This window comes from Sorex araneus, chromosome 3, assembly GCF_027595985.1.
Source record: "Sorex araneus isolate mSorAra2 chromosome 3, mSorAra2.pri, whole genome shotgun sequence".
Classification (NCBI taxonomy): Eukaryota; Metazoa; Chordata; class Mammalia; order Eulipotyphla; family Soricidae; genus Sorex; species Sorex araneus.
Genome location: NC_073304.1, coordinates 111,853,808 through 112,136,088, shown reverse-complemented (window position 1 = coordinate 112,136,088; position 282,281 = coordinate 111,853,808). Strand labels below are relative to the sequence as shown.

The following is a 282,281-nucleotide window of genomic DNA, read 5'->3' as shown; positions in this document are numbered from 1 at the left end:
TCAGCCAGGGCCTCGCAGGTAGGAAATGAAATCGACTTGTTGAATTCTGATGTTTCTCTCCTGTGTTTGTCTTCCAAGGACAAATGCTAAAGTGAGCACCTCCGTCAAAGACCAAAGCCATCCTGGAACCAGAGAGTGCCAAAGCCCAGGGCAGGCTGACGTCTGCTGGTCCTGGTTGCTTCCTGTGGCTTCTTGCCCCAAGTCCCAGCTGAGCTGCAGGACTTTTGCTGGCCAAAGGTCAGAGTCCACCTGCCAAGGGTCCTGCTGGCAGTGCTGCTCGGGCAGACAGTTGTTGGGTCCAGTCTCGGGATCAAACACTGACTCTGCAGTTATCTTGCGGGTAAGTAGAGTTAGAAGACTTAGTAGCTGTTCCCCTTTATTGCCCTCATTTACCCTCTTCTTTAAATATTGAAGTGCCGGGCTAGTGACTGTCCAGCTTACTGACGTGTATGCCAAACACCGGCCAACCTAAACACATCAGAGTACCTACTCCAGGACAAACAAGCGAAGGGAGGCCTGTTCCTTGGCTTGAAATTGAAATTCAATATTATAACCAAGTCACTTTACTTTTATGCTTAAATCATAATAAAGTCAGAGAGGAACATGTAAATTTCTTTAAAATAAAATTGGGGGCCACACCCAGCAGTACTAGGGCTTACTCCTGGTTCTGTGCCCAGGGATCACTCCTGTTTGATTTACATACCATCAACAGTGCGAGGGACGGCCTGATGAGATCACAGAGCAAGGCATTCTTGTGATAACACCCAGATTAATTTTTTTTTTTTTTTGCTTTTTGGGTCACACCCGGCGATACTCAGGGGTTACTCCTGGCTCTGTACTCAGGAATCACTCCTGGTGGTGCTTGGGGGACCATATGGGATGCTGGGAATCGAACCCGGGTCAACTGTGAGCAACGTAAATGCCCTACCCGCTGTGCTATCACTCTAGCCCCCCAGATTAATTTTTTATGTATGCAAAACTCCAGAAAAAATCCATTTGGAAGAATTGTATAAAAACTCCTTTCGCAAGCCCCCAAGCCCAGGCTTGCTCCTCAAGCCCGGAGCCTCCCTTGAACACAAATCTTACTTGCTTGCTGTTTCCTTGCTCATTTCCACCCTGGACAGATTCTCCCTTCAACACATGCTTTCCCCACCCTCTTTCCTCACATTTTTCTAAATAAGTTCTAATGAAAGTGACGTCGCTTCACCAAGCAAAACAAAGAAAACCCAGTTACATATTATTTGGGGCAAATACAATAGTAGGTGGAATACTTGCCTTGCATACAGCTGACCTGGGTTTTATCCCCAGCACCACATATGGTCCTTTGAGCCCCACCAGGAGTGATCCTGAGCACAGAGCCAGGAGTAAGCCCTGAGCACTATCAGTTGTGGCCCCAACTTTTTAAAAAGAAATTTATGTACTCCTCTCTGACTTTATTGTGATCTTGGCATAAAAATAACGTGACTTGGTTATAAAAATAAATGCCACTTAGGGGCTGGAGCAATAGCACAGCGGGTAGGGCATTTGCCTTGTACGCGGCCGACCCAGGTTCGATTCCCAGCATCCCACATGGTCCCCCGAGCACTGCCAGGAGTAATTCCTGAGTGCATGAGCCAGGAGTAACCCCTGTACATTGCCGGGTGTGACCCAAAAAGCAAACAAACAAACAAATAAATAAATAAATAAACAAATAAATAAATGCCACTTAAAGGAACCAGCTTGTGCTTATTTTGAACAGAAGAGAGAGAACCCAGAAATAAACCCACACAGATATGGTCACGACCTCTGACAAGGGGCCAAGACACACATGTGAGCAGAACAGACTCATCAATAGCCAACTGAAACTGGATATACACACTGTGAGAGGGATCCTTCTAGCACACACAGGAATTAGTTTAAAGTGCATTAGAGAATTAAATGTAAGTCCTAAAACCATAAAACTACAGAAGAAAACATAGGGAAAGAAGTCCTTGACATTGATTTGGCCATCATTGGCAATTACTTTTTTTTTTTTCTTTTAATGACAGAGACAGACACCAAAACCATGGGGTCAGACAAGTGAAAATACAGAATAAATGTATCTTGACTTTTTCAAGGATCTCGTAAGGTATTGAGTGTTTGTGAGAGATTGGGGCCCACTGAGAACACACTTTTCCCCCAAGGGAGTTATTAAAATAACACGGCCAGTTGGTTTCTGCCCAGCTAATCAAAGGCTTCATTTGTCTCCGGGCACTTAGGGTTTCCGGCAAATGCCAGATGGCCCCGCATTCTTGACAGGCTGTGCTATCAAATCTTGTTGTACTGACCAGTTACAGACTTTAACTAAAAGGACTATCTTCTAGAAGGGTAAATTTAGCATTTAAGATGTCAGAGAGAGGCCAGAGACAGCCTGAGGTTTGAGCACTGCCCTGCCCACGGCTGCGCCCGGCTGGATCCCAGACAGCCCACGTGGTCTCCTGAGCACCCTGGGAGCAAGCCCTGAGCTCCGAGCTGGAAGTGCAGCCCAATCTCATCAAAAAAGTGGGGTTTTCAAGAATAGTAGAAATAAGTACCAGGAGGTTGACTCCATGGCTTGGAGGCTGGCCTCACATTCTGGGGAGAGGGTAACTCAGAGAAGGGATCACCAAGTATAATGCGGTCGGAGGCCATGCGGGGGAAGGGTGATGCGGGCTGAATGTGGTCTAGAGACTGAACACAGTGGCCACTCAACACCTTTACTGCAAACCAAAACACCTAATTAGAGAGAGAGAACAAAAGGGAATACCCTGCCACAGTGTCGGGGTGGAGTGGGGAGGAGATGGGATTGGGGAGGGTGGGAGGGATGCTGGGTTTACTGGTGGTGGAGAATGGGCACTGGTGAAGGGATGGGTTCTCGAACTTTGTATGAGGGAAACATGAGCACAAAAATGAGTAAATCTGTAACTGTACCCTCACGGTGATTCACTAATTAAAAATAAATAAATAAAAAATAAATAAATTGTATCACTGTGAAAAAAAAAGTGGGGTTTTTTTGGTTTTTGTGTCACACCCAGTGATGTCCAGGGCTGACTCCTGGCGCTGCACTCAGGAATCACTCCTGGCGGTGCTGGGAGGGTATAGGATGCCGGGGACGGAACCTGGTCGGCTGCGTGCCAGGCCAGCGCTCTGCACACCTGTCCTGCCTCTCCAGCGCCTCCAGAAGAGTTTTACAGAGTACTTTACAGTCTTTACAGTATCAAGACATGGAAACAAATACAGTGATCACCAGCTGGTTAAGTAAACCTCTCCTATTTATTCTCAATGGAGTATTACATGGCCATTTAAAAAGATGAAATCTTGCCTTTTGTGACATGGATGGAACCTGAAGTGGTTATACTAAGTGAAATAAGTCAGAGAGTAAAAAAAGAAATTCCCAGATGACTTGACGTTTGGACTATAAATAATCAAAGGGGAGGCCAATAAAGCATGGTGAAAGCCACACTGAAAACTGTGGTGGTGACAAGGGGAAGAGAAAGAGGCTGGCAGGAATGAGTCAGGTGATGACATGGAAAGTACCAGAACCTTGGTGGGGGGAGGGGGAGGTAGATACACAAAGAAGCAAGAAGCTGTACTCCCAAAATTTACATAGCATTGTTTTCAATTCAATTCATTGGTTTCAGTGGTGTTGTATGAATATTTGTTCAGAGGCGCTGAGACAAGGAATGTAAGAGAAATTATTTTTCACGGAGGGCTCAGATTCACTCAGATCCTGTGACAAAGGTGGGGTGTCCTGGGATCACCTTTTATTACCACCCTACTTCACACCTCTGAAAGAAGCAAGGAAGGTACAGAAGAACATGGAGGCATGCACTGTTTCATTATGTCTGCAAGCCAGTTAGTTTCCACCTCCAGAAAGAAATGCTAGCCCAGAGCTTGGGGTGGGGGCGGGGGGGGGGGGCGGCGGGCACACAAGCACCTGGGGGTTGCATATCAAAAACAAGCTGGGTCTGGGCTTCTTGTGAGAAAAGGAAGACCGGTTCTTAGTAATTCTTAGGGTTACTAAGAGTTTGGTTATTCATTGAAGGCAGCTTAGAGAAAGATGTTCAGCCTCGCCCAAACCAGTGTGGACACATGAGTAATCTCACCCATTTTCATGGGTTCTGTGTTCCTGCCGGTCTGCAGGACAGTCTACACAGGCTAACTCTGACCTAGTCTGGCCCCAACAGGAAAGTCAGTGATTTTTTTAAAACTTGAAGTGTTTCCCGTGATTTAAGACAGAGAAGCAATCCTGCTAACATAATTTTAATAAATAGAAGAAAAATTAGTTAAGAAAAATCTCAAAGCTGTACACACATGAAAAAGTTCATTTATTGTACATTAATTTTTTTTTCATTAAATACAGTGAGTGACCAAGAATGTCCCCACATTACAGGTTTTTGAATCAAGAGCAATCAGGGACAGAGAAAGGATCCAGGGGCCAGTGCCACTGTACCATCCCCAGCTGTGCATAGGGACCCTCACCCCATACCCTCCTCCCCCCCAAAAAGTAATTCTGTTATGGCAAAGGTTTCCCAAACCCCAAACACGCCTCAGGCCTCTGCCCTGAGGTTCAGTGACAAGGGCCATACGCCAGCCTTGTTGGTGTCCAGGCAATTAATGGACAGTAGGCAGAAATACATCTTAGGGGGCTGCAGGGGCTTGAGAGGGGCTGTGCAAACTGATTTACTGAGTGAGGTGAGGGGCGCTGAGCCCTGAGTCAGAGTGAGGCCTCTGGGTCTGTTTCCAGGCATCTGACCAGGAGCCACGGTGGTCAGTGTGGGCCCTCTGCTGCCTCCCTCCCACCCCCTCCTGTGCCCTCTCAGGCGGCTACACCCTGTAGCGGCCCCCTGTGGACGCAGAGCTCCAGCCTCCACCTCCCAGCTCCCAGGCCCACATCTGGACGCTCGGTTCTCTGTGCCCACTCAGCTGACCCCATAGCTCAGGGAGGTAAGTGGGCGCCTGGCCCAGGGTCAGGGCTCAACGTGGCCTCACACACAGCTGGCAGGGCTAGTGCCCAGGCAGGAACAACCTCCTGGCCTCTGGGTGGCGGCAGGCACTGCCCTCCTCATCACCGAGGACTGTGGCAAATTCCATGCCCGGTTCCTCGCCGTCGGGACCTGGGAAGGAGGTCAGCAGCATGCCTGCTCTCCGCAGCCACCCAGGGGAGCCTGGGAGGGGGCGCCGGTCTCCAGGATCAGGCATTTCTCTGCTCCGGGGGAAGGTACTCGAGGTCCAGGTGTCTGAAGATGTCTTCCTCAGATGCTGCGTGCAAACACCTCTTCTGCAACAGGACAGGACCTGAGTGACCGGAAGCCGTCCCCAGCAGGGGACACGCGGAAGCGGGGAGCTGCCCCTCGGCGTTCAGACCACACACCTGCTGCGGGTCCCAGAGCCCGTGGCTGTTCAGCCACAGTCCTCGCTCCTTTCGGCTAAAGCGCCGCAGCTCCCGCTCGAAATGCTGCACGAGGGGCCGGGGACAGGTCAGCAGGGCCGCCGCCTGCGCCCCGGGGGCCCCCACACACGCCCTTACCTTAGAGCCGGTCCAGCCGAGCAGGGCAAAGGGGAACTCACTGTCCGGGGCCACCACCAGGTCCACCCGCACAGCCTTCCAGGTGGGCCCAGGCTGCAGGGGGTCCTCCCCGGCCGCCCCCTGGGGGAGCGGCAGGCAGAAGACGCAGAAGCTCCTCTCAAAGGCGTCCATGGTGTGGCTGTGCTGTGGCGGCCCGGCGGTAGCCCTGTGGCAGCGGCGGTGGTACTGGTGGTACAGGAGCAGGCCCTGTGGAGGGGCACTGTGGCTGGCACTGCCCTGACTCCGGGCTGTGAGGTGGGGGTCAGTGAGGGGGGCCTTACCTGCTCCTTCAAGTGCTGCAGCACGGCGGGCAGCAGCCCAGCCTCCCGGCCTTCCTGGGGGTGCGTGATGAGAAAATCCACATCGTGGCCCTGCAGCTTTCCCCTGCGGGGCCCAGCGTCACTCCTAGCCCGAGGCGCCCCCCCAGCCCTTCCCTGAGGACGCCCAGGTCTGCAGGACCCCCTACCTCCGGAAGCCGCCAGCCAGTGTGACAGAGGCCCCAGGAAGGGCCTGATCCACGGCTGCCACCACCAGCTGCCGTAGGGCCTCCACGTCGGGCCACCGGACCAGGGTGCTGAGGTCCCGGAAGTGCTCCAGTCCTGCGGGTGGCACAGTGGTGGCGGTCCCCGGCCTGGCCTCCTCACGCTCCCCTGCCCTGTTGCCCTTCAGAACACTGATCCCACACTCAGACATCACTGTAGGGCCAGCAGAGTAAAGAACCCACAGGCCCCTGTGTCTCTCTCCAGGACCCCAATGGGAACATCCCCCGTCCCCAGCTTTTGTGCTTGATGCTGGGACACTGACACTAACTGCCGGACTATAAGTAGCCGGAGTCTTTGGGGCTGGAGAGATAGTGCACTGGATAGGGCACTTGCCTTGCATGCAGCCAACCTGGGTTCAATCCCCAGAGCCCTCTAGGCTCCCCAATCCCTGCCAGGAGTGATCCCTGAGCACAGAGCCAGGAAGAAGTCCTGAGCACCTTCAGGTGTGGCCCCCAAAACTAACGAACACTAACTAGCCAGGCTGGCCTGGGGCTCGGTGGCGGGCACTTGCTTTGCTCATGTGAGGTGCCGGCCTTGATTTCCAGCACCGCAAATAACCATCATGGCAATAAAAAGACAGAAATCGCCCCTTTCAACGCTGCTTTGGTTTTCCCTCATCACGTGTGGCCAGGAGGCGCCAAGACGCGAGGCAATGGCTGCAGATCTGCAGCTGCCCGTGAGCGGCTGTGGGCGGTTCGGGGAGAGCAGGGCAGGCGGGCAGGCAGCACCTCCACCTCTGCGCCAGGGCATGGAACCAGCGGGAAGCTGCTCCCCCCACCTGCTAGCCAGCAGGCCTGGGGTGTTCCTGCCCCAGATGCCTCCCCTGAGCGCCAGCAGGTCTAGTTTCTGCTCCCACAGGGCGATGCGCCCTAAAGAACACGGAGGGCCTTTGTACACTGGGCGGTGAGAGAACTAGAGCCACACGACCAGCTCTGACGTTCACGGCCGTCCACTGCAGGGAACATGGGCAGGTCCTACCCTGAGCCTCTCTGAAGGTCTGAGACCGGCCTGGGACTGGGGTCACACGGGCGCACTGTGACCCCTGATGCCCCTTGCCCCCAGCAGGCAGCAGCCCGTGTCAACACAGATCACTAGAAACAGTGGCGATGCACAGGGGAACCTGGGTGAAGACCCTTGGACACCCACCCAACAGGGCTCCTTGTCGGCCACCAGGACCCTTCACGGGTTCCTGCCCACCTTTTGTGGAAGGCCTGGGCTGGGCACAGTGCCAGGGGCCTGCTGGTCAGATCTCAGCATCCCAGAAGTCAGGGCTGGGCCAGGTCCAGGCTCACTCACCTACTTCCTGCTGCTGGCTTAGTCTCTGGGGCTGCTCACGCAGGTCCTCCAGAGTCCGCAGGCCGTCCTGGAACCACTGGTCAGCAATTCTCACCCCAACACCGAAGATTCCAGTGAAGAGCTGGGGGATGCCAGGGCAGGGCAGAGGGAGGCAGAGGGTAGCACTGCCCCCGTCCCCCCGCAAAGCATGTGCTCACCTGCCTCCTGGGGCACTCAAAGGGGTGCCAGCACACGGCCTGGAGCCACCCTCACATCTGCCCAGCGGGGGCACTTGGTGGGTCCCCACCTGAGCGTGGGGAAGACCCCGGGAGCACAAGAAAAGGCCTCTCCAGGCCTTGCATGACTTGAACTGGTGAGCCCAGCACCCCCAAACAGCCAACTCCATCCGATCCATCCCTCCATCTGGGAAACAGCACACATGTCCCCACACACCACGGCAGGGGTTCACCCCCACGAGCCCTCTCCTGCCCAGGCAGCAGGGACAACGTGGGCTGTTCACACAGGACCCAGAGGCCCAAGTCGCCAGCTCGGCTGAGTGCAACACGCCCGGCCTGTCTCACTGGGACATCTGAGGCTGAAGCCTGCCTCTCGGGGGCTGAGGCAGATCACCTGCTTCTTCCTCAGACCTCACACAGCTGTCGGGGGCAGTCACCTGGCCTTGCCACTCACTATTCAGAGCCCCTTCCAGGAACTGTCTTAGGGGATGGCCACACACCTGGCAGAGCTGAGGGATCCAAGCTGATTCTCCGGTGCTAACCACGGGCTCCAGCCCTCTGCACTATCCCCTTGGCTGTTTCCAGAATTTTTTCAAAGAGAAACGGAGAGACTGGCTCATGCAGGGCTGGCTGGCTCGGTGGGGCCCGAGATGGGCAGCGGGCAGCGAGGCCCGGAGGCGCTCAGCACTGACCTCTGCGGGCTCCTCCTTCCCAGGAGTAGGCTCCCACTCAGCCTCAGCCCACCTGAGCCCCCTCTTCCTCCGGGACTTCCCTCCCTCCTGCAGCCCACCTGCCAGCCTCTCCCCAGCAGGATAGCAGGACGCTCCCCAAGCAACTTCTGGCAACAAAACCAGGCTGCCACGGCCTCTCGGCTCAGATGCAAGGAGAAGGGGGCAGGAAGACTCCCAGGAACAAGTGCCCAGCACACTGAGAAAAGGCTTCAAAGTAATGTTCCACCGGGGCGAGAGATAAGACATGGGCAAGGCGCTTGCCGTGCATGTAGTCGACCAGGTTTGATGCCGACACCACACATGGTTTCCCCCAAGTACTGGCAGGAATGGCTCCTGTGTCCAGGGCTAGGGATAGGCTCTGAGGACAGCCAGCATGGCCCCAAACAGAATAAAACAATAATCTTCTAAAAGTGATCTAGAAATTCTGTGTCAAAACGAGCTCCTCCCTGGCTGTCTGTCTCTGACCTCTTCGAGCTGGCCGGCTGGGTTTCATGCCTCCCCCGACCCACGGTCTGTACCTTCATGGCCTGGTACCTCTCTGAGCGCCGGACCTTCTCCACCTCCTCGCACACACCTTCTTCCAGCAGCTCCTGAGGTTGGGACAGAGGACAGGCCCAGGCCTCACTGGGAAGAACAGAGGGGCCCAGGCCAGCAGCGCCCAACACTCAGCGGGGAGCTTTGTAAGCTCAGGATTCAGGACTTGGAAATGCCCAGGAGACCGCCACAGCCCCCCACCGGCCCTGAGGCTGGGCGGGAAGCACAGGCCTTCTAAGGTAACGGGAGAACAAGTCTGAGCCACAGTTACCGAGCCAGGTGGTGACTGTGGGTAAATTCACTTAAATTTCAAATATTCTTTGCTACTGTGTAGTGTAGCCAGAAGTGTGTCAAAGGACAATGGAACATTCTGGGTCCATGCATGCTGTCTTTTAAGAAGCTTGCACATATCTGATCGAGGTTCCATGCCAGGCATCCCAATTGGTCCCCCAAGTCTACCAGGAGTGATCCTAGAGCACAGAGCCAAGAGTAACCCCTGAGCATTGCCAGGTGTAGCCCCCAAACAACAGAAACAATATAAAATTTAAAACATCTCTCAGACTCTCTCCTCCCACTAGAGCTGTGTGGCTGACGCCACACCTCCCATGACCTGCAGCTCCCTTCCTTAAGCCTGTCCGGCTCACCGGTGTGGCCCCAATTTCCACGTAAGAAACCTACGTGGGTGGAGTGCAGGTCCACCTGGAGCCTGCCCCCAGTGCCCAGGCCATCCCATGCACTCAGCTCCCAGTCCTGTCCCCCGGCCCTGCGCACACACACCTGGACGACCCTTCTGGAGTGCTCCCCAAAGTGGGGCAGGGCCTGCAGCTGGCTGGCGGCTGCGAGCGGGCTGGGCAGCGCCTTGAGCACTGAGGCTGCCCGGCTGAAGGAGAGACCGCGGCCCTCGCTGCCTTCGAAAACTGCCGCTTCTGCCAGCAGCTCCAGAGCGTCCTGCAGAGAGGGTCAGTGGTCAGGGGGAGGAGGGGCGCCATCCCAGCCTGCCTGGGGTTCCCCGGCCATCCCCAGGGCTTACAGAGAGGTGGGCGTTGTGGTGTGTGAGGGGCGTGGGACGCTGGCAGGCATAGGGCAATAACCATACAGGGTTCGACGGCTCCTTTTCAGGTGTGACCACCTAGAAACGGACATTGTACAGGCCACTCTGGGGCTCCAGGGCTGCTGGACCCCCACAGCTTGGCCTTTCTTGGTTGAGCACCTGGGGCCCCAGGCACACAGGATAGAGGGGGCACACTGTGAGGGCAACTCCCTGCAAGGTGGCATGGTGCAGTGAAAGAGGGGGCAGCTCCTTCCCCTGATGAGCCCCCAAACCTGCTGGAGCACCCCTCCCCATCCCACCTGCATCCTCTTCCAGCTGAAGGAAACCTATGACAGGCAGGCCGAGGGCTTGGAGCCCTCAGTCCAGGGCAGGGCCAGGCGCCGGAGGTGACCACCAGCACTGCCGGCATGGCAAAGGGAGGTGAAGCAATGAACTCTCTACGCTACCAGCACACTGCCCACTTGGGGTCACAGCCTCATCCGCTGTGGGAGCGAAAGGTGGAATGTGCTCAGACTGCACTGAGCAAGGGAGGCTGCGGGTGCAGAGCAGAGGCGGACGGGGCCCTGGCTGCGCACTGGAGGACTGGGCACCGCTGTCCCACGTTGGGCCGAGGCCCGCTGGCCCGGCTGAGAGCAAGAGTCCGGCTCACCTCCAGGCGGTGGCGGCTCTCCACAGGGACAGGCTGCCCCGCGGCCATACTCTCCGTGAACCAGCTGATGTCCAGCAGCGCTGGGCTGTGGCAGCCCGGGGCAGGGGCAGCCTCCTGGCGCTGCCACCAGCGGCCGGCCTCCTCCGCGGAGGTGTGCTCCATCACCACGTGCGTCACCTCGGAGCTGGCGGGGCAAGGGGCCAGGGGGCGCACAACCTGAGCCTGCCACCCTGCCCTCGCTTCCCAGCAAGGGGCAGCTCCTCTCCGCACCCTTCCCCTGCAGCAGCCCCTCCGGGGCCTGTGCTTCGGTCGGTCCCCGCGCCGCCCCTGGGCGCGCACCTGCAGGCGTCCAGCACTCGGAAGCCCTTGGAGCGCGCCAGGTGAGCGAGGAAGGCGCGGCGGCTGCGGCCCATGCGCGGCTCGGCCAGGTACAGGGCGACGTGCGGGAAGCGCGGGCCGGGGGGCGCGGCGCGAGCGGCCGGGACAGCGGACCCAGCCCGCCGCCGTCGGGGCAGCATCGGCTCTGCGGCCCGGCGGCGCCCGGGGAGCTGCGGGAAGGCAGGCGGGCCGGAAGGGAGGAGAGCACGAGGGCGGAAGCCGCGGCCACCCGCGAGTGGCGCTGGGCTGGACGCCAAGCGAACGCGCTCGCTCGCGCCGCCGCTGCAGCCTGACCCGGGTCCCCGCGGCCGGCCCCAGAGGCCACGCCCGCAAAGGCCGCGGCCTATGCAAACAACCCAAAGACACGCCCCTATGCAAATAGATACGAGACACGCCTCCCTGTGAGTCAGAGGACACGCCCCGTACAAATTACCTCCACGGCGGGGGGACACGCCCCTATGCTAATAACCGGGAGACACGCCCCTGTGTTAATAACCGTGAGACGCGGCCCGGAAGGTTCGGATGACACGCCCCTATGCTAATAACGGGAGACACGCCTCCGTAGGGGGTGGGGGGACACGACCCTATGCTAATTACCGGGAGACACGCCTGTATGCAAACAGCGGCGCCAAGTCTCTCTGCAGAGTATGAGAACACGCCTTCTATTTTAATTGCCCTCCGAAAGCTCCAGGAAGGCTCCCCGACTTCTGGGCGTCGGGGTGGACAGGCTCGGGGTGGATGAGGCCCGACCGAGAGAGGGGAGTCTGGGGACGCCCTCAGTGGGACTAGGGTGTAGGGTCTCGTCCTCCGCGGGTGGCAGGGGTGTGTGGACGACGGTCAGTCCTCCAGGGGGCTGCGGGAGGCATCGGTCATCTCGGTGGGGGCAGCGGGGACCTGCTTCTTAGGAGGGACGCATTGGTCGGATCCTTCCCGCTGGTCCCCGAGACAGAGCCGCGGGTAGAGCTCGGGAAACCTCGCAGGTGTTGCTCCAGGTACCTACAGCGTCTCCTCAAACACCTGGGAAAGGCTTTCTGTCAGATGGCATCAGAGCACCTGGACGGCCTCTGGAAAAACGGAAGTAGTCTCCTTCCTGGCTTCTTCACACCAAAATAGAAACCAGATGGATCAACATTTGATTTGGAAAAAAGGTGGAGGGTACGGAGAGACAGGACACATGTCTTGCATGCTGCCAACCCCCTCTCCTCACCACCACATGGTCCTCTGAGCACTGCCAGCAGGTGGGGGACCCGGAGTCTCCAGAGATTCCCCACCTCCCGCCTCCCTCAAAAAAAAAAAAACTTATCGGGGGAGAGAGTCAATGTTTTCATGGTATCACAATAAACTAGAATTAAAAATAAAAGGCAAACGAGTGTTTGAGTTCAATTCTGATACTGTAATTATGAAGTTGGCCTTAAGTAAACATAAAACAAAGTAACAACTAGTGGGGAAATTGGCAATAACACCAGTAGAACTAAATAATTCACCAAAGAAATGCAGCTTGGTAAACTTGCAGCAGCAGGCCTGACCCTGCAATCAGCAGAGAACTGCAGATGTGAGAACCTCCTCACCTGTCGAAAGGTGAGGATGGATGCCACCTATTAGAAGAGGGTGGGAATAGGAGAGTTCTCTCTGTGAAATCCCCATTTATTAAGGCACCAGCATTCATCTAAGGCCCATCATCATGCAGGGTGATTTATCTTGAAATCCTTCTCCAAATTAAATCTGCAAAGACTTTTTTCCAAATAAGGTCACATTCTGACTTTTGGGAAGCCAATTTGGCAACCATATCCAAAGGCAGCAATGACAGCAAGATCATGCTCATTGACTCAGCAAATCTTCTTTCCAGAGTGGGATTGTGTGGAATCTAAAAGTCAGCGTGTAATCACCAAAACCCTGGGGTTTGGGTTTGGTGTTTTGGTGACTTTTTGCTGGATTTTTGGGCCATACTCAGTGGTGCTCAAGGGTTACTCCTGGCTCTTTACTCAGGGATCATTCCTGGAGGGGCTCTAGGAACCATATGGGATGCCAGATATTGAACCTGGGTTAGCCTCATGCAGGGCAAGCAATACCCACTGTTGGCCCCTCATCAACATCTTGGGACTATACTTCCAATCTCTTAATTGTGGCTTGATTTTTCTTGGTGACCAACCTCCACCCAGGAACCATCCAGGTACCACTGAGAGTCATCACCTCATTAGAGCAGAAAGTAGTCCTTCCACCTGGGGGTTAGGAGCCCTATGCCAGGAGCCAGCACACATATTAGGACAAAACATGATCCAAGTGTGCTGACCACTAAGAACGTGTCTGAGGATGGTAAAGGGGCACTGAGCCAGCAGCCATGTGGGAAAGCTGTGTTATTATTTCACAGATGTGGATTCCAGCCCTCAGATCATTCAACCCATGTGCTTTTCCCACCCAGAGCTACTTGCTCCCTCTAAGAGGTGATGGAGGGGCTGCAGCGATGGTACAGCGGGGAGAGCTTGCCCCGCATGCGTCCCTGGCATCTATAAGCCCTCTGACCACTACCAGGAGTGATTCTGGAGTGCAGAGCCAGGAGTAACTCCTGAGCACTGCTGGTGTGGTCCCAACATCAAAAGGAAAGAAAGATGATGAAAAGAGGGTTATTGTTTGTTTTATCTTGCCTATATTTTCTTTATAATTTGTCTACACTATAATAAAGAACTTTGGAATGAGGAGAGTTTATTGGGCCAGTAACAGTGAGAAGATACTGTTGGCCAAGTTGGGGTGCTGAGGCTAGGTCTCTTGGAGTCAGGGGAGAGGTGAGTGAACGGGGGAGGCTCTGGCCACACTGAGATGTCCAAGTCTTCCCCCGCCCCGTTTCTGATGACCCCCAGCAGGAGTATACAGACCCAGCAGCTAGCTAGGATGGGCCACCCAGGGCCACACAGCTTAGGCACAGTGGTCAAGCCCAGGGGACTGTCACAGTGGCCCTGTGAGACCCAGAGACCACACATTCATCTCCGCAGGGAGCAGGGAGAAGAGACATCAGTAAGTCAGGACCATTTCCCTTGGCCTGGGTGTGCCGGGGTCTCTGCCCCACCCCTGTGTGCCCTGTCCCATCGGTCACCCCCAAACCCACAGTGCCCAGCCAGTCTCCTGCATTCAGTCTCCCAGGCCTCTCATTCCCACCTGATGACTTCCAGCCAGGGCCTTGCTGGCTTCTCCGCTGCCAGGTCCCCCTTCACTTGGCTGCTGCACCAAGGAGCTAACCACCTGGGAGAGCCCAGGCCCGGGTGGGTTTCCAGGAGCTGTGGACCAGCCCATGGGAGTCAGTGGGTTATAGACTCCACCCGTGATTACAGCCACTCGCCCCACCTCCAGTCCCCTTTACCTTTGACAAAGAACGGTTTTCCCTCTCTGGGTGTCGAGTGCTGAGCCTGGTCAGTCCCATGGCCTGTGAGAGAACTCTCTCCAGCTGCCCTGCAGAGGTCTCAGCAAGGCTGTCACACAGGTTCCGGGGGGAACAGAAACTGTTATCTCCACAGGGCAGACCATGACTGGACAAATCTCTTCTCATTCCGCCAACTGTATCTGTTCCCTCCCCAGCCCCAAAGCTCAGGGCAGAGTGACAGTACAGGTACTGCTGGTCTTGCAAGTAGCCCCACCAGGTGCAATCTCCGACACCCCATCTGGTCCCCTGGACCCCATCAAGAGTGATCTCTCAGTGCAGATCCAGGAGGCAGGCCTGAGCATGGCTGGGTGTGACCCCCAAACCAAAAAATTAATTTGCCCCCAAACTCCGGGCTGAGAAGATACTTTGGGGAACCATGTTTGGTTTTCAGCACCAGAAAGGCCTGTTATTCTAACCCTGAGGGTCATCTCCTGAGGTTTGGTCTCATTTTTGGCCAAGGCCAGGAGTAGTGGGAGTGGAGGACGCTCTCCCAAGCAGTAGTTACAAGGTCCAGGCCCATAACCAGTAATACTGGGTCAGTGGGCCTGGTGCTACTCTGCTCCTGTCATACCTGGCCATACCCACTGGTACTTGTGGAGCATTGGGGGCCTTTGGGGAGCCTCTGCTGGTGCTCCAGGAGGTCATGCAGTGATAGAGTCTGAACCTGGCTCCCAGCAGATGCCAGGCTTGGGGCCCTGCCCACAAAGCTCTCTCTCCAGCCTCTGGACTAGTTGGTTTTGACCTTGGATTGAGTGAAATCCAGGGTTCAAGTTGGCCCTTCCCCCAACTTTTAGAAATTCCCATGGAGAGCAGCTTCCCCGGCCAGAACCCCATCCCGGATACTCCAGGCGTTCAGTGCCACAGACAGTCTGGGAACGCGCGCTGACCACGTGAGTTGTTCTGGCACCAAAAGTGAGTGCAGGCGCCTGCTGCCTTGGCAACGGCTCCTCTCCAGACAGAGCTCATTTATCTTCAGGGGGACCTGAGAGACAGCCTGGGTGTTTGTGGAACTTTGGGCTTCCAGAATTCTAGCTCTCAGGGCTAGAGACAGAGCCTGACCCTTGGAGATGGTTCTTAGAAGTAGGTCTAGGGGTGCGGCACTCAAAAGGGAGTCAGGGTGGGCTGGTATAGAACACATGTTGCAAAGGTTCCCACCACAGAAATGGGGGAGGAAAAAAAACTGGAAGTCGGGGATCTTGTCCAGGAAGTATTCTGGTGTTCCTGCATATGGTCCCTGGCCTCAGGAGAGAGCCAGGTGCTGCGGAGCAACTGTCCACAGCTAAGGAAAGGAAAGGTCCTTTTAGAATCTTCCTATTCAGATGGTGGAGGTGATGGAGACAGTGGTGTTAGCACCCATACACAAGTTTTAGCAGGGGGACTCGGGGCCCCCTTCTCCAAAGCAGGAGCTATGGATGCAGTAAAGCTGGAGCCTGCTTCTTGCCCTGTCTGGCTGGGCTTGGCTTGGGACTGCAGACGAACATGAAATGTTGTTGACCTCGACAAAAACAAAACAACTAGGTGTGTGTGTGTATATATGTGTGTGGTTGGTGTGTGTGTGTGTGTGTGTGTGTGTGTGTGTGCATCACACCTGGCAATGCTCAGGATTACTCCCAGTGATGCTGGGGAGAGGCCATATGGGGAGCCGGGTATCAAACCTGGGTCGAGTGCATGAAAAACAAGAGCCCTACCTGCAGTATACTGCGATACTATTGCTCTAGCCCTGCAATTTGTTCTTTAAACAACAGGTATGATTTCTTTTTTTTTCTTCCTAAAGCTTGTTTTATTGTAAAACCATAAAAACAACACTGATGAAAATCATTTCAGTAGCCGATCCTCTAACCATTCAAAGGATGTTTTGTTGTCTTGGCATCCATCACCTTGGTGTGCAGGCTGTGAGGACCCACTGGGGAGGGGCTGGGGTGCTGAACTCAGGGCCTGGGCTTTTGGCAACCCAAGGAACCGGCTGGGACATTTCCTCTTTTCTCGGAAATGTCCCACTTTTTTTTATTAAAATTTTTTTGGGGGGGACTGGAGCAACAGCACAGCGGGTAGGGCATTTGCCTTGCACGAAGCTGACCCGGGTTTGATTTCCAGCATCCCATATGGTCCCCTGAGCACTTCCAGGGGTAATTCCTGAGTGCAGAGCCAGGAGTAACCCCTGTGCATTGCCGGGTGTGACCCAAAAAGAAAAAAAGGGGGGGATGGGCAATAACAGACAGGTAAAAACAGCAACATGGAAACAGCTTCGTTTTTAAATTTTATTATTTTGTATAAATCTTTTTTTCTTTCCCTCTCCTATTCCTTTCCTCCACTGGACACCTGTAAAAAAAGGTGTTTAATGTCACAAAAACAGATTTGGCTCTAAATGGAGAAACGGTACCCAAATAAAGTGAAACAGAAAAAAAAAAACAACAAACAGAAACAAAACCCAAAGGACAAACAGAAAAACCCTAAAAGAGAAACCCTCAAGTTGGGTCTTGGCGGCTCACAGATCACAAGAAGTGACAACTGATGCCCCATGCACGTGGCTCCACAGAGACCTGCTAGGTCCACACGACGACACAGGAGGCTGAAAGGGACATATTGTTTATTAACACAGCAAGGGTGACACTGGGTAACTTTTAATATGTACATGGCACAGGGGGCCCCCAGCAGTCCGATGCAAACCTCTCGTGGGGAACTTGAGCCAAGCGCTGGCTGCTTAAAAAAATATTGTGTTGCGGGGCTGGAGCAATAGCACAGCGGGTAGGGCATTTGCCTTGCACGCGGCCAACCCGGGTTCTAATCCCAGCATCCCATATGGTCCCCTGAGCACCGCCAGGGGTAATTCCTGAGTGCAGAGCCAGGAGTAACCCCTGTGCATCGCCGGGTGTGACCCAAAAAAAAAAAATATTGTGTTGCTACAAATATTGTGTTGCGACAAACGTACAAATTAATGCTACTGGTATTAAGAAATATTAAACACATAAAACACAAAGGATTAAGAAAGATATTCATTAATAAACAGGATTTCTTCAGAAACAAAACACGTGCAGAGCAGGTAGAGTGGTTGCGTGGCAGGAGCCGCCTCCCTGTCGCCCTCTAGAGGACTGTTCTGTCATTTTCACGGGAGATAGGGACCTACGCCAAGAACCTTGGGCCCTGGAGCGCCTGTTTGCAGGCGCCCACTAGCCTCCTGACACATTTAAATACTGTTCTAAATAATAATGTTCACAATACCTTACACACATTGGTTACAAAATTACTAGCATCACCATTTGTTTCTTATTTCACATAGTTTCCTTATGATGTTGATTAAAAACAAAGCAATCCCAGCTGACGTTGAAGCACAGGGCGTGACTCAAGGTCTGCTTTCACCGTATGCTCTTGCCTTCACGTGAGCTCCTGAAAACCTACAACAGGACCTTATCCCACATTATTGGAATTTTAACTTTTTTGGTTTGTTTTCATTTGGGGCCACACCAGGTGATGCTCAGGGCTTACTCCTCACTCTGCACTCAGGAATTACTCCTGGTGGTGCTCGGGGGACCATATGGGATGCTGGGAATTGAACCTGGGTCAGCTGCGTGCAAAGCAAACGCCCTACCCACTGTACTATCGATCCAGCCCCTGGATTTTAATGTTTATACTTTCCTTTACCAGATACTGTTGTATTTCTTTCCCCCTGTTACGCCTTCTGAAATTGTAGTCATCTTTTTTTTTTTTTTTCCTTTTGGGTCACACCCGGCGATGCACAGTGCACAGGGGTTACTCCTGGCTCTGCACTTAAGAATCACCCCTGGCAGTGCTCAGGGGACCATATGGGATGCTGGGATTCGAACCTGGGTCGGCCGCGTGCAAGGCAAACGCCCTACCCGTTGTGCTATTCCTCCAGCCCCGTGAAATTGTAGCAATCTTACCAGTCTTGACTTCAGTGTCTTTTGGTAGCAGAGCGTTCTGAATTTCTGCGTGTTGGCTTTTTCCATAGTAGCGGGGTTGCATGTTGCTGGCGTAGGCGCCGGGGAGAGACTGCTGTGCCTTTCCCCACTCCCCTGTGTGGCCTGACAGCTCTGCAAAGCCAGTGGGGTGGCCCTGGAGTTCCGTGTGAGTTTCTAGAGAATAGATCGAAGGAAGAACTTGTGCCCTACTGTTCCTTTCCCCTCTTCCTCCTCCTCCTTTCTGTAGCCTAGAAGGAGTTATTTTGCATAGCTGAAAACAAGAAGGAAGGGCAGAGGAATTGGAGCGTCCAGAACCTCTAATTGCTGACTGCTTACTTCTGCATCTTGTTTCTGTGAGGAAACACACTGCATCTGTTTTCAGCCATAGTTCCATCGGGTTTTCCATTGCTGCTCGCCGGCCTTCATCTTAACCAATCCCCAGTTCCAGATAAACAACCTTGGCCTTTCACTGAAACACAGACCCTCTGTGCTGAGGTGATTCAAACTGGAATCTCCAGGTATTAGATTAAGTTGTGGGGTGGTGCTTGTTTGTTTAATATTATAGTTTTACTCACTAGGTTATATAGCTCTTGTAATATTAAATTTTGGAGACTTTTACCTTCTCCGGAAATGACAGAATCTTTAAACCTTGGCGGGGCCCAAAGTACCAGCCCATCATCCTCTCAGTGATTTTGCCTCATCTACCAGCATTTTGGGTTTCTTTTGTTTGAGAGCCCTACCGTGTGGGGGCACCTCCTGTTTCGGTGCTCGGGGGTCACACCTGGCTCTGCTCAGGTCAAACCTAGGCCTCCTGGGAAGCATGCAAGCATGTGTGCCAGTGTATTGCTTCCCATCAGCATCTAAAAGCACACTTTTATTTTAAAACAAGTAAGATAAATCAAATTTTGTTTAAAAATACTTGCAGTTCCCTCACGGTGACTCACTTATTAAAAAATAAAGAAAGAAAAAAAATACAATTCAAAGATGTAAAATAAATAAATAAATAAATAAATAAATAAATATACTTGCCGTATCTGCACACACTTTCTTCCTTTGCTCGCACAGCTTTGTCACAGGGCAGAGGTGTCATGTCCCGTGAGCGGAAGGAGACCCCTGGTCTTGTGCTCTGTTTGGTCTATCTCACTTGAGTCCCAGGAGACTGAGGAGAGCACTACCATAGTAGTGCCCATGCCATGCTTCGGGCAAAGTTGCGGCGCCACTACCACCGGCCAACTCCTCTGCTGCCTCCCCGGGTCCCCTCTATTCTGACCCAGCTCCACCATGACCCTGGGGCTGCAGTCAGAGCCCAAGCGTTTGTTTTCACTGGCTGACACCCACTGCTGCTAGCTCGCTCGCTCGCTTCCTTCCCTTCCTTCCTTTTCCCCTCCCTTCTCCCTCCCCTCCTCCGCGTTCGCTCTTCTTTTTCTCTTTTTCTCCTCCTTCCTTCCTTCCTTCCTTCCTTCCTTCCTTCCTTCCTTCCTTCCTTCCTTCCTTCCTTCCTTCCTTCCTTCCTTCCTTCCTTCCTTCCTTCCTTCCTTCCTTTCTCTCTCCCTTCCTTCCTCCCTTCCTCCCTCTCCTTCCTTCCTTCCTTCCTTCCTTCCTTCCTTCCTTCCTTCCTTCCTTCCTTCCTTCCTTCCTTCTTTCTTTCTTTCTTTCTTTCTTTCTTTCTTTCTTTCTTTCTTTCTTTCTTTCTTTCTTTCTTTCTTTCTTTCTCTATCCCTCCCTTCTCCCTATGTCTCTTCCTTCTTTCCTTCTTTTCTTTTTTGGGCCACCCTGGTGGTGTTCAGGGCTTATCCTGGCTCTGTGCTCATGGATCATTCCTGGAGGTGCTCAGGGACCATATGGGATGTGCTGGGGTCGAACCTAGGTTGGTCCCATGCCAGGCAAGCATCCTGCCCACTATATTATTGCTCCACCCCCAGCTTGGCCTCTTCCTTGGAGCTGGTGGCCAGGCCTCGCTGCTTCGTGCCAGTTCCCGGGAGTCTCCGTCCTCCTGCCAATTCTAGCCAGTCCCCAGCTCAATGCAGCTCCCACACGCGCCGGGGAAGGAGCCTGACCTCAGACAGACAAGATACAGATACTGGGCAGCGACTGCTGAGTGGCCAGGGCCCTTCCCAGAGGCCAGATCATTCTGGTGTTCCGCTCACACCCCTACCAGTGCATTTGCTTCTTTGGGGCCTCACCTGGCCATGCTCAGGCTGACTCCTGGCTCTGCACTCAGGAATCACTCCTGGCAGTGCTCAGGGGACCCTATGGAGTGCCAGGGATTGAGTTCAGGTTGGCTGTGTGCAAGGCCAGCGCCCGCCCCAGCCCCTGCCAGTGTGTCCTGAGCAGAGAACGACAGGTGGGCCCCACCAAAGGCCTCAATCATTCCTTCTCTCGCTTCTCGTTAGACTCCCCCGCAAAGCAAACAAGCACAGACTCCCTGCTTTCTCTTTGAAGACTCGGCTCACTGCTCTTTTTCCATTTGTTTTTGGTCCACACCCAGCAGTGCTCAGGAGTTACTCCTGGCTCTGCACTCAGGAATCACTCCTGGCAGTGCTCAGGGAATCCTACGGATCAAGCACGGCAGGCAAACACCCTCTCTGCTGCTCCATGGCCTGGCCTCTCACCAAGGGGAGTGACTGCGTGTGCAGCTGTGAGGTGGTACTGGAGCCCCCTCCCCCTACTCAGCCCTATTCTGAGCGGACTGAGCCCCTTTCCCTCAGGCTTGCTGCCCAGCTGGCTGTCACACGAGTTTGCCACGAGCTGGGGCTGCAGAATGACTCATGGGGCTGGAAGCTGGCCTCCCGCCCCCCCATACTGCCAGCCCTCTGCGGTGGCGGTGACCCCCCGGGCTCCTGGGCCTGGCCTGTGGAGAGTGGAAGGAATGTGGGTGAGCTCTCTGCTCGCTCAGCAGCCCGGGCCAGGGGGGCGGGGGTGGCCATGGGTCTGCAGAAAGCACATGTGGTTTCTGAGTTGTCAGGAACGGGAAGATTGTTAGCCTGTGGATGGCTAGACACTGTCTGGAGGCGCCGGGGCCCCGGGCTCTGAGGACGCCACTCCCCTGGGCCCGAGCCTGGCCCACGAGCAATGGGCATGGGGCATTCCAGGGTCCCAGGAGTGCCAGAATCAGAGGTGTGGAAGCCCTGACCCTGATCCCAGGAGACAGGAGGAGGTCGATCCAGATCGGTGGGGGGGCTGTCGAGTGATTCCCAGAGCTTCCATTAGCCCCCAGCCCCCACGCTCCCTTGACGGACAGAGAAGCCCCAGGGCCACCCCAGTGCACCTCAGTCTCATCTTGCTCCCTGTCGTGGGGGCCTGGGCACCTCGGGGTACTGCCCCTGCCTCCCCGCGTGCCGTCCCGCAGCTGGGCACTGGAAGCCAACCCTGCTGGCTGGGTGCCCAGGCTGTGAGTCCAGTGGTGCTGAGGTATGCAGGCCCACGGAGGAGGCTGGCGATCAATACAAAGCTCATCAAGGGGGCTGGAGAGATAGCACAGCGGGTAGGGCGTTTGCCTTGCACGCGGCCGACCTGGGTTCGAATTCCAGCATCCCATATGGTCCCCTGAGCACCGCCAGGGGTAATTCCTGAGTGCAGAGCCAGGAGTGACCCCTGTGCATCGCCGGGTGTGACCCAAAAAGAAAAAAAAAAAAGATCATCAAGCCTGATGTCAGTTACCACCTGGAGCCTTCCCTGTCGCCAACGTGCAGTGGCCCTGATACCTCGTGACCCAAGCTTTGTCTTCCTCTGGTGGGAGACTGAGATGGTCCTCACTTGCAAACAGACACAGTTGGTCTCCACGCACAGCATGGCCCCCCCACACCTGTGCCCCAGGACCCAGGGCCCAGGTGACCGAGTGAGGGGTCTGGGCTGGCCCTGTGGAGGAAGGCCACGCCCAGATTGCTTGCTCTAGAGCCGGACCCTTGTTGGAAGCTTGGTAAGGATCTTCTCAGTGACCCAAGGGCCATGCCGAGGACACACGCAGGCCTGCCCAGCTTCCTGCCTGGGCACCAGGGGCAGCGGGGCTGAGGGCGTGGAGATGGGCTCGTTCAGGGGATGCCGGAGACAAACTCAGGAACCGTCCAGCTGCAGCAACCTGGGGTGAGGCCATTTCTGGTGGAAGTGGCCAGCAGGCCCTGGCAGGAAGGCCCACGGTGTCCGGCACGAGCACCCCAGGGCAGCATCAGAATGAACCACCACCTCAGAGGCCTGGTGTGTGGCCCAGGTGGTCTTGGACAGTCCTCCCCGAGGATGGCCAGCGGCAGCGGGGTAGTGACCTCACCACTTCCAAGGTTCAGGCCAGTGCTTTCTGATCCCTGATGGTCTGCACTAGAGGGGGCGTTGGCCAGGCTGGGCCAGAACTGGGGGTCGCCGAGAGCCTGGGTGTGGCGCCTTGTGCACCTCAAGCCTCCCCCCTCCCCAGCCGGTGCAGGGGAACCCAGGAACCCCGGGCAGAGCTCTGTGACAGTACGTGCCTGGCCTGGGAGGGAGCAGGGGCCCCTCTGGCTGCCTGGCCCAGCATGGCGGTTCCCAGTACCTCTGAGTGGCAAATGCTGCCACGGTGCTCAGTTAATCAGCATTTCCCTTCCCAGTTGCTCTTCCCCTGAAGCCTCCTCCTGAGGAGGGAGGCTGGGGTCCTCCTTGTCCTCCCACTCGTCACTCCACTGCCTGGGACTAGGGGCAATATTGTTGAAAGCAGAATGTGGGTTGCCCTGAGCATGCCTCCTCCTCCAGGCAGCCTCCTGGACCTCTGCACTGCTCCTCTGCTGATCTCTGGAGCACAGGTGCGGCAGCCCCTCCTGGCCTCTCCCTCCGTCACTGTTCTCTCTAGAAGGACCTGACGTGTCTGTGCTGTGGCTCAGGAGCGAACAGGACCAACCTGGCAGGGCCGGGCCCCTCCGCCTGTTGCCTCATCACTTGCCTCTCAGCTCCCCCAGGGCATCCTTCCAGGCTCTGGAGACAGGAGGGTCACTCTGCCCGGTGACCCCTTGGCACCCTCCTGGGGAGAGAGGGGCAGGCCCCATGTCTCAGAAGCCCCCAGCTAGCCCCTGTGAGTGCTCAGCATGGATGCAGACTGCCCGAGCCCCTACCCACTTAGCTGCCTCTTGGGTGGGCCGGGTGCTGCCTTGGCAATCTGGTGGCAGTGCTGTGATCCTATCCTCAGAATCCCCTGGGTGTGGGCCCTAAGGCAGGGGGCCAGCCCCCAGGAGGGGCACAGCGGCCTGATTGCCCCCCACCCCGGCACCCTACGTTGCCCCGGGGCGACTGGCTCCGTGTGGCTGAAGAAAGGTTCTTACTCTCCCGTTTTATTTTTGTATGCCTCTGTTTTCCCTGGCAGGGGTGCGGGCCCCAGTCCAGTCCACGTGTGCGCCGACTGATCTTGGAAGCAGCTCCCCGGGAAGTGACGTCTCCCAACCCCCCCCCCCCCCACAGCCGTCTTGGGCCTCCCTGACTGACACGGCCGACTCAGGGCCACAGTGCAAGTTCCAAGACAAGGTTTCAAGAAGGATGACTCACAGGCTCACAGGGGACATTTCCGGCAAGAGCCCGCCTCATTCCCACAGGGGCCTGGGCCAGCAGCAAGAGGGGAGGGCAGGGCTGATTTGGGGCCGGGGGTGGGGGTGCAGGTGGGATCTGAAAAGCCAGAAGCTGGCCAACTGTGAGAGCTGAGAGGCTGTTGGCCCACATGGACAGTGTCCTACCTGACTGCCACTGTAGCTGCCTGGGGGTCCAACGGCCCTTTAACTACAGACAGGTGTGAGCCAGGAGCAGGAGGAAGCACCTTGAAAGGATGGAGGCAGAGGGAACAAGCCTTTTTGCGGTGGTGGCAGTCCCCCAAGTGTCCCTGTCTTCTCAGGCTTCTGGTGCCTCTTTCCTTTAAGCCTGAGATTTGAGCACTGTGGGTCATCCCAGAGGCCCCGGGGTTTCTCCCACTGGCATCTACTGGGCACAAAGTCTCACATCTGACCCGATTTGGGGATCCCCTGCTAAAGTCCATCTGGGTGCTCCAGGTGTGTGTCGTCTTGCCTCCTTGTCCTGGTCTGGCCTTTGCGCAGTGACCATTCCCTATGCTTCACCCAGACAGGCATCACTGGCCAGTCATCCCGCTGCACTGGGCCAGCACTGGACGATGGCTAGACTCTGGGGCTCTCTGATGCCCAGTCTGCGGGCCACTGCGGCCCTGCGTGATTGCAAACACCTATTCCGAGTCCTGGGGGCCAAAGAGTAGCGCAGTGGGTCAAGCACTTGTCTTCATGTGGCTGACCCAGATTCAATCCCGCCATCACATAGGGTCCCCAAGCCAGCTAGGAGTGATCCCTGAGCACAGAGCCAGGAGTAAGCCCTCAGCACCAGGTGTGACCCCCAAAGCTAAAAAGTAATGATAGAAAGAAGAAAGCAAACAGTCCTGGTGAAAGGAAGGGAGGATCGGCTCCTGGTCCATGTTGGGGGTCCCTGCCAGTGGGAGGGCATGCTCCTTTGCGGAAAGGGAGGGAGGGGTCCTGACCTCAGGCGGTGGTGCCTCATTCCTTGGGATGAAATGGTGTTTCCAGGCATCCAGGGTTGGAAGGCCGCGTCCTCACCATGTAGGAGCTGGGGGTGCAGAGATGAGGCACCCGAGCTTGAAGGACCTTCTGGGCAGACGCAGGCCCCCCTGTGTGATGGGAAAGTGCTCTGGGAATCTACAACCCATCTCTGGGAAGGGGATGGAGCCTGGGGGCCCTGAGGGGCCCTGCCGGGCTGAACTGTGCCAGCACCGAGGGGCTTAAGGCGCCCCTAGAGCCAGTCCCTGTGGTCCTGGCTGGACCCTCGGGAACCCCTGCGCAGCCCCTGGGCACCCGCCTCCCAGACCCTCCGGACACCCCCACTTCTACTTCCTGGGCGCGGTTCGGGCTGCCGCAGCACGTGGCGCCCAGCGCCCCCCCCCAACACCGCCCCCCCAGCCTCTCTGTCCACGCCCCTCCAGCTCCTCCTTCCCGGTGGGGGGCGGCTCCGGAAGCCCCGGCGCCCCCGCCCAGCCTCGGCGGGCTGCTCGGAGAGGGCGGCGTGCACGCGAGCCCCGTCCCGGCTGCTGCGGTGCCTGGAACCGCGACCCCCGCGCCCCCACCCCGAGCACGCAGTCCCCCAGCTCCTGCCCGCCCTGCCCACATCCCCTCCGGCCCCCGAGCCCCTCCCGCGCCCCTGAACCCCCACCCTGCACTCCCTCACCCCTCCTCCGCGCCCCGCGCCCCTGTACCCCTCCGCGCCCCTGCACCCTTGCAGCCCCTGCACCCCCGGGCCCCTGCACCCTTGCACCCCCGCGCCCCCGCACCCCTGCACCTCTGCGCTCCTCCTCCACATCCCTCCACCCGCAGCGCCCTGCGCTCCCGCGCGCCAGGGCCATGGGGGCAGCGCGCGGGGCGTCCCTGCTCGGCGGCCTCCTGGCGCTGCTGGCGCTGTGCCCCGGGGGGCGCCCGCAGACCGTGCTGACCGACGACGAGATCGAGGAGTTCCTCGAGGGCTTCCTGTCGGAGCTGGGATCCGAGCGGCCGGAGGACGGCGACGTGGAGGCCCCGCCGCTCCCCGAACCCGCGCAGCCAAGTCTCAAAGCGCCCGCGGCCGGCTTGGCACGCGCCGGAGAGGGTGAGAGCGGGCTCGCCCAGGGACTCTGAGACCACTGACCGGGGGTGTGCCAGCTCCTGTCCCCAGCCCCAGAGGGACTGGACGAGAAGCCAGGGCGCGTCTGCTGCCCCTCCCGGGAAGGTGAGGGAGCCAGCACGGGTCGCGGGCGCGGGGCTCTCCGCCCTCTTCTTGGGGCCCCACCACTCACCTTCCTGCCCGGGTCCTATACTCCGGCAGCAGGAGAGGTGAGGGGCTTGCTCGGGCGGTGGGCAGTGCCCACATCACCCACCCTGGGGAGGATGCAGCGCCCAGCCCTCTCTCTCTGCGGGCACCCACTCCAGCTCTTCACCCCTGAGCGCCGCACCCTTCTCTGGGACCCCTCTCATTGTGCCCTCCCCAGGACAGCCCCCGCTCTGCCTCCCTAGATCCCACCCCAGATCCCAAGAATGTGATTCCTGTCTTTCCGGCTTTCTGTCCTCTGTGGGGTTCTGTCTCCAGCCCACCCTGGATGAGAGATGGCCCAAGGCCCCCCACCCCACTCTGACGTTTCTCTCCCCACTGAGGTGGCTTTGGTAGGACTGGGGCCTTTCGTCACCCTTTTCGGAGGCCCCAGGCTGGATGCCATCCCTCGCCTGCCTGTGCTCAGTTCAGAGTAGGCAGGGGAGACTCAGGCTCAGGGTGCAGGACGCCCCTCAAGGACCCCTGTGGGGCTCTGGCAGGTGGGCGGCTGAGGACTGAGCCCCCAGACTAAGGTGGGTGTGCAGAGAGGGAAAAATCACCCAGGACAGCCTCTCGGCCTCCCCACTGAGAAATGTGGGGCCCACAGACCCCTGAGCCAGGCCTCGGGCGCCTTGGGTGCCTCCTGGGGCCTGGTGGGCCTCTTCACGAGCTGACTCCAATGTGCCTTTGGGACAGGGCTTCCGGAGAAGTCCAAAGACAAAGGAAAGCAGGGGAAGAAGGATAAAGGCCCCAAGACCACCAAGCAGACCGCCGAGGGCATCCCCAGTCTGCCTAAGACCAAGGAGAAGCCGCCAAAGACCACTAAGAAGCCGAAAGAGAAGCCAGCAAAGGCCACCAAGAAGCTGAAGGAGAAGCCACCGAGGGCCACCAAGAAGCCAAAAGAGAAGCCACTGAGGGCCACCAAGAAGCCGAAAGAGAAGCCACTGAGGGCCACCAAGAAGCCTGTGCCCGGGAGAAAGCCCCCTGCCCTGAGCCCCTCAGAAGCCCCCCTCTGGCCTCTGCCCCCACCCTCTACTGCTGGCCCAGAGGAGACGCCGCAGGCGGGAGGTGGGCCGGGCTCCTTGGGGGAGCTGGGAGGGAGGGTGAGGCAGACCCCGCTTCCTGAGGCCCCAAGGGCCCCTCGGCAGGACAGGCCCTGGTCATCGTGCCCTGCGAGCACTGCTCTGATGGGTTTCTCTCTCCCTGTCCTGGGATTGGCCCAGCTGCACCCGTGGCACAGGGCTCCCAGAAGGCGCCTGCTCCCTGCCTGGGAGGAGCTGTCCTGGGAGGGCCAGGGCCGCGGGGGCGGTGGGACCTGGGCCCAGGTGAGTGCTGGGCCACCTTCTTGGCTTCCTGTTGTAGGTGGGGCCCTCCCGAGCCCTCCGCGTGGTCCAGGGGGAGAGGCCAGCATGGATGGCCAGCCTGGTGAGTGGGTGGTGAACTCCTGGCGGGCCTGGGCAGGGCATCAGCCTGGGTCTCCGGCCAGGTGACCTGAGTGTTTCCCCACAGAGCCGGATGAGGACACGGAGCTGCCCACAATGGACTACAATGACCAGATAGAGAGGGAGGACTACGAGGACTGTGAGTTGACCCCCCACCTGCTTGGGCCCCCCTCAGGAGGGGGCTCAGCCCAACCAGCCCCCCTCCCCTCAGTTGAGTACGTCCGGCGCCAGAAGCAGCCCCGGCCACCCCCCAGCAGGAGGCGGCCCCGACCTGAGCATGCAGAGAGAGACAAGCGGCCTGGGCTGGGGGTCGAGGCCCCTGAGGAGAGCAATGGTAGGACCAGGGGCAGCGGGCAGGGGGCCCGGAGTGGGGGGCACTGGCCCACTCTGTGTCCACTCCGCAGAGCCGCCTCCAAGGCCAGCGCTGCCCTCGCAGCTCCCTGACTATGGTGATGGCTACGTGATCCCTGACTATGACCACAGTGAGTGCCCACACCCCTGCCCACCCTCTCCTGCTGCTCCACACAGGCTGGCCCGCCCACCCCCCTCCTGCTCAGCCCGAGTTTGTAACCTCCTCTGGCACAAGGGTCAGTTGTCGCTGGGTCTGTCCTGTGCCCTGTCGCATGCCCAGTTCAGCCTGTCTCCTGCCCCCCTCCCCCCATGGGCCCTCTGTCCTCTGGGCCCACCGGGAGTCTGGATTCTTCAACAACGGCCCCAGCCCAGCCAGAGTGGTAGCACAGAGGGAAGGCGCTGGCCTTGCACGTGGCAGACCTGGGTGTGATCCCCGGGATCCCACATGTAGCACCGCTACAAGGAATTCCTGAGCACAGAGCCAGGAGTGGCTCCGGAGCTCCCTGGGCATGACCCAGAGGAAAACAACGCTTTAAAAGACCAACCCAATCCCACCGCCTGCCTGTGTCCCCTGAGAGACCCGTGGCCACACGCCCCTCAGCCTCACTCCCCCATAGTGGACTACTACTTCAGGCCGCCCAGGCCCCGGGAGCCCGAGCCTGCTGTGGAGACGGAGGAGCCGGAGGAGCCGAGTGAGTGTGGCTCCCTCCCCCAGCCGGTACCCCACTCCCACGTGGCCCACTTCTCCCTGCCCCCCAAGCCCCAGCTGACCTGACGGGCCCTCTCTGCCGTCATGCAGAGAAACCGAAGAAGGAGGGCAGCAAGGAGAAGGACGGCAGGTGGACAGGAGGCAAGGGCAAGGGCCACAAAGGTATGTGTGGTTGCGGGGGTGGCGCGGGGGTGTAGGCTGGTGCAGGAAGCCAGAGCGGGGGCTTCCCGGTCACTTCCTGCCTTGTTGCTCCCAGGGCCGCGCAAAGGGGAGGAGGAGGAAGAGGAGTGGGCCCCCACGGAGAAAGTCAGTGAGTGAGGGGCTGAGTGAGGGGCCGGGAGGAAAGGGGGCCACGTGTGGGGGGCGGGGCAGAGCCTGGGGTTGGGGTGGTGCTGTGGGGAGCAGGGAGCTGGGGCTGAGAAAGGACGGGCTGTACATGGCAGGGGAGGGGCGCGCAGCAGGACACCCACCTGATCCCAAGCCTGGGTTTGGGGGATCCGACGGGTCCCCCAACCTGGCCCACAGAACCCTCTGCTCCTGGGTTCCTGGACTGGGGGGAGCCCCAGGGAGGTTCCCCAGGCCGAGCCCCAGGGCAGACCCGCCGGGCCCCGTGTCTGCAGAGTGCCCCCCGATCGGGATGGAGTCGCACCGCATTGAGGACAATCAGATCCGGGCCTCGTCCATGCTGCGCCACGGCCTGGGCGCCCAGCGGGGCCGGCTGAACATGCAGGTGGGTGTCGGGGGCAGGGGCTGCCCCGTGCGCTCGGCCCCGCTCAGCCCCGCTGCCCCGACAGGCGGGCGCCACCGAGGATGACTACTATGATGGGGCGTGGTGCGCTGAGGATGACGCTCGGACCCAGTGGATAGAGGTGGACACCAGGAGGACCACCCTCTTCACGGGGGTCATCACGCAGGGCCGCGACTCCCGAGTTCAGTGAGTGGGCCCCACCCTGCTGCCGCTGCCCCAGCCCCCCACTCCCCCGTGGCTTGGGGAGGGGCAGCAGCCTGACCCGTGTCTCCCCAGTGACGACTTCGTGACCTCCTTCTTCGTGGGCTTCAGCAACGACAGCCAGACGTGGGTGATGTACACGAATGGCTACGAGGAAATGGTGGGTGCCCACTCGGCCCCCGCGGGCTCCCGGCCTGCGTGGGAAGCCGGGCTGAGGCCTGCCTCTCTGCAGACCTTCCACGGGAACGTGGACAAGGACACGCCGGTGCTGAGTGAGCTTCCCGAGCCTGTGGTGGCTCGCTTTATCCGTGTCTACCCTCTCACGTGGAACGGTAGCCTCTGTCTGCGGCTGGAGGTGCTGGGGTGCCCAGTGACTCGTGAGTGTGGGATGGTCGGGGCAGGGGGCAGCAGGGGGAGGGGGCAGGGCGGTTGGCTCAGGCGCCACTGTCTCTGCAGCTGTTCACAGCTACTACGCCCAGAATGAGGCTGTGAGCACGGATGACCTAGACTTCCGCCACCACAGCTACAAGGACATGCGGCAGGTGGCTCTCCTGGGCGGGTGGGGGCAGCCGGGCCTGCCCACCCCCAGCCCTGCTCACTGCCTCTCCCGGGCAGCTGATGAAGGCCGTGAATGAGGACTGCCCCACCATCACCCGCACCTACAGCCTGGGCAAGAGCTCGCGCGGGCTCAAGATCTACGCCATGGAGATCTCAGACAACCCTGGGGAGCACGAGCTGGGTGCGCCCCCTTCCCGCCGCGGGCCCGGGGGCTGCGAGGAGCCCAGAGTGGGCGTGGCTGAGCCCCTGGCCTTGCAGGCGAGCCAGAGTTCCGCTACACGGCGGGGATCCACGGCAACGAGGCGCTGGGCCGCGAGCTGCTGCTGCTGCTGATGCAGTACCTGTGCCGCGAGTACCGCGCGGACAACCCCCGCGTGCGCAGCCTGGTGCACGACACGCGCATCCACCTGGTGCCCTCCCTCAACCCTGACGGCTACGAGGTGGCCGCGCAGACGGTGGGTGGGCGTGGGGACCTGCAGGGGTGGGGGGCGGCCGGCCAGCACTGGGGGCGGCACAGGGCTGAGCCGGTGCCTCCCCAGGGCTCGGAGTTCGGGAACTGGGCGCTGGGGCTGTGGACCGAGGAAGGCTTTGACATCTACGAGGACTTTCCGGATCTCAACTCGGTGCTCTGGGGAGCCGAGGAGAGGAAGTGGGTCCCCTACCGGGTGCCCAACAATAACCTGCCCATCCCTGAACGTTACCTTGCCCCCGATGCCACGGTGAGCCTGGGCACAGCTTGGGCGGTGGGCGGGTGTGCCCTTGCCTGGGCGGGGTGAAGGGACAGGCACCTATGGAAGGTGCTGGAAGCCCGGGCACTGCCTTGCGCCCGCCCCGCCCCTAGGTGTCCACGGAGGTCCGGGCCATCATCTCCTGGATGGAGAAGATCCCCTTTGTGCTGGGGGCCAACCTGAATGGAGGTGAACGGCTGGTGTCCTACCCCTACGACATGGCCCGCACGCCCAGCCAGGAGCAGCTGCTGGCGGCTGCCATGGCTGCTGCCCGGGGTGATGAGGAGGAGGTGTCCGAGGCGCAGGAGACACCGGACCATGCCATCTTCCGCTGGCTGGCCATCGCCTTCGCATCTGCCCACCTCACCATGACAGAGCCCTACCGCGGAGGGTGCCAGGCTCAGGACTACACCAGCAGCCTGGGCATCGTCAATGGGGCCAAGTGGAACCCACGGTCGGGCAGTGAGTGGCAGGGAGGCCAGGGGTGGGCGGGCACTGGGTGGGCGAGGTGGTGTCCGCCCGGGTCTGGGTGACCGAGCTGTGTCCGCCCCTCCCAGCCATCAATGACTTCAGCTACCTGCACACCAACTGCCTGGAGCTGTCCATCTACCTGGGCTGTGACAAGTTCCCGCACGAGTCCGAGCTGCCCCGCGAGTGGGAGAACAACAAGGAGGCGCTGCTCACCTTCATGGAGCAGGTGAGCCCCCACCCCAGCCCTGGCACCCAGGGGCAGGGAAAGGGCAGTGGTCTCCACCCCGCCCCCTCTTGCAGGTTCACCGCGGCATCAAGGGGGTGGTGACGGACGAGCAGGGCATCCCCATTGCCAATGCCACCATCTCCGTGAGTGGTATCAACCACGGCGTGAAGACAGGTAGCTGGGGCGGGCAGGGCGGGGCGGGGCGGCCGGTCCCCGTCCGGGTCCTGGGTCCCTCACCGGCCCGCCTGGCCCGCAGCGGGCGGCGGCGACTACTGGCGGCTCCTGAACCCCGGCGAGTACCGCGTGACGGCACAGGCCGAGGGCTACACCCCCAGCGCCAAGACCTGCAACGTGGACTACGACATCGGCGCCACCCAGTGCAACTTCGTCCTGGCCCGCTCCAACTGGAAGCGCATCCGGGAGATCCTGGCCATGAACGGGAACCGGCCCATCCTGCGTGTGGACCCCTCGCGCCCCATGAGCCCCCAGCAGCGGCGCCTGCAGCAGAGGCGCCTGCAGTACCGGCTGCGCATGCGCGAGCAGCAGCGGCTCCGCCGTCTCAATGCCACGGCCACGCCGTCGCCCCCACCCCCCACGGCGAGCCCCACCCCCGCACCCACGCCCGCGCCCATGCCCGTGCCCACCCTGAGCCCCTGGCCTCTGGCCCCGGAGGGCACAGCCGACTGGGAGGAGGTGGAGACTGAGACCTACACGGAAGTGGTGACGGAGTTTGGGACTGAACTGGGGCCGCACGAGGAGCTGGAGGAGGTCACGGGCGCAGAGTTCCCCTACACCACCGTGGAGACCTACACGGTAAACTTTGGGGACTTCTGAGCTCAGCACACAGGCCCCGTGGGCCAGTCAGCCAGTGGCAGTGCTGGCCACACACGGGGGCAGGCCCCTCTCTCCCGCCCAGGCAGCGCCAATAAATCCAGGCCCCAGGAGGACCACAGGCCAACAGTAGTCTGACACTTTATTTACAAAGCAAATGCTCCCAAGGGTGCGGGGAAGGGACTGGGTGTAGCCCCAGACTCAGGGGCCCAGCCCCAGGGCTCCCAGGTCCTCCTCTGCCCCAAAGCCTGAGAAGCTGATGGCCTGGCAGGCCAGGGTGCGCAGGTTCACCAGGCAGGCCGTCTGCGTGGCACTGAAGTCCGGGACGGCCACTAGCAGCACCTTCTGGTCCTCAGGGCCTGCAGAGAACACACATGGGACCTTTTAGGTCACCTGAGCCATGGCTCCAAGGGCTGCCCATTGGCGGCTGGCACCAGAAGGGCAGGGACAGAACTGAGGATGCAGGCTGGACAGTCGGGCCGGGCTGAGGATGGAGGCTGGACAGTGGGGGAGGGGACCGAGGACAGAGGCTGGACATCGGGGAAGCTGACAGTTGGGCTGATGCCCAGAGTAGCACTGAACAGGTTCAGCCCACACTCTTGCTGTGCTGCGTGACCTCCTCTCAGGTGAACCTTGTCCTCAGTCTAGTGGGACAGCCCAGGCCAGGACCCCCAGGAGACAGAACTTGCCTCGGATAATCTTGGAGCCAAAGCTGGGGGTGTTGCCACAGAAGTAGACGTGTGGGCACTCCAGGAAGACGAATGGGTCAGTTTTGTAGAAGGGGTAACAGCCTGGAGAAGAAGACAGTGCTGAGGGCTGTCCCCAACCCCCGGCCCAGCCCAGGCGGCTCCCCGCAGCCTGCCGGCACCTGAGGGGTGACCTCCTGCTGTCCCTGCAGCCTGCAGCAGCCTGGCCTGTTCTGACAAACCCAGGTAGGCAGGTGGCCCCAGAGTGGGGCAAGGCTCGCCCCAGCCAGCTCTCATGTGTGCCCCGGGTCCTCGGCCCCAACGCAGAGCCACAGCCACAGATGGAGTAAGAACCAGTCTGGGACGAGCCTGTCTGGGCGCCACTCAGGTCCCGCCAGGCAGATGCATCCTGCTGGCCTTCCCGGTCCTCCTCCTGCCCGCTCCTTGTGGCCGAGTCCTGTTACCCAGGGTGTCGGGGGCCGTGGGGCTGATATGACGGACTCTCAGGGTCCATTCCAGGATCTCCAGGTGGTTCTCCATGCTGCTATAGCGGAAGATGTCACTCACGTTCTGTCCAGAGGTTCCTAGGAACCTGCAAAGCGAGGCTCAGTTGACCCCCACTGCGGCTAGTCCAGTCCCCCTGGTACTCGGGTGTCCAGGCCAGCCTTAGGGGAGAAACCGCCACACAAGCCCCCTAAGCCCTGGACCCTCTCTCCACCCTCCCACCCGGGCCAAGGCCAGGCTCAGCTGTGGCTACAGTACCTGACCCCATCAATGGTGGCCTGGTAGGGGTTGGTGACCAGCTGCAGAGTGGAGTAGGCAGTGGCCAGGGGGAACATGCAGGGGTGCAGCGGCTGCTGGGGGAGCGTGTAGTTGGTCGGGTCAAACTCGCCGGGCATCACATCCACAGGCACCGAGACCTGCGTGGCGCAGGGGTGGGAGGGCTCAGGCCTCTGCCCTGCCCCGGCAGCCCCCCCACAGAGCCCACCCTGCAGCCCCAGAGCCCACTGGGCTCACGCTCAGCTGTAGGAGGATCTCGTCCAGCATCTTGACAGCCTCCACACTGGCAGCCTGCGTCTTCTTGGTGAGGTACTTTGCCTGAAAGAATTGCAGTCTTGGGCCAGAGTGACAGCACAGCAGGGAGGGCGCTGGCCTTGCATGCGACCAGCCTGGGTTCAACCCGCGACATCCCATCAGGTTCCCAGAGCACCGAGTGCAGAGCCAGGAGTCAGCGCCAAGCACCGCACTGCACAGGCCTTCAGTCACTGGGGTCCGAGGCCTGCGCGAGGCCCCCGGCCTACCTTGTTAATGGAGTCTCTGCTCTGGGTGCTGTGGCTCAGCAGGTTCCCGGCCAGGATGACCCGGGAGACGCAGGCCGCGCTGCTCTGCTCGCCCTCGCCCCCCAGCTGCCCCGTCACCACATCCACCAGCAGCTGGGTGCCCAGCAGGCTCTCGCCGCCACCGCCGCCTAGGCCCAGGCCGGACACCAGCAGCACAAACCTGTGGGAGAAGTCAGGGTCACACCGAGCACCCCAGGCAGGCGGCAGGGAGGACCCATGTCCCTGGCTTCCTGTGGGGACAGCAACACGCGGACACCGGCCATGCCAGCGGCCCATGGCTACTCACCGGTCAGAGTCCGGTGGGGCTGCGGGCTGCTGGGGGGCTAGCTCCGCGAAGCAGTGCTCCTCCACCAGGAACTTCCCATCATCCCGCACAGAGCCAAGCACAGCCAGGACCGTCCCTGGGGAGCAGAGGGTCAGCCCCAGGAGGCTCACACCACCACAGGCACCACCCCTAGCGCACGAGCACCACAGCAACTGCGCACCAGGCCGGCCCCACCGCACTGCCCACCTGTGACCAACGTGGACACGTCAATGGCGCCGTCCAGCCGGATGCGCTGCAGCTCATCCTCCAGGACCAGCTCGTCGTCGGGGTGGATGTACTTGCTCCGCGGCGGTTGGGGCAGCAGGTTGTGCTAGTATGCGGAGGGCTGGTGGTTGGGGGGGCTCCACACCGTGGCCCGCGGCCCAACGCCCTGCCCGTCCTCACCTCCTCGCTGATCTCCCTGAGGACGGACGGCTGCAGCGGCATGGCCTTGAAGAGGGTCCCCACCACACAGCAGCGCTCCCCCGGCTGCAGCTCACACAGCTTCCGCACCAGCACACCAGGGCCTGCGGGGACGGCCCCCATGCACACCGGGCCATGCACGCAGGCCCAGCCCGCCCACCCCGGCCAGCAGCTGCAGTAGTTCTACACTGTTCTACAAGGCAGGCAGTGCCCAACCAGGAACCTCCAGCTGGACTATGGCCTTGCTTTCTCCAGCCCCCTCAAGGCTCTCGGTCACAGGAGAAACAGCCCGGACACCAGGGCTCCCGGGAAGCTAGAAGGGGCCACAAAATGTCCTCCTGGGGCTGGAGTGATAACACAGTGGGTGGGGCACTGGCTTGCTTGCCTTGAAGTGGCCAACCTGGGTTTGATCCCTGGCATCCAATATGGTCCCCTGAGCTTCACCAGGAGTGATCCCTGAGCCCAGAGCCAGGAGGTAGCACTAAGCGTTGCCTGGACTTTGTGCTATTGTGGCTCCTCCCCCAAGCCCCCCATAAAGAGCTCTCCCCTGGAATCTGCAGGGGACATAGGCCAGCCAACACCTGAGATTTGGTCTTCAGAACCAGTGGAGTATACTTGGCTGCTTTAAGTCACCCAGCCTCTTCAGCTGTGTAACTTGAAAATGCTTGGATTGTTTTGGGGCCACACCTGGTAGTACTTAAGGCTTACTCCCGGCTCTACACTCAGGAACCACTCCTGGCGGTGCTTGGATACCATATGGGATGCCAGGGATCCAACCCGGGTTGGCCACATGCAAGCTGTACTATCTTTCTAGCCCCTAAAATTATTTTCTTGATGACACTTGACACAAAGTTTACTTTGTGTACATTTCTTGCACCATACATGGCTGCCTGAGCCCTGAGCACCACTGCCCCCAGACAGACAGCAGCTCTGTCCCCTGCGGAGAGCTTAGCTCTGCTAAGAGCAGCCATCCACAACTGAGCCCTACCCTGACCCCTAGCGCAGTGCTTGAGTCTCAATGCGGCACTGCCCAAAAGACTGCAGCATCGCTGAAGCATCTGGACAGTGCCAGCTGCCTTGCCCCACACCTCGTTCCTTAGAACAGAGACGCCTGATTCACACTTCATCTCCCGAGAAGCTGGGCCACCCTGCTGGTGCAGGTGCCGGGAGACACGGGCTGGCATGACCCGAAGGTCCGGGTGGCAGGAGGAAGGAGCCCGAGGCCCATAAGGCTTGGGACTTGTCAGCAGAAGCGCGACTCTGGAGAAAACCCTGCAGGAGATGGTGGGAAACGTGGCTGTGTACCAGCCCCCTCCCGGCCCAGCACAGAGTAGCCAAGAACATTCCAGAGCTGCGTTCCCTGGGGAGCAGGGAGGAGGCATTCAAAACAAGATAAAGCAGGATTGAGATCCAGACAGAGAGATCCAGACACAGGGAGAGGATGGACCTCACAGCCCCACTGAGGCCTGGCCCTGCCTGAGCCCCAGAAGGATCCCTCTCCCTGCCCACGAAGCAATGTAGACCCGAGCCCACTGCCATAGGCCCAGGAAGCTGAGGCCAAAGATGAAGGGAGTGTTCCGGGTCACAGGGTTAGTGCTCAGGTACATGGGCAGTAGAGGGAGAACAAGGTGCTCGGAGACGGGGGTGAGGAATGTGCAAAGGGGCCAGTGTGTGGGCACAGCCAGCCCCAGCACCAAAGAGCACCCCAGGGCCGACCCAGGCCCTCAAGAACACAGGCTCCAGAGTTGCCCGCCTCCTGCCTCAAGTAATGCTGTGCTCCCCAAGAAATCTGCCATCAGTTCAGAGCGGTAATACAGCAGGGAGGATGCTGGTTCAATGCTTGACACTGTTGGGGGCCACTATGATGATGCCCATGTTCCCAGCAGTCCTTGCACGCAGCTGACCCAGGCTTGGTCTCTGGCGCCACATGTGGTTCTCTGAGCCCCACCAGGAATGATCCCTGAGCACAGAGCCAGGAATACGCCCTGTGCACTGCAAGGTGTGGCCCACAAACCAAAATAAATGGGAGTAAACAAACCAAAAGTATCCTCAATTGTACCCAAGGCCACTGGTGCTCCCCTGCATGGTTCTAGAAAGGAGCTGGGTCCCCACTCTGGGAAGCACTGCCTAGAACCCTCAGTCTGATGCTGGTCCGCAGGGTAAAGGTTGGAAAGCAGCATTTACAGTGGTGGCACGGGGACAGGCGTCAGGAGCAGGCGGGAGCTGAGGCAGCCAGCAAGGCAGCAGCTGGTGGCCCTGGAAGTGAAGGACAATGAGCTGAGCTCCTGAGGAAAGGCGAGGAGCAGGGGTGCAGGGAAAGGAGAGCCAGCGGACAAGAGGGCTGGTGTGCTGAGAAGTACAGGCGCGGAGGGCTCTGGCGGGAGGCAGGCCACAGGGAGGCAGTGTGGGCGAGGCCTGGGGCGGCTGCTGGCCCGCCTGGAGGTGGCTGTCTCAGCTCCTGGCTCACAGCCTCAGCAGGACGAAGGACATTTTTTGCCCACAGGTCACTTTGGTGCTGAGCAGGGCGCTGATGTCAGGCTGGAGCAGCGTGTCCCTGAGGCTTGAGGGCAGTTAGGAAGGAACCAGAGAAGCAGACCCTCACTTTGTGGCAGAAGATGAGGAACAATACTTTGTCTGAGGTGTTCTGACCGAAGAAGGGGAAGTTCCCTTGCCAATTCGGCCATGACTTGGAGCTCCCGCCCCGTGTCCCAATCACCTCTGATCAATGAGCTCATCAAGCCAGCAGGCTGGAGGGTCTGAGCATGAGGGTTCCCAAAGGGTCCCCAGAGGCCCAGTGAGAACGCAAGGCTCAGGCTCACTGGACCTGGAAAACCGCCACAAGGAAATAAGATAGAGCCGTACAGATGAAAAGACTGAAAAGTTAGACAGCAAGCCTGTTCTCTAGAGTCCAGAACGGGGTCCAGCAGCGTTAGCCACAAATTACTGGGGTAGGGGGTGTGGGCGGGTGTGGGCCTGCATCAGCTCTGAGGGTCATCCACCTGCCCAGATGGCCAAGAAAGAGAGAACCAAAGACGGGATATTGCCCAGGTCAAAGGATGAGCAGAGACGAAAGAGTCCAGGAGACAGGAGGCCCGGCAAGACACAGTGACCACAGGCTGACCCACGGGGTCGAGTGGGGGCCCAGCAGCCCTGGTTCTTGGTGGAGGGCGGCTGGCAGGCCACAGAGAGGGTACTCGGCAGCCACAGCATGGGCACGGTAGACTATGATGCTGAAGGCTGGAAAATCTTCCCTGCACCAATGAAATAATAACTCACCGCCACTCTGGCGGGCTTTGGATGAAAACGGATTTGAGAGTTATATTTCCTTCACTGGATCCTCCTTGCTACTGTTAGGGGAAACTGAGGTATCTGCTGCTCGCTTTTTTCCCGGGGACCAGGCAGTGAAAGGCTCTCAGACCAGATGCCTCTCAAGCCAGGCCCAGCCCAGCTGCTGCAGAAGGGCCAGGCTCTCCCCAGACAGACACTCACCCCAGCGCTGCTGTGCCCGGCTCTCCAGGAAGGGCCTCATCTGGGTCAGGCGGGTGGCATAAATGTGTGCATACTGCCGGCCGAAGGTGCGCTCCCCAAGCCGGAAGGGCTGTGAGGAGTTCGAGTATGTCGACACGGGCACCCGGGCAAAGGTGGCATTGGTGGCTGATGGTGGGGACAGCAGCGTATGGGCCCTCTGGGCGGCCTGCTCGGAAAACATGGCTTGCTGGTGTTCCGACTGCTGCTTCCGGCCGAAGAGGAGGCGGTCACTGCAGGACAAAGACCTTCCTGCACCCCTGCCGACAGCAGCACCTTCCCGCACTGCTCTCAGCTGAGCTGTCCACATGTGCCACAGGGCCCTGTGCAAGGCGGGCAGTGCAGGAGCCATAGAAGATGGCACCAGTCATTCAGGCCAGTGTCTGACCACAACCCTCCTCCAAAAGGAGAGTAGGAAAGTCAGGGGCTTTTCTTTGCAAGCCCGCTGAGGGGCCACTCTCTGCTCCACACCCCCAGTGCTCTCCAGCACTGCCCCATCTGAGGACGAAAGGCTGGCCTTCCTGCTACCTATGCCTACTCATAAAAAGAAAACAAAGCAGGGCAAGTGGGAGAGCAAATGCTTTGCCTGTGAAGACTCTGACTTCAAATTCAGGTACGAGGGGCTGGAGCAATAGTACAGCAGGTAGGGCATTTGCCTTGCACGCGACAGACCTGAGTTCGAGTCCCAGCATCCCATATGGTCCCCTGAGCACCGCCAAGGAGTAATTCCTGACAGCAGAGCCAGGAGTAACTCCTGTGCATCTCCGGGTGTGACCCAAAAAGGAAAAAAAATTTCAGGTACGCGGGCCCTGAGTTTTGGCAGGAATGGCCTCAGGACCCCAGCCCTACAGAGACAGCCCCTATAAAGACTATTTTTAAAAATCAAGCAGAAGATAATTCAGTCATTCCTCTCTCAGAAGTCTCCCCAGCTCTCTGAGTACAAACCCTCAACTGCCCTCAGGGGCCTGACATCTGCCCCAAGGCCTGCCACCAGCCTCAATTCCAGTAGTTCGGCTCCCACCTTCGCAAACCGTGTGCCCTTACCGCACCCTACGGCCAAGGCTGGGCCATCTCCAATGCTAACGTCTTTCTAGCACCCGGCACTTTCTCTGGGTGCTGGGGCCACGCCCTACTCTGCTCAGTTACTCTGGCTCTCGGGGACCATCAGGGGTGCGGGGATGAGCCCTCCCGCCAGCTCTCTCCGCCCCGGCCGCGGGCGCGCGCGGGTGCGCGGGAGGCATGGCCGGCGGGCAGCGGGCCCACCCACTCCACGCGGACCACCCGCAGGGCCCGGGTCAGCGCTTCCTTAAGGCGCGCCGCAGCTGCAGCCCGGGAGCACGGGCTGGCGTGTCCGCGTGGACACTGCAGAGCCAGAGCAGCTGCCCGAGTCAGACCGCACCGACGCCGAACTCCTGCTTCTGCGAGGCGGCTGCGACCCCGCCTCGGACTCGGCCACCGGACGGGGCTACAGCGACCTGCTCGGACGTTCGGAACCGCGGCTGCTCCCCACGCAACGCCACCAGGCCTCGCCCACCGCCCCACGCCACCCCGCCGAGCGCTGGACCCCGCTCACCTAGGCGCGCGCCATGCCCGCCCTCCCGCCAATCCGCGGACCCCGCATCCCGTCAGTCCGCGCGCCGGGCCCGCCCACAGCAACAGCCCGCCAATCCGCGTACCGACCGCCCACTAACTCACCAATCGCTGAGCGCGACTGCTCCATCCGTCATAACGTGTACCGCCCAGCGGGCAGCCATCCTACCAATCCCGGCGCCGAAACCGCACATGCCGCGCGGGCGCCTTCGCGGCTGCGCGGAGCCCCGCCTCCAGCCCCCGGCGGAGCGCCCGGATTCACGGGCTCGCGTCAAAGTCCCGCCCTCGTAACGAAGTGCACAAGTAATAGCGGGGACTCTCGAATGACTCCGCCAAGGACTTGCCTCGACTCTGACTTCTGTGTCGAGGGACCACACCTGGCAGTGCCTGGGGCTTCCTCCCGGCTCTGTGCTCGGGCTCACCCTGAGGGGACCGTGCGGGGTGCCAGGCTGGCGGGGAGCCTTCATGCGCTGTACCGTCTCTCTAGCCCCTCTCCTTGTCTTCGCTCCGTCACCAAATGACCCATTGAAGCAGGAAAATGACTTTGATTTCCCAGATGAGGAAACTAGGGCACAAGGTGACACAGTTAGGCTGGCGGTGCCTCCGTGTGAGCTGTACCCGCCAGGGTCAGGCGGAGTCGCCCACTCGTCACTCCCTTTCTGCCCGTCCCTGCTGTTCTAGAGACGCCCCACACAGAGATTCCAAGATAGTCGTTCAAAAGATGTGGCACAAAAGGTTTGAAGGAACAGGAGGTTACTTGGTTATGCAGCAAGGGGCAACTATTAGGGCAGTGAAACAGTGGAAGATGTAGCACTGTCTGTAGCACTGTCACCCCATTGCTCATCGATTTGCTCCAGTGGGCACCAGTGACCTCTCCATTGTGAGACTTGTTACTGTTTTTGGCATATCGAATGCCTCAGAAGTAGCTTGCCAGGCTCTGCCGTCTGAGCGAGATACTCTTGGTAGCTTGCCGGGCTCTCTGAGAGGGATGTAGGAATTGAACCCAGGTAGACTGCGTGCAAGTCAAGCTTCCTACCCGCTGAAAAATAAATAAATAAATAAAAATAAAGGGAAAGGAACCAACCTGGTCAATTAGACCCTTTATGTCCTAGGCAACTGGGATTTTGGGGAGACAATCAATTGGAGTTGTTGATTATTTCACTTCTTCCTCTTTATTTTCTCCGTGGCAGATGAGGTGTATTGTGCCGCATGCCTGTGGACAGCCTCTCATCGACTCTTATCATAGACCTGTGCCCAAGGAAGTGTTATTATCCTCTCCATTACACTGTCCAGGAATCTGAACCCACCTGCCTGGTTGTTCTGAACCAGGGGCTCAGGCCTAGGCTGTGCGGCGTCTCCAGCAGTTCTGCTGGGCACCAGAGGGCCAGTGAGGGAGCCGGGGGCCGGCTGAGAAGACAGAGTAGAGGTGCTGGTGGCTCCTTGGGGAAGATGATGAGCGCGCTGAACACCTTCCCTGCCCCGCCTCCCTCTGCAGGGACGAAGGGCCAAGTGCTGACTTTCCTGGCCTCTGCCAGCCCAGTCTGGTGATGATCAGATCAGGCGGAGCCTTCGCTGGAAGCCTGGCTGAGGTCAGATTTTGGGTCTCTGAGAAATCTGCTTCTGTGACACGGGAGGGAGCAGCTGCCTGTTTCTGCCTGGCACAGCAGATGGCAGTGCCCTGCCACGCGGGAGAGCTGAGTGGCAGGGGATTCCGCATTGGGTGCTACTGACTGAACTTGGCCTGCTGCATACAAGGCAAGCAAGTGCCCTGTCGCTCTGGCTCCACTGAATAAAGATGTTCTTAAAGAAATATGCCAGTACCTATGAAGGGCAAAGGTTCTCAGAAGGTCTCCAAGGATGTTTTTGTTTTATTTTTTTCTGTTTTTTGGAGCACACACAGTGGTGCTCAGGGGTTTCTCCGAGTTCTGCACTCAGAGATCACTCCTGGTGGTGATGGGGGAACAGATGGAGATAAAACCTGGGGCAGCCTCCTACAAGGCAAGTGCCCTCCCTCTGCACTATAGCTCTGGCCCCTTCTGGGGATGCTTCTAGCTTGTCATGATAAGTAGGAGTTTCTAGTGAAAGCAGGACGGGGGAGGCTAGCATCTGGGAAAGGGTCTTCTGTGGTGCTCTCAAATGAGTTTTTATTTCAGAGTTTGCAATATGGTAATATATGCATAACCTAAGCTTTACCATTTGAACAAGCTTGTAGTTCCCATTAGCATCACATCATTTTATCATGCAGTTACTTTTGTATCCAGATCTTTCTACCTTCAAACTGAATCTCTGTCCCGATTAAAAAGCACTTCCCTATTTCCCCTCTCCTCTGCTCTATTAACCTCGAAACTACTTTGTCTCTATGAATTTACCTGTTTTAAGACTCTCTTTTGGTATTTTTAGACCTATCTTATGACCACATTGGTATTTTTGTAGCTGGCTTATTTCATTTAGCAGTATTTTCAAGTGCTATCAGAGTCACTATCACTGTAATCCTATTGTTCCTCAATTTACTCGAGCGGGCACCAGTAACATCTGTTACACTCAGCCTTGAGATTTTATTTTTTATTTATTTATTTTTTTTGGTTTTTGGGTCACACCTGGCGATGCACAGGGGTTACTCCTGGCTCTGCACTCAGGAATTACTCCTGGCGGTGCTCAGGGGACCATATGGGATGCTGGGATTTGAACCCGGGTCGGCCGTGTGCAAGGCAAACGCCCTACCCACTATGCTATCACTCCAGCCCCCCAGCCCTGAGATTTTAGAAGCCTCTCCTTACTTGTCTTTCCCAACGATTGGAGGCTCTTTCAGGGTCAGGGCAATGAGATCTATCGTTATTGTTTTTGGTATATCAAATATGCCACAGGTAGTGGGTGGGATACTCTCGGTAGCTTGCCAGGCTCTCCGAGAGGTATGTATATATCTTTTACTGAGATATGAAATACACCAGGGGAATAGCTTGTCAGGTTCTCCAAGAAAGAGAACAAGGCTATTAGATGTCTCGTGGCTGCTTTGCAGCTGTGAGCTTCCAGGAGCTTGATCTTTTAGTCTCTGGATATTGGCCGTTGGTGGGAGTAAATGGCGCCAGGGGCAGTTTGTGGGTGTGGCTGCCAAGCTACTGGAAAATGGGGGGTCTGGGTGGAGAAGGCCCAGTCCCAATCCAAGCAGGCTTGGAGATCTCAGCCCCGGGTCCCGCACACCTGGATTCCTCTGCAGGTCCCTTCATGCCTGAGGCTCGTCCAAACATGTGGAGAGTGGCCTTGAGCATGGCTGGGTGTGGCTGGGTACCTGAGGTCTTCAACTGTCAAGACTCTGCTTGGGGCGGGGAGGGAAAGGCAACCCATCCCCTCCGAGGGGCCCCATTGAAGACAGCCAGGCACAGGGCAAGAGATTCTGCGTTGCTCTCTTCTGGGAGCTTGGTCTTATAGTCTCAGAGTATCAGAGTATCTAGGAGAATGCCTTCCTTTTCATGGACAAATAATATTCCTTGCATGTGATACCTATAATCTATTGATTCACTCTTTTGTCTGTTGTGAAAAATGTTGCCATGAGTAAATATACAGGGTATGTTTCTGAGAGTCGGTTTGGGGGCCTGAAATGGAATTGCTGGATAAAATGCTAATTCTGTTTCTGTCACGAGCTTCCATACTCTTTCCCACAATAGCAGTACCATTTACATCCCTGATTTCCCCCACATTTTCACCGGTACTTGTTTGCAGGTTTTTTTTTGGGGGGGAGGCGGGTCACCCCCGGTGGTCCTCGGGGCTTACTCCTGGCTCCTGGTGATGCTTGGGGACCATGTACAGTGTGAGCAGAGAAGTGCCATGCCCACCTGCTGCACGCGCTCCATCTGTTTGTGTTTTACAGTAATCTCCTACTGGGGTGAGGACTTGATTAGAATGTCATAATGATTTGTTACATGGACTATTCAGGATGACATGAGTGAACAACTTGTAGACGACAGACAACAGGCAGATTGGGCGATAGTTGCTGATGTCGTGGATGACTCCCTTCTTGTACAACAGAATGGTCCTACTGGTTTTCCACTGGGACGGAACCTTGCATTCAGACAGGTAGCGTGTGAAGAGTCGGGCCAGTGTATTGATGAGTACTGGCGGCAGATTCTTCAGGTGTTCAGGTCTGACCTTGTCCGGACCAGGTGCTGTTCGCGTCTTTACCAGTGAAATGGCGTGTCGGATTTCAGAAGGGAGAACGTTGGGAATGACATATCCATCCTGTGGAATTTGGTATGTGGGCAGGTGGACATGGCTGTCAAAGAGATCCGAGTAGAAGTTGTGAATAATCCTCTCCATTGCCTTTCTGGAGGATGTGATAGATCCATCGGGACGTCGGAGGACAGTCATCTTGGTCTTGTAGTTGGCGAAGGACAGGCGAGCACTGCGAATACTTTTCCTGGCTTCTGCTGCACTGGCCAACACTGCTGCTCTTCTCTCTTTGAGGTCTTCCTTTATCGCATCTCTGCACAGCTTTGTGAGCTCGGACATTAGCTTGTGGTTGCCTGAGGCTCGCGCCAAACCATGTTGACGAATGAGTTGGAGAGTTTCCGAAGACAGGCGTCTGTTTGTGGCTTTCTCACTCTCAGCATTCTTCGCACAGTCATGGAGGTGCTGAACCAGTTGATCATATTCTTCGTCGATGTTGTCAAGGACGGCATCTTCCCACGTTGCTGCAATAGTGCCAAAGAGCTCCCAGTTGGTGGTCATTCTGGGAGTTGTCTTCTTAGACTTAAAGTTTTCAGACTTTTCTCCCTGCTCTGTGAAGTAGAATTTCGCACGAAGGAGACGGTGGTCCGATCCCATTTGGAATTTTGGGACAACAGCGACATCGGTCAGGCAAAACCTTTGATTGAATATGATGTGGTCAATTTCATTGTGGAACTGTCCACCAGGAGACTCCCATGTCCAGTGTTTAGATTTGGCCTTCTGGAACTGTGAGTTACCATGGATGGTCTTGGTCGACATGATGAATTCAGATAGTCTCTCTCTCTGATCGTTCCATTCTAGGCCATGTGTCCCAATGTGGAGTTCTTCGGGCGACCTTCTCGGACCTATCTTGACATTAAAATCACCAACAATGATCTTGTAGAAGGAGTGGTCTTCTTTATAGAACTTCTCCAGTTCCATGTAGAACCTCTCTATTTCTTCTTCATCATAGTTGGAAGTTGGTGCGTAGATGATGAAGATAGAAACTGCAGGCAGTGAGCCACATCTATTCAAGTGTAATCGTCCAATTCGGGTTGTTAGGCCTTCGAATGAATCGATGCTCATGGCCAAGTTCCTGTTGACAAGGACACCAACGCCACCAAATGCCTCTGTTGTCGCATGTTCCGAGGAAAAATTCTTCTCCAGTGTCGAAAATGGCGTGATGTGATTAATGTCTCCTCGTTTCGGTCAGACCAATGATGTCGTACTTGATCTTCTGTGCTTGAACCATCAGGTCCTCGATGGATGCTTCTGATGCCAGTGACCGTGTGTTGAAAGTACAGACAATCATCTTAGTCTTTCTTCGTTTTGGCAGTCTAGTTCATCCCCAAGATTTTCCAGCCTCTCTTTGCTCATCTTTCTTAATGCTGCTGTATTGGGGGCTCTTTCGGTGACAGGTGAATGAGGCCAATTGTTACTGTTGTTGGCATATCGAATACGAGATGGGTAGCTTGCTAGGCTCTGCTGTGCGGGCTCAATACTCTTGGTAGCTTGGGGCTCTCCGAGAGGGACGGAGGCTTTCAGGGTGGCCTCCAATCGCCCTTAGAGGTGTTACCATGGTTCACACTAAATATGAACCCTATCAAATATGGTATGGGAATAATAGGTATCAAGTGTTTTATGGTGTCAGCCACGCGGTCTGGAGAGCAACCTGGAGGGTGGCAGTGTCTGGGTAGTGAATGTAGTGGGGGTCGGCCAGTGAGGTATTTATCTTGGGTAGGGTGGGGCGTCTGGGTTGGACCCTGCCTATAGGATAGGCAGAACACTAGACGAAGGACAACCATGCAAGCAAGCCGGGTTCCGAAGAGGATTCAGCACGATCGATCATATCCACACAGTGACCAAACTCATTGAAGTTTTGCGAGAGTTCAAGATGCCGCTCTGCCTAACGTTCATCGACTTAAAGAAGGCCTTCGACTCTGTTGAGACTGAGGCGGTCATCGAAGCCCTGGCCAAATAGGGCGTCCAAACTCAGTACATCAAAATCCTCTGCGAGCTGTATTGGGGATTCACCACCAGGATCTCACCATTCTACAAGGAAGTGATCATTGATGTAAAGAGAGGGGTGTGGCAAGGTGATACCATTTCACTGAAACTCTTCAGTGCCACCCTTGAGAACATCATGCGACGACTGGAATGGGAAGGAATGGGAGTGAAGATAGACATTGTTCTCATAATGCCAAACATTAGCCAAGCGGCACAAATGCTGGCCGACTTCGACCGCGAGTGTGGAAAGGTCGAATTGCAGCTGAATCTCAACAAGATGATGTTCATGAAAAACGAACTGGTTCCTGAAGCTCCATTTGCTCTCAATGGAATGAACATCTCCGAATGCAGCAGCTATGTGTACTTGGGTCGAGAAATCAACATGAGGAATGACTTGGTGCCAGAACTGCACAGGTGGAAGAGAGCAGCGTGGAATGCATTCAAGAACGTCGAAGAAGTGGTTAAGAGAACGAAGAACCTCCGACTCTGGGTGCATCTTTTCGATTCCACCGTTCTTCCTGCACTAACATATGCCTCAGAGACTTGGGCCCTATGCGAGCAGGATGAGAATGCTATTAGGGTATCCCAAAGAGGAATCGAAAGAGCTATACTGGGAATATCATGTCTCACTCAAGTGAGAGAAGGAATCCGGAGTTCTGACCTCCGTGTGATATCATGTAGCCTGCTTCTCCCTCTGGGAGAAACTGGCAATCTTCTGAGAGCTTCCTGCCCATGTGGGACAGCCTTGCAAGCTTCCCATGGTGTATTCATATGCTAAATCCAGTAACAAGCTGGATCTCATTCCCCTGACCCTGAAAGAGCCCCCAGTACTACATCGTTGGGTGGGCCGAGTCGAGATAGACTTCTAAGATCTCAGGGAAAGGACTAAATGAGAGGTTACTGAGCCCGCCCGAGAAATCGGTGATTAACGGGATTTTCGTTATTTGTTATTAATTTCTTTTCCAGATTTCCTTTCCATATTGTTCATTGTTAGCATATAGAAATGCAACTGATTAGTATGTGGATATATTTTTTCTTTTTGGGTCACACCGGCTATGCTCGGGTTGTTCCTGGCTCTGCACTCAGGCATCACTCCTGGCAGTACTCAGGGGACCACATGGGACGCTGGGGATTGAACCTGGGTTGGCTGTGTGCAAGGCAAACACAACATGCTGTGCTATTGCTCTGGTTCTATTGTGTGGATTTTGTGTCCTACAATTTGCTAAATTCGTTTATTAGGGTTGCTTTTGGTGGACTCATCAGTATTTTTTTTTTATAATTTTATTTATTTATTTATTTTTCCTTTTTGGGTCACACCCGGCGATGCACAGGGGTTACTCCTGGCTCTGCACTCAGGAATTACCCCTGGCTGTGCTCAGGGGACCATATGGGATGCTGGGATTTGAACCCGGGTCGGCCGCGTGCAAGGCAAACGCCCTACCCGCTGTGCTATCTCTCCAGCCCGGACTCATCAGTATTTTCTACATCAAATATGTTTCATATGCAAACAGATTATTTTTGCATCCTCCTTTCCAATTTAGAAACTCTTCATTTCTTTCTCATTGCTTAATTGCTCTGAGTAGAAATTCCAGTACTACGAGATGGTGAAAACATCCTCGACAGATTGTAGATTTTTAGAGGAACAGCTTCAAATTTTTCTTCACTGAGCATGATTTTAGCTGTGGAATTTTCATATCTTGATTTTATTATGTGAGGTACTTTCTTTAATTCTTTTTTCACCTTTTAAAACATTTTATTTTCATAAGGTTGTTCACATTAATTGATTACATTCAATATTTCAACACCAATCCCACCACCATTACACCTTCCCATAACCATTATTTCTAATTTTCCCACCACCATTTAAGCCTGCCTGCTAGGGGCAGATGCTAGATAATTTATTTCACTTTGCTTATTATGAATATCACAAGAAGTTGTGTGGTCACGAAAGTAGCCATAGGCGTCTGGAATTCTAAAATTGTAAATGGCTGGGGTCCAGAGACATCTCCGTAGGGAGTTAATCCATTTTGAGATTCATTTGTGAGTCTCTGGATCCAGGCCGTTAATGCGCTGAGATGCAGTGCGTGGGATCCCAAGTGGGCGAGGGGATGGGAAGGCTGGCCCATCTCTGCTGCCACATATGGCCTGGAATCTTGGAATCTTAGTCCCTGAACCCGTGTACCTGGGTGTTTCTTCTGGAAGCATGAGGCCACTGGGGGTTTTTCTGGAGTGGGCGGAGAGGGGACACCCGCTCCATCGGAGGTTCCCCAGTGGAATTGGCTGGGTACAGGGTCTAAAGAGATCTCCAGAGAGCTGCTGTCTTCCAGATTCACTGATCTCTTCACATTTTTTTAAAATAAATTTATTTATTTTTAATTAATGAATCACCATGAGGGTACAGTTACGGATTTATACACATCTGTGCTTATGCTTCCCCCATACAAAGTTCGGGAACCCATCCCTTCACCAGTGCCCATACTCCACCACCAGTAAACCCAGCCTCCCTCCCATCCTCCCCAATCCCATCTCCCCCCACCCCACCCTGTCACTGTGGCAGGGCATCCCCTTCTGTTCTCTCCCTCTAATTAGCTATTGTGGTTTGCAATAAAGGTCTTCACATTTTTTTTAATCATGGAAAGATAATGAATTTTGTTAACTATTTTTTTCCTGCATCGTTGAGATAATGTGGTCTTTTTCTTTATTTCTACTTCTATGCTGCTGATTTATTGTCTAACCATAGAGTGACACTGTCTAAGTTAGAAAGGCACACTCCTCTTGTGTTTCTCATTTATCCCCACACTCACAATACTTTCTTTCTTTTTTGTTTTTGAGCTGTACTAGGTGGTACTCAGGGATCACTCCTGGTTCTGCCTGGGGAACCATGTGTCGTGCCAAGGAGTGAATCAGGTCAGCGACGGCAAAGCCAAGCACCCTACCCATTGTGTTATAATCTAGCCCCTTACAATACTTCTGACAGAAGATATGTGGGGTTTTACACATCGAGCAATTTTTTTTTGTTTTTTGGGTCACACCCGGCGATGCTCAGGGGTTCCTCCTGGCTCTGCACTCAGGAATGACTCCTGGCGGTGCTTGGGGGACCATATGGGATGTTGAGGAACAAGCCCAGGTTGGCCGCATGCAAGGCAAACGCCTTACCCGCTGTGCTATGGCTCCAGCCCCCACACTGAGCAATTTTTCAAACACCATCAAGGAGTCTTAAGATTTACTTTAACTCTGACACTCTACCAGGTCCTGTGAGTGAAGGATACAGAACAGCCTCCCTCAGAGGCCAATGGCAAACTAGTTTGTCATCTGTGCTTCTGGTAACCTATGTAAATCAGAGTTCCCACACCCCCTTGCTGGGCTTGATAACTAGCTAGACTGGTTCAAGAACTCAAGGAAATAAGTATATTTACCACTTGATTATATAAGAAAGTACATGGCATACAGTAGAGGTGAACAGCGAGAGAGAGAGAGAGAGAGAGAGAGAGAGAGAGAGAGAGAGAGAGAGAAAGATGCACTCAGGTCTGTCAGGATGGGTCTGAGTGCGTTTTAAGTTTCTGTCCCCTGCAGTTGGGTGTACCACTCTCCCCAGACATGGCTGTGTTCATCAACCCTGCTGTTTTCTTCCAAGGTTCTGAGTTTTTTGTTTTTATATTTTGCTTAATCTGGCAGTGCTCAGGATTTAGTCCTGGCTTGGTGCTTAAGGATCACTCCTGGTGGTGCTCAGGGGACCTTATGCAGTGCCAGTGATCAAACCAAGGCTGGCCACATGTAACCCTGCCTAAGCCCTGTATGGTTTCTCTAGTCCCTGAGATTTTCCATCTGAGACTTCGTAACATAGGCATGACCCATCAGTAACTGAATCCCCAGCCTTTCTTCTCTTTCCCAAGGATGGGAGCAGAGCTGAAAGTTCCAAGCTTTTAATCGTGGCTTGATCTCCATTGTGGGTAGCCCTGCATGAGGCTGCCCAGGACCTCTCTGGGGCTCCCTGAACCTTATAGAACAGAAGGTATTGCTTTCACCTGGGAGGTGCCAAGGCACCGGTCGCTCTCACAGTCAGAAACTTAGGTCGGCCTAATGTTAGGGGAAAAGACATTCCTTGTGCTACTACCAGGGTTTTAGGAGCGCTGGAGAAGAATATCTCACATATTTCATATTGTGTTTTATAATTGTCCATTCAGTTACTTTTACTGGGGGTTTATTTATTTACTGCTTTATTTAAACACCAAGATTTACAAAGTTGCTCATGATACATTTGTTATGGACATTCAACATTCTAGTCCCAATCCCACCACCACTGTCACCCATCCCAAAGAATTTATTTTATGTTGATTGTTACCATTATATGGCTAATGAAATGATCAAAAAATATTCCAGTAAAAGAAAATTTGTGACAATTGTTATCTTGCACCATGGGGACATTATGTCCTTGACTGTGGGTTTGCTATTAGTTGAGCCTTCTGTGTTAACACTTTTGTTAAGTGAGCTTAGCTGGTTTCTACGTTACATTTCTATTCAAGCTGGTGTACCCCTACTGGGCTGCCAGCATTGTAGAGCTTGGAGATGTCATGTGGCCGCAAATGTGGCCACGTTCTCCAGAGACTTCAGACTATTTAACTGGACATGGTGGCAGTGGTGGAATGAGGGCTTGGTGGGGTTCTGGGGCTCATGGCTGCTGGGAAAAGTACAGGGATGGGGAGAGGTTGGTCTCCCCACTCTGATAAAGTAGACAAAAAATTTTTTGTAGACAAAATATTCTGGAGCACCTGAAATTTTGGCAGTTTGGGCTCGGGACCGTATGGCATGCCCGGGATTGAACCTGAGTCAGCTGTGTGCAAGGCAAGCACCTGCCCTCTGTACTATTGCTCCAGCCCCAATACCATATAGAATTTTTTTAATTGCTGAGAGTAGATTTCGTCTTGCATGTAGTGAACCTAGGTTCCAGTCTGGCCACGGTCTGCCAGGAGTGATCCCAGAGTGCAGTCATGTGTGCCTACCCAAAACAAGCAAACAAAACCCCCAGAGATTGAAGGAATTTTTCTATTCCCCAGTATTTGGGGGGAGGTGCAGTTGTCTTGAAAGGAAGCTGGGTTTTGTCAAATGCTTTCCAAACGGGGGACTGGATATTAGACTAGGGCCAGCTGGGTGCAAAACAAGCACCCTACCCCCTATACTACCTCTCCGGTCCCTAAACTCTTCTCTGATTAAATATGCTATCTGATTACTCGGATTGTTTTCCCTGCGTGTTTTATGGGATTTGGGATGTACTTTACTATTTCTTTGCATGTCTCATATATATATTTTTTTTTGCTGAAAACTAGACATTTTGGATAATATAGTATCGCAGCTCTGGATACTGCCTGCCAGTGGATTGTTCCTGGTGCTTGCTTGTTTAGTCACTGTCTAAATTATCTTAGTGGCACCTACAGCCCCCCCCCCCCCCGTGCAACCTCTGACTTTGCTCTTCCGGAAGTTGGAGTGTGGGAGAACCCATAGTCAACAGGAACGGTGCTGGTCTGGAAGGTTCTCTTTTGCTTTCTTTGACCATCTGTTCAACTCCATTAATTGCAAGAGACACTTAACTAATTGTTTTCAATACTACCTTGAGTCCTGGGTTCTACCAGATTCGTCCTTGGATGGTAGTTTTGGAGGCTAGTGTTGGGTGTTTGTTCTGACTCTTCCCACTTGCAGTTTTTCCTGTTCCCTTCTGTAAACCACTCAGCCTGAAGGCCATATCCACTCCCAAACACTGCCGTTCTCAAGGGTGCCCTCAGAATTCCACTTTCCCATTTTCAGTGCCAAATGAAGCGATTTTTGTGGGGACAGCTCACATTTCATATTAGGTTAAACCTTTGAAATTTTGTTTATATATTAAATTTACAATAGATTTAGTTTCAGACTATGTTTCAAGTGCTTCATAACCAAATATGGCTGTGAAATATGGCTGTGATCTGTAGTCAAATTTATGGCTCAAGATTTATTCCTCTGATTCTGACCTTGCTTAGTTTTGCTTCTTTACTGTAAGAATGGGTGTGGTCCTCAAATGAATCACTAGGAAATATATAAGTCATGGGGATCCAAGACGTTCAGGAAGCAGAGTAACACTGGGGACTCTGTTCCTTCTGGGGAAGCTCTGAAGGAGTCTTCATGTATTCCTAAGCTGGCAGTGGCTGTGGCCGACTGTGCCTGGTTGGGTAGATCCACAGAACAGCTTCTCGTTCATGTTCATCCTTGAGTGCACAGATGCCAACTCCACTCAATGGAGCCCCGGTGATTCTGAGAACCAATTAAAAGATGTATTTCAATAATCCCTCTATCCCTCTCTTTCCCTCTCGTCCCCTCTCTCTCCCCCCTTCTTTCTCTCTCTCTTCCTTCTTCCTTCCTTCCTTCCTTCCTTCCTTCCTTCCTTCCTTCCTTCCTTCCTTCCTTCCTTCCTTCCTTCCTTCCTTTTTTCCTTTTTTCCTTCCTTCCTCCTTCCTTCCTTCCTTCCCTCCTTCCTTCCCTCCCTCCTTCCTTTATTCCTTCCCTCCCTCCCTCCCTCCCTCCCTCCCTTCTTTCTTTCTTTCTTTCTTTCTTTCTTTCTTTCTTTCTTTCTTTCTTTCTTTCTTTCTTTCTTTCTTTCTTTCTTTCTTTCTTTCTTTCTTTCTTTCTTCCTTTCCTTATCTCTTTCTTTCTCTCTTTCTCCCTTCCTTCCTTCCTTCCTTCCTTCCTTCCTTCCTTCCTTCCTTCCTTCCTTCCTTCCTTCCTTCCTCCCTCCCTCCCTCCCTCCCTCCCTCCCTCCCTCCCTCCCTCCCTCTCTCTCTCTCTCTCTTTCTTTCTTTCTTGCTTGCTTGCTTGCTTGCTTGCTTTTGGGCCACACCTGATGGAGCTCAGGCTTTACTTCTGGCTCTGTGCTCATGGATCATCCTAGAGGGGCTCTGGGGACATTATGTGGTGCTGGAGATTGAACCTGGGCCAGTCAAGTGCAATGCAATACTATTGTTCCAACCTCTAATACATCTCTTTTTATTTATTCCTTTTGATTTTGTTGTTTTGTTTTAGGGGCTTACTCTTTGACTTGTGCTCAGGGATCATTCCTGCTGGGCTCAGGAGACCAATGTGGTGCCAGGAATCAAACCTGTGTCTGCTTCATGCAAGGCCAGTGCCCGATCCTCTGTATTATCTCTCCAGCCCCTACATCTCTTTTCAAATGATCTGACTTTTAGTCTCTTGCACATAAAAATCACCTGACTCCTTCCATTTCCTGCTCGTTGGCTCAATCACAGAAATGAACCCTGTAACTGCATAAATAAAACAAGCAAAATTGCTAAATACATAACTACTTGATGAACATTCTCAATTTCCTATTGGCATAAAGGAAAGATTGGATTTCTTGACAATGATCCCTGAGTTTCTAAAAGTTGCTCTTTTATATAGATAAAATGATAAATACGTGCTTTAGTGTGGAATGAAAAAGGTCACTGCATTGTATAGATACAGTTATCATAAACTCATGGCAGAAGACAGGAGTGAACTTACATATGTGGAAGCAAAGAGGCATCCCCAAAGCATGAGATAGGCTGGTTCAAATGGTCTGAACCACATTACAACCACATGCATGATATATAGTCACACATCACACATATATGGTTCACGTACGATGCGTGATCATGCATGTCTAGTGGGGTCCATATTACTGGATAGGGTCATCCTGGAAGCCAGTGGGGCAGAACAGAGTGTGGGGGAGATCAGCATGAGCAAAGGTGTGACCCAGAGCTGGAGAACTTGCAGTGAGGGTCTGGAGGAGAGCTGGACTCTGAGCGAGGCCGCGTTGACTTGTATCTGATCACAAGGTATCTGACTTATGCACAGATGGTCTAGGCCACAGAAGGTTAGACAGTGAGCATCCTGGCATTGGAGAGAAAGTACAGCAAACAGGGCGCTCACTGGCACATGGCCGACCTGGCTTCAATCCCCGGCACTCCATATGGTCCCCTGAGCACCACCAGGGGAGAGTCCTGAGTGCAGAGCTAGGAGTAACCCCTGAGCATCGTGGTGTGGCTCAAAATAAAAGAAAAAAATATATACTTAAGGTAATAGCCATCTTCACTCACGCTGTGAGGTGGTGCAAACTACATGAGAACGGGACTTGCGGTGACCTCTGGTTCTGAAATCCAGAGTGCCCAGTGCATTAGAGGTGGGTGAAGGGCAGCTGAAGGCTGGGGCTGACATATGCAAGAGGTATGGGTGGCGATCAGGAGGGCATGGGACTGTGGGGGGTTGGGCAGCAGTGTGGGAGCAGAAGGAAGAGTCGAGACTCTGGGAACACAGTTCCAGCCCTGGCAGGGGTGATCCCAAGGGGACTCCCTACCTTGGGTCTCAGCCCGGTGACATGGGTTCTGGGTGGGCGTCCACTGCTTCCCGCACGGCTGTGACCAGAAGTCTCTGGCGGGTCAGTTGTAGGCACTGAGCCCACCGCATTCCCACTGTCCGTGATCAGGAGCCCGCCGGGAACTGGGACTTCAGGGACTGGGATGGTCAAACCACCCGTGTCGGTTGCAAGGACCTTTGTGAGGGCTGGAAGCAAAAGAGGGTGGGTGTCTGTGGGAACCTCAGGTCCACTCGAGGTCCCTGCAGAGGAGCATCAAGAAGTGGTGGACTTGGTGGGTGGGACGACAAGGAACAGGTGTGAGAACCCAGGCCAGGCCACAGGGAAGCTCCACTACCCAGAGCAGACCCCAGGCAGCTACTGCCCACAAGTGATAGGGGGCAGTTGGAGGCGGTCAGTGGAGGGCCCAGTCCCGTGTGACCAAAGGCAGGAGGACAGCTCTGCCCCTGCTGTGGCCCTGCCCCCAGACACCCACTGCCCGCTGTCTCTGCTCTGTGGCTCTCTGGGAGCTGCACCAGGCTGACCCCGGGGGGCTGCACCCCAGCTCCAAGGCTGCCGCTGTCTGTCAGGCAGTGCTAGAGGGGCTGGGGGGCCTGGGGGGCACTGAGGCCGCCCTGCAGGGAGCCTGGGACGTGAGGAGGTGCCAGAGAAGGCAGAGCAGAGGAGCAAGACGGTGGAGGTGACAGAGCTGACAGCCAGGCGTGTGGGGTGATAAGGTTCTATTTTGGAGCCCCCGGGCTTTGGGTGTGGCGTCATTGACAGTCCTGGGGGCCGCTGCACAGATGAGAGGGCCCTGCAGGAGACACAGCCCCCAGATAAGGCACCCCCACCGCCAGGCAGAGAGCTGTGAGACTGGGGAGGGGCCGATGGGAGGTGCCGATGAGCTGGCAGTCCCGGCTGTACCCCTTCAGTTCTTTCCTGGAGAGGACACACAGTGTGCAACCTCTGGCAGTGGCACGCCCAGCCCCGAGCAGGCCCAGGTGTGGAGGCATTTGTGGGCTCACGGCGGGAAGTCGAGTGCTGATGCCCACAGAGTCCTCGAGCACCTTCTGCATCTGATCGGCATTAGAATCCACAGAGCACGTGGCAGTGGGCAGACACCGCCACCCCAGAGTGCTCAGGCTCACTCCTGGCTCTGTGCTCTGGGGCCCCATGTGTGCCAGGTGGGTTCCATCCAGCAGCAGTGGGGGCCCTGCAGTGCTGGGGGTGGGCGGGGAGGGTCCGTGCTGGGCTTCCAGCCAGGCTGGGCATGTGCTGGGCCCGGGCCCCACCACCTGGGCTGGCTTTAGAGGCTTGGCCCTGGGCTCCCACGGATGTGGTGGCATGGAGCGGTCTCGTGGACTCTCATGGCTGGCTGGAGAGGGAGACCAGAAGTGTAGCCCTAGTGTCCCCGGGTTCTGCCACTGCCGGCTGGACAAGTGACCTGAGCACATGCTGCCTCGGTTCCCCAAGCCCTGAGGAGGAGATAACGGTCATCCTGAACTGGTCATCTGATGCAACTAGAGTCCTTCCTTCCTAGGTCTCCCTCAGGCCCTCAGGTCAGGCCATCCTTTCAGACTGGAAGTTTCTAGAAGGCCGACCAACAAGCAGAGGTGAGTGGATTCTGACCAGTTGCCCAGCAGAACGAATACATCTGCGCCTCAACCTCAGCAATCAGACCACGCACCGGGACTGGAGAATGTCCCTGGCTTGTGTGGGACGGTGACAGCTGTCCCAGCTGGAGAAGAGCATTTGGAGTCTTTCGAGGCCGCCACAGCCCAGGGGCAGAGGTGAAGCTCTGACTTGCCAGCCACTTATCAGGGTGCCAGCAAATCAAAAGAAAGGACGTGGGTGCTGCAGAGGGGCTGCATGGGTGCGGGCAGAGTGCGGGCTGGGGCGACAGGAGGAGACCAGGAGATGACCCTATGGCCCCTCGGCCACCCGAGGAGGCTGGCTTCTCTGTGACCCACGAGAGCCAAGCCAGGTTCTGGTGGTCTGAGTTTCAGGCCCTGCTGGGAAAGTAGAAATTAAAACCTCCCAACACAGAACCGCCCTCCCCAAAGTGTGTGTGTGTGTGGGAAACACCCTCCTCAAAGTGAGGGTGGAGGGCGGTGGGGGGAGGGGTGTTTGAAGCACGATCTACGCTTGTCAGCGGGCCAGCACAGTCAAGTGTCACCTTCTCACCACGCTGGCCTGCGCACAGTGCCTGGGACTGTCCTCAAAGCCCCTCGCTGCACTCTGAGCGGCCGTGGGGGAGGGGCCGTCTAGCCCTGGCTCCTGCCGAGACTGGGAGAGGAGACCAGCATCTGCAAACTGCTCCCAAACCGTTCCCGAACCACGTCTGAACTGCTTCCAGACCATTCCCGAACTGTTTCTGCCGTTCTGGGGAATTTTTCTAAAAGAAGTGCTCTGAGATTTGGGCACCAGGAGTAACAAACTTTTCCTACTTTCCCCCCGCCCACACGCAGGATGTGACCCCTGAACAAGCAGAACCATGACACGCGAAAGAACGCCTGTAAAGGGGCTTTATTGGGTTGTTCGCTCATGTTGGATGTCAACCCTAAGTGTTGTAGGCTCATCAGTGAATTGACACTTTTTCTCCTCTCAGAGAAGCTGGCAGTGCTCTTGTGGGCATCCCTAACCCTGTTTATCTTTAACCTTTTCTTTGTGTTTTACATTTCATTGTCACAGTTCCCCAAGTCAATCTTGGTTATTTGTAAGCTAAAACATTCCGGTAATTTTGGATTTTGTATTTGTAGTGAATTAATAGCTTTCCTATTTCCCCTATGGTCTTTTCATATTTTACTATGGCACAGCAGAGGCTGGCAAGCTACCCGTGGTGTATTCGATATGCTAAAAACAGTAACAAGTCTCACAATGGAGACATTACTGGTTGCCCGCTTGAGCAAATTGATGAGCAACGGATGACAGTGATACAGTGATACTATAGAGCAATATTTAAGCAATTGCTTAAATACAGAAAAACTGTCAAGGCTGTGCTCCTAATATTTGGGAGTTGATTTACTCTGAAATATATCTATTTCTAGCATCAATCATAATTACTTGACTCAGGTTTCAGTTACTGTAGTTCCTAACACCCCAAAAGGGAGGTCCCACCATGGGACTGGGATGGACCCGGGGCGAGTGATGAAGCTACCCCAGCATCAGAATGGGACAGTCTGGAAAGCATAAATGTATGGTCTTGATGCAAGCTGATATGACTTAAGAGACAGAACCCCCGTGGGGAAGGACAAGCTGAATCAACCTGAGGACTTAGCCTGGGATTTACGGTAAAAGCTTTGCTTGCTCTCAGAGCCCAGAGAACTAAATTTTGAGATCTTTGTCTCTCACTGTGTTTTTCCAAATGACTGCAAGTATTGGTAAGAAGTAGAATTGCTTGAGTAACTGTTTGACTTAATTGTTTGATATTAAGAGAAAGAGAAAAGCAATCCAGATATCCCTGGGAGACAGCGTGTCCTTGAGCTAATCTCCCCCAGGGAACTCCTCTGCCGCCATGTCTCCCCTCTGTAAGTCACAGGGACATGCAGTCCTACACCTCTGACCCCCTCAGATGTCCTATAAGTGTGCCAGCAGCTCGGCATTAAACGGGCCATTTTCACCATCAGGCTGTGGTCCCAACTCTGTCTCTCTGCTGGGGAGGCCTGGGAAGGACGGGAGGCGGCTCTCGGCCACGACGCACATGCGTCATCGCAGCACCCACACACTTTGTGAACTCATGGTTTATATTGGTTTGTTAATTAATTATTTGCTTGCTATTTCACAACTGTGCTCAGGGATCACACCTGGCAGGCTTGTGTGAGGTGGGAGGGCTATAAACAGTTCCAGAAATTGAACCTGGGTTGACCACATGAAGGGCAAATGTCCTGCCTGTGGCACTGTGGGTCTGGCCCCAGTTTCCTGCTTTTACCTGGCATCAGGACCATCTCTGCTTGATGTCACAGGCAGCCCAGCCACGGGCCCCGGCAGCGTAGCTGGGCCTGTCCGTGCTCTGGGCTCCTGAGCAAATTAACTTTGTTTCGGTTTTGGGTCACACCTGACGGTGCTCAGATCTCACTCCTGGCTCTGTGCTCAGGGCTCAATCACTCCTAGCAGAACTCAGGGGACCATATGGGGTGCCAGGGATCAAACCTATGTCAGCTACATACAAGGCAAGTGCCCTGCCCACTGGACTATCTCTCTGGCTCCATTGAGCAAAACTGTTTTCTGGGGAAGAGAGTAGGTGGTCTTAAGACCCTGCTGTTCCCCCACCCCCAGCCCACAGGCCTGCTTCACCTCAGAGAGTGTTCCAGAAGATTCTAGACATGGTCTGGGGCGAGTGAGAGGCTAAGAGATGAGCTCTGTGGCGGGCATGGAAAGGGCACCCCAGGAGCCGCATCTGGAGAGGGTGGGCACGTCCCCGAGCGGCTGAGGGTGTTTGTGGGGGAGGCAGGTGGTGTCTTCTGAGACCCCCTGTGGAGAAATTGGAGTTACAATGTGTGAGAAGCTGCCCTGGAGCTCACCCTGACTCACACAGGCTGTGGGGGCAGAGTCTGGATTTCCTGGGTCCCTCCCTCCAGGAGGTGTCCCCCACCCAGCAGATAGAGCAGGAGTTAGCTTCCCCCGTCCACGCCCACTTGCTTCTTCTGCCCTCAAACAACTACTGAGCCCCTAGACGCCTGGGCTCCCCCGAGCAGTCTGGCACCCACCTCGGAGTTTGCAGGATCTCGGCAGCCCACAAGCCAGCCCGTGCCCTCTGCCCACACAGCACCCACAGCGCTGGGGGTGACCCCCTGAGGCTGCAGGCCAGCTCAGTGGCATCACCAGAAACAAGAGCCAGGAGGTCTTTCCAGTAAGTACATTAGGGAAATAAAAAGGAAGGCGAAATAAATTTCATAATATTTTTATTCAAGCCAATATTTTTTGAATAATCTCATTTCAAATATATTCAATGGTGAAAGTGTGGGTGACCATAATTTTTTGTACTAAATCTGCAAATTGCAGTTCATCTCCCACCCCAGCAGACCCATTTAGCTCTCTGGCCAGCGCCATGGCAGCCTGTTGTCACAACTCAGTGTCCAGCTGAGTGACAGGAGTCACTCAGGAGTGAACCCTGAATGCAGAGTCAGGAAAAGTCTTGAGCACTGCTGGGTGTGGCACCCAAACAAGCAGAATCAGGACTTGCATGCAAACATTAAAGGAACACCTCTAAAGGGGCTTTGTTGTTTCATTGACTCATGAGGGAAGAGAACGTGGCGCATGAGATGTGACAGCTATTCAGAGGAGTGGGCGGCGAGCAGGTGCATTCGGGGTGGACACACTGGAGCAAACAGGCCCAAGAGAGGCAACCGGGTCTCTTGTGCAGAGATTCGCTGCCCTCCCATGGTCTGGCACTGCGCGTCTGGGGACAGTCAGCTGTAAGCTAGAGAGGTGTGAGTGGACTCACAGCGGGCAGTGCCAAGCTCTCACAGGGTCCGATGGCCGGCGGTGGCCTGAGACAGGTCTGCGATCTTTCCTGCCTGTCAGAGCCTTTCTTTTTAAAAAAATTTTTTTAATCGAATCACCGTGAGATAGCCCATACCAAGCTGCTCATGGTTGGGTTTCAGTCAGTGTTCCAACACCTGTCCCTCCACCTGTGTCCACTTCCCACCACCAACGTCCCCCCCACTCCCAGGGGCACATCTCCTCTCCCTCCCTTTCTCTTCCTCCCTCCTTCCCTCTTCCCCTCCACCCCCCCAATCAGAGCCTTTCGGAGTCTCCCTTAGAAGGAAGCTTGGACCTTGGGAGACAGGACAGAGATTCAGGTTCTTGCCTTTTGTGTGGCCAACCCAGGAACAGCCCAGAGTTCCTGAGCCCCGAAAGAGTACAAGGGCTGGACACTGAACAGTGCTGGTTATGGCCAGGACACTGGCCCCAGAAGAGAAAATGACCCTTACCAGAGTGCAGGCCAGAGACCTAGCACTGAGCTGGAATCCTGCCGCCTTGATTTACACCACAAGCATGGGGCCGGGTGCTACTGGCCCCTCTCTCATTCTTCTCTTTCCCCATACCACGGACCTGGCTCGGTGCCCAGCTCCCAGGCCTCCTGTTGCACCCAGAGAGGAAGCCAGGGCTCAGTGTGTCCCCGTGTGCTGCCCCCCGCCCCCACCCGTGAGGCACAGGCCACCACATGGTTGTCAGGTAGGTGTTTATTGAGCCCCTCGCCCCTCACTCCTCCTTCTCATCCCCGTGGGTGACGATGTAGCACAGAGACTTGTAGTCGATGTTCCCAGCCAGGTCCATGGGCGTCAGCGCAAACATCTGCTCCACCTGGGGGGCGCTGGTGAGAGGTAACTCGGCACAACACCCCCCTCCCCAGCTAGGCCCGGCACCTGCTGCGGTGCAGGTGCATTCTGCCCCAGCCTCTCAAGCCGACCCCAAACCTGCTCAGGTGCTTCTGCTGCTGACCGGGGCATGGGTGGGCCAAAGGGGCCGAGAGCATCATCTCTTCTCTGCCCCTCAGCTCCCACACCCCGTGTGCCCACCCGCTTGCTCGCCCTTGCTCTGCATGCAGCTGGCCCCGCGCCTACCCCCTCTCCCCGCCAAACCCTGTGTCTCACGGGGACGGGTACACCCCAGAACTCTCGCCCACAGGGGCCTCTGGCCTCACCTCAGCGGGAGAGAACTTGTCTGCCTGCGTCAGGAGAAGCTGCTTGAACCTGGGTGAAAGGGGCACCTCAGGGGCTGCAGGGGTGGGGGTGGGAGTTTCCAGGATCCGGGAAGCCACCACCCAGCTTGGGGGGCTCCTCTCAAGGGACCCATCCCCACGCTTTCCCGGCACTTACTCATCCTTGTTCACCACCCCCTTGCCACTGGGGTCAAACATGCGGAAGGCACTCAGGATGACTTCTTCAGGGTCCGTGCCTGGGCACCAAGGAAGCACAGTCAGCACCCTCAGTTTGCCCAGGTCCACTGGGGGGGAGCCAGGCGCAAGGGGAGAGGGGCTTCGCCAAACAGCATCCCGGAGGCTCAGAGACGCCAAGACCAGTCATGCCAAGACCAGGCATTTCTGAGGTGCGGGCAGGCCGAGCAGAGGGGATCTTGGTTCTGGGAGCAGAGCTGAAGCACATTTCCCAGCCCAGAGTCGTTCTAGGGCTGACCAGTACCCTGGGGGGGGCAGGGACAGAGGCAGTGTAGTGGCTCTCAGCAAGGTCTGGAGGCCTGCTCACCGTTGAGCTTCTCCCCGAAGAGAGTGAGGAAGACGGTGAAGTTGATGGGGCCCTTCCCCTCCTGCAGCATGGCCTCCAGCTCCTCATCCGGCACACTCACCTTCCCTGCGGGGCACAGGAGACCTGAGGGGCCTGACCAGGGCAGGGGCCATGGCGGGCCGAGGCGTGAGCACTGGCGGAGGGTGGGCAGCTCTGGGGGGCACTCACCCAGCTGGGAGTAGGTCTCCCTCAGGTCCGATTTGCAGATGACGCCATCACGGTTCTGGTCGATGCAGCTGAAGGCCTGTGTGTGTGTGAGGGGTGTCTGGGTGAGAGCTGCACCTTCCCAGGGCCCGGAGGAGAGAGGGCAGGGATGGGCCGCGCACTCACTTCCTTGAACTCCTGGATCTGGGCTTGCTCGAACATGGAGAAGACGTTGGAGGAGCCACGCTGGGCCTGCTTGGTGGCCCCGGGCTTGCCGCGGGTCCCCGCCTTCCTGCTGGCCTGCAACACTGAGCGTGGGAAAGTGCACCCCACCCCAGCTCCCAGTGAGGATCCCCGCACACCCTTGAGCACTGCCAGGAGAGCCCGGCGCTGCTGCCTTTCCCCAGAGCTTCGGGCTCTGCCACCCCCACCCAGCCTGCTGTGCTCACTCACCATGCTCTCTGCATTGGCCACTCGCTGCCTGCCGGCCACCTTTATGCCGGGGCCTTATCACCTGGGCGGCCAAATAAGGAGATGTGGAGAGGACAGGCCCAAACTTGGCAGCAACGCCTGGGCAGGGGGAGGAGGGTCCATGGGCTGGTCCCGGCCACATTCCTGGAGCCCTCCAGGCCCCTGACCCCTGCTCTCTGGGTGGCCGCGGTCGGCGGGCCTGAGTGTGCTGGCTCCCGAGAGCCCAGCAGACGTGGCGTTCCCACCACTCTAGCGCTGAACCCGGCCCCTGTGCTGCCTCCCTGGCCCTTGGCCCTGGAAGCTCAGATGACCCCAGGCTTCCAGGCTGCCAAGGCTCTCAGGCCTGGGGCTCTGGCACATCCGACACAGGGCAGAGGCAGCCCGGAGCTGGCAGTGATGTAGATGAGTCCGTGGGAGACACGGGGAGCATGGAGCTCAGCCGGCCAAGCATTCCCTGGAGCCTCAGGAGAGCGGGCCACGAGCCCCCAACATGCAGCTGGGAAGAGCCGCTCCTGGCAAACCGGGGCAGCAGCCCCCAGGCCTATGAGGGATGAGGGCACAGTGGCCGTGGACTGGAAACAGGAGGGCCTTCCAGAGCTGATGCCCCCCAGACTGGGGGCAGGAGGGCTGGGGGCAGAGCAGGAGAGGGGCAGCCACATGAGGCAGCACTGGCCAGCTGGCCTCCCCTGGGGACAAGACCCACGTCTAGCCCCTGGGGTAAGGAGCACAGAAATCCTCACACCTAGGACTCTCACCCCTTTTACATGCCAGGCATCATTTTATTCTATCTCTCCAGAAATAAAAGTCATGGAATGTATGACCTACCTCCATAGGGGGAAAACGGCATCAACACCATGCCCTGAACTATGACATAAAGGAGAAGTAGGGGTAATATATGTTAAAGACATGTGTGCGTGCTCCAACATGGGGTCTCCAGACTTGCAGGCTCGGGGGCCCAGGCCAGTCGAGAGCAAGGTGGTGCCCTCTCCACTGTACTGTCGCTCTGGCTCTGAGTTCTCTCCAGGGCCTTTCTGCCACCTTGACCGCTGGGGAAGGGTCACTCTGGACAACAACTGGGTGCTGAAAAGGGGCAAAGTGACATGCATGATTTAGGTACTGTAAACCACAGTACCTAAAAGGAAAAAAGAGGAGTGCCTGCCACTGGGGCAGTCGGGTGGGGTGGGGTGGGAAATGGGGACATTGGTGGGGGGAAGTGGACACTGTGCTGGAATCCAATCATGAATACTTTAACTTCGCAACTTACTCTGATTCAATTAAAAAAACAAAAACAAGAAGTAAGTGCCAACACAGTAAATCCCTGGCTTTTTCCAGGGGTGTGTGGGCAGGGGCCTTGGAAAGCCCAGTGCCTCTGACCAGGGTGCCTCCATGCCGCCCCATTCCTGACCCTCCTCTAATGCCGCACCCTGCCGGGTCTAAGGAAGTCGCATTCCAGGCTGGCGGAGCTACCACACCCCCACCCTCACGGCTCCCAGTCTCACCCCGCACACAAAGAACGCCTGAACTCTGAAAACTTTTAATTAAAAACCCTAGTCGCGCTGGCCGAGAGGGGGCGTGGCTGTGGAGGCCTGGCTAGTACAGGAGTCTGCCGGCCCTGAGTGGGGAGGCGTGCTGAGCACTGCTTGGAGTGTCCTCCTGGGCCTGGCATGGGGGCCAGCGCCCCATCTCTGAGGTGCTGCCAGACCACAGGGGGCTCTGGGCAGCTGGGCTCTGTCTCTGGCACCCCCGCGGGCGTCACTCCAGAGCACCACCCACTCTGGGACGGCACAATGTGGAAATGCCTCATGAGCAGGCCCCGCGTCCACAGCACCCTTGAGCCACGAGCGGAAAAAAAATGGTCCAAGCCTTGATCCGGCGGGGTCTGGGGAAGCCGGCCGCTTCAGAGGGTCCAGAGGGCACCCAGTCCCCGGTGGGGCCCGGATGGGGCTGTGAGTGCAGCGAGACCCTCCCAGTCCCCGGCCCCCACTGGGCTCTCTCTGCAGGCTGTTCCACCTCGAGACGGGCCCGCTGGGCTCCCCGCAGCCCCCAGGGCCGCGCTGCTGCTTGTCCAGAGTCGGGGGCGCGCAGTCGTCGGCAGTTGTTGAAAGGCGGGCCCAGGCAGCCCGCGTCCTCACTGGCCCAGCATGCAGGCCTTCTTCCAGGCCACGGCGGACACCAGCGCGGCGCCGCGGCCGCTGCCCTCCTCCGACTCGAGGAAGGTGATCTCGCAGCTGGGCGTCAGGCGGCGCACGCTGGCGTGGAAGCGTTCCTTGAAGCTGCGCGGGAGGAACACGGGCTGCGTGGGGCTCCCGCTCCCCGCGGCCCGCCCGCGCCCCCTGCCCGTGCGCGCACCTGGGGTGCAGCTTGTACACGGAGCCGTCCACACCCACGGTGATGCGCATCACATCCTCGCTGCGGCTCTGGCGCATGCGGTTGATGACGCCCGCCAGCCCCGCGGCGCACATGTGCGCGGCGCGCGTGGACACGCTCTCGCAGGCGCGGCGCACCAGGTCGCAGTCGGCGGCCGACGCGCGCAGCCCCAGCGTGCGCAGGATGTTGGCGATCTGCTTGCGGTCGCCTGAGTCGCTGCGGGGCGGCAGGGGTGCGGGCTGGGCGCGCGTCCTCCTCCCCTTCCCCACCCCCATCCCCGTCCGGCTCCCGCTTCACCGCGCCCTGCGTCCCGCTCAGGGACTTGGAAGTGAGGGCGAGCCACGGAGGGAAGCCCTGCCCTGGGTTCCCAGCCCTCCGTCCATCCTACCCCAAACTTTGTTGCCCGCATCCGCATCCGGGCCCCCTCCCCTCTCCCGCGGGGCCTTGACACCGCGCACCTCTCCACCTGCGACACGAAGCGGGTCTCAAAGGCGCCGCGCGTGCGCAGCTGCTCCGAGGCCTCCCCGCGGAAAAGCAGATTCTCGTCCACCAGTTTCAGCAGCACCAGGCGCACCAGCTCGCCCATGTACTTGCCGCCGATGAGCTTCTCAAACCTGCGCACACAGCGCCTGGCTCAGCTCCCGCAGGTCTGCCCCGGTGCTCTCAGACGCCCTGGGTGCCCCACACCCCCGTGTTTCTGCACCTCTGCGGCCCCAGGCTCAGAGGGACACGTGGAGGGGCACCTTCCTGACCCCCTTCCTGGGCTACTCCTTCCTTCAGTTATCAGCATTGATCAACTGGTTGCCTGGGAAGGGGCTAAGGACCTTCCTGTCCCCTCTACATCCCTCTGAGACTGTCAGGGCCAGTGTCCCTCTGAGACCTAGCCCATGGCCATCTGCTTGGGTCCACTCAGGCTGTGTGGTGACAGGGGAGATTGAGGCTCAGAGGGAGGGCGCACGCCAGGGCTGGGGCCTGTGGGTGTCTGTTCTGTGCAGCACTCGGGGCCTGCAGAGTAGAGCCGGGAAGGAATGAGCAGGAAGGGGTCTGGCAGGGGGATGCGCTCAGCACTGACGCTCATTCAAGCCTCGGGGGCAAATTCTTTGTGTCCTAACCTGCAGTGCACCACAAAAGATTGATCCTGGGGCATGGGGTGTCCTTTGGGGACCTCAGCTAGCGCTGCTGGGGCCACTTGGAGCCTTTGCCGTGCGAGCTGTGCCAGCCGTCCCCGCTGGCCTACTCCAGACCCCCTCTCTGCATGGAGCCTTCCCTCCAGTGCTGTCTCTGCTCGGCGTGGGGCACCAGGCAGAAGGACGCACCCGCCTCTTGGAAAGGCCCCGCCGTTTGCCTGTCCCCAGATGGTTTCATAACAGTCCCATTATCTGCCTGGGTGAGCAGAGCTGTTCCAGGAAGAGGCGTCCTTACAGCTGCTGGCCGGGGTTCAAGGAGTTCTCGTCCACCACACGGTCGTACTCGAGCAGGAACTCATCCAGCTCCCCCGAGTCCCCGAAAGCGCCCCACTCGGTGTTGACACACATGCGGCCCTCGTCACCTTCCACCAGCTCCACGTTCTGCATCTCCTCCATGTAGCACGCGTTGCAGCCTGTGCCTGCGGGGAAGGTGGGGTCAGGCCCCCACAAGGGCCACACCCAGCCCGGATGTTTCTGGAGCCCACGGAGGGACAGGTGCGGGAGGGAGCGCTGTCTGTCAGTCAGGGGCGGGAGTGGGCTTTCACGCTTTCACAGTGTGATGCATCATCCTCACACTCTCTTTTTTTTTCTGCTTTTTGTGTCACACCTGGCGATGCTCAGGGGTTACTCCTGGCTCATGCACTCAGGAGTTACTCCTGGCGGCGCTCAAGGGACCATATGGGATGCTGGGAATCGAACCCGGGTCGGCCGCGTGCAAGGCAAACGCCCTACCCGCTGTGCTATCTCTCCAGCCCCTCATCCTCACACTCTCTATGTATGTTTTGTTTTGTTTGGGAGTCACATCCATCTGTGCTCAGGGCTGACTCCTGGATCTGTGCTCAGGGACCACTCCTGGGAGGGAGGCTCAGGGTCCATATGGGGTGCTAGGGATTGAACATTGGTTGGCTGCGTGCAAGGCCAGTGCCTTACCCCTTACGTGATTGTTCCAGTTCCCTCTCTGCATGTTGGAGCCCCTCTTCCCTGAGGCCTGCTTTTGGGAGCACTCAGAGATGAACCTTTGGGAGCAGTACATGGACCTGAATATGGGATCTGAGGGTTCTGAGCCAAGTGAGAACATGGGGTCCTTCACTCATGAAGTATTGGGGACCTGAGAGACTCTACAGGGGTGGGGCAGTTGCCTTGCATGAGTCTGGCCCAGGTTCAATCCCCAGCATGCCATTTAGTCCCCTGAGTATGGCAGGAGTGATCCCTGAGCACAGAGCCAGGATTAAGCCCTAAGCACTGCTGGGTGTGGCTCATCCCCCATATAAAAAATAATAACAGTATCAAAAAACACAAACATCAGACTTCGATGTGAATTCTCCTCATTTTCACATTATGGCAATTATTATTCACTTGCTTTTAAAGTACCGAGCAGTGAAATCAAGAGTGTTTGTCTAGTAGCCACTGACCAGCTCAGACTGTCTTGGGGGCCACACCCCCGCGTGGTGTCCAGGCAGCTCTTAGGAAGGGGAGAAGGAGGAGCAGGAGGAAAGGCAAGGTGAGGTCAGGCCGCAAAGTGTGTGTGTATGTGTGTGTGTGTGTGTGTGTGTGTGTGTAATGTGTGTGTGGTGTGTGGGATGGGCATGTGGAATTTGTGTGGTACATGTATGGGGTATGATTGTGGGGTGTGTGGGGGCTACATGGGTGTATGTGCTTTATGTGCTGTGTGTGTGGTGTGTATGGTGGATGTGCATTGTGGGGTGGTGTGTGTGTGTGTGCGTGTGTGCGTGTGTAATGTGTGTGTGTGTGTGTGTGTGTGTGTGTGTGTGTAAAATTGAAGGTGAGTTCTGAAGCACAAACATACACACCTTCAAGGCTGCTGTCACTGACACAGCCAGTGCCTGGAGTCCAGGAAAGTACCCAGCCCCCTGCCCCGTGTGCCCAACAGGGACTGATACGCTAATACTGAGCTTGCTGGGTGGGGGGTTTGCTGTGCCTGCGGCCAGCTCCAGGTCTGGGCAGGAAGCTCTCCAGGACAGGCTGAGTGCCTCAGACACGGGAGGCCAGTCAGAGAGGGAGTCGCCACTTTGCTGATGTGCTTCCACTTGGACACATCTGTCCAGTTTGGCCCATTTGGCAGATGAGGTGCTCTGATTAGATCCGGCTGGGCCAGGTGGATGTGCAGCTGCCTTCCACTGATGCGGTGACTTCCGAGTATTGAAATTCTCTACCAGTAAACGACCACTGCCACTGGGACGGCCCTGACCTCTCCCTAGCCACCAGGACGGCCCTGACCCCCACTGCTGCCAGACTCAGTGCCCTGCACACAGTGTGCAATCCCCACCAGGTGCAAAACACGTGGGCCCCTTCCCTGGCTTCCCAAGGAAAGCCCGTTGACCGCACCCCAGAAGAGCTGTTCCTGCATCCTTACCCACAATCATGCCGACTTCACACCGGTGGTCTTCGTAGTAGCAGGAGATCATCGTGGCCACTGTGTCATTCACCATCGCCACCACATCCATCTCAAAGTCCTACCGAGAAGCATAGAGCAGGTGGCTGGAGCCCAGCTCTCAGCTCAGCCAGCTCTGAGCTGTGGGGACAACAGAGGCTCCGGGGAGCCACCAGGCCTCCCCAGCATCCTGGCCTGCGGGGAGGGTGAAGGAGAGCCTCGGGCAGTAGTGGGCGGGCTCGGGGACCACCTCACCCCTCTCCGTTTGATGGCGTCTCGTAGAAGCCCCACAACGTTGTTTCCTTCTGCTCCCGATGCCTTGAAGCCCTTGGTCCAGTTGAGAAGGATACCCTGGGGGAAGAGGGGCACCTGGGTGACCGTCCTCGTATCTGTGCTGGTCACGGGGAGTGGGCAGGGAGATGCAGAGGAGCAGCCCACTTCCCAGAGCAGCTGTCACACATGAAAAGGAGACCCCAAACCTGCGTGTAGGGGGCTGCATGCAGGCTCCACCCGCATGTCTCTCCAGGTGCCTCTCACGGCTTCTGCTGTGAACACTGAGCTCCATCCCCTCAGCCACGGGGCTCGCGAGTGTGTCCCAATGACTGATGCGTGTACAGGCTCATCGTTCATTGGCCGGTGCCTACCTGACGTGTGTATGTCTTATCTACTCGTGGGGGGTGTAATAGACATGCAGTGCACGTGCGCTTACTGTATGTACACCAGGTCTCTCTCCGGCCGCTGTGTCTATTCATATGCAGTGGAGATGTGTATATAATTTGTGTGTCTGGGAAATCATCCCCAAGGGCAGGATAGTCCCCTGGACAAAACAGTTTAGGTCTCAGAGAATAGTGGGACAAGCAAACATGCCCCAGGAAAGAACAGAATAGTTGAGGGGCGAGCTGAGTTTCTGCCCTGCAAACACCCCAGGAGGCACAGCCATACCCCTTAGCTGCCGCCATGCCAGTGGCCAAATTCTGCTGCTTTAAGGCTGATCTCTGCAGTGACATCTACTTGCCGCATCCAGGTTCACTGGTTTTCAGGCTGAAAACTCTGGGGTCTTCTCAGAGTGAGAACAGGCAGCCTCCCCCCATCTCCCATACTTCAGGAGGCCCTGGAAGCCATGCACACATCCTTCGGCCACCAACATGTAAACTCATGGCACAGTTATATGTCCTGGAGTTCCAGGAGCATGCGGCTACCTCTAAACTCTATAATACTGTATCCCAGTAGGACTCTCAAAATTATGTGAGAAAGTAACGTAGAAGCCAACTCTACTCAATAAACAGTAACACAGAAGGCTCCACGAGCACGAGCACGAGCAGACCAGGAGCCAGTGACCTCACGGTCAGATACAGCAGTTATCACAGGTTACCTTTCATGAAATATTTTTGATAATTCCACTAGCCATTTTGTTGTCATGTGCCTGCTAAGGGGACAGGCTTGGGGTTGATTGGGAACATGGGGACAATGATGGAGGGAGGATCACACTGGCAGTGGGACTGGTGTTGGGATATTGAATACCTGTAATAAGTTTATTATGAACTTTGTAAACCACAGTGTGCAAATAAAGTGGCAAGCAAATGTGTGCCCAGAAATAATATAAAACAATTAGGGTCTTTTAGGTATATCAGGCAACATAGGCAAGAACAGGAGACTGTCACAGCTGTCTTCACACTGTAGGGGTCGTGCTGATGGCCTCTGTGAGCTGTCCCGGCCTCTGCTCTCCATGGCCCATTGAATATTGACATGCTCACTTACTGTCCTCACTGTCTCTGGCAGCTTGGAAAACTGCCCCATGTGTTGGGAGCCAGGGCGGGAGACTGATAGTATAGTACGATAAACAGCCAGCCAGGTGACCCTAAAGCTTGGACAGTGTATTTGTTTCCTTGTGTGTTTGCTTGTCTCATTCTCTGTGACCCACCTCTGTCAGATGGGGGTCAAGGTGTGAGACCCGATTTGCTTTAGTATGGTAAATTACCACATGCGTGCGTATATGTGAATTTCAAATTTAGGCGTGAATGTGGGGCTGACCATGGCAGGCTCATATGCCAGCTCACAGGCAGGGTCAAGTTTCAGCTCCTTCCAGGGGCACCAGCAGCCCTCGATCTTGAGCCCCAGGCTGATTTCTGAACACTGCTACCCCCAGAACCCCGCGGGCAGATAGTCACGCTTCAGCTTCTGATTTGTGATGGAGGTAAAACAGTATATACCTCGCCCGAGACATAGTAAGACTTTGGTCATAATATGAAGTTTGTTCCCAAAGTCTGCTGATGTAAGTGAGGGGACACTCAAGGCACTTTGCTCCTCGAGGATGGGGGATGCCTTCTCTGGGCTGCATGCCGTCAGATGCCCTCCCTGCCCTCACCCCCTCCTGCCCCGAACCCTGCTCACCTTGTCGATGTCTTCGTGCCTCACAGGGAAGGAGAAGGTGAAGCCCAAGGGTAGCTTCTTGTGCTTCATCTGGTGCTTGTCCAGGAAGTCGGAGATGCACTCAGAGATGTAGTCGAAGAGCTGGGGGAGGTGCCCAGCAGGCCACAGTCACACCAGGCCCCCGCCCAGGGCTGCGCCTACTGCTGCCACCAGCGCCTTCACTGGAGCCAGCATCTGTGGGCAGCAGTGCCCAGGATGGGGACCCCAGGAAGCGGCTGCTCCCTAGAACAGCTGTGCCAAGGGCCCACCCTGCACCTGAGTTCCCTGTGGTCACTATTTTGTCTTCATACCCAGAGGGTATTGGCTCCCTCCAGGTGCCCAGCTGCCTGGCCCCCAACTGTCCTGTCCCTACAATGCCCTGCTCTAAGTGCCTTACCCGCAACTGCCCTGCCCCCGGCCCAGCCCAGCTCCTGTATCTATCGGAACCAGTAGTCAAATGTTCCCTCACTTGATGCTCGAGGCCATTCTCCACCAGCTTGGACGAGCCTCACCTACAGAGGAACCTGCAGAAAAACCCAGGTATGCGGGACCCGGGACAGATCTCCAAGCCCGCTCAGAACGGGACTGGGCCTCCTCTGCCAAGCTCCCCAGTTTTCCAGTAGTTTGGCAGTCACACCCACAAACTGCCCCCAGTGCAATATAATTTCATCAATGGTCAAGACCAGAGACCATGAAATAAAGCTCCAGGAAGAGAGTGCCGCAGGATGTCCTGGAGTGCGCTGCCGCATTCCCAGCCATGCATCCTCTTGTGCTCCAGCCCACTGAGGGACCAAAGGTGGCACATGTTTGTTTGGTTTTAATATACATGCCTGTAACCTCTTATATGAGGGCTTAGATGGCTCCAGGTGGAAATACAACAATCTTCACACAGTTTCCTTTTATGGTGGTGGGAAGGTACACGGTGGTGGAGTTGGTGTTTGAACATCATTTGTAATGAACTATTGTGAACAATTTTATAAAAATAAAAATTAAAAAATAATGTTCCCTCACTCCCTCCTCAAGCTCCCTGCCTGGTGCTGGGCCTGTGAACCCCACAGTGCCCTGTAGCTGTCATGCACACCTGCCCACAGCAGGGAACAGCAAGACCCAGGCAGCCACAGGCCTCCTGTCCCCTGGGCCTGGGCTCATGGTGGGGGTCTCTGACGATGCCACCCAGGACTCATCTATCTCTGTGCTCCCCTGGTCACTGCTGCCAGGAAGGAACATGACTGTGCTCTCCCCACTTGCTGGTGGGGCAAGAGGGGGAGGGGTGAGGCAGAAGGGGCTTGCCAGCCGGGACAGGGTACCCCTTGGCTGCTGCGGACACTTCTCATCATTCTAGAAAAGTGGCCAGGGCCCCAGAGGTGGTCCAGCTAGATCTCTCACTGCCTAACACACCCCCTCACCTCCCTGGGACATGCAGAGCCAGCCCAGCTCCAGGAGCCCGGCCTGTGCCCCCACCCCGCCCAGAGCTCACCATCTCCGCGGTGCCCGTCATGGCGTCCTCGGGGATGGAGTACATCTGCTGCTTTGTCTTCACGCTCCACTGGCCTGCCTCGCCCTCTCCCACCTTCACCAGCATCACCCGGAAGTTGGTGCCGCCCAGGTCCAGGGAGAGAAAGTCCCCGACTTCTGCATCATAAGAAGAAGCCCATCAGCCTCGGGGAGGGTCCCCCGCAAGCCAGGCGAGGAGGAGAAGAGGTATGGAGGGAGGGCGGGGAGCTGGGGGAGCAGCTGAGCAGGGAGGGGCCTGTGGGAAGGGCCCGTGGGCGCCCTTGGGGAAGTTGCAAGCACCATGCCTTGGACTCAGTCACCCCGGGCTCGGGTGGGCTGTGTGTCCCCGTGTGCAGCCACATGGAGCCATTGCTGAGGTGGCTGGGCCAAGGCTGGGAGCCAGCTGGTGTGGAGACCGCACCCCGTGGGGAGCTTTGGGACCATGCTGCCTGCCGGGTCCCTACCCGAGCCTTCCGGGGTGGAGCGCACGTAGGTGGGCAGCATCTTCACGCTGGCCTCCTCGTGCGTCTCCAGCCGCAGCCCACGGTCCATCTCCTTCTGCATCCGCTGCATCACCTTCTTCAGATCCTCTTCCTGCAGCTGGAACTCCGCCAGGATGTGCTCCGCCTGCGAGGGGAGAGGGAAGGGCTGCTGGGCGGGGGCCAGGAGCCCGGGGGCTGGTCATCAGGTTTGTCTCCCATCCGTCATGGCCTCCTTGTTTCAGCAGCATCTAATTGGCCCCAGTTAAACCAGCTGAGCTAAAACAGGGCTGAGAGCCTGTTCAGTGATGCACACAGTCAACGCTGTTTCAATCCCCAGCACCCCTATGGTCCCCTGAGTCCCTCTAGGAGAGTTCCCTGAGTACAGAGCCAGGAGTAGGCCCTGAGCATCACTGGGTGTGGCTCAAAATTCCCAAACAGCAGTACAGTGGGCTGGTGAGAAACCTGGAACAGCAGTTTCAAGACCACCCCAAGAGCAAAGGTGGCCCGGGGTGTGCGGGGGCCAGGTGCAGAGGCCGGGTCCCGGTGAGGGCCATTATGGCCAGGAGGAGGAGGCAGGTGCTGGCCTGACTGTCATTCTCCTCTCAGAAGTTCTGTTGAGGAAATAGAATCATGCATAGCCTTGCATGAGACGGTCCTGTGCAGTCAGATCAGGAGAAACCATGGGGCCAGAGGGCCACAGTGGGGCTGGCAGGGCTGGGGGCCCTACGTGGTCATGAGAGAGGCCATGTATATAAAATTGAGCCTGTACATCCCTTTCCTGAAGCATGGGTGGTGTGGGGGAGGGGTTCTCCTGAGGCATCTTCCTGGCCATCTCTGCTGTTGAGGTCACCTATGCTCGGTGGCTCACCATACCTAGGAGGCCCCTGTGCTGAGCTCCCCCAAGCACTGCCCTGGGCTTGCCCCACACCTTGGAGGTCAGAGCGTCCTCTGGGGGTTGCCCCCCACCCCCTGCCGGCTATGGGTTCGAAGCAGGAAAGGCCGGAGAGGTTTCTCACCAGCCCACTGTACTGCTGTCCCTGTAGGCTCGGGGTCCCAGCTACAGACGGAGGCCACAGCAAGAGACCACAGACCCGAGTATCCTCAGTGTGTTAAGCCCGCATTCTATTCAGGGTGAGCGTCAGAGGGAGGACCCCTCCTGGGCTGCCTTGGGCCCCCGTGACGCAGTTAGACTCCCTCTTCGACAGGTGATTTGATTCAGGTTGGGGTCTAGGACCCTGTTCTGGCCCTTGATCGGTTTAGACGGTGGATGGTCAGTGCCCTCTAACCTTTCACCCTCACAGAAGGACACGTTGGCCTCACAGTGGCTGCCATCTTGCCGCTGTGAGGACACCAGGCTGAAGGGGAAAGGCTACTGGCACGGTTGACAATAATGAATTGTTGCTGTTGATCTCTCCCCCATTTCTGACATAATGCTCTGAGACCCTGCCTGCAAACAAAGGACCCTGCGTATTTGTTCATACACCGTCTCCGTCCCTAGCTCTTGGCATATGTCCCTGAAATCCCTGGTCATTTTCCGGGCATAGAAGAGTCTCTTTTGAGCATTATGTAACTGAGACTTAAGCCTGAAAGCTTTGTAACTTTCCACATGGTGATTCAATAAAAACAAACAAACAAACAAACAAATAATTAATTAATTAAAAATTTAAAAAATAATAAAATTTTTTTAAAAAAGAGTCTTTTTTTCTGAAGAGGTGACTCTGAGGTGACTCCACAACTCCTAGAGGGTGCTGGCCACCTAAAGATGGAAAGTTTGGAGTCGTCTGCCCTGTCCCCAACCTTACTTCCTGGAGAAGGGGAAGTCAAGTGAAATGAGTCAAAGGAAAAAGAGATATTGGCTGATTGACCCTGTATGTGCCACATAGGATTCAAAATGGATAAACCAACAGAACAAAAAAGACAAACCCAGTGGGCAGTAATATCAGAAGTAAGTTCTGGGTCAGAGTTCAGTGAAAGAGCTTGTGCTCTGTGTGCACACGCGCACCCACGTGCGCACACACACACACACACATACACACACGTGCACTCCACCGGATCCCCAGCACTACAAAACCAGCAGAAACTCTCTTACTTCCTTTCTTCCCTGAGCCTCCAATAACCACAAAGAAAAGAAATCAAAGAGCACCAAAGGGAGAGCTCATGAACTGAGTATACATGCAGGGGGCTGGGGTTTGATACCTACATGGTCCCCCAGCACTGCTGGGGGCAAGCCCTGAGCACAGAACCAGGAGTTGTCCCTGAGCACTGTCAGGTGTAGCTCTTGAAAAAGCACCTTCCCTTCCCAAAAATTGAAGGGAGAGAGGAAAGGAAGGAGGAAGGAAGGAAGAAAGGAAGGAAGGAAGGAGGGAGAGAGGGAGGGAGGGAGGGAGGGAGGGAGGAACCTAGGGGGTTAAAGAGATAGCAGAGGGTAAGGTGCTTGCCTTGCATGCAGCTGACCAGGGTTTGATCCCCTGTACTAGGTATGGTTCCCTGAACCCTGCCGGGTGCGGCCCTTCTACCCTCCCCTCCAGAGGAAAGAACCCCCAGGCATTCCCAGCAGTCACAGATCTGCTTGGGTGCTGTTGCTCTTATGAGACGCAACTGAAACATTAGCCCAGCCAAGGTGCCTCTATGGCGGCATCACGCATCATTCCAGCGCCTGCCCCAAGGAGAGAGTGGCCAACACCCACGCACCTTCCCAGAGACGGGCTTCTTCAGAGACCCTGGGCCCTGAGAGACGGTGCTGGTACTGTGACGGGGCCTTGGGCACCGCTGGCATCCTCCTGCCTCCTCTGTCCTGGTCTCCATGCCATGGGGGTCTCTGGCCACCAGGCCAGAAGCCCCTTTGTAGTACCCTGCATGCACAGACATCACGGCCCCTGTGCACAGGGCAATCAGAGAGGCTTCAAGTTTCATTTCGCTCTAGCCATTTCCGTCTGAGAGACAACCCCATGAGAGTCTTGAAGCACCCATGCCGCAAAGATCGCACGAGACCTCTAGCCACTGGCAGGGGCACCATCCATGCCGCCACCTCTGCTAGGGCCCCTCGGGGAAGTTGATGCTCCCTGACATGAGCACAGAAGTCTCCGAGCTGGAGTCCAAACCCTCTCCCCAGCCACCCTGCCCTCCCTGGGGCCCCCATCCCAGCCACAGAAGTGCTCCTTCCACGGGGCTCCATGCCAGTGGTTGGCTGGCCTGGCCCAAGCAGCCTAGGAGTTGGGGGTCCTGCCTGAGGAGCCTGGGAAGCAACGCGCATCTTCCCATCAGGCCAGGAGAATCCCACCCTCAACACTCAGGTGCACGGTGCCACCCAGGCACAGGGTGCTACTCCCCCGGGCCCCCACGCCAGGCAAGGCCCCTGCAGCTGGAGACCCAGTCTGGCCAGTCTCTCCCTGGGGGCCACCAAGAGCTGCCCCTACGGGAGGCAGAAGAGGAGCCTGGAGCAGAGTGACGCACAGCTCAGAGGGAGGAGATGGCGCGGCAGGCAGGCCCTGTGCCACGAGTCAGCCAGGAGCCCCATGGGCAGGCCTGCCGCTGAGGTCTCGGGGGTGGGGGTGGTAGGAGGGGGTGACTCAGCGACCAGGGCAGGGAGCTGTCCCCGCGCCCGTGCTGGGATCAGAGCTGAGTCTGGCCTGACGCAGGATGGCCTCGCGACGGGCCGGCCGGGGTGAGGGGATGCCAGGAGTCGGGTGAGCTCTGTTGAGCTGAGCAAGCGGAAACAGAGATGCCACTTTCAAGCAGGGGAGAGTTGGGTGTAGAGATGAGGGATCTGGCACGCCAGCTAAACACAGGTGGCAGAAGCAGCAAGGTGTGAGAGGTCAGAGGTCAAGGGTCAGCCTGGCTGTGAGGCCTGGGCAGAGCTTCAGGCCCTGGCTGGGACAGGGTTACAGGAGGTGTGGGGATGGAGCTGGGGCTTAGGGAGCCCGGCTGTGTGTTGCTGCAGGACTTGGCTCTTGGGGACCCTGTTCCCTGGAGGCAAGGAAGGAGACAGAACCCCTCGTGGTGTTTGATGACAAGCCAGGTATCGGGGAGGGCCTGGCCCCTGCGCCCAGGAGGCCCCCAGAGGGCCGGAATGGGGCCTCTGAGCAAGCATCAGGGTCCTGAGGGCTTCTGGAGAGTGCCCCAGCGCGCGGCGGCAGTGTGAGCTCTGGTTGCTGACCAGCTGCAGCCTGGGCCCTAAGATGCTGAGTGGGAGAGGCCCTGTCCACTCCCCTCCTGCAAAGCCCACCCACCGGGCCCCGGAAGCCAGGGTCTGGGCAGAGGCGGCAGATGCTCACACTGCCCGCTGCCACCAGGCCAGGCAAGGTCCAAAGGGCAGAGAGCGGGAGGGCAGGCAAAAGGGGGGGGCAGGGCTGAGGGTGGGACTCAGCTAGTCCTAGCCGGCTGTGGTCACCACACTGCCCAAGGACAGGAAGACCCTGGAAGGACCCGGTGGGCAATGGGGAGCCTGTTGGGGAGCCTGTCGAGGACTCAGGTCTGGACTCGAATTCTGGGAATTTCTGGTGAATTTTGCCTGAGGTGAGGTTTGATTTGTATTTGTACAGTCAGAGACCGGGTGGTCCCTGGGTCACCAGGGCAGCTGCGGGAAGTGAGCACACCAGAGGCCCTGCGGGCTCCCGGGCATGCTCACACCACACATGGGACAGAGACAAAGGGATTTTTCTGGGCTCTCTAGCTGGAGGTGCCCTGGCTTCCCAGATGTCCTGTCCCTGGGGCCCCACAGACCTCGCACGGGCGGCGAGGGAAAAGAGTGTGGACAGTCTCTCTGACCCCTCCCCAGCCCCTCCTCCACCCCTGCTGCTCCTCCTCGCTTGGCTCAGGAGGAAACTGTCACGTCATCGCCATGTCAAGCCTAGGATGCTGAAAGGAGCCAGAGCTTCCCAGCGGACAGGGTTTGGGATGATGGCAGAATGCCGGGCTCTCCCGCCTGTGACCCACAGCCACCAAGAGGAAGCCCTGGACTCAGTGAGCTTCTTCTCAAACAGAGCAGCACGGCCACACCACCCCTGCACATGGTGGTCACAGACCCCCAGGCTCTGGCCAGGAACCAGGTCAGTCCGAGAAGATCCCTCCCACGGTGCAGACTGGGGGCTTCTGGGCGACTCAGTTAGGAAGCATCTGCCCTGCACCCACAGAGCTGGCTAAGTAAGTTAGGTTACAGTGATGTGTAGCTTGATGTGAGATTGACCTCTGCTGTCATGGAGAAGTGTCTGGGACAGAGTTCAAAGAAAAAGCCATGGCCCCCTCCACAGGGCTCCGAGGAGCCCCCCTTCAGCCACCACCGTCCGGGAGTGCTGCCTTGTGACACTAGTCGGGCGGCAGACGCAACAGGGCAACCTAAGAGAGGCATTGCAGGCATGCCCGGCCCTGCCTGGCTGGGCCCTGGTTTCTCCCTCAGGGGAAGCCAGCACTGGGCCCTGAGAACACGGGAAGACCCCAGACCTCCTGCCAAGAGCGCAGCCACCCTCAGGCCTGGGTGTGAGCACTTGAGTACAGAGCCCGCAGCCCCAGCAGGTTCTTGGTGAGGGTCTTAGAAATAGGGGCCACACCCAGGGTGCCTGGTGGGCATCGGTAGGGGTCACTTCTGGCAATTTTTGGCCTTGTAGTGTAGGCCTAATAGATCAGTGCTTGGACCCAGCGCTGGAGTGCTCAGGGCCCAGCCTCGCTGGGGTCACTGGCTCTTGACCTGCCCAAGGTGCATGCGGTGCCCTGGAATGAGCTCAGAGCCTCACACAGACAAGGCGAACATCCCCCCACCCCCTGCCCATGCCATCTTGGCTGAGGCCTCAGGAAGGCCCCAAGACACAGCCCTTCCTCCAGGACAGACTTCTGCCTCCGCAGAAACGGTGAGATCCAAAAGACTTGTTGTTGGGGTGGAGTGACGGCACAGCAGAGCCACCAGCGTGACCCCTGAGCACAGAGCCAGGAGTAGGAACTGAGCACTGCTGGGTGTGGCCCCCAAACAGAGAACAGACTTGTTGTTTTAAGCCATGAATTTCTTTGTTTTCTTTTGCTTTGTGTTGGGGCCACACCTGGTGATCCTTGGGACTCACTCCTCGCTCTGAGCTCAGAAATCACTCCTGGGACTGGAGCAATAGTACAGTGGGTAGAGCATTTGCCTTGCATGCAGCCAACCTGGGTTCATCTGTCATGACACATGGACCCCCTGAGTACTTCCAGGAGTAATTCCTGAGTGCAAAGCTGGAGTAACCCCTGAGAATCACCAGGTGTGACCCAAAAAGCCAAAAAAAAAAAAGGAATTACTCCTGGTGGTGCTTGAGGGACCATATGGGGTAACTCCAGGTACCCTACCCACTGCTCTATCACTTCAGCTCCTCAAGTAGTGCTATCACTCCAGCCCCAATACAGCAATTTCAATGATGTACTCAATGGCAGAGAAAGGGTCAATGTGGGAAAGAGAACTCGAACAAGAAGTTGGACAGAATCTATATGGTCTCCATATATTAGCTTGCAAAACAAATATTAATACATTTTAAAAGAATTAAAGCATACAAAGTATCCTTTCTAACCTCTTGGCAATGGAAAACAGAAAGAAGTTTAAAAAGTTAGAATTGTGTAGAAATTAAACAACACACTTGTCAATAACCCATGGATCAAACAAGAAAGCCCAAGGGAAAATTAGAGAATACAGAGAAAAGGAAAAAATAATATTCCAAAAAATATGTAGGATTCAATAAAAGCAGTGTTCAAATGGAACTTTATAACCGTAAACTTCTACATTAAATAAGATCTGACTAGGCCCAGAAAAGACCCCGAGCGGTCCTACACATATGGCTCCTTTGCTGCTGAACGACCATGATCCCAGAGGCCCACTAACTAATTTCAGAACCCAGTGGCTTCTTGCAGAAATACCTCTAGACTGTGAACTAAACTACGGCCCCATGCCACCCCGGGAGGAGAAAGGTTTCTGTGCCTTGGCCTTCCCTTTTGGCAGTGGCGGTGGCATGGCGACCGCCATCTTTTAGAGCCACTAGACAGAGGTACGAGCTTGCAGTGACGCGACTTCTAGCAAAAATTTCTCTGGACTTAATTTCTAAAATACCAGAAATCCAAAACCGTGTGGCCACAACAGCGGCCACGGGACTTTATACACTCTTCATTCTCAGCAATGGAAAACAAATTATCAAATGATGCCTTTTTCGGCAGGTCTGATTGTTGGGGGGAAATTCCAAATAATAATAGTGAGGTTTTCTGTCTAAATATTGAATGTAATCAAAGTAAAGAGAGAGTAAAATGAAAATCATCAGCCACACAGGTGGGGGTGGGGTGGGGTGGGGTGGGGGTATACTGGGGTTCTTGGTGGTGGAATATGTGCACTGGTGAAGGGATAGGTGTTTGATCATTGTATGACTGAGACTTAAACCTGAAAGCTTTGTAATTTTTCTCATGGTGATTCAATAAAAAAATAAAAATAAGTAAAGACAAAAGATCTGACTATATTAAAGAGGAGTAAGCTCGAATCTAATTCAACATTAAGGAACTAGAAAAAGAGAAAACTAAATTTGAATCCAGCAAAAGAAGAAAAATAATAAAATTAGAGTATATATAAATATTAAATACAATATGACAACAGCAGAGAATAATCAGCAAACCCAAATTATTAAGAAATGCCAGAGTGGAGCCGAGTGCTAGTAGACTGGCACTTCGGCCACTTGCCTTGCATGCGGTGGATGCAGACCCCGCCAGGAGTGATCCCTGAGCACAGAGCCAGCAGTTAGCCCTGAGAACTGCTGGTGTAACCTCAAAACCAAAAAACAAAATGAAAGAGTGGTTTTAACTATATTCTAATAGATGGATAACTTAAATAAAATTTAAAAGTTAATGGAAATACATGAACTACCAAGACTTGGGCTGGAACGATAGCACAGCAGGTAGGGCATTTGCCTTGCACACCGCTGACCTGGGTTCAATTTCACGACCCTCTCGGAGAGTCTGGCAAGCTATAGAGAGTATCTTGCCCACATAGCAGAGCCCGGCAAGCTACCGTGGCATATTCGATATGCCAAAAACAGTAACAACAAATCTCACAATAGAGATGTTACTGGTGCCCCTCGAGCAAATAAGTCGCTGAGTGCTGAGCAACAGGATGACAATGCTACAGTGATACCAAAACCTACTCTGGAAATCTGGTTACAATAACAACAATGTTAAGGAAATTGAATCAACAACAAAGGATCAACCAACAGGCAATCCTGCCTAGGAGACCTTCTCCACGCCACAACTAGAACAAAAACACAACCAACAAAATACCAGGGCAGGGGTCAGAGCCAGTACATCAGGTAGGGCATTTGCCTTACATGCGGCCAACCTGGGTTTGATCCCTGGCATCCCATATGATCTCCTGAGTAGCACCAGGAGTGCAGAGCCAGGAGTAACCACTGAGCATCGCCAGGTGTGACCCCAAAAAACAAAACAAAACAACAAACAAAAACAAAGTACCAGGGCAAGATGTTCTTACTGGTGAATTCTATCAAAAAGTTAAAGTTAAATTATGTTTTAACTCTTCCACAAAATACTGAAGAGAAAGGAAAACTTGACTCATTGTTTTAATTCTAAAACTAAACAAAGACAATATGAGAAAAGAAAACTACGGCAATATATCCTATAAATAGAGTTTGTAAAATCAATTAAAAATCATCAAACAAAATTTAGCAGCATTTGGGGCTAGAAAGATAGTACAGTGGGTGGGGCACTGGCTTTGCATGCAGCTGATCTGGGTCCAGTCCCCAGCACCACATAATTTCCCTGAACCCACCAGATATGGCCCAACAACAGCAAAACCAAACAAGATTCAGCAGCATTTAAAATATATTATATAGCCATACTTCATTTTACTGGATTTGCTTAAAAACGTTTACAAATTGAAGTTCTGTGGCAGCCCAGTATTGAGCAAATCCACCAGCACCATTTTTTTCCCACATGAGATCATTTGTTGTCCCTATGTCATTATAATTATATAAACTGGTTTCCTTTTGTGACTCATCACTCACTTAATAGCCAACACCTTTGTCCAAACATACCTTTTCCAAAAGAAAAAAGTGTGTGACTTGCTTTATTGAACATTTACTTAAGTACTCTGGTCTAGAACCAAAGCCACAATATTTCCAAGATGTATCTGTCTGTTCCTCAACCAAGTAGGATTTACTCAAGCATCTAAAAAGTGGGTTAACGTGCAGAAATAAATGCAATATACCTCGTTATTCATATTAATAGAATAACCTACATGATCATATCAGTTTATTCAAAAGACACTTTTGGTGAAACACAATCCTTCCTCTCTCTTGATTAAAAAAAACTCAATAAAATAAGAATGAAAGTTTCTTTTCACAGCATGATAAAGGTCATAGATGAAAATCCCACAGCTAAAAACTACACTCTACCCCCAAGAGCAGAAATAATACAAATTCATGATTGCCACTATTTAACATATTACTGGCGGTTATAGACATAGCAATTAGGTAAGAAAAATTGGGGCTAGAGAGCTAGTACAGCAGGTCAGGGGTGCTTGTCTTGCACACAACTGACCTGGGGTAGACTCCCAGTATTGCATGTGTTAGTCTGAGAACTGTAAGGAGTGATTGCTTAACACAACCAGGAGTAAGACACGCACCAGTGTGGCCCCAAAAAGAAAAACAAATAAACAGTACACAAATTGGAAAAGAAGAAGAAACTACTTGTAGATGGTAATAGCTTATGTGTAGTTAATGATAAAGAATTCATAATAAATTTGATCAAAATTCATTTATAGTGGTGTCAAAAAGAGTAAAATGCTCAAGAAGAAATTTAGTCAAAGGCAAAAGACACTGGAAACTATAAAACATTTTTTAAAGAAATGAAGGAAGGTATACCGTGATTCTTGGTGGTGGAATATGTGCACTGGTGAAGGGATGGGTGTTTGAGCATTGTATAACTGAGACTTAAACCTGAAACTTTTGTAACTTTCCACAAGGTTATTCAATAAAAAAATAAAATTAAAAAAAAATGAAGGAAGAAGCCAGGGAGGTACTTAAGCAGTTAAGCATATACTGAGCATGTGTGAGACCCTGATTTTGAGCCCAGTACCACATCGCCCCTGAGCACTATTGGGTCATGCAAGGCCCAGGTGTGGCCCTATTTTAAAAAAAGAAATCAAGGCATACCTAATAAATCTTATATTAGGAGACTCTATCTGTGATCATGGGTGATTTAATATTGTTAAGATTAGATGCTTTAAAATTCCAAGATCTTTTTGCAGATATGAATAAAACCATGGTGAAATTCACATAAAATTTTAAGAAAACCTGAACATATGATCTAGTAACAAAACAATAAAAGTGGTTCATTCTTTGGGGCTTGAGCAACAGCACAGCGGGTAGGGTGTTTGCCTTGCACATGGCCGACCCGGGTTCGATTCCCAGCATCCCATATGGTCCTCTGAGTACTGCCAGGAGTAATTCCTGAGTGCAGAGCCTGTGCATCACCGGGTGTGACCCAAAAAGCAAAAAAAAAAAAAGTGGTTCATTCTTCCTATTTCAAACTATAACACTTCAGAGTTACAAGTTCAAGAGATCATAATTCTGGCATGTTATGGAAACACAGCCCTAGAAAGATCAGAAACAAGATATAGTAGATAGGGCCACTTGGTCTCTTTAGCAAAGACACGGGGAGAATGAACATTCACATACAAAGGAGTGAAGCTGGAACTCAAACTAACACCTAACACCACATACAAAAATAACTCAACATGAGTCAAAGACCGACATTTCAAAAATTAAAACCATACTGTCTATTCCCTTCCTTTTTCTCTATTACACACATGAAGGAGATCATATGATATTTGTTCCATGTTGAAGGTGGGAATATAAAATGGTTCAGGTCACATGGGAAATAAATTAAACATAAATTAAACATAAATTAACATAAACATCAAAATTAAACATAAACTTAACCATATTACTCAGTAGTTACACTTCTAGGAATTTGCCAAATAATTGAAAACAGATTTAAAAAGATGCCAACGATCATAGTAATATTATGCACTGTAGCACTGTCATCCCGTTGTTCATTGATTTGCTTGAGCGGGCACCAGTAATGTCTCCATTGTGAGACTTGTTGTTACTGTTTTGGGCATATCAAATACACCACTGGTAGCTTGCCAGGCTTTTCCGTGTGGGCGGGATACTCTCAGAAGCTTGCCGAGCTCTCTGAGAGGGATGGAGGAATCAAACCCGGGTTGGCTGCGTGCGAGGCAAATGCCCTACCCACTGTGCTATCACTCTAGTCCAATATTATGTCAAATATTATGCATAGCATTATAAAGGCAGAAACAATCCAAATTTTATTAACAGGTGAATTGGCAATGAAATGTAGTATATACACACATACGTGCAATAGAATATCACTCAGTCATGATAATAATGAAATTGAAGAGTTGGGTATTTCGAAAACAACTAAGTGAAATAAGTTAGACACAAAATATATGATGCCATGTTATATAAGTGATCAAAACAGGAAAATTCAAAGAGATAGAAAATAAAATAATATTACCAGGTAATGAGGAGTTATTCAGTTCCTAATCAGAAGTTTGGGGGCAAAGACATACGGCAGTGGGTAAGGTGCCTGCCTTACATGTTTGACCTTATCACCACAAGGAGAGACACCTGAGCACGGAGTCAGGAACAATTCCTAAGTACCATTGGGGGTGACTCCCCCCACAAACCTCTCAAAATGTTTTCAAAAGTTTTGAAAGGGATGATGGGAAAGTTTTGGAAAAGGTAGTGCTGGTTATACAATATGCTCAGTGTAATTAATGTCATTTGATTTTATCATTACTAAAATGATTAAAGCAGCAATTTTTTGTTTTACACACTTTATTGCTATAAAAGAGCTGGACATAGCCTGAGGAAGGTTTTGGAAGATCCACTCAGTCATCTTAGTAAGCCAAGCAGAGACTAATTTGTTGGTGGAGCTTCCTCATGGTTGCCAATGGCTTGGTAAAGTGGGGAGCAAAGGAGGTAGCCTCAAGAAAAGAGCATCCACCTGTCTGCTCAGCCCATCAAAGCCACCCACACTCGGGGAAGTGCCTGGCGTGGGTCAGGACAGGTAAAGTCAGCTGTGAGCACCACGTCCACCAGCCCCTCGAGGCACCATCCAACAGGGAGCCATGGTCTCAGGCGGGGTGAGGAATCTTTGCAGGAAAGGAAAGTCAGTCCTAAACTCAGAAAAGAACTTCAGGAGGAGGTGGAATAGACAAGCTATTTTTAATTGAACAAAACTTAGAAAACTGTGAGAGAGGAAGCCCTGGCACTGCTGTGCCAGCTTATCTACTGGCCTCGATACTGAGACTCATAAATAAATCTCAAAAGAGATTAACTTGCTGCAAAAATTTCTCAGAGTCCTATTCCTGGCTGAGACCCACGGGATGATCTTGGAGTGGGGAGGACCAGCTCCCGCCCCAACAAAACCCTGGTGGCCACGCCCACACCTCAAAGCCTCCATCATGCCTCTGGCCAGACCCCACTGCCTCCCGACTGAGTGCCACAGAAAACCTAAAGTGCTGAAAACTTCAGGTACACGGGTCTTTGTGGCTGAAAACCGCAGGCCTTCTCAGAGTCAGGGTGGGTGACCTCCCACCACCTCCCTGTTCTTCCAGAAGACCAGAAGCCATGCCCAGTTAAATATTTTACTGACAGTTAAGTGTTCGGTTAAATATTCTGGATCTTCTAGAGTGTGTGGCCTCATTCACAGCCACACAAAATGTCCAAACTTTACAACACTGCCATCCCAGTAGCAGCACCCTAGATTGGTGGGATGTGACACAGAAGCCAACCAATGCTGACTCCAATAGCATTAATACAGAAGGCTTAACTCGTAACAGTAGCTTAAAAAAATCTCAGACAAGGACTTAATGTTTCCAAGGTAAAACAATTTTCACAAATTTTCTTTTATGGAAATAATTTCTTTTATATTTTTGGGTCATATCCAGTGATATACAGGGCTTATCCCTGGATCTGCACTCAGGAATTACTCCTGGATGTGCTCAGAGGACCATATCGGATGCTGGAGATTGAACCCAGGTCTTCCGCGAGTAAGGCAAACACCCTCCCTGCTGTGCTATTACTCCAGCCCAATGGAAATAAATTTTTGACCATTCCATTAGTCATTTAATGTTAACAAGCAATATAAAATAAATTATTGTGCTTGAGGGGTGGCTGGAAAATTGGGACAATGGTCGAGGGAAGGGGGCAGTGGTGGTGGGGTTGGGGTTGGAATATTGCATGCCTGTAACAAATTTTCATGAACAACTTTGTAAAGAATGGTGTTTAGGGGATGGAGCGATAGCACAGTGGGTAGGGCGTTTGCCTTGCACGAGGCCTACCCGGGTTCGATTCCCAGCATCCCATATGGTCCCCTGAGCACCGCCAGGAGTAATTCCTGAGTGCAGAGCCAGGAGTAACCCCTGTGCATCGCCAGGTGTGACCCAAAAAGCCAAAAAAAAAGGTGTTTAAATAAAGTGGTGAGGGGGAGATGTGAGGAGAGAGAAAGGGAGTGCAGGATCAATGGAGAACACAGGTTCTCTAGCGAGGAAAAGCAAGCGAAGTTATGCCGAGACAAGCGAGCGAGGTAAGTGTCCAAGGGAGAGCATGGGAGCAAGCCCCAAACGGCTCTCAGGAGGAGCTTTGGCACAGTTCCTCCGAATGCTTCCCCCCTGGAGTTCTGCACACATAAAAGTTAATTTGGGGGGCTGGAGAAATAGCACAGCAGGTATAGCGTTTGCCTTGCATACAGCTGACCCGGGTTCGATTCGCAGCATCCCATATGGTCCCCTGAGCACCACCAGGAGTAATTCCTGAGTGCAGAGCCAGTAACCCCTGTGCATTGCCAAGTGTGACCCAAAAAGAAAAAAAAAGTTAATTTGGGCATTGTAATACGAAATTTTGCACTGTTGATGGTCTTCCCATAACCCAGTCCCTTTCTCTGTTGATGATCTTTTTATATCCTCATGGATTCTTCCATAGCTTTTTCTTCTTTGATATGCCCTCTCTCCTCAGGGAATTTCTGTATCTAGGTGGCGACTCAGTTTCTCCTCTCCAGTGAGTCAGATTTTGTATGTCAAAGAGATGTGGTTTTTATGCCTTTGGGATTCTTCAGGGCTAGGAAATCTCTGCTTAAACCTTATTATTGGCTCCCAAAAGTACATTGCCAGATACCTATCTATCCACAACATCATTGTAAGCATCATTTAAAGCATCTTTTTTAAGGATGCTTTAAATTGACATTAAATTTGAGGGTGATTGAGACAAAGAATAAAGTAGTTATAGGTGCCGCCAAGATGTGATCCCGGGGGCCGCACATGTGTGCGGCCTCTCCACAGCTGCACAAGCATGACTCCAGACGCCAGCTAAATTTTTCAGCATGGGCAGCTCCTCGAAGAATGTCTCCAGACTGAGAACTAAGCCTCGGCCCCATGCACTCCCAGGAGCATATTATGACGACCACAGATGGGGTTTACAAGCTTGCAATGATCCAATATCTGGAAGAAATCTCCCTGGACTTAGTTGCTAAAGTACAGAAATCCAAAACCTCATATCTCTTCACAACAGATCTGACTCTAGTGGGGTACTCCTAACAATAATAGTGAGGTTTGTGTTGAAATATTGAATGTAACCAAAGTAAATAGAAAGTAAAGTGAAATTTATCAGTTACAAGGTTGGGGGGTGCAGGGGGCGGGATGGGAGGTATACTGTGCTTTTTTTTTTTCAGTGGTGGGATATGGGCACTGGTGAAGGGATGGTTGTTTCAGCATTGTATAACTGAGACTTAAGCCTGAAAGCATTGTAATTTTCCACATGGTGATTCAATAAAAAAATAAAAATTTTAAAAAGTAGTTATAAAAACCATGTCTTGGAGAGAAATTTGGTTGTAATTACAGGAATTATTTGCCAATGAGCAACTAGACATGATACCTTCCCTCTGCTATTTGAAGATTTGTATTGTCCAAAGCCTCACTGAGCTTGGAAATACCTTTGATTTCTTAAGCCATAAAATGCCACCCCAACCTTTTCCAGAGGGGAATAGGCCATGAAAAGTATTCATTTCTGAAGGATGGTGGAAGAAGAATCTCCCAAGGTGGGCCCTGAACCTCACAGTCTCCCCGGAGGAAGAAGCAGGGCCTTGTGAAGGGAAACATTCCCACCAGGACATGGTCAGTGCAGTCCCTCCGGGACAAGGGTTCATTCCTGCTGTGGATATGATTTCTGCTTTCTCGCCTTCAGAGGGAGTTTTCATCACAGATACCTGCCTGTGTGCCCCTCACCAGTGGCAAGGGTGCCGGGATGGGCAGAGAAGTTCTCTTTCCTTTCCAGCTCACACCGCAGCGACATTGCTTGCACCTGGTGGTGTTGGCCTGACCTTCCCCTGGATGCAGGACTGTGTGTGATCATGGGCCCTGGAGAAAGGAAGGAGCACATGGGGGTGTCGCAGCCAGAGGAGTGGGGATGGGGCAGATACTTTCAGCTCCAGGCCCAGATCCATGTTCTCTCTGTGGCACTGTGAGAACAAAGTGAGTCCTGGGTCTGGCCAGCACTGCTATATTTTCAGTCTATCTTGCAGAGAGGTGAAACCCTGAAATGTGATTTTATTTTATGAATTAATTCATTTGGGTGTATGTGTGGGGGGTGCCTACTCCTGGTTCTGTCCTCAGGGATCACTCCAGGTGGATTCAGGGGACCATATGGGGTCCCAAAGATAGATCTGAGGTCAGTCACAAGCAAGGTAAGGGCCTCACCGCTGTACTGTCTCTCTGGCCCCTATTCTTGAAGTGTGAGCAGAAATGACCTCTGAGTGTCTGCAGCCAGGCTTTGAGAGTCTTCCAAGTTAATCCTCACCTTCCCACGGGCCATGTGCTGCTGTGGAGAGGTGGGTGGGACCATGGGAGGTAATACCCCTCGGTTCCTAAGAGTCCTTTGTGAAGGAGCCCCTCCTAGCCTGCCTACCTGCACTTGCCTGTAAGTGAGGAACACAATTCTACTAAGAGCCACAGTGTTCTGGTGTGTTTACAGTAAACTAGGATGCCCCATTTATGCTTGAAGTGATGACCTAGTGATCTAAAATAAAGGTTGGAATAGGATTCGGGTCACTCATTTACCACTTGCTGAGTATCTGATTGTCACTGTTTTGTGTTTTTAGGAAAATTTATAATCTACCAGGAGAGACAAATAGAAAATGAATGTAATTAACAGTGATAAATTAATAAAGCTAGGAGAGGGGCTGGAGCCATAGCACAGCGGGTAGGGCGTTTGCCTTGCACGTGGCCGACCCGGGTTCGATTCCCAGCATCCCATATGGTCCCCTGAGCACCGCCAGGAGTAATTCTTGAGTGCAGATCCAGGAATAACCAACCCTTGTGCATCGCCGTGTGTGACCCAAAAAAGAAAAAAAAAAGCAAGGAAAAATATGGGCAAAACTGATGGGTGGGAGTTTCTAGGGGCACAGAACGGGTTTGCTAAAGCTCCTCTGAAGAAAGGAATTCCAGGGGCTGGAGCGATAGCACAGCGGGTAGGGCGTTTGCCTTGCACGCGGCCGACCCGGGTTCGAATCCCAGCATCCCATATGGTCCCCTGAGCACCACTGGGAGTAATTCCTGAGTGTAGAACCAGGAGTAACCCCTGTGCATTGCCGGGTGTGACCCAAAAAGCAAAAAAAAAAAAAAAAAAGAAAGGAATTCCAGAGCGAAGGCCCAGGCAGATAATGTCAGAGGGGTCGGGAGTAACCGGGGTTCGGGGAAGACCAGTTAATGCGCAGGGACCCACCCAGCATGGGGGCTGTGAGTGGCATCAAGAGGAAATCTGAGCTGGATTAATGAATAATCATCTGATAAATGAATAACCATGATTTTACAATATGTAAAAAGTATGGATAATAGCCAAAATGGTCTTCAAAGGACAATTTACAGCCTTGAGTACCCTTATGAAAAACCAATGCACTGCCACTTCTCTGAAGATGCTGAAAACCCCAACACCCAGAGGAGAAAGTCAACCTAAGAAAATTCCATAAAAGGAATCTATAGTGATGAAAGCAAAAACAACAACAGCCAGAGATATAGTGCAGGGTTCATGAAAGCACTTTTGTTGCAATGCAGGGCACTGCATGTGGTCCCTTAAGCACTGCCAGGTGTGCCCCCCAAACAAAAAATTGTACATATACACAGGACTTGGAGCAATAATACAGCAGGCAGGGCACTTGCCTTGCATACAACCAATCAGGGTTCAGTCCCTGGAATCTCATTATGGTCCCTTGAGCACACCAGGAGTGATCTCTGAGTGCAGAACCAGGAGTAAGCCCTGAGCATCACCAGGTGTGGTGACTCCGTCCCCCCCCCCCCCCAACACACACCCACACAAAGAAAACACACATACATATATACTACATAGCAAACTTAATTTGGAAAATTCCACTTCTTTAAAAGGACGAATTTCATAGCAAATACTTCTTCATCTGATAAAGGATTAAAAAGCCACACCAATAAGCAGCCGCAGGAATAAGAAAGGGACAGAATCACCATGAAGAAAGAGGAGACTGAAAAGATTGAGAAGTGTTTTACAGAAGTCATGCTTCAGCAAAGTTTAAAAACATGATCAAATGGGTGATTTTCAAAGTAGGATGATTTAGAAAACATGGAAAACTCTGAACACAGAGAAAAAAAACTGGAAGAAATGCAATTTGTCACTACATGATGGAACTAGAAGGCAGTATGCTGAATGAAGTCAGCCAGAGGGGAGAGATAGACAGAATGATGTCCCTCATGTGTGGAATACAAAGACACACAGTAAGGTGACAACAGATGGCCAAAGGCAAAAGGACTGGAGAGTAAGTTCACAGGGCTGAGTTTGGGGGTGGGGGTCTGAATGGGGAACCTTTTGGATCTTGGTGGAGAGAGTGAGCAGTCTCACAGTGAGTGTGGTGTTGGAAAGATGTATGCATGAAACAGTGATTAACAGTATTAGAAGGGTGGTAAGGCCCCCTGCCTCGCATACGGCTGACCCTAGGTTCAACCTATGTGGTCCACTGAGCACTGCCAGGAGTAATTCCCAGTGATGCTCAGGGATTACTCCTGGCAGTGCTCAGGGAACCACATGGGATGCCCAGGATATAGAGATTACTTGTAGGCAAGTCCACTTGGTAGGCGCGCTTGTCTGAAAGGTACCAAGTTTGAGAGATTCAAGTTCATCTGGGTCTGTAGAGAGTGGGAGGCTCCTGATCTACGAGAGCAGAGGGGCAGGAAAGAGGCAGCTCAATCATGAAAAAATTTGTAACTATATCTCATGGTGATCCAATTTTTTAAAAAAGAGGGGCCAGGGTAAAATCTCAAAGAACTGTTCTGTATGAACCCTTGGGGACTTACAAGAGGAACCCTCTGAATCTTTCTGAGTGTTGCCACAAATCCTCTGGGGTTACAGAATATCCTAGCTATAAGGAGGTCTTTTCTCAACCAAAGATTATATGGAAGTTCTCAGAGCGACAATGATGCCTTGCATGCCAACTGCCTCTGCTCTGCCCCTCTTCCTGGCCACAAGAGCACCATGGCTCAGCTGGGGAGGTATCAGATGAAGAAGGAAGGACAGGAATGACATGATAGAATGATACTTGAGTCCCTGTGTAAGCAGTACTGGCAGCAAGTGGATTTGATCCTGTGGGTGTTGGAGGAGGAATATTAAGAGAAGAGAGAGTGCCGAGAGGAACATTGTCCAGAGATGCAGGAGCTAACACCCTGACAGGGATTCTGAGAGTGAAGCTCGGGAACTGTGCCCAGATCCAAGAAGACTGAACATAGTGATGGCCCAGATGAATTGAAGGAGAGATGCTTGAGTTTATATGGCAACTTGTGAGGACTGTGAGAATAAGGAAAGTGGAACAAGGCCGTGCAATAGTACAGCAGAGAACAGAAATGAGCTCTGAAAAATGAGCTATGTGAGAAGGAAAAGCCTGTGTGCTGTCCATGTTACTTGGGGAAGCAGAAAGTCGATTCTATCTAGACTACATTCAGTGGGTTAAGGGAGGTAGCACCAAAATTAAAAAAATAAAATTAAAACAAGGGACATAGCAGTAGAGCATTGTGAGGCCCTGGGTTCTATCACGGGCACCTCAAGCACCACTGGCTATGGCCCCCACAGCAGCAGGAACAGCAATGACCACCAGAACAACAATGTGGACAGGATGCACTGCGGAATAAACAGCAGCTGAGAGGCTCGGTGGTACTGTGTGCTATACACCACTAACCAGAAGTGATGCTATGTCAGAGCTGTTCCCTCGGTAGCCATGGTGATGCCAGAGCCCTAATGGTAAAGATAAGAAGGAACATGGGAATAATTACCATCTGAGCAGTAAAGTAAAACCGACAACCAGTGGGAGTAAGCCTCCAGGGACGGAAGGGCAGGACTAACGGGGCGTTACACTCTGACAGATAAATGAATGCACTGAGTCTGAGGTCAGCAGCTCCAAAGGAGAGTGCTAAATGGGCAGAGTTGGAAAATCTGGGCCCATTCTCCTGTGCTGTCTGTTGATCAAATGAAGGATAGAAGGGCCAGAGAGGTAATACAGCAGATGGGCACTTGCCTTGCATGCAGTTGATGTGGGTTCAGTCTCTGGAACACTATAAGGTCCTCTGATCCCTGCCAGGAATGATCCCTTAGCAGAGAGCCAGGAGAAATGGCTGAGCACCACTGGGTGTACCCTACTCCTCTCGCAAAAGCGTGGAGTCCTCAGAAAGCAGCAGCATAGAGAATGTATAGCATAAAGATTTGGGCTGGATAAAAAGTGACATTCAGAGCCTGGGACAATACGGTATAACAGGTAGGGTGCTTGCCTTGCAAGTGGCCAACCTGGGTTCAACTCCAGCACCCAATATGGTGCCCTGAGTGATCCTTGAATGCAGCAACTCCTGACCACCACCAGGTGTGACCCCAAACAAAACAAAATAAAAGTTCCTGTTAAATTTTTGTTTATTATTTATTTTTGTAATCTGGGAGAAAAATGAATAGAGAAATGCCTTTTATCCAATTATCTCTTCCAGCTCATTTCTTATTTTCCTAAAGTTTAATAACCTGGGCAGGGTGCTTAGCACTTTAGAAAGTCTATTTCTAAATTGTCATCAGTCAATTGACACTGATGTATAGTAACCCAGAGGGTTCATGGATCTGTCAGTTTGGCATGTTGGTGCAAGTTAGAAATGAACTTCTACTGTGTGACTGTGGCTTGAAAGGTTAGAGTCAGAAGAAATCCTCTCAATAGTCAGGGTTTGAGGTAGTGCACTCAATTACTCAATGAAAGGAAGAGTGTAGCGACTCAAGGGAAATACAATTCCACGGACAGTGGTGAATGGCATACGTGGCTGTTTGGGAGCTTGCGAAAAAGACTATTAGAGAGGAAGGGGCAGCGGGTGGTCGGGGAAGAGATGGCTAGACAGGCAAGTTTGAGGAGCTGATGCCAGCAGACACCATCACAGTAGAAGAGACAGAGAAGAACAGTCATAGATTGGACAGGCCTAGCGGCCAGCTCCTAACATCAGCTCGACATCTACGCAATGTCTTCATACATGGCCATGGTGGCTGAGATGGACGCTCTGCAGATGCCTCAAGCATAGGCTCTCTCCCACCGGGGCCCATCAAGTTCTTGCTGCTGTGGAACGTATAGCCTGTCCTCACCAGAGACCAGTGCTGACCCCTGCTAGGACACCATCATCTAGGAGTCCAGCTGCCCAAGGTGATTGCATCAGACCTTTTCTGTGTAGAACGGACAAGTCATCCTGATTGGATGAGCATGTTGCAGGTCTGGATTTGCCTTTCCCACCTCCCATGTTCTGAGAATCCACAGAGCAGCAGACTTCAGGAGGATCGCTCACACGCTTTACCCTCAATAAAGGACCCATTTGTGGCAAAGGGAGCTAAACAGGAAGTGCCTGATCCTTGGACCCACCAGTCATTCAACTGAACCTGCCATCGTGATAGACTGGGGGAAGGGCCCATCGAAGGCACAGCTGAGCTGCCAACCTGAAGATGACACCACAGGAGAAGAGGTCAATGTCCTTTAGGAAGCAACGCACACCCCAGCAACCACTGGGGAGTGCTGTGGTCACCAAAAGTAGAATCTATGAGCCTGGGAACCCAAAGGTCCCATCACTCCCATGACCTCTGTTTTTCCTGTATGTCAACTCCAGGTTTTATGGGTCAGAGGATAGATGATTTGTCTAGGGGGTACAGCAAGAGCCCCCCTAGCCTCAAGGCAACAATTACCACCTGGCCACACTCTCATGTCAGCCAAGCAGAGAGAGATCAGGTCATACTGGCACTTAAAGCAATGGTATGACCAGGTGGCAACTGACCCATGTCATCGTCGAGAGGCAGGACAGCTGCTTTTGGGAGAAAGAGAAGGACACGTTTTGCACTCACATGACCCTCCCGCCCTGCCCCAGGCTGTTTCTCTTGTCTGTAGATAGACAGGTTAGAACATATACAGTTCTAAAGATGTTCAGAAGATTATAAAGGGGTTCAGACTGCCTAGGGCTCGCCCCATCAGGAGTGTCATGAGGCCAACCAGTGGAGAGGGAGGCTGGAGTGGATGTGGGCAGAGAGGAGATGAGCATCATTTAGAGGCGCCTCATTCATCTCACTAAACACCTACCTGGAAGGTTCCTCAGGTGCCTGGAGAATGAGCGTAATGTAGAACCAAGGAGGTGTAGGCTGCATCCGAGTCACACTGTAGCACATGCCATCGGCGCCCAGCCCCACTGCGCTGGCACAGAGGCCCCCAGTGGCTAATTAACTCATGGATACACTCAGGACTGACTAAAAGACTTCATTTCAGAGATACAAAGGCTGACCTCTTTCTTTGTGGAAGACGATCTCTGGTGCCCTTCATGCTTCAGAGATCCCTCTGGGGGTCAAGGGTAGCTAACAGTAAAGCACTATGAGACCCAGAGTTCAATCTCTGGCACCACCAACAAAACTGGTACCTCCATGGACTATGACTTAACTGTACCCAAATCTCTCCAGTTTCCTTCACTTCCTACAGATGGCAAGAGCTCTTGCTCAGAATCCTAATTTCAGGCTCAATAAAAGATACAAATGATTTTTCCTTTGCATACACCATGCAGTGGTAGTATGGCATGTGGCACATGTGGATAACAAACCTGCCACAAGGCCTTGTTGGAAGAACAACAAAGATAGGACACTTATGCCTTCTCCCAGGACTCATGAATTCTTTATCCACAGTGACTGTCTGGGTAGTAAGTTTTTTTGGCAAACAATTCTGCAAGTTATCTGAGTCAGAATTCCATTAGGAAATATTCAGAAAGCAGCAGAGAGGCCTGGACCCCAAAGACAGCCTCACTTGAAACCAGCTCATCTCACATTCTCTAGGTCAAAGGATTCCGTACACACTCCCCTCTACTAAGTGTATGAAAGGGGTCTGTCATCACTCTGTGTATAGCAAAGATTCCCACCAAAAGGGGTCAACTCTCCTCACAGTTTCCCAGAGTGGGTGTTACCATCCCCTGGTCTAGTCCAGAGAGGACGTCAATTGGGGATTGTTTTCTATTTTAGTTTGTTCTGCTGGGGGGGCCACACCGGGCAGTGCTCAGGGATTACTTCTGGCTCTGTACTCAGGGATCACCCCTAGAAGTGCTGGAGGACCCTATGTGATGCCCTGGATCAAAGCTAGGGTGATGTATGTGCAAGGTAAGCACTCTACCTGCTGTACTATCTCTTTCGTCCATTTTCTGTATGTTTGTCTAAAGAAGTTTCTAGTGCCAGAGAGATAATTTGGTGAGCACGAGTATGTTGCTTTGCATACAGAGGCTCGGATCTGCTCCCCAGTATGGTGTGGTCCTTCAAACACAGCCAGGAGGGGCTCCTGAGCAGAGAAGGTAGATTTCCAAGTGCGTGTTGAGTGATTTTTTTTCCTTAAGTGGGGAGGCAGTCCTGTAAAGGGGGTTGTAGGCTAAATTGGTGGTGGGCCAATTTTGGGAAGTGCTGCTAGATGAGAAGTGTTGTGAATAATCACTCTACACGTATAAGAGAAATACCTGGGTTGTTATAGACTCGCTAATAGCCATCGGTGTCTTTCTAGCCCTGCTTACTTTTCTCTTTAGTCATAAAGACTTTTGTGAGGGAGTATTTCAGATCTGAGAGAGAGGAAAGCGAGAGGGTCATAACTTCAGCATGTCTCCGTCATATAATTGCAATATTCAGTCATTCCAGTGTTCTTTCTCTACATGCTTTTAACTAGATGCAAAGAGTTTATGTAGGGCAACATGGGAGTTCTGTGATTCCTCATTTTGTTTGACTCCCACAAAGCTCAGGCATCCATTATTTATTTATTTATTTATTTATTTATTTATTTATTTACTTTTGGCCTTTTTGGGGGAGGAGTCACACCCGGCCGTGCTCAGGGGTTACTCCTGGCTCTGCACTCAGGAATCACTCCTGGCAGTGCTGGGGGACCACATGGGGTGCTGGAGATCAAATCCAGGTCAGACACGTGCAGGGCAAACGCCCTACCCACTGTGCTATGGCTCCAGCCCCGCTCAGGTATCCTTTAAGGATGCAAAGCATAGCTGTTACGTTTGCTGTGGCTTCCTACTGCATGACATCAGTCATTTTTCCAGACACTTCCTCTGGACTTACTGTGAACCCTAATGATCTAGGAAGAGGACGATGCCGACACCCAGGCCCAAGTAACGAGGTCTCAAGTCCAGGGGCGGAACAACCATATCTACTTGCGGAGGGACCTGGTACTCCTGTCCCTGGCACTCTTTTATCCATCTGCAAACATTTCACGTGTGCTCTTACTATTTCCATGATTGTCTCTTAGATGGTGGCACCAGCCCTGACCATGCTGCTGAGATCCAAACCACAGCATCAACTGCTGTCTTGAGGATTCCATTTGCGCGTGAGCAAGTACCAAAGGCTTTGTATTCTCCTCACATACATGTGGCTTTTAACCTCTCATTTCCCACTGCGTTTGACCTGCTTCCCAATCCTAAGAGACACTCCCATGCTTTGTATGTTTAATATTAAACCAAGCCCAGTTATGGATAGAGGAGAAAGAGCAAACACAGGGCTTCTTTTTTGTTCGTGGGCCATACCCGTTAGCACTCAAAGCTTACTCCCAGCTCTGTGCTCTGGGGTCACTTCTGATGGCTTCAGGGGACTGTATATGGGGCTAGGAAATCAAACTTGGGTCAGCCGCATACAAGGCAAGTGTCATATCTGCTCTATTATCTCTCTGACCCCCGGAAAGATTCCTGAAGACTATTATGCGTTTCCTAGAGCTAGATGCTGTCCAGTCATGTTATCTGAAAGTCTATGATCATATACCCTGAGGATTCATTAGTCATCCAGGCCTGGAGATGGAAGTCCTTTCTCCAACTTACCTATTGCCCCTAATTTTCTGCGAACTTCCCCAGCCAGCCCTATATAAACCCCTAGCCCCAACCTGACAGGAAGCTGATCAGAGGGGACAACAAATTTCCCTTCTTTTCAGGTTGTAGTACCTGATTCCATCTGTTTACTTCACATTAACCCTTTTGTCTCAAATAACTGTCCTCTGAGCAGAGAGCACCCTAACTTGGGTTTGATAACACATTTTGGGGCCAATAGCAATTTTCTATTTTGTTTTGTTTGCTTTGCTGGAGCTGTTTCTTTCAGCATTATGCCTAACCCCTCTGATTCCAAAAACACTAGGTCTGGGTGGTTGAAAGCTACATTTCCCATACTCCCTAGCAGCGGGGACTCTGAATGTGACTTGGTTCTCCCACAGGACACATCCCTGTGGTATTTGGAGGTCTGTGTCAATCGACTAATTTCCACTGAAATGTGCTGACACCCTCCAGTGTCACTGCTTCATCTCCTGCCGCCACTTAGCCCTCTTATCCCTCACTTTCACTTCTCCACCCCTTCTATTTTCAGCCCCTCACCTCGACATTTTTCCAGCGGGCTGGAATCTGAGACTGCCAACCAGCTGGCCCTCGGGTGGTCTTGCAAAGAGTCTAGTTCTGTTGCTTCTCGCCATAGGCAGTTTGGGCTGTATTTTGGGGTCTCCTAGACTGGGCTGCTCAAAACACAAGTCTGCACTGCTCTAGCAGAAGCACGAACGTGGATGAGTTGGCGTGTGCCAAAGGTCAGACGCCTCCCTCTATTCTGACAGGGCCACGGAGGCCAGACCAGGGCCGGCACCCCGTCACTGTTGGAGCAGAGAAGTTCTCCACAGGGAATGTTGCTTCCTCAGGCCAAACAGGAAGAGAGGGGGAATAGCTGCCCTGCAGGACACCGTGGGCTCCCACAAGCTCTGGAGAAGGCAGGAGCTGAGGACAACTCTGTCAGGCCTCCAGCAGCCAGGCACACGGTCTCACAGGCACGGCACCCACCAAGACTTTCTCCCAGGAAAGGATCGTCTCCCCCACAGGCTGCGGCCCATCTCCCGCTGTGGACAGGCAGCCTCAGTCCTTCTCCCCATCCATTCCACTGCCCATCTCGATGCCTGTCAGGGTCCCATGGCAGGCAGACCGACACACACTTAGAGTCTGGACCCATCTGGCTGCCTGAGGCCATCAGCCCTCTGCCGTGGGCTGGTTGTTTTTCTCCTGATACCATTAACTCGGCCCCGAGAGAGCAGCTGAGTTTGTGCTGACCTTGCCATTTCCCAGGTGTGAGGAAGAAATCCTGGCAAAGGCCAAGTTCCTGACAGGAACCTGTCCCATCTCCCTACTGCACCCCTACACGGAGGTGGCTCAGGGGTGTCTCTCCCAGTGCACGTCTCCCACTCAGTCTCCTGCCTTACTGCCGGCCACAGAACGCTCCGAGTGAAACCCCGCAGACCCTCGGGCCCACACAGGTCATTTCTAGGACCTCCCAGTAGCCTGGGTCTCCGGGCTGAGTCCTTGGGGAGGACCAGAAAGGCCTTTGTCTACAGCAGTCAGGGCGCAGTGCTTGCTTTCCAGCAGCTCTGTCCTCAGGGGCCTGGCATGAAAGTCGCTCCTGAGGAGCAAACTCTGGTGCCACCAGAGCCACTGAGATAGGGCAGCACCCAGCAAACACTTCTAGACACACCAAGGAGAAGCTACCTTTTCCTTCTTGGCGCTCTCCATCCTGGCTCTGTCATCCAGCATGTGTGCTCCGGCCAGCCCGTGTGAGCTGGGACCCCCTCAGCGTTCCTCCACAGGTGTCCAGAGCAAAGCAGCCCCCAACCAAAGCGGCAGCCGGTCCTTGTGTTCAGGAGAAGGCTGTCCACTTCTCAGTGCGTTTCTGGCTTGAGCTTCAGTCACAGTTTCCTCCTTTTCATCGTTGTCCAAAGAGCTGGCAAGCCTTCTCTTCCAGGTCACACAGTCGCGCTTCCCCTCTGAGCGCGCTCTCAGGCATGGGGCAACGGCAGCTGGGCCATGCGGGGCTTTGGGGCAGAGTCCTCACCTCAGAAATGCCTTCCTGGGCTGTGTTGGGCTCTGAGGTGCGGTGTTCTTAGCCAGACTCAGCAGAAAAGGTTCTCTCCACTACTGTCGCACGGAGACAGCTTTTGAGTAATTAGTTCACACCTGACCGTGTAGCTCTCCCGTCCCAGCCACACTTCCTGCTCTGACCAGGTGTGGAGCATGGACCTCTGCCAGGGCTTGCGGCAGCTGTGAAAACCCAGAACAGAGCCTCTGAGCTCACACCCTCTGGCCTCAGCAGGGCTGACCAGCCTGTCATTAGAGCTGCCATGCAGAAAACCGGGTCTGATGGCCACAGGCCTCCCCGTCACCATAGTGACAGCCAATCCCTGTGACGGCAGACTGCCACCTGTGCAGCTCCCAGGGCCAGGTCACAGGGTCTTCCAAACGCCCTTCCTAAGGAGTTGAGGCCATGTGGACTCTGGGAACCCAACCAGAAGGCGCAGGGGACCAGCGCATGGCAAAGCCCCATCCAGCTTGGCGGCTGCCCTGCCTGCCTGCCGTCTCCTCCCCTGAGCTGGTGTAGTGATAGGCACAGTCAGAGAGGAGTCTGGGACCAGGGCTCTCTCGTGCTCCCGCTCAGGGGCCCATCCCACCTAGGATGGACCCTTCCATTCCCACCCTCGCAAGTCTAGGTATGGAACCACAGGCAGCTGCCAAGAGCTGACGGCCCCTGGCTTGGGGACTTGCTGCATCCTGTGAGGCAAAACATGGGAGCCCAAAGATGATCATGACGAGCCTTTCTGGCCTGGAACTGGTCAGAGGGGCACTTCACAGCTCAAGCATTGCTCAGTGGAGTGGAGCAGCTGCAGGCACTCAGCAAGTCTGCTGGTGTGTCCACAAGTCAGGGGGGCTCAGGACTGAGGAGGTGTCTTGGGTGACAGGTCCAGAAGAGAGCATGAGGAGTGGCAGTGGAACCTTCCCAGTTTGACGTCGATTTTTAAAATTTCACTTCCTTTTGGTTTTGGATCAGACCTGCAGGTACTCAGAGCATACTCCTGGCTCAGTGCTCAGGGGCTGCTCCTAAATGTGCCTGGGGTCAAACCCCAGCTTCCTGTGGCTCTTGTCCATTGAGCTTCCTCTCCAAACCTTTGTGCTGCAGCATTTTATTATTTTATTTATTATTTATTGAGGGGCGTTCCCAAGCAGTGCCTGGTGGACCTGGACGCAACTCCCAGCGATGCTCAGTAACCGGGTGGGCTATTCTAGCTGAGAGCCTAAGGGTGCAGCTTCTCAGGCTTTGCAGTGACGGGGAGGGCTCGTTCACACTATTTTGCTTTTGTTATAATTTTGTTACCACTTTTGTTATAAATTTAATACTGTCACCGTGGCACTGCTTGAGGGTCCCCAGGGATGCACTAGGCAATGCTCAGGGGACCATGTAGTGCTGGAAATGAAACCAGGGTTGGCCATACGCAAGGTGTCTTAACCCCTATACTAGTTCTCTGGCCCTAAATAAAAAGTTTTTTATTTTAGTTTAATTTTATTGGCACCATGCCTGGCAGTACTCAGTACTCATGGCTCTGTGTTCAGGGATCACTCCTGGCTGTGCTCAGGGGACTATATGGGGTGCCAGGGATCAAACTCAGGTTGGCAGTGTATAAAACAATCACCCTTCCCACTGTACTATCACCCCTGTCCCTCTAAAGCATTAAAATAAATAAAAGCAAAACAATATCTTGATGATGGTCATCTGGGAAGTTTCAATTTTTACCTGTCACAAATCTTTGTATTTCAACTGAGTCAACATATGCATTTGTTTCTTCTGGATGTTTCCTAGAGGCTGAATTGCTAGATAAATGCTCTGCACATTTTACAATTGGGTGAATAGGACTACATTGCCCCCCGCCCGCCCCCACACACTCTCTGCTTCCAAATGACTTCACTAATTTATTAATCCTTCCACTGAGAGGAATTTGGCTGCATGCTTGTCAATGTTTGAGACAATAAATCTTTATCACTTTTTGCTGATTTGTCATCCTCCTGTTTGAACTACAAAATGCTAAATACCTTTTAATATATTTCAAGGTATTTTTTCATGTTTCTTTCCCTAAGGATGATTAATTTATACTATATAACTTTTGCTATTATTGTCTTTTACCTAAACTATTTTTAAACTCTATAATATTATTCCTATGTTTGTAAAACAGCCTATAGTATCATTCCAGTCTGTTGCTAAACTTGATTAGCTAACCCTTTCATCACATGGAAGTATTTACCTTTTATAACTTTCAGTCTTTGTATTCTTAAATTTTCTTCATGTTTTGAGGCATGTTACTGGCTAAGAAGAGTATTTCCCATGGGGGTAGAGAGAACGATGGGTAAGGTTCTTGCTTTGCACACCGCCAACCTGGGTTCAATTGTGGCACTGTATACAGTTCCCAGAGCCCTGTCCAGAGTGCAGCCTAAGCACAGAGCCAGGAGTAAGTCTTGAGCACAACTGGGTTTGAGCTCTCACAAAAATGAAAAAAATATCTTCACTTCAACAAAAATGCTCCTCCACGTTTCCTTCCAGTAATTTTTCTTTTTTATTATTTATTTATTTAATTTTACTTTGTGTTGTTGCCCCTGCAGGCATTCTAGGAGGCCCTGGGGTCAAGTCTAGAACCACAATGAGTCCAATCCTGTACGAACACTGGGATCCTTCAGGAACTGAGGTTATGCAAACTCCTCCTGGTCCAGGAGGAGGACCAAACTGCCTGGGCTGTTGACCACACTAATATAGTACAATTTGAGTAAAAGTAGGAAAAGTGGGTCTGTGTGTGGAGGGGGCAGGCAGTTGTTCCCAGATGCCATCTTAGATTTTGCTGGTATTGATAAGTGCAAATCCCACCTCCTAAGTTTAAGAGCAGTTTGTCAACTAAGTAGAGAACACGGGTGTAGCTGAGTCCCATCAGTTTCCCATTTCAAATTTTAATTTGTTTGCATCAGCAGGGGCCACTAAGATTAGATCTGGTGGTGTTTGGAAGGGGGCCTAGAGTGAGATTCAAACTCAGGGCTGTCAAATGTACTAACACATGAGTTATCTTCCTGGTTCTTCATTAACTTTCTTAATCTGTGCAAATTGTACTTCTTTTCCAACCCTTAATCCTGCCTTCAGGACTGATTGGGAAGACATACCCCTACAGCCCTACATGCTCCAACCAGTTATGGTCTGTGTTGGTTGAGTGCAGCCTGGGTCAGGTGTTTCTCTGTACACCAGTCAACTTTGGCCATAGGCATAGGGCTTATGTTGTTACTTTAGACTAGAACCCGCCTGGGAGTGGGTATTCACTGGATTGGCAGTGTCATAGGGATTAAAGAATATGCTAAAGGTAAAAGCTAGATTGAGGAGTGTCCTGGAGTTAGAAACTAATGGCATTAAAGAGCTTTAGACAAAAGGGACATTGTTTTTATTGCATGGTGCTCTTCAGGCTCAGCATGAGGGATATCTTTTTGTGATAGGAAATTTTTTTCATAACAGGTGACTTTTTTTCATGGTGGAGATTATTTTTGTGGCAAGCAATGTTTTCATGAACAGAATAAGCCTGAAATCATTCAGCCTGTCTTGACAATTTTTTTCAAAATATTCTTTCTTATTCCACAGCATTTCCTTCCTCTGAGTAATAGCAATTAAAATCTTAGAGTAGAAGCTATGGTCTATTTTCTGGAATTGCTTCAGGCTCATTATGGACATGGAGAGGGCCCTAGTATCATGGCCACATGATCAAGGGAAGTAGTCATGAGAAATTACTGGGTTTGTAGGTCTAAATTGTTGGTTGGATATCATTACATTACAGATTGATGGCCTGGATGTAAGGAAAAAACTACTTTGATTATTAGGTTCAGAAGACAAGAAGCAAATGTCAAGATGAGGAATGTGGTCATTGAAGATCCTAGTGGGGCTACTAAGCAGGAAACAGTTCTAAAGGAGCTTCCAGGACAGCCAACTGTTGGCAGACCTCTCCTGAAGCAAAACTTGCTCAGTGACTTTTAAAATATTTTCTTGGGCTTGTCCAGGTTGATTGACCCAAAAGCTTCACTTGCCCTATAATAGCCCTATAACAAGCACATCCCTTATGCTTAAAAATATCCAGGGTTCTATCATTTTGGAGAGTTATTGCAATGAGATAATTTCATTTGTGCTTGGAGCCTGTGAAGGGCTGTAACATTACTGTTAATGCTTTGTACAAGTTCCAAAGAGACTTTTGAGAGGCTGGAGTGGGTAGGGTGTTTGCCTTGCATGAGGCCGACCCAGGTTCGATTCCCAGCATCCCATATGGTCCCCCAAGCACTGCTAGGAGTGATTTCTGAGTGCAAACCCCTGTGAAATGTTTTTCATTCTTAATCACTGGGTGTGACCCAAAAAGCAAAACAAACAAACAGAAAACAAAGAGACATTTTGATATACCAAGATGGAGAAGATAATACCTCTTGGTAGAGGAGCTGATACCTCCAGGAAGAGGAAATAATACTTCCAGTGGTATTCCATTTTAAACACCTAGTGCCACTAATAAGGGTATGGGTAATTTTTTTTTTTTGCTTGTGAATGTTTAGGTAAAAAAAAATTGTTAAGGGAAGGGGAACTTCTGGTGACACAACAATCATATTATGGAAAAGAATTCCAGACCTATTTGGTGGAGTGTAAACATATACTGAGGTGCCTCAAACAAAACAGAATCCTTAGGAATGCCACGGATGAAATATTTTGAAGTTCACATGGCAGCTGTCAGGGGAGCAGGACATGGATATGTAACTTGGGTGAGATTGTGGGTGGTATTTTTCATCTTAATTGCTTTTGTGCATAGTCTGTGTTTTATCCAAGAAAAAAGGTTTATTTTGATGGAATTAAGTGAGCTTAATACAATTAAGGAATTGTTGGGTTCAATCCATATTGAATTGGCAGGACAGTATTGTGTTGGGCTAACACAAAACCTAGAACTTTGGGAGAATGGAATATTAGTGAGCACAGTTATATCTGGGGGAGAGAAAATATGGATCTTAAGTTTCCTACTGAGAATTCTTCTTTTTAAGCCGATGTAATGCACAGAGGAATCTGGGTTTGGAGAAACACTCGAGGAAAGATTGGTCCATAGATGGAAACCGTTAGGTTATGTATTTCCTATGGAATCTAATTGGTCCTTGAGTAAAGTTATGGGCAGCAGGGAAGTCCATGACTGTTGAGTTTTACACATCAGTTTTCCCAAGTGCCTTTGTTTGTCGGTTGGTTTTGTTTCGCTTTGGTTTTGGGCCACGCCCGCAGTGCTCAGAGGTTACTACTGGCTCTGCACTCAGGAATCACTATTCACTACTGGTGGCGCTCAGGGGGCCATGTGGGATGCCAGAGATGAAGGCCGGGTCAGCTGCAGGCAAGGCAAGTGCCCTATCTGCTGGTCTGTCTCTCCAGCCTGACAGACCTTTTAAAAAAAATTGAATGGCAGTGACATACACAGTTACAAAGTTATGACTGGGTTTCAGCTATACAATGTTACAACATCCATCCCTCCACCAATGTGCATTCCCCATGACCAATATCCCAGTTTCCCTCCTGTCTGCCTTCCTGCCCTGGAGCCTGCCTCCCAAGTGCCTTTTGACTGGTGAGTTCTTTCTACCTTCCCTGAAGATTGGGGTGCCAGGCATTTTGTAGATAATATGGGATTAGAGAACTTGACTAATGAATTGTGTGAGGTTAGAGACAAAGGCCACTATGCTACCTGACTGCGGTACTAACCTAAGGATTATGTGATTTATATCAGGGCCATGATGTTTCAGAGGAGTTTTCTATTTTAGTGGGGGATACCTCAGTCCTTCCTATAAAGTATCTACACAAACCAGAAGAAATTTAAATGTCTTGCAAGGAGGTTGATTTATAAAATTTTCCTCCCAGGCATGTGTTCCATTGCTGGGCAGGTGTAAGGACTAGTAAAGGTTTTAAATAGACTGGAATTATATTTCATTAGACCTTATAAAATTTGACTGTATAAAATTTCTTTCTAAAGATGACCCCCTCACAAAACTTTCACATACCTTTTCAATTTACCAAGTTCCCTCAGCTTTGTTCCATCACTTGGAAAATTATTTTATTTTCCTTTCTATATTAAAACCCCTGCCATGTATCCTTATTAAAATGTCATTTATCTTTCTGCTCTTCTCATATATTTTCATATATATATATTTTCTTCATTCTTCACCCAATTCTTCATCTCCAACAAATATTAAAAGTTAGGGGATTTTTCTAGAGGTTTTTTTTTTTCCAAAATGACTGTTTTCATTTTTCTATCAGTGTCTAGTTGGAATGGAGCTGAGGTGCTCTGTGCTCCGCCTAAGAGCCATAAAGACTTTGATGTATGAGGGGCTGGAGTGATAGCACAGCGGGTAGGGCATTTGCCTTGCATGCGGCTGACCCAGGTTCGATTCCCAGCATCCCATATGGTCCCCCGAGCACCGCCAGGAATGACTCCTGAGTGCAAAGCCAGGAGTAACTCCTGAGCATCGCTGGGTGTGACCCAAAAAGCAAATAAATAAATAAATAAAATAATACAACCATAATGCCCAAATAAAATAAAAAGACTTTGATGTATGAAACCTTGGGCCATTTTCCTATGTACTAGCAATACAGCTCAAGTTGAAGAGTGGCATTAATGACCAGGGGCCAAGTTTCTTGGTCTCCAAGTTTCAGTTGAGGGTGTACAAAATTGCAGAGAAAGAATAGGCATTTTTCCTTGAGGGTTTGGAAAGAAGTTTAGGAGAAGGCCGAAGAGATATCTTTAACAAGCTGAGTGCATGCTTTGAATGCAGGAGGCCTGGATCCAACCCCCAGCACCCCATCATATCCTGAGCACCACCAGGAGTGACTCTTGAGGTGCAGAGATGGCATTAGCATCTGAGCATTGCTAGAAAATGGAACAGCCTAGAGGAGACCCATGGGGAAGTCTTGAGAAATGGAGTTGGTTTATCCCACCATATCTGGAATGACTAGAAGTAACTGCAATTTAGACAGTGGAATAATTGAGATCAGGCACTATAAACCTGTTATCAGGGGCTGGCGAGACAGTACAGCAGGTAAGTCGCTGGCCTTGCATGCGGCCAACCTGGGATTGATCTGCAGTATTGCCAGGTATGGCTCAAAAACCAAAACCAACCAACCAACCAACCAACCAAATAAACAAAAAAACTTGCAATCATAGGTGTCCATGCTGGAAGGCCATCTAGTTAAGCTACCATGGGGTCAAGTACTCATCTGAAGTCTTGGTCCAGGGCACTGGGCTTCTTGTTGGCTGCCGTAAGTACTGATCTCAGCTCACACCCTAAGTCAATGATTGGTCATATAATGTCATTTCCAGTTCTTTCCAGTTTTAGAGATGAAAAAGACTCAGAGGGGTTAACAGTTTGTTCTCTTTGTGATTTTGTAGTTCAAAGCAACATTGGAATTGAATCCAAGTTTGAAGCAATACTAGAACTGGATCCAAGTTTGTGGCAATCCAGATATTGATCTAAATTGGGTGACAGTGGGATTACAGAGTGAAGGTGAAGCTTCCTTTTCAGCATGATGCATGGGAAGTTGGTACCACAAAGATCAAAGAAGGCTTCCTTGAGAAATGGGCTCTGAGTGAGGTCCGAGAGGAGAAGGAGAGCGGTCAGGCTTGGAGGTGGGTTGTGAGAGAATTCAACGCATGCCTCGAGAATGCCTGTTTCTTACTAGCAATTTTCTTAACTCGAATCTGTTGTCCATAAAATGCATGTATGTCATATATATTACATGTATATATAAGATTTATACATATAAAAATTTATAAAGATTTAATCGGGATTTATAAGGATTCAATGAGGTACCACAGGTAAAGTGCTTGATGTAAGGGAAACTAAGTCAGTCACTGAACACATTTTAATCTACCCCTGGCCCTTTGTACAACTTCCAGTGACTACAAAGGGTTTTCTTAAAAAACTGTTCCCACTCACCCCGTAGGGGAGCCTGATTGTCTGGACACATTGACACAGTCCTTGTGATCACCTGGAATGGGCCGATGTTCGTCCTCAAGTTCAATATCCAAATCTGCAGGCAGGCGAGGAAGGTGTTAAGTTTAAGAGCAAGTAGAAAGACCTTCCTTCAACAACAGGACTGTTGAAAGCAATCAATAGTAATAGTAATAGTAATCCAAGCCATCCCTACCGAGGGCACTTGGTAATGTCCTGAGACATTTCGGGTTGCATCTGGAGAGTGGGCTGCTACGGACACCTAGCGGGCACCAGGCTCAGAGCCCGCCTAGTCTGCATGCCTGGAAGCGTGCCCAGTATCAGTCACCCAGGCAAGCTGTCAATCTCGCTGGTCGAAGCCCTGCTGCAAAGGGACGTCTCAAGCGATGCTGCGGCTGATTCGCTGGGGTCCCGCAGTCCCCGCAGGCAGTCCTGAGACCCCAGCGGCGGCGGCGGCTCCGCGCTCGGCGGGCACGGCCTGGGGGCTAGCTCGGGGCCCCAGCCGCTCGAATCACGTGGGCACCACGTCCCAGGGAGGCCGTCTGCCACCCCCACCCCCCACCCCCCGAAGCCCCAGCAGGCTGCTGGGTTGCGAGCGAGCAGACCCGGACGCCGAGGGGGTCTGCGGGCGGCCCGAGGGGCGGGGCCTCCGCCCGGAGGGGCGGGAGCGGCCGCGGGGCCGGAAGCGCGAGGCGCGCAGGCGCAGCCCGCCCCGCACGCGTGGCCGGCCGTCCCTCGGGCTTCCGCTGCGCGTCGGCGCGGCGCCTGCCGGAACCGGAAGCGGCCGCGGGAGCGTCAGCGCCGGGCCGAGGGGCGGTGGCCGAGCTGCTCCCGACGCTGGCGGCTCGGGCCGGCGCGGCCGCGCGGCGCCATGAAGCTCTACTGCCTGAGCGTGCTGTACAAGGGCGAGGACAAGGCGGTGCTGCTGAAGAGCGCGCACGACGTGTCCTCCTTCAGCTTCTTCCAGCGGTCCAGGTGCGGCGGCGCCCGCGCCCGCCCCCGCCTCCCGGGGCCTCCCGGGGCCCGCCCGGCCCGCCGCAGCCTCGGCCTCGGCCCCGGCGGGCCGCCCCGGGTCCCGGCCTCCGCGTGGCTCTGCCACGAGCGCGGCGGCCGCTCGGTCTGGTCACGGCCCGGCGTTGCGCCGCCGCGACGCCCCGTGGGGTGCGGAGGTGGGCGTCGTGCGAGCTCTGTGCGGCCAGCTCTGTCTGGACAGCGAGCCTCAGTTTGCCACCTGCGGTCCAGGGCAGGCAGTGTCTTGCCCCGGTCACGTCTCTGGGAGAGGCGCCCGTGGGGTCCGGCGGGCGGGCCAGACTCGGGCTTTGCAGCTCCCCTCGAGAACCTGCCCCGAGGACCCTTTGTGAGGCGCCCCCAGGCCGGTCTGTCGTGGCCTCAGGCCGAATGGGGCCTTCTGCCCTCCGTGTGTGTCCTGCGGACCGAGCCCTGTCCCCAGGCAGAGCCAGCCTTCCTGCAGGTGGGCAGTTTCCCGGGGCAGTTGCTGTGTGTCCCTCCCACTTCCTGGAAGTTCTTGGCCTTGAGAACAGGAACTGGCTTCCGTTGCTCCACTGTGCCTCTTGTCAAACTCCACCACGTTAAACTAGCTAGAGCCAGAAGCCCAAGAGGGGGTGGTTGGGTTTGCACGGTGGGACTCTCAGAGCACTACACTGGTCGTCATTACTAGTATTTTTGTTACTGCTGTTACTCAGGTTGGGAGGGAAACCGAGAGGCACCGCAGTGTCAATCACAGAGGTCCCTTTCCATCATACTGAGGCTGGGGGGACAGGGACAGGTAACGTGTTGTGTTTCTTAGCATCGCGGAGTTCATGACCTTCACAAGCCAGCTGATCGTGGAGCGCTCCAAGAAAGGCAGTAGAGCTTCAGTCCGGCAAGAAGGTGGGTGCATGGGATTCATCCCAGGGACCCACAGCTCCACACCAGGCAGGAACTGAGACCCCACTCCTGCTGCTTCTTTCTGTCTTCCCTCTTCCTCCTTTTCTTGCCCATGAATCCTGTGCCCAGATGTCCGATCGTTGATGTCGAAGCAGCCTGGTTACAGCCAGCTCCACAGCACTCACTCGGGATGGTAGTTCAGATCTTGTGGTGTGGGGCAGGTTTTGTATCAGCTCCTCTGGAGTGTGCCCCCTCGGGAAGGATTTCAGGTAGCCGGCTCCAATGCATCTGTGCTACTTACATTTTTTTGACCAGGAACCTGAAAACTCACTATGCTGTTTTACTCACTATGCTGTTTTCGTCACTGCTTTTCTTTTTTTCTGCATGATTCACGTTTCCCAGGAGAACTTCTGGTGTTTATTTTGGAGGCATTTGTTTATAGGTCTGAAGTTGTGTGTGAACCTTATCAGGCAGAAACAAAGTTCTTTGCCCTTAGTACCGACCTGGTCACATGTTAAGGAGAAACTGTATCGCTGGCAGCTACAGTGCCCGCTGGGTTGGACTCGGTTCTCTCTGTGCACCCTCCACTGTTCACATCCCAGAAATGAGCTTGGATCATGGACAGTAAATGCCCCCAGCTCTCCTCAGACGCCCATCTTGCCAACTTTAGGGTCCTTAGAGACATGGCCGTGGGCCTTGGCCAGCTTCTCAGGGCCAGGGTGTGTGTGCGCCATGACCCCACATTAGAATCCGACTTCTTTGGGGCTCATTGCGGAACCCCTGAGCATCTCCTCCCTGCTCTTGATTGTTTTCCTTTTCTTGTTTAGTTCCCCTCTCTGGTATGTGTTTTCATTCACCATTGGGGTCTTTGGGGGGAGCGTTTTGAGCCGCAGCCCTTCCAAGTGAGAAGTCAGCTCTGAGTTCTGACCCTCTGTGGGGCCTGGCACACAGCGCTGATGGTGTGGCTCCGGCTCAGCGGCCCCTGGGCTCCAGACAACAGGGGCTGCGTTTTCTTCCAGTTGGAGCTTTTCCTCCACTGTTTCGTCCCCACCTCTCCAAGGGCCCCGTGGGGAGAGCAGGTGCTGCGGGAGCCAGCTCGACGGCCCGGACCTGAGCTGGCCTGCACGACTGACTGGGAGGGCCTAGGCTGCTGCCTGGGATGTGCTTTCTGCCCCAGAGGCACATTTCGGTGGCGGCTCTGCAGCCGGGGTGGGTTCTTGTCCTAGAGCAGGTGTCGGGCTCCCGTGCTGTTGCTCTGTGTGAGGGTCACTCTGCAGCCCTCTCCCAGTGTCTGACTGACCTGGAGGGCAGAGTCTGAAACCCCCTCCTGTTATTCCTCTGTGCCCGGCCCCTGGTCTCCTCAGGATACTTATGCCATGTCTACGTGCGACCCGACAGCCTTGCCGGAGTGGCCATAGCCGACAGCGAATACCCCTCCCGAGTGGCTTTCACCCTGCTGGAGAAGGTAAGTTGGGACTTGACTGGACCGGACTCCATGGGCCGTTGGCAGGAAGAGGTGAAGCCACCTGGCTCTGGCTTCCCCGTCCTTACACTGAGTGGGCTCCTGGCACCCATCCCCGGTCCCTCCTCGCCGCCCGATTCAGCTCTCTGGCCCTGAGTCACGGCCTCTCCCCTGCTGTTCTCTCGGCCTGTGGCTTTCAGTTTTCTGTGGAGTCAGGCTGGCCCTTTGGTCACAATGTTGCTCTCGCTGAGGCTCTTCTCCCGTCTCTGAGGCCCTTCCTGTTTGGTGTGTGGGTCAAACCCTGCAGTGCTCGGGGCTCGCTCCCACTGGTGCTCAGGGACGAGGTGGCTCTGGCAGTTCAGCCTGGGCCTCCTGTGTGCAGTGCCTGCGCTCCAGCCTGAGGACACTCACCTCCTCCGCCCAGTCTCAGCCTGCGGCCTGGAGAGAGGCTTTCCCGTGGGCGGTGGCTGCTTCGTGGGGCCCAGTGCCTCTGCATTCTTGAGTCCAGCATGTTCAGGCGTGAGCCTGGCATGCACCGGAAGGTTGATTCCATAGTCCTTAGAAACTCTGGCCACGTCTTGTCTCCCCCAAAGCATGAATACACTTCGAAGGACATGAAATCCAGTGGTTATTAAGAGCCAGAGGACTTACCATCCTTTTTAAAGAATTGATACTGAGAAATTGGAGGGCCTTTTTCTTCTTCCCCTAGAAAGTCACAACCTGAACAAAGTAGAACTCCACAGTTTAGAAAATGCCTTGGAGACTGGGCCTGCTTGGTCTCCAGTTCCCGGAATACTTAGGAGGGAATGTGGGCCTGGGCTCCCCCTTGTTATCACTGTTGGCTTCACCCTGTCCTGGGCCCAAGGCCCTCAGCGCCTCTTTAGCGGTGAGGCTCCAGGGCCAAGCCCTGCTGGTGTGTGGGTGCTGTTAACACTAGTTCCTCCACTTCACAGGTCCTGGACGAGTTCTCCCAGCAGATCGACAGGATAGATTGGCCAATAGGATCCCCTAGCACCATTAACTATACAGCCCTGGAGAGTTACCTTAGCAAGTACCAGGTATGTGGAAAGACCATCATGTGAGCCTGTGTGGGTGGGGTGAGAGCCAGCAGCCCTGGTCTTGGGGGCCTGGGGGCCTCCTGCCTTTGGGGGTGGGGGTGCTCCCGAGGGTACTGAGGAAGCCTTTGGACCCTTGCCAGGGATTGATCCTTGGCCAGCAGTGGTCCAAGAATGTGGTGCTGGGAGCCACCCAGCTGTCCTGGCACTGTTGGGGACCTCCAGGCTTGTACTTGGCAGTGCTTAGGGGCCATGTGGTACCAGGGATTGAACTGGTGTTGACACATACAAGGCCTGCACCTTGGCCCTGTGCTGTCTCTCCAGCTCCTTGTTTGTTTTTTGAAAAATCTGCTGGGGGCCACACCACGCGGTCTAAGGGGACCTGTGTGGGCAAGGCTGGGTTTGAGGGCCCCCACAAGCTGGTCTATGCTCTGTGTAAGAGCCAGCCACTCGGCCCTGCCTCGCTTGGTGTTGGTGCCCGTCTGGGGAACACTGAGCCCCGGGCCCTCCACGGACATGATCAGCCCCTGTGCACATGTGTCCCACACGCTCTGTTGAACTGCTGTCCTGACAGTGTCCTTGTTCATGTCCAGAACCCCCGAGAAGCCGACCCCATGACTAAAGTGCAGGCGGAATTAGACGAGACCAAAATCATTCTGGTAAGCAAGACTTGGGGGTGCCCGTCCAGATACCCAGGGCAGGAAGATGGGCCAGTGGCCAGACATGCAGAGTTGGTGCCAGCCTGTGGGACCAGGCCCCGTCTGCAGAGGCCTCCGATCCTGACTCCAACAGCCCGTGGTGTGTGTGTTCGGGCCCCATTTCGTGGCATTCGTTGCACTGGGTCCATGCTGTTCTGTGGCTCCCTTTGTGCCTGCGTGTGTGAGTCTGGGGTTGTCACTGCCCTTACTGTCTGACTGCACGCCTCAAAGCTGTCTGAGGGCACCCTCGTCTCTGATCCCTGCTTCTAACTGCTGCTTAACTCTCGAGCTCTCTTTGGGAAGCTGGAAACATCTGTCTTGGTTTGGTCCTTCTGGCTTCTGCATCTAAACGGTCCCCTGCTCCTTGTCCACCAGGTCGGTGACCAAGACTCTGCCCCCCAGAGTCTCGGCTACAGGGTCTGCACAGACCCCGATCGTCTGGCCTCTGTCACCACCATGGGCCTCACCGAGCACAGTCCATTGTCAGTCCCTGCATTTCTTGTCTCTTGCGGTTGGACCTAACTCTTAAGTGGTGACTCAGGATCCAGCATTCTGTAGAGCGCATCCCAGCGCCTTCAGAGGCAGCTCTTCTGGATTACACTTTGAAGCAAGGGTCTGAAATAAAAGCTGGACACAGAAGCTTGCCCATCGCTTTTCCTTTGTGACACATTTTTCTCTCCACTCAGTCTAGCCTCCCTGACTCTTCCTTCTGCTGATCCTGAGGACCCTTCTCGCTGTCCCCCTCCCTCCATTGCCCCAAGAGGGCTCCATCTGTAGCCCCATCTCTCCTCTCAAGGGTCCCCTTGATAGATATTTTTTTAATTCAATCACGGTAACACAAAGCTTTCATGTTTGAGTTTCAGTCATACAATGATCGAACATCCATCCCTCCACCAGTGTACATTTTCCACCACCAATGTCCCATATACGCCCCATGCCACCCCTTCCCCTGCTTCTGTGGCAGACAATTTCCCCCATACTCCCTCTCCACTTTTGGGGTCCCCCTTGGTTTAAACACTACGGTGTATAGCGTTGTTCTTGACGGATCTGTTACAGAATACAGTCAGTATTCTGACCCAGTCTCACCGCTAGTGTGACCTTTGTTCCACCCTGTCCTTATTTCCCACCCACCTCCCAAGCCTGTGTCCTGGTGGGCTTTGGGAGGTCTGATTTCAGTCTTTCTCCTGCTCTGCCAAGGGATCGCTCTCGGTGCTTGGGGTGCTAGGGATCGAACCTGGGTCATCCACGTGCAAGGCAAATGCCCTCCCTGCTGCACCATCGCTCCAGCCCCTAAAGCTTTGTTGTTGGTGCTTTGTTTGGGGCCACACCTGACTGTTCAGGGCTGTCTCTGCAGTCAAGGATCACTCCTGGTGGGGCTGAGGAGACTGCATGGGGGATTAAACGTGGGACAGCCTCGTGCAAGACAAGTGCCCCCCTCCCTGCTGCTCCGGTCCTGTCTGTCCATTAGGCTTGATGTGAGGCATCGGAGTCGCTCCACTGTGAGTGGGAGACAGGGCATTTCTGCTCTTTTGTACTTTCCACCTGCTCACCCTCTGAGGAGGTTCAGAGGAGACCTCAGGACACTGAGATGCTTCCTCTCAGGCTGCCTCCTGTGTGCTGGGCCCCTGCGTGGTGGAGTACTGACGGAAACGGTGCCCAGAGTGCCATCGTGTCTGCCACAGGCACGTGTTTGGGAAGGGCTCTAGGTCCCAGTTAGAACCTTCTAGGTCCTGTCGCCTCAGGAGATTCTTTCTGTCCCTTGCCCAGCACAATACCATGGAGTCTCTGCTGGAGCGCGGTGAGAAGCTCGATGACCTGGTGTCCAAGTCTGAAGTGCTGGGAATCCAGTCTAAAGCCTTCTACAAGACAGTGAGTCGGGTGCCCTTCCCAAGCACTGTCACAGCATACCCGTCCTGGGACCCTTGCTTCGAAACTAGTGAGTCAGTGACGTGGTTGGAGCAAAAGGACCCCAAAAGATCTGTGGCGGGGCTTACTCGGGCACCACCTTGTCCGCAGGAGAGCTGAGGGCAGCACCATGCCCAGGACACTACTATCTCTTCCCCCAGAAAAGCTGAAGGCCCGTTCCTCAGTCACAGGGGTGCCCCCATATTTCTGCTGCCTGCTATAGAGTTGGGCAAACCCATCTGCTGTACACTTTTGCAGCTGGGGCGAATTATGCTAGCAGGCTTCACATGTGGGAGCCCCAGGCTCCACTCCTGGCACTGTATGTGTCCCGTCATGTGTCTGGGACTAGCCCAGGGGCTGTGTCCACTTCCTGCCTCTCCCACAGGCTCAGCCTCTGCTGCTTTTCCCTTTGTCGGGGGTTTCTCTGAGTAGGCTGCTGGGCGGGTGCCTGGGAGGGAGATGGAAATTGAGGGGTGCCGAGGCAGGAGCCATCTACCAGGTGGGGCCTGACCTGCCATCCCCAGGTCTCCCTCCGAAACAGCCTATAGGGCGCTGGGGGGCAGAGGGGTGGGACTCAGCCCTCAGCCAGAGGACCACACTTGTTTCTCGGTGTCCGGCTGCTGCTGGTGTCGGGGCCAGAGAGTGTTGGGGCTTCTCCCTGGACTCCGGGCTGGTCCCTCAGCCCCCCTCTCTCTCCTGTCTTTCTCAAGGCCCGGAAACAGAACTCCTGCTGTGCCATCATGTGACAGCCACCAGTGGAGGTCCCTGCCTGAACGTCACCGCCACATGCATCAGGACTGCAGCCCCCAGAATCTCTAGAGAGCCGGTCAGGGGGCCCAAGTGGGACAGATGACGGTTCTCACTTTAGCGCTTCAGGAGGAACTGGGGGTATTGGAAGGGATCTGGGGGTGGGGGACATCGGAATTCATATGTCTGGCAACTTTGGAAAGATACTTGGGACCCCAAACGGTGTGCCTTTGGGGCCAAATGAAACCATAAATTTTTCACTCATGTAGATACTGAACAGCTTGTTCTCCGCTTTCCCTGCGAGGCCCGAGTGCCGCCCACGCGGGCACAGCCAGGAAGGCAGAAGCAGCTCTTTGCGGTGCCCCGTCTGTCCATTCACCGTACTGACACTCCAGCCCAGGGGGCCCCGTTGTGTCTTGGGGTTCCTGTGTACATTTTCTGTGTCAACACTCAGTAGAGCAGAGGGGCTGGCGCACTTGACAGCAGGTCTGCTGGGAGTCTGCCCTTGGTCTGCCCTGGCCTTAGGGCCGACCCCAGCAGTGCTAGGCTATGTCCTTATGAGCAGCTCCCCTTTCCTCAGGCAGCAGGGCTCTAGGCTGACTGCCTGAACCTACAAATGGCCTCTCCGGGGTCCTGGGCACTCAGTGATGCCTGGGTAGCCCTGAGCGCTCAGCCCCGGGTCCTCCTCTGTCGTGCCCAGCCTCCCCAGGTGCCCTCTGATCTGCTGAGCATCTTGAGGACTCAGACTCGGCCTCCAGAGGCCCTGGGGAGTGGCTCTGCCAGTGTGGGCTTATCCCTGGGGAGAGGTGCTGCCAGGGGCCCAGTCAAGCCCCTACCTGGGCCGGAAGTTGGGCTCTGCATGACTTGGAGGACCCGTCCGCCCAACAGACTCACCTTCTTGCTGCCTTTTCTCTGGGCACTGAGCTGACCAAAGGACTTGGGCCAACCCCTAGAGTCGCCTGCCCACGTGATTTTCTACTGCCAGACCCTCGGGAGGCACAGCCTTGGCCTCACGAGCACCTCACAGGGCTGGGGGAGGGGGTACATGGGCATGACCCTCGGGGAGCAGGTACAGGAGTGGGTCCTGCCCCTGGCACAGCAGGCAACCATTGGCAAAGAATGTCATCTTAATAACTGTGGCCTAATTGCTATGTTGAAGAGGTTCCGATTGGGATAAAATTGTCTTTTGAAATTCCAAAATGATTCTGTGCTTTCTTTGAGCCTCAGGTCCCCATCTGTGGAGAGAGAGCGCCACCTTAAACCCCAACCCTGCCCTCTTTTCTCTGGACATTCCTGGCCAGAGCCAGGTGGGGGAGCCCCCTGGCAGCCACAGAGTCGGGAGTCTGAGCCAGGCCTACCAGCCGGGGAGCACCCCATCTGCCTGGTGCAGGGTCCAGGCCCGCGCTGGCGGCACCTGCTGCTGCCCCGCGGACCTTGCTCCTGCCCTCTATGGGCCCGGGGAGATCTGCCTGGGGGTTTCTGGACGCACCGTAGGCTTCTCGGCCACCCTCAGCCCTGGGAGGCGTAGAGAGGCGCCTCTTGGCCCTGGAAGGAAGGCCAGTGCCTGCCCCACATGCCTGCTGCAGTGACCTCGCCCAGCGCTGCAGTGGGGGGTGCTGGGAGGGAGCTGGCCTGGAAAGGCTCCTCTGATTACGGCGATAGCTGGAGCCCTACATACATGCCCCGCAGGCCCTGCCTCCCAGGCACTGGCCTAGATTCCCCCAGCCCGCCTGCAGCAAGCGCTGCACAGATGGACGTCCAGGCCACCTGTCCTGCACGGGTCTGGGGAAGGAGCCCACCACGCTGCTGCAGCTTGCGAGGGCGCAGACGCCGTGGGGCCTTGGACGGTGCCTTCCAGCTCAGGTGGGAGGCAGATGTAGTTGAGGCAGTTGGGTGAATGGGGTGCACCTGGCCTCACAGCCCTGTGGGGGAGCCTGGGCGACCTTGCATGGTCGCTGTGGTACAGTGTACCTGGCCGGGCCCAACATAGTCCTCTCCCCCATGGCCACACCAGCACCAGCTCCGTCCATTGGGTCTGTGTGCCCAGCTGTGGGCACAAGGGCTGGCTGGCCCTCCTGAAGGACAGTACAGAGCCTAAGATCAGGAAAGCAGGGCTCACGGTCAGCGGGTGTCTTCTTGCTAGGAACAGCCTCAGAGGTGGGGGGAAACCCCTCTTTTCCTTCCTGCCCCCACACCCACCTGCTGCTCTAGGTTTTACGGCCCCGCCACTCCCTGTCCCCAAAGCCACTGTCCCCAAAGACACAACTCTGCTGTCTCCCCTGGAACCACGTGCCACGTGGGCCCCGGGGCCTGTGCATCTGGGCAGTTGGTGGAAGGTGAGCGGCACGCTCAGGTGATGGGAGGAGCCGGGCGGGAGGTGGCACTTCCCTCGGGTGAAGGGAGCAGCTGGGCGGGAAGTGAGCGCCACACTGGGCACACTTGGGTAATGGGAGGAGCCGGGCTGGACGTGAGCACAGCCCTGATGATGGAGATGAGCGGGGCAGGGACTGCCTTCCAGGGTGAGCCTGAGGCTGGTGCGGGCTCGGGACAGGGTCTCTGTGCCCACAGGCAGGGCTCAGAGGGCTGCTGGAGTTGAGTAAGGGGTGTCGGGACCTCTGCCCTGTGCTGGCCCGGAAGGACCACCCAGGTCCTGGCCTGCTGCTTCCTCAGGTGGGGGCTTTCGTGGCCCTGAAAGCGGGGCCCACGCTCAGAAGAACTGGGCCACGCTCAAAGCACCCAGCTGCACGCATGGCACTTTGTCCTTGTTTTTCTTTTATTTGCAGTTTCCCGAGACAGGACAAAATAATTTTTGTACACTTACAAGGCTCAGAAAGAAAAGACAATGAAACTCAGCAAAAAGAGAAGAGGGAAGGCTGGCCAGCACCGCGGGCAGCTGGCCCTGGGCAGGCCAGCACCGCCGCGCCACACCGCAGACATCGAGCGAGGAGAGTGGTGTGGCTTGCTCAGGAGGGGTCATGCAAAAGAACTGTCCCCAGAAAGTCCCCAACGATCCCAGACAGGCAGGTCTGTGGGGACAACAGTGGGTGGGAGCAGGGAGGAGCCCCAGGAGGTGAGGGTGGCCAGGCCCCACGCTGTCCGTGGCAAGCCCTGTCGGATGTTTACCCTGTGTCCATGGGGGGTGGGGGAGACGGCTGTCCTGAGCACAGCCGTGGCAGGCATGAGTGTCCATGTCTGTCGGTGGACAGTCCCCTCAGAAGTCAGCATCCCCATGTCCTGTCCCCATGCTGTGTCCCTCCCAAGCTTGGCTTGATTTGTGGGGCAAGAGAAAGAAAATCCTTGTTGAAGTGATTTGGGGGGTGGGGGTAGGCACAGGCAGGAGGAACCCACATCTCTGCAGCCGTCATCCCCGACTGACCCCAAGGGCAGCCTCACCGTCCCCACAGTGCGCGGGGCATGCAAGGCCCAGGGTGACCCAGCTCCCCTTTTCCCTCTGTCCTTCTCAACCTGCAGCAGCTCCCCACTGCCGCTAGACTCCAAATGCCACCTCAGCAGTCACCTGCCTGCCCCTCCTTAGCACGGCCTTCCGGCCCTGGGAACTCGGGACCCCCTGGGCTGGGGAGGGGCAGCAGAGAAGGGAAAGTCCCCCAACAGGTGTGAGGCCAGTACACGGGCCCTGCCCGCAGGACTGCAGGCCAATGGTGGAGCTAAGGCGAGTCCTCTCTGCACCTCCCGCCCCCAGAAGGACCTGGCCACACCGGGCGTGGGGAGGAAGGGGAGGGAAGCTGGGGGGACCCCGTAGCCCCGCCCAGACAACAGCTGACTTCTGATGGCAGCCATGCAGGCGGGGGAGGGGGTGCTGCGGGTGCCGGGGTGGGCACCACACCACGCCACAGGCCCTGGACGAGTTCACAGCCGGCTATCCCCGGCGGCCAGGGGCGGACGGACACACGTGGAGCTCGGGCAGGGAGCAGCCAGTCGGTTGCAAGTCCCACAAATGCCAGTGACTTTTACAGCTTTTCCTTTGTGAAGTGTTTTTTTTTCTTTCCCCATTTCATCCAGCATGAAATTTTTTGTGGTTGTCGCTGTCATCTTGTTTTTAAAAAGAAATCACGTCTGGTCTTGGTTTTCTGCAGACACGGGCACCAGGGGAGGAACGAGGCAGACACAAACATGCGACAGGCAGGCCTGCGCCCGAGGGCGGCTGGCTCCAAACATCCATCTGTCCCGCGACAGCGGTGCAGCTCTGGAAAGGGGACAGGTCAGCGGCAGCCGCCCTCCCCGCCCCGCCGGCCGCGGCGCGCTCACCTTCACTGCAGCGGCGCCACGGGCGCGCCCGAGCAGTGGAAGTGCACGTTCTGCCACCTGCCCTCACGGCGGTGCCACACGCGGGTCTCCTCGGACTGGCTGGTTCGGGGCCGGCCCTGGCCATCAATGTACTGCGTGAGGCGGATGTAGGCGATGCATGCGGCGTCCTCGCCGATCACGTGCACGTGCGGATTCAGGATGGTCGTGTGGATGGGCTTGCTGTTCTTGGCGAGCACTGTGGGGAGGGCAATGCTGAGCCCCTGGCACCCCGGGTGCTGACCCTCTCCCTCCCACGCGAGGAGCCGTGGGGCCTGACCCTGGCAGGGGGTCCTGGAGTGCCCCTCGAGTCAGACCCGCCCTCTGCCCGCACCAGGCCCTGCCCCAGGGCCACCCTCCAACTCACGGTTCTCGAAGTAGAATCTGTGAAAGTCCATTCCTTCCACCAGGTTGCCCAGAGCTTCAGGTTCAAATGAGGTCAGGCCGGGGTCGCAGATTTTCCTGGGGGCCACACCCATATGATGGGTGGGCGTGGCTCAGAGCCCGCCCCTCCCCGCCATTTCCATTAGCCCTCTCCCTGGGGAGAGTCGCCCCCACCCACCGGGCCATCCACTCACGCGTAGGCCTCGAAGTCGCCGTTGTTGACAGCCTCGATGAGCTGCTCCGTGATCTTGATGATCTCCTGCTTCCTCGCTGTGGGGAGATGAACCGTGGCAGCGTGTCCATCAGGCTGGGCAGAGCCCCACCGCCTCCGCTGCAGGGCCCGGTGGCCTATCCCCCTCTCGGCCAGCTGGAACTGTGGCCTCCACACCTCAGCTCCAACCAGCTTTTCTTTTGAGTGACAGAAATGACCTGTCCATGGTACCAAATACCCGCAAGATGCCAGCAGGGCCCCCCAGCGGCCACGGCCGAGACCCAGCACCGGCTCTGGGGCTGCTCATTGTCCTCCTGCGCCCTGGCCCCCTAGAGTGTTGCCCGGAGCCCCCCACACGCATCCAACAATGCAGGACCCCAGGGGTGGGGTCCTGGTCTTCCTTTTGTATCGGCCAGTATCATCTGTCCTCGCTGCACTCTGCCCACTGAGGCCCCGCAGCCTCCTGAAAGGTCTTGCCGTGGCCTCTGCTACATCAGGCCCATGCCTCGCTGGCACCCCAGGGTGTCTCTAGCCACAGCTGATGCTCAAGCCATGGAAGAAGCAGAGAACAAGGGGCTCTCTGCACCCGGCTTGCTCAAACCCCCCAGGAAACTGTTCGCTTCAGCCTTCTTCCCAGCACAGGGGAAGAAGTCTGTGTTCCCTTTAGCCTCGCTCTCTCGCTCTCTGGAGAGAAGTTTCATCTGAATCAGGTGCTTTGCCACCTCCATGCACATGTGCACAGAGCCAGCACACACACACACAGAGGCATTTACACATACAATCGCGCATGTATGTGCATACATGTGCATGCTGAGCTCTTAAAGTGATAAATACCTGTGATCAGCCTCAGCCTGAGACATGCGTGGTCCTAGCCACATTCCCCCAGGACCCCCGAGTCTCTGCTCCCCCATGAAGGCCATGTCCAGCCCCAGCTGCACAGGACACACCATGCTGGGCTGAGCGTGTCCCAGGCTCCAGTGTCTCTGCCTTGCAGCTGCCACAGCCAGCCCATGACGGCACACTGCCGACCTCCAAGGAGTCCCGCCCCCAGCACCCACTGACCCTACACTTCAGAGGGCAGAGCACCCCTGACAGGGGAGCCTATGGACAGGTACCGCCTGTGTGTGTGCACCTGAGCACTCATACCTGTACATGTGTGTGCCTGTGCCTGTGTGTGTCGCTACATGTGTGTGCATGTACATGTGTGTGCCCTGTACATGTGTCTGTGTGAGCCTGTGTGTGCTTTGTTCCTGCCCATGCATGTGCCTGTGTGCCCATGTGTCTGCCTGTGCATGTGTGTGCATGTATCTGTGTGTCCTGTGTGCCCATGCATGTGCACGTGTGTGCTTGCGTGTAGCCATATGTGTGCCCATGTGTGTGTATGTGTGCTGGTCTAACTGCATCCTCATGCAGCAGTCTGTGGGCACCAGTGGCCGTGCCCAGCCTGCTTCTGCCACTCCCTTTTCTCCTGGGCCTTGGACTGAGGCCCCGGGGGCCTGAGCTAGACCGCAGGTGAGAAACTAGGACTTCAGTCCCCATGGGCCCCTGCACTCCTGCCCCACACCCAGCCTTACCTGAGCTGCAAATCGGATTGCCCCCACCCATCCCCCTGAACACCCTCTGTTCGTGCAGCCCCTCCCCCCACCTTCAGTCCCTGGGGCCCCTCCCCCGGGTGCAGGGGCCCAAGACTGGGAAGTGCCGCCCAGAGCCTGACCCCTGTGGATCCCGCCCTCTCTGCCGGGCAGCTGCCTTTCACCCAGCCCGCCCCCGCCCACCTCCTCCTGCTCCCTCTGTCCAGCACCCCCACTCTGGGCGCTGGGGAACTCGGGGGAGAGCCCGACTCATGACTGGCATGCATCAGCCTCCGTGGATCCCCCAGAGCGTGCCTTTTCCGCCGTGTTCACCATGAATTCTTTTGGGGTGACAGTGTTCAGGAGAATTATTCCTGATGGTGCTTGAGGGACCGTCAGGTGGGCTACAGGCAAGGTCAGCACCCTCCCCACCACACACATGCTCCGGTGGGCCTGACCCGCTCGAGTGAAGTGGCTCTGGGGTTTCAGGAAGGGACACGGAACGTCTGGGTGAACGAGGGCAGGGGCAGAGTGCCAGGCCCGCACAGCACATGCCCTCTGAAGCCAGACCTTGGGCAGGGGCCACCTGCCCGCATGACATGCCTATGTGGGGACTGACCAGGTCTAGCCTGCCATCTGGGGTCAAGTGCCCTTGCCCCCATAAAACTAGGGAGGAAAAGTCGAGGGAAGGGCAGGGCCCACAGAAGTAGATAAAGTAAAATAAAGCCCGAGGTAAATTGCACCCAAGCTCCAGCCTTTTAGGGACAGGTGAATAGGCTGGCAAAGTGTCCAAGGGGACCCCAATGGTCCCAGGCTAGCCCAGCCTGTCCCTCAGCCACTGTGGGGGTACAGGGAGCTGGGTGACAGCAGCCCATTGACGCCGAGGCAGCAGGCATGTTTGTCTGGGGGGGCACAGACGTCAGCCCTGGGACTCTCAGGAGCACCGTGGCGACGTGCCGTGCCCCCCAGCCGCTTGTCTGGGCCCCCTGCAGCCCTGCCCCCAGGAGGCGGTGATACTGAGGCCTCGGGGTGAGCGGGGGCAGGAGCGCGGCTCTCAGGGTGCCGTCACCCTCGCAATCCTGCAGCTCCCCTCACCTGGGCTGCCTCCCGCCCCTCTCCTACCCGCTGCATGCCCGACCAGACCGTGGCCCAGGACCCCGGAGTGGAGTACCCTGGGTGCTCCCTGCATTCTCAGAGCCCCCAATTCCTGCCCCAGCCTGGGGGTCCGTGGAAGTGTGGGGGGAGCCCCTCCCGCCTCGCGCCTGTCCTAGGCGCACACTCACCCAGCCACTCGGTGGCCATGCCCGGCCCTGCGGCCGCCCCCAGCGCCCGGTGCCAGCCCGCAGCTCTGGGCAGGAGGCTGGGCCCTGTAAGTGATACTCTCTGCCGGCAGGTGGCTGCAGGCGGCTCCTCCCTGCCACTGCACCCCACGTGGCATCAAGAGGACCCGCCCTTCCAGCTGCCAGCGGGCAGCGTGGCCAGCCTGTTCTCCCTGCGTGCTGGACAAGCCCTGTCCCTACTGGGGTGACACAGGCGTCTGAGGCAGGAGCCCGGACAGCTGCTCTCGCCACGGCCTGTTTCCTGAGGCCAGGGACCCTCAGCACCCCTCTCTGGCCCCCCACACTGGACCCTCCCAGAGTGGGCCAGTGCACTGCAGTGGAGTGAGCCCTTGGGAGTGGCCACTCAAGCTGCTACTTACTCGGGGTAGGTGGGGGGCCAGGGAGAGCTGGAGACGGGCAGGCCAGGGGGGCCTCAGCTTCTGGGGTTCCTGAGCCCCTTCTCACGGAGCTCAGGAGGTCAGAGATCCTGGGGGCTGGGTGAACAGACAGAGGGGGACACAGAGGGGGAGCACGAGCAGGAGCTGTGGGCTGTGAGCCAGGCAGGTGGGGGGGACGGAGTGGGGGCCACGGGCATGGAGGGACGGGGGCGGTGGGCGACAGAGGACATGATGGGCACGGGGGAGGGGACACACGGGGAGTTCATGGTGCGGGAACATGAGGAGCAGGGGCCTGCTGGGGAGGTCACGTGGCAGTAAGCAGGGCCCAAGCCCTCGGGGCGCGCGAGGCGCAGGCAGAGCGGAGGGGCGGCGGGGGCGCCCCTGCGGACAGGGCGGCGTGAGAGGGCCGCGGGCCCCTGCTGGCAGGGCAGGGCTGCGGAGAGCGGGTTCCCGGCACCCTCATGAGGTCATGGAGGTTCTCGGTGGTGAGTGGGGAAGGTGACCGCACAGGGCTCCGGGACCCAGGAGGCGGGCTGGACAGTGCAGGCAGCAGGGCAGCGCGGGCGCTGTGCCCGAGGGGAAGCAGGAGCCCAGAGAGCCTGCACAGCTGTGGCGTGCCGCGGGGCAGGGCGCGGGGCCGGGCAGCAAGGCAGCAGCTCGAGGGGCGCTACTTACACGGGCTGGGCAGGGGGCCCTCAGCTTCTGGGGTCCCCGAGCCCCTTCTCACAGAGCTCAGGAGGTCAGAGATCCTGGGGGCTGGGTGAACAGACAGAGGGGGACATAGGGGGCAGACAGACGCAAGGCGGACGGCGACAGGCGGGGCTGGGGGAAGGAACAGGACAGGTCTCACTCTGCCACGGGTCCAGCACCTGAGAGACTGGGGCTCGTGGGGGGGCTGGGCCAGTGTCTCGGACAGGCCCAGGGGCCGCTGATGAGGGCCGGCAGGCTCTGAGGCAGGGATTCTGGGCCAGCTCAGGCCAGGTGGGCACTCTGGGGGCACTGGCCCCTGGGCTCACGAAGAGAGGCCGGGCCCTGCCCCCCATGGCGCCCCCCATGTGCTCCCACCCTTTCCTCTCCTGCCAGGCAGGCGTGGGAGGCCGAGGGCCCGTGTGGGCAGCCCAGACACCCAGGCACTCCAGGGCCCGCCCAGAGGCTGGCCCTGAGGGTGTGGGCAGAGCAGCCCTGGTGGGGTATGGCTGCCCGGGAGGGGGCTCACATCTCCGGGGAGCCAGAGCTCCGGGCGGGGAGCGGTCTACTCGCCACGCAGGGTTTGCGGTGCCCAGCACGGGGAGGGCAGCCCTGAGGCCTGAGCACAGACAACACAGTTCCTAGAGCCCCCAGGGTGCCGCAGGAACCCCAGAAGTGTCCCTCTTGCCTGTCAGTGACCACCAGTGCCCGCCAGCCCAGCAGGAACACAGGTTAAGGAGCCTTAGACGGAACCGAGCAAACGTAACCTTGACTTGTTCCCAGGCGGGAGCTGGGGCCTGGGGGGAGGCAGGAGCCCAGCGCCCTGGACACGGCCCTGGCCCGGCACGGCGCCCCCCAGTACCTTTTGTGTCTTCATCCTCAATGGTGGTGTGGGTGCTGTCGGAAGACTCCTGGGGAGACAGGGGAAGGGTCAGCGCCAGGCCTCGGCCCAGGGACAGGAGATGCCCCCAAGAGCCCAGCCCAGCCCCTGAGGTGGGGTCGAGCTTCAGCCTCTCCCTGTCAGGAGACACGGCGTGTGCGTCTCCCGGGGCTCCTCCGGGAGCCCGAGGCAGCCCTGCACACACCCCCATTGACCTGGCCAGCCCCAGCCCAGCCCAGCAGGTAGCCCCGAGCACTCAGAGGCGCTGCCGCCCCTCAGATGAAGCAGCAGGCCCCACCTGTGGCAGCGAAGCGTCTGGGCGGAAGGACTTCCATGGTCCCCTCCGGGACTGCCCACCCGGGGCTCAGCCCATACCCACGGCCCACAGCGGCCAGGGGAGCTCAGAGGGGGCGAGGCCCTGAGCCCAGTCACGGGGTGACGGAATTCCCGTGCCCAGAGGCCCCGGAGGAAGTACCCATGGCCCCCCAGGTCCCGACCCACACCAGTGCCCAGGCGTTCCAAGGAGCCTGCGTGGGGGTCTGGCTGCAGGCCTGCGGGGGGCAGGGGAGTGGGCACCAGCCCCACACACTCAGCCGCCTGGCCTTCCTCCCACCCCCCAGAGAGCCAGCCCCTTCCCCGGCCCCTCGTGAAATGCCGATGGGATGGATGCCAGAGCAGACGGAGGGCAAAGTCAGCAGGAAGCTGGGGGCTGCACAGTGAGCGATGGGGAGGCCGCGGGGGCTCGATGCCCACCCTGCCCCCAGAACCAGCCCCGCTCTGGCTGCTCCGGGCTGTGTGTGCCCGGCAGGAACAGGGCCAGAGGAGGGCACCGGGCAGCTGGGAAAGCCCCCGAGAAGTGACCCCCACTGTGTCTGTGCAGGACAGGGGCCCCGCGCCTGGGCCTGTGCGGCAGGGGCAGCGATGGACTCTGGGGCTTGGCCTGGCCCTGGGAGGGGCCGCCCCACCCGACCCCGTGGGCAGCACGGCAGCCTTGGGCCAGGCCGGGGGCTGCGGTGGCAGGGCGGGGGCGCTCAGTACCTTGATCCCGTCGGCGGGGTTATGAATGACGGTGGTTTGAGGCTCCTACAGAGGAGAGAAGCACAGAGGGGGGAAGAGGCCAGGTGAGACCCGGGACGAGGCCCGCGGAGGGAGCGGGCCGCAGGAGGAGCACAGCGGATGGAGCACGGACTGCAGAGAGCGCGCAGACCGGGTGGTGCATGCGCAAGCGGCGGAGCCTCAGAGGGAGATGGAGCTGGCGAAGCTGCGGCCACCGTGGCTGCCCGGCTCGCAGCCTGGCACGGGTGGGCACGGGCTCGGAGATGTTATGGGGTGTAGTGGCACATGGATGGATGGGGTCCGAGATGGGGCTGGCTGGGAGGCTGCTGGGAGGCCCCAGGCCCCCCTCCTACCACGCCCAGCTCTGCCCCCTGGGGGGCCGCCCCCCACTCCCCAGAGGGCCAACGGGCAAAGTCACAGTCAGTGGGGAGCAGGGCCTCGGGCCCCAGGTCCTCAGCACACCAGACCCTGCGGCGTCCCCGCCTGCGCCCGGCAGCTGTACAGAGGGCACGCCAGGGCCCGTCCCCGGGGGGCCGTGAGGCAAACACAGATGGTCGCTCAGGCCCCGCCACCCAGGGGCACCCCACAGGTGCTCAGGGTCTGCAGCCCCCAGGCCTGCCTGTCTCCCTGCCTCGCCTGCTAGTCCACTGGGCCTGTGCAGCCCTGAAGGCCTCTCACTCGACACTGAAGTAAGGAGAGAAGCCAGGCGTCCCCTGGCCCCAGCGAGGACCCCAGCACAGCCCAGGTGTCCCCAGATACCAGACAAGACCCCAGCACAGCCCAGGCACCCTCTGACCCCAGAAATGCCCCAGGACAGCTCAGATGCCCTCTGACCCCAGAGAGGCCCCCCAATACAGCCCAGGTGACCCCTGACCCCAGAGATGCCCCCAATACAGCCCAGGTGCCCCCTGACCCCAGAAAGCCCCAATACAGCCCAGGTGCCTCCGACCCCAGAGAGGCCCCCCAATACAGCCCAGGTGCCCCCTGACCCCAGAGAGGCCCCCCAATATATCCCAGGTGACCCCTGACCCCAGAGAGGCCCCCCAATACAGCCCAGGTGCCCCTGACCCCAGAGAGGCCCCCCAATATATCCCAGGTGACCCCTGACCCCAGAGAGGCCCCCCAATACAGCCCAGGTGACCCCTGACCCCCAGAGAGGCCCCCGGCATAGCCCACACTGCCTGGATGGGTAGGCCTACCCACCCCACCCCAGGGGGCAGCTGTGCTGAGCGGCCAACAGGAAGCACAGGGTTGGGGGATGGCAGAGGCCAGGGAAAGGGTGGGGGACATTACCGGGAAGTGGGCAGTTGAGGGGTCGGTAGGAAGGGGCCGGGGGCCGTCCTGGCGCAGGTGTGCGGGAAGGATGCTGGGGACGGCGAAAGGCCCTGAGGGGCGCAGAGCTCCCCGCGGAGCACGGCCAGGCCCCGACACACTCGGAGTACCCAGGGGACCCTGTTCCGGAGAAACGGCCCCACACGCGGCCTGTGATGGGCACCACAGGGCCATGCCCGCCATGCTGGGCTCCGGGACCTCGGGGGACTGTCCTTGCCTCCCCCTGGAGAAGCCCCCGCTCTTGAGCTCTGCTCGTCTCCCTCCCTCTGTTCTCCACAGAGGCTGACCTCACTGCATCTCCTGAGACGCCTTTCTGAGAGGCGGCGGGTCAGAGCCGCCTGGTGGGACAGGGCTGATGCCCCTGCCCAGAGCAGCCCCTGCTCCAGCCTGGGACCCCGGGCCCATGAGCCACACGCCCGCCTGCTCATCAGTGCCCGCCCAGGCGGGGAGACAGGGAGGCCCTTTCCCCCAGCTCTGCCTGCAGCCCCAGCTGAGGGGCTGAGGCCAGCACAGGCGCGGGGCTGGGGGCCAGTGTCAGGAGCGAGGGCACTGGAGGCGGGAGTGTGCTCTGGTAAGGGGCAGTGCCGAACACTGCACGACTGAAGCCGCCATCAACAATTCTGTAACTGTGTATCTCATGGGGGGGCGCGTGAGGGGTGAGTACCAGGTGGGCAGTCAGCACTAGCTGACTGACGGGGTACCAGGAGGGGGTTACGGAGCCAGTACCAGGACGGGGTCAGTACTACGAGGGGGTGGTACCAGGAGGGATCAGTACCAGGGCAGCAGGAGGAAGCGTCCCCTTGGGGCTGGTGGCCACTCCGCTGTTTTTGGTGCTGTTGGTCTGGGGCTGTGGAGGAAGGAAGAGGCACCATTAGGGGAGAGGGGCCTGGGGCGCCCGGCACCTGGGTGCGGAGCTCAGTGGGCTCACCTTGACTCCGTCCGCCTTCTTGTTGAGTAGACTCTTGGCTGCTGTGTGGGAGCAAACGGGGTCCTGCGTGAGGCGCTTCCGAGTCCCCGGGGGTCCCTGGCTCCCCGCAGAACCCCTTGGCTTCAGACAGGCTTCAGAAATGGGGTGCAGCACCGCCACCTCCCCAGAGAGCGCCTGTCGGGGCCCAGGCCAGGCGGGCGGACAGCCCGCACTCCTCCCCTCTGCTCTCGGAGTGCCCAGGACCTCCCGGCCTGGCTCCCGGTGGCCCAACCGCAGCCACAGCCACCGCACCCCTCCACGCGCTGCAGTGGGGAACCGTCCCCTGGCATAAGAAACGGAGCTTACCTTGCAGGAAGGGGTGGCGAGGCGGGGACAGGGAGGGAGAGAGAACAAGGTTTGTGTTGGTCAGGCGGGCACTCGGCCACACTCGAAGCCCACACAGCACCACCAGCAGTAGGGACAGGGCCACAGCCCCCCCAGCTGCTCTGCTGACCCCACCTGGAAGTGGGGTGCCCAGAGCAGGAGCGGAAGCACCGGCAGGCGGACAGTGCTGGGCTGCCTTCGAGAGGCTGAGGGGTGAGCACGGGGTCCCCTCCCCACCCCACCTTCTGACACCCAGCCTGGCCCCCCTCCCACCACACCCCCTGCCCCACCCGCCCACCCCTGGGCACAGCGGGCGCGGGGTCCGCAGCACCCTCTGGCGTCCCTCCCCACGTTCGCTGAAGGCCCAGGCAGAGGCCGTTGTCCGAGGCCAGAAGCAAGGCCGCCACCTGCTCAGCACGGGGTGCTCACCTGCCCCTGAGCAGGCCTTGTCATAGCACAGTTACCTCCCAGCCTTGCCCCGCACACACATATCCCGGCCTCAGGCTCCAGGGAGCAGTGGCCAGTCGCCCTCAGCCGCCTCAGAAGCAGGAAAGGGCCTGGACGTGCCACCTGCGCCGTCCCCGGGCTGGCCGCTCTGTGGGGTGCGCCCTGGGCCCCACTCCCGCCTGCCTCACCCTGACTCCCATGGGGGACAGCGGGCCCCTCCTCTCTTCCCTCGGCACCCCCCCCCCCCGATCCCGGACGTAGGAGGCTACTGGGGCCTGGGCCTGGGGCCTGGTCAGTGCTAGCTGCCCAGCCGCCTGGACATGACTCAGGGGTTGATCCGCTCAAAGGCCCCTCAGCAGCAGGAAAGAGGCCCCCCACCCTGAACAGTGGCCTGTGGGCGGGGCTGCAGGGCACGGGGTGGCTGGGCCATGGGTCCCACAGCCCGGCCTGCCCATGACCCCTGGCTCACACTTCTCCCTTCTGCCTCCGAGCCTCCTTGGGGCCTGGGGGCTGCAGGACCACAGCTCGGATCTCTGGGGGCCGTGGGCAGCCCGGCCCTTCTCACCATGCCCCCAACGTGCTTTGTCCTGGGAGCAGCGGACACCCGAATCCTGGACGAGCCTCCTGGGGTGCCCCGCTCGGCTCCCTCGGCCGGGCGCTGGGCAGCAGGCCCGACCCTCAGGCCAGGCGCTCAGCCCAGCACCATCCTCACAGCGGAGCCGGGGGACAAACCCCAACATCCCCACAGGCTGGGGGACGGCTCTCAGCAGTGGCCACAGCGAGGCCTGAGAACCACCTGCCCGAAATCCCTGGCTGCCTTGGGCTGGCCATGCTGGGTTCCGCCACATGCGCTGGCCTCTCCCGAGCAGGCGCCACACATGCACGTGGCCTCATGCAGACAGGCGGGCGGGCGGGCGGTGGGCAGCGCCCCCACGAGAGCGGCCGAGCAGTGCCTCCTCCCGGGCCTAGAGCCCCCTCAGCTGTCTCTGACCTGCCCAGAGGCCCCCAGGCAAGGCTGCCCCTGGACAGCTGGACACGTCCACGGCCCTGGGTCCCCCGCCAGGAGCCGGTGTGGGCGTGGGAATCCTTGGGCGGGAAGGAGCGGGTTAGGAAGGATGGGTGGCCGGGCAACAGGGCCCTGGGCCGTGCCACGCTCAGCCGACCAGCACAGTGGTGCCCCCAGGCCCGAGGGGCAGCAGCGGGCTGGCCTGACTCCCAGGCCCAGCCGAGGGGACAGGAGGTGTTCACAGGGGTTCTCCAGCAGCCAGACCCCCTGTCCTGGGCAGAGAGGCCCCGATGGCCAGCAGGGGGCTCCCAAGTGGGCCTGGGGAGCCTGTGCCAGGCTGCCAGGGAGCTCGGGGCTCAGGGCGAGTGGCGTCTGGCCCCCATGCCCGTTTCTCCCGAGATCCTGTTTAGGAATCGAAGCTCCAGGTGCCGCCTGGAGGTGGGTCAAGGCAGACGGGCTGGGAGAGGGGTCGGGGGGAGAGAACCTCCGGGAAAGGGGTCGGCAGGCCCCAGGCTACTGGGAGGGGCAGCGGAACACAGGTGGACAAAGCACAGCTTAGGGGCTCCCTGGGCCCGACGGGCTGCCCGGCGGCTGCCCTCTGCCCTCGGTGGGGGCCCAGGGCAGGAGCGGGGCTCCTGGGGCCGTGGGCGGCTGCGTGCAGCGAGGGAGCTGAGGCCAGGAGGCGGGCACCGGGCAAGAGCAACTACCTTGTTCCACCAGCCCCATGGTGGTGCCGGAGGCCGCGGTGGACATTGTGGCTGGAGCGGTGGTCTGTCTGCCCACTGTTAGCACCGGGGGAGAGACGAGGGGCAGGGCAGACACACACGGGGGCGGGCAGGTGGGGAGAGAAGAGACAAAGGAAGCAGAAGGAGATTAGAGTCCAAGTTTGGTGGTCGATGGTTCCAGAATCCCCCTCACAGGAGAGTGAGAACGAGATGGAGACCGAATGACAGTGGGAAAGCGTTTGCCTCCTTTCTCCTTAGAAACCCCGGCGGGGCTTCTCTGTGGCCAGCGGGCAGTCCCGGGAGTGACACATCCCAGCCCAGCAGCACAGTCACAGCGAAGGAACAGGACAGAGGGGGGCGGGTGGCGACGACGGGGCGGACAGACACGCCGCAGTGACAGACGGACACAGGCAGGACAGCCGGGGGCAGCAGGCCCCAGCTGGACACCGCCCGCGGGTTCAGCCTGCCCCCGGCCCCGTCCCACCCCCAGCGCGGCCCGAGCCCTGCCTCGCACACACTCAGGGGCTTCCCGCGCTCACAGAGGCTGTCCGGATCCTTGTCCCACTACTGCACCCCCACAAGACAGGCTTCCAGAAGATTCCGAACAACGAGGCCACAGCAACTGGACCCACGGCCGCACACACACACAGAGCCGTGGCCCGCAGCAGAGACACGGGGCGTCGGTGAGGACACAGACCCGACACGCAGACAGCCATGTGTGGGCTTGGGGCAGGACGGGCCCGGAGCCTCGTCTGCCAGAGGGGGCAGGTGAGCCCCCCGCTGAGCCCCGCTCCTCCCGAAGGTGGGTCTCACCTGAGAAGTTCCTCGTCGCCAGCATGGTGGTGAGGATAGCGCCCTGGGGGAGGACACTCAGTGAGGCTGGGCTGTGTGCCAGCCAGCAGCAGCCCCTCCCGCCTGGCGAAGAGGCTGCGGGGCAGCGGCCAGAGCTGGCTGGTCACTGCTGATGCACCGCCACTCACTGGGTGCACCCGGAGGTCTGGCTGCCAGCATGGTGCCCCCCAGCCCAGTCCTGAGGGCAGGCTCAGCAACTTCCAGACACCTGGCGCTGGCTCCGTGCAGCCCCCCGGAGCAGATCAGGTGCCCAGTGTACCCTGGCTCACAGCCTCCAGCACTGCCCACTCCTCCACCCTGCCCTCATGCTCTGATGACCGGCAGGCGCCATGAGAGACAGTGTGCCAGCAAGAGGCTCTGCTGCTGCGGTGGCTCCACTCCGCCCACCCGGCACCCGTGTCTGGGCAGCGCCCGGCCGACTCCGCTCAGGCCTGCACCCGCTCTCACCTTGAGCTTCCTCCGAGCGTTGAACTTCTTGAGGCACTCCACGGTCTCCTGCCTGTGCATCATCGAGGCCACTGTGGAGCGTTGCTGTGGGGAGAGGCCACCACTGAGCCGCCACCGGCCACCAGAACCCAGGGGCCTTGCCCAGGCCCATCTTTTCCCTGCCACCTAACCCCTGCCCATGGTGAGGGCCCCTTCCTCGTCCCCACACGGCCCCCTGTGCCGCACCCTCCTAGCTTATCCCTGCGCTCACACCCAGGGCAGGGGTGCCTCTCCCCGAGGGCCGGGGGCCCCGCACACCCATCAGGGGTCCACAGCCACCTGAGCTGCACCCAGGCGCCCCGGCACAGCAAGCGGGGACTTACGCAGACCCACGGGTGCTTGAGGGCCTCGTGCGCGGTGATGCGCTTGGCCGGGTTGATGGTCAGCATCTGGTTGATGAGGTTCTTGGCTTCGGGGGTCACCGTGTCCCACTCGGGGGACGGGAACTGGAGAGGGGCAGAGAGGGCAGTGTGCAGCGCGTCCGCGGGTAGGCGACAAGCTGTCTATGCCCGCCCGTTCCCAGACTCACGTCGTAAGCGCCGGCCTTGATCTGCTGGTAGAGCTTGTGCTGGTCCTCGTCCCAGAAGGGCGGGTAGCCCACCAGCAGGATGTACAGGATCACCCCTGCGGAGATGCCAGGGCGGGCCTCCGCTGTGGCTCCCGGGCACCAGGAGCGCCCAGGGGCCGGGGGGCTCAGGGGCTCGTTCTCCGACAGCCCAACAGCCCGAACCAGGGGGGCCTTGCCCCCGGGCGCTGCCCCCCACCAAGGCAGCTCCCCCAGGGGCTCGCCTCCCCTGCCCCCAGTGCCCATGCACATGCCCCTCTGTCTGCTGGACACAGGGACAGTCCTGGGGCCTCACCGCAGGCCCAGATGTCCACTGGCTTGCCGTAGGCCTCCTTGCGCAGGACCTCCGGGGACAGGTAGCCAGGCGTGCCTGCGAAGCCTGGGACAGGGCGGGGCGTGTGAGGGGCCGTGGGGGTCGCGGACAGCCTGCAGGGGCTCTGCCCGCCCGGCCCCTGCGGACTCACCAAACCATGCCTGCTGGTCGCCCTGCACCTCGATGGCCAGCCCGAAATCCGCCAGCTTCACGGCAGCCCCTTTGCACTTGCTGGCCAGGAGCAGATTCTCGGGCTGCAGGAAGGCCGTGGGCGCCCCCACGGCACCGAGGGACAGAGCAGTGTTGGCTGGGGCCCCAAGGCCGACCCCACCCTCACCCCCACGGGGGTCCCCAGGACACAACTGACTTCCGGGGAGTCCCCAAGTTGCCACAAACGAGGCTACACCTAGACAGACACTAAGCCCAGTTCCCGTGTCCACTGCCCCCTTCCCGGGCTTGTAGCTCCCCATCCCCCCTCCTGTACCCCACAATCACCCCTGCACTTCACCAGGGCAGGAGCTACAGATGTGGCAGTGGCAGCCGGAGTAAAGCCCAGCAAAGGGCCACAGCAAAGGCCCCGTGGGCAGGGGACAACTTGCCAGGGAGGAGCCAGGCCCAGGCCCCCGGCTGGCATGCTGCCCGGCCACAGTGGGAGGGCCCTCCTGGGACGTGCTGCCTCTGTGGCCGCCGTCTGGGCACACAGCTGGGCTGCTGAAACATCGGCCCGTCTGGGGTGCACCAGGAAGGCTGCCGGCCCAGCCATGGACAGCCGGCCATGGCCCCATGGCCCCACACCCACTGCAGCTTGGCGCCCCGCCCCAGCCTGCTCCAGGCTCCCAGGGCCTTGGACCCTGCTGGCAGGACCCGGCCACCAGGCCTGAGAGGGCCAGGCGCTTCTGCCTCGGTGCCACGGGAACCACGGCCCCACCCATCGCCTGGGTTGGGAGTGCGAGTGCTACCAGTGCCCCAGCAGAGCATAGTCCTCGCCAGCCAGCCAGGCCTAGAGCTGGGCCCGCTGTCCCAGAACAGACAGGCCCGGGGCGAAGGGCAATTGGGATGGCGTGAGGAGGGCTGGACCAAGTAAGCCTGGTCCCTGGGGCAGGGGTGGCAGGGTCTGGACAGGCAGCACACACAACTGCCTCTGCCAGCCTGGCTGCACCCGAGGGGCCCCACGCCTGCTGTCATTCTCAGTCAATTCCGTGTGTCCAGGTCTGGCCCAAGGGACAGACAGGAGATGCGCACGGCCCTGCCCTGAAGCCCCCGTACCCGCACTCTGGGGGCGCTCCAGAGGAGCCCAGAGTGATTTGGGAACCCCTCCCATGGGCTCAGGAGAGGGCCTGACTCTGGAAACCCGGAACCCCTGGAAACCCAGCCCGGGGGCCATGCCACCACCACCGGGACCTGGGCGGCGGGGGGGACCTGAACTCAGGAGAGAGACACCTGCTGGTCTTCTCGAGTCCCCTGGGGGTGCAGCACGAAGGCCCTGCCCCAGGGCCAGACAGAGACCACAAGGCAGCCCCTCCCCCACTTCTGCAGAAAGTCACCTGCTCCCTTGTGCCAGAGCCATCTAAAGCCCAGAGGACACAGGTGAACAGGTGGGTTCACACTCTCTCAAAGCCTGGAGGGGCCAGGCCAGGGCAGGCACACATGCATGTACATGACTCATATGTGCACAGGCACATGCATACACACAACCCACACACATGACTCATACATGCGCAGGCACACATGCACATGGCTCATACATACACATGGCACACACAGATCACACACATGTGCATATTACTCTCATGCACATGGCTCATACATGTACATGGTACACACAGCTCATGCATGCACACGTGTAAATGGCTCTCACACAGCTCACACATGCATACAACATACACACACGGCTCTCATGTGCACACAACTCACACATACACATGCAATACGCATGTACACAGCTCATACACACATGCTCATGGTTCTCACACAAATGCACCACACATGGCTCATGCATGCACATGGCTCACACATGTACCCAGATCACATATGCACACGACACACACTGTTCATATATGCATGCACAGGACACATACACACAGCTCACACACCTCACACGTGCACACACATGCATGCACACACATGGCTAACACACACACAGCTCCAGACTCACAATGTGCCCCCTCCTTGCATACCATGCAGGTACAGATGACCACCAAGCACAGAGCAGGGTACACTCACCTTGAGGTCTCTGTGGACGACCCCCATCTGGTGGCAGTGCAGCACAGCCTCCAGGATCTGCTGGATGCAGTGGCTGCAGCGAACACGGCACGTCAGCCTCTCAACCCACTCTCCAGATGGGCCTTCCCAGCTGCCCCAGAGCGGGCACAGACGGGGGAGGAACAGACCCCCTAAGAGCCCAGCCATGCTAGGGTCCACAGGGTCACAGAGGAGCAGCTGGGAGGTTTCGAAATGGCAACTCAAAGAGGAGGGGGGGCCCAGGCCCCCACGCCCTGAGACCCCATGCCCTTGCCCCACCTACTGCACAGACGAGACCAACATGGTGGGCGTCCCTGGGGACTGTTCCTCACCAGCCCTGTATCCTGGGGTCCACCGTGTGTGCAGGCCCTCCCAACTGCCCCCCCACGCTGCAGACAGGCCCCACCGGCCACAGGAACTCATGGGTGACCCGACTTTCGAGGGGCAGAGGAGGCAGGCAGGGCAGCAGTGGTACTGGCCTCCAAGAGGCCTCGTCTGGGCAGGGGACCAGCTGGGTCACAGGCGAGCCAGGCTGTGGGGCTGAGACCACCCGGGCACTGGCCACTGCTGGCCCACAGGAGGCACCAGTGAGCTCTGCCCCAGAGACTGGGCCCTGTGGTCAGTGCCACCGAGAGGGTCTCCCTTCGCTGCAGGGAGGGGGCCGTGAACAGTGAGCCCAGACCTGCCATACCACTCTGCTCTGGACATCAAGCTGGTGGTACTCCTTCCAGCGCCAGGCAGGCTTCGGGAGGCTGGCTCTCCTGAGACACGGCCCACCCCGCCCCAGGACACCCTGCAGGCTCAGGGCTCCGTGACCAGGCCGGGCTGCCCAAAGGCAGGCATGGGCCGGGCCTGTGCAGGAGATGGGAGAGGGGCCGGGACCTGAAGGGGTGCAGGGACAGAGGGACCCACAGGTCCAGGGGGTGATGGAGAGGCATGGCCACGAGGCTAAGAGAGGGGCAGGGAAAGGAACGTGGCAGAGTGGGGTGCAGGCTGGGGTGCAGGGCCTGGGACTGAGGGCGGCTGACAGCGTATGCCGGGAGAGAGGGAATGTGCCCTCCCGGCCAGCTTCCTGCAGAGCCTGGAGCCAGCAGGAAAGACCCCGATGGAGAACGAGAATGGCAGCCCGGAGACGCTGAACTGTCTGTCTCTCTAGGTGACATGGTCACAGTCACAGCTGCGTCCACAAGTCACAGCTCCAAACCACCACCAGTGTGCCAGCCCCACCCCTGCTACTCCCCGTCACCTCATCCCCACCCATGTCATTTCGTCACCTCATCATCACCCTATGCCTGTGTCACCTCATCACCCCATTCCTGTCCTGTGTCACCTATCCAGCCTGATCCTGTGTCACCTGTCCCCATCAGTCCCTGTCACCTGTCCCCCCTCCATCCCTGTCACCTTTCCCCACCCCATCCCTGTCACCGGTCTCCACCAGTCCCTGTCACCTGCCCTTACCCCATCCCTGTCACCTGTCCCCACCAGTCCCTGTCACCTGTTTACATCATCATTTATGTCACCTCATTAACATCACCCCGTCCCAGTCACCTCACCCCATCCCTGTTCCTGTCCCTGTCACCTATCCCCACCCTGTCCCTGTCCCCACTCCTGTCCCTGTCACCCCACCCCTCCCCCATTTGGGAAGCCCAGTTTTGCCATCCAAGGCTGCCTGTCACCATTGTGTCACTCTGTGGGACCTGGGGACCTCTTATCCCAGGTGAGACCTTAGTCAGCCCCAGGGTTTCAGCCTGGGGGCCTGTTACGGTCCTGCTCCTGGTCCTGTCCTGTTTGCCAACCCAGCTTAGGGCCAGCCAGTGGACCAGCCCGGCACAGCTCCGTGCCCAGGACACGTGCCCGGGATGGGAGCAGCCCAAGGCGCTTCCTGCTTCCCAGTGGCAGGACACATGGGGACAGGACAGCCACCCAGCCGGCCTGAGTGGGCACCGACAGGGCTTCTCCCGCCTGAAGGGCAAGGCGATACCAGGCCACCACTCCCAAGGCACAGCAAGGACACGGGCACCTGGGCCAGCCACCCCAGGGGACGCTACTCCGAGGGACAGCGGACAAACCCGAAAGGACGGCTTTGAAACAAAAAGGAGGCAGCTCAGGGGTGGGGCTGGCGGGAGGTCAAGGGGCACAGGCTGGGTGAGCCCAGAAGTGCAGGGAGGGGCAGCGGGAGGCGGGTGAGAAGGAGGCTGGGGGGGGGGGCACAGTGTGGGGAACAGGGAGCGGTGGGACTGATGCCTCTGCCCGCACCTGCCACTGCCCGCACCCGCCACTGCCCGTACTGTCCCTGCCCGCACCTGCCACTGCTCGTTCCTTGAGAGCACTCGGCAGGGTCAGGTGGGGTTCAGGAGACCCCATCCCCTGAGAAGAGCGGTGGCTCTCCTGCTTCTGTCGACTGAGACGGGGGCCTGCAGGAGCAGCACTCAGCAGCCTGTCCCCGCCACCCTGCGGGGCCTTCAGCCCTGCACTCAGCAGCCTGTCCCCGCCACCCTGCGGGGCCTCAGCCCTGCGGGACAGCCAGTGGATGAGGTCGCGCCGCCCCTCAGGGCCAGTGTCCCAGGATCCCGATTAGCAGGCTGTGCCCTGTGTCCAGGTGCCCTGCCCCGCATCTTCACACAACACCCATGACAGCAATGCTGTGACTACAGGGTGTCCCAGGGGCCGGGCCACTCCCCAAGTCCCACAGCTCACACTAGCCAGGTGCTGAGTGCTCCAGTCGGGAATGGACGCCGGTCCTGCAACTGACCGTGGCTAGGCCTGGGGAGGGAGAAGGCCCCGGGCAGTGGTGGGGCCAAGGGAGGGGTGGGGGCACAGGGCGAGGGGTCCACGCACCTGGCATCAGCCTCGCTGTAGTACTCTCTGGCTACAATGTCCTCAAAGAGCTCCCCGCCGGTGACCCTGCAGGAGAAGCACACAGACCCCACGGCTTCTGGGGACTCCGGCCCCCTCGCCCCCTCACCTCCGCACGGCACTGGCAGCTAAGACCTCCCCGCCTTCAGGGCTCCATTGTGCCATGCCTGGGGCGGAGGAGGTGGGGGAGCTCAGGGGGCTCGGACCTTCAGGGCAGGCCACGCGGCAGCGCCCCCACGCCCCTGCCTCACACACTGACACACGCGAGCGCCTCCACAGCCCACCACACGCCGCCCCATGCTGGTGCAGGCCACAGGAGCAGAACTGGAGGCCGTGCCACCGCTGCCAGTGTCCTAGACCAGTGCTGGCCAGCCAGGTGGTGACCCAAGATGGTGATGGCTGAGACATGAAGCCCCCCCCACCTCCCCGCAAGCACAGCCCCAGCCTGGCCTCCCAGCTGCTGGCCCAGCCCCGCACTAGTCATGGGAGGTGCCCATTGGTGACAGCACGTGGTTGGCTGCCCGGAGCCCCTGTCCCTGCCCAGCAGGGGTCCCCAGCAGCAGTGACGTGGGCAGCAAAATATAGCACCGCTGAAGGAGGCTGGGGGCAGGGTGGGCACATCACCTCCAAATCCACAGGGCGGGAGAGACGGCTCGAGACCCCCTCACCTGGCAACACACACGCCTCCATGCAGCACATGCGGAGCACACACAATACACAGGCGGCACACATGGTACACAGGCAGAATACATGATACACAGGTGGAACGCACCATACACAGGCAAAATAAATGTACACAGGTGGCACACACACAGCACATACATGGCACATGTGCAACGCACGTGACACAGGCACAACACACACGTGGCACACACAGCACACACACGGCACACATGGACAAGCATCACGAATCGTGTGTGCCTCTGTATATCACACATACACACAGACATGTTCACATGCAGGCACCCGTGCACACACAGATGATGCACATCCGTGTACACATGTGTCCACACCAGCAGGGGACACTGGGCCCCTCCCTCTCGCCCCACCATCCGGCACAGTCTCCGGGGCTGGTCCGAAGCTCCCCCGCCCCAGGGGGCGCAGACGGGGTGCTTGCCAGTTCTGACACTTACAGATCGAAGACCAGGTAGTGGAAGCCTTCCTCGGAGATGCTGTCATGGAGGCGGACTGCAGGGGCAGACAGGTGTGAGAAGGGCCCCTGCCCAGCCCACCTTCTCTCTGCCCACCCCTGCCCAGGGCGCCGGGCTTGCGTGAGTGACCTGAGGGATGCCCGTGGCGACTGCCAGGAAAGCTCCCGGACACTGTCCCCCACCCCTCTGCTGGCGCTGCCCTGCACTGGGGCTGGACGCAGGGCACAGTCTCTGACACCAGTGCTCAGGTCCCAGCCTCTGGCGCAGTGGCTGCGTGGAGGTGTCGGGATCTGGCTCTGCCCGTGGCACCTTCACCCTCCCGCCCCACCCGGGGGCCCGAGGGCCATGTCCTCTCTCTCTCCCGATCTGGGTCCTCGCACTAGGACCGCCCTGGGTCTCTATGCCTGGGCCAGGAGCCGCCCCTGGTCCTCATCTTTGGGACCTGCACCAGGGCAGCTGCAGGCCTAGACTGTGGCAGAGACACGAGTGACCCCACAGCTCTGCCACCGGTGGGAGCCAGGAGCCCCGGGGCCAGACACGGGGCTCCGCCTAGCTCAGCTCCTCTCAGGGACGTCCTGTGGGGGCGACAGCAGTGCCAGGGCCTCCCCGAGCCCCGTCTCCTGTGCCTCCAGCAGCTGCACGCAGGGTCATGTGAACGCCCCTCCCCCTCGCCCTCCTGGCCCTGAGCGATATCCACACCCCTGACACCTGCAGGTGACCACCAAGGCTGGCCTGTGTCCCTGGAGCAGGAGCCCAGAATCATCTACCTCACCCTGTTTTGGGGTGCTGGGCAGGTGCACCCTCGGACTGCCTCAGCTCCTCCCTGCGTGCTCTGAGCACAGTGCCTGAAACCCCCTCGAGCACCCGCGTGCAGAACCTCTCCATGGGGCCCCTCCAGTGCAAGGCACTGCCCCCACAGGAGGCTGAAGGTCACGCAGACGAAGGGCTGCCCGCGCAGTGAAGGCGGGCATTGGCTCCCAGGCTGCATGCTGGGGGTGTCCCCCCCGCACACAGGCTAGCCGCTCGGGCTGTGGGGGTGGGAGCTGAGGCGCTGAGCACAGACTGGCCCTTGTTCAAGGTTCCCCCGTGGGGTGGGGGCCCAGAAGGCACCAGAGCAGGAATCAAGCTGAGGTCTGCCCCGGCCCGTGGGGCCACCTCCCGGCCCCAAAGGTATTTTTAACATCAGAGAAGGGCTGGGGCTTACTTGAATGGCTCCAAAGCCAAGCTACCACCTAGCACGCAGACCCGTGATCTCAGGCAGGCCAGGGAACAGCACCGTCAGAGTCTATTTCCATCAGGAAACAAGTGAACAGCAGTGGGGGGCGGAGGGGGCGGCTGAGGGGACAGGACAGCCCAGCAGGCCCCGACTGTGCTGCCCCGGACTGCCCCACCCTGCTCTGCCTTGTCCAGGCCGGCCCCTAATCTGGAGCGCCAGCTGCCCAGGTCCGGGGTGGCCGTAGGTGAGGGAGGGCCTCCCACTCTGACCCGAGAGGTGCAGGGGTACGAAGGGGAGTGGGGCAACGGGGGGCTGCAGAAGCCTGAGGGGCCTGGGGAGGGCGTCACACTCTGGAGTCACCTCAAAGCTAAGGAAGGTCCCGTCCTGCCTCGGGACCTCCCGAATCTCTGTCCCCCGTGGCTCCAGGGTCCTGGGTCCTCAGAACCACCCCAGCAGCACAGAGAACCCCAACCCTGAGCACTGGGGCCCAGAAGTGAGAGCACAGCCCCAGCGAGTTGGGCAGCAGGCTGCCTCCTGGAACCATTCACCCGGAAGGGAGGAGCCTGGGCCCTGCGGCACGTGAGCCGGAGACGCAGGGACACAGCTGCCCCCACAGTGGAGCGTGTGGCCCCAGAGCTGGTGCAGCGGGGATGTTTGGGGCTGGGGGACGGGACAGGAGACAGTCCGCGGGTGCAGAGTTTCAGCTGGGGATGGTGAAGAAGTGTTGGGTTTGGCTGCAAGGAGAGTGTCTGCTGGGCACATGACCGAGCTGGGTACAAGCCCGGGCCCCTCATCTGAACCCCAGGAGTGATCCCTGAGTGTGCAGCCAGGAGGATCCCCTGGGGGCAGCCCCAAAATAAAACCAAAATGTTTTAGGTACACACAGGGGGTGCTCTGAGCATCTCGTGACAGTCTAGGGTTTGAGGCATGAATCCCTGCTCCCCACCCCTCACTGCTTCTCTCACTCGCCTCTTATCTCCTTGCTCTACCTCCACTACCTTCTCTCTGACCCCCTCTGCCTTTCTCACAGTCCATCCCTCAGACCCCCTCTGTCTGAGAATCTCTCAGCTGCCCTGAGGATGCTCGTGTGGCTTTGAGAAGTCCCCTGGGGAACTGAGGCCTTTCAGAGACCTGTGCCACCCTGGCAGTCACACTTCCCCAAGCCGCATGCCCAGGCCCCTGCCCGAGTGTGGCCAGCAGGCAGGCACCAGCATGCGGCTGTGGGCACTGGCCCCAGGAGGCTGAGACTGGTCGTTTCTGGACAAAGTCCCACACTGCCCCTCTGCTCTGGTCCCCGCAGTTCTGCCAGCCCAGACCTTCCTGTTAATGGCACCAGTCCTCAGAGACTGAGAAACTCACTGGCCACCAGCTCCCTGGCTGGCCATGGGGCACACACACCTGCCCACAGGACCCGGGGGACGCAGGGACCCTTCCTGGCCAAGGTCTCCTGGCCCCATGCTGGGCACAGGGACTCCCTGAGTGAGTAGGGCAGGAGCAGGGCGAGCAGGGCCTCCTCAGCTGCAGGCCTGCTTCCTCTGGCGGCTTCTGACCCCAGGCAGGGGGAGACAGGGAGGGGCCTGGCCCTCAGAACAGTGCTCTGCCCCCTGCAGCTCTGGTCAGGTCCCCTCTGCAGACATTCAGGCCACTCCCTGAATGTCCCACCTGGAGCCCTCTACTTTGTCCCGGCATGTTCCACTGAACCCGTTTCACTGAGCCTCCCAAACCCACAGCCTCAGCGCCACCTGCTCTACATTCTGGAATGTTCCACTAAACCCCAGTCTGAACCACCTGCTCTACATTCCGGAATGTTCCTCCTGAACTCCGCAGTCGCAGAGCCCTCCCTGAGTTCTGGAAACAAAGGCACTGACAGTCAGGGATCACTCAGGGCCGGCCCAGAGCTGGGGAGCTGGTCTGAGCGCCAGGCCGAAAACCTCTCCGACAATCCGGCCGAGACTTTGTGGGTCTCCCCGAAGCCGGAGCTCCTGGGCTGCTCAGCAGGGCGGCGCTCTGCAGGGGCGGGAGGGAAGGGGAGCGAAGGGGCGCTGGGCTGTGGACAGTGATTCTGGCACTGATGGCGGGTTGCGAGCGCATGGCGGCCGGCCTGGCCTGCAGCGGTCGCAGCCCCATGGGCCCTGCGGTTTGCCAGCAGCTCCCACAGGCACTGGCCAGGGCCGGGGTCCCTGGGGACAGCGCCAGGACATGCGACTGGCTGCAGACTCAGCCTGGCCCCCTCCAGGTGTCCTGGGCCACGCCCCAGGACGTGCGAGTGCCTCGTGCCAGCATGCCACCCTCAGTCCGTGCCGATCCCAGAGCACAGTCAGGACCCAAGGGAACTGCCTTGCCAGTGCCACCAGCGGGCGCACAGCTGGGAGGAGCTGGCGTTCCGAGGGCCTGGTGCAGGCGAAGGCCCCTGGGCCTCAGGCCCTGGACAGCGAGGACTCCCCTCGCTCTGCCCCAGATCGCTGCACTGATGTGGGGCCGAGTGCAGCCAGGGAGCATGCCGGCGCTCAGGGGTGCTGTCGGGCCGCCCCCGCCCTCAGAGGCTCTGGAGCAGCCTCGGCTCCTGGCACCTGGACTCATCTCCGGGCCTCGGTCTCCAGCTCTTTCTCTCCTTGCTTTCCTGTGGCCTTGCTGAGGCACCAAACGTTCAGGCCCAGCAGTGTCCAAGGCTCAGAGGACAGAGAGCCCCCAGCTGCCTGGACCCTGGAGGCCCAGAGAGGTCCCAGGGGCCTCATTCTGGAAGAGGAGCACCCCGTGTCTCTGAGGGAGCCAGGAGGAGGCGGGTGCTTGCTGAGGAGAGAGATGGCCCCCCGCCCCTTGCCCCACGCCCCAGTGCCACTCACCGATATTGGAATGCTTCAGAAGGCGGCAGATCCGGGCTTCTCTCTCCAGCTTCTGGTGGTCTGGGGACAGAGAGGGACACGCCATAACCCTGGGCCCAGCACCTGGGGACCCTCCCTAGTTGTGTCTGGCACTGCCCAGACTACGTGTGGGAGAGGCCACGAGACTCCAGCTGGGGCGAGGGAGGCCACACCTGGCACAGTGCCCGCAGACACAAGGACACAGACACCAGGGCCTCCCAAGCCCTCCAGATTATCTCCCAAGCCCTACCAGGAGTGAGCCCTGAGCACAGAGCTGGGAGTCAGCCCTGAGCACAGAACCAGGAGTAACCCCTGAGCATCGCTGGGTGTGGCACAAAACACAAGAGGAATAAAAGAACACCCAACGAGCGGATGAAGCCAGTGGGCAGAGTGGTGCCCCGCCTCCTGCTGGAGATCTTGTCAGATCAGCCCCCAGTGGCACCAGGGGCCAGTGTGGCCTCTTCTCGACTCTGGCTGAGGCGGGCGGTGGCGGAGCCGTGCTGGGACCCCCTCTTGCCAGGGCGCTGTGGCTGGCTGCGGGCAGTGCTCCCCGAACAGGGCAGCGTCCTCAGCCCTGGCCCCGCTCCCGGGCTCGGTGCTGGGTGGGGGCCGGAGGCTCTGTCCACAGGGCACCCTCCGGGGTGCTGCCTGGCCCTGTGCCCAGGCCTGGGGTGCCTGGTGGGAATAGGTGGGGAAGGGAGCTGTGGGCGTGGTGCAGCGCAGCACTGGATGCCCGGGGTGGCCCCAGGGGCTCCTGTCTGCAGGCTGACCCGCTGACCCCGGATCTGGCTGTGCGGAGCCCAGCAGGAGAGGGAACAGCCGAGCTGGTCCCCTTCCTGCTGCCACTCCTGGGGCTCCTGGGGAGTCGGGGACCTGTGCGAGGCCGGGAGAGCGTCCCGTGGCCCCGAGCCAGGAGCTGCCCCGTCGCGGGTGTTGGTGCTAGGACCCCCATCCTCTGCCCCCTGGTGTGTGAGCGTGTGGCGCTGGTGCTGTCCCAGATGGGGGCAGCCCAGAGGGCTTCCTGTGACCGAGGCTTCCTTTTGGCTTTGTGGGTGCCGGGGTGATGTTGGGGGCCGTATTCTGCACTGCACTGTTGAGCCACATTCTGCCCTCTGGCTGTTCTACCTACCCTAAGGGCTGCCAAGTTTGGGGTGTTTTAGTGTGTGTGTTTTGTTGTTGTTGTTTTTAAAAATGTTTGTTTTTTTAATTACCATAAAATTACGAAGTTATTCATGATTGGGTTTAAATTAAGGCAAACATTGTTTCAGCACTGATCCTTCACCAGTGCCCACCGCCCTGCCTCTGTCTGCCTTACAGGGACACAAACCCCCACGAAACCCGGGGTCCAGAGACAGCCCCCGGAACGGGAGAAACTAGCCCTAGCTCACCCCACAGGGGGCGTGGTACCCAAGGTACACAAGGCACTGGTTTACAAGGGAAAAACATTCAGCCCCCTCAAGCAATGGGGAGAAGAGGAGCAGAAACTCCTCAGAGAAGAAATACAGGCCACAGGCGCACAGAGAGATGCTCGGCCACTGGCCATCGTGTCGCAGGTGTGGGCTGTCTCTCTCCTCCAGCCTCTAGAGTCCTTCCAGCACCTTCGCTGGTTGGCCGGCCGCTCAGGGTGGGGGAGCGTGTGTGGGTGTTTGATCCCGTGTCTCTGCGTGTACCTTAGACAGCACGACGGGTCCAGCTGTTTGCAGATGTGTGAGTGGGTGGGGGTCCAGCTGTGCCCCCCTCCTTGCCCCGGCTGGGCCCGTGCTCCCTGGAGAGCTCCAGTGGGAAGCTGCAGGCTGAGGGCCGGGCAGAGGCAAGTCTGAAGCACTGGCCCTGCTGCTGCCGCCTGTTCTCTTGTTCGGTCACCTGGGCTTTGAGTCGTGGCACCTTTTGCCCGCCCTCACCTCCCAGTGCACACAGCAGCTCCCAAATCCTGTATTTCTGCTGCTGGGGACAGGGCGGGGCCAGGCAGCACCCTGGAGGGTGCCCTGTGGACAGAGCCTCCGGCCCCCACCCAGCACCGAGCCCGGGAGCGGGGCCAGGGCTGAGGACGCTGCCCTGTTCGGGGAGCACTGCCCGCAGCCAGCCACAGCGCCCCGGCAGGAGGGGGTCCCAGCACGGCTCCGCCACCGCCCGCCTCAGCCAGAGTCGAGAAGAGGCCACACTGGCCCCTGGTGCCACTGGGGGCTGATCTGACAGGATCTCCAGCAGGAGGCGGGGCACCACTCTGCCCACTGGCTTCATCCGCTCGTCGGGTGTTCTTTTATTCCTCTTGTGTTTTGTGCCACACCCAGCGATGCTCAGGGTTACTCCTGGTTCTGTGCTCAGGGCTCGCTTCCGGCAGGGCTCGGGGGACCATACTGAGTGCCAGGGATCAAATCTGGGTCAGCCGAGTGCCAGCCAAACACCCTACCCGCTGTGCCGTCTCTCCAGCACTCAGAGTATTTTCTTGTATGCTATTTACTATTTTATTTTGGGCCACACCTGCCAGCATTCGGGGCTCCCCCGGCTCTGCACTCAGGAATTACTCCTGGCAGGCTTGGGGACACAGGGGCTGGCGGGTCAGCCCATGCTAGGCCTGCCCCACTGTGCACTCTTGGGCCTTCAGAGTGTCTGCTTGGTGTTCGGACCGTTTTTGAGCTGAAGGAAGGCTACGGGAGCACGCACAGATCCTCCTGCTCCGTCCGTCTCCACCGCCTTTCTCCAGAGCCTCAAGTGTCCCTCGTGCCCAGCCGCCAGGGCGAAAGCCCTCACCTGCCGAACAAGGGCCTGGTCTCACACCACCCCAGGGCCACGCGGTGAGCTGGACACAGAGGCTGGGCCCGTGCCCAGTGCTGTCCACACTCTGGGGCTCCCACGGTGATCCCCGCTGCCCGAGGAGACTGGCAGGGTGGGCTTCCCGTGGGGGAAATGGCTCTGCTACAGCCAGAACACTCATCGGGGGACACAGGGCCGGGCGTGGGGGCAGTCGCAGGCCCAGCCCTGCTGGACGGCAGGCGCGAGCACAGAGCTCCACGTCCAACCTCGGCCAGGGACGGCGAGGGGGCCAAGAAAGGGCCCGGCCACCCCACCCTGCCCAGTGCCCACCCAGGCCCCTCACGGCCCCGCCCCGCCCTTCCTGGGAACCCCTGGGGTCCTCGGAAGGAAAAGCCCTTCCCCCGTGACAGGGCTCTGGGCCACTTCGTTTCATTCTTTAATTTCCCAGAACTTTCCCAACCATCTTGCTTCACTTTCATAGTCAGACAAAGACAGTCTTTTACTTCTTTAAGATTGATCCTGCCAGAGGTGGGCGCCTAGACGGCTGCAGGGCTCAGAAAAACCTCGGGGTGAAAAGCCGAGCCCAAGGCACCCTGTGGGAGGGGGAGCCCAGGAGGGGCGGGGGGCGAGTGGACACCCCCCCACACACACCATCACACCGTACACACTGACACACACACCACACACACACCACACACTGACCCACACATACACACTGATACACACCACACACACACACACCATACACTGATACACACACTCACACACACCACACATGCACACTCATACCATACACACACACGCGACACACACCACACTGACCCACACACCACAAATACACATCACACACTCACACACCATGCACACTCTCACACATACACCCCCAAACACACACTCACACACCACACACCATACACACCGTACACACACACATCAGCCACACCACACACACACTCACAATACACACTCATACACTCATACCATACATACAGCATACATTCACACACACACACTCACACACACCATATACACTCAAACACACAAAACATACATACACAATACACATACTCACACATATCATATACACTATACACACACGCCAAACATACTCCTGCACACCATACACACACCACACACACATACACCACACACACCATACACATATCATATACACTCATATACTCCCACACACAAACCAAACATACACACCATACACACAAACTCACACACACCATACACTCACACACACAAAATATACACTCATACACACACCATACACAAATACACACTCACACACACCTTATACACACAATACCCCCACGGCTCTGTCACTAGAGGGGACTCTGGCGGGGCTGAGCGAGAGTCGTGGGCACACACACAGCTCTCAGGGGGTCCTGGCACAGGCGTGTGGGGTACATGCCCCCAGGCCCTGCTCCCCCACCCCAGAACCCCCACAGCCTCTGCCCTCCAGGCCCAGCGGCCCCCTCCTCTCCTGGTTGGCTCACGGCAGAGGGGAGGAGGGGCCCGGGGCGGGAGAGGGGACAGGAGGAATGGGGGCGGAAGCCTGGCCCCTTGCCAGCCGCCAGGAGCAGCAGCAGAGCTGTCACCCACAGAAGGACACCAAGGCGCAGGGACAGAAGGCGGAAGACAGGCCCTTCCAAGGTCACCTCAGGGAGTGGGGACCCCCGAACCTGTCCCAGAGCCCACCAACCCACCACCAAGAGGGGTGCGGGTGTCTCCACCGCCTGGGCACTGGGCACCCTGCAGCAGAGGGCATGGCCTGGGGCACAGGGCATGTGGCTGCCATGTCAGATACCCAGGGTCCCCAAGAGAGGGGCTGGGCATTGGGCTCACTCCGGGCTGGCAGCTCCTGGGGATGGGCTGGGGTGGGGGCTGAGGCCACGGTCTGCGGGTCTGCAGACCCCACCAGCAGCCAGGGCAGCGGGCAGGGCCAGGCTGCACCTGTGGGCAGGAAGGCCCTGCCACCCCCACAGGACTCTGACCCTGCCAGGACATGTCCTCATGCTGCCGCTGGACACATCCCTGCGGGGCCTTCCCCTCCTGCCCATCACAGGCAGGAGGGAACTTTCTGGAATCTTAGGAGCCGACAGTGAGCTGCATCACGCACTCAGTCTCAAGGGTGGGCAGGACATGTCTGCAGCTCAGGTGCTAGCCAGAGCCCCGCGTGCCTGAGCTGGGCCAGAACCCTGCACCCCGAAGCTGGGCCAGAGTCCCGCACCCTGAATCTGGGTCAGAATCCCATATCCCAGGGCTGGGTCAGAATCCCGCACCCTGGAGCTGGTTTGGAATCCCAAATCCTGAAACTGGGTCAGAATCCTGCCTCCCAGGGCTGGGCCAGAATCCCACACTCTTAGAGCTGGGTCAAAGTCCCGCATCCCAGAGCTGGTTTAGAATCCCGCGCCCCAGAGCTGGCCACGGGGTCCTACTGTCCTTGGCACAGGCCCAGGGACTTGGGATGAGAATGGGCCAGCCGTGGGCTACACAGGTCAGGCTCAGGATAGAAAAGCCAGGGCATCCCAGGCGTGCCCCGGGTCTCGTGGGGCTGGGCAGGTGGGAGGCAGCAGCTGAGCCCCGGGTCAGTGGGTCAGCCTAGCTCAGGTGGCATGGCCACAGGGAGGGGGATTAGGGCAGGGAGGGGCCCCCGAGAGCCGTCCCTGCTGCAGCCCCCCGTTGCGGGGACACCAGGAGGTCAGCTGGTGGCTACTGTCCGGCCCACTCTCAGGCTGGGCATGGTGGCTGGGGATGTGGAGTGGGGTCATGGGGAAGAGAGGGGTGACTGGGGCCAGTGACCCTGGGGCGTCCCTGCGGGGCTTCTGTGCTGGGGCTCGGTACTGCCTGTGCTGGCCTCCCATGCTCTCTGCAGGCCACGGAGTCACGCAGCCCCGGGGGCGGGCACAGAGGGGGCTGCCCGGCTGGGTGCGGCTTCTTTTCAAAGGCTTCGTGGCAACCAGCAATTAGCTCACAGCGCGTGACACCAGCCCACCGGGGCGTGTGCCCGCCCCGCAGCTGTCACTGCACCCGAAAGCCAAGGAGGGCTCCGGGCTGGGACACCACCGGGTACACGCGGATCCTGGAGGGAGCCACCGTGTGAGGGGCAGCCCGACCCGGCCTGACCTTTAGGACTGAGACAAGTGGGTCCCCAGAACCTCCCGCCCTGCGGTCCAGATGTCCCTGGAGAGTTCTGGTGGGGCCTCCGCCGCGAGACCCTCATGCAGTGACAGCTCAGCCCACACAGGGCTCAGCTGAGCTGGGGACATGCTGAAGACGCCCGGACCGCCCAGCTCTGGTCCCGCTGTGGGGGGGACGCCCCTCAGCCCACCAGAGAGGCCCTCGCACCCCCTCCAGCTCCTCCTGGGGCGGTGAAGCAGCTTTCCCCCTCGCCCCTAGGGCCCCAACCCCACCCTGCGCACGTCCACGGCTTCAGAGCGGCGGAGCCCCGGCCCGCAGCACCGCAGCCCGGCACCGCCCGCACAGCCGCCTCGCGGTGTCTCTTGCTCCGCCGCGCCCCAGCACCTGTCCAGGGAGCTCCTGCCGTCCCAGGTCAGGCCAGGCCAGCCCGATCCAGCCCAATCCGGGCCGTCCCTCCGGCCCAGGCCAGCCCAGGCAGCATGTCCCCGGCCCAGGCTGGGGCCCAGACACTAGCCCTCTCCTGCAGCCCAGCTGAGCCCTTCAGGGGCCCCCACTGGGCCCCGCCCCAGACACTCCCACACAGACACCCCTGCCATCCCACCTTGACTCTGGGCTTGGGCCCACGGGGGTGGGGACCCCTGGGCAGCACTCACCCCTGAGGGGACAGATAAGGCCAGACAGGGCTTCAGGGTGCGTGAGGTGCAGAGCAGCTGGCACGGCCTGAACAAGCCCCCAGCCCCCCCACACTCTTGAATTTTCCAGACCTGGGCGACAGAGACGCGAAGTACATGTGGCCCCAGGCTCTGGGGGATCCTAGTATGTCCCCTCACCCACTCAGCTGAGTTAAATTTGCTGAACACTCTGCTGTCCCTTTCCCAGGGCTCGATGGACCCTCTGTATGCAAAGTGTGGCCCCAAACTCTGGAGATGACATCCCAGCTCAGATCTCAGGGGTACCTGCTCCCTATCTCCTCAGAGCCTGAGGGCACCCACTCCCTATCACCTCAGATCTCAGCGATGACCTGCTCCCCATCTCCTCAGAACTCAGGGGCACTTACATTCCATCACCTCAAATCTTATCACCTCAGATTTCAAGGGCACCAACCCCACATCTCCTCGGAGCTCAGGAGTACCTGCTGCCCATCACCTCAGAGCTCAGGGATTGTTACTCTCATTGTCTCGAATCTAGGGGTACTGTCATCGCCTCCGATTCGGGGGACATTTGCTCTCATTACCTCAGATCTCAGAGCACCTGCTCCCCATCATCATGACAGCCCCAAGCCAGTGCACCTCTTGGGGGCTGGTCACCTCCTCATGGGGTCAGCGGACTGTCACCCTGGAGGGCCTGGCCCCAAGTGTCTACAGGGCAGCTGCTCCTCAAAACCAGCAAACTGGGGGCCAGAGCGATAGCACAGCGGGGAGGGCGTTTGCCTTGCACGCGGCCGACCCGGGTTCGATCCCCGGCATCCCATATGTTCCCCCAAGCACCGCCAGGAGTAATTCCTGAGTGCAAAGCCAGGAGTAACCCCTGAGCATCGCTGGGTGTGACCCAAAAAGCAAAAAAAAAAAAAAAACCCAGCAAACTGAATGGCCTTGCCCAGCCTCCCTCTCCACACAAATGTGGCCACAAAGCAGAGGGAGGGAGTACCCATCGGGACCCCACCACTCAGCCTGGCCTACACCCCCCCACTCCTCTCCAGGACCCCCATTCTAGGAGCTTGACTTGGCCCACCTGGCTACAGGTTTAATTATAAAAGTCTGTATTCTCAACAGAGCTGCTCAGCATCACCAGATACAGCAGAAAGTGTCTGAGAGAAACATTTCAGGAGCACCAGGAGCCTCGCCGTGCGCAGAGCCAGCGTGCGGCTGTTTTCACTGCAGCTGCTGGAAGCAAAGGAAGTGCCAGGGCTGCCCCCACAGCCCAGCCCACAGGCTCCCCTCACGCCACCCAGGGCCGGGATTCAAGACCCCCCGCGTCCCTCTTGTTCCCCTCCCACAAACTCAGGTCCTGGAACAGAACCCAGGAGAAAGGAGCGGCCACATAAAGGCCTGGAGCTGGGGCCATTCTCAGTCCCCAGGGACACTTCTGAGGCCCGGACCTGAGGGGGGGTGACCGACCTGAAATGGGACCCAGCATTGTGTGGGCGCCTGGGACTGAGGGGGGATGAGGAGGGGAGGGAAGAAGAGGGGGAGAAGAGAGAAGGGAAGGGAGGAAGGAGGGAGAGGAAAGGCGAGGAGAGGGGAGGGGGGAGAGGATAGCTGCCCTGCGCTGCAGCCCTGCCTGCTCGGAACCCAGTTTCACAGTTCTGTGGGCACCTCTGACCAGACCAGGGGTCACAGCCTAGGGGCAATGGGCCCTTTGCAGGTTAGGGACAGGTCTCAGATTCAGCCCGAGTGCAGGCCCTGAGGGATGGGGACAGGCATCCCTCACTCCCAGAAGCAGGAAGGGAGGCTGGGCCTCCTCTCTCCTCAGCTGTGCCCCATCAGGGAGGGAAACGTGGGAATGGCATGCCCTGAGGTGTCACCGCGCCCCTGCCTCAGTGCTTCCTGGGGGTGCAAGTCAGAGCCACCAGGGCACTGCACAAACACACTCAGACCACACACTGCACACCTCATACCTCACATCACACACCGCACACCGCACACCACGAAACACACACCTCACATCACATACCTCACACCACATACCGCACACCTCACACCACACACCTCACACCACACACCTCACACCACATACCTCGCACTGCACACCTACACCACACACCATATACCTCACACCACACACACCACACCGCACACTGCACACCTCTTACCTCACACCGCACACCTCACATCGCACACCACACACCTCACACCTCACACCGCACACCTCACACCACAAAACACACACTACACACTTCACACTTCACACAGCATTCCTCACACACCACACCACACACTGCACACTCACACCTCAGGCTCCATGCAGCTTCCAGCAGCTTTCCTGTGCTGTGAACGGGATCCTTTGCCTGGGCCCCATGGAACGTGGGGCTGCTGACAGCAGACGGCGCTGGGAGTGCTTCGGCTGGGCCACACATTTCTACCTCCCCCATATTCAGCCCCTCTGGGGTCACATTCAGGACCCCTGCTTCCCACCTGGCAAAATACCCACACACCACAGGGCCCGAGCCCCGAAGAGGTTCATAGCTGCCCTCCACCCCCCCACCCCGCCAACAGTCGTCACCTAGGTCGCCAACCAGCCGGAGGGCAAGGGGGGCTGCCACAGAGACGGTGTTTTCTGACCCCTCAGACCCCGATGATTAATTTCCCTCTAAATGCTTTTGTTAACAGCCGCCTGACAATTCCCAATTATTCAGAACACTCAGACTGAATGTCTCACAATCTCCTATTTAATTAACTATTAAACTATTAAATTTTAAATTCGCCCTCTCACACGCCGCCTTGGGCTCGAGCCACGGGTGCTCTGTTGTGTCCGGGTGGCCAAGACTTTCAGCCACGGGGGGCAGGGGAGGGGGCGCCTTGTGTTGGTGCCAGGTGCCCTCCTTGTGCTTCCTGAGCTTCGAGGGCCTCCGGCCTCCGCCTGCCCAGCCTTGTTCCCTTCCAGGAAGTGGAGCAGCCATGGAGCCCCCTGGCCACTGCTCAAGACACATCTCCACAGGCCTGGAGAACCTGGGGCCAGAGGACACCTGCTCCGTCCCAGAGAGAACCCGTCAGAACCCAGGCGGGGAGCTCTAGGCCACCCTCCTGCTTCCCACAGAGACGCTCCCGAACGTGGGCCTCCTGCATGCCAGGAGACCAAGGGCTACACCCCCCCAGTCTTGCAGCACCCCTGCCCTGGACCCCCAGACTCACAGCACCCCTGCCCTGGGCTCCCCCCAAGCCTCAGTCTCACACATGAACCAGCCTACATGTGCACCAGCTTAGACTGTGTGGAGCACCTGTCCCCGGGAATACACTGGAAACACAATACCAGCCTGGTGGCAGAGAAGGCCATGAAATAGGAACAGGGTCTGAGGAAGGTCAACACAGTGGAGCAGGTACCAAGTTTGGGCACAGCATTTCCCAGAAGGAGGCACATACAAAGGCCCTGGGGTGAGGAGGGGCCAGTAAAGGGAGGCAGTGGCAGCACAGATAGGCAGAGGTGTGGGAGGAGCTGCAGGCTCTGTCCAGTCAGACCCTGAGGGATGGAGGAGGAGGGCAGTGGGGGTTCTCTGTGGTGTGAGAGACTCTGCAGCTGCCCAGGGAGGCAGAAGTCTGACAGCTTGACTTGCCTCACAGGCCAAGCAGCTCCTGGAGAAATGTCAGCAGTGCTGGGGGCAGGACCAAGGACCCTCCAGAGAGCGAGCATCTGAGGCCAGCAGGTGTCTGGCAGGAGGGGAGAGGAAGGTGGGGCAGGGGAGCAGGGGTCCCACACTGGCCAGAGTGGCCACTCAATTCCTTTGCCTCCCAATACCCCTTAAAGTAAAAATGATTTTCACATCCATTTTACAGCTGGGAAAACCAAGGTCCAGAGGAAGGGAGGGAAGAGGGAAGGAAAGGGAGACGGAAGGAAGAGAGAAGGGGAAGGGAGAGGGAGAGGGGAGGACAGAGGGCAGAGGGAGGGAGTCGGAGGGAGGGCCGGGACACTCCGTCGACCAGGAGGAGAGACCAGGCCTGCTTGGCCAGGAACCTGGGCCACACCCGGCCCCCGCAGGAGGCCCGCCCGCCCACACCTACCTCTGGCCGACAGCTTCTTCGTGTTGATGATCTTGGCCGCGTACTCATGGCCGGTGCAGAGCTTCACGCAACGGCGCACCACGGAGAACGCGCCCCTGCGGGAGAGACAGCCGTGAGCCTCACGCAGCGCCCCGCCTGGCACGGGGGCGGGAAGACCCCCTGCTCTCCCACCCCCGGCCCTGTGCCCCTGGCTCTGCACGCGGTCACACCCTGAGCCCCGGAGCCAGGGCAGGGCGAGCAGCAGCTCCCCTGGAACTCCCGGGTCACGGGAGACTCGCGTGAGCACTGGAGGGCCCAGACCAGGCTGCAGGGCAGAAGCCAGGAGCCACAGCTGGACATCAAGGCCACACGCAGGGGTGCTGAGCACCCCTGAGGGCCAAGAGGAGCGATGGGGACAGTGGCAGCAGGGACAGGGCTAGGCTCTCGGCACTGGCCCGGCCCCAGCACCGTCCCAGTGGGATTCTCGACCACAGCCTCAGGCCCCGGGACCCAGCCCAGGGAGGGAGAGGGGAAGAGCAGGAGGAGCACGGAGCATGATGGGGAGGAGCAGAAAGGAGCACAAGAGTGGGACAGGAGGAGCAGAACGAAGCACAGCATGACGGGGAGGAGCAGAATGAAGTGTGATGGGGGAGAAGCAAGAGGAGCACGGAGCGTGACAGGAGGGCAGGAAGGAGCACGGAGCGTGACGGGAGGAGCAGGAGGAGCACGGAGCGTGACGGGAGGGCAGGAAGGAGCACGGAGTGTGACGGGAGGAGCAGGAGGAGCACGGAGCGTGACAGGAGGGCAGGAAGGAGCACGGAGCGTGACAGGAGGGCAGGAAGGAGCACGGAGCGTGACGGGAGGAGCAGGAGGAGCAGGAGCATGACGGGAGGGCAGGAAGGAGCACGGAGCGTGACGGGAGGAGCAGGAGGAGCACGGAGTGTGATGGGAGGAGCAGGAGGAGCACGGAGCGTGACAGGAGGGCAGGAAGGAGCACGGAGCGTGACGGGAGGAGCAGGAGGAGCACGGAGCATGACGGGAGGAGCAGGAGGAGCAGGAGCTTGACGGGAGGGCAGGAAGGAGCACGGAGCGTGACGGGAGGAGCAGGAGGAGCAGGAGCTTGACGGGAGGAGCAGGAGGAGCACGGAGTGTGATGGGAGGAGCAGGAGGAGCACGGAGCGTGACAGGAGGGCAGGAAGGAGCACGGAGCGTGACGGGAGGAGCAGGAGGAGCACGGAGCATGACGGGAGGAGCAGGAGGAGCACGGAGCATGACGGGAGGAGCAGGAGGAGCAGGAGCTTGACGGGAGGGCAGGAAGGAGCACGGAGCGTGACGGGAGGAGCAGGAGGAGCACGGAGCGTGACGGGAGGAGCAGGAGGAGCACAGAGCGTGACGGGAGGAGCAGGAGGAGCACGGAGTGTGATGGGAGGAGCAGGAGGAGCACGGAGCGTGATGGGAGGGCAGGAAGGAGCACAGAGCGTGACGGGAGGAGCAGGAGGAGCACGGAGCATGACGGGAGGAGCAGGAGGAGCAGGAGCATGACGGGAGGGCAGGAAGGAGCACAGAGCGTGACGGGAGGAGCAGGAGGAGCACGGAGCATGACGGGAGGAGCAGGAGGAGCAGGAGCATGACGGGAGGGCAGGAAGGAGCACGGAGCGTGACTGGAGGAGCAGGAGGAGCACGGAGCACAACTCTGGAGCCCCACAGTGTGGGGCGGCTTGGGCGCACCCTGCCTCTTGCACCCCGCCCCTGCGAGCGTGCTCTGCCCACAGGAAGCACCTCAAGGGAAGCACTTGTCCTCCTTTCCTAGTTGTCCAGCCACACCCGGCAGTGCTCAGGGTGACTCCTGGTGGGCTTGGGGGTCCGTATGGGCCCCAGGATCACACCGGGACAGCTGACGCATACAGTGCCCTCCCGGCTACACTACTGCTCCGGTCCCAGCGGATCTTTTTGCTCGGATCTTCCCAGATAGAGCTTCACGAAAAGCTCCCACTGGCCGCACAGAAAGCGTCGCGCCAAGTGCAGTGGCCCCTTCCTCAGCCCGGTGGCCAGTGCCACCGCCTCAGCTCACCGGACGGGCCGCGCTCAGAGCTGCGCTTTGGTCCCTGGGAGAAGCAGGCGCCTCCGGCCAGGGCAGCGGCCCTAAGCAGGAGAGACGCAGGGACAAAGAGGGCCGTGTGGCCGCCACCGCGGGCTCCTCCTCCCCACAGCCTCACCCCAGTGCACCCGGGACAGGGCCACGTGGTGCCCCCAGCTGCTGCCCGGTGACCCCGGGGCCCTCCCTGCGGGTGCAGTCAGGGTGCTGCCCTGCCTTGCGGTCCTCCCAGACTTGTCCACGTGCAGACGAAGGGGCGCCCATGCCACGAGTGTGCCAGGGTCCACAGGCCCAACCTGGGGGCATGGAGGAAGCACCTCAGAAACCCCTCCCTAAGGAACCTTCTAGAAATAGTTGCCCCAGATGTCCTTCCTCCAACACCCATCAGGGATCAGTGAAAGAGCTGCTGCTTCAGGTCAGCTCAGAAGGACAGGCCGGCAGGAGGGAGGGCGGCAGGAGGGAGGGTGGCAGGAGGGAGGGCGGCAGGAGGGAGGACAGGAAGGAGAGAGGGCGGCAGGAGGGAGGGCAGGAAGGAGGATGGAGGTAGCGGAGGGGGTCTGGGTGGGAGCACAGTGAAGGAGGGAGCGGGAAGAGCAGGGTAGGGAGCAGTGGCTTCTAGCTCCCAGGCCCAAGCACAGAGGGGGCGGCCAGCCAGGGCCCCTGAAACCAGACACCACTGACAGGCCCCTCAGGGCTCCCGGTCACTGTCCTGTCTGTGCCCCGCCCCTCCCTTTCCCTGAAAGCCCCCCTCCCCGTCCCTGCCTGCCCTCCTCACCCTGTGAGCGGGCCCAGAGCCTCGGCAGTGGCACTGGCGAGGGAACACCACATGCCCAAAACTCCATCCAGGCAGTGACCCGGCTCCCATGCCTAGGCCCTGCCCGTTAACGTCAGTGCCCGGGGGCCAGGGGCTGGGGCCGCCCAATATCACAGACACAGGACAGCTAGCACCCCGGTACTCACAGCACCCACCCTCCAGAAAAGTGCAGTGGCTGAGAGCACTGGGCTAGGAGCCCTCTGTGCCCAGTGCTGTGGCCGCGCAGCCCGCAGACATTGCTATAAAGGGGCATGAATCCCCAGTGAAAAACCATTCTTATTTCACTGTCCAGGCCAGCCAGGCCATGGTGTCTAGCCCAGCTTTCGGCCGTGTGTGGGAGCCAGGACTGAGAGGCCCGGGGGTGGCCATGTTCTGGCCACCTTGTGGTCCCAGCACCTGTCTGGGGCTGCTCCGAGGCAGGAGGGCGGTGCGGAGGCTGGGCTTGGCACAGCAGTCTCTCCGGGGGGGGCGGCCGGGCCGGGAGGTCACCGGGGGAGACAGTGGGCGGGCGAGTCCAGGCACCGGGGCTGCTGGCGGCCAGCAGGAGGGCAAGAAGAGCGTCAGGGACAAGGGTGCTGAGCGGGTGGGTGTGTGGAATCCAAGGCCAACCCCCGTTTCCAGTGCTCCCAACTCCTGTTCCAACCTGAGGCCTGGCCCCAGGCCCTGGATCTTTCAAATCAAGAGCCACGTGGGCCGGGAGTGCACGTGCCACGCACACAGCCACTGACTCCATCCCAGCGCTACACAAGGTCCCTTGGGCACTGCCAGCAGTGACCCCTGAGCACAGTCAGGGGTAAGTCCTGAGCACAGCCGGGTACGGACCACACACACCCCCGCCCCGAAAACCCTAAATAAGGACAGTAGACACTAGCCAAGCACGGAGCCCTTCTCTGAGCACCCTGAGTGGTCTGGGCTAGAGAGGGTTGGGCGAGGGGGCGGGCAGAGGCCACCGGTCCCGCCGCGCCAATCCCACACTCTCCGCCCAACACACGGGGGATGCGGTGCAAAGACGCGCTGGGGCGAGATCTCGGGCCTCCCCTCTCGCCTGACTCACCGCGGCAGGGCTGGGCGGGTGCAGGTCACACATGTGCCGCTGCAGACGCGGCTGAGCCCCACACCACAGCAAGCCTTCCCGGCTTCCCCGTCTGCCCTCTGCGGCTCCGCAGGGCTCGGGCGTGGAGGCGAGGAGCCCGCCGCTGGACGACCATGACAGCCTCCTGACAGCTGGTACCAGGGTCGAGCCAGCCCAAAGGGGCCCTGGACACAACACCCTGAGCTCCGAGGGCCCGTGGCCGCCCCACGCGGCCCCATCAGGCCCAGGACAGCCCCCCCGCATCACTGAGGCGCCACCCACCCTGTGCAGAGGCGCTGCCCCGGAGAGCCGGAAGGCACACGGAGCTCCAGCCGGGACCACCCAGACGGGCTGCCCAGAAGGCTGAGACCCGCAGGCCTGTGTCCAGCTCCAACGTCACCTCCTGAGTCTGCCCACACCCCTTTCCACCAGGACACAGGCACCTGGACAAGGCTGTCCCGGCACCTCACGGAACCCGACTGCACATGCTCAGGGGCTGAGGCCCAACTTCCAAGCAGGAATTCTAGGAGCCATGTTCTGCCTCTCGGACTCTGCGTCCGTGTACTCCCAAGAACACTGTCCAAATGAGAGCCCCGAGGACCGGGGAGAGCGCACAGCAGGGAGGCCTCTGCCTTGAACTCAGCCAACCCAGGCTTAATCCCCTGAGCACTGCCAGGAGTGATTCCTGGGAGCAGAGCCAGGAGTCAGGCCTGAGCACCACCGGGTGTGGCCCCAAACAAAACCAAGTCCCTCAGCTACTAGCTTCACTGGATGTTAATGACATTAACTACCAAAGGGATCCTTTCGGTGAGTCAGTGAGTTTGGGGGTCTCCTTCCTCTCCCCTCCCCTTGTCCCCTCGGTGAGTTCACAGCAAGGCCTGTCAGCCTCTCACCTGGCCGGTCTATGAGCATCCGGAGAATGGAACAGCAGGGAGGGCACTCGCCTTACAGGCAGCCAGCCCAGGTTTGATCCCAGCACCCCATGTGGTCCCCTGGGCACTACCAGGAGCGATCCCTGAGCACAGACTCAGGAGTCAGTCCTGAGCACTGCTGGGTATGGCCCCAAAACAAAGCAAAGCAAGTGATACAGGACAGCCTGTGGTGACTGCACAGAGCTCTCAGCCACACGAAGACAGACAGAACAGGCCGGAGTGGGGAGGCTGGACCCTGCTACTGAAGCTGGCTGTGATTCCCGGAAACAGGGAGAGTCTCTGAGGAAACCAACCCGTCCACAGAGAGCAAAAAAGGAGAGGGCGGTGTCCGTGCACAGAGCAGGCACCCACGGTCTGCACCCCTGTAAGTGTAGTATATGCACTCATGTGAATACACACTGCATGCATGCACATGTATGGGCACATATGTGGATCCACACTGCATGCATGCACATACTCATGGACATGCACACAGGGACACACACATGTGTCCCTGCGACTGGTTATGCCGCATAGATGGGCATAGGCACACATAGTGGCAGGGGCAGACACATGTAGACACACATGTACAGACACCCACAGGCACACACACGCAAACGCTCACATGTGCACAGAGTATCAGCACACATACAGGTGCACATACATGTAGGCACACACAGGCACACATGGGCACACTCGCCATGCACATACGTACAACCCTCTGAGGCACAGGTGCTGCCGGGCGTCCCCGTGGGCCCCCGGACCTCTGCACCTGCCTGGAAGCCCGAACAGAGCCCAAGTTCCTGCCCTCCCAGATGCCCCGGAAGCACCCTTTCCGGAGGGGCCGGCACGCGAATGAGGACATCTCCCCTCCATCCTGTACAGCCGCGAGCAGGCGCAGGCTGGTGAACGGAGCGGACGCGCCCCGACCAAGCACAGCTAATGGCAACACGCTCTCCACCGCAGGCGGGTTTCCTGTGAGTGCCGACAGAGCCACCTCACGTCATGCCGCCACAGCATCTGTCCCGGCAGTCCCTGGGGACTGCACAGTAGTGCAGGCAAGCCCTGTGATGCCCGGGGTCTCAGTCTCGGGAGTCCACCGCTGGCGCCCTCGATCCCCGGCCCGCCACCCCCGCCAGCCCAGGCACCTCCCCCGCAGGAGGGGCCCAAGGGAGAGGCTGCCCCTGAGCAGGCACATGGGGGTCACCAGCTCAGGGGACCCAGTGGAGCTGTGACTGGGACATGGGGTTATCTAGTGGTACAGTCACTGGAAGTGACAGTTCTGAAAATGGATGATGGCGACCAGGACTGTGCCCCTGAATCAGCACTCACAAGGGGTAAGGCAGGGAACCTCCGTCACGTGGACCTCCGCTGCCACTGGCAAAGCAGAAAGGTTCGGTAGTCTGGGGGGCCTCCGGGCCAGGCCAGGCATCGCCCTGCTTTCACCTTATGATACGCTCTCTGCTCTCCCGCTAAGGAGGCTCTGCATTCCACACGAAAGGTGAGCGGAATGTCAACGTATGAAGCAGAGGCACGGAGAAAGCCACACCCCAGCACAGATGCACCCGCTAGAGGAGTCTGGGACACGGTGCTAATGGCAGGGCAAGGACAAGGCAGGGTGAGAGAGCACGGGTGTAGAGAGCATGGGTGTAGAGAGCACGGGTGTGAGAGACACAGGTGAGAGCACAGACATGGGTGTGACAGAGCATGGGTGCGAGAGAGCACGGGTGTGACAGAGCACAGGCATGGGTGTGACAGAGCATGGGTGTGAGAGCACGGGCATGGGTGTGAACATGGGCCTGGTGTGAGACAGCACGGGCACACAAGTGGAAGAAGCACTGCCAGGTGTGGCACTGGTCTTCCCCTGAGTGTCCCTGACCAAGTGTCACCCCTATGGTCCAATGTGGCCCTATGACAAAGTCCAGTGACTCTCAGTGACTCTTGGTTTCAGACTAAACTGACTTCTGAGGCTGGACAGTCCAGGACCAACCCCGAATCATAGGCCGATGGGGTGTTTCTTCAAGATCTTCCAATGCTTGATACGGTGTGTATGCGCATGAAAGAATGTGTCAAATCCACGAGGCGAAGTAGCTGCTTCTCTTTGCCAGAGCGTCCAACACCCAGCTACAGTCAGAGTCAGTGGCACAAAATCAATGGGGCAGAGTGGGAGTCAGCGACACCAGGAGCCAACCGGAAACCAGCAACATTCAAAGAGCACTTAGTCCAGCTCAGACAGATTCCTCTCACGCACACAGGGAAGCTCACTCAGGCCACAGCTGTGGTTGGAAGACACAGCTTACAACTTTCCAAGAAGTAGGTCGGAGCGACATGCAGCAGGTAAGGCACTCGCTTTGCACATAGCTGACTGGGGTTCAATCCTCAGCACCCACAGGAGTGAGCCCTGAGTACAAAGCCAGCAGCTAGCTCTGAGCTGCCAGATGTAGCCCCCCAACAAACACATGCATTTCCAGGAATAGTAACAATACAGAGTGTGTCCCCAACATGCAGTGGAGATGAAAAATGGGAAACTAAGCAAAAACTCCCAAATATGTGGGGACTAAGCAACACACGTACAAATAAGACACACATTACACCAGCATCAAAGTTATAATTTTTTAAAATATTATAACAAGTGAAGTGTAATAAAATGTCAAGTGTGTGGGATGCAGAACAAACAGTGCTTAGAAGGAAATTTATAGTATTTGGTGCATCTATTAAGGAGCTTTAGAGTAAATAATAGGCTTCCACATTGGAAAATGAAAGTGAGAGAGGAAACCAGGTGCACAGGAAGACCAAGAAAAGCATTTTTGTGGGGTTCATGCCCGCTTCAGTCAACTTAACCAGTGGCTGAATAAATAGCAGTACTCCTACATTAAATTTTTTTTTAATTTAAACAAAAAGAAAAGGCATTTTTGAAAAAGGCAGAAACCAATTAAATTGTAAATAGAAAATTAATAGAGAAGAATCAATGAAACCAAAGCTGTTATTTTGCAGGGGGAAATGTTCAATAGCCTTGGGGATGGAGTGGTAGTACGGCAGGGAGGGAAGCTGTCTGGCACCGGATGAGCTGAGCCTGATCCCTGGCATCCCACACGGCCTGAGTGCAGAGCCAGGAGTGACCCTGAGCACCACTGGGTGTGACCCCAAAACAACAGCAACAAAAAGAAAAAATTCAATAGATTTGATGTTTTACATCAGGCTTAGGAAAAAGAGAGGGTGCAGGAAAGGCAGAGATGAAGAAGGGAAGGTAGATTCCGAGGACACGAGGAAGACCGCAGCAGAGAACCCTGTAACACACAGCTCCTCCACAGCCTCAGGAACCACACCAGTTCCCGGGCAGACACAATCTCCCAAACTCACCTGAGAATATCAGCAGGCTTTTGGGGCCAGAGAGAGTCCAGTGGGCAGCCAACTCGGGTTCCATCCCCAGCCCCACACATGGTCCTGGAGCACCACCAGGAGAGGTTCCTTAGTGCAGAGCCAGGAGTAATCTCTGAGCATCGCTGGGTGTGCCCCCCCACACAGCAAAATAAATACATAAATACACAGGCTTAAGTCTATCAAAGAAATGGAATCAGTAATAACCAACCTCGGCAACAGAAAGCCCTGGCCCTGGGGAGTTCACTGGCACCTTCTACCATGTGAGGGAGTGATTCCATCAGTTCTCTACAATCACATTCAGAAACAGAAGCATGGGAAATGATTTCTAGCACATTCTATGGAACCAGCATTACTCAGCTTCCAAAACCAGACAAAAACCTTACGAGGGCCGGGGTCTGCTCAGCAGCGGGATGCCGGCCCTGCCATGAGGCCTGGAGCTTGCTCCCCAGGAGAGTAAAAAGAACAAGTGAATGTTTTTCAGCAAAGAGAACTACAGACTCAAACCTCTCAGATGCAAAGATACTAGACAAAGTATTTGCAAATCTGATCCCCCAAAAATGTGTAAAAAAAAGTATACAATACAATCAAGGGGAATTTATTCCATGTGTGAAAGGCTGGTTTAACAATAATACGAAGATTCAACTAGCAACAAACAGCTTAGTAAATCCTCAGAAAAAGATTTAACATCCCTGTAGTGAAATATAACAATTTCCACAAATTTCACAAATTTTCTTTTACTGAAATATTCTTTTTTTTTCCTGATTGCAAAAAACATCCTAGGCCACTTTATTCCAAAATGTGCCAAGCGAGCCTCAGGCAACCACAAGCTAAGGTCTGAGCTCGCAAAGCTGTGCAGAGAAGCGATAAAGAAAGACCTCAAAGAGAGAAGAGCAGCAGTGTTAGCCAACTCGGCAGAAGCCAGGAAAAGTATTCGCAATGCCTGCCTGTCCTTCACCAACTACAAAACCAAGATGACTGCCCTCCGACGTCTTGATGGATCTATCACATCTTCTAGAAAGGCAATGGAGAGGATTATTCACGACTTCTACTCGGATCTCGTTGACACATACCAAATTCCACAGGATGGATATATCATTCCCAATGTCCTCCCTTCCGAAATACAACATGCCATTTCGTCGGTAAAGATGCATACAGCATTTAGTCCAGACAAGGTCAGACCCGAACACCTGAAGAATCTGCCGCCAGTACTCGTTAATACACTGGCTCAGCTCTTCACATGCTACCTGTCTGAATGCAAGGTTCCATCTCAGTGGAAAACCAGCAGCACTGTTCTGTTGTACAAGAAGGGAGACATCCACGACAACAGCAACTATCACCCAATCTGCCTGTTGTCTGTCGTCTGCAAGTTGTTCACTCGTGTCATCCTGAATAGAATAGGCAGAACACTAGACAAAGGACAACCATGCGAGCAAGTTGGGTTCCAAAAAGGATTCAGCATGATTGACCATATCTACACAGTGACCAAACTCATTGAAGTTTCACGAGAGTTCAAGATGCCGCTCTGTCTAATGTTCATCGATTTAAAGAAGGCCTTTGATTCTGTTGAGACTGAAGCGGTCATCGAAGCCCTAGCCAAACAGGGCATTCAAACTCAATACATCAGGATCCTCCGTGAACTGTATTATGAATTCACCATCAGGATCTCACCATTCTACAAGGAAGTGATCATTGATGTAAAGAGAGGGGTTCGGCAGGGTGATACCATTTCACCGAAACTCTACAGTGCCACCCTCGAGAACACAATGTGATGACTAGAATGGCAAGGAATGGGAGTGAAGATAGGCGATCGGCAACTACACCACCTTCGCTTCGCTGATGACACTGTTCTCATAACGTCAAACATTAGCCAAATGGCACAAATGCTGACCAACTTCAACCGTGAGTGTGGAAAGGTCAGACTGCAGCTGAATCTCAGCAAAACGATGTTCATGAAAAACAAGCTACTCCCCAATGTTCCATTTGCTCTCAATGGAACAAACATCTCCGAATGCAGCAGCTATGTGTACCTAGGTCAAGAACTCAACATGAGGAATGACTTGGCACCAGAACTGCGCAGGAGGAAGAGGGCAGCGTAGAACACCTTCAAGAGCATTGAAGAAGTGGTTAAGAGGACAAAGAACCTCCAACTCCGGGCACATCTTTTCAACTCCACTATCCTTCCTGCACTAACATACACCTCAGAGACCTGGGCCCTACAAAAACAGGATGAGAATGCTATTCGGATACCCCAAAGAGGAATCGAAAGCGCTATGCTTGGAGTATCACGTCTCATTCAAGTGAGAGAAGGAATCCAGAGTTCCGACCTCCGTCATCGATCAAGAATCAGGGATGCTGTCTTGTTTGCCAAGGCACCAAAAATCAGATGGGCTGGACATGTAATGCGATTCAGAGACAACCGCTGGACTAGAGCTGTTACCGACTGGATTCCACGTTATGTCAAAAGACCGAGTGGCCATCCACCAACAAGATGGTCAGAACCTCTTCATCAAAACCCTGAATGAACGGTTTGAGGCTCTTCCTGTTCCTGGAGCGAGCAAATATCATTGGGCTACACTAGCAAGGGACAGGGACAAATGGAGACATTACTGGTGCCTGCTCCAGCGAAGATCAATGGGAGGACAAGTGATACATGTGATACAAGTGATCCAAAAATGTAAAAAGTGTTACAAATATGTAGCCCTGAACTAGGACTATAAGAAAGGAGAGAGAAAGGGGCTGGAGCAATAGCACAGCAGGTAGGGCGTTTGCCTTGCACGCGGGCGGCCCAGGTTCGATTCCCAGCATCCCATGGTCCCCCGAGCAGCACCAGGGGTAATTCCTGAGTGCAGAGTCAGGAGTAACCCCTGTGCATCACCAGGTGTGACCCAAAAAGCAAAAAAAAAAAAAAAAAAGGAGAAAGTAACAGGGTAGCAGTTCAGAATTCTCCCTGAGAAAAAGGAAATCCTCGATAGGTTTGGCAGAGGCTTAGAACACAACCAGGATCCCATAGATAACACGACTCTCTCTCCCAGCACCATGCCTTCCTCTTCAAAGGAGAAGAAACATTTAAGATTTTCAAACCTGGGCTAGAGCGACCGTACATCGGGTAAGGCGTCTGCCTTGCACACAGACGACCTGGGTTCGATTCCCAGCATCCCACATGGTCCCCCAGCACTGCCAGAAGTAATTCCTGAGTGCAGAGCCAGGAGTAACCCCTGCACATCGCTGGGTGTCACCCAAAGAGAAAAAAAAAAGATTTTCAAACCTTGTACAGGAACACGGTGCATGGCACACACAGCAGGGACTTGCTGACCCAGAACGAGGGCCTGCCCCCTGCTTCTTAGCAGGCAGGATGGAGCACAGCCCAACCTCATCTTCACTCAGAAACATCACTGCTGATCGTCACGATCTGGTGGCGCCCAGTGACCCTGACTGGACCAGACCCTGACTGCAGACGGAGGCCACTGGCGGCCGGGGCTCAAGCCATCCAGACTGAGTATGGCTGGCGGGACAACGTGAGGCTGGCCACAGGGACAGCAATCTCCTGAGGGCCGCGGTTCTGGGTCAGACTCCCACCACGTTACGCTCTTCGTGGCCCCCTCGGTGAGGCAGAGCATGGTCAAAGCCAGCACGTGCTCGGTGGCGTCCTCCTCTACCTTGAAGGTGAAAGACCGGGTGCGGCCAGAGAGCTCGCAGCTGGAGAAAAAGCTGTCCATCGTGATGGGCGCCAGGAAGCACAGACCCCGATGGCCCCAGCCCGGGATCGGCTCTCCTGGCCCAGGAACGCCACGGCAGCGGCGGCGCCAGCGGCCATGCTGCAAGGGCCGTCTACTGGAGTATTCTTAATGATTCCTTTAGCCACTTGGTTGTAACAAGTAATACAAAACAAATTAGTATGTGCCTGCTAAAACAGCAGGCTTGGGCGTGGCTGGGAAAACGGGGACATGGTGAGGGAAGGTCACTCAGGTGATGGAGTTGGGGTTGGCACATCAAAAGCCTGCAGTGACTGTACAATGAACAACTGTAAACCAGGGTGTTTAAATAAAGCTAAAAATATTTTTAAAATTTAAAAATTGACAAAACAAGACTCAGAAGCCCAGGGATGTCGCTCCATGGAAAAGTACCTGCCTGACCTACACAAGCCCGTGAGCTCGATCCTGGCAGCACCCACACCAAATGCAATCCCCAGCACAGCCTGTGTGGGACCCTGGCACACTGCACCCGGGTGTCTGATCGCTGGACATCATAACAAAGCCAAGGGAAGGGGAAAATAAATGAATGTGACCCATCACGTGAACTGCCTTCAACAGAGAAACATGACCATGTCATCAGACACAAGAAAAGCATATGACAAACCCGTTCATAATAACGAATCACTCAGCAAACTAGAAACCTTTTAAAATCTGATAAAGAAGACTGCATTTGTCTGCTGAGGCTACCATAGCAAATTATCATGGGTTCAAACAACAGAAATAACTTTCTTACGCATCTAGGAGATGGAAATCCAAAATAAGGAGAGTAGAGTCTGGCGAGGGGTGTGACATGTCTTCCAGGGCTGGTGGGCACCGGCATGGGGGGCGTGTCTAGTGGGGTCTCTGGAGAGGCAGCAGGCCCTCTGGCATCTCTTCCCTTACCAGAGCAGAACCCACCTTATCATTTCATTCTGTCCTTTTCAACTCGAAAAGAGTCTCTCTTTAAACACACTGGACACTTAGGGCTTCGACCTACAAATCCTGACAGGACACACTTCTGTCCACAGCAAACACCCACAAACTCCAATAAATACAAACCCTGTCACAAACACCATATTTAGTGATGAGAAGTTTCTGCTTTCCTTTAAGACAGGAGTGACATCAGTCCTGTTAGATATTCATACTGGAAATGTTGCCTAGTGCAATAAGACGAGAAAGGGCAAGAACACAGACTGGAAAGAATAGTAACACCAGCTTTGCTCATGGAGGGCCGGATCAACACGCAGAAAATCAAAAATAGTCCAGAAGATAACTACAATGCACATTGTGGCCACGTTGAAGAATGCAAGGTAATATACAAAAGTTAACCACTTCCTAACACCAGCAATAAACAAGTAGACTTTGAAATGAAAAAAAAAATCACATTAGTGCAAAAACAAAAAAAGTCAGTGCTTAGGTATAAATCTAAGAAAATGTCCAGGACATAGGTGAATAAAACTTTAAGTTCCTGATTAAATAAATTTAAAAAATAGGTTTTCCATGGTCACTGTCAGGAAAACAATATAATCAGACTGTCAGTTCTTCCAAACTGGTTCCACCAATTTAATATAGTCATAACCCAAATCCCAGCAAGTTATTTGTGGCTATCAGCAAGATGATTTTTAAGTTCTACAGAAGCTAGAGCCCCAGAATGACCAGCACAATGTTGAGGCGGAAGAACAAGTTAAAGTACAGAGACTGTTTGACTTCAGAACTTCCTTATAAAGCTACAGTCATCAAAATAGTGTGGCTGGGTGAGGGTGGAGACTCCCAGGGTGGGAACAGATGCCTGGGGTACAGGGCCCTGGATTCAATTCCCGCATGACTCCATCCACGGAGCATGACTAGCTCGCCCACCTGGTGACCCTAGCACTGCCAGCATGTAACCATCCACAGCCCGCTGGGTACTGCTTAAGAGTCTCCATCAAAATCACTGCAGTTTAGTAAGAGAAGAGAGAACAGACTCGTGTAACAGACTAGAAATTGGAAATAGACCCATATAAGCAGTCAACTGCTTGGGGGTTTCTGTTGTTTTTTAGGAACTATTATTTGCAACACTATTAATGACAGGGTTTCAATGCACAGCACCACTCCCTCCACCATGCTCTCAATGTCCCCCAATTCCAGTCTCCCATCCCCACGCCAGGGTAGGCTCAGTTCTACAGACAAGTAGAACTGGTCTCACATCGGTCAGCGTGAGACTCTCCAGAACCACCCATGGAGCAGAAAATGGCATGATTTGGTCTTCTCTCACTGCTAAGTAATGTTCCACTCACTAAGTGTATGTGCCACAGTTTCTTTATCCAGTTCTCTGTCTGTTCTTGGACACTTGAATTGTTTCAGATTTTTACCTAGTGTGGTTTTTTTTTTTTAACTTGTTTTCTATTTGTTTGGGTTTTGTTTTGGTTTGTTTACTGTTTGGGAGACCACGCCCAGCAGTGCTTGATACTTGGTCCTTGCTCTGCACTCAGGGATCAATCCTGGCGTTGCTCAGGGGACCATACGTGGTGCTGGGGATCGAACCGATAGGCTGTGCGCAAGGCAAGCGCCTCACCCGCTGTATTATCTCTCCAGCCCAGTGTTATTACTGTGAATATTGCTGCAATGAGCACAGGACTGCCAATGTTTTTGGAATACAGTTTTAGGCCCCTTGCGGTAGACGCCAAGAAATGGAACTGCTGGGTCATATGGTTTCATAGTTCTAAGTGTCCATCCTGTTTTCAAAAAAGATAAAACCGGGGCTGGAGCGATAGCACAGCGGGTAGGGCGTTTGCCTTGCACGCGGCCGACCCGGGTTCTAATCCCAGCATCCCATATGGTCCCCTGAGCACCGCCAGGAGTAATTCCTGAGTGAAGAGCCAGGAGTAACCCCTGTGCATCGCCAGGTGTGACCCAAAAACAACAAAAAAAAAAAAGATAAAACCTACTTAAGTTCCCACCAACAGTGAGTGAGGGACTCCTTTCCCCACACCCCGTTCTCAGTGTCAGGTGCCATCTCACTGGAGTGAGGTCAGATCTTACTGTTCTGATTTACACTTCACTGATGCTAAATGACACAGAGCATTTTCCCATATACTTACTAGCCATCTGAGTATCTTCCTTGAAGAGATTTCTGTTCATCTTTCCTCCCCTTTTATTGATAGGGATGCTTGCTTTTTTATTGTTCTACCTTATATGCCTTGGAGTTAACCCTTAGTCAGAAGAGAGGTGGGTGAATATATCCTCTCAGACTGTGGGCTGTCTTTCTATTCAGGTATTCAGGTATCAACTGATTTTTTACTAAACTGATTTTGCAATTCAGCAGAGAAAGACGGTCATGAAAAATGGTGCTTGCTATAGATTGAATGTTTATGTTCCCCCAAATTCATGTGCCAAAATCCTACCCATGAGGGAACAGCAATGGAGGTGGGCTCTGAAGAGTGACTGACTGTGCTGCTAAGCCCACAGGGTGGGCCCAGTACCCCTATAAATGAGCCTCAGAGACCCCTGGCTTCTCCCACCAGGCAGAGGTCTCAAAAGTCATAAAATAAGCAAGGTGCCACCAGACACCAAGGCTGCTTTTGTGCCACACCTGGTTATGCTCAGGGCTTACTCCTGATTTTGTGCTCGAGGATCATTCCTGGCAGGGTTCAGAGGACCATAAGGGATGCAAGGGATGGAACCTGGGTCTGCTATGTCTAAGGCAAGTGCCCTATCCACTGTGCTATCTCTCCAGCCCCTACTATTTGCTGTGTGTAAGTCACCAGCTCGTGGTATCTACTGGTAAGCAGTTTCACCAGATTAAGACAGTAAAACAAATGATGACCCAGACATAAAATAAAGGCCTCTTACATCTTTCACAAAAATTAGCTCCAGGGGCTAGAGCGATAGCACAGCGGGTAGGGCATTTGCCTTACATGCGGCCAACCCGGGTTCAATTCCCAGCATCCCATATGGTCCCCTGAGCACCGCCATGGGGTGATTCCTGAGTGCAGAGCCAGGAGTAACCCCTGTGCATCGCCAGGTGTGACCCAAAAAGCAAAAAAAAAAAAAAAAATTAGCTCCAAATGAATAATAGACATAAATGTAAAGTGCAAAAAAAAAAAAGCCCCAGAAGATAATACAGGAGGAAAACCGGGTGACCTTAGGTTGGTAGTGACTTTCTTTGGACACCACACCACAAGCACGACCCAGGGAAGAACCCATCGATACATGAGGTTTCATTAGAATGGAAACTGAGACAGATGACTTATGGAAGGAAAAGACAAGTCACTGAATGGGAGGAAACAGCTGCACAATAAACATCTTTCAGATAAAGGATTGTTATCCAAAATATTCTCAGAACCCTTAAAGCACTGAGATATGTAATAAAATAAATCGTCCAAATGAAAAAAATGGGCAAAGAAATGAGCGGATACCACATCAAGTAAGCTACCCAGATGTTCAGTACACAAACGAGACTGGGAGCAAATACCTGTGGAGAACCCCCGCCATATGCTACCTGGGAGAGGCCCGTCAAAGGCCTTTAATGCTACTGCACTCGGCCTTGTAGGAGGCCCAGCCTGGAACACTCTGACATCATAAATGCCAGGGAGGCCGTGGAGCCACATACCATCCATGGCCAGTAGGAGCACACAGCCCCCATCAGAGAGCGCCCGGCAGTTCCTACCAACCCAGCACTCTCTGACCCGAGAGAGCCAAGTGTCCTGCTGCTTGGAACATTCTTGCACAAAGGGAGGTCATGTCTGTGTAGAAGTCTACACACGGGTTTATGACAGTCTGTTCACGATTACCGAAACATAAGGGTCCAAGACTTGAGCTCTGCACAGGTGATTTCTCGCCTCAACTCAGTCAGTGTGTGTGAGCACCACAGCTACGAGGGAGGGGCTGGGAGCACCGGAGCTAAAGGGACACGCGTGCAGTGGCCACAGGGAACCCCATGAACACAACAGTAAAGGGCTATGAACACCGCAGCAAAGGGCCAGCACAGTGTGGCCCAGAAAGTGCCCTGGTTGAGTGTGTGTGTCTACCACAAGATGTGTCACCTGGGAGCACAATGACCCCCCACAATGTGAGCACCACAGCAGGTCATCATGATGGCAACAAGAGTGAGGGAAAGGAAAGGGAGTGGAAAGGCAACAGATAAACTAATCACTGGGACTCAGGAGCACTCGAGATAGTTCTCAACGGGTGAGTGGTTTAAAAAAACAAAACACCACAACAGTACATCCAGACAATGTAATATTATTCAGCACTTTAAAAAAAAGAGCCATTAAGCCATGAGCAGACACAGAGGAACAGAGAGTCCAGGCACCAGGCACAGGCCCGGCAACTCAGCATTCGACCCGCCCTAGCATGATCCCGATACCGCAGCCCATGAACAGGCGAAGCCCAGGGGCTGCTAGTATGGCCAGGTGTCCCACGTGGCCATGGGGTCGAATCAGCACCGCATCCTTGGTCCCTGCACTGACCTACCTGTCCACCTGCCTGAGAATTGCTAGGAGGAGCCCCGACACTTCTTGGGAGGCCCCTCAATTTACATAAAAATTTAAGTAGAAGAAAAAAACAAGGAACCTTAAATATAGATTACTAAGTGAAGAAACCAACCTGAAAAAACAGGCATATGAGAGGAAAGCTGTCAGTTACAACTCAGTAAGAAGACTGGTGTGGGCTGGAGAGGTAGTACGGCGGGTACGGTGCTTGCCTTGCACACAGCTGACCTGGCATCCAATATGGTCCCATGAGAACTGCCAGGAATGACCTCTAAGTACAGAGCCAGGAGTAAGTCCTGAGCACTACTGGGTGTGCCCCCAAAACGAAAACAACATAACAAAATGAAAGAAGGAAAAATATCCAGAATAATCCTGTGGAAACTATATCCTTGAGTGAATACTGCGCAACCTGTCACCAATGAAGGCCAGGCTGTCACTGGAGTTGAGAGACTCTCCATACCTCCCACTCAGCTATTCAGCTCTCAGAAAATAAAGTTTGGGGGCTGGAGCAATAGTAGAGCAGGTTGGGTGTGTACCTTGCACACGGCCAACCGCAGTTGGATTTCCAACATCCCAGGTGGGTCCCAAAACCCACCAGAGAGATCCCTGAGTGCTGCTGGTGTGGGCCAAAGATAAAGTATGAACAAAGTCTACTGAGAGAAAGAGAAAACAGAATGTCTCTACACTGGGAGGTGATGGTAACTAAGACCACAGTATATGCCACAGGGAAACTGCAAGAACAGACTCCCTCTGAAGGCAAGTGTGGGCACCCCCCGCCAATGCCTCGGGCTCCCCTGATGCCCGGAGGGAGGAGGGTGGCCTGGGTGCAGCCCTTCAACAGACAAACAGCCTCCGGGTCACAACTCCTGTGAAACTGGGGGCTGGTGCCAAGGCACACCAGAGATATCCCACATCCCAGCACGGTGGGCAGCCAAAGCAAGACCCCAAGACGAAGACCTCAACACCTTCACACCACAATTCCTATATACCCGACTCCTAGACACCCTGACTCCTAGACACCCCAACTCTGCACACCCCAACTCTATACACCCCGACTCTGAACACCCAACTCCTATACAACCCAACTCCCATACACCCTGACTCTGAATACCCTGACTCCTAGACACCCCAACTCTGCACACCCCAACTCCATACACCCCAACTCTATAACCCCGACTCTGAACACCCGACTCCTATACAATCCAACTTCCATACACCCCGACTCTGAATACCCTGACTCCTAGACACCCCAACTCTGCACACCCCAACTTTATACACCCCAACTCTGTACACCCTGACTCTGAACACCCTGATTCTATACACCCTGACTTTGCACACCCTGACTCTGAATACCCCACCTCCCATACACGCCAACTCTGCACACCCCAACTCTATACACCCTGACTCGACACACCCTGACTCTGAACACAAACTCCTATATGCCCTGACCCTATACACCCCAACTCTGCACACCCCCACTACTATACACTATGACTCTATACACCCCGACTCTCAACACCCCAACTCTATACACCCCGACTCTGGACACTCGATTCTATACACCACAACTCCTATACACCCCAACTCTATACACCCTGACTCTGAATATTCAAACTCCTATACACCCCAACTCTGCATACCCAACTCTATACACCCCAACTCTATACACCCTGACTCTACACTCTATACTATGCACAACCCAACTCCTACACAGCCTGACTCAATAAACCCGATTCCAATACACCCCGACTCCTATATACCCCATCTCTATATACCCTGACTCTATACACCCTTACCCTACACACTCAAACCTCTATACACCCTAACTCCTATACGCCCTGAATCTGCACACCCTGACTCTGCACACCCCGACTCTATACACCCCAACTCCTATACACCCTGAATCTGCACACCATGACTCCTATATACCCTGATTCTATACAGCCCGACTCCTATACACCCTGACTCTATACCTCCCGACTCCTATACACCATGACTCTGCACACCCCAACTCCTATACACTGACTCTATATACCCCGACTCCTATACACCCTGAGTCTGCACACCCCACTCTTATACACCCTGACTCTGCACACCCCAGATCCTATACACCCCAACTCCTAAACATGCTGACTCTGCACACCCCGACTATTATACACCCTCACTCTATACACCCCAACTCCTATACACCATGACTCTACACCAACTCCTATACACCCTAAGTCTGCACACCCAACTCCTATACACCCTGACTCTATACACCCTGAATCTGCACACCCCAACACTTATACACCCTGACTCTACATACCAACTCTTATACACCCTAAATCTGCACACCCCAACTCCTATACACCCTGACTCTGCAAACCCTAACTCCTCTACACCCTGGCTCTGCGCACTCCAACTCCTCTACACCCTGACTCCTAAATATGCTGACTCTGCACACCCAACTCCTATACACCCTGACTCTGCACACCCCAACTCCTATACACCCCAACTCCTAAACATGCTGACTCTGCACACCCTGACTACGATACACCCTCACTCTATACACCCCAACTCCTATACACCATGACTCTACACCAACTCCTATATACCCTAACTCTGCACACCCAACTCCTATACACCCTGACTCTATACACCCCAACTCCTATACACCCTGACTCTGCACACCCCAACTCCTATACACCCCGACTGCTAAACATGCCAACTCCGCACACCCTGACTACTATACACCCTGATTCTATACACCCCAATTCCTATACACCCTGACTCTACACCAACTCCTATACACCCTGACTCTGCATACCCCAACTCCTATACGCCTTGACTCTGCACACCCCAACTCCTATACACCCTGACTCCTAAACATGTTGACTCTGCACAGCCCAACTACTATACACCCTGACTCTATACACCCCAACTCCTATACACCCTGACTCCACACCAACTCCTATACACCCTAACTCTGCACACCCAACTCCTATACACCCTGATTCTATACACCCTGACTCCTATACACCCTGAATCTGCACACCCCAACTCCTAAACATGCTGACTATGCACACCATGACACTATACACCCTGACTCTATACACCTCAACTCCTATACACCCTGACTATGCACACCCCAACTCCTATACACCCTGACTCTATATACCCTGACTCCTATATACCCGGACTCCTATACACCCTGATTCTATACACCCCGACTCCTAAACATGCTGACTATGCACACCATGACACTATACACCATGACTCTATACACCCCACTCCTATACACCCTGACTCTGCACACCCCAACTCCTATATACCCTGACTCTATACACCCTGACTCCTAAATACCCCGACTCCTGTACACCCCAACTAGTATATGCCCTGACTCCTCTACACCCCGACTTCTCTACACTCCAACCCCTTCCCCACATGGATCCGCCTCCTGCATACTCCCCTACCAGGTCCCTTCACTAGCCCCAGAAGGCTGCTTGGGAAAGAATATTCATGCACATTCGTTCATGTGGCAGGGCACAAAGTGGCGTTTGGGAATCTGGCCGAAGTGGGCCCAGCAGAGCTGCAGCCCAGGGCGAGGGGTTCTGTGCTGCACGGAGTGGGCTGCGCGTGCCGGGCTCTGGGCCACTGCCTGCTGAAAGGCTGTCTCCATTTCTGGATATTGCGGGCAGTGATGTCACACGGATGCTGTCAGCTGTTCTGGCACCCCAGGTAGGGGCCGGGCAACCAACTGTGTCCTGTGCGGTCAGCACTGAGCTGCCCCCTAGGGGGAGGATCAAGGAGGGACATGGGGTGGCCCCTTCTGTCACCCAATAGCATAATTCCCTCCCCCTATGGATGGAACAGTGGGTGAGATCCGGGGGCTCAGTGTCCGGGTCTCCCTAAAGCCAGCATGGAGACACACTTTCCTAGGGACAAGCCCTCTGAGAGCGTGCCCCTGCCTGACACGGTGCTCCTGCCACACCCAGCCGCCTGGCCCTGCTGTCCCCTCCTCTCTAGAGCTTTCTCTGGGGCTTCCTGACACCCGACTGGCCCAGCCCCCTTCCAAACCATGCGGTAACTGAAGTGGCCAGTGTGCATGGAGTGAAGGTCATAGCAAGGACAGAGTCAGGAGGCCAGAGACAGCCAAGACACAGCCCCCCACGCCATGACCTGCAGTGGACTCGATGGGAATAGACAGCAGGACAGGATGATGCCACAGGCCCCCAGGAGGATTTTGGCTCCTCCATGGAGCGGGAGGAAGGCTGTGAGCAGGCTCAACCCCTACAGCTCGGGTGCTGGAGGATGTTCCCAAGGTCTGAGAGTCCTCCCACCTCCCAGTCTTCCCTCTCCCTGGCCCCTCCCCCTCCATGAGTCCTCTCTAATTCCATCCCAAGCTTTGCCCCTCCCCCTGAGTCCTCCCATCCCCCCAAGTCCTCCCCTCCCTGAGTCCCCCTCTCCCCTTGAATTCTCCCCATCCTGAGTCCTCCCCCACTCACTCCCAGAGGTTGGGCATGCCAGAGCTGTAGGACAGAGCACTGGGCACTGGTCCTGGGGGTGCCAGTGGTCTGAGGGGCACAAGGATGAGGCAAGACCTCGAGGCTCCCGTGCGCAGGCTCGCATATGCCCCATTTCTTCTCCTGGGACATTCTGCTCACTCATATCCCTCAACCCTGCTTCACTTGAACCTGTGCCAATTTTCTGCTGACCTGGAAGGGCTTTACAGGGGACCACAGTCACCCCTCTGCCACGGGCTGTCTCGGGGCGCTGCCTAAGAGGGGAGCGCATCTTCACCCCTGGGTGAAGTGCCCAGGGCAGCGGGGCAGCTCTTTGTGGGCAGAGGGGCCCATGGGACTCTGGTCTGTCCCTTGGTCCGTGGGGCCTCAGGCAGGCGCTGTCCAGAGGGGCAGCCCCAGGCCAGGCCCAAGCAGGACACTCAGACCTGCCCCACTCTGTGTCTGCCTGAGGACTCTGCCCTCCCCCACACTCACATGCCCTCCCCCATCTCCCACCACTCCGCTGGCCATTGGGTCCAGCTGCCCCCTCGTCCCGAGGATGGACAGTGCCACCGAGTTCCTGTTCCTCAGACTCACCGCCAGGCACAGGCGGAGCCGGGCACAGCCGCAGCAGGCCTCCGCAAGCGCAGAGCGGGGCTTTCTTCCCACCGTCTGTGCCAGGTGCCCGCAGAGCGACCTTCAAAGGCAGCTCTTCAAAGCCTGGCCACTTCCTCGGTGGCAGGCCAGGCAGTCCCTGTGAGGACCAGAACTTAGTCAAAGTCCCAGCAGGCCTGAAATTACTGCCGAGGCTGTGTGCAGTTCCAGAGCACAGGAGGGAGCAGATGCAGGCAGGGCCCTGGAATGTTCCAGCAGTGCCTCAGCCAGCCCACGGACACCAAACCAGCAGAGACCCAAACCGTCCGTCGAGGCCAAGCCAGCGGGGTCTTGAGTATGTGCCGTGGCTGTGTCCACTCCCACCTGCTTCCTGCAGGGGGCGCCCACGACAGCACTGGGGCTGCGGGCTTAAGTGCTCAGACCCACTAGATTTCATCCTTCCTACATTTTGTGTCTGAAGAGCATGAAAGGCTGGGGCGCTCAGAGAAGCCTGTGGGGGACTGGGGTGCCGTGAGGTTTCTGTCTAATGGGGACAGTCTCAGCTGAGGAAGGTGAGATGTTCAAGAGACAGCTACTGGGGGCTGCCCTGGGCACGTGCGCCAGGCCCCTGGGTGCAGCCTCAACACGGTCCGTGTCACTTCCACGCGCAGATTCTACTTTACAACCAGCCAGCAGCAGGACAGGGGAGCAGCCCGAGCCCAGTGGAGGTGCAGAGATAAGAGGCTGAGGGCCACGCACACAGGGAAGTACTGTACGGCTGTAAGAAGATAAAGTTGTGCAGTTGCCGCAGCGTGGATCTTGTCAGGAGAAAGAAATCAGAGGGGAAGATTACCAGATGGTCTCACTCAGCTGCTGAACAGAGAGACTAGGGCGTAGTCAGCATTGAACAATGACAACGCCTCAGCCCTGAATTACAAAACTGACCATCGAGCATGGGGGAATGCACAGACCGGGGGCGAGTGAGGGACAGTGGTGGAGGGCCTGGGAACACCCGTAGGGGTGACAGTGCACTAACTGTATGTCAAAGCCATGAATGATGGCATGATCGTAATCATGTTATTTAAACTCTAATAATTTTGTTTGCTAAGCCACACCTGGTAGTGCTCAGGGCCTTTTCCTGCTCTGCACTTAAGAGTCATTCCTACAGATGCTTCGGGGGCCACATGTGATGTAGGGGATTGAACCCGGATTTACCATTTGCCAGGCAACCACCTACTTGCTGTACTATCTCTCCGACGCTGTAAGGGTTTTGAGTGAAGCTAGGATACGGTAGCTGTGTCTCTGAAAACCCATAAGAAGCAACAACAACAACAAAAACCCTGGTTATTGCAATGTCTTTGAAATCCAGTTTTTTTTTTAAATGCCTAAGGACTCTGGAAATGAGCAGAAAGGAGCAGAGCAGGGGTGTGTCAGCCGGGTGCCGAGGCCACAGCAAGGCCAGCCAGCCCAAGGTAGGGGCCCTCTGGCCAGCACCAGGAGCAGGCTGGGAACAGATGGAGCAGACGGGGAAGGCCAGGCCCGAGGCAGGGAAGGAATGACATTCGCATCCTCCTGGGCATGGCCATCTGGGCACCTGCTGCATGCAGGCCCGGGCCTGTCCTCAGCGGACAAGGGTCCACGTGTCCAGGGTCTCTGTAGAATCATGGGAAGCACTGCTCACAGGAGACACGCCCCGCAACCTAGACCAGAGCAAAGCGCAGGGCTGGGGCCCCTGGCCAGGACCCCCGGCTCCACATGGGGCAGGCTCTGTGCACAGGACCCACTCCCAGCCCTGCCCATCAAGTCTTACTCCTGAGGAGGCCAGTCCAGAGCAGGGCGTGGGGACCAAGGAAGGGCACAGGAGGCTGAGTGAGGCTGCAGGGAGGAGGGGCGTGGGCGAAGTCTGGGGCCCTCCCAACACCGCCAGCCTCCCACACCAAGGCCCCATGGAAGCCAGGAGGGAAGAGCCAGGAAGGTCCCCAAGACCCCCTGGGGCCTCTTCCAGCCCCTGCCAGCCTGAGCCGTGGGGCCAGAAAAGTGGGGGTTTGCAGGCAGGGTCCTGAGCTGGCGGAGAGCCCTGTGGTCACATCCTGGGACACTCACTCTTCCACGTCAGCCCCAAGCTGGACACCAGCAACCAGGGCTGGGAGGGGGCAGGAGTGCACCCAGCACCAGGCTCTGTGGTGACAGGACAGCCCTGGGGGTGTCTATGGCTGTGGAAGCTGGTCCAGGGAACGCAGGTCCCATGGCCACGGGCAGCAGATGGAATCACTTCCACACACAGAAACCCTGCAGGGCAGGCCACTGCCTCCCGCCTGCGGCCATTATTGTGGGCATCTCCATAGAGTGACCCAGGGCTCTCCTAGCACTGTTGGGAGCTTCTCTAACTGATCATCGGAGAGAGCAGACGCCCCTCGCCTTGCTCCTGACCTATGAAGAAGCACCCAGTCTTTCCCCACTGAACGCACTCTCTGTGGCTGGGTTCTTCTTAGCAGCCCTTTATCAAACAGAGGAAGTGGCCTCTGGTCCCTCGTTTGCTGAATGCGTTCATCAGTAGAGGAGATGGGGCTGGAGAGAGCACCGGGGAGGGCGTTTGCCTTGCTCTTGGCTCACCCAGGTTTGACTCTTGGCACCCCATATTGTCCCCTGAGCACTGCCAAGAGCAAGCCCTGAGCACCACTGGGTGTGGTCCCCAAACAAAAACAAACAAAAGGCCTCGGGATAGAGGGTTGGCTGAATAAGTGCCCTTTCTGCATCCACTAGATCAGACAGTCAGACACTCCATTTACCCACTAGGCCTTGTTTCTTACAGATGATATTTGTAGATAGAACCCCCCTTTTTAGACCTAGGTAAGTCTTTCTTACTCATGACTTTATCTTTCTATACGCATTAAACTGGAACTCGGACATGAGACTAATCTTTCGTTCTCCTTTTCATTTGGGGGGCAGCCTCCCAAGCAGAACTCTGTGATACTCAGGCCAGGCCACAGGGGGATTCTGGGGCCACATTCCTGGGCTCAGGACTCCGTGCATGTGGCAGCAGGGCGTGGAGTCTTCTCCCTTGGGAAGATTTTACCTGTTGGTGTTAGGGTATTATTGAATCTTCAGAATGGGCTGGGAAGAATCCCTCATCTATTTTTTAAAAGTAGCTGGTGTAGAACTGGTTGTAATTCTGCTTTGGATACTTAATAGAATTTAACCTGATGGTGGGGAGAGGAAAGCAGGTAGGGCCCCCACCCTGCACACTGCCAGCCCAGGTAGAACCCCCAGCACAACCTGGAGTGATCACTGAGAGCACAGCCAGGACTAAGACCTGAGCACTACCAGGTGTGAACACCCAAAAAGTGGGGACAGAATGATACTATAGCAGGCAGGGTGTTAGTCTTGCACATGCAACCTGGGTTTGACCCCTAGCACCCCACATGGTCCCCTGAGCCCAGCCAGGAGTGAACCCTGAACATAAGCCAGGTGCTGCCAAAAACAAAAACAAAACAAAAGTTCACCATGTTGGGGCTGGAGTGATAGCATAGCGGGTAGGGCGTTTGCCTTGCACACGGCCAACTCGGGTTCGATTCCCAGCATCCCATATGGTCCCCTGAGCACCACCAGGGGTAATTCCTGAGTGCAGAGCCAGGAGTGACCCCTGTGCATTGCCAGGTATGACCCCCCCCAAAAAAAAGCAAAAAAAAAAGTTCACAAATGTTGCTATCTAAGTTTTGTGGGAAATTAATTTTAAACTGATTCATTAGTTTATTTTCCTTATCTTTAATTTTGTTTTCTGTGGGAGGGCACAGCTGGCAGTGTTCAGGGGTTAGTCCTGGCTCAATGTTCAGAGGTCACTCACTCCCTGAGGTGCTTGGGGACCGTGCAGAGCTGGGGTGCACCGCAGGTTCCCACATCACAATTCTGTGTTCCAACCTTTGGCCCATCTCCCCAGCCCCGGTTAACCTCTGCAGTCATTCCGGGTCATTTCGATTTGCAGTTCCATCTTAAGTAAAGTTCAGTAGTTTGCGTCTTCTGAGGACGCGCCCCTCCGTCTGGGTCACCTGACTGGCTGGAGCTGCGCTGTCTCAGAGTCCTGAGTGCTTGCTCTCCCTGCAGGGTGAGGGAGGTCTTCTCGCCCGTGCCTGGCTTCCGTGGCTCTGGTGTGTAACCGCAGCCTCCCAAGGTCCTGTTGAGTCCCCTAGCCCTCCCTGACATTCGCTCCGTCCAGTGCTCACTCGCAAAGCAGCTCCCCACCAATGCTCCCCTTTGATCGTTACTGTCCCCCCAAGCACCTGAAAGTGACCAGCAAACAGTACAGGTGGGGGCAGAGCTGCAGGACGGGCGAGCCTGGGAGCGGAGGAAGCAGGGCTGGACACACAGGGCTGGGGGAAGGCCCTGAGCAGACTCTCGCAGCCTGTGCTGGCCGCTGCTTACGTTAATCAGAAGTTCCCACTGGGCGCGAGTCCCGGGAGCGACGGCGCACAGTGCAAGTTTCAGATGTGTGGGTTTAAGCCCCTCAGTGAGGAAAGCTCCTTCGCTGTTTACTTTTCCATCTTTCAATGCTCGGAACTTTTCCACGGCACGTGTGGCTCATATTCGGGGACAGCGCCGCTCTGGAGAGGTTGAGATGAAGAGACGGAGGATCCCAGTGCCCGGAGGCTGTGCTGTCTGACCCGGCAGCTCTGGGGCCAGGGCTGGGAGCCTCGCCCTTCCCCAGCTGCGCTGCTCTGACCAGACCCAGACCCAGAAACTGCCTCCGGGGGCTGGACTTGAGCACAACAGAATGATTCGGTGACAGCGGGGCTGACTGTGGGAGCTGGGCCACTCCTGGGTGACAGAGATACAGAGAGAGACAGAGACAGAGATGAGAGAGAGATGGAGACAGAGAAACAGACATAAAGAGACAGAGAGACAGTGATAAAGAGAGAGTCCAAAAGAGAAAGAGACAGAGAGACAGAGCAAGACAGAGATAGAGACAGAGATGGGGGTGGGGGTGGGGCAGAATAAGGCACCTAGTTCTGTGGCATCTAAGTGACCCTGGCCGTGACTCCACTCCAGTGGGCACGGGCGTCTGACCGCACCCACCGGGTCCTCGCTCCCCAGCACTGAGCGCCCAGCCCAGCTGTGTCCGTGTCGCCACACTTACGGGAATACTTACGCACCTGGCCACATTCACTCAGGTGTCAGGACACAGACGGACACATCATGCATAGCTAAGAACCCAGACCTGTGAGACATGTAACACACATGTGTAAGTGTGCAGACTCATCTATCCGTGGCCCCTCTGTGCATATACATGGACACGCATGTGCACATGACACAGACCAGACTCCGGGCCCTCCAGCACGCCCCTCTCCACCACTGCTATTGGGGTGCACATGTGAAGGCAGCACAGACCACAGACTGTGGGGCCCCGTCCATCCAGGGCGCTGTGCGGCTGGACATGAGCCACACACAGGGCTCTGGATGCTGGCCGTCCACAGCAGCTCACTGCCAAAGGCCACCCTGGGGCTTGGCCCAGGCCAGGGGACAGGCACCTCTCCCTGGAAGGCCCCTGGGTCTTCATTTTCAGCCAATGCCAGGCCAATCCCCGACTCAGCGAGGGCCTGACTGGGCCCAGGGAAGAATGTCCAGCATAGGGATCAGGGCTCATCTCCCTGCACAGACAACTCTGTCCGGCAGAAGGGACCAGCTAAGCAAGCCATCTCGTCCAGGGGACCAAGGCCACCCTCACACACTGCAGAGCACCCGTCTCTAACACACAGAGACGTGTCGTTGGAGACACATCGCATCCTGGTAGAAGTGAGACATGGATGTCTGTGTGATCTGCCAATATGATCATCTGGGAAGACGGAGTTGACACATAATGCATTTTTATGATTCTGCGCTAACACAGTGACATGCAGCTATGACAAATGACTTAAAATAATCAAATTATTCCATTTTGTGGGAGAGAGAGGGGGGATTAAATTTTTAAAATAGATATGAAACCTCCACAGAGGCATATCCCTCCCTTGACCCCGAGAGGAGGCTGCGGTGGGGTGGGGCGGTGTTCCAGGCCCAGACCCCAGCCCTGTCCCTTCCACGTGGTCCTTTCTGTTGGACCCTGGCACCACGCCAGGGAGCTTAAGGCGGGCCCTCTAGAGGACCTACCATTGCTGCATTTTATTTTTCTTTAGAAAGAAGAAAAGAAATCAACATTGGACTCTCCATCCTATGCTCTTGGGAGAGACCCCAAATTTGAAAAAGGAGATGCCAGAGACAGAACAGTGGGGAAGGCACCTGCTGCACACATCATCAACCCTGGTTCAATCCCCAGCACCATATAGGATCCCCTGAGCCCACCAGGAGTGATCCAGGAATAAGCTCTGAGCACCACGGAGTGTGGCCCGAAAAAGCAGAAACCAAAACGGGAGGGGGGGGAGGGGGGAGAGGAATACGTCATTATTCATTCCCAAATTTAAAAGGCATGTTCCGACACTTCTTAGGTTATAAGCCTCATTCGCTGGGCCCCACCAAGGAAACAACAAGAAAAGGCCTGGGTTCATCCTCAACAATCTTGTCCTCCGGAAACCCTGGTTTCAAGTATGTGATCACACTGGCAGATCACACAGACATCACACAGGGCCTCTCCTTCCTCTGCCACCCTTACAGGGATGAGGCGGGAGGAAAGCGAATGTCCAGGCTATATTCATCAAACGTCTGTGTGCAGACCTTTTTCTTCCAAGACTCTGTGGTTCTGGCAACAGGGTTAATTAATGAGAAAATCTCAATCTGAGCTGGTCCCCAACAGGAGCAGAGCTGTTGTCATGGAGAGTCCGACAAGGAAACCATGTTCTTACAAAGAGACGGGTACGGCAGTGCTGGTGCCACACAGTCTGCCAGGGACAAGGGATGTCCCTGAAGCCTGAGGTCAGCGCAGACCCCACGTGACCGGGGCAGGGGCGGCTACCCCCTCCGCTGTGCCCCCTACATCGACGGGGGGGGGTGCTGGAGGGAGGCGGGGGCAGCTCTGAAAGGAGCAGGCAGAGGAGCCCAGAGTGAAGCTGCCTGGAGGCAGAGCCGACCAGGGTGGCCGTAGCGAGGGGACGGGCTTGCTCCGGACTCAGCTCTCCAGCCCCGCTCATGTCAGGAGCAGCACCGCTGGGGGCCGCAACTGTTACCAGCGAGCAAGAGCGCAGGTAGCAAGTGCGAGATGTATTCTTAGCTCTTGGCAAAGTAGGTTATGGTATAAAAATACCATTCAATAGTAACTAAACCAGCATCACCTTCACCCGAGGCTGCAGCTTCTCCCCGAAACACGCTCCAGGATGGGTCACCCTCAACCTTTCCTCCAGCTGGAGTGGGCACATGCAAAGCAGAAGCCTGACCCGAACCGGGGGGTGGGGGGTCTGCCCAGTGTGTCAGAAGGCGTCAGCGCTGGGAAGAGTGGGCGGGGGTCCAGCGCAAGGGCAGGGACAGGGGACGGCATTCACAAACAACAGCTGAGACGCTGCCAGCAAAACCACCCTCGGCCCGTCCCCTCTGCCTGGGCCACCCACACACCACCTCAGGCAGCACCGCAGCCAACTGGCCCCGATGCCCCCGATTTCCCCTGACCTCCCACACGGGTGCCTGCAAGTGAGGGGCAGATCCAGAACACACCACGGGGCCCAGAGAGGGCTCCAGCAAGCGGGCAGCCCCAACGCCAGTGCTGCTCTCCACCAAGGCCACTCATGGATGGGCCCAAGGACACGCCAAGGTCAACTGTGTCTCTGTGGAGGCTCTGGGGAGGTTGGGATGGGTGCCTGAACCAGGGGTCAGGGAAGCTGCCAGCCTGTAACTATCGGCAAAATGGGGTGTGGGCGGCCACATCCAAATCCAGCGTCCAAAGTGATGGGGACCCTGGAGTGTGTCACATCAGAGCCACGAGCCTCGGTGCTCCTGAAAAGCCACTGAGCCATTTTCCTCGGCACAATCCTCGCAGTTCCAGACGCAAAACGATAGGCCTCTGTCTTCCCAGCCAGCTGCCAAACAGGCACAGCCCACAGGGCCGGCACACAGGCAGGTGAGAGCCCAGGGCGAGACCCTCTCACAACAGGCTTGGGGGCTGCAAATCTTGGGGGAACCCAGCCCAGCACTGAGGCAAAGGCCCAAATCCAGCCCCCACGCCCAGATTCCAGGGACACTGCACGGAGCCAAGACAAGCTCAGAGACCCACGGGCACTGCCCAGACGCACAGCAGGCACTCCTGTCTAGAAGGACAGACTGCAGTGCAGGCCAGAGCTGCCTGGAAGCTACTGAACGTTCACCTGTGGGGCTTCTGGGGGTTAACAAAAGGCTCTTCCTTCATGCCAAGGACAGGAGAGAAGCAGCTCCCAGTCCGGGGAGGGTGGTGCGCTCATTCTGGCACTGACACTTTTCTCTGTTTCTAACATCTTCCCAGCACAGGGCTGGCTGGTAAGTGCACTCACGACCCCGCGACCCCCGAGCTTCAGAAGGCTCTGGACCCCAGGAGTTCCGCGCTGGCATAGTGAGGGCAGGAAACAGCCCTCCTGCCCCTCCAGCATGGCGTAGGCCCCCAGGAGAAGAGGTGGGGCGGTGGGAGAGAAGGGGACAGGCCAACCAGGAGAGACAGGAGCCACGGAACCAGGGCAGCTGTGGGCCTGGGGACCGGCCTTCCTGGGCACAGAGTTGTGTCGCCTGACCCGTGCCAGGGCCTGCAGCTTTAAATAAACTTGGACAGTCCACATGGGGCTGAGGAGCAAACCCGGCCCGCAGGGCAGCACCATCAACAACAAGCCAGAGCTCAAAGGACCCTGTCCCGGCCAGGCACACAGCGGGACCCCCGTGCTGCGGGACACCTGCCCAACCTGCTCTGGATGCGGCCCTCTCTGTGTCCCTCAGTGCTCCGGCAGGGGTGCCTTGCCGGCAGAAGCGAGCTCCTCCTCGGGCACCTGTCTGGCCAGCAGTCACTTGGGCTCCTGGGTACTCAGGGAGGAGCCCAGTCTTCTCTGGGGGTCTACCACCCCCTCGCAGGCCCCCATAAGGCAACCTTGGAGACCTCTCTTCTGCACACGGCAGCTGCAGCCTGGCCCCCAGGCCCGGTGAGGACAGACCTGGCCACTGCCCAGGGCCCAGGGTCCCCACCGCGCAAGCAGGAGCTCGGAGCAGCCAAGTGCAGGCTAAGCAAAGGCAGGGAAGGGGCCTCCCTCCGGGAGGCACCACCAGGGCACTGGCGCTGATTCCCACCGCCCGCTCTCCTCGAGCCGCTTTCCCCTCTGAGGACCCTGGACCCCTGCGGCCCAAACTGGCAGGTCCAGGTCCCAGGCCCCCAGGAGACCCGCACCCCCAGCGCCTGCCCCTCCGCTCTGCTCTCTGGCCTGGCCCGGCCTGAGGAGGGGACTGCTGCTTCCCTGGGAGCCGGCCTTGCTCTCCCGGGCCCGCGGCTCCCCCTCGCCCCAACCCCCGGGCCTGACCCCAATCCTCCGGCCTGCGCGGGGCGAGCTGGGAGATCTGCACGCCCCCACACTCCTCCCCGCCGCCCCCGCAGCTTTCGGGATCTGCAAGCGCTGCCCCCCACGCCTCTCCCGGGGGCTCGGGCGGGGGGAGTCTGATCGGGTGGGGACACCGGCCGGGCGGGATGGGGGAGGGGGCGGGGGAGGGGGCGGCCTGCTCTGGACCAGCCGGCCCGGCCTGGGGTCCGAGGCGGACTGCGGTCGGGAGGCGGCGGAAACAGGCGCGCGGGGACAAGCCGGGGAGGGGGCGCAGGCGCCCGCCCGCCGCCGGACACCTGTTCCCGAGCCCACCGCCCCGCCGCGCGCGGCCGGGCGCGCTCTCCGAGGGGCCGCGGGGCCGCGGTGCGCAGTGCGGCGGAGCCTTACTTGCCAATGTCCTCGTAGAGCTGGTACTCGTCGGTGAAGCGGGTGCAGGTGACCGTGGTGGCCATGGCGGGGCTGGCGAGATCTGCCGTGGCCGCGGAGCGCCGCACACCTCCGCGCGCTGTCGCCGCCCCCCGCGCGCCCGCGCCGCGCCCGCGCGCACGCCCGACCCCCGCCGCTCGGCGCAGACCCCGCGCGCAGGTGAGGCCGCTCCCGCCGGCCGGCCCCGCCCGCCCTGCTGCCCCGCCGCGCCCCGAGCGGGTTAGGGGCCCGAGGGGCGCGGTGTCCGACCCCGTTTCTCGCAAGAGCGCCTTCCCCAGGACGCGCGGGCGCTCCCGGCGTCAGAGAGCCCCTCTCCTCTGGGGACGGTCCAGAGGCGGCTCTGCGGCAGGACACTGCCACCTGCAGTGAGCCCGCGCCTGCCCCTCTCGCCTGGGTGGGTGGTCAACCCCCAGCCGGCCTCACAGCCACAGAAATCAGGAGGGGGGGGGCTGAATGAGTGGGGAGGGCGCTTGCCGTGCACACCATGGACCCCAGTTCAGTCCCCAGCCCCCCCACTGGATCCCTCGAGCCCCACCAGGAGTGACCCCTGAGCACGGAGCCAGGAGTAAGCCCTGAGCACCTCCAGGTTTGGCCCAGCCCCTGTGCAAAAAAAAAACAAAAAACAAAAAACAGGGGGTTGCGAAGAGAGAGATAGCTCCTAGATAAGGCTCACAGCCAGGGCGGTCCTCTTCCCCACCCCCCATCCCCGTCTCCAGAAGCTTTGGGGGCATACTGTGAGTCTGATCAACAGACCATGTGTCAGCACCCCTGGGCCTGGGACTGACAGACCCTCAGGGCCCCCAGGAGGCTGGGTGAGGACAGCCACTCTGGCCAAGGGTGTGGGGTGGGCGTGGCCCTGGGGGCAGGGAGGGAGAAGAGAGACCGTTTCCCCCCTCACCCCCTCACCTTCCTCCTGGGTACAGGGGAAGGACTGCAGGTCCCAAATCAGGAGAGGCCTGCTTTGGGGGTGCACTCAGCTCCCCAAGCTGCTCTCCCACTGGGCATCTCCTTCTAGAAGATGGAAGGAGGCAGGCCCATACAATTAGCAAGAGGGCCAAACTGCAATCCTGGGTCAAGCAGAGTACTGCAGTGGATGTCGCCAAGGTCACATGTGCCACTGGGACAAGTCTGTGTGGCAGTGAAGTGGAGATCAAAGCATGATGCTGATGTGATAACTCCCACTTCGCATATTATCTCATTTAATTCTCAGATGCTTCCACTACAGTTTTGCCCCACTTAAAAACTGGGACATGGGGACTCACGGGTCACTGCCTCAGTCATAGTCAGGAATGGCCAAACTCAAACCCCAGAGCCCAAAATACCTTTTATTTTCACACACACATATGCATACCTACGTATGCGTATAGACATACATATAATCACACACCTATATTTACACATAAGCCTTTATGCACACAGCTACATACCACAGATTCACACACTCATAGATACAATCACATACACATACACATGCACAGCAGACTCACATATACTCCCTCACCCACAGCTGAAGAAGCAAGCGCGTGCACGAACACACACACACACACACACACACACGTGTGTGTGTGTGTGTGTGTGTGCTTGTGCGATTTACCATCGGGCCACCCCCTCCCAGGGATGGACATGGAGTCCTGGGGGCAGGACACTCAAATCATCAAAGAAATTGGGGGCGGGGTAAGGGATGTAGCCCAGGGGTCCCAGGCAGCCCCTCAAACCATGGGGGTGGGGAAGTGAGGAGGCTCAGGACCCCGGAGAGGACACAGACTATCCGGAGCTGCCCCCACCCAGCACAACCCACTCCCCTCCCCGCTCTGCTGAGGCTGCTGGACCCCAGAGCAGGGCAGTGGGAGGGAGAAAGGCTGCCAACCAGACGGGGCCCGGCCCGGGCCCCAGAAGCACTGGGCACCCCAGGAAGGGCCCCTGGGCACCCCAGGAAGGGCCTGTGTACCCCTCCCCCTTTCGTGGGAGAGAAGGGCCCCTCGCAGGTGGCAGCTGGGGCGGGTGCGGGGAGCTGAGAGGTTATTGTTAGGACAGTCGCCATGGCAACAGGCAGCGCATCTGTGGAGCCGACAGTGCGGAACACGGTCTCCCAGGGAGCTCGGCCGGCCTGCGGGCAGGGCTGTGACAGGGCCCACAGGAGAGTCCTCTGCCACCCTCTCCAGGCCAGCACCTGCCTGGAAGAGCCAGTGTGGCCCAGAGGGCACAGTCCCCCGGGGGAGCTGGAACTAGGGGGTTAGTGACTCGGGTGCAGTGGGGGTTGCTTTTTGCTTGTCTCCTTATGGGGGGAGGTTTCCAGGGGGCGTTGGGGGTCTGTGTGGGGTCTGTGACCCTCTGCCTACACCATCCATTTCCAGTCCTGGGACAGAGGACAGGCCCGACTGTGGCAGGCGTGCAGGAGGAGGCTGGCAGCGCTGACTAAAGATGACGTGATGGGGCGGTGGAGGGGGAGCGTGGCGGGGAGGAAGTTTGCCTCGCAAGCCGCCCACCCAGGTTCATCCCAGTCCCCCCCTGTGGGCCCTGAGCCCTTCCAGGAGTGATTCCTGAGGACAGAGCTAGGAGTAACATTGTGCCCCCCCAAAATAGTGACCCCTGGCTCCCTGAGCCCTGTGTGGTTGGCCCCATATATATAATAGTGATAGTGATGTCCCAACAAGGCACTGACCGTGGCGGTGATGATGGTGTTGGCCTTAGATACAACTCCTGAGGCACTCATGCCTGCTGGTGACGGCAGAGACCCAACACGCACCTCTTCAGAAAAGGTTATATTAGAGTTACAGGATAAACCACATAGCAACCTTACAAGATGAATGGGGAAGCCAAGATTCCAGAAGATTCTGGAAGTGAAAAAAGGATCCTTTCTAAAATTATCTTTTGGTGTTTGGGCCACAAACTGTGCTCAGGGATCACTCCTGGTGGTGCTGGGGATCGAGCCCGTGTCAGCCACAGCAAGGCTTGGTCCCTGAGCTAGCTAGCTCTCCAGCCCTGAGATCAGTGCTGGCTCCCAGACCCCCCAATTGATGGCCATGTCTGTGACCACTTCCCGCCGCTGGTGGCCTCTGGGCTTGTCCTTGTGGTCACTATATGCTATTGTGTGACCAGCTGTGTCCAGGCATCAGGCCACACCAGGGAATGAGATGGTTACTATCTTCATAGGGTTTATGATCAGATGGATGGGCAGCAAGGCTTGAAGCAAGGGGATCTGCCAGGAAGTATGGCACAGGGTGGCCACGTTCTCTGGGGTGGCCACCTTAAGCTGAATCACAGAGAGGCCAGCCCTAAGGCGATGATGGGACGGGAGAACACAAGACACTGGGCCTGGGGCTGGAGCTCACTGGTATGTTTAAGAAATCGGAAAGCGGGGCCGAGGCACAGCAGGGAGGCACCTGCCCAGCACCCCACATGGCCTCATGAGCCCACCAGGAGTGATCCCTGAGTGCAGAGTCAGATGTGGCCCAAAAACAAACAAGAAAGACATGAAGAAGGCAGAGAGTGGCAAAGGCCCTACACACCACTCATCTACACGTTTCACACCTCCAGAGAACTCTGAGCCGCCTCCGAGACTAGTAAGGAGCGCTCAGACAGGCCAGGAGCTCAGGGCACATGGCCAGGGTCCTCAGGCCTCCACGGAGCAGTTCAAGGAGAGGAGGCTATAAACACTGTCCCAGACCGTCTTCCCCACCAGGCTCTGAGACCACTGTCTGGAAGATGACATATTCTTGGGGCAGAGGGACTGCAGGGCCACCAGGCTAGGCCTCAGCTCTGCTCCGACTCCCTCTCCTGTGCTGCTCCCAAGCCCTCCCTGACCAGCAGGCAGTGCCACTTCCTGTCTAACTGCATTTGGCCAGGATCTAAACACATGGCCTCAAGGGACGCTGAGGAAAGGTCCTGAGACCGACTGGTGGGTGTGTGTCCTACGGACCCAGGTGGTGTTTGCTGCCTTGCCCATGTTCCCATCAATTCTGTGGGTATCAGTCCAAAAGAACCAACATATGGGATGTGAGTAGATGCATCTCAGGGATCTAATTCTAACTCCTTAGGAGTTTCTGCTTTGTGACAAAACCTGACACCTAGATGCTAGTTCGGGAGGTGCTGCACTGACAGATACACTGCTGGGGACATGGCGTGGATAGGGGAAGGCCACATTGGAAGAACTTTGGCAATTTTCTATAAGGGCAAACAAAGACCTTTTATATGACCCACTAATTCTTCTATTAGGGTTTTACCCAAAGAAATAAAAATATATGTCAAGAAAGCTTATAGGTGAATCACATTTGCTGAAGCTGGAAACATAATAGCTAATACATGAATGCCTGCAATTAGGAGAATAGGCCAACACTTTGGTGTGTGAGTTAAGAAGATAGAAGAGCCACTGGCATACTCGATCAGGTAAATATCTCAGAATTAAAACTGAACAAGAGGACACAAACTACATGATTCCATTTCTACAAAACTTTAAAACAAATCCACAATACAGAAATCAGACTATAATAATCAAGCCAGTGTGATACTGGAATAAATACAGACTCACACCAATGGACCAAAATTGAAAACCCAGATATTTAATCATCACATTTATGGGCAGTAATCTATGACAAAAGAACTGGGCGCATGAAGTGGAACAAGGGAAGTCTCTTCAACAAATGTGCTGGGAGGGCATTTGCCTTGCACATGGCCAACCTGGGTCCTCAGCATCCTATATGGTCTCCCAAGCACCACCAGGAGTGATTCCTGAATGTATAGCCAAGAGTAAGCCCTGATCTCTGGGTGTGGCCCAAACACACACACATACACCCACACACATATACACACACACATGTTCTGGCCTGTCACAGTCAAAAACATGAAACTGGATCCATATCTCACCCCACACAAAGAAGTTAACTTAATGTAGATTAAAGACCTCAAGATCAGGCTAGAATCCATAAAACACACTGGGAAAAATACAAGAACCCTCTTGGAACCATTTCCAAGATACCTCAGAGGTATCTTCAATGATTGGACTTCAGAGACAAAGGCAACAAAACCAAAAATAAATAAATAGAATTATATCAACTTAAAAAGGTTTAGGATGCGCGTGGCCACGACAGCTCCTATAATCTTCATTCTAGCAATGAAAAACAAACTATCAAATGATGCCTTTTCAGCAGGTTTTATTGTTGGGGTAAAATTCCAAATAATAATAGTCAGTTCTCTGTTGAAATATTGAATGTATCCAAAATATAGAGAGAATAAAGTGAAGATCATTGGCCACTCAGGTGCGGGGGGGTTGGGGCGCGAGGGGGGTATATTGGGGTTCTTGGTGGGGGAACAGGGGCACTAGTGAAGGGATGGGGGGTTGATCATTATATGACTGAGACTTAAACCTTAAAGCTTTGCAACTTTTGTCATGGTGATTCAATAAAATAAAATTTAAGGAAAAAAAAATTTGGGATGGCCAAACAAAGCCAGGCTAAAACAAAGCTACTGAATGGGAGAAAATATCTCACACAATACATCATATAAAAGGCCAAGGGCTGGAGCAATAGCACAGCGGGTAGGGCGTTTGCCTTGCATGCGGCCGACCCAGTTCTATTCCTCCGCCCCTCTCGGAGAGCCCAGCAAGAGTATTCCGCCTGCACAACAGAGCCTGGCAAGCTACCCGTGGCATATTCGATATGCCAAAAACAGTAACAACAAGTCTCACAATGGAGACACTACTCGAGCAAATGGAGCATCGGGATGATAGTGATACAGTGATACAGTGATCCAAGATTTATAAAGCACTCATGAAACTCAGCAACAACACAAAAAAATAAAAACCAGTAATCCCATCTAAAAAAATGGGGAGAGGAGATGAGCAGACACTTTCCCCAAAAGTATCTGGATGGTTAGTAGGCATATGGAGGTATGCACATTTGCACTTGTCATGGGGGATAGTTGACCAGAATAAGACACATCTCCTCCAGTGAGAACTGCACAGACCACAGATAGAAAACTACCAGTGCTGGTGAGATGTGAGAAACAGTGAATGCTGTTTGGTTCAGCATCAGGGGAAAACAGCACAGAGATTTCTCCAGAAAAGAAGACTAGCATTTCTCTTGGACCAGAGATACCGCCCCTTGACATTACCCCCAAGAAACAACAAAAAGACATTCAAAATGATACGCATACACTCATGCTCACTGCAGAACTTAGTATCACGTGAGACTATGAAAACAAGTCAAACGCCCCATGAAAAGTGATTAAGTGAAGCTGCGATCTGCAGGTCCAATGGACGCCTTGCAGCTGTAAGGAAAGAGGAAGTCACGCAGTTGACTAGAGGGCATCAGATGAAGTGAAGCCTCGGGGAGAATCACGCACCTGTAGAATAGACAGAGACAAAACAAGGGAATAGACAGCACTCAGCGATGACAATCATTTGGACTTGGTTTCCAGAATTAGACTATTAAGCCGTGGGGAGAGGAAGGAGTGGCGCAGCAGCTCAGGGGACCGGGCAGGACGGCCGTGGGCACGCTGGGGCTGGCGGAGTGCAGTACACTGCACTGGTGTTTGTAGACTGTTATCTTGAACTTTAGCACTATTATAACTCTAAAATTGTAATAAAAATTAAAGTTTCAGGGCCAGAGAGATAGTACAGAGGGCAGAGTGCTTGCCTTTCACATGGCCAACCTGGGCTCAATCCTGGCACCACAAATGGTTCCCTGAGCCTCACCAGGGACGATCCCTGAGCACAGAGCCAGAAGTAAGCCCTGACCACTGCCGGCTGTTGCCCCCAAGCCCCTAGCCCCTCAAAAATTATAAATCAAACTTTAGGGGAAGGAGCAATAATATAGCGGGCAGGGCATTTACAGGACGTCTGCCTTGCATGCAGCCAACCCAGGTTCAATCCCAAACATCCTATAAGGTCCCCTGAGCACTGCCAGAGTAATTCCTGAGTGCAGAGCCAGGAGTAAGCCCTGAGCATTGTCAAGTGTGGCCCCAAAACAAAACAAAACAAAAAAACCTTTTTATAACTTTTGAAAAATAATTAAACTTTTTTTTTTTTTTTTGCTTTTTGGGTCACACCCAGCAATGCTCAGGGGTTACTCCTGGCTTTGCACTCAGGAATTACTTCTGGCAGTGCTTGGGGGACCATATGGGATGCTGAGGATCGAACCCGGGTCGGCCGCGTGCAAGGCAAATGCCCTACCCGCTGGGCTATCGCTCCGGCCCCCAATAATTAAACTTTTTAAAGGGTGATGTTGGAATGAGGGGCCTGGGGAATTTCTGAAACAGTACAAATAATCTCTATTTTTCATGGTTACTCAACTGTACACATTTGTCCGAAATTTAGCCAACTCCACATTGAAAATCATAGCATCTTCCTACAAATATGACTTACACGCCAGTTCCATGTAATGTGCTTATATAAGTGCTACCTGAGTGACGCCTGGGGAGCCTAGTTCAGCGAGGGAAGGCATGCTCCTCACACTGGCACAGCTCCGCCCTCGCCCACGCTATTCTCCCAAAATTCAAATCAGCCTAGAACCAAGAAAATACAGTGATCCGTGCCTAGTTTTAATTGCAAAAATAGCAATAAAATTCTAAAGTAAAAAAAAAAATCCCATGAAACATACATCAGCACTAATGACTGAAGCTTCAGATGCAGAGAAAACATTCTTTGTGGCCTTGACAAACAGTCTCTGCAATTGGCCAAGTATTAGGAAACAAAGGAAACTTCTCCCAATTCTTTAAAATCAGAAATCTCTGTGCAACAAAATTAGAAATAAATAGCTAAAGGAAGCCAAATAAAACCGCTCAGCAGGAAATCTAAATTACCAACTATTCAAGCCCCAAAATGGAACCTCCATAGACAGGAATGAAGCACTGTGCAGGCGGCAGCCTGGCCTGGGTGAGCAGAGCCTCCGAGCTGGGCCTGCTTGGGCGCAGACAGGCCAGGAAGGAACAAAGGCTGAAGCCCAGGATACAGGGAGAGAAGGACCATGCCTTCTGGGAGGGGGCTCGGGCCTCAGCCCAGAGCATTCGCCTAGCAAGCATGCCCAACTCACTCCACACTGCAAACAATGCCAAATAGAAAGCCCTAGAAAACAAACACAAACAATGCCCAGAGGGCGGAAGAGATAGTACAGAGATAAAGCACTTGCCTTGCTTGTGGCTGATCCTGGTTTGATCCTCAGCATTGCATATGACTCCCCAGAACTGTCAGGAGCATCCCTGAGCCAGAAGGAGGCCCTGAGCACCATGGGATGTGGCCCCAAATGAAAAAAAAAAAAAAATGAAAGGAAGGAAGGAAGGAAGGAAGGAAGGAAGGAAGGAAGGAAGGAAGGAAGGAAGGAAGGAAGGAAGGAAGGAAGGAGGAAAATCCAGAAAGGTAAAGGAATGAGTTTGATAAAAGCAAAAATAAATTAATGAAATTTAAAAACAAGCAATAATTAGTCATATCAAAAGCTAGGAAGTCAGGAAGAAAGTAAAGGGGGAAGGCGTTTGCCTTGCACATGGCCAGCCCAGGTTCGATCCCAGCATCCCATATGGTTCCGTGGGCACCTCCAGGAGTGATTCCTAAGTGCAGATCCAGAAGCAGCTCCTGAACACCGCTGGGTGTGGCCCCCTCAAAGACAATGCTAGATCTTGGGGTCGTTGAGATAACACAGTGGGGAGGAGCGTATGTCTCGCACTTGACTGATCATGGTTCAGTCCCGGCACTGTACATGGTCCTTGGGGCACTGCCAGGAGTGACCTGAGCACCACCAGGTGTGGTTCCCAAACAAGCACACGGAAAGAAGTCAGACTCCCAGCAGAGGGCTGCCCGGAAATGTGGCGTGAGAATGGACAGCAGTGGACACCCCCAGAGACCATGAACAGCCCCGCTTGGGAATCTGCAGTAGCCAAACCACAGCTCAGTCAATAAAAATCAAGTTTCTTTTTGTTTTTGGTCACACCCAATGGTGCCCACGGCTTATTTATGGCTCTGCTTAAAGATCACTCCTGGGTGATGCCCAGGACCTTATGGGGTCCCTCAGAAACCGGGCCAACCATCTGCAAGGCAAGCACCCTACCCACTGTACTACCCACCAGGCCCCCAGATTTAAAACTGTAACGTAAAATAATGAAGAGAGAGAAAGATTAAGAACACAATGTCCTCTTAGCAATTGATGAAGATAGGTCATTAAAGTGGAAACTTTTCTGGGAAAGTATAAGTAGAAAGTAGAAAACATAAATATATGAATGGAAAAAGTTAACAGGGTATGAGGCATTCAGTGGCACTGGTCACCACCGTGCCACTGTTTCTGCTTGTCTGGGGACCACACCCAGGGTGCTCAGGACTGACTCCCGGCGCTGCAGGAGTCACTCCGGGTGGTGGAGGGGAGGGGGAGGGCACCCCTCTGGACGCCTCTCCCGCACGACGGCTGCCTGCGGGGCGTGCTGGGGGCTCTGTCCCCGCACCCCCTCCCCACGACAGACGGAGTCTGCGCATTATATTCTCGGCTCTGGGCGAAGAGTCCAGCTGGGCGGGAAGAAGCAGGAAAGGAAACCAAGCGAGCGCGGGTGCGGGGCTGCCACGCCGCGGCCAGAGGCTGCCCCCGTGTTCTGCTGCCCCGGCCCCGAGAACCTGTCCCCTCTGTCCACGCGCAGGGCCGCGGGCAGAGGCCTCGCGAGCGCGAGCGCGGCCCGCCGGGCTCCGCGGAGGGCCGTGACGAAGACACGCCCCGCGCGCTATTTATAACGGGAGCGCTGGAAGCCACCCAATCGCCCCCCGGAGGGACCGGCCGGGCAGCTTCTGGGGGAGGGGCCGGCCACGTGACTCGGGGGGAGGCGGCCTCTGTCAGACGCCAGGCCCGTGCGTGGGGGGCGCCAAATATAACGCGGCCCGCGCTCGGGCCAGAGTGACGGCCCCTCTGCGCTCTCGGGCCCAGCGGCCGGCGGGGGCGGGGGTCCCTACAGAGCGGCCCTCACGGTGCAGCCACCACCCGACCCCGTCTAGCCCCGCCCCCCGCCCCGGTGGGACCCCTGCGCCCGGCTGCAGCCCGTCCGAGCCCCAGACGCTTTGTAGAGCGGACACGGCCCCGCCCGTCCTCTCCCGGCCCGCACCCTGGCCTGCACCGTGGCCCCAGCCTTGAAGGCCGACAGAGAAGGGCAATGAACGCAGAAGCCAGGCAGCTGGGCCTTGCAGGGCCCCGAGAGACTGGCCAGTGCCTCTGGACCTCACAGCAGCTCCCTTGGTCTGCTCAGGCCAGCAGAGCTGCATCTGTGCTCAGTGGACAGTGCCCCTGGCCTCCAAGTGGCCATGGTGCCCAGCGCCCTGAGCCCTTCTGCTGGCACTGCAGCAGACTAGGCGTGTCTGGTCTCCCCTTGAAACCCGGGTGTCAGGAGCTCCTCTGTACCCCGTGCCCCGCGTGGGCTAGTCTGAGCACTGCACCAGGAGCCTGCCTCCTGATGTTACTATTAACAATGCTAAGAGCAGCAGGGGGAGGCGAGGAGGGGCCCAGAAAACAGACAGTTTAAAATGGCATGGGGGAGGGGGACTGAAGCAATAGTACAGCAGGTAGGGCGTTTGCCTTGCACGCAGCTGACCCGGTTCAATTCCCAGCATCCCATATGGTCCCCTGAGCACCGCCAGGGGTAATTCCTGAGTGCAGAGCCAGGAGTAACCCCTGTGCATCGCCGGGTGTGACCCAAAAAGCAAAAAAAAAAAAATTCTACGATATCAAGAAATCCCAATCAGGATAAATATTAAAAGAGCCATTTCTGTTACATAAAGTTCTGAAAACCAAAGAAAATCATGAAACCATATGGAAAAGACATATTACTTAGAAGAGAAAAAGTCTAAGAATGAAAGCCAGAAGACACTGGAAAAACAAAATCAATACCCTAAAAGAAAAAAAAATCTGTTAATCCACAAAGTTATTACCCACAAGTAAAAATGCTGCGTGCAGGAGGCCACGGGGAAGCACTCGCAGTGTGGCCCAAGACTGCGTCCGATCCCGCCACCACCACCACAGAAATATGCAGGAAAATTCTACAAAGCAGTTGATTAAAAGTTTAAGGTCATAAGGTAAAGGAAGATCGAAGAACTGTTGTAGGTTGAAAGAAATGGGAAGGCCAGACAGTGGGGAGGGAGCTTGCCTTGCATGCAGCAGACCTGGGTTTGATCCCCAGCACCCCATATGGTCCCCTGAGCCCATCCAGGAGTGATCCCTGAGTATAAAGCCGGGAGTAAGTCCTGAGCACTGCTGGGTGTGTGGCAGAAAACATAAAAGAAATGGAAGGACTGGAGAGATATATAGGTATTAAGGCACTTGCATGCAGCTGACCCTGGTTTAAATCTCTAGCACTATATAGGGTCCCTCGAGCAGGACCAAGGGCCACTCCTGAGCACAGAACCAGGAACATCCCTGAGGCACCTCTGGGTATGGCAAAAAACAAAGAGAAGGGAAGGGGAGGAGAGGAAGGGGAGGGAAGGGCAAAAGTCAGCCCAGTTAGTTTTCACTTTTTTTTTGGACCACACACAGCTGTGCTTGGGGCTTTTTCCTCCTACACAAGGATCACTCCTAGCAGGGCTCGGGACCCCATGTGGAGTAGAGCTGAACTTTGCTTCAGTAAGGACAGGCCATACCCACCGTACTCTCTGTCTCTCTGTCTCTGTCTCTCTCTCCTGTAGATTTTTTGGGGGGTGGGCGGGGCGTGGCCACATCTGGCAATGCTCAGAGCTTACTCCTGGCTCTAGGCTCAGGGATAACTCCAGGCTGGAGTCAGTATACTGGTCCTGGGGATCAAATCTAAGCCGGCCACATGCAAGGCAAGTGCCCTCCTCCCTGAACTAGATCCCCCACCCATAGATTTATTTGTACAGAGGTGTAATGCATATACAGAAAAGTGAGAAAACCATAAGTACAGTTTCAGTGAACATTTTCAACCAGATTAAGAACAGCACCCACAGGCCTCTAGCAACCTAGCCTCACTGGTCCTGCTGGATCCCACACAGATCAGCAGTCCTATTGTTAGGCAACTGGAATTGTAACATATATTCTCTTTGTGATGACTTTCCCCCTTAATACAGTGTTTGTGATAGTCACAGATGTTTCTGCAGCTGAGAATAGCACCGGTTCCATTGTTTGTCATCTCCAACCCATGCTTATATGGCCTGTGATTCACCAGCCAGTAGTTCCTGCCAGCCTTGCTCCTGGCCTTGGTGAACACATGCACACACTTATATTCCTAGGATAGAATTTCTGGAGGATGCTCACCTCAGACACCGTGAGAGTGTGCCCAAGTGTCTGTACCAGTCACAGACCCCCAACGCAATACCGTGTCAGTTCAGAGTCCCACAAAATAACTACTGTTCAAGGACTTTGGGCCACTTAGTATAGATGTGTTATGTTAAGGGTCTTAATGTTCAATTCCGATAACTCAAGAGAATCTGCCTGTGCATTATTCACAATAGCCAGAATCTGGACACAACCTGATTGCCCGAGAACAGATGAATGGATAAAGAAATTATGGCACATCTACACAGCTGCTAGGAAAAATCACTGTCATCACTGTCACTGTCATCCCGTTGTTTGTCAATTTACTCGAGTGGGCACCAGTAACGTATCTATTCCTCCCAGCGCTGAGATTTTAGCAGCCTCTCCTTACTCATCTTTCCCAATAACTGGAGGCTCTTTCAGGGTCAGGGGAATGAGATCTACCATTAATGTTTTTGGCATATCAAATATGCCATGGGTAGCTTGCCAGGCTCTGCCATGAGGGCAGGATACTCTCGGTAGCTTGCTGGGCTCTCCGAGAGGTGTGTGTATACATATACATATATATGTTAATCTCTATGATTTGTTGCCAAAACAGTAGGAATATAAAGTATAATATGAAGTATAATTACTTTACAAGTTTACTTTTTAGTTCTCTGAGTTATTCCATAAATATTTATGGACTAAGTTGTCTTACCATTCACAAATCAAGGCTTTTTAGCAATGAAAGCTTTTGTCAAGCAATGTGCTAAATGGAAACCCTTCAGGGCTGCGGACAGTACAGCGGGTATGGTGGTCAGCCTTGCATAAGGCCCACTACACCCAGTGGTGCTCAGGGCTTACTCCTGGATCTGCGCTCAGAGATCACTCCTGGTGAGGTTTGGAGACCATATTGGGTGCCGGGGATTGAACCCTGGTTGTTCGTGTGCAAGGCAAGACTTGCCTTATCTGCTGTACCTGTTCCTGCCTCCTATATATTTCTTTTATATAGCTTTTATTCCTGTTTTATTAAAGACTTTCAGTTTATATATAGTTTTCTGGTGTTCAAAATGCTGATACCTTTATTTTTTGTCTGCACAAGACATGTTCTAGATTACTCTTGCTCTTCACCATGGACATGAAATTCATGCCCATCAACTCTCCTTTCTGCATATTTGAAGTCTGCCAATTTTTCAAGCCACACTTTTCCCATTACAGGTTTTTAATGAACCTATAATTTATGTTTCCTAAATTTTTTTTTTGCATTTTGACACCTGGCAACGCTCAGGGGCTACTATAGGCTCTGCACTCAGGAATTACTCTTGGCCATGCTTGGGGAACCATATGGGATGCCGGGACTGAACCCACAACCACTGCATGCAAGGCAAACACCGTACCTGCTGTACTGGTGCTCCAACCCCAAACATGCAATTTTTTTTAAATTTTTTTTTATTTTTATTTTTTTAAATTTTTTATTGAGTCACCATGTGGAAAGTTACAAAGTTTTCAGGTTTAAATCTCAGTTATACAATGCTCGAATACCCATCCCTTCACCAGTGCTCATATTCCACCACCAAGAATCCCAGTATAGCTCCACCCCACCCCCTCACACCCCTAACCCCCCACGCCCCTAACCCCCCTACCCTAAGCCCCCCCGCCTGTGTAACTAATAAATTTCACTTTAGTTTCACTTTGATTGCATACAATATTTCAACAAAACTCACTATTATTGTTTGGAGAGTCTCTCCCCTAACGTCAGACCTGCTGAAAAGGAAGCATTAGATAATTTCAAACATGTAATTTTAAACACTTTCTCTTACAGGTTACATTAAGTGGTATTCATTTTTAAACTTTGTTTTGCCAATATTTCTTCAGAGATCTGTAAGGGACAAGAACTTCCCAGCATTTATAAGGTGACTCTAGCAAGTCACGTGGCCTTCTTCCTACACTCCGCTATCCCACTGCAATTGGAGGTGGTGTGGGCAGGGCAAGACCTTTAAAAGTTTTCTTTCTTTTTTTTTCTTGAATCACCATGAAAAAAAGGTTACAAAGCTTTCAGGCTTAAGTCTCAGACAAACAATGCTCAAACCCCCATCCCTTCACCAGTGCACATGTTCCACCACCAAGAACCCCAGTGTACCTCCCATCCCACCCCCCCAACCTGTGTGGCTAATGATCTTCACTTTACTCTCTATATACTTTGATTACATTCAATATTTCAACAGAAAACTCAGTATTATTATTTGGAATTTTCCCCAACAATCAAACCTGCTGAAAAGGCACCATTTGATAATTTGTTTTCCATTGCTGAGAATGAAGAGTATACGAGGTCACATGGCTGCTATGGCCACGTGGTTTTGGATTTCTGGCATTTTAGTAATTAAGTCCAGAGAAATTTCTGCTAGAAGTTGCGTCACTGCAAGCTCATACCTCCAGTTACTGGGCTCCATAAGATGGTGGTGGCCACGCGGCCACCGCAACCATCACCACTGCAGAAAGCAAAAGCTGAAACACAAAAACCTTTCCCCTCCCGGGGCGTCATGGGGTCACAGCTCAGTTTACAGTCCAGAGGCATTTCTGTAAGAAGCCGCTGGGTGCCGAAAGTAGTTAGTAGGCCTCTGGGATCATGGTCTTTTAGGAGCTGAGGAGCCGTTCGTGTGCAGCCGCTCCGGGTCTCATCTGGGCTTAAAAGTTTTCTATTTATTTGGGGAAGGAGATTTACTGGCAAATAACTGACAATTACTCAGGAGTAATACTTGGCTTTGTGCTCAGGAATCAAGTTCTGGTGGTGCATGGGGGACCATATGGGATGCTGGGGATTGAACCAGGAAAAATAAAGTCATGAAATTTGCCTATAAATGGATGGACATGGAGAGTATCATGCTGAGTGAAATAGGTCAGAAGGAGAAGGACAGACATAGAACAACTGCATTTATTTGTGGTGTATAAAATATACATACATACATACATGTATACATGGTTGGATCAACCACAAGTGTGGGGGTTGTGGAAGGTAGGATAGAGAAGAGATCAGTATGACAAGAATAGCTGGGAATGACCACTCTGGACAAGAACTGAGGGTTAAAAGTAGGTAGAGGGATGCTCCTGATAACCTTTCAGTGTCTGTATTGCAGACCACAATGCCCAGAGGGGGAGAGGAGAAAGTGGGGGAGAGGGGGGAGGAGAGAGAGAGAGAGAGAGAGAGAGAGAGAGAGAGAGAGAGAGAAAGAGAGAGAGAGAGAGAAGGGGGTGGAGGGAGGGAGAAAGAGAGAAGGAAAGTGCTGGCCATAGAACATAGAGGCAGGTTGGGGGTGGGGTGGGGGGATGGGAGGGAACTGGGGACACTGGTGATGGGAAATATACACTGGTGGAGAGATGGGTGTTGGAACACTCTATGACTGAAACCCAATCGTGAACAGTTTTGTAGAGTCTATCTCATAAGGCTCTATCTCACGGTGATTCAATTTAAAAAAAAATTTAAGAAGAGAATCTGCCTGTTCTTGTGGTTTTGGACTGCTTTTTTTCCACCCATGAAGCCCATGCAATTTATCTCTTTTTCTCATCTTTTATTGGTTACTTGTCTTTTTCTTATTAGTTTGTGGAAGTTCTTTATATCTCATACATCAGAGTCCTTTGTCAGTTACATGCAGTGCAAAGGTGACTCCTGGCCTCAGCTTACCTGTCACACTGATGCCCTGTAAACAGTGTCTTTCAACATATTTGTGCGTTCTTAATTTCAGTCATCAAAGGTGTCACTTATCCACTCCACAGAAGCCTTGCAGTGACTCTTACTGTCTTCTACAAGTTCTCCAGCTGTATTGCTCTTGTTCATTTTCTCCTCCAGCTCAGTCTATCTGCCTTTGGGCCTTTGAAATTTCAAGCAAATTTTAGAATCAGCTTGCCAAGTACACACACACACACACACACACACACACACACACACAATATACACGACCATTCAATATTGAATCTTCTGATCCACAAAACTGGCATACAGATATTTCAAACAGGGTGTACTTCTTTTTAATAAAATGTTTAATTTCCTGTGTGGAGGTGTTGCATGTCTCTTTTTCAGACTTGATTATAGGCATTTCTTAAAATACCATTGTTGCTGGCACACACACAAAAAAATGTGTTTGTTTTGGGGCTGCACTCAGTGCGCTCAGGGGACCCTGAGTGGCGCCGTGAGCCCGAGCAGGCGTCTTGCTTGCAGAGCCTGTGCTCATCCCTTCAAGCTCACTCTCTCGGGCTCCAAATGCAATTTTTTAAATGCTGATGTGGATCCAAGTGCTAATTCCATATATTAATTCTCATAAGCTGTCAGGAATTCTTTAGACGATATTATGTGCACAGTAATATAATCTGTGAGACACGTCCCCTCCAGTCCCTCTGCCCTCGCTCTGCAAGGAGGCTGAGCAGTCCTGGTGGCCAGCGTTATCCTTGTCTCCTCAGTCTCAGGGAATCAGGAGAGCCCGCCATAAATAAAGGGTCTTGTTGGTCTTTCTTTGGCAGGGAGACACTGCCCATAGTGCTCAGGGCTTGCTCCTTCTCTGTGCTCGGCGATCCCTTTTAGGACGCTGGGGTCCATGTGCCCGCCAAAAGCCCCCCTCCCTTCTCTCGGGCCCTGCAGAGTCAGTTTGCTGACGGGGCAGCTTTCTTGTATTTCCAGAACATGATCTGAATAGTCCTACCCGTCTCTTAGTTGTGCGGGCTCTGGGGCCACTCTCAGTGGTGCTGCGGGCTACTCTTGGCGCTGTGCTTTGGGCTGCTGGGGGACCATGTGGTGACAGAACTGGAACCAGGTATTGACTCTGAACTGGCTACAGGCAAGACAAGCACCTTAACCGCTGTACTCTCTCTCCAGCCCAATCTAATCTATTTGGGGGGGGCCATACCCGGAACTGCTCAGAGCTTAATCATATACTTGTACTCAGGGAGCACTCAGGGCTCGGGATTCCTGGGACCAAAACTGGGTCAGCCACCCAGAAGGCTGCTCCTTCACTGCTGCGCCTGGCTCCAACCCCTGGAATGCATTTATTTACTTTTGTTTTGGAGGGGCCACACTCAGGGGTGCTCAGGGCTTACTCCTGGCAGGCCTGGGGGACCATAGGGGTGCTGGGGATCAAACTCAGCTCAGCCACACAGAAGGCAAGTGCCTTCCCCATTGTACTATGGCTTAAGGCCCCCGAATTCTAATCTTTTCAAATGTGTTGAGGCTTATGTTTCAAACATATGATTAATTTTGCAATGTTCTTTATATAAAAATAGTATGTACTGTCATTGTTGAATATGGTTTTCTATTTATGTCAAATATGCTGTTTACCAGCCATCTTACGGGAGGGGTCTTTATTTTTTTCTTTTGTGGGGTTCGGGGGTGGCACTCCTGGCGTGATCGGGGCCTGAGGCAAGTGTCCGGGACCGCAGGGTTCTCGCGGCAGTGCCCGGGCCATGCAGGCGGAGCTGTGCCCCACCTACTTGGACCATACCCAAGGCTCTTCACTGAGCCTTTGTTCTATTTATTCTCTCGCATGTCAAAGTCTTCCACTGTATCCCACTGTAGCTGCCATGTTTTTTAATTTTACTTTCAATGTTAATTTTTACTCGCTGTATTTTGAAATTACTAGTTTATACCATTTTGCTGGTGTACCTGTTTCTCTAGCTATCAGTCCAGTCTTTCTGGAAAACAATATGGACAGTCCTGAAAAAATAGAAGTTGAACTTCCATATTACCCAGCAATATGGCTCCCAGGAATATGCCGTAGGGACCCAAAAAAACAATGCAAAGATGCTATGTGCACTCCTATGTTCACTGCAGTACTATTCGCAGTAGCCAGACTCCGCAAACAACCCGAGTGTCCAGAACAGATGACTGGTTAAAGAAACTTTGGTACATCTACACAATGGAATACTATACAGCTGTTAGGGGGGAAAAGTCATGAAGTTTGTTTATACATGGATGGATATGGAGAGTATCATGGTGAGTGAAATGAACCAGAGAGAGAGGAACAGACATAGAATGACTGCACTCATCTAAAAAAAGATGAAAGTAATACTTTTATTACTATGCTAAATTCAAGTAATATTAAAAAGTAATATAGTATGAAAATAGCACTCAAAGACAGCAGAAACAAGGGCCAGGAGGACTAGTCCAGGATTGGAAGCTTGCCACAAAGGGGGAGAGGTGGTTAGGATAGAGAAGGGAGCACTATGATAGTTGGAAATGATCACTCCAGACAAGAACTGGGTGTTGGAAGCACGTAAAGCGGTATGCATAATACCCTTCCAGTGACAGTACTGCAAACCGGTGTCTACAAGAAAAAAGAAAAACGAGAGAGAAGAGAAGCGCCTGCCATAGAGGCAGACTGTGGGGGTGGGGTGGGGGGTGTTGGCAGGAGGAAGACTTCGAACACTGGTGGTGGGAAATGTGCACTGGTGAAGGGACGGGTGCTGGAACATTCTGTGACTGAAAACCAATCACAGACAACTTTGTAGCTGTGTAACTCATGGTGATTCAATTAAAAAAAATCAAATTTAATTAAAAAAATAAAATGTGCCTTTTAAGAAAAGTTTTATTTTGCTTTGTCTCATTATCTTTCACAGGACTATTTAATATATATTTAATGTACTTACTTTAATGTACTATATTTAAGTCAACGCATAATGCATGAATTTTAATCCCACCTGTTACATGCCGCATAAAACATAATTTACAATGTATAGTATGTATTTTGTGCATGTGCGGTGCATGTACTCTACATTAAGCCACACCCTTGCCCTTTAACTCTTTTGCTGTGGCCCCCAGTGGTGCCCAGGACTGACTTTGACAATGCAAAGCGGCCTTCTGTGACCCAGAGGTTCAAATAAGGGTCCCTGTCCCCACAACCACATTCAAAGCCAGTATCTTAGCCCCTGACTCTCCAGCCCCACATACCTTTCCATCATTCCCTCTCTTAATTCTGGACTAAGCATTTTCAATGAATCGATTCCCCTATTAATCTTTGACCCTATGTTCCTTCACTCTTGCTTTAACGACTCTTGATATCCATTCACTCTTCCGCCCTTGGTCATCCTTGAGGACAATCTTGAGTCATGGTGGTCTACTCTAAGTTGGGTTTCTTTGCTCACCCCTTCCCTCTGCCCTCCTTGCTGCTTGTTGGTTTGCATCTGTTTGTTTGACTGTTATCTGACAGGTTTCCCGGAGTCAGATGCATCTAGATTTACCCTTTTTATTCCTCTATCTATCCCTGAACCTCCACCTTCCTATCTGGGAAGTCTTTAATTGAATTTTTTTTTTTTGGTGAAGCAAGAAAGGGTTTTAGTTTTGGGGCCACAGCAGGCAATGCTGAGGACTCACTCGTGGCTCTGAGCCCAAGGGTCACTGCTGGTGGGCTCGGGACTGTATGGGGTGCCAGGGTCAGTAAGGCAAACACCCACTGCTCCTGCCCAGATTGGGTTCTTTTCTAGCCTACCTTTCCCTCTCTCCGGAGTCCGTCACCTGTGCACGCTCCATGGGAGTGTTGAGACTCTCGAGTCCAGCCCTTGCACAGTGCTCACAAGGCTGTGCTTAGCTGTGTCCACGACACAGGGATTCTGTGGAAGCCGCTTGTGGCAGAGCCGCCAGGGTCACCGTGGTGCAGGAATGGGACAGGAGCTCCAGCCTCATGCCCTGGAGCCACTGGGGCCTCCGCCCACATTCCCATACCCTGAACCCCACGAGCGCTCAGTCCCGTGCCTCTCCCCGTCGTCCTCCTTTCCCTGGGGCTCTCCAGGCACCCGGGGTGAGGGGTTGGCACTTTCTAGACTGCCTCTTTCTTACTTGGCATCTCTGTGTAGCAGACTTGAGGTCTGCCAACTTTCTTGTCTTCTTTTGAGAGTTGGGGCTCTCCGCTCTCCTGGCAGTGCTCAGCAGCTGTGTGGAGCCTGGGCATGAGCCCCACTGCTGTCCTCATGACCAGCCCCTGCCCCACTGCCCCTGTGCTCTGGGTGCCCCCAGCCCCGGGCTGGCTCAGTGCATGTTAATGTGCTCCTGGCTCTCAAATGTGTTTCTCCCGCTTGGTGAAATTCTCCATCTTATCTAGTGTAAGAAAAAATAACATTTAAAATCTATGTCTGATGACTCCAGAATCTATGTCATCTGAGGATTTTTCCCTACCTTTCATTTCTTGGTATGCCTAGCAATTTATCATTGAATGTTAGTGTCCAAGGCAATCAGTGAGGTTCTGGGTACTTCCACTTTTTCTTCTATTTTTTCTTTCATTCATCATCATCATCATCATCTTTACGTTTTGGGCCACACCTAGCAATAACCAGGGCCCACTCCTGGCTCTATGCTAGGGATCCCTTCTGGCAGGCTCGCACGACCCAAGGCGGTGCTGGGGTTGAACCCACATTGGGCGTGTGCAAGGCATGTGCCCTCCCCACTGTACTATCTCTTGGGTTCCTAATCCCACTTTTCCTCAGGTGTGTTTACTTAGCCAGCTGCAGGCTGGAGTCGGGGTGGACAGTTCTGTGCCCTGAATTGCAGGCCCACGGCCTCCTTCCTGTTGTGTGCTTCAGGGCCCTCCCTTGGCCCCAACTCAGATCCCAAACTCCCGGTTTCATCTTGTCATAATCATGAAATCTGAAAACTGTTCAGCTTCTGACTGCGTACGCGGCCGTGTGCATTTTTCTGGCTTGTTCTGGTTTGGGGGCCACACCCGGCAGGCTTACTCCTGGCTCTGCACTCAGGGATCACTTCTGATGGGCTCGGACCTGTATGCGATGCTGGGAATCCAGCCCACAGGGGCCACAGCAAGGCAAGCGCCCTCCAGGCCTCACCAGGTGCAAGTGTTCCTGGGAACAGCTGTGAGTGGGGCTCTGCCCGAGCCCGGTGTCAGCTCCAGAATGGCTCCCCTTCTCTGTGCTCAGCGTCCTGGTCTGTGTAACTGACAGGCGCGGGAGATTTCGGGTTGGGGGCCGAGGCAAGTGCGGTGCCATTCTGGCCCACCTTCCCAATCCTCCCCACTGGCGGCAGAGCTCGAGTCCGAAATGCCCACAGCTCTTTGCTGCCTCCAGAGATCCAGTTGCTCTTACCCTGACTCCAGCTGCGAGGGTCCCTCTTACAGAGAACAGAATCAGTGTTCGGTTAGACCAGCACTTCTCAGCGGGGGCCTCCCAAAGGGGGGCATAGGCAAAAGGCTCGGCCGGAGCCAAGGCAGGAGACGGAAAAGGCAGGAACAGGAAAGAAAGATCAGAAGGAACCATGGCTGGGAAAAGGCTGAAAAAAAGGCTGAACAGGGGCTGGAGCAATAGCACAGCGGGTAGGGCGTTTGCCTTGCAAGCGGGCGACCCGGGTTCGATTCCCAGCATCCCATATGGTACTCTGAGCACCGCCAGGGGTGATTCCTGAGTGCAGAGCCAGGAGTAACCCCTGTGCATTGCCAGGTGTGACCCAAAAAGCAAAAAAAAAAAAAAAAAAAAAAGGCTGAACAAACAGGTGAAAATAACATGTGGCATGATAACGGACCCCTGCAGGCAACCCTGAGCATGTGCCATGCTCGTGCTCAAGTGCTCGCACCTGTATGTTACTGGCATTTTACAGCAGCCCTCTGGGATGAGAACTACGCCTGTCCCAGTTTACAGATGTGGAAACTGAGGTACAGAGAACCAATTTACTTGTCTAAGCAATTTCCTGGAGCCAAAATACCAACAGGAAAAAATGAAAATTTCTTTGCCATGGAAGATCCTTAATGAAATGTCTCTTCAGCCATGTTTAGGTGTATGTACAGTGGCATCCACCATCTATTTCTGAGACTTTTCCATCTGCCCACAAAGAAACTCTAGAAGGCTGAGATCAAAGGGCAGGCACTCACTTCAAGCATCGGCGAGGTCCCAAGTTCAGTTCTCACCACATGGCTTCCTGAGCAGGCGACCTTAGTGGCCCCCAGCACCATCAGGCCCTCATGGCTAGACCCTCATAGCCAGGTCTAGGATCTGGGTCTTAAATATTGCTCGAGGGCACTCAGCCCCCCAGAGAAGAGAAACTCTGAAACCATTCAACAACTCTCTCCCCGCACCTGCTTGATTTCACCCACGGCCGCGTCTACCCTGCTTTCAGAGCAGCAGAGTCACATTCTACTTGTCCTGTGTGTCTGCTTCATTTCCTTGAGCGTGTTTTCGAACCAGTCGGGAGGAGTGCGAACCAGAAACCCGTCCCTGTCTGTGTCCGAACGCGTAGGCTTCGCTAGCACAGGCCACACTTGCTCCCCCAGCTAACGGACCTCTAGACTCTTTCTACCTTCTGGCTAACACATGAGCACTGCCATGAAGACGGCCAGGCTCAGCCCGAGTCCCTGCTTCCAACTCACCTGGCACAGGTGTAGGAACGGAGTTGCCAGATCATATGACAGCCGTGGTTTTGTTTTTATTTGGGGGCCACACCTGGCTATGCTCAGGGCTTACTCCTGGCTTTGGATTCAGGGGTCACTTCAGAGGGACTTGGGAGACGATACGGGGTGCTGGGGCACAAGCCCAGGTATTCTGTGTGCAAGGCAAGCACCTCCCTGCCATACTCTCTCCAACCCCGTGGTATCCACATTTTGAGCCTCCATCCAACTGCTCTCCAAAGGCGCTGCGCCATTTCAGACACCAGCAAGAAGTCAACTCCCCAAAGGAGCAGAGCCACGGTGGCCTGGGCAGACCCCCTACTCAGGACTGATGGGTTCTGGTGCCTGCTGGCCGCTCTGCTTTGAAGGAAAGGCCCATCAAAGTCTTTGGCTTCCGTTTCCGTTGAACTGTCTTTTGCTACCAAGTTGTAGGAATTCTTTCTATACTTTGGATATAAAAATCCTTATTTTCTCCCATTTTTGCTGAGTTATATTTCACTTTCTGGATAAAAATCTCTTGATGTTCCCATTTTAAATGTAAAGCCCATTTGACCTATTTTCTCCTTTTGTTGCTTGTGCTTCAACGTCAAATGTAGGAAGCTGTTATTAAACTTATCAAGTTATCAAGATGATGCTTCTGGTCCTTATATTAAGGCCGATACCAGGCTGAAGAGAACATGGGTTAATGCTCCTGCCTTGCACACAGCCAAGCCCACTTGGATCCCTGAACTGTATATGGCCCCTAAGCTCACCAGCAATGCACTGTGAGCATGTGGGTCCATTCTGATTAGTTTGTATGTGGTAGATGCTCAACGTCAAGCTACGGCATAGATAAAAGTAGTGAGTAATCAATTTGTGCCAGGAGATGTGGCGGTGAGAATGACAAGTGCCTTCTGACGGGTATTTGGGTATGATGAAAATATCCAACATCTAGTTCTGAACTGTAAGCCTTGAAGGGTGAATTGCATGCCCCAATAAAACTTTCTACACAAGCAAAGTGGTTGTGTACTTGGGGCTAGAAGAGCAGGCCGGCAGGCCTCACCCCACAGCAGGAGAGCAAACACACATGCTCTCATGGTCTGCTGTGGCCACTGGCCCGACTCCAACATTGCCAGGCTATGTCCTAAAAAGGGCACAAACTCGGGCCCTGGATTCTGTTCTCCTGCAGTGTCACATCTGAGGTCACCCGGGATCTTTGGGATCGCTTTCCTCCCCCTTTGGCCCCAGGCTTACTGCGGTCAGCAACTGGGGATCAATGAAAGTCATGGACAGGACGGGTAGCTAATGGGACCTCCCACGCCACGGTGCTGCCTCATCTCTGCCCCCTCTCCCTGAGAATCTCCCTTCTGAGAAGGCCTGTTACCAAGATGCTCACGCTGACACGCTAAGGCCCCAGCTTTGGACGAGTCTAGGCCAGATGGACAGAGTATGCTGCTCCCCTGATAATAATGTTCCTAAGCACCAAATACTGACTGTGGAGGACATTTGAGGCTCTCAATGAGGCTGAGCCCCCTGACCCATGCTTCTCTCTTCCCTCGCTTTGTTCGGTGGGCCACACCTGGCAGTGCTCAGAGTTTACTCCTGGCAGACCACACGGGATATCAGGGATCGAACCCAAGTCGGTCACCTGCAAGGCCAGCCGCCTCCTTCTGTGCTGTCCTCCAACCCCATCCATCTCTTTCTTAATCCTCAGGGCGTCCCTGCTTCAGATCTGTTCAGCTGGGGGAAAAGCCACAGCAAACTCTCAGCTCAGAACTGAGAAGAATTTCTTCAACCTTGTAAAGAGACTCGACCAAACATCTAAGCCAGCAGCCCTACTCAGTGGTGAAAGATGGGTACGAGTTCTGGACAAAGGAAATCTGCTCTCACCAGTCTTGTTCAGGCAAGTGCTGAAAGGCCCTGCCACTGCAGGGAGGAATAAAAAAATTAAGAGCCACATCTATGACATATAGAATAACAGAGTGGGAGACTAACACCCAAGAATTGTAGAAACAACTACCAGGAGGTTGACTCCATGGCTTGGAGGCTGGCCTCACATTCTGGGGAAAGGGCAACTCAGAGAAGGGATCACCAACTATAATGTAGTCGAAGGCCATGTGGGAGAAGGGAGTTGCGGGCTGAATGAGGGCTAGAGACTGAGCACAGTGGCCACTCAACACCTTTATTGCAAACCACAATAGCTAATTAGAGGGAGAGAACAGAAGGGAATGCCCTGCCACAGTGACAGGGTGGGGTGGGGGGAGATGGGATTGGGGAGGATGGGAGGGATGCTGGGTTTACTGGTGGTGGAGTATGGGCACTGGTGAAGGGATGGGTTCCCGAACTTTGTATGGGGGAAGCATAAGCACAGATGTGTATAAATCCGTAACTGTACCCTCATGGTGATTCATTAATTAAAAATAAATAAATTTATTAAAAAAAAAATTAAGAGCCATTCAGCTTGAAGGTTTCTTTATTTGCAGAAGACATGATGGACTATGTAGAAAACAGAATCCCCAGGAATTTGCAAACTTACAATGAACAGATAAAAAAACCAAATTAAAAGCTACAATACAATTTGCAATGGACCCAAAGAACACAAAATATTTGATACGTATTTTACAAAATGTACAAAATCTCTATGAACAACAAAATGCTAATATGAGACCAAAGGTCTAAATATGTATCATGCTCATGGGTTGAAAACTAAAAACCAAAACAGTAATTTCTTTCTACATTAACAAGAAAAAAAATTTTTGACCCACACCTGGTGGTTCTCAGGGTTGACTCCTGGCTCTGTGCTCACAAATCACTCCTGATGGATTGGGACCATACGTGGTACAGGCAAGTGCCAGAATTAGCCATGTGAAAGGCAAGCGCTCGACCCGCTATACTATCGCTCTGGTCTCAGTGAAATTTTTAATTTTATTTTTATGAAGTTGTTCACAATATATTATTCAATATTTAGACACCAATCTCACCATTACACCTTCCCACCACCACCCAGGCCTGTCCTGGGCAGATGCTCAATAATTTATTTTGGGAGCTGGAGCAATAGCACAACGGGTAGGGCATTTGCCTTGCACACGGCCGACCCAGGTTCAATTCCCAGCATCCCATATGGTCCCCCGAGCATAGCCAGGAGTAATTCCCGAGTGCATGAGCCAGAAGTAACCCCTGTGCATCGTTGGGTGTGACACTCTCCCCCAAAAATGATGCTGTTTAAAAAAAAATTATTTTGTTTTGCTTGTTATGAATAACTGACTAAAACTGATCCAAAGAGGTTTCCCTAAGGAAAGTGTTTGATGTTATAGCTCACCTTGGAGTCATTAAGCCATAAGAGATCACCAACATGTTGTTACAGTATATAAAATCAACATCGGTTGTCTTCTACCTTACATCCATCAAATGTGGTGTGCTGCTCTTGGTTTATCAGTGGCATAAAGTATGAGATGCTCCAGAAATTCTGAAATTTTAAACAGGGTGCTAGAGCTAGCTGGAGTTAAACTTTTAACCGGACGGTGATTTTGAGGACCGGAGACATCATCTGTGAGTCTCTGGACTGTGGCCGTTAATGAGCTTATATGGCATGAAGGTGGTTTGTGGGTGTGAAGCACAGGAAGATGTGTGGAGGGGGCCCACTCCCAACTCTGTGCAAGCCTGGAGATTTCAGTGACAAAAGCTGCATACCTGGGTTCTTCGACAGACTCATTCTCATGCGTGAGGGGCTCGTCACAAGCCCGTGAAGATCGGTCACGAGCATGGCAGTGACTGGGTTCTGTAGGTTTGCAGTCTTAGCGCAATTCTTAACAATTTTAAATCTTAATTTTATGTCTGGGCCACACCCAGCTGTGCTCAGGGCTTACTCCATGTGGTGCCGCAGATGAAACTGGGCCCACAGGTGCAAGGCAACCCCCTGCAGCAAGATCTCTGCAGACACGGCAGGCTCGTTCTGACGTGCACACGAAAAGGGAAAGCTGAGAAGCAGCAGTCACCGGGAAGCAGGACGTCCCCAGCGTCAGCCATGGGCGTCCGGATGCACACTGGGGCGTGAACATGCACAGACAGAAACAAAGTTTATGAAAGAACCTGAACCCCCAGACTTGCCACAAAAATTAATGCTAACTTGATCATGTGCTTAAATATAAAATATAAAGCTTCCCGGAAAAAAAGAAAAAAATCTTTTAGACCTAGGACTATGTATGAAATTTTTAGTTTTGCCACTAAAATAAAAATCTAATATATTCAACCTCACTGACATTAAAAGCTTTTGCCCACCAGCTGGGGGGCAGGGAACGAACAGGTAGACCAAGTACCACGTGAGCAGAGAGCAAGGGTCTGGAGTGTGTAGTGTCATGGGGGTGCCAAGGGGGGGGGGGGCAGAGATGACCGTCTGCATAGAGTTGATGTCAGAGCTACAGCACAGCCGGGAGGGCGCTGGCCTTGCACATGGCCAATCCAGTTTCAATCCCGGCAACCCACAGGGTGCCCTGAGCACTGCCAAGAGCGATTCCTGAGTGCAGAGTCACGGGGAGCCCCTGAGCACTGCTGTGTGTGGCCCCAAACCAAGAAAGAAGCCCACCAAAAAAAAAGAAAAACTAAAAACACACACACAAAAAACTTCAGTCTTGGCATGGAAACAATCAGCCTTATGAGAGATGGGCAAACAAGCTGATGGCCATTTCCTGGCATGGGAACGCTGACCCCGCAGGAGCTGAGGGTTGACAGAAACTGGCAGTGTGGCGCAGAGCCTTGTGAGGTCCCAGTCCTCAAGGTCAGATGGCAGCGACAGGCCTAGCACCCACAGGTGGCCGCGCTCATGTCCACAGCGACTTCCTGTCTTCCGGGCTCACATTCTAATTCCCCCTCCACTCGGCTCTTCTGCTCCCCAGGACCTCCCCAGGACCGCTGCGGGGCGCAGAGGTCACACCCTGGGTCAGGTGCTGCTCGAGGTTGTGAGTGGAAGGAGCCCGAGGGCCAGTGCCTGGAGAGGTGGCACAGACCAGCCCCGCCTGCACCTGAGTGAGCTTCGCTGATGGCCTCAGGACACCCCATTAGGTTCCAAGAGACTGATTCCTGTTTCAACCAGGAACAGCCGTTCTCCATGCACACCCTCCTCACACGGCCTGCGGCTGTGCACACCTGGGACTGCTGTAACATCTGGGCTGTGGACGCGGCTGTGCACACCTGAGGACCGTTGTAACATCTGGGCCTGAGTGCATCCAGCCCTAGACTCAGACTCTGGGCTCATGGTGTAGGGTAAGCAGCTTGGTCCCTCTGTTGGGGTGTAGAGCTCTGGGGGGTCACACTGTGGGCACCTGTCGCCCAGGTCTGCATATCAGCAGGTGGCAGGGGTCCTGCTCGTGACGCTGCTCACATCCAAACTTCTCCAAGCACGAGCTCCTGCGCGCACGGCTGAGGTTCTCCGGTGCCAATAACCCAAGACTCAGCAGTCTGTGCCCAGCAGACCACTAGCCTGTCTCGGCCATCACTGCGCGGCTCCGGGCCGAGACTGAGGATAAGTCCATGGAGCAGGAGGGTCCGTGGCTTCCCAGGGCTGCGGCTCACGGGTTGTTCCCTCTTGCTGCATCTTGAACTCACGGTCCTGACGGGTGATCTCCTGGCCCACAGCATCTCCCCCGCCCCAGTCCCAGTCCTATTCTGCTTTTTTTTTGGGGGGGGTCATACCTGGCTCTGCACAGGGGTTACTCCTGGCTCTGCACTCAGGAATTATCCCTGGCAGTGCTCAGGGGACCATATGGGATGCTGGGAATCGAACCCGGGTCGGCCGCGTGCAAGGCAAACGCCCTACCCGCTGTGTTATCGTTCCAGCTCCCAGCGCCCAGTCCTATTCTGTAGTTGCTCTGGGCATCAGTGAGCCCCCGGCCCCTGCTGCCAGTGTGGGATGCATGAACGAAACCAGGGCATCTTCCTGGTCTGAGCCCCATGGTAGCTGCAGCCAGTACCAGGGAGGCACCTGGTTAGCAGCTCAAAGCTATCCAAGATGGGGGGAGAGGGGCGAAGACGGACACCTGGAGTTCTCATTATCCACCCAGGAGCATCCCCAGGTAGCAGAAGGGGCAGAGGATGCAGTGACAACGGGGGGGGGGGGGGGGGGGGGAAGGGAGGTCCTACTGGGACAGGGAGGCCTGGGTCCAAACCCCAGAGGCGTCACGTCCCCATGAGGCTGTCAGACCCACAAATCTCTAAGCTCCTGTGGAGTTGAGGCAGTAAGAAGGAACCCTCCACCAGTCCAGACACCCTTGAGCACTGGTGAGGGGCAGCGGGTAGTGGTGAAGACGAGACTGTCCCTCAGGCTGAACGCAGGGCCCAGCACAACACCTGGTCCTCAAGAATCCAATACAAGCCCCACTAGGGGCCCGGCTAAGGGTGATGTGTACGGATACGTGCCACCTTCCTTCGCCCTTGGAGAGTGACAGGCCTGGCAGGCGAGGCCCTTCCCAGCCTTAACTGCATGGCCTCACCTTCGGGCCCACGGGGCCATGCTCTGCCCTTCCGGGCTCCGCACAGCATCAGCACCGCTTGGGGTGGGGGGGAGGCAGCTTCCCCCGTTATACAGGTGCCCGCCAGGGCAGTGGGCTCTGCCCCAGTATGCACTGGGGGGGGCCCAGCCATTCTCCCGCCATCGCACCTCAGGACCGGGGCAGGAAGGCGCCTTTCCACAGCGGGGCACCGGCCTGAGCACAGGCCCAAGACGTGCTGAAGCCCTGCTGACCCCCCCCAGTTCCACCATGTTCCCTGGGCCTGGACAAGGTGACCCAGAGCAGGGTACGTGAGTGGGCTCAGAACCAGCCGGCAGAGGCCAGAGTGGCAGGAGTGATCTGTTTTCCCAACCAAAGGCATGTTGGTTTATGAGAGCTGTGTGCTGGAAGGGAGACCAGCAAGGACACACACACACACACACACACCACACACACACCACAGCAAGGACACACACACACCACACACACACACCCCAGCAAGGACACACACACACCACACACACCACCCCAGCAAGGACACACACACACCACACACACACCCCATCAAGGACGGACGGACACACACACATACACACCCCATCAAGGACACACACACACCACACACACCACCCCAGCAAGGACACACACACACATACCACACACCCCAGCAAGGACACACACATGCACACACGCCCCAGCAAGGATACATACACATCCCAGCAAGGACACACAGGCGCACACACACACCCCACACCCCAGCAAGGACACACACACAGCACACGTCCCAGCAAGGACACGCAGGCGCGCGCGCACACCCCCCCCGACACCCCAGCAAGAACACACACACACACCCCCAAGCAAGGACACACACACACACACACACACCACACACACCCCAGCAAGGACACACACACACCACCCCAGCAAGGACACACACACACACATGGCCCAGCAAGGATACATATACATCCCAGCAAGGACACGCAGGCACACACACCCCCTACACACCCCAGCAAGAACACACACACACACACACACACACACCCCAAGGACACACGTGCACACACACCCCCCAAATATCCCAGCAAGGACACACACACCCCAGCAACGACACGCGCACACACACACACCACACCCCAGCAAGGACACACACACACACGCCCCAGCAAGGATACACACACATCCCAGCAAGGACACACGCGCACACACCCCCCACACACACCCCAGCAAGGATACACACACACATACCCCCACCAAGGACACGCGCGCACACACACACACACACACCCCAAACATTCAAGCAAGGACACACACACCCCAGCAAGGACATGCGCACACATATACACCACACCCCCCGGAAGGACACGCACACACACCACACCCCAGCAAGGACACATACACACCCCAGCAAGGACACGTGCCTCAGACACAAACACACACAAACCACACCCCAGCAAGGACACACACACACGCACACACACACAGCAATGCTTAAATACTTTTTATTGCAAACCAACACTGGGAACAGGGTGACGTCACAGGCGGGCGCGCTGCTCTCCGGGGACCGTGGTGGCTGGAGCTTGGTGGCCGACAGGCTGCCGTGCCTAGGGAGAGCAAACAGGCTCCGGGCAGCACAGCAGCAGCAAGGGGCCGAAGGCAGGCCCAAGAAGGCTGAGCCGCCAGCAGGGGACCAGCAACCTTGTCCCCCTCACCAGTGTCACAGCAGGAGGGCAGAACAGACACTAGAGCGACAAAACCACACACACAATAGACAAATGAACCAGAGCCCCAGAGGCGCCCGTCATGCAGCAGCCCGTGAGGTGACGGAGGTAGGGGGCACGAGCGGCCCGCAGCTGCCACACCCTGCTCCCGGGGCAGCCTCTGATCGCCTATTTCCCGCTGACCCTGCCAGGCAGGCTCCTCCTCCCTGTCCCGAGGACAGAGGGCAGTAGGGCCCCACCAGAGGACAAGGGCTGCTGGGACGCACTCCCGAAGGGCCGCCTCGGTGCCCCCAGGTCTGCCTGGATGATAGTGAAGGCCACCAGAGATGGTGGCCAGAACTTTCTCCCAAGACCCAGACCCCACAGGCAAGACTTGCCTCTGCTCCAAGACAAGATGACAGGCGGCGACAGTGACACAGGGGCATGACACACATGGAACCAGCCCGCCGGCTGGCACGGGGCCGGGATCCCCGCAGTGACCCAGGAGGAACCGCTTCCACCCCAAGCACAAGGAAAGCAAGCAGGGACCGCATGACAGCGAGCAGAATGGAGACCGGCGCGGGGACTGCGACCCCCTTCCCCAGCTTCCTCACTGGGCATCCCCGCAGGCCCCTCCGGAGCAGTCTGGGGCTGAAGGACCGGGGGAGACCCGAGTCCCTGGCGGGCAGGGAGCCGAGGGGGCTCCCCGCGGGCGAGGGCTTCGCTTCCTCCGTCACTAAAACTGCACGGCCCCGGGGGAGATGTTGAACATGGCCGGGTCGAAGCGCTGGCCTCGGAAGGGCGAGCCCTCAGCGTCCCAGCCCTTCTTCAGCAGCTCATGGACTTTCTACAAACAGAAAACAGACAGAGGTTAACGGGCCCGGCCGCCCTGCCTGCACGGGACTGGCTCTGTGGTGTGGTGCCTGCAGGACCTCCAGGGACACCCGCGCCAGGTCCCCACCTGTCCCCACTTGCCGGCACCCGGGGCGGAGGGGCTGAGGGGCGTTGTCCCCACGGTGAGGGGAGCATCTGCCTTGGGTGGTGACTGAGTTCCCTTCCTCACGACGAGACAGTCCCAGCAGCGGGACTGACCCACGACTACCCACATGCAGTCCCCAGGCAGGCCAGCCTCAGGCCAAACCGAGGCCGAGCGATGGCCAACACAAGTGCCCAATGAGCACGAGAAATCCCATGATCTGACCGGACCCCCAGCTCAGGGCACCGGGACGGAGCGGAACAGCCCACCCTGGGTGCCCCCAGCCGACAGCGGCCCTCCCTCACAGGCCCTCGGGTGGCAGCTGCACACTGCAGGACACTCTGTGTCAGGGCCTGCTGCCCTGCCTCCCGGCCAGGCCGCTCACTCTGCCGCTTCTTAGATCCTCCGGGCCGAGACCAGCCCCAGACCAGGCTTCCCCTAGGCCGGACAGTCCCATACAACCCACGGGGTCTGGCCCCCACTCACTGGCGGCACCCCAAGCGCGGTCAGCAGCACGATTCAATGCTGGCACCAACCCGGCCCATGGACAAGGGGACAAGCCACGAGCACCAGGACGTCCCCAGTGAGGGGATGTCCAGGCACACCAGGTAGGCAGGGGAGTTCCTGGGCCAGGGCAGACCTGGGTGTGGGTTGGGTGGGACCCTTGGGGCACAATGACAGGTGTCTGTCCCAGCTGCACTGTCCTCCAAAGGCACACAGAGCCTCTGACCAACACAGCGCCAGGCCCGTGCCTGCTGCTCCTGGGACACGGGTCGGAACTAACCCAAGAACCACCCTCTCTTCCCTGAACAGACACCCGGGGACTGTGGCAAGCAGGAAGGGGGGCACAGCGCACAGAGCCTCCCCCACCAGTCCCTCGCTGCTCCTTCACAGGCACAGGATGTCTCAGTCACAGGCTCTGCCCATGGGCTTCGCTGACCAAACCTGAACAGTGCCCCCAGGGGAGGGGACGCTGCAGCCCCTGGGCTCTCTCAGGTGGCCAGTGGGCAACACCAGCACCCCCTCCCACGGAGGGCAGTCGCTGGCACCCAGCCTCATCACCAGCCCTGCACCAGGCCCACGCCCAGCCCCCCGCAGCCCAGCCCAGCCTCGTCTAGCCCGTCCCAGCCCGCGCCCAGCCTCATACCAGCTCGTGGCTCTGCGGCTTGCCCTGCAGCTTCTGGTGGTAGTCGAAGGTGAGCCTGTCCAGCACGGCGTGCTCCTCATCGTCCACCGTGGCCATGGAGCGCTCCTTGTTGATCTTCTCGATGTCAATGTGCTCCTCGCCCTCCAGGATGGCACTCCACCAGTACTCGCCCACCTTGTTCAGACTCACCTGGGCACAGGGCGGGGCGGTCAGGGGAGACAGGCCCACAGGGAGCCCAGGCTCAGGCTGAAGCTCGCACGAGGGTCCTCGAGAGCGGCTGCAGGTGAGGGGGCCGCGTGTGGCGTTGCCCCGAGTCAGGGGCCGTGCTCACACAGGGAGGCACTTGGGGTACAGAGGTGCTGGAGATGGCCCAGTACTGGGGGCGTGTGAGGAGTTGGGTATCTGGGCCTCATGACAGGCGGAGCCCAGCGGGGACAGTGCTGCCAGCTCCAGGTCAGGCTCGACCAGCCCAGGGGACAGGTAGGTACTACCGAGGTCACGAGGCTGAGAAACACCAGGCAAACTTCCAGGGTGGCAATGACGTCAGCCCTCCATGGGAGCAGCTGCCCCCACCCCCCGCCAGCCGCTGCCTGCCCTGGAGCGTGGGCACAGGAGCAGGGTGGGCCAGCAGTATGAGGGAGAAAGCCGCCCTGGCCCAGTGACCCCAGCAGACTGTCCATGTGCAGAGTCCCTTACGCTAAGTGACTCATGCCCTGTGAGAAGCCCTGAGGCGCCAGAACCAAAACCCTCTCCACATGCGTCCAGACTCCCGGCACCCTCCCTCACAGCGCGCTGAGTCCGAGAGGAGGTGGCTGGAGGCCTCCGTGACATATGAGTCGTGTTCTCCTACTGGCGGTCTGCCAAAGACCCCAAACCACACAGAGGCCGAGCAGCACCAGTCACACTGTTTGAGAGCTGTCCGCTGGTGCCAGAACCAGAGCAGCTGAGACATTTGCTCTGCATGGGGCCAATCTGGGATCGATCCCGGGCACCCCCTGTGGCCCCCAAGCACAGCAGGATTGATTCCAGGGTGCAGAGCCAGGAGTAAGCCCTGAGCATCAATCACTGGGTGTGGCCCCGAAACAAAAACAAAACTAACAAAAAAACCTGCCCACTGCATGGAATAAAATACCATCTCCATGAGCTGTTTCTGTCTGAGCCCTGTCCACGGTGCAAAGGGCCAGGGAGCAGCTCCAGAGGAGGGAGGGAAGCTGGCCCGAGCAGGCCAGGCACGTGCTCTGCCCTGCTGAGCTTTCTCCCCACCACGGCCCACCTCTCTTCCCCCTCCTCCAGCCCCAGGTGTGCTGCAGAACTCCCGGTCTTCAGGACCCTCTGCCATCTGTCCCCAGTGGCCCTGCAATCACACGCAGAATCACAAGGATTTACGTGACATTTGCTGCTTGGCAGCAGAAACAGGCGTGGCCACCTCCCTCCTTCCACAACAAAAAGTGAGGCACACACTGCCAGGGGGAAAGCAGATGAAATTCACCCACCACTCATCTATCACCTTAAAGTGAATGCTTCAGCTTATCTCACACTCAGAATGTCCTGCGCCCACCTTGGACCCCAGAAGGAGATACGCGCCCACCAGAAGTCACCCTCACCCTGCCCCAGTCCTGGCCACCTGCAACCATTCCCCTCGACTGGGCTCTCCCAGCAGTCTTGTCCCTATGTGCCCAGCTTCGTTCTGCCATCCTGCCACGGCAAGAACTATTTAAGGCGGGACCGTAAGAAGTGCACCTGAACGGCTTCCCGCTTCAACACCCTGTGACTTTAAAACTCAAACAAAGCCCAGGGGGCCAGGGGACCGCTCAAGGGCAGGAGAGCCAGGAGCAGGCGGCCCCAGGCACCACGGACAGCTCCGCCAGCCCAACACCAAACCAACAGTCATCTAGCAGAGGGTACAGGGTGGCCCCAGGCCCTGCATTTATGAGGAGCCCCCTATGCCCCCCTCCCTGCAGAAGGCAGGTTGGCAGGAGGAGGCAGAGTGGGCACACAGCAGATGCGCTTGTTCCCGTGTACCTTCCATGAACCTAACAAACCTGCAGCATGTGGCCAGCCACCAAATCAGCCCCCAGCTGTCATCCTCTCTGGGCAGCTGTCCACACTGCCGTCTCCTGACCTGTGCCCACCACGCCCAACGCTCCGGACTCACACCTGCTCCACACCTGCTCCACATGCCTGGGGAAGGCAGGGGGCGCTGTCACCTGAGGCCATACGAGGTCCCGTGGTTGAACCCTAGCACTGGGCTGCGTGCTCCCATAGCAAGTGGCCATTTACCTTGCAACCACTGTCAGACTGTTCCAGACTCGCGCTGTCACGGGCAGAGCTGGCTCTGCCAATTCCTCTGGTCAGCCGCACTGCATGACGGGGTGAGTCTCTGTGCCCAACACCTGTGCTTCTTCATGAATGACTAAGGTCACGAAACAGCTTCTTGCGATTATTTCGTTTTCAGTTTGACAACCTTCAGAATGGTTTTAAACTACCAGTTGCTGGAATCAAATAACCACTCCACTAAAGCATCCACCTCTGCTCTGGCATCTGCCCTCCACCCCACTGCCAGCACACATGTAATACAGGCATGCATGCTCACCACCCATGTCAGCACAGGTCAGCATGCTCACCCTTATCAGCACACGTGACAGTGTCTGTATGCTCACTCCACGGGTCACGCTCCCGTGTCAGCAGACACGAATCACACCTTTTCTTGATCAGTCTGGACCAGTCTTGACCCTTTCCACCTAAACTGACAACGAGGGGCTGGGGAGACAGTACACGGGCAGGGCACTGGCCTCGCAGACAGCAGACCTGGGTTTGACCCCCAGGATCCCAAATGATCCCTGAGCACAGAGCCAGGAGTAAGCCCAGAATGAGAGGTGTGGGCCCCCAGCCCTCTCTCCGTATTGAAGAGACAGTGATCGCCCATCCTCAAAGACAGTGAGCTGCCAGATGGAGCAAACAGTTCAACTCGTGCCAACAAGGAATCTAGCCCACTGTCCCCATGGCATTAGTGGATGTGTCCCCTCTCTTCTGGAACATTCTACCAGCATGGTGTTTTGTTCTGACAGACTGCCTCCACTGTGGATTTGTGGGTGATGCTTCTGAACTGAACTTGGGACAGGGGGCCGGGGCCAGTGCACAGGTGACACTCGGTGAGGGCTGCACAAAGGCTTCTCCCCTGTGGACACGTCTCCCCCCTGGGATGGGGGCCTGGCAGCCTCCACAGGTGCCACCACTGGCCAGAAGGTGCCATCTCCCGCTGGGGCCCACCTGCCCGCTGCTGTGCCGAGCATCTAGACTCAGCTGGTTGGGGCAGCCCCCATGCCTTGGTGACCGCACCCTGCGTTTCCTGGTCTTCTCTCTCAGCCTGGCAGTTGCTCCGGGGCCCACACTGAGAAGCTGCTTCTCCCAGTGTCCTCGCACACACTCCGAACTCCAGTGAGAACCCCCGAGCGCCCGCGCTGGTGACTCACTGGCATTTCCGTGCCTCCCCTCCTTAGTCACAGAGCCTGTTTCTATTCGGGGAGCCCGTGTGCTGGGCGCGGACAGCGGCTCCTGCAGCTGCCTGCAAGCTACCGTGGGCTGAGGAGAGGGTACAGCCCACTAGGTCAGCTCCGACACGCGGGACTTGCCCGAGCAATACCAGCCATTTCTCAGGACAGGGTGTTGTCGGCCGAGAACCGTGGTGTGGGGCGGGAGGCAGAGTGGGCCCACGCTCCTGCCCCTGGTGGCCCCAAGGCCCTGCGTGCTCAAGCCTCCTCCCGCCGCGTGGCAGCCGCTGGCTCTGTGGCTACAGTCCAGCTCGTGTGCTGGACACGCCGGTCCCACAGCTCGTCCTGTCAGGGAAGCCCCGCTCCACCCAGCCTCAGAGACGCTGGCAGGAAGGCTGAGGGCTCACGCCTCCCCCACCGATGCCAGGACTCCAGGTGGCTGGAACTTAAGCAAAGAGCCTAAGCTACTAGAATCAAGTTCTGCAAAACACAGGTCCAGACACCAGGCCAAGGAAGCGGCTCAGCTTGTCCCATGCACACGATACCCGGCCCGGGGCCGAGCGCTGCACAGAGCGTCCGAGACGGACAATGATACAGATTCCCAGCACCACACCGGTTCCTAAGGACCCTGTGTGAAACCCGTCACTGCTGGCTCGAGGGGCTGCGACAAGCCAAGGGGGGGGGGGGGCTTCTGGGACTGGAGACTCAGCGATGCACCAGGCTGCACCAGGCTCGTCTCGTGACTCCGCAGCTACGACAGGAGTCTGCCGAGTCGAGAGCCTCGTTTCCCACCCAGTGTGGGAGGAGGGAGGCAAGGCCCAGCTGCCACCTCTGCCTGCCGAGAGCCTGCCTGGGCTCAGCAGACAGGGGCCACAGTTCAGGCGGCAGAGGGTGGTAGAAATATGTGGTGTGTGCACATGCAAAGTATGGACACCATGTGTAACATGTATGCTGACACATGGACTGAGTATGCACGATATTACATGTGTGCTAACAAGTGGAGTGAGCCTATACATAGTATTATATGTATGCTGCACATGGAGTGAGCGTACAGTTACACATGTGCTGACATGTGGAGTAAGCATGTACTTTTACACTTGTGAGGAGTCAGACTGTTACACGTGTGCTGATACATGGAATCAGTGCACAAACCCTGTTACACATGTGCTGACGTGTGGGGAGAGTGTGCAGCTGTTCACCAGGATGGCTGTAAGTCAGGACCCAGCCCAGGTATTCGCTGACAGTGCCCTGCATTGTCCTTCTGAGGCTTTAGACACTGGGCCACTTGGGCCCATGCAAAGGTCCTGGGGCAGCTGCATAAGCTTTACCCACAGACATTCCCTCTCTGCTGGAGGCTGAATCCAGGGTGCGGCAGGCTCTGTGGATGCTCAGGTGCTGCATCCCCAGGCTGTACCCCATCTTCTGCAGGTTTGTCACACGTGTCACTGGGCTTGGGGCTCAGGGAACCTCCCACAATCATCTCTTCATCTCAAGACATGATCACATGCTCTAAGGCTCTTTCCTGGAAGCCCCATCTGCAGGTTCTGGAGATTAGCCAGGCCCCTGGGGACCATTCTAGTCCCCTATGGCCTTTGAGAGACAGAACCTTGCCTTGTTCCCTTTAACCGTCTGAGTGTGTGACTAGGGCCACCACTCTGGGGGATCTGGCAGCAGCTGCCCCACACGCCCAGTCTAAGAAAAGTGAAGGATGACCAGAGTCTGGGGCCAGTGACCAAGCACTAAGGCACAGCGCTGGCCTGCCAGGAAGTACCTGCACAGCCCGGGGGACAGGGTCCTGGCCACGGAAGCTCTGCGCAGTGACTCAGCATCTCTAGTGCGTAGCAGAGCGAGGCTGGTCCAATCCCCCAAATGAGTTCAAACCAGACCAACAGGTGCTGCCAAAACGTGACTGCATGTGGGGGGGAAGGGGAAGGGGTGGGCACTGGGCACCCAAACCCTCAAGGGTGCTCCCTGGAGTCTCCTACCCTCCAAGGTTGTTTCTTGAGTTTCCTGACCCCTCGAGGGTACTTCCTGTTTCACCTGACCCCTCGGAGGATGCTCCCTGGAGTCTCCTGACCCTCCAAGGGTGCCCCCCTGGCTGGGGGGTCTCCTGTGCCCTGGTCTTAGTTTCTGGTATCTTGGTGGCTGGACCATGCTAACAGCAAGCTCCAGGAAGGATGCGGTATGCACATGTGGTAAGCACTATGTGGTAAGCACAGAGACAGGCGATCAGGCTACATCAGGGGCCGCAGGAGGTGGTGAACATGGCTAGCATACTGGGAGGGTCCTGCACCACCCTTAGGGGTGACACGGAGGACACGGTGCCATTTTCAGGGTGGCAGCTACATGCACACACAGGGCCCTGGGAACATGAGACTCCCTCCTGGCTGCTGGAGGTGCCCAGACCTGGCAGATGCTGTACAGAGGCAGCCGGGCACAGCATGGGCCAGCAGTCCTGTCCAGACCCCAGCAAGGGCAGGCCCCGCATCCCTCTACCGCTACCTCCTGCTCCTCCCAGACAGGTGAAGGACAAACAGGTGTGTCTCGGTCTGGGAGGGCCTAACGCTGCACCATGACCTGGCAGGGCAGGAGAATCTCACAGGCACTGGCCCTAGCAGCCCAAATTCTTGGGCCACTGCCGCTGTCATGCACATGAACCACACAGGCGACAAAGGACCTGCTGGAGCCGCTGGGAAGACCCCGAGGCCCAGGAGGTGCACAGCTGACGGGGGCAGGCCGGGGACATGCTACACTTCCAGGAGCATACAGGAGTGGGGCTGACGGGCCAGTGGAGAACCACCTAAGCATGTCTGCTTGACTCTGAGTTTATTAACTCGCATCTTTCAGATTAGCATTCCTAGAATTCAACCAGTATATTGTTATTTTTTATAATACAGACACCACAATTCACAAAGCTGAGTGGTCCAAGCACACAGTGCTCCCACCCCCTAATCCCGCCACCAGTGACCCCAGGGACCTCCCCACCCACAACCCTCAGTCTTCCTTTTGGCAGGCACATTTCCACCCTTCCTTTGTCGAGGCCCCGGGCTGACAGAAGCACTCGCTCTGTAGCTTCAGACTCTCACAGACCCCTGCCTGCCACCCCAGCGCAGATCCTGCTGCAATGGGACTTCCTGCACCCCTTCCCAGCCCGTCCTGTCACAGGTCTCTGAGAACATCCACTGATGGACACTCTGTGGCCACGTGTCTGCTCATGCCTGCTGTGGCCTCCACTCTGAACACGTCCTGCTTGAGCACAGCGGCCCTCTCGGGTGACCCTCCCACCAGCACCTTTGTGTCACCATGTGGTGTCTGGGATGAACACAGGGATGCTGGGGCTTCCCCAAGTTTCGCTGAGGTGGTGGAACCCGGGCCACAGCAGCAGGGACCTGGGAGCCATGGTCACCCTCCAGGCAGAGGTCACACAGGGGGAGCAGCCTGGCCGGCCGCCAGCACGGAGGGCCCACCACAGAGCCGACACTCACCGACACGCACTTCCCGGGCTCGAGGCTCCAGAGTGAGCTCTCGGTGTTGATCTTGTGGGTGAGCTTCCCCTCCATGAGGACACGCTCCCCGCTCTCCTCCTGCACGGCCACGCGGATGGAGCTGCTGCTGAGGCCCACGGACACCTGCGGGAGAGCAGAGTCATTCTGTGGCAGGCGGTACCCAAAGTGCTCCTGGACGACGGGGTACTGTCCTGGGTGAAGAAGCCCACGGCAACCAGCTGCAGCAGCCTTGGGACCACGTGCAAACGGCTGTGTCCACTGCCGGAACCTCTCCTCCCAGGGAGACCCAGTCCCTGACTCCCCCTGCTGTCTGCCGGGCTCCACCCAGGGGCCAGGCCAGGGCCCTGATTTTAACGCCACCCCCATTCTAGAGAGAACCGACTCGGAGCCTCCTCCCACAGGCCGGCCTCCAGGACTCTTCTCCTCAGTGCACTGACAGCAGCTCACAGGGGTCTGTCCTTCCTGCCATGTGCCCTGGCCACACACATGTCCCGGGACAGACGTCAGCTCCACCAGGGGTAGGGAAAGGAGACAGAACGCTGCTGGCTGTGACCCGCTCTACCGTAAACGCTGACGCCTGTGCTCACCGTGCTGGCCGACACACGAAGCCCCACTGGGTGTGAGGGTGCTGGAGAGTCTGCAGGTGACCCTCCTCTGGCCCAGGGACAGACACAGGGGTTCACACCTGCAGTGGTGCTTGCAGTGGGGTCTGATTTGGAAACCAATTTTAAACCTCATGTTCTGAAGTCTCTACTGCTGGCCTGAGCTGGGCAGAGGAGTCCAGGGCTGCCCAAGGGATGGTGACCAGACACCTGCACAGAAGCGCTGCCACTTTCCGTGCGACTAGCTGGGACACTTGGGTTTGGCACAGGGTGGGTCCTCAGGGCAAGGGTCCTGGTAAGTCTCGTCAAGGACTCACAGTGGACTCAGCTGCCTCTGCAAAGTGACAGGCACAGCCTAGTGTCCCTCCAGTGCCAAATGCTAATGGGGCCCAGCACACAGGGGCCTTTGCTGGCTCAGTGCATGGAGATGTGCCTGCAGCAGCGATTTGTAGCGTCTCAGCACCTCTGAACAGAGAAGCCCTCTGAGCCACCTTACGTGACACGCCAATCCCAAACCCCGGGAGCACCCCACGGCCAGCTCCCGCAAAGACAGGGAACTTGAGCAACGCAGTGAATGCCACAAGGCAGTGGGGCGGAGGGGGCACAGGCAGTGGGTGCCAGGTGAGGCCTCTGCACTACATTAATTCTCTGGCCCTGAGAATGTGTGTATCGTTGGTTTGTATTTGGGGAATGTGGGGGTCAAACCTGACAGTGCTCAGGGCTTACTCCTGGCTCTGCCCTCAGGAATTACTTCTGGCAGACCACATGGGATGTAGGGACTGAACCTGGGTCAGCTGTGTGCAAGGCAAACACCTTACCCACTGGACTATTGCTCCATTCCCAAGAAATGTATGCCCCTAGGAATCCCGGCAACCGCTCTTTTCCAGAACCCAATAAAAAGCCCAGGTACTCGGGATTAGTAACGGCAAACTCCAGGCCTCACGGGATAGGAGGTGGGCCAGTCCTTCTCCTATCCCTGATCCTATGGGACCCTGGAGGTCACACCCACAAACTGTCTCCAGTGACTAAGCTCATTAATGGCCATGATCCAGAGACACACAAAAGAATCTTGGAACTGAGTAGCTTGCAGCAGAGATTTCTCCAGACCCTAATTATCTAAAATTTTAGATTTCTAGGGGCATGTGGCCACTGTTGCGGCTACACGACATCCCATGTTTATTCACAGCGGGCAATACAAACAAATTATCTAGCATCTGCCTTTTCGGCAGGTTTTAGTAGTGGTGGGAAATTCAAAATAATGGTGGAAAGGTGTGATGGTGGTGAGACTGGTGTTGAAATATTGAATGTAATCCATTATTGTGAACAACTTTCTGAAAATATTTTAAAAATTAAAAAATAAAAAGAACAGAAGTCAAAATAACCACATCAGGGTGGGAGATATAGCACAGCAAGTACGGCGCTTACCTTACACACTGTCAACCTGGGTTCGATCCCTGGCATCCCATACAGTCTCACTCCCAGAAGGGATCCCTGAGCGCAGATGGATGTGCCCCCCCACCCCAAACACACCTACATTAATAGATGTTCAAGGGCTGTCTTTACCACACACCACTGCAACCCTCATTACAACCAAACAGAGGGAACGTTGGACCGTGGAAGACTGTGAGGAGGTCTCATATGAACTTTCTCCAGGCCTAATGTAAGTGTTATCAGAAACTGACAAGACATTTTGTATACCAAAAGCGGCAAACCGGCACACCTGACTTCCTCCTCACAGAATCAGGGCTTCTTTCTGCAACATGGATGGTATAAAGGCATCACACTGAGCAAATTAAGGGAGGAGTTAAACTATCAGATGCTATCACTCATCTGTGGAACAGAAAATATCAAACAATGACAAAGCCCTTGGCCATGGATTTCAAAATCGATCAATCTTTTTTGTAAATTATAGCTTTTAAAATTTTCTCATTATAAGAATAAAAAAGGAACTACATGAGATAAAAGATGTTAACAAAACTCCTGTAGTGATCCCTTTACAATATATACACATGGCAGATCATGCTCAATCCTGTAATGTAATACAATGTAACAGTTAATTAAATCTCAATTTAAAAAATTCTCAAGAAAAATTGTAAAGGCGAGTGGACTGGGTACCTGGCTGGCATGGAGTTGAGATGGTGTATAGGTCAGAGGAGCCCACAGCACTGAGCTGCGGGCAGGATACTCACCTACAAAAACTGAACTGAAAATGGTGCCTGTCAGGGGTGCAGGGCTGGGGTGGGTAAGAGGGCGCCTGGGGACACTGGTGGAAGGAAATGAGCACTGGTGGTGCCATTGGTCCTGGAACACTGTATGCCTGAATCTCAATTATGAATAACCTTGTAAATCATAATATGTTTATAAGAAATTAAATTTAAAAAAATAAAAAGAAAAAAGAGGGAGAAGGATCCAGTTAGGTCCCAAGTAAGAGAATCTCCTCTAAAAGCGCAGTGAGAAAAGGAGCAAGATGCCATGTGGAAGATAATCTGATAGTCAAGACAGGGTGGGGGCATCGGCTGCCGTCCTTCCATGAGTGCCTGCGTCACCGAGCTCTGTCCATGCTGTAGCCCCCACAGAACAGTGGCTATCTGATCTGGGGGGACGCGGGTCTCAGTGGGTTCTGAAGCTCTCTGCCCTTGAAGCAGACGACAATTGCTGAAGACAATTTCAGCCAGTGCTTTACAGCTGAGGTGGCTTGTAACAGTGGAAAATAATGAAATAAAGACTAGGTCCTTTCAAATGCTTGTAGGAACAAACTCCTGGGCTTAGAGGAGCACCCCAAAAAGCACAGCTGCAGATATACCTCAGGATCCTGAGGGCCAAGCCTCTCACCCTGAACTCCAGACTCTTCTTCGAGAGCATGAAGTGGGGCCAGAGCAATAGTACAGCAGGGATGTCGTTTGCCCTATATGTGGCCAACCCAGGTTCAATCCCCGGCACCCCACAGGGTCCCCCAAGCCCACCAAGAGTGGTTCCTGAGCACTGCCAGGATGAGTCCCAGCAGAGTTGTGAATGACAAAGCCCGGCCCAAACGTCCATGGAGCGCCTCGGCAGTCACTGAGTCTCTGGGTCCCAGAGCTCCGGGCAATCTCCAGCAGCTGTGCTCTCAGCTCTGCTCTGCTCCGCCATCACGGAGAGACTCTCCACCCAGTCCTGGTGAAAACACGGGGGAGAAGGGAGGGGGGTCTATTTCCAGATAACAATGTAATTACTAAAAACGGCCATTTTCAACAACAGAAAGGCACAAAGAAACAAGGAAGAATGGCTCATGGCAGGGTGAAAATAAAGCTCTGCTGCGTAGGAGCCGGCTGCAGGCTCACAAAGCCAGTGCATCTGCCAGTCTTCGTTTGGCCACGCACTGAAAGCCAAGACACGAGCAGGATCTCCCTAACAGAGAGTATTAATAAGGAACTATTTCTCCTAAAACTGCTCTAAGAAAACTCAGGAGCGGGGATGGAGCACAGTGAGTAGGGCGTTTGCCTTGCACAAGGCTGACCTGGGTTCAATTCCCAGCATCCCATATGGTCCCGTGAGCACCGCCAGGAGTAACCCCTGTGCATCGCCCGGTGTGACCCAAAAACCAAAAAAAGGAAGGAAGGAAGGAAGGAAGGAAGGAAGGAAGGAAGGAAGGAAGGAAGGAAGGAAGGAAGGAAGGAAGGAAGGAAGGAAGGAAGGAAGGAAGGAAGGAAGGAAGGAAGGAAGGAAGGAAGGAAGGAAGGAAGGAAGGAAGGAAGGAAGGAAGGAAAGAAAGAAAGAAAGAAAGAAAGAAAGAAAGAAAGAAAGAAAGAAAGAAAGAAAGAAAGAAAGAAAGAAAGAAAGAAAGAAAGAAAGAAAGAAACGCAGGAGCTTGGGTGGGGGCTCATGGGGGCTTTGGGGTGGTGGAGAGGTGACTGCATGCCGAGACCATAAATATCAACACTTCTGCACACACAGAGCCTGAATCATCAAATATCTTTGAAGATTAAAGAAAGGTAAATGGTGGGGCTGGACCGAGAGCACAGCGGGTAGGGCGTTTGCCTTGCACTCAGCCGACCCGAGTTCGAATCTCAGCATCCCATATGGTCCCCTGAGCACCGCCAGGGGTAATTCCTGAGTGCAGAGCCAGGAGTAGCCCCTGTGCATCGCCAGGTGTGACCCAAAAAGCAAAAAAAAAAAAAAAAAAAAAAGAAAGAAAGAAAAGTAAATGGCTGCTTATCAGAACTAAAAACCCCTCAGATTCATGAGTAATTAGAGGAAAAGAAAAAAAAATCCACCTCAACCCTCAGAATCAGATGTCAGCGGCTAAAAGAAAGACGCCACAAACTGGAGCACATACTCTGCACAGCTGTGGGCCCAGGTCTGACGCACACTGCCCCTAGCACTGTGAATGGGCCTAAAAAACACAAGCATCACAGTTCAGCAGCATCTGTCCTTTTTTTGAGGATGCGGGAGTGGGGGGGTGGGTCATACCTGGCTGTGCGCAGGGTTCTCTCCTGGAGGGCTCAGGGGACCATATGGGGTACCAGGGAAGTGACCCGGCTGGTTGTGTAGGAGGCAAGAGCCCCATCGGCTGTCCTGTCTCAAGTCCTGGCATCGTTTATCTTAAGCGCATTCAGACAGTAGTCTAGAGCTGGGCAGAATCACGTACCACAGAAATCTTACCGTCAATGCTGAACTTCTCATGGGAGTCATTACTATACTCAAAGTAAAAAGATGAATGGTTTCATAGATCCTCACTATTTAATACACACAGCTGAAAAATACACAGCACTGGGTTTTCTACTTAATATATGCTACTTTCAAACCACCATGAAGTTGAAAACTTCTGGGCCAGAGAGACAGTCCGGGGGGTAGGGTGTTTGCTTTGCACACAACTGACCCAGGTTCAATCCCTGGAACCCCAAACAATCTCTGAGCCCGCCAGCAGTGATCCCTGAACACAAACACAGGAGTAAGCTCTGAGCACTGCCAGGTGTGGCCCAAAACAAAACAAGCTGAAAAATCCTATATTGAACCAAAATAAGCTCATTGTAATAATAGCACATTGTTTACAGAATGTTGAATATAATTCCCAGTGTAAAGTCTAAGAGAACTCAAAAATATATACATACGTATATATAGAGTCTATAAAAATAATGAGTGAACTAAAATACTATGCAGGGAAGGTTACAAAAGATGGAACAGAGGAACAAAAAGTAAGGATCTTTACTACAAAGATACAGTAACTGGAGGCTGCGGAAATCAGGCAGCCCAAGGACACCAGTGACAGGGTCTGTGCTGCTCCCTGGTTCCAAGGGCGCAGAGATGAAGGTCCTGAGAAGACCCTAGAAGTCAAATTCTGTTGAGGACAGAACGTGTCTGACCTGCACGCAGTGTTTGCTGGAGGACAGCCACAGAGCCCTAAGCCTCAGGCTGTTTCTGCTACCCCGACTTCAGGCTGTGCCGCACCGCCAGCGGTGGCTGGTGAAAGCTGAGGAGCCCTGGGCCTCCTAAGCCTTGACCACAGTCCCTTCTCACTGACTGAAACCATAAGACACAACAGAGAGACAACATGGGGAACAAGAGAAAATCGCGGAAAAGCATTCATCTGATAAGGGTCTAGTATCTGGAATTAAAAAGAACTCTTAACTACTCGGCAATAAAATGACAAATAATCCAATTTAAAAACTAAATAACTTCAAGAAATCTTCCTCTCAAGAAAATAAACTTATAACCAATCTGCACAGAGAAGCAGGTGACAGCAGGAAGCACAGGCCAGACTCAGGGAGACGGGAATCTCACCCTCAGAAGGCAGACCCCCCCCACACACACAGGATAGGAATCTCACCCTCAGAAGGCAGACCCCCCCCACATACACATACAGGATGGGAATCTCACCCTCAGAAGGCAGACCCCCCCCCCACACACAGGATAGGAATCTCACCCTCAGAAGGCAGACCCCCCCCACATACACATACAGGACGGGAATCTCACCCTCAGAAGGCAGACCCCCCCCCCACACACACACACACAGGATAGGAATCTCACCCTCAGAAGGCAGACCCCCCCACACACACACACACAGGACGGGAATCTCACCCTCAGAAGGCAGACCCCCACCACACACACACAGAGGACATGAATCTCACCCTCAGAAGGCAGACCCCCCCCCACACACACAGAGGACATGAATCTCACCCTCAGAAGGCAGACCCCCCCCCACACACACAGGATAGGAATCTCACCCTCAGAAGGCAGACCCCCCCCACACACACAGGACGGGAATCTCACCTCAGAAGGCAGACCCCCCCCACACACACAGGACGGGAATCTCACCCTCAGAAGGCAGACCCCCACCACACACACACAGAGGACATGAATCTCACCCTCAGAAGGCAGACCCCCCCCACACACACACAGAGGACATGAATCTCACCCTCAGAAGGCAGACCCCCCACACACACACACAGAGGACATGAATCTCACCCTCAGAAGGCAGACCCCCCCCACACACACAGGACAGGAATCTCACCCTCAGAAGGCAGACCCCCCCCCACATACACATACAGGACGGGAATCTCACCCTCAGAAGGCAGACCCCCCACCACACACACAAAGGACAGGAATCTCACCCTCAGAAGGCAGACCCCCCTCACACACACACAGGACATGAATCTCACCCTCAGAAGGCAGGCACCCCCCCACACACACACAGGACGGGAATCTCACCCTCAGAAGGCAGACCCCCCCACACACACACAGGATAGGAATCTCACCCTCAGAAGGCAGACCCCCCCCACATACACATACAGGACGGGAATCTCACCCTCAGAAGGCAGACCCCCCCACACACACACACAGGATAGGAATCTCACCCTCAGAAGGCAGACCCCCCCCCCCACACACACAGGACGGGAATCTCACCCTCAGAAGGCAGACCCCCCCCACACACACACAGGACGGGAATCTCACCCTCAGAAGGCAGACCCCCCCCACACACACAGGATAGGAATCTCACCCTCAGAAGGCAGATCCCACACACACACACAGAGGACATGAATCTCACCCTCAGAAGGCAGACCCCCCCCCCACATACACATACAGGACGGGAATCTCACCCTCAGAAGGCAGACCCCCCACACACACACATACAGGACGGGAATCTCACCCTCAGAAGGCAGACGACCCCCCCACACACACACAGAGGACATGAATCTCACCCTCAGAAGGCAGACCCCGCTCACACACACACAGGACAGGAATCTCACCCTCAGAAGGCAGACCCCCCCCCCACATACACATACAGGACGGGAATCTCACCCTCAGAAGGCAGACCCCCCCCACACACACACATACAGGACGGGAATCTCACCCTCAGAAGGCAGACGACCCCCCCCCACACACAGAGGACATGAATCTCACCCTCAGAAGGCAGACCCCGCTCACACACACACAGGACAGGAATCTCACCCTCAGAAGGCAGACCCCCCCCTACATACACATACAGGACGGGAATCTCACCCTCAGAAGGCAGACGACCCCCCCCCCACACACAGAGGACATGAATCTCACCCTCAGAAGGCAGACCCCGCTCACACACACACAGGACAGGAATCTCACCCTCAGAAGGCAGACCCCCCCCCCACATACACATACAGGACGGGAATCTCACCCTCAGAAGGCAGACCCCCCCCCACATACACATACAGGACGGGAATCTCACCCTCAGAAGGCAGACGACCCCCCCCACACACACAGAGGACATGAATCTCACCCTCAGAAGGCAGACCCCGCTCACACACACACAGGACAGGAATCTCACCCTCAGAAGGCAGACCCCCCCCCACATACACATACAGGACGGGAATCTCACCCTCAGAAGGCAGACCCCCCCCACATACACATACAGGACGGGAATCTCACCCTCAGAAGGCAGACCCCCCCCACACACACATACAGGACGGGAATCTCACCCTCAGAAAGCAGACCCCCCACACACACACATACAGGACGGGAATCTCACCCTCAGAAGGCAGACCCCCCCCACACACATACAGGACGGGAATCTCACCCTCAGAAGGCAGACCCCCCATACACACACATACAGGACGGGAATCTCACCCTCAGAAGGCAGACCCCCCATACACACACATACAGGACAGGAATCTCACCCTCAGAAGGCAGACCCCCCCCCCCACATACACATACAGGACGGGAATCTCACCCTCAGAAGGCAGACCCCCCCCCCCCACACACACACACACAGGATGGGAAGGCAGACTACACACACAGTTTGTCGGTTCGGTGTGAAGTTATCGAGTTGCTGTCACATGTTGCGGCCAAACCTACTGCTGAAAACAGGCCGACACAGAGTGGCAGAGTGGGTGTGGGGCAGAAAAGCAAAGATGCTTCAGCTTCTCCGACCTTACCCTAGAGGAGCTGAGGTGGTCTCAAGCAAGCAGGAGAGGCCAGGAGCATGTAACACTCTCGCTTGCTCTCACAGATCAGAGACCAGGTCGACATGCCAGCAAGGTGGGCACTGTTTCTGTGGCCGGGCAATGAATCAAAGATGCCCATGGAGACTAGTTTAGCAATCAGCTTGTCCCTAGAAGGGGCAAAGGCCCTGGAGATGCGAAGCACTGGCCTCAGGAGTAACAGTGGGCCATACAACGGGAAGCCCTGGGTGCCTGCACTGTGGAGGGCGGGCATGGGAGCAGCAGAAGAGCCAAGAGCAGCCGCTGGGAGGGGCCAGTGCGTGTGTGGAGGTGGGGGTGACACTACAGCCTCCTCCTTCAGTCTCAAGGCACCGAGACTGCTGCCCAGAGCCCAGATGCCTACACAGTGTACAGGCGGGGGGAGGGCTGGTACAGGACAAAGCCGGAAGCTGGCCAGAGGCTTTTCATGCAACACTTTCCTATTTCTGCACAGGTAAATGTGCTATGCATTCAAAAATACAAAAATAAAACGGATCAACGCAGTCTATTAGTCTTTTCTGTTCTGGAAGTTTCCTAGAATAAAGCCTTCCTACATTGTTTCTAAACTCGTTCAGAGATGAGAACACCATGTTATGAGCTTTTAGCACAAATTTCATCAGCTGCAACAAGCCCAGGGCAAAACGTCACCGTACAAGACATACCCAGGCACCACAGTGCTGGCTGTTTTGGAAAGTTCCCAGGATGAGGACAGAGACCAGGAAGGCATGGCGGTGTCCCCGCCATCAGAGTCTCAGCAGCAGCAAGCTCACCCATCTCCAAGAGAAAGAAGAATGAGGAGGAAATGATTCACTTGTCACTCAATGTCACCCAGTCATAATTTCACTGGTGACAGTCTCATGACATTTTCTACTCAAATGGTGATCAAGCAAGGTGAGGGTGGGTGGGGCCAGGGTCGATCAACCATTTCCCCACCAGTTAACCCGAGGCTGTTCTCAGGCCATGGGGGTCTTGGTCACCAGGAGTTCTCTCCTCTGTTAAACTAGAATCAGCCAGAAAAGTCTCGGGGCCCAATTCTGCAGCGTCAGGGGCTGGAGAGATAGCACAGTTGGGAAGGCGCCTGCCCTACACGCAGCTGACCCAGGTTCAACTCTAGCAACTCACAGGGTCCCCCAAGCCCTCTAGGGTTAAGCCCTGAGCATTGCTTGTGTGGCCCCCAAAACTAAGCCAAATCACAACCATCTTCCAGCACCAGAATGAGCAGTCCGACGGCGCCGGGCAGCGGCACAGCACAGCGCAGCAGGGCAGCGGCAGGCGCGTCTGCATCACAAGCTCCTGCTTCCTCTCTGAACCCTGCTTTTCCCACGCACTGTGGGTGAAGCAAAGAACATGGAGAAGAAAAGATCTAACAAATTTTATTATTTTATTAGATTCATTTTTAGAAGATTTTCTTTAAGTTCACCAGGGGGAAAAAAATTCTTTTTTTGCTGTGCGTGAAAGCAGCAGCGTGGCCTGACGTGTCACGTTCCTGTGCGACCTGACGGCCCGTGCGCCAGAGGGAGAAACCAGGCAGGAAACACCTAGACTCGGCAGGGCCCTCCCACGTGGACACTCACTGGTGAGCCGCTGCATTCCAGGGCCATCAGGATGGATCCTGACAGGTGCCACTGACAGGAGCCAAAAATAAACCTGGCGGCAGGCGGCTGTGACAGGTACCTCAGGGAGCAGCTGGGAAGGAGCCGGTCCAGAGAGTACATGCCAACTTGGAGAAAAATCCCCGAGACCGACAAAAGCCCGGAGATGCGAGATAATCTGCATTCCAGAATGAGGCACGAGGAAAATCTTAATTCACCCACAAACTGAGAACCAAGTTTGTTCAAGTTACAGCAGAACAAGAATGACATGAAAAAGCAAACTTGACTATGACTGTAAGACTAAGGAAACTTCAGACTGGCAGATGATGCCTGACCCATGGAAGATGGGAGTCAGGTGTGAAACGCCGCCAAGGTGGGAACTCAAGTGTCCCACAGACCTACCTCTAGGCAAGGGAGCACTGGCTTGAGCCCACCCAGAGGGCAGACGCACTCTCTCCTCACCACGAGGCCCCCAGCATGCCCACGCATCTGCCAGCTTTCACCGCCCAGTTTCAGACCATCACGGACAGCTCTGCGGGCGAGTGCTGCGGGAAGGACAAAGGGTGGGACTGCACTCGGCGACTGCGAGGACACACTGCCCAGAGCTCACAAGTGCCCTGAGAGGAGTGAAGGGAACCTTTGAGGGCGGCCTGAGCCGTGACAGAGGCAGCCTCTCACTGCACCCCACACCCCACAGCTCCTGAGCCACATCCACAGCACCTTCAGGGCAGCAGCCACAGAACGAGCTGATTCATCTGGCTCCAGCAGGAAGATGCAAATTCAAGGGGCAGTCTCATGGCCCCCCACTCCCAAACTGTGGGGGCTGCCCCCGACCAGAGGAGTGGCAGAGACAAGAGAGCCCAGGGCACAGCCTGGTGAGCCTTGGGTGTGAAGGGAGGGGTCATCACCTCCACCTGTGTCTCATTCTTGGGGAAGCGTCTCTGAAAGAAGTGAGCAGAGCCTGACCTGACAAAATAGGGGGTGTAATATGGGGAGAAAAGCCCGAGCTCAGAGCAGACACAGAACATGGCTCTGCCTCTGGGTCCAGTCAACACTCGCTCACCCCCATACGGAGAGCTTGACTGCTACTGGGATGACAGGGACAAGGAGGACACAGCCATAAATTCCCTGTGTCAGCTTGGATGATGAAGGAACTTCTCTGTGCCTATATTCCTCATCTGTCGATTATGAGAGCTATCACTTTTCAGGATACAGATTCTAATGAAGATTTCTGGCGAATGCGTTATTTTATTTTTTATATTGAAGATTCTCATGTCCCTCTTCACTTGTTAGAGTAGGGATTTTCTGCTCCCAAGTGAACCCTCGTTCTAATGGCCTAGAATGATGTCACGCTCAGCCAAGTCCCCACGTAAAAACTGCTCCTCCCCCCGCTCCTGCTGGCTGAGGAGTCGGAGAATCAGCTGGGGGAGCTCCCAGGCGAGCACAGGCCCAGAGTGCGTCCTCAGCAGGGCCGCGCGTGCTCCAGCCTCTCCCCTCTCACCATCTGAAGAGCAGGTCACTCTAAGGGCCACTGTGGGTGGCCAAGGGCAGTGCAGGCTGTGCCTGGAAAGGTGCTGCTTGCATGGGGTCCGCCCAGAGTTGATCCCCACCACCCTGAGCACTGCTGGGCGAGGCCCCAAACTGAAAGGAACCAATAAGAAGCCAATAGAAAGCCATCCATGAACCCAGGGAAGCTGGCCGGGGCTAGGCCAGCACCTGTCTGAGCAGAGGAGGGTTCTGTGTGTGCCACGGAGCTGCGCTCACCTGCCTGCCCTTCACCACATGCCTGGGCACGGGCACCTTGACCTCCAGGTCGGTGTAGTCCTGTGACCAGGTGTAGTTCTCACGCACAGCACCGTTGTAGCTCTCAGCGTTTCTCTGGAACTGCTCCTGCCTCCTGAGAAAGAACAAGGGAGAGACAGCTCAAGCCACACGCCACCTCAGGGTCTCCAGAGCCGTCACCCCGATCTCAACCGCTCTGTCTTTCACACTCTGGGAGCCGTTTCCTCTCTGCCCCGGCAGGCCAGGCGCAGGGGAGCCAAGTGCCATGCCCATGGGCTCCCTGCAGAGAGCTGCTAAGAAACTGGGTGCCCGGCAGAACACATGCGCCTGGAGAGATGCAGTTCCTCAGAAATGCTTCTTAAAGCAAGACAACTTCAGACACCATTGCTCAACCTGCTTCCATTCTTGACTGACCAACAGGTCAGACCCAAGCACAGCACTGAAGGGGAGCAGCAGCCCAAGACAGCAGCCTGCGCAGGGCTTCCGAAACTTCCTGCACTTGTGACGCTTCTTCACCCAAGAAACCTGAGGCAATCTCCCTTAAAGTTTTCATGGGGGGGGGGGGCTCGGAAGGGGCAGGGGACACAAGGACACAGAGGTTGAGCAACAGTCTCTGAGAAAAGAAGTATTCTGTGTTTGCGATGGAGTGAGCAGGGCACTTGCCTTACAGTCAACTCAGGTTTGATCTCCAGCACCCCATACAGCCCCCAAGCACTAACAAGAGTGAGTCCTGAGCACCGCCAGTTGTGGCCCCCAAAGTAAAAACAAAAAGTTACCATATGGAGTCACAACAAAACTGAGGATACGTGGGCTCAGAGACCCCAGCATGAATGCACACCTGGGGGAAGGGCCCAGACCCACACACGAGACTGTGATGGCATGTCTGCATCTGCACACATCACCACACACAAGGAGGCACTGTCAACACCTGCGCAGTGATGCAGTGACGGCGTGCCTGTTCCATCCACAGGACGACAACACACACACACACACACACACACACACACACACACACACACACACACACACACACAGAGTCCATCCTCGAACCCCCTCAGGAGAAACTCGCTCTCTAAGAACCAAGTCAGAGGAAGTGAAGCCCACCTCAAGGCCCCACCACAGGCAGCTGTCAGGACCTGCAGCTAGGCCATGTCAATGCCAGGAGACAACACAGGGGGCACCTGGCCCCATGCCCTCCAGCACATCCACCTGCACGCAGGGGTGGCACAAGTAGGCAGGGAGGTCTCCAGAGAGCCCCTGCCTCTCGGGAGGAGGATTCGCAGTGTGTGGCCTTCTGTGTCCCGTGAACAACCAACAGCAACGTGGAGGGACAGCAGCATGCCCTGGCACGCGTCAGAGACAGGGCCCCTCCAAGTGGAGGCCACTGCCAGCACACACGCTGAGCCCTTGTGGGACGCCCGCCTGGCCCGAGGAGCGGCAAGGGAGCTGCTGCTCGTGGGGGCGGGCATGAGTGCCGGGGCATTGCTCTGACAGCGCGAGTGCTGTTTTGCACCCTGACTCCACACTCACTTTAAATAAAGCGAATTATTTCCAGCCGACGGTGGGTAAAAATAAGCCTGGCGTCAGGCGCAGGTGCTGAGGGCCCCCGCCCTCCCCAGCTCCGGGCGTCCTCTGCTCCCCTCCAGCTGCCAGCAGCTCCGCAGGCGGAGACGGAGGCTGGACAAGGACCGTGAGTCAGTGGCGGCCACCCTGCAGCGCCCACACCACAGCACATCCGCCTGGGTGGGAACTGCACAGGTGGGCGCTCAGGGCCAGCCCCCACCCCCTGCACCATCATGGGAACCGGAGCCTGTCAGGGCAGAGACTGGGCAGGTCGGGGTCCTACGCCGCGCAAGAAGGGCTGCGACTCCCTCCCTGAACTCTGCCTCGCTGCCATGTGGCCCGCGTGGGCGTGCGGGAGTCTGCAGCTAGCAGAAGGCCCTGACAGCGCCTTCCCCTCTCAGTCACTTCTGGGTGGGGGGCAGCCGCCAGGCCCTCCCAATCAGGTGCAAACAGGCTTTGGGGGATCGGCATGCTCCCCCTGATGGCGGCTCTCTGTGCTGCACTGCCCCCCTGCAAAGAGGGTGCCCTCCACCCCTGCCGGTTCCTCTGTCGAGGGGCATGTGACCCACTTGCTGTTCAGGCCACAGGCTCGCAGCCTTCGGGCGTCTGTCTCCCCTGAAACATGCTGTGGCCCAGGGCTGAGGACGAGGCAGCAGCCTGGGGCCGAGCAGGCCAGGGACAGCCTACTGGAAAGTGGGAGCATGTCTGAGAGGAGTGACGAGACGAGTATGCGCACGGCCAGAGAGTGGCCCCACACGGGCAAGCTTACTCCGGAGATGCTCTTCAGGGCTGTTCTACCTGGCCAGCACGTAGGGCCAGACAGAAGACTCCGCACATGGCTTCGGAACAAGGATGGATTCTAATACCTCCAGAACTAAGTAATTTTATCTACTCCCTATGAGTGGCCTATGTCCAGTGGATATTACCTGGCTGGAAGGAAAAGAGAGGCCAGCAGCGGCCACCCCAAGGACAGAGCTGAAGAGCAACTGAGTGGGGTAGACCAGGAATGGGAAAAGGCAGGGGGTCCCACAGGACGGGAGGAGGGGAGCATAGAACTGAGCTGGAGAAAGGTAGGGTGGGCAGGAGGGGCCCTGGGATGGTGGTGAAAGGGATGGGGCAGAAACCTAATCCTTGGCAGTATTATCACAGTGCTTCAAATTTTAAAAAGTGAATAAACAATTTTATCTATTCTGACGGTGGCCAAGTCTGAACAGCCTAGATCAGTAAGGGTCTGTGTCTTGTCTGGGCTCTCCCTGGCTTACAGACTCCTCTATGTACACACACAAAAAATTATCTGTTGGGGGCCAGAGAGAAAGGGCAGGGGTTAAGGCACTTACCTTACATAAAACTAATCCAGATTCAACCCCAAACACCACATATGGTCCCTGATTCCGCAAGGAGTGACCCCTGAGTGCAGAGCCAGGGGTAAGCCCTGAGCACTGCCAGGTATGGCCCCAAAACAAACAAACAAAAAATTAAAAAGTAAAATAACTTAAAGTTTTTTAATAAGAATTCTTCATTGGCTTTGGAATTTACAAACGCCTTTCTCTGATTAGGACTCTGTCTTCTTTCTTTAAGATATCGAAACAAAACAAGCTTCACTACTGTCCTCAAAGGTCTTCCCTCCTGGGTGTCTGAAGGTAGTCGGAACTATTCTCAAACCAAAAAGAACCCCTCCCCCAAAAAAGATTTTTTTCTTTTTTTTTTTTGCCCAATGTGAAAGTCCTGGGCCTGACATGTGCTCCCCCACACCCTTCTACTTTGTTTCAATTTTTTTAATCACCCCCTTTCTGTTCAGCCTTGCCACCTGCATAGTCCCCAGACCAGTCCTTCCAGGAATCTGCCTCCAGTCAGGGGGTGTCCCTTTGTGACAGGCATTCCCCAGCTCTGGAAGACACAGAGGTGCTGGGAACCTCCTGCCCTCAGCCCCTCATCCCAGCATTAAGATCACTGTCACTGTCATCCGTTGCTCATCGATTTGTTCGAGCGGGCACCAGTAACATCTCTCATTGAGAGACTTATTGTTACTGTTTTTGGCATATCCAGTATACCATGGGTAGCTTGCCAGGCTCTGCCGTGCAGGCTTGATACTCTAGGTAGCTTGCCGGGCTCTCCGAGAGGAGCGGAGGAATTGAACATGGGTCGGCTGTGTGAAAGGCGAACGCCCTACCGCTGTGCTATCGCTCCAGCCCAGCAGTAAGATAATTCTTTAAAATGTTACAATGAGTATAGGTCTAAAGTTTGAAATTTTCGAGTAAAGTTAAAAAGATTAGAGGATGGAGGGCTGGAGTGATAGCACAGCGGGTAGGAGTTTGCCTTGCACGCGGCCAACCCGGGTTCAAATCCCAGCATCCCATATGGTCCCCTGAGCACCGCCAGGGGTGATTCCTGAGTGCATGAGCCAGGAGTGTCCCCTGTGCATTGCTAGGTGTGACCCAAAAAAAGAAAAAAAAAAAAGATTAGAGGATGATGACTTTTTTCCTCTACCTAAAATAAAAGACAGCAGACTTGGACTCTGTCCTGAAACGCCCCAGCACCATTCGATCAGTCTAACAGATGCAGCGAGCACCTCTGGTAGTCTGTGGCCAACAGCCAGCCAAGACCTGCGAGAAAGCACAGGGGGAAGGCGCTTGTCCTGCCTAAGCAGAGCCAGGAACATCCCTGAGCACTGTCAGGAGTGGCTCAACAACCCACTCCCCTTCTGGAATAATAAAGACGGTAAAGCCGGAGGGCCAGAGAAGGGGGTGTGGGCACCCGTTGCCCAAAGAGAAAGCGGCACATCTCAGCACTGGAGCAGGAGCTGGTGGGGGGGGTGTCCCCACCATTCCTGGTTGCTCTGTCCCAGGACACAAATGCCACCAGCAAGACCGCAGCCATGGGCACTGTCTGGGGTGAGAGCAAGTGGCAGGATGTGCTCCTGGAGTATGTGCTCTCATTAACGCACGGCCTTCCTGCCAATACCCAGGGCTCCCAGCCCGCGTCCCCAGTTCAGAGCACCCAAAACAGGGTACGGGGAGGAAGCCAGACCCTCAGAATTTGCCGAGACAAAGAAATATAGATGAAAGAACAGCCCTACAGGCATCAGCACCTGAGGAGCAGCACATGGAACTGGCGTCCAGGCAAGGAAGTATCCGTGGCTCAGATTCCTCCAGGAAAGTGTCTTCACCTCACATCTACCATGTAAGGGAACTAAACCAAATGTGAAAATCCCACTGAAGTTCAAAGCGGACCGGAAGAAGAAACAGCATTCAGTGACCAAGCCTGCGAGGGCCTGGCCCGCACGGCACAGCACAGCCAAGGGCAGGCCTTCCCAGTGGAGGAAGCAGAGCCGCACGGCTGAGCGACCAAGAGGATCGGGTCATCCCCACAAGGGACAGAAAGGGGAGCAGGAGGCATCTGAGTTATATAAGAGAGACGAAACTTTCTGTGCATGGCCAGGGCCGTAGGCATGCCTTGTGAGTGTGCGTGCAGAGGGGCAGAAAAATCCATAGAACAGAGACAGGAAACAAGGGAACAGTAGAGGGAAAGATTAACCCTTGATGTTTTAATCACGGCATTTTTTTTTTTTTTTTTTTGGCTTTTTGGGTCACACCTGGCGATGCACAGGGGTTACTCCTGGCTTTGCACTCAGGAATTACTCCTGGCGGTGCTCAGGGGACCATATGGGATGCTGGGAATCAAACCAGGGTCGCCCGCGTGCAAGGCAAACGCCCTACCTGCTGTGCTATTGCTCCAGCCCCATGTCAATCTTTTAATCATCATTAACTTTAAAAATAAAGTGCACAGGGGCTCAACTGCAGGGCGCCTGCCTTGCATTCTCCTAACACATCCACGCCCCACCCCCCAAAACACCACTGATGTGAGATTCAAACCAGAATCGCCCTGGGCCACCTGACATGGACAGCTGGTGTCAGCTTGTATAAAACATTTCTTTTGTTCTGCATTTTGGGTCACTCCCTGCAGTGCTCAGGGCTGACTCCTGACTGTGCTCACGAATCACTCCTGGAGGGGTCAGGGAATCATATGGGATGCCAGGGACAGAACCTGGGTCAGCTGCATTAAGTATCTTACCTTTTGTACTATCATTCCAGCCTCTATAAAACATTCTTTTTTTTTTTTTTTAGGTCACCATGAGATACACTGTTGCAAAGTCGTTCATGATTGGGTTTCAGTCATACAATGTCCTATCACTCAGCCCTCTGCCAGTGCACATTTCCCACCACCAATGCATCCAGAGCTCCCATCTATCTAGGTCTCTCACCCTCACGCCTGCGTGGTCACATGTGGGCTACCCAGAGAGCCAAGCAGCTACCGACAAAGGCCGTCACTGCTGCAAGCTATTTTTCTTGCCAATAAATATTGGTTAATATGCTAAGGTAGAATGAAGGTGCTATGCTTAATACTGTTAATTCTAAAGACACGCCAGTTTTAGATTAAGTCAAACTTTTAAAAACCCTCAAATGCGCAGTGCCAGAGACAAAGAAGGAAAGCGGGACACGCACTATTTCTTCTGTCACTGGCTCTAACTCTGTACGGAGACGAGTTCAGTCTTCTGTGGATTTGGAAGTCTCAAGGGCAAGCCTAGAGACCGTTCTGGGGGCAGCAGAGAAGCCAGTATGGGAGGGCAGACAAGCCCTTCCTGGGCACACAGTGAGGTCACAATGCACTCAATGGCCGAGTGCTCCCTCCAGTCCAGGCCTTCCTGATTCTTAAGAGGCCCAGAGACTAGCACACACACCGAACACTTCGTGTCCCTCCACATCCCACAGAGGCCTCACAGTCCTGAAGCACCGAAAGTGGCTCTAGTGGACCAGCCCAAACACCAACCACAGGATAAAATTCTCAGGGTAGCTACAGCCCACAGCTGAGTGGGAAAACAAGACCCAGGAGGGAAGGAGAGCACAGGCACGGTCTGCGGGTGGGATCAGAAAGCTGAGTGTGACAGGGTTGGGCCAAGGTCCCCAATTTGCAGGTAATAAGAGCTGGACTCTCAGGAAGTCACACCTAAGCAAACCTATGAGTGCCAGCCCGTTTTGGTGTGGACAGAGCCAGATATGTAAAGCCAAGAGCAGCGTGGGGGTGGGCAATCTCCACACTGGCTATAGGCTCTGTCACCACGGGAGCCAGAGACAGATGCCCAGGATAGGGGTCCACCCTCTGCCACAGTTTGGTTTTAACATGTGTGTGACGGGGCTCCTTGGAAAACAGAAGAGAAAGTGGCACAAAGTAAGTATCAGACAAATCTGAGGGCTGGGAGACAAGTGAGAGGGCCCAAGTGGCGCCTGCACCACACACCGAGGCCCAGCTACAAACAGGGCTCAGCTGCACGACCTGGGTTCGGGAGGCAAAAACAAAACAAATTCCAGATTGTCTCTAGTGCCAGCAAAAGCTCTGATCAAACAAATGAACAGGAGACCTCATACTCAATGTCACAGGGACACAAGAGCCAATCGGGGGCCGGAGCATAGGACAGGGAGGGCGGCTCACCCAGGTTTGATCCCGAACACCCCATATGGTCTCTCAAGTCCTGTCAGGAGTGACCTCTGAGCACAGATCCAGGAGTAAGCCCTGAGCACCGCCAGGAGTGACCCCCGAACAAAAAGAAAACAATTCACTCAGAGGGAGTTCGCACTGTGCAGGGCCAGGAGGGGAGCTACAAACCACACTGGTATTAGACAGATCAGACAACAGGCGGTGAGTACACATGGGATGCCGAAATCAGCACTAGAATGCACACGGGAGCTACAAGAGGAGGCAGCAGCACAGAGCAAGCGGTGAGTCGTGGGTCCTCAAAGGGCAATCAGGAAATAAGGATATCCTCACGACACTGACCATAGGTCCCTATGGAGTGAGAGCCCTCCCTGCCCCAAGGGACTGAGCCCTAGGGGCTGGAGCGATAGCGTTTGCCTTGCACGCAGCAGACCCGGGTTCAATCCCCAGCACCCCATATGGTCCCCTGAGCACCACCAGGAGTAATTCCTGAGTGCAAAGCCAGGTGTAACCCCTGTGCATCGCCAGGTGTGACCCAAAAAGAAAAAAAAAAGGGGGGGCTCAGCCCCAGCAGCCGACCTCCACAACCCAACCACCACCACGCTCCAGGCCGCTTTCCACATGCTCGATTCCTAAATCATGCAGCCGCAAAAGGGCAAAAGTGGCAATGCGACACATCATAAGACACTCCCTAATCATTTTCCATAATTACCACACCATGTCTGATTAAAGGCAAGATGACGCCAATGCCGCCCGAACCTCTCACGCTCTCCCAAACCCGGCTCACCATCTCACCTTAGACAACACACGGGTCAGCACACCAGGCATGAAACCCTACTCGTGATCCCTGCTGGAACTCTTAAGCGGGATTCCTGATGGACATCGCTGGCTGTTTTGCAAGGTTTGGACAAAATGGCGTCAGTGGGGCACAGAGAAACCGTGGCAGCAGCCGCAGCATCGCTGTTGGACATAGAGCCATGGTGGCAGTGTGCGCAGTGGCTCATCCACTGTGGGGTGCTGTCAGCCAACCACTGGGTGACCTGGGTCGGCACAGGTGTTCGACCTGGCACAAACCCTCTGCGATAGGTCCTGCTCTACAGCTGTTCACCCACCTCCGGGTGCACTCCGTCAATCTCAAAGAGATCAACCTGAGGCCTGAGGCTGCCGATGTCCCAGGTGCTGCCTAGAGACACAGGCAGGTGCGTCTTTGTCAAGTGTGCAGATCGTTACAACATGCCAGTCGACCAAAAGCTTACATTCGGTAGACTGGGAACACCTGTAAGGTGATTAGAGGCTGCCCCAAAAGCCTTCATCCCGAGAGTATCCCGTCGACATGGCAGAACCTGGCATTCTCTATATGCCAATAACAGTAACAGCGATGGTCCTCATTCCCCTGACCCTGAAAGAGCCCCCCAGAACACCATCAGACTACAGTAGCATGCAACAGGGACAAGTGGAGATGTTACTGGCGCCCGCTCAAGCAAATTGATGAACAACGGGATGACACTGACAGTGATACAGTGAAGGGAAACTATAAAAAGAACTTCCCCATAGCCTAGCAATCATCAGTCCTTTAGCATAGCATACTTCTGGTCAAAACTACTCAGGGTCAGAGACTGCATACAGGAGGCCAGCATCCAATACCTGAAACCGTATGGCTCCAAGCACCACCAGGAATCACCTGACCCGAGCATCAAACCAGAAGTAGCCCCAAATGACAACAAAAAACACCCAAGTTCCAAAGTACCAAAATACTTCTGCTCTTAAACAATCTGTATGCATTCATTCATAAATTCGTTTTTCAACCCACTTACTGCGACCTAGGGTCTGGGTGGCTGGAGCATTTCCCAGCAGCCCCGGGCACGAGGTGGGAGGGAAGCCACCTGGACAGGCTGCCAGTCCATGCACGGCACTCACTGCCTCCCACGCCCTCTGCCGGGCCAACTGAGTTGTGTGGGGGGAGCCCGAGCACACAGAGGGGCAGAGTCTGACAGACAAGGGCCCTGCTGCTGATGCGCTGATGCTCCTTTCCTTCTCACCAAAGGTATGACAACAAAAGGCTTCATTTGACAAAATGTGACATTTGCAAAACCTCGAAGTCACAGCCCACCCCCGAATACTGGTCAATGTCACATTATGATGTCTGTTGAGAAGCTTCCAAACTGTCTAAGGCCTCGATCTTTGGAGGCACGGCTATCTCTGGCCACCCACTGTCAGACAGCAGGACAGTCACAGAAATGAGAATGGCCACAAGCCGGCCCTGAGCCAGGTCCCTCTACTCTGAGCCCTTTGTCCCAACATCCATATGAGTCTGCTGAGGGTCAATGGACAACATGTCTGACCGGGATTCTCCTCAAAAGGCTCCCACCTGCCCCCCAAGGACGGTCATGGGCTGCAGGTACCTAGAGGTCTGCCGATACACACAAAGTGGTGGTCTTGTGCCTGGGACAGGAGCCCCAGGAAAAGCTTCTTCTAAGGGTTTAGACACATGCAGCATAGTGGCATTCTCAACACCACAGTGGCCAGGTCCCTGGGAGCAAGCCAGCCCGGCATCTGAGGCTGAAGTTCACAGGCGGATTTCCCCCATCCCTGCAAGGCTCCGAGGTGCTCATTGGTACTGGGGAGGCAGGTGCCCCCTCGAAGCTCTCAGCTGGGAGGCTGTTGCCAGCACTCATCTCTGGACAGTTCTTTGTCCTTGACACCAAATCAAAGTGCTAAACATGAAGGTCTTGCATCACCTTCAATTCCAGATTCCTCTACACTTCACACTACACACGCACACACACTTTTCTCCCCACTATTATTGAGATGACACGTCCATGCTGTCTGACATTCGTTCTTCCTGTGGCGTAGAGTTAAGGGATCCACCGCCAACCAGTCCCTAGCCGCCCCGGGCTCCCTCCAGCACTGCGTTTTCACTGGACACTGTCCATTCCGTCCCCTGACGCCACCATGAGGGAGACTGCAGGGCAGCTGTCCCCTCTGTTTTCCTTGCTGAAAAGGACTCGCTCTCACTCCACCCAGCTCGCGGCAAAAGGCACAAGTTGGCCTTTCTCGGAGCTGGACAGTGTCCCGTGGCGTGCCTATCACCCTGGCACAGGTCACTTCCAGACGGTGCTACTGCAGACTGCTTCGAACATAGGTGTGTGCCTGTCTTCTGGAATTTGTGTTTCTGTGTTCTTGGGACAGAAGACATGAACAAATACACTGATCCTCTATCAGTTCTAATTTCCTCACAAGTCTCCGTGCTGTTTTCCATAGATGTTAATCTACTCTTTTCTTTTTCCTTCCTCTTCCTCATTTCCCACATTTCTTCAGTCCCACAACTCTGAAAAAAGCAAACAAAGGGGCTTTCCCCCTCTGGCTCCTACGTCTGCAGCCCTGGAGAGCAAACTCCAGCAGTTTCCTTCTGCTCCATCTGAGGCCGTTACTTGCTGCTGCTGCCCTTCTGGAGGCGAAAATGTTAGCAATCTGTCATAGGGCCTTCCACAAATAACAAGGCATGTTTGCACACTGCTGGCATGTGAGGGCACCATTGTGTTGATTCCATAACTTTATTCATAGTGTGACAGCTGGATCTTAAGGAATTTGGGCCTGAAGTACTCCCTTATGAATCGCCAAGACAGGCCTTTGTGTGCTGTGGCTCCCCATCCCTGGGACAACTTCCAGCACGAGACACCCACCAGCAAGGAAGGGCTGCAGGCTTCATCCAGTCTGCTCTGTCCAGTTTCACCCGCCACCTGAGGCAGCCTCCCTGCACCGCGCGTCCCTCGGGTACCTCTGCCTGGGGCTGCCCACAGAGACAATTCCCAGCTGTCACTTGGCAGCTCTGCCCACGTGGACATGTTCTGCGTGCCAGGGCACAAAGCAGCACAGATGAGGCGCCTCCTGAGCAGAGCTCACATCCCTCAGCTCAGAGATGGGAGAGTCCGGCAAGTGTGACCCTAGAGGCCCTGCTCAGATCCTGGCTCCAGAGGGGATGGGGAAGACTCGATTCACGGAGATGAGCTGCCAGAGGCCTGGAGGGCGGTACTGGACGTGCCGGCCACCCAAGGCTACTGGCCCCAAGTCTACTCTGCCAGTGATTCACAGTGAACATTGTACTCGGGTCTCAAGCCCCTCCTGTGAAATGGAAAGAGTTCCTGTCAGAAAGGTACAGTTGGCCATGGGTGCATGCAGCTCAAGTGGAGCACTGGCCCTGCACGTGTGAGGCCTGGGTTCAATGCCCCACACCAGGCAGAGCACCGAAACAGAGCCCACCATATCAGCCATCACCATCAGGGAAGACTGAACAATAAAGATGCCTGAATGACATCTGGTAATTCTGAATAAATTTGCCTGAGAAATAACAATATGAAAATAACTGTCCTTTCTAAATCTCCTACGTAAAAGTTTCCACTCCTTGCTCCAGGAGGTGGAAAACCTTTATCATCTGAAGTTGGAAATGAAGGCCAAGATCAGAGATGTGTAAAGAAATCATCAACACACACATACAGTCTCGGTATCTTGTCAGCACTCCACAAACTGTTTCTTTGTCTAAAAGATAAATAAATGGATTGCTTTGATCACTCCAGGTCTTGTTTCTTCCTATCTAAAATTTGATTTGTTTCGCTTCTGGTAATGTTTAGTCTCTAATCACTGGGTTGGCCAGGAGAACTTAAAGGGGAAGAAATGCTTTTCTGTTCTAGACTGTCAATGTCGTTATTGCTCTAAAACATCAAAACCGGGCCTGGACCAACAGTACAGTAGGCAGGGCACTTGCCTTACACGTGGCCAGCCCAAGTTCAATCCCTGGTATCCTGTATGGTCCCCCAGCCTGCCAAGAGTGATCCCTGGCTGCAGAGCCAGGTGTAGCCCCTGAGCATCACCAGGTGTGGTCCAACTTCAAACAAAACCATCAAAACATGCCCCAGTTACACTGGAGGAAAGAAGTTACTGCTCAAGGCAGGATCACTGGGGTTTCTGTAGCCAGGGTGCAAAACATCAACAGCAACAGGCCTGCAACAAAGGACATCATCGGACCAAGGCCTGCAACAAAGGACATCATCGGACCACTTTTCACAGTGTTCACTATTCCAAGAACAAGAAAACATACATCTAAAGAGATCTGTGCGCACTGCTGCACCCCTCACAGCACCGAGACACGTACACAACACGTACATTGCATGGCTGCACTCCTCACAGTGCCGAGACGGGAGCAGTGCAGCGCCAACAGCAGGTGAGGGACAGACGGCGGTTTGCAGACGCAGTGCGTCATTGCTCAGCTGTCCAGCACTCAATACGACTTGAATGGACCTGGACGGTATTGTGTTAAGCAAAGCTGAGTCAAACAGAAAAGGACAAATCCCTGATGCCCTCACTCCTGTGTGGAATATAAAGAAATGAGGAGTTAGATTATGAACGATGGATACAGATCCTGCCAACAAACGTGGGTCTGCCAAGTGCGTGTGTTGGGGAAAGGGGGTGGCAGACAAGGAGGAGCCAAGGGACCAAGGAGGAGAGATGGGCACTCTGGGGCATGCGCTGAACTACGACATGAATGTAACGCTGCCGAGTCAATCATGGTAATACAGCAAGCCCCCTGTGCAGCCGTGCAGAGGTGAAAGGGCCAAGAGATCAGTGGTCACAGGTGGGAGTCGGGGGCACATGAAGATGCAATGGACGGGCTGAAGATGGGACTCCAGCCTGCAAGAACTCACCTCCCCCTCTTCCCTTCACCAGACCAAAGACCACACAGTGGGCTGGCCAGCAGGCCCAGTCGGCAGCGCCACATGCAGGCCACAGTGCTGCCCGAGAACAGGAAGGCAGCAGTGCACCACGGGAGGGAGCCCGCGGGTTCCAACCTCTACAAATAGAACCTTTCCGTTCTCATTAGCTACAGGCTGCCGGGGAGTTTCAGCTGCGAACAGAATGAACTGAAAGAAGACAGGTTGCAGACACACTCCTACTATTTATAAAGTCTCTGCATTAGCTGCCTCCTTACCCCCCCACGGCCCCCAGCAGATCAATGGGCTGAGACCCTCCAGGAAGCAGCAGCCACGAGGCACTGGGGGCCGTGGCTAAAGGCCCAGTAAAAGAGGGCGAGGAGCCGGGTGATGTGATGTCCCTGGGCCCTGTGCGGGTCAGATCCCACTGCCTTTGCCTGCACACAGCATTAAGTGCTTTTCACTGCCTCCCAAAAAGTGCTTCAGGGGTGCAGCTTGGATATAAATTAGCAACCCCAAAAAACATCACCCCCGAAAGAGTATGAGACCCTCAAAGGCGTGTCACCCAACAGAGCCAGACCCGGAACAACAAAGCACAACCAATGCCAAGGCCTGGGTCTCCAGCAGTGAGGACTGGCCAGCACCACGGCCCACACGAAGGTCTTTCTCACTCAGGACAGCCCAGACGGAGCCCGAGCCTGTCAGAGAGCACCAGGACTGCAGCACATCTGCTCAGCAGTGTGTGTGTGGGGGGGGATTGATCTTCCCCACCAAAGCCCCTTCCACAGAAGATCCAACTTCCCTGGCCCTCCAGCTCCACGTCACAGCCACACAGGAACAAGGAAGGATGGTGGGGGGCCGGCATTCTGGCTGTCAGTCGGCCCCCAAAGGTACAGGCCTCAGTCTGGGCAGTAGGTCCACACTCTCTGCTGTCCAGGCACCAGCCCGAATGCTGAGCACACTACGAGCCTTGCCTCTGGCTCTCAGGCCACATGAGGCACCTTCGTGGCTATCGTTCCCCTCAGGACACCGAGTGGTCCTGGCTGCAGGTCAGGTAGGAGCCGAGGACGTCTGCATGTGCATGTGGACAGAATGTGGTTGAGGCCCAGGGGCACAGGAGCTAGCCAATGTGTATGCTGGTTTCTCTCCTGAGTGGGGCTGCTGGGCTGCCCTACAAGCTGAGCCAACAAGCACCCAGATGCATGTAGCTGACACGCTGATGCACGCACGCGCGCACACACACACACGCATGCACCCAGACACCCCCGTATACCCAGACGGATGCATGCACGCACCCGGAGACATATACACAGGCACACGCATGCGCACACACACATACACCTGGACACCCCAGAACACCCAGACGCACACATGCATGCACACAGACACACACATGCACCTGTACACGTACATACACGCACCAAGACACATACACACATGCACACATGCACCTGTGGCGCTGCTGCCACCACAGCCTCTTCCACCCCCGGACCCAATGCATGTCCCATCTCCCCATGGGCCCACTTGGTGCGAGCACAGCCACTCTAGCCCTCTGTCTCCTGCAGGCCCCTGCTCCTCCAGCCACACCCCAGCAGGAAAGGAGAACCAGTAGGTCATCTTGCCATCCGCCGACTCAGACTATGCACAGGCAGGTCAGGTCAGGGGCAGCAGGAGAATAATGGAACACTGTACCAAGAAAAACAGGTGTGGTCACTGCTAGGTGTGTGGGAATAAGGACAGGAAACTGGACACAGATGGGCAGGGATAGGATGTCAAAGAAAGACATGGCTGAAGAGGGACGGGCCTTGGTAGCCCCTGCTTGTTTTCCTGAGAAGGGGATGAGCAGGGGAAAGACTTGGCATGTGGGAGCGCCACAGATAAGGGGGCCAAAGGGAAGGCTGCACCTGATCCGCCCTGGCCTGGCCAGAAGCCACATTCTCACTCCTGTCCTGTTTTGCTGAGAGAGTTCAAGGAACTGCCCGCTTACGTAGCTGCAAAACAGAGTAGCCCGCCCAGCTTGTAGCCCTTGGCATTCCCACGGAGTATCTACTGTACACTATAAAGCCAATGAGCTTTGCAACAAAGTCACTGTATGCTCCTGTCTCTGCAGCTCTCATTCCCTCTCCCTCTCTCCGCTTAACGTTTGACTAGCCCTACCCGAAACAGCGCGAAGAAGGCAGGGGGACAATCCCAAGAGACAGGCTGGGGCAGATGGGAGCCCTCCACATCAGGTGGGGGCAGAGGTGACAGCAGCAAGGCCACTGTGGCATCTGACCAGCAGGAAGCAGTTGTCCACAAGTGCTGTGCGAGTAGCAGACAGGGCCGGGCAGAAATCAGAGTGAAGGGCTGTGTATCTGGCCAAAAAAAATATCAAGAAATGGAAAAAGTTCTGACGAGACAGATACCAGAGTTAGGCAAGAGTGGGCCAGGGAGATGGAATTCATGCAAGGCAAGAAAGAGGAAAAAGAACAAACGTGTCTAAAGAGACCCAGTGCAGGAGGTAGACACTGGCCTTTCATGCAGTCAACTGGATATCCAGAACCCTATATGGTTCCCTGAGCCCACCAGAAATGATCCCTGAGCAAAGAGCCTGGAGTAAACCCGGAACGCTGCTGGGTGTGGCACCAAAACATAAATAATAAGCCCCAATGCTGAGCCCACACAGGGGAAAGGTGCTTGCCTTGCATCTGGCAGACCCCAGCTCAATTCCCAGCACCCAAAGTTCTGCAGGCGTAATCCCTGAGCACCTCCGGTTGTAGTCCACCACCCCCAGAGGAAAAAAGATTGTTTCTTTTCTACAAATAATGCAGAACTGAGTATACGCAAAGGAAAATAATTTAAGTTTGAGTCCTAATTCACATCATATGTGAAATATAATTCAAAATGGTCATAGACAACAAAATTATATATCAAATTCTGTAAGTTTATAAAAGTTGCACATAATTATATAATGGGGATATACAATTTAAAATTATAAAGCTTCCACAAGAAAATACCTAAGAAAACTTTTGTAGCATTGGACTAGAAAAGAATATACTAGCTGAGGACACAGTTCAGCAGTAAAGGGCACCCGCTGAATATGGGGAACCCTGGGGGCGGGGGGAAACGAAAAAGGAGAGGGAGAGAGAGAGAGAGACAGAAAGAGAGAGAGACTGTCTTAAACACAACTCCAAAACTATGATCAAAAGGAGGATATGCTGGATGGAAAGAATAAAAGACCTGGCGAAAATATTAGCATCCCATATGGTCCCCCAAGCAGCGACATGAGTGATTCCTGAGTATTATGAGCCAGGAGTAACCTCTGTGCATCACCAGGTGTGGCCCAAAAAGAAAAAAAAAAAAAGAAAATATTCACAGACTACATCAAAAACTCTTGAAACTCAATAATAATAAAAGAAACCACCAAGTATTTTTCTTTTTTCTTTTTTTTTTTTTTTGGTTAGACCCGGCGATGCATAGGGGTTACTCATGGGGACCATATGGGATGCTGAGAACTGAACCCGGGTCGACCATGTGCAAGGCAAATGCCCTGCCCGCTGTGCTATCAAACCCCACAGAGTACTTTTCAAATCAAAAAACTGGAGCACATCACCAAAATACAAAGGACTACAAATCATTTCTTGTTAGGAAAATTCAAGCTAACACACAATGAACCATGCCAACAAGTAAAGACTTTACCACCCAATACTGGTGAGAATGAGAAGCAACTAGAACTCCTCTTCCCCAGCCAACAGCGGGGGTGCGCGCTGCCCACCATGTGCTGCAGTCACTTGCTGACAAGTGATTCATCCTCCACAGGCGTTGATCCAGACCCAGGCCTGCGCACACGTCCACAGGAACTTGATTCACACACGCCAAGACAAAACAGCCCAATACTCATCAACACATAAGTGAAAAAGGCAAAAAAAAAAAGCAATGAAAAGGAATGAAGGAATGAGCTGAATCTTCGGGTGACCATGCTGAAAGAAACCAGGCCCCCAGATAGCCTTGGAGGTCTCTGCAGTGCTGCACTCAGGCCGCGCAATGCACGAGCCAACAGGGGCGGCTCTGCTTGTAAGCTCAAGGCTGAGGGTTCCATCCCAACAGCACCCCCATGCTCAGAGCAGCTTTGCTCGCTGACATCCCGCATGAGTGAGCCAAGTGCGCCCTCTCCCACACACCAGCCAGCACCTGCGCAAGGACCAAGCAGGGGGCATTCACCAGGGAGCACCACAACCCAAGTGCAGGCACCACCACTAGTGTCAACAGGAAAAATATTGTACAATTGTACACCCTGTACAATCACTGATCAGCCGTATCAATCATAACCAGGAGTACTAATTAGCTATGAAAAAGCGGGACATTCGGGTGCAAAAAGAGAACTTAAGTCCATCACAAAGCAATAACACAGTCTGACTCTCCTACCTGAGGCCGTGAAACTGGCCAGATTCATAGAAAGGACATGGGTGGGTGCCAGCGGCCGGCTGGGAAGAATGGGAGCTGATGGTACATGTGGACAGTGGAGCGTCTGTGAGCATACTCAGCACTGCACTGTAAGTTCCCCATCTGTTTGAGTGCACAGCTGGAGCACCTACCCTCAGTGTCAGAACATCACATCAGGAGCAGCCCTCAAACACTGCTGGGTACGGTCCAAAAAGCAAACAACTCAATTAAGCACATATACGTGATGCCATTAATCTAGACCAAGACATCAGAATCAGACAGAGAGCATGCGGGGGCGCTGAGGAGAAAGGGTGCAGTGTTGGGGTGATGAAGACAGTCACAGCCTTCACATGTGTTGAGCTGTCCTCAGTTTAGCACACGATCCTAGGACATGACAGACTGACTGCTCCGAAGGGAAAGAAGCAGGCTTGGCTGAAAAGAAGCTGGGCAGAGAAGTGCAGGGCACAGAAACATCCCGAGAACTAGCCACAGGGGAGTCTCCTGAGCACTGGGCAGCACCCTGCAAGCAGCCCTTCCTTCCCACAGACAGCTCCCTCACTCCTGCCCCCAGATAAGCAGGCGGGCAAACACAGCATCCGCCCCGCAGTGCTCACTGACAGGTCTCCCTCCCTCGCTGACCCCTGGGAAGCCATGGAATGGGACACAAGGAGCCCAGAAACACGGCTTCCCTTTTGCCAACGGCCCGGGAACTGGCTGGGAGAGGAGGTACACCTCTGCAACAAGGTAGGGGTGCCTGCTGACTGGGAGCCTGGACCTGGAACGTGTGCGGGTTTGGGTGAGTCTCCCAGCGGTCTAGATGCTCCTATAAACCAGGCACCGCCGTCTTGAAGTCAAGCACCTGCCCCACCCCCAAGGCGTGGTTTGGATTTTATGGCAGACCTGGCAGACCCAGGACCTCACACACAGCACAGCAAGCACTCCGCCACCTAAGCCACATCCCCAGCCCTTCATCTCACAGCCTGAAAGGGCAGGGACAGAGTATTTACACATAATGTAAAAATAGGATGGTCTCATGGGTTGAGAAGTTGGCTGCAGTATTCTATCTGTAAGAAATAACTCTTTGGTCCACACCTGCCCACCTGCCCACAGAGAAACGACCCAGAGCATGTCTACAAAAGAACACAGCATGCCGAATTTTCTCAGATAGACTTGTCCAGCTGAGAACTCTGTGGCCTTCTCAGAATGGAGCGGGCAGATTCCCCTTTCTCCCTAAACAATAAATAACACAGAAAGCTCAACCAGCATAACCAGCACAGAAGATCCCCAGACAATGAAACAGTAACAGCACCATGAGACAGAACAACTATTACAAACTGAAAACACAGCAACCCAACCACACATGGCACCCTCCAACACAGAAATGGCCCAGCACCAAAACTGAACCTCATCAAACTGTCAAGCCAGATCTATAGCTCCACAGCTACTGTTTCAGCTCTATAGCCCCTGGACTGCACAGACACCTGCATTTCATAGTACTGTCAGCCCAGTGCGATCACAGCCAATCTGACAGAAGGCTGCACAGAAGCCCACCAAACTCCAACCAGCACAGGAGAGCCCAGAGACTTTAGTAAGGTCACTGGCTTACTAAATAGGTAACTTACTATCTGTAAGTTGGCTCTTGTTTGTCTGAGATTTGATATTCCATTTGCCTTTGTATTGTAACAAGATGAAATCAATTTGAGCCTGGAGGGGGGCAGGCTGGGGCGGTGGGTGGGGAACTGGGGACAGTGGTGGAAGAAAGACACACTGGTGCTAGGACTGGTGTTGGAACACAGAATGCCTGAAAATCCTACTAACAACTTGGTAAGTCACACAGTATCACAATGAAAAACACTTTTTAAATTCTATACGTGTATGTGTTTATCTTAGGTTATGCATCTTTCAAAACATATGACACAGCTCAAGGCTCCTTTAAGCCTTAGATTTTCTGAAGTGCGAGTGCCCAAGAACAGACGACTGGTTGAAGAAACTTTGGTACAGCTACACAATGGAATACTATGCAGCTATTAGAAAAGATGAAGTCATAAAATTTGCATATAAGTGGATCAACATGGAGAGTATCATGCTAAGTGAAATGAGTCAGAGAGAGACAGACATAGAAAGATTGCACGCATCTGTGGAATACAAAGTAACAGAATGGGAGACTAACACCCAAGGATAGCAGAGATAAGGACCAGGAGAATTTTTCCATGGCTTGGAAGCCAGCCTCACATGTGAGGTGAAAAGGCAGGTCAGATAGAGAAGGGACCACCAAAGTAAAGGACGCTTGGAGGGACCACTCGAGATGGGAGATGCGTGCTAAAGTAGACTATAGACTGAACATGATGGCCACTTACTGCCTGTATTGCAAACGACAACACCCAAAGGGAGAGAGAGAGTAAAAGGGAATGCCCTGGGGGTGGTGGGAAGGGGTTACTGGGAACACTGTTGGAGGGACGGGTACTCGATCACTGTATGACTGAAACGCAAGCGCAAAAGTTTGTAAGTCTATAACTGCAGAGAGATCAAGGGGTCTTTATGCTAATGAAACAACTTTCAGAAGTTGCAAAGGATGTGGGTAGGTGCCAACAACCATGGCACACTGACCGTAAGAAGAGGATGGAAGGACCTGAGAACTGTGGGCTGAGGTGCTGGGGGGCAGAGGTGCGGGGGACTCGGAAGCAGGGCTGAGGATCGGGAAGTCAGGAGCGAGGCGCTGAGAGCCAGTGCACTTCCACTTGCTGCTGTGCCACCCCACACCTTAGGGGGGACACAACTTTCTTGGGTGAGTCCCCCACCCGAGCCCCACCCCATCTCTTCATCTGGCTGTGGATTCCTATTCTTTATAATAAACTGGTGACTTCTTGCTGTGGTTTCAGTAACCAGCCTGGCTAAAGACCTGTGGGTCTGCACGTGTAAAATAGGCTGGAAGCCACTGATCAGGTGCGAGAGTGGGGTCCTGGGCATGGGGCGCCACTGGAGCAAGCAAATCAATCAAATTCTGGGAGTCAGAGTCAGAAGCAGCTGGATTTTCCTGAGTTTGCTGGCTGGCGAGGAGAGCTCTCCACGCACTCACACTCACGCTGCTGGGGAACCTGGTTTTCACATCCTGGACAAACACACTTCTCAGGAAGGAGCTTCAGCTGTCACCTCTGGAGATACACTTACAGGTCTGGAAAGCAACACAGGACAGACAAGCACAAGGCAGCCAGGACACGCATCTCTCCCAACCAAGACACCTGCAGCCTCGGGCCCCCAACACCAGGACATCTGCAGATCTCTCGTTAGAGCTGAGAATGTGGGCCACACACAGTTCAAGAAGGCAACCATGGGCACGAGAAGCAGAGCCTCCCGCCTACTGACTGTGATCCTGAGGTCTCCTAACCCATTTTGGCACCAGAGCAGATTCTTGCAGCCATGCATTTTGACTGTGAGCTGAACTACAACCTCGTGCAGCCCGGGGAGGGATTTTTTTCCCTCTCCACCCCATTTTTCTGAGCGAAAATGGCGGCAGCAGCCACGCGGTGAGAGCCACCCTCTAAGACCCCTACACCAGGAGGTAGGACTTTCTTTAGTGACGTAGCCTGTAGGTGATCCTGGGAGGGGAGGTGTTCCCGGCGCGCCTTCCGCCCAGAGATGAACCAAGAGCCGCGGCATGAGAAGCAGAGCCTCCCGCCTACTGACTATGATCCTGAGGTCTCCTAACCCATTTTGGCACCAGAGCAGATTCTTGCAACCATCCATTTTGACTGTGAACTGAGCTAAAATATTAGGAACCCAAAAAGTGAAGACTCAAAGTCTTCACTTTTACCAAGGAAGAGAAATTATTAGATGATGCTTATTCAGCAGGCCTGATTGTTGGGGAAAATTTCCAATCAACAATAGTGAATTCTGTATGGAAATATGAAATGTACTCAATATATAGAGAGAATAATGGGAATATCATCAGCTACTTAGATGGGGGGTGGGGTGGGAGGGGGGTGTATTGGGGTTCTTGGTGGTGGAACGGGTGCACTGGTGAAGGGGTGGTGGTTTAATCAGTATTTGACTGTGACTTAAACCTGAAAGCTATGTATTTTTTTTCTTGTTTTCACGGTGGTTCAATAAAATATTTCTTTAAAAAAAAAAAAAGAAGGCAACCATCAAACATCGCTGTTTTCAGTTCTACAAAAACTTAGTGGCTGAAAGGATCTTGGAGGTCATCTATATGACCATCCATACAGAAGCAAAAAACACAGCTCACCCATCGCTACAGCAATGCCCGCTCCTCCTGGCAGCTTTCAGAAGCTTTCTGTGTACAAACAGCCGTGTCCTGGCACTAGTGGCTGGGGCTGACGTGGTGCCTCCAGAACATTCCTAAGGGGAGGGAGCATCTTCCCTGGCAGGGCACTGCCCCACACTGCCCTAATGAGACCTTGTACCAAGTGGGGACTACTTCTAAATGGTGCTGGCACAACTGCCCTGGCAGCACTGCCACCCAAGCACCCATGCCCAGCAGGCCCAAGCCTAAGGCCACAGAGCAGCCGGGCGGCAGACAGGCGGCAGGAAGGCACCCTGCACCAGCTCAATATGGTCCCCAAGTCCCGCCAGAAATGATCCCCAAACACAGAGCCCCAAGTATATCATGGCACGGTCCCAACACACCCCCACTCATACACACAGGACAGCAATGTACCATCCCAGGGCTGGAGACTGCACACGGGGCAACACACTGGGCACCCATGCCGGAGCCGACTCAATCCCGAACACCACCAGGCCCTAACCACGTTCAGGTACACACCAAGTCAAATGTTACCAGGAGTGGCCCCAACCAGTTAGACAGATAGAAGATGGACATCCCTTCTTTAAATAAACGCTCTTAGGCTAAGTCAGTCATGATCCACACCTCGCGCAGAGAGCAAAGGATCAGCTATCAACAAGAGAAAAACCAGGACCTGGCACAGGAACATTTCCATAGTTTCAGGAAAAGCCAAAAAGGTTCTAAAGGAAAACGGATGAAACCTTTCTAACTTTGGCATAGGGCAAATTCTAGTAAATGTTCTAAGAAATCTAATTTTATTTTTCAGAGGCCCACCTCCAGTGATGCTGGATGCCAGGGGAAGCTCACAGCAATCCTGACCCCATGGTGCAGACCTGATGTGCCTGGGGCCATCAGGGTCATGCTCCTGGGAATCTCCAGAGGTCATGCAGTATTGGGATTCTGGCACCTAAGCCATCTTCTCGGCCCAACATGAAACATCTTAAGTATTAAATACTTTTTCTTGGAGAAAAAAATTATGTAAGCAAAGTCAAAAGACAAACGAGTGGGTCAGAACTAGTACAGGAGGTAGGGCAACTGCCTTGCACACAGCTGACCTGGTTCAAATTCCCAGCAGCACACAGGGTCCCCTCAACACTCCTAGGGATTACTCCTGAGCAGTCAGAACCGCCTCAGAGCACAGCTGGCTGCAGCCCAAATCCCCGCCCCCTCCAAACAACACAAACTAGGGGAGAAGTATTTATATTCTGTGAGGACCAAATCTTCCCAATATGAAGACCTTAAGAAATAAAGTAAAAATAACTACCCTCAAGAGAAAATAGGCAAAAGAATACACTCAGATAAATGATATATAATTGGCTCTTAAATGCATAAAACTACGTACAACTTCACACATAATTTAAAAAATAAACATGAAAATGTCAGTGTGTATCATCTTTCAAATGAGCGGAAATTAAGCATAGCTGAGCACATTCTCCTTCTGCATCTGTGAGTACGTGGGCTGCAGCAGAGACGCAGAAGGGCCTTCCGTGGGAACATCCCTGGCTTTAAGAGGACACAGGAGGCTGGGCAGGCAGTGGGCAGGCACACAACAAATGCAAGGGAAAAGCAAGAGGGAGGCCCAAGGAAGCTGCCTGGAATTTACTGTTCGGGGGTCGAGAGGTATTTCATGACAATGTTCAGTTTGAGAAACCACAGCAAAATTGAGAACTCCACCCACTGACACACATATGGTCGTGTGAAACTGGCTACACTTGGCGTCTGCCTCAACTCCACTGCTGAAGGGCTCTGTGGTTGGGTTTTGGTTTGGGGTTTTTTTGGTGTTTTTTTTTTTTGGGGGGGCCCATACCCAGCACTCAGGGCTTACTCCTGGCTCTGCACTCAGGGATAGTATGGGGTGCCAGGTTGGCTGCGTGTAAGACGAATGCCCTCGCCACTGCACTACTGCACTGACCCCCACACTACTGGCTGGTTCCGAGTTATTCATCAGATGTGGAAGATGACAATATGATCACATTAACACACACACATATCAAGCACACGCGCACACACACATGCAAGCACACACACATGCACATGCAGTACACAAACACGCAGATACCCTCACATGCATACTCATGCGCGCGCGCGCGCGCACACACACACACACACACACACACAGAGTCTATCGAGTTCAAGTCTACCCCACTCTTCACCCCCTTTCTGAAAAGCGATGGGCAGAGCCCAGCCACCATCAGGGCAGCAAGAACCCAGCTAAACAGTCTGCAGGAGTAGTGCCCACTGAGCCCCAGAGCCCCCCAAAGGTTAGGGCCAAGAACATGTGGGGATGGCAGGACCAGAAGACCTGTGTGTGCAGGAGAACCTACTTCCTGTGCCCAAGACACGCAGGGCTGCAGCAAGGGAGCTGGGGGGGGGGGGGCGCGGCGCCATGTGATCCCAGAGCCTGTGCTTTCAGGACCACCACTGAGCACAAGCCAGGCTGGGGAACTTTGATTTCTTCTACTGTGGCTGCAGAGAACAAAGCTTTCACACTGTTGCTCGCATATGAAGCCTACCCAGCAGCATGGGCGAACTCTGGTACGGGGCACCCCCCAGGGGCAGCGGTGAGATGACTGGACACCAGGGAGCCCCAGGCCAGTGGTGCAGAAGAGGCACCATGTGTGACCTCGCCAGCCACCCGGGGAGGAGGGAGGGAGGGAGGGAGAAGGGCCCCCATCAAGGGTGGTGTCTAGGGAGGATCTGCCAGATGGAGGGACGAATTCTCCAGACAGGCCTGGGAGATGGAGAGGCCGACCTGGCCCAGTGCTGACCACAGGCAGTGAGGGACACAGAGATCTGCAGGGAGGGGGAGAGCCCCCAGGAACCCCAGTGCCCCAGCCTGCCTTAGCAGGAGGAACACGGAGCGGCTGAAGACACCCTCAGGACCACCAGGAATCACCCTGCGGAGGCCCACTTCCGAGGAAAGAGGTTTGTGCAAATAAAAGTCGAGGGAATTTTCCAAGAAAATACATTTTATCAATTTAAAAAGAATAATTTATTTTCTAAATAAAACCATTAAGACCAGAGAGCTCCACGGGCAGAGTACAGACACGCAGGCCCCGCTTTGACTCCCGCCCCACAGGGTCCTGGATGGGAGTCACCCCTAAGCAGTGCTCGCTGTGGCCCCCAGACAAAAAGCCAAAAACAGACCCTCTGGGTGGCAGCTGAGCAAAGAGGAGGGGTGGGCATAGGGGACAGTGCTGGGTTAGATGGCAACAGAGGTGCTTTCCAAAAGAAGCATGCCCAGTGCCTCCCAAATGTATCTTCCCTAATGAACAGAAAGCACCCCCCCAATGGTGCTCAGCACAGCCGCAGCCCCCGGGGAACAGAGTGACCCAGTCAGGGTCACTGAGCTGCAGTTTCTCCACTCCAGGACCCCACGACACAAGCCCAGGGAGAAACCCAGAGGCAGCGGGGGCTCTGGAGCCTGGACCCTCCTCCTGGTGAAGAGTCCCCCAGTCTCCCCACCAACACCTAAGCCAGTGGCTGACCCTGCAGGCCACCAAGAGCCCCATGAGGAACAAGGGACTGGAGACCCCCAGGTGCAGCTGGAAAAGCAGAACCCACCTTCGCCCTCGGCACAGTGGGTGCAAGCTGGGCATCGTCGGCGTCAGGGTTTTTAACTCCCTTTGTCTTTTTTTTTTAATCTGCGTTTTCTAATTTTCCTCATTGAAGAGGTATTACTTCAGAAAAACTTTCCCAACTCTCAGGAGTTCTGAATGGGACCCAGACTAGATCTTAGTAATGGGGCTGAACAGAGCCACAAAGGGTCTCGAGGTGGAGAAATCAGGCCGCCCTTGAAGGCAAACCAAGGTCCCGTGCAGCCTCCAACTCTGGGCTTAGGCCAGTTCCTAAACTGCAAAATGAGGGGGCAGTAGGGGGACCGATCTGCCGAACAGCTCGGTGAGGACAGGGACAAACTGTACGCGCAGCAGAAAGGGACTTGGCAGGCGGGCCCTCAGTCCCTGGGAGCTGCTGCCCCAGCACACTCTGCCCTGTGCGAGGGAAACGGATGCATGTGCAAACACGGAGTGAACAGGAGACACACAGAAGAACAACTACCACAGTGGTCCTCAGGGAGACCCCCTTCCCCCACAGTCCCGCACCGCTCAAGACGTGCACAAGCAGCAAGACCCAAACAGTCAGAAACACCTTCTCCCTGCCTCCTCGCGTTTTTCTAAGTTCAATGAAAGATACAGGAAGGAGGAAGGGAGGGAAGGAAAGGACGAAGGAAGGAAAGAGAAAAGAAACAGAACTAGGCTTGGGGCTAGAGCGATAGCACAGCGGGTAGGGCGTTTGCCTTGCATGCGGCCGACCCGGGTTCGATTCCCAGCATCCCATATGGTCCCCTGAGCACCGCCAGGAGTGATTCCTGAGTACATGAGCCAGGAGTAACCCCTGAGCATCGCCAGGTGTGACCCAAAAAGAAAAAAAAAAAAAAAGAAACAGAACTAGGCTATGTAGGAAACATATCACAGGGAGACGGGGTGGGGGGACTCATGGGGGGGTGGGTCCGGGGACATTGTGGAGGGACGCAGAATGCTGGAATGTTTTATGAATAAAATCCTACCATTGGGGCTGATAGTACAGTGGGGTATGTGCTTGACTTGCACGCAGCTGACCCAGGTTCAATCCCCAGCATCCCAAATGGCCCCTTGAGCACTCTAAACTTTCGCTGTTCAGAGCATCAAATGAAGATGTCATTGGGTTTTATAGTGGCTTTCTGATTTTGGTAGTCCATTGAAGAAGGGAGTTTGAAAGTTATTGTATACTGTTAACGATTGTCTGCCCATGTCCTGCCTGAAATACCATGATTGTTTATGAAAAGTATCTTTAATAAAGCTGGATAGTTAAAAAAAAAGAAGCTGTTTTAGCTTCTAAAAGCTTTACCTGGAGGGACTGAGAAGCAGCTCAAAAGCAAGGGAACACACAAGGGCAAGTCTGATCCAGGTCACCAGGCGGAAAACTCCCACCTAGCACCAGGGCAGCCCTGGTGGCACCCAATCAGCACAGGCCTGAATACAGTCATGGAAGCATTACAAATGCCAACCGTCCCTGGGAGGGGTCCGGCTCGCCCACCCCGAGCTGCGTGTGCCATCTGCGATTTTAAACATGGTAATGTCTCAGGTCGGGGTCTGAGAGAGCACTGTGGGAAGGGCTCTTGCCTTGCAAGAGTAACCCGGGTCTAAATCTCAGTATCCCATATGGTCGCCCATGCACCACCAGGAGTGATGCCTTAGCACAGAGGCAAGAGTAAGCATGAGCACTCAGAGGCATGGCCCAAAAACAAAAACAACATTTTTTAAAAATTTTAAATGGTATTATCTCCCAGAGAGTTCTAATAATTGTTTTTTGGGGGGCGGGGGGTTGTCTATTTAGGTTTAGGAGACATACCTAAACCCAAAGAAACCCTGGTTCTGTGTTCAGGAACTGCTCCTGGCAGTACTCGGGGGACCATGTGGTATGGGGGAATCCAAGCCTGGCACGTGCCCAGCCATAGGGTCATGTCTCCCATTCCAGGATAACCATATGCAGCAGATATGTCCACACGCAACCCACTGAGTACTGGCTCCACTTCCACTCACTCTGGCCCCACCGACTTGATTTTAGGCAAAGCACATCACCACTGTTCATCCTAAAATAAGAAACAGTTCAGCAGTTCTCAGCATCTTGAAATGTACATTTCCCAGAGGAAAGCTGTGCAGAAAATTCCCACCCACCTCTCCCTCCCCCTCACACATGCTTCCAGACCCCTCCACTCCGGTGGACTCTGATGCCAAGTATACAACAAACTCAGTAGAAACCACTCTACTGTAAGATAAACAAGACAGCGGCATATGATGTTGAAGCTGGTAAACTGCAAACGAACTGCAATAAAAGAAAATATTTCAAAAGGAGAAAAAAACAGGTAAATTGTTCTAAAGAACAATCAGGCTTTCCTGATTGATCCTTGACTGACTTTGGAGCAGGAACGGGACCTGCAATTCAGCCCTGTGAAGCAAGCCTCCACCATGAGCCATATCCCAGGTCCCCTCAGCTGATTTCAATCAAATCCCGTGGTGAAGGACATGGCTCAGTGAGAAGTGCCGGCGCTGCAGGCAGGATACCTGGGCCCCAGTGAGAAAAGGAAGCTTCTCGTTCTCAGGAGCACAGCTCAGCAGAGGAGCACTTGCCTTCCACAAGCAAGTGCTGGGCACCACCTCCAGCACCACAATCAAACAAAACCCTGCAGGGGCCTCTCTACCCAAGGCCCCCGGGAGAAGCAGCAACATCAGGGCCCGTTGGCAGGGGTAAAGGAGCATCTCTTCAATGGAGGCAGCGCCAAGAAAGTGTGCCAAGAGGGACAGGAATCACTGAACACAGCAGGGTACTTGCCTTGCACACAACCAACCTGAGTTCAAACCCCAGCACCCCATAGTGTCCCCTGAGCCCTGCCAGGAGTGATTCCTGAGCCCAGAGTCAGGAGTCAGCCCTGAGCACTGATGGGCCCAGAACAGAGCAGTAGTGTTATTGCTCCGGAAAGGACCACAAAGGGTCACAATGCACAGGAACAAAGCCAGCGAGAAGCACGGGAATGATGGGTGACGGGAGATGGGAGGGGAAAGAGGCAGAGAGGAAAGGTATGCACTCCCAGTTGTGAAACCACAATGGGAAGTCATGTTCTAAGCGGAGGACAGAAATGCTGGGAGGCTCTGCCACGTGGCAGAAAGGAAGAGTGAAGAACACGGACTGTGCCCAGGCCTGTTCTCAGGGAAGAGACGTGCGATAAAGACAAAGTGGCCAAGAATCCTGTTAGGACACTGCGGGCTCGCAGTCTACCATTTCTTCCAAGAAGCACCTGGAGCTCTGTGACAAGACAAGGCCACTCCAAAGTGGCTCCCTGACAGGCCCCATTCTCCCTGACACTCTGTGAGGAGGCCCCGGGAAAGCTGAGCCCACCACTCACCAGTGCTAGAGAGCACGTGTCTCTCACCCGGGCGCAAGGAAACTCCGGCGCAGAGCCCAGGGCACAGCCCTCCCAAGCAGTGGCACACGAGCACTACTAGCTGTCTTTCCTCCATTTTCCTTTTTTTAAAGAATCCTGGTTGTGATTTAGAAAGATGAAAGTCAGGGGCTGGAGCAATAGCACAGCGGGTAGGGCGTTTGCCTTACATGCGGCCGACTGGGGTTCGATTCCCAGCATCTCATATGGTCCCCTGAGCACCACCAGGGGTGATTCCTGAGTGCAGAGCCAGGAGAAAACCCCTGTGCATCGCCAGGTGAGACCCAAAAAGCAAAAAAAAAAGAAAGAAAGATAAAAGTCAGGGCCAGATATTACTCTAGTTAAGGTATTTACCTTAAAAACAGCCAACCTTGGTTTGATCTTGAAACCCCACCTGGTCCCCAAATACCACTCAGAGCGATCCCTGAGCACAGAACCTGAGTACTGCCAGGTGTGGCCCCCAAATCATCAAAATAAGTCCGAAGCCAAAGGCAGGAATACCGTATGCATGAAGCTCTCATTAACAGTATGGTAAATCAATGAGATACCACCTCACTAGCACACATCCAAAAGAACAAAAGCAACCGCTGTTGGAGAGGATGTGGGGAGAAAGGGACCCTTCTACACTGCTGGTGGGAATGTCAGCTAGTTCAGCACTTTTGGAAAACAATATGGATGATTCTCAAAAAACTAGAGGTTGAGCTCCCATTTGACCCAGCAATACCACTGCTAGGAATATATCCCAGATGAGCAAAAAAGTATAGTCGAAATGACATCTGCACTCTTATATGTTCATCGCAGCACTGTTTACAATAGCCAGAATCTGGAAAAAACCCGAGTGCCCTAGAACAGATGACTGGTTGAAGAAACTTTGGTACATCTATACAATGGAATACTATGCAGCTGTTAGAAAAAATGAGGTCATGAAGTTTGCATATAAGTGGATCAGCATGGAAAGTATCATGCTAAGTGAAATGAGTCAGAAAGAGAGAGACAGACATAGAAAGATTGCACTCATCTGTGGAATATAGGATAATAGACTAGGAGTCTAACACCCAAGAACACTAGAAATAAGTACCAGGAGGTTGACTCCATGGCTTGGAGGCTGGTCTCTCATCCTGGGCAACTCAGAGAAGGGACCAACCAAGTAAAATGCGGTCAGAGGTCATGAGGGGGAAGGGTGATGCGGGCCGAATACAGACTAGAGACTGAACACAATGGCCACTCAACACCTTTATTGCAAACCACAACACCTCATCAGAGAGAGAGAACAAAAGGGAATACCCTGCCACAGTGGCAGGGTGGGGTTGGGGGAGATGGGACTGTGGAGGGTGGGAGAGATGCTGGGTTTACTGGTGGTGAAGAATGGGCACTGGTGAAGGGATGAGTTCTCAAACTTTGTGTGGGGGAAACATGAGCACAAAAAATGTATAAATCTGTAGCTGTACCCTCATGGTGATTCACTAATTAAAAATTAAAAATTTAAAAAATTTAAAAAAAATTTGGAAAGTGGGAATAGATGACCGCCAGCTCTATTCTCTTATAATAAAGGAACCACACTAATGACCTTTTAAAAAAAAAAACACAGTATGGTAAATCAAGGCGCCTCCATGGGAGTGGCGGGTGGGGCAGAGCCAGAGGTGGCGGTATCCCAGCACCAGCAAGATGCAATCCTGGTTACCTGCAGCGACGCCTGCTGGTGGAGAGGTGAAAGGCACACGTGGAGCGGCTCCGGCCTTCCAGGAGATCAGGAGTGGCAGCTGGCATTTCCAAAGCCTTCCCAGCAGTCCAGGAGTCACCAAGTAGAGCAGAAACATGCAGACACGAGCTTTGCCAATACGGATAGGGTTTAAGAGGTAAAAAGAAAGTGGCTCCAAAGAGACAGCAGCATCCCTGTTCCAACTGAGGTGGCATCTGAGGAGAGCACACTTGGCAGGCCAGGACAGGCTCAAGTGACAGAGCACAGGCCCTGCAACTCCTGATAGTCCCCAAGCACTGCCGGGTGTGGCAGCTGCAACCGGCCTAGTTCAGTCGGAAACTACCAGGAGTGTTCTGTACTGTTATATAAGCCAGATTCCAATGAAACAAACCAAAAAAAAAGTGGTTTTTTTGGTTGGTCAAGGACAATCTTCAGTGGTGGAACACATACATCACATGTAGAAGGCCCTTGGCTCAACCCAAGGTACCATAAGACAAAACAACCAAGCAAAAAAATACACTTACTCCCCATGCCTCCTCTGCCGCGCCCTGCTGACATCGATATCACTGAACTGCACACAGTTAGCAGCACATATACAAAACCAGGTGCAAGGCCAGAGCGACAACACAGCAGGTACAGCTCTGAGCACTGCCAGGTGAGATCCAAAAATGAAGAGAAAAAAGACTGCATGTGTACACATATATGCAATCTACAGACAACCTGCTATCTCGCTTCCTTTTCCCAGTGCCCGCTGAACTACTGGCATCAGATGAGCAGGTCTGCGCCTGGGCTGCAGGGTGAGCAGAGCAGGGATGTTGCGCAGTACTGAAGCACAGCAACCAAATCAGCATCAGGATTCAAAGACGCTGGCTCAGGACACAGTGCCCCAAACAGGCCGAGCTTCTGTGGTCACCAAAGAAATCACTGAAATGATCACAGAACCCCACATCTGTGGTGCGCAGACTGTACAATCCTGGCACAGAGGGCCCTGGAGTGCGGCCAGAGGCAGCAGGAAAAGTAGGCTTTTCTGCTCCACTCTAAGCTGGCAAACACTGCACCACACAGTCAACTAGAGATCTGCTTTGCTTACAGAACAACGTGAGGAACTGCAGGCTGAGGCTACTGAGACCGGAGAAGCAGGCTCCTCTCGAAGCGCTCAGCTGAGGTCTCCCAAACACCCAAGCTTCCACTTTACTCACCCAAGGCATATCTCACGAAACTGACCGTGTGTGGCCCAGAACACTGAACCCTGAGTCAAGAACAGGAAACTATGGTCACTACGAAACACAGTGCTGGATCAGAGCAATAGTCCAGCGGGCAGAGCGTTTGCCTCGCACATGGCCGACCAGGGTTCAATCCTTGGCATCCTTTATGGTTCTCTGGAAACCATCAGGAGTGATGCCTGAGTACAGAACCAGGAGGAACCCCTAAGCAACGCTGGGTGTAGCCCCAAACAAATACAATCACTGTCACTGTCATCCCGTTGCTCATCAATTTGTTCGAGCGGGCACCAGTAACGTCTCTCATTGTGAGACTTATTATTACTGTTTTTGGCATATCCAATATGCCAGAGTAGCTTGCCAGGCTCTGCCGTGCGAGCACAATACTCTCGGTAGCTTGCTGGGCTCTCTGAGAGGGGCGGAGGAATCAAACGCGGGTCTGCCACGTGAAAGGCGAACGCCCTACCGCTGTGCTATCGCTCCAGCCCATAAACACATTTAAGTGAAATATAAAAAAAAAGAAATACCGTGCTTATTCTAACATAATGACACAGGCCCCTAGATGACATTGATGTAACACTGATGGAGTGTTAAATCATCATGTAATGATGACGTAATGCTGAATGTAATGTGGCAATGCTGAATCAGGCAGGACTCGGTTTCACTGAAGATACACTTTCTAGGGCAACATTAGAGTAGTCATGTTGCATTCCGAAATAAGTAAGGATTTCAGAAATCATGAAAATTTTAAAACTTAGGAGGCCCGAGACATAGTACAGAGGGCCCCGCCCCTGGCTCAATCCCCAGCCCTGCACATGGTCTCCAGTGCAATGCCAGGAAGGGTTCCTAAGCAGTGCCAGGAATAAGCCCTGAACACAACCAGTGTGGCCCAAAACAAACAACAAATAAAAAGATTTTATTTATAACAGGAGAATGTTTACTCATTGAAGAAAATTAGAAAACACAATAAGGGAAAGGATGAAAATTACTCATAATTCTAACACTCTGTGATAACCACTATTAATTTATTTCCTTCCAGGCTTTTTCTTTGCATATTTTAAAATATGTGCAGGGGCTGGCGACAGGCCCAACAGGCAAAACACTGCCTAGCACGAAAGCCATCAAGTTGGTTTCCTCAAGACAAGCCCCTCCCTCGGTGCCTCCATGAAGCAGGGTCCTGGTGGCCTGAGCACCACTGGGCTTGGCCCTGGCCTTCAAGAACCACCTAGTACCCAGACCTAACACCTCAGTGTGGTCCTGTACAGCAAAAAATTGAATAAAAAAGCAATCAGTGAGACCTTCTGCTTGCTGCTCCAGCAGCCCAGGTGAGGCTCACCTCCGGCTGACACCATGGGTCCAACCTCAAATCCAAGGCAGAGCCCAGTCCTCCTGGTCCCAGCAGCTTCTCCGCTGACCTGCTCCATCTCAGGGCCCACATCAAGCTCCAGGAGGGTTTGGTGTTGCAACAGCTCCCTCCCCTCAATGAAATTACTCATTGTTCACAGTTACTGTCATTCTGTAAGGATGGGAGGAGAAAACAGAGAGCAACCTCTGGCTTAATCCCTCAACATCTTCCAGGGGAGGTGACTACACCCCCAGCACAGCAAGAACACCAGAAAAACCAATGGGGAAAACATGTAGAAGCCCACCAAGCTCAATGAGAAAAAAACAGTATCACGGAAGACATAACCAACACCAGATATCCTCGGAGAGTGTCGTCAGTGACAGTACGGTGACGATGTTCAATGAGTTCAAAGAAATGATAGCACAGGGAGTCAGCAGGGCACAGGGAAGTAGGAGGGTCAAAATGAAGACTCTATTACAGGCAGAAATGACAAAAATAAAATATGTGGCAGGTTGATATTAAAAAGTGAATGGAAAAGTTAATAGAAGCTCTGAACAGCAGAATAACAGAAACTGAGCAAAAGATCAAGGCGTCCCAAGATAAGGAGGAAACTGCCAGGAAACAACAGAAGGTGGAAAAATAAATGAACAGCAGATGGAGAAGGTGCAACCAACCTGCCTTCTTCAAATGGAGCCCCGGCAACACTGAGCTTCTACTAACACGGCTCCGGTATGTGGGACTGGGACATCTCCAAACTGCGGAGGGGCACTGGAACGGGGCGGTGCCAGCCCAGTCTCCAGCCTGCCCCTGCTGCCGGAAGTCACGCCCTCAACCCGCCCTCGGTGCTACCTTGTCACAGCAGCCAGCAGTGAAGAATCCAGGCTGGCAGGCACCGCAAGCCGGGGAATGCTCCAGACCTCAGACCAGGCCACCAACACCGGGGTGCCAGACGGAGAAGGTGCAGAGTCCCCATTGTCTCCAGATAGAGGCCTGGAGACACTGAGCTTCTACTACACGGCTCTGGTATGTGCAACTGGGTTATTTCTCCAAACCACTCGGCTGCGCGACCTTTCCTGATATACAAAAAAGACTCAGGAACAGCTCCGCCACCCCTGAGCGTCCATGATCCCAGAGGCACAGAAACCAATCTCAGAACGCATACTCCTGGACTGTGAACTAAACTGCGACCCCATGCAGCCCCGGGAGGGGAAGGGTTTCTGTCCCTCGGCCTCTTCCCCTTTGCAGCAGCATGGTGACCACCACCGTTCAGAACCAATTGGACAGAGAGGTAGGAGCTTGTAGCGATGGCGATGAGACGCATGAGGATCTCGCGATGGAGGGGGGCAGAACTGACCCTGTCTCTTGCCCAAATGAGACCCCAAGTAGCCGCCCACGAACAGCTCCTTCGCTCCTGAACAGCCATGATCCCAGAGGCACACAAACCAATCTCGGAATGCAGCGGCTGCTGGCAGAAACACCTCTGAACTGAATACCAGAATCACAAAACTGGGCGGCCGCTTTCATGGCCATGCAACATCATGCTCTTTGCTATCGACAACAGATGTTCATTCCGACAGGTCTGACTGTTGGGGGAAAAACTCCAAATAATGAGAGTGAGTTTTCTGTCAAAAATTGAATGTAATGAAAATAAGGAGAGAGTACAGTGAAAATCATCTGCCACACTGGCAGAGGAGCAGTGGGAGGGGGTTATGCTGGGGTTCTTGGTGGTGGAACATATGCACTGGTGAAGGAATGGGTGTTTGATTATAGTATAACTGAGATTTGATCCTAAAAGCCCTGTAACTGCTCTCACGGTGACTCAGTTAAAAAATAAGTAAATAAGTAAAAATTTTAAAAATAAATAAAAAATAAAATAAAATACAGGAGAGGGGCTGGAGTGATAGCACAGCAAGGAGGGCGTTTGCGTTGCACACAGCTGACCCGGGTTCAATTCGCAGCATCCCATAGGGTCCCCGAGCACCACCAGGAGTGATTCCTGAGTGCAGAGCCAGAAGTAACCACACTGAGCATCACTGGATATGAAACCCCCCCCAAAAGAAAAAAAGGTACAGGAGAAACTTACCATCATGTGGCACTGAGAATGGTACTCACTAATGGTCATATGGTTGTCCTTACTAGATTAATAAAGGTTAAAATATAGCACAATTCATCATCATCACCATAAAAAACTGGTTTCTACTGATTTATCTTCTAATAATTTGCCATTCCTTTAAGTTTTACTGGACCAAATAATATAAAATAAATTTATTATATGCTGCCAAAGGGCAGACTAGAGGGTGGGAGGGACCCTGGGGACATTGGTGATGGGACTGGGATTGAAATCGTGTATGCCTGAAACAACTCTATCATGAACAACTTTGTAGATCAGTGCCTCAATAAACATTCCTGGAGAAAAGATATGTATATAAGTCAGAGTACAACCAAACAAACAAAACCAACAACAGAAATAGAGTAAGATATCCACTGGTGGAAACGTGATTAAAATCGTGGGGTCAGTGGAGCCAGTTAAAAAATGTGCAGGGAACTGGTGAAGGGATGGGTGCTTGAGCATTGTATAACTGAGACTTTAACCTGAACGCTTTGTAACTTTCCACATGGTGACTTAATAAAAGAATTAAAAAAAAAAAAAATGTGCAGGGAACGGAGAATGCTCCAGATCCCAGAACTGGCCTACAACACCGGGGCGCAAGACAGAGAAGGTACAGCCAGCACGCCTCCTCCCGATGGACCCCAGGGACACTGAGCTTCTCCAGTATGTGGGACTGGGACATCTCTCCAAAATGTGTGGGGGCACTGGAATGGGGCGGTGCCCGCCCAGTCTCCAGCCCACCCCTGCTGCCAGAAGTCACATCCTCAACCCGCCCTCAGCACCATTTTGCCGCAACAGTCAGCAGCAAGAACCCAGGTCTTCAGCACTGCAAGCCGGAAAATGCTCCAGACCTCAGACCGGGCAAACAACACCGGGGCGCTGGACGGAGAAGGTGCAGAGTCCCCGCCTTCTCCAGATGGAGCCCCGGTGACACTGAGCTTCTACTAACACAGCTCCGATTTGTGGGACTGGGACATCTCTCCAAACTGCGCGGCCTGGGTTCTTGCTGCTGTCTCATTAGGGCAGGAAGTAGGGCCTTTACTGATATCCAAAGAAAACACTCAGGAATGGCTCCGCCACCCCTGAGCGGCCATTATGCCAGAGGCACAGAAACCCAGATGCTGCTGGCAGCTCCACTCGTGGACTTTGAACTAAACTACAGTCCTGTGCAGCCCTGGGAGGGAAAGGGTTTTTGTCCTCATCCTTTTCCCCTCTCGGCAGCATGGCAACCACCACCGTTTAGTGCCAGTTGGACAGAGAGGTAGGAGCTTGCAATGATGGGACACATGGAGAATCTCGCAATGGGGTGGGGGGCAGAACCGGTCCTGCTTCCTGCCCTAATGAGACCCCAGCAGCCTCCCACGAACAGCTCCCCTGCTCCTGAACAGCCATGATCCCAGAGCCACACAAACCAATCTCGGAATGCAGCGGCTGCCAGCAGAAATATCTCTGGTCTTAATACCAGAATCCCAAAACTGGGCGGCCAATTTCACGACTGTGCAACATCATATGCTCATTGCTATCAACAATAGAAAACATACGATCTAATGATGCCATTCCGACAGGTCTGACTGTTGGGGGAAAACTCCAAATAATGATAGTGAGTTTTCGGTCAAAAATTGAATGTTATCAAATCAATGAGAGAGTTAATTGAAAATCATCTGCCACACAGGCAGAGGGGGAGAGGGAGGGAGGGTGTCTGGGGTTCTTGGTGGTGGATCATGTGCACTGGTGAAGGATGGGTATGACTCATTGTATGACAGAGACTTGATCCTGAAAGCCCTGTAACTGTTCTCACGGTGTCTCAATTAAAAAACATAAAATAAAAGAATTAAAAAATAAATAAATGAAAATAAAAATGTGCAGGGAAAACTGTGATGGAGCTGTCAGAGACTGGGCAAACCCCCATCTGCGGGCTCGGAGAGGACTCAGTTAGGGAAAGAGCTTTGAATTGATGAGTCAAACCATACAGATCACCCACCACGACCTCCCATTCTTAAAACCAACTGATGACGGATTTGAATCACATGCGCAAAGCACCCACAGACCAACATGCAGAGAAGAGTTTGGCCAAATCACCAGGAGTCTCTCCCCAACGGGGAACACATAAGAGCAGGGTGGAGCCCAGGCAGTGATGAGCTCATGACAGACTCAAACAGCTTATAAATGTATGAACCACTCCATGCATTAAACTCATCACACCTCCAGAACTCTGCCACTGGAAACTGAGAAAGTGGGGCCAGAGAGAGAGCTTGGTGGGATGCATGCAGCTGACCCCGGTTCAATCCCCGGCATCCCATATGGTTTCCACCGAGTACCGCCAGGAGTGATAACTGTGCACAGAGCCAGGAGTAAGCCCTGAGCATAATCAGATGTGGAGTAGTCCCTCAAGGTAAAGACTGCCGAGAGATAGTCAACAGACTGATGGCATGTGCGAGAGGCCTAGGGTCCACCTCCTGTACTGCATGGCCCCAGAGGAAAGCCAGAAGCAAGTGGGTAGGACAGGCCCTGCCCTTTCCCCAGCAGTGAGTAGCCCAGACCTGCCAGGTAGAGTGCCCAAAACCAGAAATAAAATAGAAGTAAAATGCTGAACAAACTGGTGAGGGGCAGCTAATTCCTGGCATTGCCAGGTGCAGAAAAGTGCAGCTTGGCGGCTTTGGGGCACCTCTGGGCTGACCCTGGTGCCCCTGATCATCATCTGCTTATAAAAACAAATGATTTGGGTCAGAGGGATAGTACAGTGGGTAGGGCGCTTGCTTTGCATGCAGCTGACCCAGGTTCGATCCCTGGCATCCCATATGGTCCCCTGAACACTGCCAGGGGAAATTCCTGAATGCAGAGCCAGGTGTAACCCAAGTATCACTGGGTGTAATACAAATAGAAAAAAGAAAAGAGTGTAGGTGTGGAATTCTGTAGAGAGTGAAAATAATTCTCAGGAATGAGGGTCCAGACAAACCCCAGCTGCAAGAACCCACTGCCAGCCGAGCTGCACTGCTGGGTCCTGGGGACATTCTCCAGCCCATCTGCACTGCAGGAGCATGTGAACATTCTCCAGGCCAAGGGCAGCGTCAGGTCTTGGCCTCCCCCTGCCCCGTCAGTCGCATTCCAGACCCACTTCCCTTCCCATTCCATCCCCATCACCCACCCACCCAGCGGCATTCCCGGAGCTGCCACCCTGCGCCTTCCAACCTGCTACTGGAGCCCACGTTACCCCAGGCTTCTCTGGGTAGCATCGACTGAGACGTTCAGGCTCCCCAAGCCAGAGGGCAAGAAGAAGGAAGCTGAGAGAAGGGCAAGGCGATGACTGGCAGAGAGGGAAGCATCTCCACACTCAGTCCCCGCCAGTAGCCGGAAGGGCTGTCTGCTAGTCCTAAAACGGCACAGAACGGCACAGAACCCCTAAGGCCGGAGTGAGGCTCTCCAGCAGCGCTTGATCTGAGCCCTGTCACGCACCACTGCAGGGACCACTGCAGGGGACCGGTCAGTACCACAGGAAGGAGGTGCTGTGGGATGGCCTCATCCTCCAGCTCACAGAGGAAGGTGACGCTGCTTACAGGGAGAACCTGAACACATGGCATGTCCAAAGACACCTGAGGGAGAAATGAGGCGGTGGGGAAGGGAAGGGAAGTGAGTCCAGAATGTGACTGACTTGGGAGGGGTGAGGTGTGGGTGCCCGGGAGACCTGACACTACCCTTAGCCTGCAGAACTTTCCCGAAGCTCCCTGCAGGGCACGTTGCTGACAATGGGTTCTTGCTCATGGCCACCATCCCCCAACACACAACACTGCCCTGCAGACGCGAGGCTAAGACGGGCACGCACACGCGCACGCGCGCGCACACACACACACACACACGTGCTCACGCCAATGCTTCACGACTGGTTCTAGCAGGCATGAAGAGCGGCAGTGTGTGCAGGCATTCTAGAACAGGAAGGGCAGTCTACACCCGGGGCTGCAGCAGGAGAAACCCTCAGATACTCCCAACTACCAGCAGTTAGGAAAGAAGTGGGGGCAAAGCAGAAATTCTTACTTGGGAAGGGCAGGTGGTTCCTTTGGGGCTTCAGCGGCACCTGCCCCAGCGCCTGGCGGTTCTTCCTCCCCCGAGGGCTGGGCTGCCTCCTGCCTGGAGGCAGAGAGTTCCGGGGCCCCACCAGAGTCTGTGGTGGAGTCAATCTCCACCTCCTGAACTGGGGCTGGGGTGGGCTCCAGATCAGCTGAGCCCGCAGCCACAGGCGCCGCCTCCTGCTCTTCCTTTCGCCTCATTTTCCCCTCCAGCTCCTTCCTTCTCTTCTCGTCATCCTGACGGGCCATGTGGTCAAAGTTTTTGAACACCTGAGACGGAACATAAATCCAGCAATTAATTCAATGCATCACAATTCTGCAGAAATGCAGCAAAACTAGGACAGGAGAGCAGATCCAAAGGGTCACGCTCTTGCCCTGCCTCCTGTCTCATAGTTTGACTCCCCAGCATCACATATGATCCCCTGGGCACAGGCAAGGGTCACTCCTACTGCTGCCCAGTATGGCTCTCGTGAAGCAAAAAACCTGAGGCCCAGGTGTGGCACAAAACAAAAAACAGGGCTGGAGCAACAGCACAGCAGGGAGGGCGTTTGCCTTGCACGCAGCCGACCTGGGTTTGATTCCCAGAATCCCATGTGGTCCCCTGAACCAGGAGTAATTCCTGAGAGCAGAGACAGGAGTAACCCCTGTGCATCGCCAGGTGTGACCCAAAAAGCAAAAACAAATGAACACAACAGAAAGCAGAAAATATGTTCTCTTTGGCAAAAGGGAAATAATAATAAATTCCTATTTCATCAAAGGCTACTATAGGAACAACTTTTATTAGGAGGTTCCAAAATCAACAAATGTGAAAACGTAATGGCCAAGGCTTATGATATTCACAGAGGCCTCCAACCTTTCAGCCTCCGGGACGCATAACTAACTGGTCTGTTCCAGCTCCCAACCTGCCCTATGCCTCTCTGCCACTCCAAACAACTCGTCCTGGCACTGAGCTCTCTGAAGACACTGGGCTCGAGAACTCAATGGGTGGAGCGCAGGCACCCTTGGAGCACTGCCGGGTATGGTCCAGGAACAGAAACATAGATAAGCAGCATTAGACATATGTCCAGCCCCATAAGTGAGCGCCACTAAGAGTGGACTGTAAGTTAAACGAAAGACCTGGGGAACCATAACATGTCCACGCTAGTTCACAAGTTGTAACATATACCAGTCTGGCAGGGGATGCTGACAGGCAGGGAAGCAGCGGGGAGAAGGGCAGAGGTGAGGAGCAACCCAACTACTGTATAAGAACAGCATCTGCTCAGTTTTGTTTTACTCTAAAACAAAACAGAGAGGCCAGAGCTACAGCACAGTGAGTAGGGCAATTGCCCTGGTTCAACCCCTGGTATTCCATATGGTCCCCCAAGCATCCTCAGGCATAATTACTGAGTGCAGAGCCAAAAATAAGTATCATCAAACCAAAAAAAAAAAGTAGTAATAACTTTTTTAGGGGGCTGGAGCAATAGCACAACAGGTAGGGTGTTTGCCTTGCACGCGGCCAACCTGGGTTCTATTCCCAGGCATCCTATAAGGTCCCCTGAGCACCGCCAGGGGTAATTTCTTTCCTGAGTGCAGAGCCAGGAGTAACCCCTGTGCATTGCCAGGTGTGACCCAAAAAGCAAAAGCAAAAAAAAAAAAGAAAAGAAAAGAAAAAGAAAAAGAAGACAGGGGCCAAGGAGATATAGCGTAGCAGGTAAGATGCTTACCTTGCACAGGGCCAACCTGCATCCAATCCCTGGCATCCCATATGGTCCCCTGAACCCCACCAGGAGTGAGCCCTGAGCACAACAGGACAGGGCCCAAAAGCAAAAATAATAAATTAGTAACTTAATGTGGGTAGGAATCAGTTTCCGAAAGGCTAGAAGGCATTAAATAATGGCACTAAGCAGGCAGACAGAATAAAAGACCACCATTCTGAACAACTTAAAATGCTTTTCTAGGCATTTGAAAGCATCAGAATGACTGACTCTAGGAAAACCTGCATTAACAATTAAAGATAAGGAAGACTAATGGCTCAAGGTAAGCTTATCCAAGAAACCCTAAGGCTCTGGAAAAAAAATAAAGGCAGAGCAACATAAGTGACATCTTAAGGCTGAAACTCTTAAGTACCAGACAGAGACTACACATGTCTCACCCCACAACCAAACTTTCACCAGTCCAGGATTCACCTGCAGAATGGGGCCCTGCTGACAAACTAGCAGGCCCCAATCCACCCTTCACCACCCAACTAAGAAACTCAGGAACTGTTTCAAGTTCCTCAGGCAATGCTCCTACTTGGGAAAAATAACTAGGTCTCTCTAAGCCATCCACTAGAAACTGAGCCAGCCCCACAGCCCCTTGGCTTGGGGTCACCAGTTTCAAATCCAACTTGTCTAAAACTCATCTTTTCCTGGGGCTGGAGCAATAGCAAAGGGCGTTTGCCTTGCACGCGGCCGACCAGGGTTCGATTCCCAGCATCCCATATGGTCCCCTGGGCAGCACCAGGGGTAATTCCTGAGTGCAGAGCCGGGAGTAACCCCTGAGCATCGCCAGGTGTGACCCAAAAAAGAAAGAAAAAAAAATGGTTTAAAACTCATCTTTTCCTCCTGAATGCAGGCGACAGCTCAACTTTTTCACTATTATCAATCTGACATGTGTCACCTTCTCCACCATACACTTTCCTCTCCGCTTAACTCTGTAGTAGTAAACTAGGTACCAAGTCTCCTCAACACCCACCCCCATTTGGGGTGGGTTTTTTTCAGGGGGAGGGGGAGTGTTTGTTTTTAAGTTTCTGGGCCACACCTGGTGGTGTTCCAGGGTTACTAGTGGTAATGCTCAGGGGACGTTATGCAGTGTCAGGAATGAAACCAGGGTTTGCCACAGGCAAGGCCATCCGGTACAAGCCCAGCTGCTTCACCAAGTATTAACCCTAAGAGCGTCTAGACCACAGGTGTTTTATACATTGTTATCAGGTAAATAAAGGAATTGCCTCTGTCAGCTCATCTCTAAGGATAAATCTAAGACAAAAGAAACACACTGTACAAGGACTGGAAGTGCCCCGTGGAATGGTCCAAGTCTTCCGTAATAACTAGGCCGTGGAGACACTGAACACCCCTTCCTCCTCATTTCTGTAAGCTATGATCACCCTAAAATGTTCCTACCAGATTTTTCACTCTGGAGAAGTCTTCGTTCACGAATTTCCTCTTTCTCTCCCCTCAAGTCATTCTGAATAAATTTGATTCAACAATAGCTATCTTGCTTGGGCCCCGAGGGGTAGTACCGGGGTAGGGCACGGCCTTGCACACAGGTGACCAGGGACCCTGGCATCCCAGATGGTCCCCCAAGCACAGTCAGGAGTGATTCCTGAGTGCAGAGCCAGGAGTAAGTAACCCCTAAGCATCGCAGGTGTGACCTAAACAACAATAACAAAAAACCTACCTTTAAAAAAAGTTCCTATCCCACTAGTGAAATGTTGAATCACCAACAGAAAGAGCAGGAAAATGAAACTTAGTTCCAGCTCTAATGAGTTTGGATGCAGTACCCATAAAAGTCAACCTCACCTACTCCACGGAAACATCCAACCCCAGGACTGTTCCGGAAGCTTCACCCCCGACAGAGCCAAGAACAGCCCCAAATCCTGAAACTAGAGCCAGGCCAGCTGGCCACATGTGGGGGTCACTCAATCCTAAGGTCTTGGTCCGTGCAGGCACCGAGGAAGACACCGCCTACTCCCGGAGCGGGGACACCTGACGCCCTGGGGCTCGCCACAGGCTCGGGTTCGCGCCCAGGCTGGAGCCCTTCGGCCCCACCGCACCCCAGCTGGCACAGCCCCGTCCCCGTGCCAGGCCACTGCCCCCAGCCCCGTCTGCGCCCTCCTCCGCTTTACCTGCGGGCCAGGGGCACACAGACGTCTGCTGGGGCTTGGGGGGCGGCGCCCAACACCCAGCAACCAGCCGCAGCGCCCGCCCAAGCGGCGGACCTGGGGGCACACTGCAAGCACTGGGGTCGCCGCCGCCCCCGACGCCTGCCTCACCCCGCGTCCCGGGGAAACAACGCCCCCGAGAAATTTGGGTCCCAGGAGGCAGGGCGGGGCGGGACGCTAAGCTGGGGAGCCGAGGCGGGGCCCGGGATGGGGGGCGGGGCCCGAGGTGGGGGGGTGCCGGGGCGGGGTCCCAGGGATGGGGTCGGGGCTGGGGCCTGGGGGCCGGGCCCGGGGTGGGGGTGCCGGGGCTGGGGGCGGCGGCCTCACCTGCAGCACCAGGGCCTGCGCGGCCCCCGGCGGGAAGCCCATGCGGTCCGAGGGGTGGCGCAGCAGGCGGTAGAAGTCCGTCTTGCGGTAGAGGAAGCCGAAGAGCACGCGCAGGAAGTCATGGACGTTGCCCACGTGCTGCAGGATGCCCAGCAGGGCCTGGTCGTACAGCTCGGCCGCGCCGGGCTCCATGGCGGCGGGCGGCGGGCGGCGGGGACGCGGCTCGCGGGGCGGGGCTTGCGCTGCCACTTCCGGTGCGCGCCCCGCGCCCCGCCCAGCCCCGCCGCGCGGACTTCCGTTCCGCGCGCTCGTGTTCCCCGCTCTGCTGGCCCGCGGACTTCCGTTCCGCCCGCTGGGGGCGCGAAGGGCCCTGGGGCTGGCCTCCGGGCGCGGGTCCGGCTTGCCATGTTCCGGCGACGTGATGAATCAGGGAAGGAAACTGAAATGAGTTCATGCTTAGAGTGGAATGACGGGAGCAGAGCAGAAAGACGAAGTCGCGGCATACGGAGATACGGACGTGCGCACAGCGGCAGATGTGTTCGTACGCGTGTACATACTATGTAC

General features: G+C 55.3%; 8 protein-coding genes and 2 pseudogenes across 15 annotated transcripts; 2 read left to right on the top strand and 8 right to left on the bottom strand.

The window, feature by feature from the left end:
• Positions 1-4,534: 4,534 nt before the first annotated feature.
• On the bottom strand, positions 4,535-11,131 carry POLM (DNA polymerase mu). The gene is made up of 11 exons (XM_004615441.2): positions 10,924-11,131; positions 10,585-10,768; positions 9,915-10,013; positions 9,662-9,832; positions 8,869-8,940; positions 7,405-7,525; positions 6,033-6,165; positions 5,848-5,950; positions 5,528-5,773; positions 5,372-5,455; positions 4,535-5,278 (listed from the first exon to the last, which is right to left on the bottom strand). The coding sequence occupies exons 1-11, from the start codon at positions 11,100-11,102 to the stop codon at positions 5,192-5,194; spliced, it is 1,479 nt and encodes a 492-aa protein (XP_004615498.2). The 5' UTR covers positions 11,103-11,131; the 3' UTR covers positions 4,535-5,191.
• A 14,203-nt stretch (positions 11,132-25,334) lies between these two features.
• On the top strand, positions 25,335-32,483 carry AEBP1 (AE binding protein 1). The gene is made up of 21 exons (XM_055133904.1): positions 25,335-25,893; positions 26,788-27,159; positions 27,454-27,516; positions 27,601-27,672; positions 27,745-27,867; positions 27,938-28,015; positions 28,502-28,576; positions 28,684-28,755; positions 28,850-28,903; positions 29,214-29,323; positions 29,388-29,527; positions 29,618-29,702; positions 29,775-29,919; positions 29,999-30,084; positions 30,158-30,281; positions 30,359-30,555; positions 30,640-30,819; positions 30,942-31,290; positions 31,386-31,525; positions 31,600-31,699; positions 31,782-32,483. The coding sequence occupies exons 1-21, from the start codon at positions 25,653-25,655 to the stop codon at positions 32,357-32,359; spliced, it is 3,384 nt and encodes a 1,127-aa protein (XP_054989879.1). The 5' UTR covers positions 25,335-25,652; the 3' UTR covers positions 32,360-32,483.
• On the bottom strand, positions 32,482-40,263 carry POLD2 (DNA polymerase delta 2, accessory subunit). Its single transcript, XM_004615440.2, has 11 exons — positions 40,208-40,263; positions 38,599-38,867; positions 35,092-35,213; positions 34,894-35,017; positions 34,669-34,783; positions 34,344-34,542; positions 34,060-34,140; positions 33,805-33,962; positions 33,507-33,634; positions 33,046-33,147; positions 32,482-32,715 (listed from the first exon to the last, which is right to left on the bottom strand). The coding sequence occupies exons 2-11, from the start codon at positions 38,816-38,818 to the stop codon at positions 32,558-32,560; spliced, it is 1,407 nt and encodes a 468-aa protein (XP_004615497.2). The 5' UTR covers positions 38,819-38,867; positions 40,208-40,263; the 3' UTR covers positions 32,482-32,557.
• A 20,701-nt stretch (positions 40,264-60,964) lies between these two features.
• MYL7 (myosin light chain 7) lies at positions 60,965-62,647 on the bottom strand. The gene is made up of 7 exons (XM_004615439.2): positions 62,623-62,647; positions 62,356-62,469; positions 62,194-62,269; positions 61,987-62,091; positions 61,603-61,681; positions 61,428-61,476; positions 60,965-61,087 (listed from the first exon to the last, which is right to left on the bottom strand). The coding sequence occupies exons 1-7, from the start codon at positions 62,623-62,625 to the stop codon at positions 60,986-60,988; spliced, it is 528 nt and encodes a 175-aa protein (XP_004615496.1). The 5' UTR covers positions 62,626-62,647; the 3' UTR covers positions 60,965-60,985.
• A 1,825-nt stretch (positions 62,648-64,472) lies between these two features.
• GCK (glucokinase) lies at positions 64,473-101,048 on the bottom strand. Its single transcript, XM_055133963.1, has 10 exons — positions 99,088-101,048; positions 72,954-73,116; positions 72,473-72,627; positions 70,978-71,097; positions 68,842-68,937; positions 68,569-68,668; positions 66,430-66,613; positions 65,466-65,621; positions 64,990-65,223; positions 64,473-64,913 (listed from the first exon to the last, which is right to left on the bottom strand). The coding sequence occupies exons 1-10, from the start codon at positions 99,130-99,132 to the stop codon at positions 64,769-64,771; spliced, it is 1,398 nt and encodes a 465-aa protein (XP_054989938.1). The 5' UTR covers positions 99,133-101,048; the 3' UTR covers positions 64,473-64,768.
• Positions 92,980-93,097, bottom strand: LOC129403991 (small nucleolar RNA SNORA36 family; annotated as a pseudogene).
• A 7,111-nt stretch (positions 101,049-108,159) lies between the features above and the next one.
• Positions 108,160-116,354, top strand: YKT6 (YKT6 v-SNARE homolog). Its single transcript, XM_004615438.2, has 7 exons — positions 108,160-108,375; positions 109,208-109,290; positions 110,652-110,752; positions 111,703-111,807; positions 112,398-112,463; positions 114,270-114,371; positions 115,118-116,354. Exons 1-7 carry the CDS (start codon positions 108,272-108,274, stop codon positions 115,151-115,153), a joined length of 597 nt encoding a protein of 198 aa, XP_004615495.1. The 5' UTR covers positions 108,160-108,271; the 3' UTR covers positions 115,154-116,354.
• Positions 116,355-117,908: 1,554 nt separating this feature from the next.
• On the bottom strand, positions 117,909-186,488 carry CAMK2B (calcium/calmodulin dependent protein kinase II beta). 8 transcript variants are annotated; one of them, XM_055133959.1, is made up of 22 exons: positions 186,308-186,488; positions 153,924-154,018; positions 143,287-143,346; positions 139,210-139,264; positions 138,059-138,124; positions 135,203-135,275; positions 133,131-133,233; positions 132,962-133,045; positions 132,631-132,725; positions 132,425-132,547; positions 132,063-132,146; positions 131,577-131,619; positions 130,746-130,820; positions 128,223-128,260; positions 128,070-128,141; positions 125,945-125,989; positions 124,889-124,937; positions 124,015-124,161; positions 123,322-123,435; positions 120,035-120,110; positions 119,824-119,918; positions 117,909-119,655 (listed from the first exon to the last, which is right to left on the bottom strand). In XM_055133959.1, exons 6-22 carry the CDS (start codon positions 135,227-135,229, stop codon positions 119,423-119,425), a joined length of 1,503 nt encoding a protein of 500 aa, XP_054989934.1. In that variant the 5' UTR covers positions 135,230-135,275; positions 138,059-138,124; positions 139,210-139,264; positions 143,287-143,346; positions 153,924-154,018; positions 186,308-186,488; the 3' UTR covers positions 117,909-119,422. The 8 variants fall into 8 exon arrangements, with proteins under 8 accessions (XP_054989934.1, XP_054989929.1, XP_054989932.1 ...); XM_055133954.1 differs by having other exon boundaries at positions 186,304-186,481; XM_055133957.1 differs by lacking the exon at positions 130,746-130,820 and having other exon boundaries at positions 186,304-186,482.
• On the bottom strand, positions 165,552-165,995 carry LOC101549402 (nucleoplasmin-3-like; annotated as a pseudogene).
• Positions 186,489-216,856: 30,368 nt separating the features above from the next.
• NUDCD3 (NudC domain containing 3) lies at positions 216,857-281,963 on the bottom strand. The gene is made up of 6 exons (XM_055133964.1): positions 281,718-281,963; positions 277,461-277,762; positions 238,581-238,713; positions 226,170-226,313; positions 219,194-219,382; positions 216,857-217,917 (listed from the first exon to the last, which is right to left on the bottom strand). The coding sequence occupies exons 1-6, from the start codon at positions 281,907-281,909 to the stop codon at positions 217,807-217,809; spliced, it is 1,071 nt and encodes a 356-aa protein (XP_054989939.1). The 5' UTR covers positions 281,910-281,963; the 3' UTR covers positions 216,857-217,806.
• Positions 281,964-282,281: the final 318 nt, after the last annotated feature.

Coding starts and splice junctions, on each gene's coding strand:
- CAMK2B (XM_055133954.1), bottom strand. CDS start 186,368: ATGGCCACCACGGTCACCTGCACCCGCTTCACCGACGAGTACCAGCTC. Junction 130,821..131,576: donor GGCGACGAGGAACTTCTCAG/GTGAGACCCACC, acceptor CGGTGCTAACAG/TGGGCAGACAGACCACCGCT. Junction 120,111..123,321: donor TGGCCCCCCACCTACCCCGA/GTAAGTAGCAGC, acceptor ATCTCCCCACAG/CGAGGAAGCAGGAGATCATC.
- NUDCD3 (XM_055133964.1), bottom strand. CDS start 281,909: ATGGAGCCCGGCGCGGCCGAGCTGTACGACCAGGCCCTGCTGGGCATC. Junction 277,763..281,717: donor CGCAGGCCCTGGTGCTGCAG/GTGAGGCCGCCG, acceptor GTTCCGTCTCAG/GTGTTCAAAAACTTTGACCA. Junction 217,918..219,193: donor AGCCGCAGAGCCACGAGCTG/GTATGAGGCTGG, acceptor TTCTGTTTGTAG/AAAGTCCATGAGCTGCTGAA.
- YKT6 (XM_004615438.2), top strand. CDS start 108,272: ATGAAGCTCTACTGCCTGAGCGTGCTGTACAAGGGCGAGGACAAGGCG. Junction 110,753..111,702: donor CTTTCACCCTGCTGGAGAAG/GTAAGTTGGGAC, acceptor TCCACTTCACAG/GTCCTGGACGAGTTCTCCCA. Junction 111,808..112,397: donor GTTACCTTAGCAAGTACCAG/GTATGTGGAAAG, acceptor GTTCATGTCCAG/AACCCCCGAGAAGCCGACCC.
- AEBP1 (XM_055133904.1), top strand. CDS start 25,653: ATGGGGGCAGCGCGCGGGGCGTCCCTGCTCGGCGGCCTCCTGGCGCTG. Junction 25,894..26,787: donor CTTGGCACGCGCCGGAGAGG/GTGAGAGCGGGC, acceptor CCTTTGGGACAG/GGCTTCCGGAGAAGTCCAAA. Junction 29,703..29,774: donor CGAATGGCTACGAGGAAATG/GTGGGTGCCCAC, acceptor GCCTCTCTGCAG/ACCTTCCACGGGAACGTGGA.
- MYL7 (XM_004615439.2), bottom strand. Junction 62,270..62,355: donor AGATCCAGGAGTTCAAGGAA/GTGAGTGCGCGG, acceptor ACACACACACAG/GCCTTCAGCTGCATCGACCA. Junction 61,088..61,427: donor ACAAGTTCTCTCCCGCTGAG/GTGAGGCCAGAG, acceptor AGCGCCCCCCAG/GTGGAGCAGATGTTTGCGCT.
- POLM (XM_004615441.2), bottom strand. CDS start 11,102: ATGCTGCCCCGACGGCGGCGGGCTGGGTCCGCTGTCCCGGCCGCTCGC. Junction 5,456..5,527: donor TCGGCTGGACCGGCTCTAAG/GTAAGGGCGTGT, acceptor CCCCTCGTGCAG/CATTTCGAGCGGGAGCTGCG. Junction 5,279..5,371: donor GGCTCTGGGACCCGCAGCAG/GTGTGTGGTCTG, acceptor GTCCTGTTGCAG/AAGAGGTGTTTGCACGCAGC.
- POLD2 (XM_004615440.2), bottom strand. CDS start 38,818: ATGTTTTCCGAGCAGGCCGCCCAGAGGGCCCATACGCTGCTGTCCCCA. Junction 35,018..35,091: donor TCAGGGAGATCAGCGAGGAG/GTGAGGACGGGC, acceptor TCCGCATACTAG/CACAACCTGCTGCCCCAACC. Junction 34,784..34,893: donor CGTGTCCACGTTGGTCACAG/GTGGGCAGTGCG, acceptor TCTGCTCCCCAG/GGACGGTCCTGGCTGTGCTT.
- GCK (XM_055133963.1), bottom strand. CDS start 99,132: ATGCTGGATGACAGAGCCAGGATGGAGAGCGCCAAGAAGGAAAAG. Junction 72,628..72,953: donor CTCCACCCCGGAAGGCTCGG/GTAGGGACCCGG, acceptor CTTATGATGCAG/AAGTCGGGGACTTTCTCTCC. Junction 71,098..72,472: donor TGACGGGCACCGCGGAGATG/GTGAGCTCTGGG, acceptor CACCTCCCCCAG/CTCTTCGACTACATCTCTGA.